Here is a 288,358-nt window from a genome sequence, read left to right as displayed (position 1 = left end):
AACCCACCAGATTTTGACTTTATATAAAAAACAAGAGAAACCAGTTCATCGTCCTATTCTGAAAACGCATATATCCATGCAAATTGAACTTCGAGGTCAACCAGTTCATGCATTTAACCATCAATCGCCCTCAAAATTGCATTCAACGCTGCTCAGAGTCTGCCATTACACTCAGTGAACCTACATTCCATCGCCCTCACTAGAAATAGGTATTTACCTGCTTTCGGTAAAAGAAACCCTGTGAATATCTGCTTTCCTCTATAATTAAAGCTAGAAAACCCAAATTTAATCATAATGAGATGCTGCAATTTCATCCTAGTCAATCCCTCACTCCCATTTCCCCTGGAGATTTGCTTGAGAAATCAACTAAATTATCCTAATCTGAACTCAGTCACCTTTGTCAAACTTTTGTGGATAAGAACCATCAACCCAAAGATCCCCCTCCTTATATGTCAGCTTTCTTCATAGACACAGGCAAAATTATAGCTGATATGATAGCTGCAGTCATCGGATTCAACACTAGTGAGTATGTGGATGAATTAACCCTAGTGTTGATGTCTATCTTTACCCCTGGTGAGCCCCCTACTATCAAATACAATTATGCTACATTTATTGCTGAGAAAATTCATGACCAGTTCATGAGACTGGAGAATGAAAAGGTTTTTAAGTATTCCACATTCATATATCACCTCATCCTCTACTATCAGTCTAACAAGTTCCCATTTTCTGTCAAGAAACTTGATACAAAGCGTAATACAAGGTCAATCAATTTTTGGACTTCTATCTTCCATGAATCTTTTGCTTGTCCTTATACATATAATGAGTTCATTGACCAGTTTGTCCACCCAGTGATCACCCTCCTGACAGGAAATCCTCCTCCTAGGATTAGTGATGAAATCAAAAGGATCCTACAGCTATCAAAACAGTACAGGGTAGGTGATTGGTACTTATACCAGAATCACACAGAGATCAGGATATATGGCTATGAGCTTCCTCCATTCAAGCTACCAAAATATGTTCCAATGAGACTGTTTACTTTGGAATATTATAGACAAATGATAAACTCAGATCAGATTCATTTTACCAAGGCCAAGAGGAAAGCACAATTAAGAATCAAGGATCAGCTAGGCCCATTTGTCTGTAACAATAGAGAAACAAGTAAAGCAACAGAAAAAATCCTAGAAGACCACATGAGATTAAAAAAAATCTTTGGTTGGACTCCATATGACCCCCATAGTTTCATCTGTGATAGTAGAATGAAAAATATACTATCACCATATTTTCATCATAGAATCCCAGAAATTGAGCAATATGCTAACATGGACGAATGGAGGGAAGGGACTCTTGCAGAGATGGATAGTGATTAGGTCAATGTAGAAAATGTAATGAAAGACCTAGAAAAGTCACTTGACCTGGACTCTTTTGAACAGGTACCAGTTGGGACTTCTCAAAAGCCAACACCAGGGACTAGTGCCTCAACAGCATATACTTCTCAAAGGAACTCACAAGAAACAAGTGCACCACTTGCAAAATCATCACAGGAAAAAGAACAAGGAACTAGTACTCCAGCAACAGGGCAATCAAGCATGTCAAAGTAGCCTAAAATCTCAGAAGAACAGGCCCCACTACAATCCCATCCATCTCAGATTAATATGCGAGACCCCCCAGTTTTGCAGACTCCTCTGAATGAGGAAAATAGTTTAAAAAGAGACAAGGAAGTAGTTATGCTTGCCAGTGGTCCTTCAGACTAGCCTGGTGCTAAGAGGCATAGGCTAAATCCACATTCAGAAGAAGAATTTTTTGAAGAAACCACAAGGAGTTTGAGGAAAGAAGGTGCAGACAGTCAACATACTTTCCCAGTAGGTGGGACACCTTCTAGCTCACAAAGACAAGAGCTAGAAAGACAACAAAGTGCTAAAGTATCATCCTTCAGGCCTTCATCTAACAAGTCCTTAGACATCAAAGAAAAATTCAAAGAAATAAAGGCCAGAAATGAACCGTTAAAGGCCCAAGTCTACAATCAATATTTGAAGATGGCTCCTACCAATCAGACTAGGTTGATGTCAGCTTATGACATCAAGGAAGGAAAAATGTAGATGAGCTTTTTTAAGCCCAAAGTACAATAGCCTCAGTCAATTGCAAACTACCTCAAAACTGATTTTGAGTTCATGGCCAAGGACATTCACCCCCTAGATCAAATTGAATTACATAAGCAGACAGGGGAGATGGCGTATTCCACCTTGACAAGTAAAGCCATGATGGCCCATAGATTAGAGAATTCTTTGAACAATACCACTACTCAACTATAGTTAGAAAGAGCCTCCTCACAGGCTAAAGACAATAGAATCAAATCACTAGAGGAGTTGGTTATTGGATTGGGTCATAACCCAAAAGATGTAAAAGCTACAGAGGCCTTGATAAAGAAAAAAGATGAAGACATAGCTGCCTTGAGAAAGTAGTTAAAGTTTCCTCCATCAAGGCATCCACAAACTGCTGAAGTTATTCAAAAGAAGTCTAAAGAAGAGCTTATGGACTTACTCCTTAATCTAAATGAATAGTTGAAGCAGACTAAGAAGGAATTAGAAAAATCACTAAAGAGCAGGCAAAGTGAGTCGACCTCTCAGCCTCAAAATGTGATACCAGTGGTCTCCATGGTAGTCCCATCAACACTTGCAACAACTCTTGCACCAAATGTCCCTTTGGCCACAACAGAAACAATCATAGGTACAGCACAGGCAGAAACTTTAGGTCAAAGCACAGAAGAATTAATCAAGTCCATGGAGGAGATGAAACTCCAAGTTTCTGAACTCTAGAAGGTAAAGGAGAAATTTGTCACTTTAGAGCAGAAGTATGATGTTTCAAAGATTAATTCTGCTAAAGAAGTGAGGAAAGGTAAAGGCTTAGCACAACAAGTCAAAACATTGGAGAAGGGCGTCACATTTGAAAAGACTTTAACAGCTATTAGGAAGATTTTATGGACCAACATCACTCAATCAATAAATGATGTTTGGTCATTCATACAAATTATTTTTGAACAGATTGACCTGGTGAAAGTGGCTCTTCAAGAAATTCAAAAAACCAAGGAAGAGCTAGGAGGGAAGCCTGAGGAAGCTATCAGGCTGATAAACTTTTTGAACAGTAGGACCAGGCACCAGCTAGAAGAGCTGAATATTGAGGATAGAACTGGAACTATCCTAGAGATTAAGAAGGTCTTAACCAAAAGGTCTTTAATGCAGAACCTAGAAAGAAAATGTCAAAACATGCAGGAGGATATAGATGAATTTATGGAAAAGTTTGGCATTTTACAGAGCAAAGGACTTCCCAGTCCTTTAGTTATTAATGATAAATTGATGAGGCATGAAGATTATGTCGACAAATTGGGTCAGTATGCAAATAACCAAGCCAGTTCATCAGCTAGTGCATCTGCACCCAAGGCACTACCTACAGGGAGAGTTCTCTATGATAGTCTAGAGAACCTTTTTGAGCATGAATTAAAACATTTGTTTCCAGTGCAGCCCAATTTTGTTAAATACACTGTGGCTGATGAAATATTCAGGAAACTACAAAGGACTTTACAGGATTCTTGTGTCAAACAACGGACAAATAAGTAGTCTATATCTTATGTTATTACCGTTTTCCTATTTAAATATTTCACATGTGTTTCATGTCTCAATGATAAACAAAAAAGTATATTTCAGAAATTTTTTTACTCCAATCTGTCTTTAAAATCATTTTTATTCTAAATGTTTTCTTCTAATCTATCATAGGCAAGGAATTCTTAACTGCTCCTTGCTTCTTAGTTTATCATTGTGGTCATTTAATAAGAAATTCTTAACTGCTTTTTGTTAATGATCACCCACTTTCCCTCATATTGAAATTTGTTGAAGGATTCTTCATTTCCCTTCATCCCTTTCAAAGCCATTTCGCTCTTTCAAGTTACCATTTGTATCTTTTTTAGCTATCTTTCCCTATGAAGCCCTCCTTTGTTGAATCATCCTAATCCAGTTAAGCCATGTTCATGTTGAATCCATAGCCTAATGGCCTGAAATACTTTGTTCTATCCATCTGATCCTGAATTCCACCACAAAACACAATCAAAACCCCCAAAGCTTTCATAACTAGCCTAATATCTCATAAACAATGCTAAATCTTAAAGATTGGCTAGATTCTATACTTAAAAGTTGGTTTGTGGTTACCTTGAACCCCTTTCCTTATTTTGACAACTTCAAGGAAAATCTAAGTGATAACATAGTGGCGACTCCACTGGGGAAGCCAATTCCTCAGTCAAAACAATCTTTAAGAAAGTTTAAACCCTAAATCTACAACATCTTAAAGAAATCACAGAAGTTGTTTGTTGATATCAATTAGGAAAAACCAAAAACAAAACCTAAAAACCTGGCTTCATAAAGGACTCGTTAAACTAGAGATAATCTTGATCCCAATCCACCACAAGTGTTTGAGAACCCCAATCTGATCCCTAGAATTCTTAGGAGACAAGAAAGTTCTGATAGTCCTCAGCCCACCTTTAGATCATCATCCTGTCCTGTTAGGTGGATTTACCTTGAAGACCAACCCTTTGACGAATACTTTGATACCTCTTTGTTTAGGACTTCATCTAGTTCCGAATTAATTGACCTAGTCCAAGACCCAGAGTTTATCTAAGAATTAGAGCTCCAAGCAGCTAATTTGTCAACCGATGGGTATCTACAGAACTCACCACAATATTATCTTACCACTGAAGTAACACCTAATCCCTGTGTAATCACTACTCTTTTTGCAAGTTCGTCATCATTTCCTCATACATCTCAACCTCAAACCACTCCACATCAGAGCACTCCATCCACAACTCAAACACCCACTGTTATTCCAACCTCAGCTATTGTTTCACCATTATCTATAGCTATGGCAAATAGATATGCCCCCCTAGTACTACTAGCAGACTTAGGTTCCATGCCCCAGGATTACCAAAGTAAGATCACAACTTTTGATGGCACTGGTACCTATACAGCCTAGCAACACACCAAGAAGATGACTGATTATTTTGAAATTTATGAAATAGATGTTGATGATGTGCAAATGAGAATATTTGTTCAGAGTTTGTCTGGAGAAGTCAGAACCTGGTTTAGAGGTTTAGCAGCAAATAGTATATACAACTTAGCAACTCTCTATAGACAATTCCTAAACCAATGGGAGAAAAAGAAATACCCTCTTCAGATTCTATCTGAATATGAAAACCTAAAGAGAGGAACACAAGAAACTATGCAAGATTATTGCACTAGATTCAATAGTGTCTATAATGCCATCCCTCAAAATCTTAGACGACCACCTGATTTAGCCTTAATCAAATTCCCATATGGATTTGATTCTGATATGGCTTTCCAGCTAAGAGAATGAGCCCCTCACACTTTGGAAGATATGCAAAGCATAACAGTCAGTGTTGAAGCCAACTTTATGTCTAAAATAGCCAAGGCTAGGAGTGAAAGGAGAATACCATTAAAGGAAGAAGCCTCACCCTTTGAAAAGAAGCTAGATGCCATAATTAAAGGGATGGATAGACTAGGAGACAGAGTGGAAACAATTGAATGTAAAGCTCCTTAGGATGGTCAGCCAATCAACATAGGGAGAAATCATAATTTCAGAAAAAATCAAAACCAGAACACTAGTAAGACTGGTCCAGACCAAAGCATTAGACCCCCTTTCCAGGACAATTATGCTGAAGCTTCAAACTTTGGAGAACCAGAAGAAGATACTCAAATTAATCTGATGGGGCTTGGTAATGAAGGAGAATTTTTCTTGACCCAAGAGGATCAAGAGGCCCACATACTTAAATAGTTTCAAACTCAATCAGGGGAGTCATTCGACTTTAGGGAAGGATATGACACAACCATCTTTGAGGTGCATAAACAATGCAACCTAAGAAGTAGGAGAATTGATGTCCTTGAAGCAAACAACCAAAAATTTCCAAATCAGCCCAAAAAAGGTAAGACAGTCACCACACCTGTACATATTCTTTCTAGATCAAACACTAATCCTTCTAACCCCATAATTGAAGATGTCTCTGATAATCAACCAAACAATAAACAACCCTCCACTTCCCTTCCTTCCAAGGGAACTGTGGAAGAATCTCCATAAGTTGATTTAGGACAATCAACAAATCATGATTCTAGTCCTAAAAAGGAGAAAAACAAAGAAAATATTGAAAATAGAGAGAATACTATTGTTTGAAACCCAAAAGCCCAAACAGAAAAACCCTTTAATCTGGAAACTGAAGTAGGTAAGCTAAAAATTGTTGTCCCATTATTTGAATTAGCCAAACATGATGCCTACTGAACTCAAATCAGTAGATCACTGAAAATTATTGAAACTGAAAACTCAGTTAATGTTTTTGATGACCAATCTGAATTAATCTTTGGCCCAGAAGTGAATGGAAAACCACTTGATGGAGGAATTCCTCCCTTCTATGTGAGCTTAAACATACATGATAAGATTCTTCACAATGCTATGTTTGACTATGGGGCATCTCATAATCTTATGCCCAAGTCTATTGTAGAAATTTTGAATAATATGACACTTATTCACAGAGATTATCCCGATTATACACTATTGTGGAATACATCCATAATACATAACCTCCTCTATGTTGATCATCAATTTAGCAGCATTAAAAATAATGAAACATCAATCACATGCACACATTAACACAGTATGTAACCCGGGGAAAGCATACAGTTGAAAACCCCACACTATCTGTATATTATAATGATAGAGAACATGTAACAATGCATAGTACAATACTCCTCACAAGTACTCAGTACTATCTCCACCTGTTACACACAAACTAGCTCAGATCTGAAGCCTCAAATCTCCTCCACTGTTTGCCTACCTCCACTGCGCAATCCTACAATAGAATCAATCACTCTATGAAATCAAATTCCTTTGGTTATACTACGCAAGCCTCATGGGAAATCTCCATCCATGCATTTGCAAATCTCATGCACAACTATAGTCACAACTGATAGCAATCTCAACCTCTAACACCTGTCTCCACTGAACTGTACATGCATTGAGTTAACTGATGTATTCTTTAGTTGCTTTATGAGTTAATAATTAGTGAATTAATTAATAATTAATTCACACAACTCATCACTAGTGTATTCTTTAGTTAGACTGAAATACAACTAGTTTAACCAAGTCAAACTGAACACAACTCCATCAACTCCACAATCAACTACACCAAACTCAACCACATGAGTTCTAACTGAAGTCCTGCATGCAATAGCTCAACTGAATCACAAGAAAAGCGTATTTCCTTCTGACAGCTGCATGTGCCACATCTGTAGCTCAAACTGAAGTGCTCCAAGAGGATAAGATAATGTTTATAGTCCAAATATTATTATGATCTAATAATATTTGACTGTTCTATTTTTAGCCTGGCAGTCTAAAAATAGAAACCACCCATATGTCTAAAAATAGAAGTCCATCTATTTTTACCGACATGACCAATCATCCACAAATATCATCCTGCAACTCATAGACCATGATCCATATGTCTAAAAATAGACATAGTCTAAAAATAGACTTTGCGCCAAAAATAGCCTACGGGCCCACTTAGTGAAGGCAACTTCCTTCCACTAAGCTCCATCATCTTGTTGCATTCTCAACACTCCGTCTCAAAAAGATATGGATTATCAGCAACCCCTATCCTACCTCGGTGGTATTCAAATTTGCTCCTGGTGAGCGCCTTCGTCAAGATATCAGCATCCTGATCCTCCATTGGAATGTATGAAAGTAACATGATTCTCCGCTGCACACAATCTCTGATATGATGGTACCTGATGTCAATGTGCTTAGATCTATCATCAAATACTGGATTAGCCGAGAGTTTAATGCAACTCTGGTTATCACAATAAATCACTATAGGCTCCAAGCATGAACTGAACAACCCAACCAGGATCTTCATCACCCATATAGCCTCGCATGCAGCCAAACTTGCTGCCATATACTCAGCCTCTGCTGAACTGAGTGCCACAGATCTTTGCTTCCTGCTGTACCAAGAAACTGTTGTTGACCCAATACTGAAGACCCCTCCAGATGTGCTCTTTCTTTCTGTTGGGCTCCCTGCCCAATCTGCATCTGTGAAGCCACATAGCTTCACCTCATCCTCCTATCTGTACCACAATCCATATCCCAATGTTCCTCTCAGATAACGCAATACATGCTTGCCTGCCTTCCAGAAGAGCTTGGTTGGCTTAACCATAGCTTGTGAAAGCTGGTTAACAGCATAGCATATATCGGGTTGTGTATTGACCAGATACATAAGCGACCCCACCAACTATCGATAAATAGTGGCATCCACTACTTCTGCTGAAGTAGCATCCTCCTTCCTCCAACCTCCAGGAAGAGGAGTATCAACAGCCTTGCAACCATGCATGTTGAACTTCTCCAGTATCTCCCGAGCATACTTACCCTGAGAAACAAATAGTCCATCACTGCACTGCCAAATTTCCAATCCCAGGAAATAATGAATGAGGCCCAAGTCCTTCATCTCAAACTCCTTAGCAAGATCATCCTTGCATGACAGTATCAACAGCTCATCACCTGTTAGAATCAAATCATCTACATAAAGTACAATGATAAGCAACTTACCCTCCACCATAATCTGGTATAGGTTTGGATCCACCTCACTCTTGGAGAATCCAAGTCCAGTGAAATAACTATCTATCCTTGTGTACCAAGCACGTGGTGCTTGTTTCAACCCATACAGCGCTCTCTTGAGCCTGCACACATGCAACTCGTTGCTGAAGATCTCGAAACCTTCAGGCTGCTCTATGTACACCTCCTCCTCAATGACTCTGTTGAGGAACACGGTCTTCACATCCATCTGATGAATGTGGCACCCCATCTGCACTGAGAGAGCAAGAATCGTCCGTATGGAAGAATACCTTGTGACAGGTCCAAAGGTCTCCTCACAATCGATCCCCTCTATCTATGAAAAGCCTCGGGCAACAAATCTTGCTTTGTACTTCTCCACACTCCCGTCAGCTGCCTGCTTAACTTTGTAGATCCATCTCGAACCCACCACTGATTTCCCTTCCGGTCTTGGGACAATCTCACATGCACTGTTTCTAACAATCGAATCATACTCTTCCACCACGGCATCTACCCATGCGGGATCCTCCACAACCCCCTCGAAAGAGGATGGCTTAGTCACAACACATTTTCTCACAAGAACCATGTATCCAGTGTACCAATCAGGTGACTGTCTCTGTCTACGTTGAGCTATAGGTGGTCCTACAACCTTCTCTGCATCTTGAGCTAGTCGCTCAGCTTCTGTCAAGCGCTTTCGTCCTCTGATGGTTGGCGCTGCACGAGTGGTCTCTTCCACTCCATGAACTTCATCCTGTGGCTGATCCACGTCCTGAAGCTCATCTTTAGGAACTAATAGCTCCTCATCTACATGCAAGTGTGGCTCCCTCTCAAGCAAACACTTCATGGCTTTCTCCTCCTGAAATTTTATATCCCGTTGCACAACAGTCTTGCCACTGTCTGGCAAATACACACGATAGTTGTGGGGCATATCAGTGTACCCCACAAATATCCCAACCTCTGTGGTCAGCTCCAGATTCTCCTTGACATCCTTCGTCACATGCATGTAAACGTTAGCACCAAAAATCCTCAAATGAGAAAGATCAGGCTTCTTACCAGAATAAGCCTCCTCGGGTGTACTCATGCCAAGTATCCTGTGAGGACAATGGTTCTGCACATATACTGCAGTATTGCATGCTTCCACCCACAAGTGAAGGGGTAGGCCCTGATCATGCAACATCGCCCATGTAGCACCCACGATCATTCTATTCTTCCGCTCAACAACCCCGTTCTGCTATGGGTTATGGGGAGCTCTGAGCTCTCTTCGAATCCCTTCTGTGCTGCAGAAATCCTTGAACTCGCCAGAGATGTATTCACCACCATTATCGCTCTTAAGAGTCTTCACCTTCTTCCCTGACTCCTTATCGACCAATGCTTTGAACTCAAAGAAGTTTGAGTATGTCTCACTCTTCTTCTGCATGAAGAAGATCCAACACTTTCGAGAGAAATCATCAACAAAGATCACATAATACTTGTGCTTTGTTGTCAAAGCTACTAAGAAAGGTCCACACATGTCTGTGTGAATTCTCTCAAGGATCATCGTGGCACAACTATCCTTCTTGTGAAAGGTGGCTTTCACAAACTTTCCCAAAGTACACCCCTTGCACTGATCTGACTGCGCAAGAGTGCCCTTAGGAAGCCCAGTAGTGATCTACTGCAGTATCTTCAAGGCTCCACGGTGAAGGTAACCCAATCTCCTGTGCCACAGCTCGCCATCATCCCACTCACCAATCCTTCTGCCTTGCATGCCATTGTTGTGCAACCATCTACATGAAACTGATAAAGGTTCCTCACTCGAACCCCTATCTTTCGGGTTTCTCCAGTTGTCTTGCTGCGTAGGAAAGCCTTTCCCTCGCTGAAAACAACATCATATCCCTTGTCTTCTAACATCGCCACCGAGATAAGATTCTTCTTTAATCTTAGAAAATGCATCACTTCCTTCAATATGAAGGGTTTACCAGACTCCCTCTCAAAGGAAATGGTATTGATACTGGTCGCACTGTATTACCATCATCGCCCATCTCGATGTGCACTCCAAGATCTTTCTCCTCCAGATCAGAAAACAAATCTCGATCTCCTGTCATGTGAAAGGACGCACCACTATCCAAGAACCATACCGATCCCATCACACTTGATACCAAGCATGCGATCAATGAAAAATCAAGCTCAAATTGCAAGGCTAAGGCCTCTCCTGCTGTAGATCCAGCAGCTTGCTTGTTCTTCTTCTTCTGCGGACAATTAGTGGCATAGTGTCCATGCTGGTGACAGTGAAAGCACTTCACCTTGGACATGTCCTGCTTCTTGCCTTTCGCACCAGAATGAGAATCTTTCTTGTTCTTCTCCTTCTTTGCTTTGATAGCCAAATCACAATTTTCTTCATCAGGTCCCTTTGATGAAGATCTGTCCCTGGTATTCTACCTGATCTCCTCCTACACAAGATCTGACCAAAGTCTCTCCCATCCTGGCAATTTCTCCCGACCATTGACAAAGTCTTGATAGGAATACCAACTCTTCGAAAGACCAAGGAGAGCCAAGCTCACCAATTCCTCATCATCGATAGTCACCCCCACACTTCCCAGCTCATCCCTGCACTGAGTGAACTTCGTGAGATACTTGGGCATACTATCTCCCTTCTCGCATTTAATGTTTCTAAGTTCATATTTGAGCGCCAACTTCCTCTGATCAATCTTGCTTTGGAATAGATCTGTCAACGATTTCCACATCAAGTATGGAGAAGCCTTTCCATGCAGGCTAGACACAATGTTATCCTTCATGCCCTCCAACAGAATCCTTCAAACTTTGTTGTCTTCTTTGCCAAGCATCAACTTGCGCAGTATCAGTAGGATTTGGGACCTCAGCCTCTATGAAATCCTTCAACCCATTATCATCTAACACCGCCTCCATCCTGTCCTTCCATGCAATATAGTTCGAGATGCCCTGAAGAGCATACTTTAATCACAATCCGTTGAAAGACATTGCAATGTTGACACCAAGAAAACACTACTGCAAATTAGAATTCCACCAGCTTAAAACTCAACCGCCTCTAATCCAGAATTCATGAGAACAAAGTATTTCTTGTACAAAGATTGACTGTATGGGCTTTTATCGAATATCTCACCTTCCAAAGGAAGGATGAATCTAGAGGCTACCTGGCCCGATTACAGACTTTGCCTAAAGAAATAAAATGTAAACACTTTTTGAATAGTAGATCTGATGATCAACTGCTCTGATACCATGTAGAAATTTTGAATAATATGACACTTATTCATAGATATTATCCTGATTATACACTATTGTGGAATACATGCATAACACATAACCTCCTCTACGTTGATCATCAATTTAGCAGCATTAAAAACGAATGAAACATCAATCGCATGCACACATTAACACAGTATGTAACCCACGGAAAGCATACAACTGAAAACCCCACTCTATCTGTATATTATAATGATAGAGAACATGTAAAAATACATAGTACAATACTCCTCACAAGTACTCAATACTATCTCCACCTGTTACACACAAACTAGCTCAGATATGAAGCCTCAAATCTCCTCCACTGTTTGCCTGCCTCCACTGCGCAATCCTGCAAGAGAATCAATCACTCTGTGAAATCGAATTCCTTTGGTTATACTACACAGGACTCATGGGCAATCTCCATCCATGCATGTGCAAATCTCATGCACAACTATAGTCACAACTGATAGCAATCTCAACCTCTAACACCTGTCTCCACTGAACTATACATGCACTGAGTTAACTGATGTATTCTTTAGTTGCTTTATGAGTTAATAATTAGTGAATTAATTAATAATTAATTCACACAACTCATCACTAGTGTATTCTTTAGTTAGAATGAAATACAACTAGTTTAACCAAGTCAAACTGAACACAACTCCATCAACTCCACAATCAACTCCACCAAAATCAACTACATGAGTTCTAACTGAAGTCCTGTATGCAATAGCTCAACTGACTCACAAGAAAAGTGTATTTCCTTCTGACAGCTACATGTGCCACATCTGTATCTCAAACTAAAGTGCTCCAAGAGGATAAGATAATGATTATAGTCCAAATATTATTATGAGCTAATAATATTTGACTGTTCTATTTTTAGCCTGGCAGTCTAAAAGTAGAAACCGCCCATATGTCTAAAAATAGAATTCTATCTATTTTTACTGACATGACCAATCATCCACAAATAGCATCCTGCAACTCATAGACCATGATCCATATGTCTAAAAATAGACATAGTCTAAAAATAGACTTTGCGCCAAAAATAGCCTGCGGGCCCACTTAGTGAAGGCGACTTCTTTCCACTAAGCTCCATCATCTTGTTGCATTCTCAACATCTATAATGGAAAAGCTAGACCTAGATATCACTAGACCATACAAAGATTTGTTTTCTTTTGATTCTAGTCAGGTGAGGTGTTTAGGATTGATAAAAGACTTGTGTGTCTCATTGGTTCAATACCTTGCAAAAACAATTTTAATGGATACGTGGTAGTTGATATACCACCCAAATATGGCATGTTACTATCCAGATCCTAGGGTGCTAAGCTTCAGGGATCTCTTCAATTAGATATGTCATATGATACTATCTTGGTTTTTGGACAACCAAAGAAACTATATAGAGAAACATTGATGAAATATGTAGTAAGTAGTCAAGAAAAACCCCAAAATTCCCCCATCTACTCAGTACACTCTGATATGGACTCATTCATGCTTTACAATGAAGAAACCAATCCTTCCAATACTTTAGAAGTTTTAGCAGCAGAACCAAAAGAAATTAAAAGAGAAAAATCAAATGTTCAGTTTCAGGAAATATCAGATAACAAAGAAAAACCAGATGAGAATGAACAACTAGATCCTACTATTAAAAAAATTCCTACCACCCCTGACACCAATTATGAGCATGAAATTCTTTGGCATTTAGAATTTGATGGCTCGGTCAATAAACTAGGGGCAAGAGCAGGAGTTTGGGTGTACAATCTAGAAAATGACCATACTGAAGGCCATGCCTACAGATTAAATTTTAAGTGCACCAATAATATGGCAGAGTATTAGGCTCTCTTGTTGGGTCTTAAACTTGTTAAAAAATTAGGAGCAATCAGAGTATCTATCATAGGAGATTCAAAATTAATAATCAAATAGATTAAAGGAACATAACTAGAGATCCTAGATTAGGGTATTATAGACGAACAGTCATAGAAATTCTCAACACTTCTTTGGAAACTTAGCTTGCTACAATCCCAAGAAAACACAACTTGCAAGCCCATAGCCTGGCCATGTTTGCTAGCACCTGCAAATTACCTTTTCAACCTAATCACTAGTTTATTGCTGAGATTAGGCATAGACCAGTCATCCCTGATAATCTGAAGAACCGACAGGTTTTTGATAGTGATGAGCAGATCAATAACTTTTTAACTTTAGATGAAGAGTTTTCTAACAGTCACATAGATGTTGATACAGTTATTAGTTTTAATCAAATAGATGAGGTAGAAACAAACATTTCAAAGGAAAGTTCAATAAATATGCTTCATCCCACAAAATTCACACAGAAAGAAATTCAAGACCTAAAACAAATGGACGTAGATGAGATAATTGAAGAAGAAACAGAGGTTATCAACCTAAAGGACAATCATTTACCCAAAGGATTGACTCCTCTAGAAGATTTGTTTGATTCCAATGACATTCCCAAGAAACCTAAAATGGAACCATTAAAAGTAGATATTGAAGAATACAACTTAGGAACACAGGACAATCCAAAAATGATAAAATTGTCAAAATCTTTACCTCCTGATCAGAAGCTAAAATATGTTGAACTTATGAGGGAATTCTAGGATGTCTTTTCCTGGAATTATAAAGATTTGAAGTCCTATGACACCTCTATTATTTAGCACACTATACCCCTGAAACAAAATCAAAAGCCTTTTAAACAAAAACTCAGAAGAATTAACCCTGTGCTATTACCATTAATTGAAAAAGAAATTAAATGCATGTATGAAGTAGGGATTATTTCCCCCATTAGATTTTCGGAGTGGGTGTCTAACTTGGTACCAACTAGGAAGAAAACTGGGGAAATAAGGTTATCTGCAGATAAAATCCTAAGGGCTAGATTCTATTGGCCGACCTTGTTTGCAGATGTGAAGAAATTTGTAACTTCTTGCCATAAATGTCAAATTTTTGAAGGCAAGAGAAAGTTGTTACCTTTACCCCTGAAACCCATTTCCACCGAGAAACCTTTTCAACAATGGGGTCTTGACTTCATTGGAGAAATCCATCCACCCTCTTCTAGCCAACACAAATGGATACTCACTACCACTGACTATTTTACTAAATGGATAGAGGCCATCCCCTCCAGACAGGCCAATGACACAGTGATCATAGGTTTCCTAGAGACCAATATATTGTCCAGGTTTGGTTGCCCTACTAAGATCATTACTGATAATGCTGCAACGTTCAAGTCAAACAAAATGATCAGTTTCTGCAACAAGTGTCACACTACACTCGGCCATTCCACAGCCTACTACCCTCAACGGAATGGACTGGCTGAATCTTCCAACAAGAGTCTCATTAATATCATCAAAAAAATGTTGGAAGAAAACAAGAAAACTTGGAACAAAAAATTGATAAATGCATTGTGGGCAGATAGGCTTACAACCAAAAAATCCATTGGAACCAGTCCTTATGAGTTAGTATATGGCATGGAGGCTATATTACCTTCATCATTAGGAGTTCTTGTCATAAAAATACTCCAAGAAGCTCAAGTGGAACCTAATAATATTCAAATAAGGATAAACCAGACCATCAATTTATAGCAGAGCAGAGAGGAGGTGTACCAAAGATCCCAAGTGTTGCAGTAGAAACTTAAGAAGATATTTGACAAAAGGACTCAGGCAGAAGATTTCTACCTTGGAGATAAAGTGTTAAGATGGGATTCCATAAGAGAGGATAAGGGGAAACATGGGATGTTTGACTTCGTATGGAAAGGACCATATATCATCTATGCTTTCAAGGGAAACAATGCATATTTTCTTAAAGAGCTAGATGGTACAGAGGCAGAAGAAGGACTAGTTAATGGTCGGATGTTAAAGCATTACTTTGATCCTACTTACTAATGTTATAATATTCTTAACATGTACATATTATATCCTTTGTAATGTCACAGTGTTGATTGGACAGTAAAATTTTGGAGTTGAAGCCCGAAGAGAAGACCCTAAGCTTTAGAAGTATCACTGTCATACATACAATAAAGCAGCAAGCAAAGAAAATTGCACAACACAGTCAAAGTCATTCAGAGGCCTCTGATCTACTATTCTTGACTTTCCACCAGGGAAAGCCATCCCCAAGTGGAGCCACTGTTATGCCCCTATACCAATAGGTGTCATATATCATGATTGACTTGATGAGCTATGTAATATGTTCATACCTTTACTTGTTGCAAAGGTTTTCCATATTTGTAAAAAATAAAAAAATTTAAAAAATGTAAAGAGGGTATACCCTAAAAGAAAAATCGAACGGTGAAAAGAATAAAATATGGTCAGAAAATGAAAGGAAATGAACCCCACCAAAAAGAAAAGACCAGGAAAGTGTGCAAGTCTAAATGCCACTACTTTTTCACTTTTGTATAATAAACAATTGTGTGCAATTTGTCACCTATGCCACAATTCATGAATAGTCAAATAGTTTAAACTTGGCTAGTTCATATTTCAATTTCATGTTGTAGAAATAGAGAATAAAGATCTGACCAAACAGTTTAATCTTGGTAGATAAGTAGATAGGTAGAGTGAAAAAAGGAGCTCAACAATTTAATCTGAGCCCTTGGATGTAATAAGTGTAGACTTATATAGGCATTACCATGTAAAAGAAAAGAAATTTTGATAAGGGTTTGCCACTCTAAGTGCACCCTAATAAAGAATTAAAAATGCTAGGTTAAGTAGATAGGGTAAGTAGATGATGGTTGAAAAAATATTATATGGTGAATGATATGTCTAAATGTGTAAATCTTTTTATTTTCATCACAAAGGCAAGACATACATCACATGGAAGGCACATCAAGCAAGAAAAGTCGAAATAATTAACTTCCGTACTCATTTCCCCTAAATTTTCACTAATTTTCCCTAAGTGCCAAGGTATCTATCAAATTAGAGGGGCTCAGAGCATTCTTTGACTTCTGGAGGGACCGGACTCTCAGCCCAATGATTTATAATGCGTAAGTCCTTAAGCCCATTCATCAAAGATCACACCCCTTCATAAATCATTCATTCCCTTGATAATGTTTTCCTTAGGGAAATTAAAATATTTTCAATAAAACCCTCATTTTTCACTTAGACTAAGTTTTAATATACACATGAAAATGTTTTAGACTTAGCACTTTTTCCATTCAATGTTATATTAACTACTAATTTATGTTATTAAGTAATTTCCCTATAAAAATTTACCCGCTCCCATATTATTTTAACTATGTAAAAACCCCAAATACTTATATATCCCACCCCTCGGTTAAATATAACCATAATACATCATTAATGGGGATTAATTAGTTAATATATAACTAATTAAGAACCCCAACCCCCGCCATATTAAATATGGATTAAGTAACCCCCACGGTTAATTAATAACTTTCCCGACCAATCTCGTTGCTCCCAATATGATTAAAAAATCTTTAATTGCGTTGGGCCTGCCCTCATTAAACTCCTGTCACCTTGCCTCCTCGATAGCCATTTGATCAAGCCCCCCACATCCAATGGCTATCATGCATATCGCATGGCCCTCCGCAACTGAACATTAGCATGCGATCACGAAGTGGTTTTGTGAATAGTGCCCTCTCCATGTGTTGCTCATCATATGGAATCGCTTGGTCGAGCCCAAGTACCGCCTCCCCTCCATGGGTAGTGCAATAAAAACTGCTTACTGCCTTCCACTAAATGACAAAACATCAGATCATTCGCTCACTGACGCTACCTATCCAAATCTCGAAACCAGCCAAATTTTGACTTTATATAAAAAACAAGAGAAAACAGTTTGTCGTACTATTCTACAAGCGCATATATCCATGCAAATTGAATGTCGTGGTCAACTCGTTTGTGCATTTAACCATCAACAACCCTCAAACTTGCAGTTGATGCCGCTCAAAGTCCACCATTACACTCAGTGAACCTACATTCCATCACCCTCACTAGAAACAGGTATTTAACAACTTCCCGTCAAAGAAACCGTGTGAATATTTGATTTCCTCTATAATTAAAGCTGAAAAATCCAAATTTAATCATAATGAGATGCTGCAATTTCATCCTAGTGAAGCCCTCACCCCCATTTCCTTTGGAGATTTTCTTGAGAAATCAACTAAATTATCCCAATCTGAACTCAGTCGCCTTTGTCAAACTTTTGTGGATAAGAACCATCAACCCAAAGATCCCCCTCCTTATATGTCAGCTTTCTTCACAGACACAGGCAAAATTATAGCTGATATGATAGTTGCAGTCATGGGATTCAACACTAGTGAGTATGTGGATGAATTAACCCTAGTGTTGATGTCCATCTTTACCCCTGGTCAACCCCCTGCTATCAAATACAATTATGCTGCATTTATTGCTGAGAAAATTCATGACCAGTTCATGAGACTGGAGAATGAAAAGGTTTTTAAGTATTCCAAATTCATATATCACCTCATCCTCTACTATCAGTCTAACAAGTTCCCATTTTCTATCAAGAAACTTGATACAAAGGGTAATCCAAGGTCAGTCATTTTTTGGACTTCTATCTTCCATGAATCTTTTGCTTGCCCTTATACATATAATGAGTTCATTGACTAGTTTGTCCACCCAGTGACCACCTTGCTGATAGGAAATCCTCCTCCTAGGATTAGTGATGAAATCAAAAGGATCCTACAGCTATCAAAATAGTACAGGGTAGGTGACTAGTACTTATACCAGAATCACACAAAGATCAAGATATATGGTTGTGAGCTTCCTCCATTGAAGCTACCAAAATATGTTCCAATAAGATTGTTTGCTTTCGAATATTATAGACAAATGATCAACTCAGATCAGATTCATTTTACCAAGGCCAAGAAGAAACTAGAATTAATAATCAAGGATCACCTAGGCCCATTTGTCTGCAACAATAGAGAAGTAGGCAAAGCGACAGAAAAAATCCTAGAAGACCAGATGAGATTAAACAAAAGCTTTGGTTGGACTCCATATGACCCCCACAGTTTCATATGTGATAGGAGAATGAAAAATAGACTATCACCATATTTTCATCACAGAATCCCAGAAATTGAGCAATATGCTAACATGGACGAATGGAGGGAAGGGACTCTTGTAGAGATGGATAGTGATCAAGTCAATGTAGAAAATGTAATGTAAGACCTAGAAAAGACACTTGACTTGGACTCTTTTGAACAGGTACCAGTTGGGACTTCTCAAAAGCCAACACCAGGGACTAGTGCCTCTATATCAGATACTTCTCAAAGACACTCACAGGAAACAAGTGCACCACTTGCAGAATCATCATAGGAAAAAGAACAAGGAACCAGTACTCCAGTAACAGGGCAATCAGGCATGTCAAAGCAGTCTGAAATCTCAGAAGAACAGGCCCCACCACAGTCCCATCCAACTCAGATTAATATGGGAGAACCCCCCAGTTTTGCAAACTCCTCTGAATGAATAAAAGAGTTTAAAAAGAGATAGAGAAGTAGCTACACCTGCCAGTGGTCCTTCAAACCAGCCTAGCGCTAAGAGGCACAGGCTAAATCCACATTCAAAAGAATAATTTTTTGAAGAAACTAGAGGGAGTTTGAGGAAAGAAGGTGCAGACAGTCAACATACTTTCCCATTAGGTGGGACTCCTTCTAGCTCACAAAGACAAGAGCTAGAAAGATAGCAAAGTGCTGAAGTGTCATCCCTCAAGCCTTCATCAAACAAGTCCTTAGACATCAAAGAAAAATTCAAAGAAATAAAGGCCAGAAATGAACTGTTAAAGGCCCAAGTCTACAATCAATATTTGAAGATGGCTCCTACTAATTAGACTAGGTTGATGTTAGCATATGACATCAAGGAAGGAAAAATGCAGATGAACTTTTGTAAGCTCAAAGTATAATAGCCTCATTCAATTGTAGACTACCTCAAAACTGATTTTGAGGTCATGGCCAAGGATATTCACCCCCTAGATCAGATTGAATTACATAAGTAGACAGGGGAGATGGTGTATTCCACCTTGACAAGTAAAGCCATGATGGCCCACAGATTAGAGAATTCTTTGAACAATACCACTGCTCAACTACAGCTAGAAAAAGCCTCCTCACACGCTAAAGACAATAGAATCAAATCACTAGATGAGTTGGTTATTGGATTGGGTCATAACCCAAAAGATGTAAAAGATGCAAAGGCCTTGATAAAGAAAAAAGATGAAGACATAGCTGGCTTGAGAAAGCAGTTAAGGTTGCCTCCATCAAGGCATCCACAAACTGTTGAAGTTATTCAAAAGAAGTCTAAAGAGGAGCTAATTTACTTACTCCTTAATCTAATGAACAGTTGAAGGAGACTGAGCAGGAATTAGAAAAATCATTAAAGAGCAGGCAGAGTGAGTCGACCTCTCAGCCTCAAAATGTGATACCAGTGGTGTCCATGGCAGTCCCATCAACACTTGCAACAGCTCTTGCACCAACTATCCCTTTGGCCAGAGCAGAAACAATCACAAGTACAACACAGGCAGAAAATTCAGGTCAAAGCACAAAAGAATTAATCAATTCCATGGAGGATATGAAACTCCAAGTTTTTGAACTCCAGAAGGTAAAGGAAAATAATTTCACTTTAGAGCAAAAGTATGATGTTTCAAAGATTAATTTTGTTGAAGAAGTGAGGAAAAATAAAGGCTTAGCCCAACAAGTCAAAACATTGGAGAAGGACCTCACATTTGAAAATCCTTTAACAAATATTAGGAAGATTCTATGGACCAACATCACTCAATCAATAAATGATGTTTGCTCATCCATATAAATTATTTTTGAACAGATTGACCTAGTGAAAGTGGCTCTTCAAGAAATTCATAAAACCAAGGAAGAGCTAGGAGGGAAGCCTGAGGAAGCTATCAAGTTGATAAACTTTTTGAACAGTAGGAGTAGGCACCAGCTAGAAGAGCTGAATATTGAGGATAGAACTGGAACTATCCTAGAGATTAAGAAGGTCTTAACCAAAAGGTCTTTAATGCAGAACCTAGAAAGAAAATTTCAAAACACGCAGGAGGATATAGATGAATTTATGGAAAATTTTGGCATTTTACAAAGCAAAGGACTTCCCAGTCCTTTAGTTATTAATGATGAATTGATGAGGCATGAAGATTATGTCGAGAAATTGGGTCAGTATGCAAATAACCAAGCCAGTTCATCAGCTAGTGCATCTGCACCCAAGGCACTACCTACAGGGAGAGTTCTCTATGATAGTCTAGAGAACCATTTTTATGTTGAGCACGGATTAAAACATTTGTTTCTAGTGCATCCCAATTTTGTTAAATACACTGAGGCTGATGAAATCTTCAGGAAACTACAAAGGACTTGACAGGATTCATGTGTCAAACAATGGGCAATTAAGTATTCTATATCTTATGTTATTACTGTTTTCCTGTTTAAATATTTCACATGTGTTTCATGTCTGAATGATAAATGAAAAATTATATTTCAAAAAATGTTTTACTGCAATCTGTCTTTACAATCGTTTATATTCTAAATTTTTTCTTCTAAGTTATCATAGGCAGGGAATTCTTAATTGCTCCTTGCTTCTTAGTTTATCATTGTGGTCATTTAATAAGAAATTCTTAACTACTTTTTGTTAATGATCACCCACTTTCCCTCATATTGATATTTGTTGAAGGATTCTTCATTGCCCTTCATCCCTTTCAAAGCCATTTCACCCTTTCAAGTTACCATTTGTCTCTTGTTTAGCTATCTTGCCCTGTGAAGCCCTCCTTTGTTGAATCAGCCTAATCCAGTTAAGCCATCTTCATGTTGACTCCATAGCCCAATGGCCTAAAATACTATGTTCTATCCATTTGCTCCTGAATTCCACCACCAAACACAATCGAAACCCCCCAAGCTTTCATAACTAGCCTAATATCTCATAAACAAAGCTAAATCTTAAAGAGAGAGCTCTCTCTGAGTATGGGTTTGCTAGATTCTGTACTTAAAAGTTGGTTTGTGGTTACCTCGGACCCCTTTCCTTCTTTTGACAACTTCAAGGGAAATCTGAGTGATAACAGCACCAACTACCACGATGTCGTGGCTCATTCATTCTCTCAAATGTTTGATGGGAATTGGGTGGATGTTGGTGGGCTCTCCTTCCCTATTACAGAGCAGATAATCTGAGAGACCAAAACCTTACCAGTAGACGAGGAATGGGTTTATAGGAGCCATTTACTAGCAGGGATTGATGTGTCCTTCTCTCTAAAGGAAGAATTCAAGAATCATAACCAGATAACTAGGGTTCAAAGGGACTGGCTATAGGTGAAACGGATGTCCTGTTTCACATTTCTCAGGAGTATTTCACATGCGAAGGAAGATTCAATTAGACAAGCCTCTAACATTTCCATTTTCTTGCATATTTAGCTAGTCAAGTTAGGAGGAACTCTTGTTTCTATTTATTGGAGAGTTTCAGGCATATGACAACTCATTTCAAAGCAAGAACTGACCCTTCTCCGCAATTTTTCTACCATAAAACCCTCATTAAATTGTTGATTTAAAACCAGTTGGCCAAGGCAAAAAGAGCCTATTGTAGCATCTGTTATCACTTAAGAATACTAATGCCAAAATTTCTCAATTTAGTTTGATGCATTACACAGGGATTCATACAATTGCAGACAGCAACACAGTGGCAATGGTTATTATCAATCCAAGCAACCCATGCGGCACTACTTTTACCCATGATCATTTGGCTAAGATTGCAGAGACAGCTAAAAGTAATTACTCTTGGGAGCATATCAAAGAAATGGATGGTTCTTGACTGGCACAACAGATATTCCTGATTGGTGTTATGTGGAGGCATATGAAAAGAATGGGAAAAATGTTCACACTGAAGCACCTTCAATAGAAAATACCGCCCTTGACCGCATTCTGCCTTGTGTAGATGTGGCAACAGCTGAACAATCTTTAAATCAGAGCAAAATAGTGAACATTTAGTAGATCTTATGAGGAGGATGTTGTCTTCATTGCCAATGATTGGCATACATCTCTTCTTCCTTGTTACTTGAAGATTCTTTCACAAATGCCAAGGTTACATATTGCATACATACCTTGAAGAATTGGGTCTATATATATATATATATATATATATATATATATATATATATATATATATATATATATATATATATATATATATATATATATATATATAAATATATAGATATATATATATATCTATATATATATATATATATATATTCAGTTTGAAAAGCTTCAAGGCACATGAAAAGAGACATTTGAAGATAGAAAAAAGGCTCAAAATGAAAAAATTTTGGTTCAAAGCTGTGTTTTTGTAATTACACAGCAGTTTCGTAACGCGCTACGAAACTGCTGTAGGAGCATATTATGAATTAGTGGACCAATTTTTAGAGACAAAGGGAAATATTTTCAAAGGGGAATCTCTACAAAAGATCAATTACAAAGCGTCAACATTCAGCAAGGGAAAAACAAGTAGAAGGAGGACATTTTTGTTGAATTCTAAGCTACATGTTATAAAAGTGGAAATTGTTTCATAGCTAGATGATGCCTCAGGCAGCATTAAAGGAGCTATTTGTCTTAATTCAAGTGTGGGATCAGATTTCATGGTTGATTTAATGCATTTCATATGATTAAAGAGACAGCATGGTCAGCAGAAGGATTCGAAGATGAGCATAAGAATGAAACTCTAAAAAGGAGGAGTTTTGTTTCCCTGCTTTTACTAGTCAACTTCTAGAAGCGTTTCTGAGCATTTGAAAGCTTATCTCTAAAACGTGAAAGAGGTTTTCATTCATAAGATACTGAATAACAAAAACCTCTTCCACTTTCTTTAGATCCATTATGATTTGAGAGAAATGAATGATCAAACTTGCGCTACGAAACTGCTGTAGGTGCAAGTTTTCCACAGGCATATTTCTCTGTTTGACACCTGTTTTTCAAAGAAATATTCTGGAGGGTAGGAAAGGTGTTTCAAAAAACCAACAGAGTTTTTTGTTAAGCATGGATTGGTTCACAAAATCCTCCTTCAGGTTTTCCAAATACGTTGCTTATGAGAAGTTATGAGCTCTGTCCCAAGACCTATTTTTCAGCCAGAACAGAGCAAGGGACAGTTTCCTAGTTTCTAGGAACAACAAAAGGATGAGTCATCAAGGGCCAGCTGGAAGGTTATGGGCTCCATCAAATTCGACTTCATGGAGTTTTATGTGTCAAAAAGAGTGTTTAATGCTTAGATAAGGTTTTTGTAATCATGATAAGGAGTTACACTCCTAGTTGTATTAGGTCTCTAGGACTGCTAGTTAGGTGTCATTTGAATTTAATAGTTAGTTTTGAGTGTCATTAGGTGTCAGGTCAGGTAGAATTCGAATTTTCCTCTTCCTAGAAGAGGAATATAAGCATGTAAAGAGCTCTATATATAGCAGAACATTTGATGTACAAAGGGTCGGAAAATTTTATGGAAAAGCTTGTATTTGGCCTATGTAAGACTCATTTTCAGTAATACATGCTTGACTTTACTTCTCAGGATTCATGAAGGATTTTTTATGTTCAGAATATGTGATGTTGTCCTTTTCTTAATTCTTACAGTGGTATGGATGTATAATCACTCAGAATTCACTGAATGTGCTCTGACTTCCTGTATACATTTATAAACTGTGTGGTCCCATATGAGTTTATGTTCTCAATGTTTAAATGCGGAATGCCCTGACTTCCATGTAGGGTTGAGTTCATTGTTATATTGAGGTGTTGTTGACTCCATAAGCCAAATGGATAGTTTTGTTTAATGTGTTTCCACCATTCATATTTTTCACAGTTGTTCTATAAGAGTTAGCCATCTTATCTTTAATCAAAATCATTAATCCATCAAGAGAGAGCTCTCTCAGGTTGAGGAGGCTAAGCCTCAGCCTAAAGTAGGTTGAAATAGTTACTTAGAGTCAACCTGACCAGTAGCCTATCAGGATTTGATTTTGAGATAACATTTTGGTGCGTCTGCCAGGAGCCTGAAGATTATTCATTCCCGAAATCATGAAGCTAAACTTCTGAAGGTAGCAGGAGCTCAGAAGGTTTTTGAGGCTGCCAAACTACCTTGGCGACTCCACACATCGAATAAGAAATTGGAAGGTGACTCAACTGCTAGAATATCAGTAGCTTGATGAAGTTTCAAGATGAATTCCACTGCAAGAATGAATGCCAGGTATGCTCCTATGAATCGGTCTCATATCCCTGGTTTTCCAAATCCTATGCCAAAGGTTGATTGGTTAGAGGATCTTCTGATATTCAAAGATGAAAAGAAAGACAATGTTGCTCTTCATTTGGTTAGGTTTCATATGCATGTACGCAGTCTTAAGGTTCATTTCCCTGAAGATTGTCTCATGAGGATGTTTATGACCACTTTAGAAGGAAAAGCATGGTCTTGGTATAAAAGTTTGGAAAATGGTTCATTATATTCTCTTGCTGATTTCCATGATGTGTTCTATGACATGTATAAAGAGTGTCATCCCTCCTTATTTCTAGTCAAAGATTGTTGTAAACATTCTACGAGTTTTATTCAATATTTGGAGGATTGTTATGATGATGATGAATTTATGGATGAAGGAATTTTAGAGGCTCTTCATAACAATGCATTTCAACACCAAGAAGAAAGTATAACATCTCATGAAACGCAGCATGAAGATCAACAGGGGTTTATTTGTGAAAACCATGCTTCATCCTTTGATATGAATGAAAAGATGCAGCAAATTTGTCAGTCTTTTGATCATAAAGAATATGAAATTGATTGCAAACACCAAGAAGAAATACTGGAAGAAATTTTTTATAATCCTCAGGCAAAAGAAAAGGTTGTTCATTTTTGTGATTCCTTGCAGCAGCTTACATCAAAGAATGATCACAATAGTGAGGAAAATTACATTGTCTATGGGAATCATGCAGAAAGGCAGTTGGATAGCACATCAAAGGAATTTTGTGTGGCTAAGGATCAGTTGTCTAAAGAGATAGAATGTTATGATGATTATCAAAATAACCATGTTTTCTTTGACCCTATAAATGAATACATGGCAAAGTTTTGCACATCAGTATTTCAATTTCATTTGCATTATGAAGGTCATATACATTATAGGTTGATTTGGTCATCTCAATACCATGGTTATTTTGAGGTTGAATGCAGTCAAGAGCCTCCAATATCAGAGAGGACAATTGATTGGCTTTATTGGAAATATCATGTTGCTTGAGCTACAAGTGGAGCTTGCAGCTGATAGGGTAGGTAGGTAGGTAAATGCAAATAAGCTCAAGGTTGACTGAGCATTTTTTTTTCAGTAGTGGTAGATTTCTTTCTCTCACAATGATCATCAAGTTTAAGCCCGAGGTGAAGGCCCAAGAAGTTGGAAAGGAATGCTCATCAAGAAAATCTATGTTTTTCATAAAATGGACAAAGCACTGGACTTACGAGTTCTTAGTGTAATACAGGAGCACACTATCCCAAGTGGAGCCGCTGTTATCACTTAAGAATACTAATTCCAAAATTTCTCAATTTAGTTTGATGCATTACACAGGGATTCATACAATTGCAGACAGCAACACAGTGGCAATGGTTATTATCAATCCAAGCAACCCATGCGGCACTACTTTTACCCATGATCATTTGGCTAAGATTGTAGAGACAGCTAAAAGTAATTACTCTTGGGAGCATATCAAAGAAATGGATGGTTCTTGATTGGCACAACAGATATTCCTGATTGGTGTTATGTGGAGGCATATGAAAAGAATGGGAAAAATGTTCACACTGAAGCACCTTCAATAGAAAATACCGCCCTTGACCGCATTCTGCCTTGTGTAGATGTGGCAACAGCTGAACAATCTTTAAATCAGAGCAAAATAGTGAACATTTAGTAGATCTTATGAGGAGGATGTTGTCTTCATTGCCAATGATTGGCATACATCTCTTCTTCCTTGTTACTTGAAGATTCTTTCACAAATGCCAAGGTTACATATTGCATACATACCTTGAAGAATGGGGTCTATATATATATATATATATTCAGTTTGAAAAGCTTCAAGGCACATGAAAAGAGACATTTGAAGATAGAAAAAAGGCTCAAAATGAAAAAAAATTGGTTCAAAGCTGTGTTTTTGTAATTACACAGCAGTTTCGTAACGCGCTACGAAACTGCTGTAGGAGCATATTATGAATTAGTGGACCAATTTTTAGAGACAAAGGGAAATATTTTCAAAGGGGAATCTCTGCAAAAGATCAATTACAAAGTGTCAACATTCAGCAAGGGCAAAACAAGTAGAAGGAGGACATTTTTGTTGAATTCTAAGCTACATGTTATAAAAGTGGAAATTGTTTCATAGCTAGATGATGCCTCAGGCAGCATTAAAGGAGCTATTTGTCTTAATTCAAGTGTGGGATCAGATTTCATGGTTGATTTAATGCATTTAATATGATTAAAGAGACAGCATGGTCAGCAGAAGGATTCGAAGATGAGCATAAGAATGAAACTCTAAAAAGGAGGAGTTTTGTTTCCCTGTTTTTACTAGTCAACTTCTAGAAGCGTTTCTGAGCATTTGAAAGCCTATCTCTAAAACGTGAAAGAGGTTTTCATTCATAAGGTACTGAAATACAAAAACCTCTTCCACTTTCTTCAAATCCATTATGATTTGAAAGAAATGAATGATCAAACTTGCGCTACGAAACTACTGTAGGTGCAAGTTTTCCACAGGCATATTTCTCTGTTTGACACCTGTTTTTCAAAGAAATATTCTGGAGGGTAGGAAAGGTGTTTCAAAAAACCAACAGAGTTTTTTGTTAAGCATGGATTGGTTCACAAAATCCTCCTTCAGGTTTTCCAAATACGTTGCTTATGAGAAATTATGAGCTCTGTCCCAAGACCTATTTTTCAGCCAGAACAGAGCAAGGGACAGTTTCCTAGTTTCTAGGAACAACAAAAGGATGAGTCATCAAGGGCCAGCTGGAAGGTTATGGGCTCCATCAAATTCGACTTCATGGAGTTTTATGTGTCAAAAAGAGTGTTTAATGCTTAGATAAGGTTTTTGTAATCATGATAAGGAGTTACACTCCTAGTTGTATTAGGTCTCTAGGACTGCTAGTTAGGTGTCATTTGAATTTAATAGTTAGTTTTGAGTGTCATTAGGTGTCAGGTCAGGTAGAATTCGAATTTTCCTCTTCCTAGAAGAGGAATATAAGCATGTAAAGAGCTCTATATATAGCAGAACATTTGATGTACAAAGGGTCGGAAAATTTTATGGAAAAGCTTGTATTTGGCCTATGTAAGACTCATTTTCAGTAATACATGCTTGACTTTACTTCTCAGGATTCATGAAGGATTTTTTATGTTCAGAATATGTGATGTTGTCCTTTTCTTAATTCTTACAGTGGTATGGATGTATAATCACTCAGAATTCACTGAATGTGCTCTGACTTCCTGTATACATTTATAAACTGTGTGGTCCCATATGAGTTTATGTTCTCAATGTTTAAATGCGGAATGCCCTGACTTCCATGTAGGGTTGAGTTCATTGTTATATTGAGGTGTTGTTGACTCCATAAGCCAAATGGATAGTTTTGTTTAATGTGTTTCCACCATTCATATTTTTCACAGTTGTTCTATAAGAGTTAGCCATCTTATCTTTAACCAAAATCATTAATCCATCAAGAGAGAGCCCTCTCAGGTTGAGGAGGCTAAGCCTCAGCCTAAAGTAGGTTGAAATAGTTACTTAGAGTCAACCTGACCAGTAGCCTATCAGGATCTGATTTTGAGATAACAGCATCCATTGTCCTTTTAATTCTATTCTTAGTTTTATTACAAAAAATGAAAAAATCAAACCATTTTCTAAAGGTCATGCAGGTTCAAGAGGCACGATCAAGAGATAGCTTGATAAGTACGTTGAGGTGTGCTGCGGGGAAGCAATGAGCACGAAGATTAATTAAAGCTCAACCCCAACAGTTGACCATGACATTAGCATGGTTGACTACAATGTGTGGCCTGAAATTACTGCGATGCTTCAACCTTGTTGAAGCTCCCTTACATTCTTTACCCCTGCGGTGAGCTCCCAAAGATTTCCACCCCACGTTGCTCATTCCACATCTTCCACCGATTTCATCTGTTAATTTCCCACGTCAGTGGAAATAAACGGAAAAGAAGAAATTTAAAAGAAATAACTTATTTTATTTGATTAACGTCTTTTGAATGTGAGAAACCCACAAGAAGATCTGGGTCGTTCGATCAACAGGCCATAGATTCGATGGTAATCACGTGGTTAACTAGAACAGGGTTTATTTCATAAATCAGACGTGATGATGTATGAAATATAGTTCAATTCGCTGAAGTCCAGGCCAATGGCAGTCGTCCATCGAAAGAGATGGGATCCGACAGATATTGAGTTAGAAAGTAATCAGGTTTTATCTTTAAAATCAGACCCGATAAATCATTAATTGGTAGTTTTTGTTTCCTATCGGGTCTGTATGGGAGTCAAAGGGGCGTTGAAAAAATGGACGCAATAAAGTTTTGTTCAAATAGGCTTAATGTTTCATGAGTTCTGAGGCATCAGACCGTCCATTGAAGGGGTGATCGGATGGTGATCGCATATAGCTCAGGTGGATGCGACAGGTTTATGAACTAGAGTTTTAATTCTTTAAGTTCCATGGTAACCAAAGGTTTTCCATATTCTGTGTAAATTAATCAATTTCGCTATTTTAGCAAAATGATCAAAGTTAGAGGCAGATGACTAAAATTCCAAAGGAAAGGTGATTGGTCAGGTTTCTTAGTGTTTCCACCAATCAGAACACTCCCGATATATATGTGGGCCCAAGTTCATGCACAGAGTTCTTGTAAAGTTGCAGTTTGTTGTGTTAAAACAATCTAACTGTCATCAGGACATCTACAAGGTCACAGCTTGCAGAATAACACTCAGACCATATACTCCAGCCACTGATTCGAACAACGAATAGCCATTACCTACTAATTTTTGTTACTTCCTGTTATTTTATTTTCTTGAGAATGAGGTGTCTTTTACCCTCTATGTAATATTCTGTAATAACTTTTACTTTAGACAGTTAGGAGAATAGTTAAGTAGTTTGATAGTTTTGGTGATTACCAACTGTCTCATAATGTATAAAAAGAGGAAAATTTACAGAGAAGGGGTTCGAACTTGGGAGAACCTAGAGACTAGGCCACTGTATTATTGATAAAACTGTTGATTAATGAAAGAATCAGAAGTTTTCCACACATTGTTGGGTATGATTTTGTGACTTCTCTGTTATGTTTCATCAAATGTTTTCTTCCTTTAAGTATGGTAATGAAGCTGCAAGTCTTTATTTTCTTATGTAAATGAAGTTAAAATCCCTTAAAAGAGCGCTCCTATACTTGAAGTTCCCACCTCTGCAATTCTTCTAAGTTACAGATAGTAGTTTCTGTGTAAGACAACATATTATCTTTAACTTCTCCAAGTGTCACAGATAGTAGATTCTGTGTAGAACAGAATATTGTCTATGACTTCTTCAAGCTTTCTTCATTCATCATTTATATTCAACAATCAAATGGCATTCTGAGATTTTAATGTCACCTAAGTATTGAGGGTTTAAAACCAAATCTTTCAGGTCCTTCATTTGAGAATACAACATACAATTAAGTGACAATAATTATAAATGTAAATGTCTTAAGCACAATTTCTACATAGCCAAGAAATTGGTTTCATAAGGGACAACATTAATTTGCTCCATTTCTGGGGAGAGAAGACAAGAACACTTTTCCCTGGGTTTTCAATATTTTCCTCTAGTTGTTTAGTGAGGAGGAAATATTTGGTTGTTTTGAACAAAAGAAATAACTCTGGCTCCAAAGAGACCCCATACAAGGTTAGATACCTCACAACAGAAATTTCAAGCCCTTTCAGATCCTGAGAGGATAGTTTCCAAGAGGGTTGGAAGGCCTAAAACTCCACTTACACCAAATCCTACACTGTCTACACCAGGTAGCAGTTCATCATATCTTTCACATTCATCTTTTATTGATCAAGAGTCACTTTCTACATCCAATTCATTCCAAGAACCCAACTGTCAGGAACAATCTTTAGAGTCTGTTTATTTTTCAGTATCTACTATAGTTATTTAGCCTGAACCTATAACTACATTACCACCTTTGCACACTCCATTTACTCCTTAGTCAGGTTCGACATTTGTTGGTAATCAAGGTTGAGTAAATTCAAGAGCAAATATGGCAGGACCTACATTTTTTATGAATACGTATGCACCTATTCAATTTCCACAACAGTTGAATCAAATGCAACAAGAATACTTGAAGATTCTTCCTCGTTTCACAGGGGAGGATGAACAAACGGTAGAGAATCATATATCAGTATTTTGTGATTTCGTAGAAAACCTAAATGTTGAACACCTGGATGTTGTTCTAATACTTTTTGTCCAATCCTTGGATGGAGAAGCAAGAAAATGGTTTAAAGGGCTTCTTAATAACTCTATTACAACATGGGAAGAGATGGAGCGCCTATTCACCCAGAGATGGGGAGAAAAAAGAGACCATGGGTATTCACTCACATATTTTAATGCTATTAAGAAGAAATCTGATGAAGGTGTTGCGGAATTCAACATAAGGTTCAATAAATTGTACAATAGTCTTCCAATGGAGATTAAGCGCCTTCCTGCTGGTGCAGAAATAACTTTTGTAGGGGCTTTTGAGTCAAATTTTGGATTCACATTGAGGGAAAGGAGGTCCCCAACCCTTGATCAGATCCAAACAGATGCATTAGAGATAGAAGCAAATCTGGTGGTTGCAGGTAAAACACTAGATGCACAACCTATCCAAGATAAGGGATAGGCTAAAGTAGAATCCTCTCAAGATTAAACATTAGAGGATATGAATAATGTAATTAGAAGTTTGTCTAATAAATTGATTAAATTCTAATTAGAGAGTAAGAGTTCTCAGATACAAATACAACAAAATAGAAATTTTAATCCTCAATATAGAAGACAACCTCTGCAAATTTTACAGAGGGAGTGAAAAGATCAAGATCAGATTCAAGCACCACTATATATAGAGGCAGATCCTTATGGAGTACCAGAGCATTCCAAGGATCATGATGACCATATTTTCACATTGTATGTAGTATATGAAGATGAATTAGGTGTTGAAGGAGGAGAATATAGTGAAACAGATGTCATCTATGATGATAATGAAATTTATGAATGTTGGAAGCGGTTTTCTGATTTTATGCAGGCAGAACTACATAAGAAATATGACTTGAGATCAAGGAAAAGATCTAGAAGTCAAGAAGATGAAGGTGAGCAGCAACTTTCATATCCCTTACAAAAGGAGACTCCATAAGAACAAGAACCACAGCCTACAAAACAATTGAATAAAGGAAAGTAGCAGCAGAATACAAGTAGCAAGACTCAAATGCTTCAAGGTGAGTCCTCTCAAGACAAAAGTGAAAAAATTCCTTTAGAGAAACTTGTTTCCATTCCACAAGAGATTTCAGTCATGAAGAAAAGTGAAGATGAGAATGAAAGGAATACTAAATAGAGCCATGTGTTTAGTTTCACCAAAGAGTTAGAAAAGACCAGAATTCAGGTACCCCTCACAGAGTTGGTTAAAACACCAGCTTATCAAAGAGAAATTACAGAGTTTATCAATCTATCTCAGAATGTGAATATAAATGACATTGTGAATTTGCAAGAAGATAAACTAGTAGTGGTTTTTGGTTCACATGTGGAGGAGGTAGATTCTTCAACACCTCCTTTCTACATTTCTTTATTGGTTCATGATTTACTCTTGCACAATTGTATGTTTGATTCAGGAGCCTCACATAACCTTATGCCATTATCAGTGATGAAATAGCTAAACCTACAAGTTACTAAACCTTATAGAGACTTGTATTCTTTTGATTCACATAAAGTCAAGTGTCTAGGGGGAATTAAATATTTAGTGGTGTCACTAGCCCAGATTCCAGCCAAAAGTTTGGTAATGGATGTAGTGATAGCAGATATCCCTGTTAAGTTTGGAATGTTACTATCTAGGTCATGGGAGGCTAAATTGGGTGGTGTTTTGAAACTAGATTTTTCTTATGCTGTCATACCAATTTTTGGTGGGGAAGAAAGGAGGTTGTACAGAGAAACAAGATTTATTAGAACAATCACAAATAATGAAGCAAGTAATTCACCTATATATAGCTAGGAAAAATATGACTTTTCTTGCTTCATGCTGCATGACAATGTAGAATTGGCTGAAGATAACTACAGGTAGCTTACTTTATCCTGTGTAAATACAAAGTTGCAAACAGAAGGGGCGTGGAAGTGATTCTTTGATGGAGCCTATTTTAGAGAAGGAACAGGTGATGGTTTCCTTTCATAGGATGAATAGATTCAAGTTCACAATATTGGAACCCAGAAAGAACCCAAGCTGGTCAAATTGTTCAAGGAAGTTTAACTTAATTATAGGGGGAGATATATTAAGCTTTTTAGGCAATACACTAATGTTTTGGCTTGGTCCTATGAGGATATCAAGACATATGAGGAAAGCATGTTTAGTAGACTTGGACGCCCTATCAAATTCATAACAGACAATGCTCAAGTGTTCAGTTCAAAGAATCTTGATGGTGAAACTCTACAGTTGCTTATCAATTGGCAGTACCTCAAGCAGTATTTCCAGTTCTGAAGCACAAGCATCCTATCATTGTAGATACTGGAGTGAGTTCAGTGTACAAATGCCATAGAATTTGAATTGGTTAAGCAATATATGACTCCATTCCCAAGGTGAAGGCACTCATCTATGGTTCTTAGTGTTTTTGTGGCAAAAGCACTATCCCCAGGTGGAGCCAGATGTTGTAGCATCCATTATCCTTTTAATTCTATTTTCAGTTTTATTACAAAAAATGAAAAAATTAAACCATTGTCTAAATTTCATGCAGGTTCAAGAGGTGCGATCAAGAGATAGCTTGATAAGTACGTTGAGGCGTGCTGCAGGGAAGCAATGAGCACGAAGATTAATTAAATCTCAGCCTCCAAAGTTGACTGTGACATTAGCATGGTTGACCGCAATATGTGGCCTGAAATTACTGTAGGGGTTCAACCTCATTGAATCTCCCATACATTCTTTACCCCCGTGGTGAGCTCCCAAATCTTTTTGCCCCACTTCGCTCATTCCACATCTTCCACCGCTTTCATTTGTTAATTGCCCACGTCAGTGGAAATAAATGGAAAAGAAGAAATTTAAAACAAATAACTTATTTTATCTGATTGACAGCTTTTGAATGGGAGAAACCCGCAAGAAGATCTGGGCCATTTGATCAACAAGCCACAAATCCAACAGTAATCACGCGGTTAACTAGAATAGGGTTTATTTCAGAAATCGGACGTGATTATGTATGAAATACATTTTAATTTGTTAAATTCTGGGCCAATCGCAGTCGTCCATCGAAAGAGATGGGATCTGTCGGATATCAGGTCAAAAATTAATCAGATTTTATCTTTAAAATTGGACCAGATAAATCATTAATTGGTAGTTTTATTTCCTATCGAGTATGTATGGGAGTCAAACGGGCATTGAAGAAATGGACACAATAAAATTTTGTTCAAACAGGTTTAAATTTTCGTGAGTTCTGAGGCATCGGACCGTCCATTGAAGGGGTGATCGGACGGTGATCGCGTACAGGTCAGGCAGACACGACAGGTTTATGAACCAGAGTTTTAATTCTTTGAGTTCCGTGGTAATCGAAGGTTTGCCATATTCTATGTAAATTAATCAATTTTTCTATTTTAGCAAAATGTTTAAATTTAGATGCAGATGACTAAAATTCCAAATGAAAGGTGATTGGTCGGGCTTCTTAGTGTTTCTGCCAATCAGAACACTCCCGATATAGATGTGGGTGCAAGTTCATGCACGAAGTTCTTGTAAATTTGCAGTTTGATGTGTTAAAACAGTCTAACTGTCATCAAGACATCTACAAGGTCGCAGCTTATAGAATAACACTCAGACCATATACTCTAGTCATTGATTCAAACAACGAATAGCCATTACCTACTAATTTTTGTTACTTCCTGCTATTTTATTTTCTTGAGAATGAGGTGTCTTTTACCCTCTATGTAATATTATGTAATAACTTTTACTTTAGACAGTTAGGAGAATAGTTAAGTAGTTTGACAGTTTTGGTGATTACCAACTGTCTCATAATGTATAAAAAGAGGAAAATTTATAGAGAAGGGGTTCAAACTTGGGAGAACTTGGAGACTAGGCCACTGTATTCTTGATAAAATTGTTGATTAATGAAAGAATCAAAAGTTTTCCACACATTATTGTGTATGATTTTGTGACTTGTCTGTTATGTGGCATCAAATGTTTTCTTCCTTTAAGTATGGTAATGAAGCTGCAGGTCTTTATTTTCTTATGTAAATGAAGTTAAAATCCCTTAAAAGAGCACTCCTATACTTGAAGTTCCCACCTCTACAATTCTTCTATGTTAAAGATAGTAGTTTCTATGTAAGACAACATATTACCTTTAACTTCTCCAAGTGTCACAGATAGTAGACTCTGTGTAAAACAACACATTGTCTATGACTTCTTCAAACTTTCTTCATTCATCATTTATATTCAGCAATCAAATGGCATTCTGAGATTTTCATGTCACCTAAGTATTGAGGGTTTAAAACCAAGTCTTTCAGGTCCTTCATTTGAGAATACAACATACAATTAAGTGACAAAAAAGTGATGATAATTATAAATGTTAATGTCTTAAGCATAATTTCTACATAGCCAGGAAATTGGTTTCTTAAGGGACAACAAAACCTATAACCACTTCCTATTTTGGGGAGGTTTTCAACCTCAAGCCCCTAAAAATTGAAGAGGAAGGTGAAAAAGAATTTAAAAGGGGAAAAAGACTCAAGAAAGAGCCCATATTGAGCCAACTCCTAGCCAAAAAGACACAAAGGTCCCTTCAACATTCTCTGGCCCTAAAATCTCCAAAGTCTACCTAAGAAAGAGCGACAGGCTTAGTAAACTAGATTGTTAAATGTAGAGAGGTCGAAGTTGAGACCCAAGTTGAGGAAAAATTGTTTGAAACTTTTAAAGGAGGCAAAAGACCACATAAAATGCAAAATAAACAAATTAATGTTTAAAATTAAACTGAGAAACAACCCAGATTTGTCCAAGGGGGTAATTGATGTAGATAATCTGCCATTGAAGGTCCTTATCATCAACAGAAAGAAGAACGCAGGAAAGAAGAAGAGCACAGATAAAGAAATTATTGAAAAGGTCCTACGGAGACAAGACAAATCAAGCAATAGAGTTTGAAGAAGGTGGACGTGCCTCTAAAATTAGCCAACACCCTCTGATAGTAGGGTTGGGGTGATTTTGAATTTTTTTGTTATGAAATTATGAAACAATGTTTTTTCCTTTATTGCTAATAGTATGCTTAACAAGTTTTTAATATATAGTAGAGAAGGGAGGATATGACATTCCCACTATCAGTGATTCTGAAAGAAGCAAGGAGCGCTAACATCTCTGTTGTCAGTGATTTTGAGAGGGAGCATTGACATCTTCATTGTCAGAAAAAAATTGGCAAGTGAAAATGATGGCATTCCCACTGTCAGCGAATTCTAAAAATAAGAAGAAAGGAAATGCTAACAGTTATCCTTTCAGTGAAATCTTCAATTCAAAAAAACAAAGAAGTTGATAGTGACAGTATCAACAAATTTCACCATGAACCGCGAGGGAACAAAATGATAATATAAAAGAAGTTTTGGTGAAAGATTGAACATGATTGCAAAAGGACCTCTTTGACAGCATGTATTCAGTTCTATCAATCAGGGACCTATTGTTTTTTTCGAGGAATAGATTCTGAAGATACTTTTCTTTGCCTATATGTTAGCATATATTCCAACATATATTTTATTTTAGAAAAGACGTAGTGTAATTAAAGATATTTTCCATATGCATGAACTTAGAATATTTGTATTGTTTTGGATTATTGTAATTAAGTTTGAAACTATAATCCTATGATTAGTTGATGTAATGTCTATAAAGAAAATTTCTGAAGAAGGGAAAAGGGTTTCTTTTTATTATAAAAACATTAACATTCTGGTGTATTTGAGTAGATCTTAAATATCTTGCAGCTTTTATGGGAATTTGCAAAAAAAACGTGTGATGTAGTTCCTTGTCTGTTATTTCCCTGTTTATGAAAAAACTTCTTCATGTATGGAATAATTAGTATCTAAGATTGGGATTCATTCATTCTCCTTCCTCGTATTTCTCAGTCATTACTACTTGTTTCTTCTATCAATTATAATTCTATTTTCTTTTCAGTTATCTTCCTCAGAATTTCTCAAATTGTCAAAGGATTTATTGCTACCATATTTTTGTGTCCTACTCATTAGATCTGTAGCATTATTTGATAAAAGTAGACTCCATGCCCAATGGTGTATTTTATATACATCCCAACCAAATTTCATCCTACAAACAAACTCTGGTCATAGAGCTTAAAGTGTAAAACCTACTACTACAACAACCTAGGGTAGTTGTGTTTTAGGGAGAGATACCTCTCCAGGTTGAAGGGCCATCTCTCAACCTCAAAGAGGTTTGAGGTTACCTTAGAGGATTTTTTAGAACCGGGCTTCCTCTAAGAGATAACATTTATGATTAGGTCAAGGGAATTGAACAACTGCTCCTCATCAAAGCAATCATCACCACCATTCCCATAGACTACAAATTTCAATAGAAAAAAAGGTTATTTCAATTATTTAAACAAGTAATCAGTTTCACATTAAATATAAATCAAAATTGTTAATTCTTTACTTGTTCTAATAGTGTTGGCACTTTTCCACAATCATGTTGCCACATTATAATATAATTTTTGTCAAAACAAATACATTTTAAATCAGATGAAGACCAAATTTAGACTCTTGTTTGTTCGATCACATATACACATTCTTATAAAAAATTTTGATGTAGATTCATTTATATACCCCTCAAAAATACAATATGATAGTAGATATATTTTTTGGATAAATCAGTGATATGATGCTCATTGGCCATGAAATTTTGATAGCAAGTAGATGAAAATCACATCCAAAATCCTACCAAACTTTAGCATCATGTTCATTTGTTTTATCTCTAAGAATATGAAAATAAATTAGGACTATTCTTGAAAAAGTGGGTGAGATTCTCTTGGAATGCTTGAAAAAAAACATTTTTATTTGTCCCAAGGAAAAAGGAGTAGGAGAAGGTTGTACTTTTAGTAGATGAGGAAGAAGGAGAAGCAAAAGGTAACAAATTGAACATCTAATTCAAAATAGTGTGACAAATTTAGATAAAATTATTATTCTTATGAATGATAAACGTACAATATAAGAATCATTAACCATACGGTACCTACCACCCCCATAATAGAAATGTTTGTATCTATTTTATTCAAGTTATAATTGATCAACAACTCTTCTCCTATAGCTATTGATTTTGTTATGCTTATGAATACATAGTTTCCTTCACATCCATCAAATGCACAATTGGGTTTATTATTTATTGTACTAGTTTGTTTATTGTTTATAAACCTTTATTCCCCAATTATTTGGCCTTCCACCAATATACATAGATAATCCTCCATCATTGTCATTGCTTATTAGTTGTATATAATTGCATCTACTCCATATCTTTGCATATATCATGTGTATTGCACCAAACATATCCAATATTTGGAATTGTAATAGGGTTCAACATACTCCACCAATTTAGTTAATCTGCCATAAGAAACCCTTATGCCATACATGGAAAATAACCACAAAACATGTAATTATGATGGAGAAATGTGATATATCCTCTTGTTGAGACAAAATTAAATTTTCACATGATGAAGGTCCTTACGTACCCATCATTTCAATATATGTTTATAGCACAAGGGAACCTTGATGTCATCTATGTTCTTAGCATCATAAGAACATGAACCTCCTTCAACAAGAAAAAAATCCATGTGTCTATAGAGTTTTGTTCTGATTTTCTCATCTCTGGTTGATCTATGTATATTAGACATACTAGATCTTTAACTTTCCTCCACTCTAACTAAACTTCCCTTACTCAATGAAGATAGAACTAAAATGTACCTATTTGGTTGTACCTATAGTCCATCGAATGAGAGAATAATTTAGTGAATTCATGGCCTATAACATGCCAATGTACACATATGATCCCCCCTTTTTAACTAGAATTTAGTACACAATGTTTCATTTCTCTAGGATTTAGTGCACATATGACTATCTCCAAATAAGTAAAATACTCAAGTAAGTAAACCATCATCTTATCAATGAAATATGTGCATAGTTATGAGATCTTAAATATAAATTAAATTACTCATGTAAAAAATTAATGGATTGTTACCCTACCCAACATCAACCCTCATACATACATATTCGAGAATTGTATGGATGCCGTGAGGAAATTTAGGGAAATCAATCCCAACGATTTTATGGCTTAAGGGTTACATGATAATTGTGGGGGAACATGTATGCAAGGTAAAAGATGATATGGTTATAGGAATGTGTTAGCGACTATGATGTAAATGGGTTATGGTTTATATACATTGTTAGTTAGTAGTTACAAGGCTTATAGGATTACTTTTAGAGTGGATAGAAGTCATTACAACCATTGAGTGTTACAAGTTTTAAATATGATTGATTATAAGATGCGGGTAAGCATAGATAGTAACTAAGGGAGATAAGGGTTATGGGTTATAATAATTTTTCATTAGGAGGCATAATAGGTATATACTATATGGTTTAGGAGCTAAAATTTGGAAAATAGAATGTATATTTCATAAGGATTACAAGTTATAAGAGATAAGGGTTATACGGGTTAGGAGATATGTGATGGTAATAATACTTAAGTTTTTAATGGTTCTAAGGGTTAATAGTCATAGTGGTTAATATATAAAAGTGTTGCAATCATATGGATTAATGTTCGTGGTTATAGGGGTTAGTGGTTATTTGATGGTTATAGTAGTTAAGAATTAGACATTTTATGAGTTAAGGGTCATAATGGTTAATATATAAGAAGGTTGCAATCATATGCACTAAATGTTATAATATATAGTTGTTATAGTGGTATGGGTATATCCGTTAATATTTATGAGTAATAATGGTTAAGGATTAGGAATTGTAAGGGTCAATGTTCCTAAGGGTTTAAAGCCATAGGATTAACTAATTTTTTGTTTTAGTATGTTAATGGTTAAGTGCTATAAGTTTTGTGAGATATAGTTAGTTAGGAATTATATGGCTTAAGGGTACAAAACGTTATGCATTGTTTGATTTTATTAATTATGCCATATCACGGTTAGGATCGAGGATAACATGGGTTAGACATCTGAATAATATGGGGTTAATGGATTATTGTGATGAGGATATATAAATGCAATAGTTTTCAATCTTTTAGGTTAAGAAAATAGGGTTTATATGGATCATGGCTTGTAAAAAATAGGATTAGGAATTATAAAATCTAAAATAGTTTTTGGTCAACTATTACTGGACTATGAATTGTGTTTTTTAGTTTTAAGGGTTAAGGTAACAGGAGTATGGCTACAAGTATTAAGGATTTGGGGATATAGAAATTAGGTGTTAGTATTTAGGAGTTGTAGCAAATATGGTGGTTTGGCTTATATGGGTTGGGGTGTTATAATGGTTAATAGTAACATAAAATAACGCTTATATTTTTTAAGAATAACAATGCTTAAAGGTTCAAGGATTGGGATAACAACACCATGGATTTGGCATTATAAATAAGGGTGAAGAATTATATATTTTGGGGGTTATAGTGGTTAAGGTGTTATCCAAGGCCATGGGTCTAGGTTAAAATGAATGATGTATTAGGGTGATCAGTTATAAGGGTTTAAATATAATGAGTATGTTTCTTAGATCTTATGGCATCTTGGTGATAAGGATATCTCTTATCTGTATTATGGTTATGGGTGATAATTATAAAGGATTGATACTATTTTTTTTTTTAGGTTCAAATGGTTAAGCTTTTGGGTTTAGGATTTAGGGGAAATATATGCAATTGTTAAAGGTTAATGTTTAGGGTTTATTTGTATTATTATTTATTAGGTTACATTTTAGTGGTTATAGTGCATTGATTCATGAGGGTTATAAGTTCTAGGGATTTAGGTTTATATGGAATATAATATGTTTTAAGGTCTATAGGTTATAACAGGTCGTGGAAGAAGACACTCAGAGCACATAAAACTTAGGAATTAAATGAGATAGAGGTTTAGAGAAATAGTATTTAATTCCTCTATTCTTTAACATATATGGCGTTATGATTTATAAGGGTTAGCAGATAGTTGATAAATGTTAGAGATTACAAGGTTCATGGTTAATGGTTATATCTTATATAAGTTACTAGTTGAGATTTAGATCTTGTAAGTATTTTGAATTATAATGATTATGGGTAACATAGTTGATGGGTTATATATTCTAGTGATTATGGTAAAGAAATAATGATTATGTGTTACTGGTAGGTGGTTGAGCGTTAGGGGTCGAGATCATGGAGATAATTGAACCCATGACCTCTCAATAGAAAATTCAAGTTCTTCAATAACTAGTACTCAATCAATTGAGTTAACCAATGGGGCTACATACATACCATGATAAGGACACTAAAACATAATAAATAATTTCATCTCCTTAACATCTCATGCTATAATTTTTTCATTTGATTGTTGAATTATTTTTGTGTGTTATATTTGAGTCTCAAGAGTTGAAACCCTCCCATACCATCAATCAATGCATCTATCATAGCCATCTCAAATTTTAGTGCATATGAGAATATACTAAAATGATTTCAATGTTGGCCCCGTTCACAACCCCATTTGTGTGGGGTTAACTAATTAAAGAATAATTTCCACTAATTGGTAAATTTTAAGTGAATTGAACATTTACTTTACCACAAAAGTTTCCATAGAGTTGAACTCGTGACCTCTCAATATAAAATTAAGGTGCTTTAACAATGGGAAATTGACCAATTGAAATACTCGTAGGGCTAAATACATATCGTGATAAGGGAACTAAGCATTAACAAATAATTTCATCCCCTTCATGTTTATATTATAATTATGTCGTTTGATTGTAAAATTATTATTTTTATATCTATTTGAGTCTAAAAACTATCCCATACAATCAACACATGCATATACTATAACCATGTCAAACTTCATTGCATACAGGAATAAACTGAAAAAATTTCTATGTTGGCTCCACTCGTGACCCCTTCCGAGTGGGGTCAATTAATTAAAGCATAATTTCCACTTATTGGTAGATGTTAAGTTAATTTAACATTTACCTAACCTCGAGAGCGTCAACAAAGTAGAACCCAAGACCCATATGTAGCATATTAAGGTGCTCTAAGGATCGATACTCAACCAATTGATCTAACACTTTTAGCTAAATACATACCATAATAAGAACACTAAAAAATAATAACTAATTTCATCTCATTCACATGTATGTTATATTTATGTTGTTTTATTTTCAAATTCTTTGTATGAGACTATCTTTGAGTGTTGAAACCCTGCCATAACATCGATGCATGCATATACTAAAATTATGTCAAATATTAGTGCATACAAGCACAAATTGAAAAACATTCTATGTTGGCCCCATTCACAAACCCCTGTTTGTGGGGTCAGTTAATTAAAGCATAATTTCCACTAATTGCTAAATGTTAACTGAATTTAACATTTACGTAACCCTGAGAGCATCGAGAGAATTAAAATAATGACCTATCAATAAAAAATTTAGGTTATTTCATGATGGTTACTTAACCAATTGATATAACCCTTGGGGATAAATACGTACATGATTAGGACACTAAAGAATAACAAATAATTCCATATTCTCTACATTTATGTTATAAATTTGTCATTTCATTATCGAATTAGGTGTGAGTCATATTTGAGTCTGAAAATCCTCCCATATTGTAAATGCATACAATTCCTATAACGATGTCATATTTTAGTGCATAGAAGCGCAAACTCAAAAAAAATTCAACGTTGGTGACATTAAAAACACCCTTTATCTAGTGTCAATTAATTGAAGCATCATTTCCACTAATTGGTAGATTTTAACTGAACTTAACATTGACCTAACACTAAGAATGTCGAGAGAGTTTAACCTAGGACCTCTCAATAGAAAATGAAGCTACTCTAATGGTGGGTGTTATAGCATCATTCAACACTCTTGTAGACCTGATGCTCTTTTGTCGCCCAAGGTAGTCCATTTTCCTATGCAGACTTGAATTTATACTGAAAAACGTATATCAAAATTCATACGTGACATTTTAATACTAAATTGCATACATACACAGGTCCCATAATGCTATACTTGCGTATACCTTTTAAAATATGAAAAAATAAAATAAAATGTTGTTTTTCAGGGAGTGTTTATGGGTTTTACCGAGAGCCCACCTACAGGAACCCATGGCCTAGCTTAAATAACCAGTTTGAGGTGGTATATATACACCCCTTGAGTAGGCCTAATGGATACAAGAAGAAGGATATCAACATCACATTGATTTTATCCTAGATCAAGTTTTCTTTTCGTGTGCCTCTTGCACTCCAAGTCCCTAGGAAACCCTAGTTTCCATTACATAGATGCTTAACATCATTATCTAGCATCTGGTTGCACTTATTGGAGATGTTTCCTTCATGGCTTGGTCTAGACGGATCTAGGGGACAGCTGCGTTGGTGCCTTTGTCCTGGATCAGATAGTATCTTGTTTGTACTTACTATTGTTAATCAATAAAGAAGTTCATGTCCTATTCCCAATATATGTTTTCATCCTACGAGTGATAGTTTATATTCTTAAATATGATGAGCTAATCTATTTCTATGTATGCACATTGAATTATTTATTATGTACATTCTTATGTGATTTATTTGAAGGTATGCACATCTTGCGGAAAGCTGAGGGTTTGGACCCTACATGAACATATTCAAACTTAGGACCTTCAGGTATGTCTTTGAAGTTCAATAATTCAAATGTTTGTCATGGCTTTTTGCGTGCTCTTTGTTGATTATTTTATCCTGCTCTATTGAGGCTTTCAACCCTTTCCTTAGGGAACTTTTACCGCAAACAAATTCATGAATCCACAGGGGAATATGATTATTATATCTTAGAAGCGTTAGTTTTCTCTGATCTAGGATTAGTTTGTTGTTTCTTGGTTTTTTCAGCCTTCTTGAGTCTGAAGTAATTTGGTCATTCAACCTGATCTTTTAAACCTGGGATTTCTTTTTATTTTTTCCCTAGTTTTCCATTTATACATGCCTTTTCTTATAAAAAGTTGCATATATATGCAGTTTCTTCCAAAGAAACCTACAAATACATGTGTTTCTTCACAAATATTTACGTATACACACAGACTTGTATTTAAACATTCATATACAGATTTGGAAAAATATTTTTTTTTCATTCATGGCTTTTGCTGAGGTCTTCACCAAGTTTTTTTATGATTTCTTGATGTCTATGAAGCTTGAAATCACCTTGATGTTTGTTGTTCTTGGAATCTTTCAACTTGCTTGAGAAATCCCTATGTCAGCCCACGGTTTGTAATTTTTGAAGCATTTTGTCTTCAAAGTTGGCTTTGATTCTCTAGAATCTTTTTGATTTTCAAAGTTTTTTGTATCTTTCTGGCCAAATCATTTCAAGTGATTAAGTCTCTTATTTTTATTTAGTCTTTTATCTCTTTATCATTGGTGACTAGTTGTATTTGAGTATATTTCATGTTTTTGGTTTTGAAATTGTTACTTTCTTTCCCTTTTTGAACATTTTTTTGGTTCTTTAAATCTTTAAAAGAAAAAGAAAAACATTTGCTTTGCGTTTCTTTTCTTTTGTTTTTGTCTTTGTAGTCTTTTGAGTTGTTGGGAAATGTGTGAATTCTTGTTTTAAAGGTTAAGAGTCTTTTTCTTTGACGAGTTGTTTTTCTTTTCGGATTTTCTTATCCTTGTTTATTGAAATGACATTTTCTTTAGTGATCACATTTGTTGATCTTTGAGCTTTTCCTTCAGTCTTGCATTTACATTATAGTGTGCATTAGGGTATATGCATTTCATACATCATTCAGTCTTTTTTTGTAGGTTTTAAATGTCTGGTTGCTTAAAAGAAAAAGAAAAAATAGTTTTTCTTTCTTAGTTTATCGTATAACCCTTGTAGAAATCTCTTTCATTGAAGAAAAAGAAGTGTTGCATTCTCATGTAGCCTAGGTTTTCTATTGATTTATTTTGTGTCAAAGCATCATCAACTGCACTTCCACTTACCCTGCCTTGAGTAACAACCAATTTAAATGAGTGCTTAAAATTAAAATGAACTAGACTTTCTCTTTTTTTCATAGTAACATCAAATAGTATAGGAAATTTATGGCCTTCGAATAGGTGTGTGGAGAGTAAACTCTCCAAGACCACTTAAACTGAAAGTATAGATGTTCATTAATGAGTAGAACTCTAGTGTCGTTAAGTTGTCTGGGAAATCTCCTCTAAAATAGGAGTCAAGCATGAGAACGTGTGAAGATAAGGAAAGAGAGATCTCTTACTTGTTGGATCACACACCCATGACTATTCCACCTAGCTTCGGATAAAAAAATTGGGACCTTAGTTTCCTTTCCTAGGGACCACATAGGGGACTATGAGGGGGAATACCCATGGTACTTGAGGCAGATCTTACATCACTTTGATAGTGCTTCTGGAGGGTTCCCTTGCAAATTTTGGTTACTTTCAGTAGCAAAGGATATTGTCTAGAGGTCGTCGGTAGGCTTGGGCCCTCATCATCCCAAAATACCTTTGGGAGGTCCTTATATTCACTTTCTTGTATTTTGGTGTCCATTCCTAATCGCCCATAGCAGAAATACTTGGAAGTGGATTGGTAGGTTGTATTTTTAGGACTATTTTAGATAGTTATCTATGCTCCTATCTTGCCATAGGTGATTCGAGTATTTAATGTTTCTTTATATATAAAAGTGGTTTATCGACTAGTTTGTTAATCTAGAGGGCTTCGTGGGATTTCAACTGCGAGTGTCGAGCCTTCACGTAGAAGGCGTAAGAGTAATTCTATTGGTTCTTTTGAACTAGTGTCGGCTAATGGAATAGAGACAAATCCTTTTCTGAGGGCTCTTATTTCACAAGGTGAACCTATTCTGGTTCATCATCTGGGTAGAAATAATACACTTACAATCAGAAGACAAAGTAAAAATTGAATATATTTTTGAGTCCCGTACAACTCATACAAAACCCCTTCCTTATCATATTCCTTATGTTGTATTTTACATGGGTACTCTGACTCATAGACCGGCTAGCCTTGTTCACTCTCCTTCTTTACTCTTAATGGCCACTGTTAGTTTCACAAGTATGGTTTCTGATACGTTTGGTGTACATATGTGTTGTTCAGCTATAGGAGGAGGTACTATTGTGATCTCTACTATTACACCTAGTACAATAGCTATTGGATCTACCTCCATTCTAAGTTTGGGTGGGGGAACCCAACCTTCTGCTCCTTTTACTGGTGCTTATCCTTTTAGAATGCCATCTAATGAGATTCACTCAATCTCATCATCCTTACCTTCTAATGCTTCTGTATCCATGACTTTGATGGCTAGTGGTTCAACATATTTACAAGGTATTTCAATTATAAGTGGACATGTTCCTCCTTCCAATCCATCGTTGAATGTAGGATCAGTTCATTTCTATGGCCATGCTCAAAACATTAATCCTTTTCAAGGGAGCCATGGCTTGGTATAACCTTCTGTTAGTGGTTATGGGTATGGGAATCTCTCTCATTTGTTTCATTAGTAGGGGATTATGCCCTTCCCTACTCCTAGTACTTCACAGGTTTTTCCTCCTTTGGCTAGTTCATAGAATCCTTAGCAGGGGATTTCCCCTTCATATAATATTCTATTGGGAGGAAGTTTTCCTATGACTAGTAGTCTTACAGTAGTAGGTGGATATTTTCTATATACTCCTGGACTACAAGGCTTTCCTTATAGCTCAATTGCTTCTACAAGTAATCCTTGGCAACCTCGTGCCTCTCAAAATACATGATACTCTTTTTTGAATGTTTGGAATTCTACTCTTGGATCTTGGAATTATGTAGTCCCTCCGTGATTACCATTCCTTGGAATTCTTAATTTGCCAGATCTTTCAAAATTAACAAATGATCTGATCCACTACAACTCATCTTGGCCTCCGGTCCCTAATAAAACATCCATATGATATACAAAAAATTGAAGGGAATTCAGGTGAAGACCTGACAGGCCATGTAACCACTTTCCACTTATGGTGCTCATCAAATTCCTTGGTTGATGATTCAATGAGGTTGAGACTCTTTCAACACACATTAAATGGAAATGTAGCAAAATGGTATATCGAGTTAAAAGGGGAGTTGTTTTCTACATTTGATGAGTTATCTACAATGTTTCTCAACCATTTTCTATTGTTTGTCCAAAATGATGTCGGAACTAAACTTTTGGCCAATTTTGAGTAGGACAAGGCTACCCATATTTTTTACCAAATTGAAGAGTGGTGTAGAAGGAAGAGGTTGATTAAGTATTATATCCGTAATGAATTTATTATACAATGGGTTTTGAAATCATTATAGGCATCAATATCTCATGATGTATCACTTTCAAGAGTGTTCACTGAAGAGCTGACTATCTTTAGAGCCTAGAAATTAGAGCTTAATTATTCCCAGTCTAGAGTCCTTTATAAGATTTATCTTGATGCTCCTATATCAAAAATTGATCTCGCCAAACCAAAACTAGGCTCTCATGTTGACAAAGTTGAAGAATCGATTGTTATCAATATGGCTAGTCTGTTAAATCAATTACAACAATTGTCATTACTATCTACTTCTATGACACAAACTACACCATTAGTGTCTCCTCCTTCTCATCCTTTATCAATGAATGTCTTTTAGTCCTCCAATCCTAAAGGAAATAAAAATATTAATAGGAAGAAGAGAGGGCATGGAAGGAAAAAAGATAAGGGGTGGAAGGGGAATGCAAATAAACCTAGTGAAGACATTAGTGAGAGAAAGAAGGATTCTAAAAAGAAGGTTAAATTCACATGAAATTCATGTAGCGGGGATCATCTTACTCATCTTTAATAGAATATTCAAGATGCTCAACGTTTACTAGCCCAACAAGGTTCTTCTAGTTCACAGGTTGTGGTTACTAACCGTTTTCGCCAAGGGAAATAATTACTTACTGGCACAAATTATAATATTGGAACCTCTGTAGGGGGCAACCAATAAGGGGAATCTATGTCGAATGTGTATATGGTTATGTCTCATGTTGATATTTCAACTACAACTCATGATTATGGAGAGACAAAATATTCTAAGGCTAATTTTTTTTTTGATACTCAAGAACCTTTTCATATAGAGAGGCCCATAGTTGAACCTATACCTCAGATGATGAAAGGATCCTCAAAAAGATTGACTTATAATCCAAATGTTAAGGATAATCAGAACTATTCCATTGTTGAAGATTTAGCTCAGAGCCCCAGTGCTTTGTCCGTGTTAGAGGTGCTCTAGTCATACTATCCTACACAAAGGAGTTCTTTGCTCACTGTGATCAGAGTCGTTGATTGAAAATATTCTCTATTAATTATATTTGATATGTCAAATGTTAATAAGAGACTCCCTCATCATATGGATTTTAAGATTAAATATATGTATCGTAATATGACCATCTTTCGAATCGTAGTTTATGAAGGGGCTTCCACATGCGTCATGTCTATGTCATGTTGGAAATTTATCCAATCCCATGAAGTTTTTCCATCTCCTACTCTCTTAACCACATTTGATGGTCATTCTCATAGGAATCATGGGATTCTTCCTGCCTTCCCTATTTTTGTAGGGGGTATGGTTGTTAACGTGGAAGTAGAGATAGTCGATGCTAAAATTGATTATAATCATTTTTTGGGACAGAACTAGGTTTATGATATGCATTCCATAGTCTCATATTTATTCCGCATACTATGTTTTCTTCATGAAGGGATAATTGTTACGATTTATCAGTTAGCCTATTCTCCCAATGACCCTAATGCATACGTTGACTCCATTGTCCCCTTGGTCAAAAATACTAAGCAACCTATTCATAATTTAAGAGTTGGAATGTATTCCTCTTTGATGGGTACTTTTGATCTTCCACCTGTTGTTGCTCATATTAATGCCATTTCATCCTCTAAGATGGTCCCTCAACAATGTTATTTTAGGACTCTTTTTTTTTATCCTTGGCCCTTGGACCCTCCTACAACCACATTAGAAGAAGGGCAAGTGGGTGGAATGGCGTATCATATATCTGCAGCAAAAGTTGCATATCAATCTATTACTGATTCTACATATTTGAATCCCATCCCTCTTTCAAAAGTGGACGTGACTGATGATGTGACACAGGTGTAGACAATTTATTCCAATTTGGCTATGGATTGCCTTGATATTGTTTTACCATCTGAGGAGAAAATTCTAGAATTAATGATTGGTGTAGAGAGATGATAGGATGATTTGCATCATTGAAACTATTCTCTCCTCGATTTTCTTAAATTCAAATCAAGTTTGTTTAGTCTTGTTTCTCAAGGAAGTTTTCATAAAATTTTAAACCCTTTGGCTGCAATGCATATTTTTGCCAAAGGTAATGTTGTATATTTTTCTATCTCCTATCACACAAATACATTCAAAAGATATAGAATCCTCCTAGAAATAACCTCTAGATTAATAAGAGATGAGTGCCTAGGGCATCTGATAGGAGTTCTTTCAAAGATTGTATAAGGGATTTCAACTGCACTCCATATGCCACGTAATTGAAAAGGCATAATTCAAGGCTTATTTCAATAGCCCTACACTAAGGTAAACTCAAGAAAACACACACTGGTAGATATGGCTAATCTCAAAGAGAAATAGCTTGGCTCTCGTGGCCGACACAAGTAATATGCTACTTAACATTATTGTTGTGGTATAGACAAACATAAGGAGGGAAAGGAGAGAGATCGATGCTAAGGGCTAGACATAACACATAATCCTAAGAAAAAATATCTCGCAGAAATATGGAAGATTTGGGAGGTGAAAATATAGAAAACATGGAGTGTGAATTAAGGTCTCAAGCTCTATGCCTCATGAAAACTTTCATCCAAAGATAACAATAAGTAAACCTTGAGAACATACATGTACTGTAGGTTATCAATTAACACAAGTAAATCTCTTATTACAAGGTCATGTAGGCTATCGAATAACACGAGGAAATCTGTTGTTACACATGTACTTTTACTACTTAGAAACATACATATGACCATGAATGAGAGTGAAACCGATAGCTTCATTACACAATTTTAGAGGAGGAAAGACATACATGAAGTGATATATAAAGGGGAAAACATACTCCACATTGCTCTGATTGGAATCAACAGAACTACTTCATTAATCCATGAAGATGGAGTCGAAATCACTAGTCCATTACAATTAACAATTGTATCAACCCAGGAACCTTGTGAACACACAAATTGAACCAAATTGGAACCACTTTCTCTGAAAATAGAAGGCCTCTACAATGCAGAATTTGGGAAACTATTTTTATAAGGAGAGGGGAATCTTTGAAACTAGTTACAAAATATATGAGCTAAGCTCTAGATATCTGATTGACTTGTTGTCTCCACATGCGAAGGATCTAATGCCCAAAATTATTACAACAAATTTGATTGTTTCTTTAAAATGAAAAAATTATAGAATAATAGACATAAATAAAACTTATTGATGGTAGAGGAAAATATCTTCCTGTCATTCCCGTGATGGCCTCTGATCATGCCACATCTTTTCCATGATGTTCTTGTTTAGTTGTTCAGCTAGTTCACCTATCACTTTCGCCTTAACTACTTGAATTCCCCACTATCTGGAGCTGGGAGTGATGAGCTATCGGTTTCTTGTCCCAATGGATAAACGAATATTGACCTGGAAGTTCTTCATTGCATGACTTGTGTTGATCTCCATGTTAAGAAATTAATTCTCAGGTGACCTGCAGACTCCTCCGAGTGTCCCATTCTTATTTATCATTCCACCTAGCTTGAATGTCCACAAAGGTGACCAATCTGTTTTCATTTACCATGACCATTCATGCACGTGAAGCAGTTGAATTCATTTATGTTTCCAATGTTGTCCTTTATTTCCTATTAGAGATTCTTCGACATGATTAGCCCTTTTCAATTATCAACTCATATGTGCGTTCATTCAATAGTGCAGCTGCTAGCCCATACATTATTTAAAGATTTCTACTTCCTTATCAGAGTGATTCCATATCACAATCTTCTAAGTGGTGCAGTATTCTAATATGTTGATTTCTGACCTCCGATATGATGATCTCCTTCTGCTTATATCTTCCTGCATTTATCACCATAGAAACAAGGGCCATGAGCTACCACTCAGCCTTGAGGTGCTAGAGCATTTAGACTCCTGCCAGGGGGCATTCTCGCTTTGTAAATATCTCTCCACCATTGGTTCTTTAAGTTCTTCTAGACTATGTCCTAGCCAAACATCAGAGCTCCATTATCAAAAAATTTCAAAGTATCAAGTGTTACAAATCGACATCCTCAAACTCCAATATTTGATCTCCGATATGAAGTCATCACCTTCACGTGGCACATCATGTGTGGTGACACGTGTCACCTAAATCTTACCCCTTAGGCCCCCTCAAAATGCCAAAACTGCATCCCATGTGTCCTTTCGTACAACCACATCATGCTAACATCAGATGCCACTATAGCTTTATCAGAACCAATCGTATGCTGAGACATGTCCTATAGAGGAGAGAGAAAAGGGCTTGTCCACCTTTGGTTTTGCGATGAAATCCTTTTCTAATATTTATTTGCACTTGCTAGCGATTTTAATGATATCAGAACTTTTAACAATAATGAAAATTTTTAGAGGTTTTCACTTTTAGAAGATTCTATCCTCCATTTGCCGATGTTCAAATCTCTTCCAAGCTTTGATGTTGTGACCGTGGATCTCCGATGTCTCTGGAACTCTGATATGCAATGCACTAATATGCTTGATGCTCTAATTTTGCAATGTCCTAGTATGCCCAACCTCTTATATGCGATCGTTGATATCTCTAATGCTCTAATGTTGCGACTGTGGATATATTTTGACCCTTGATATTCGATCGCTAATATTTTGGTCCTCAAATATGTGATCTCCAATATTCTTTCTTCCTTGATGCTTTAATCCTTGAAACTTCAATACACCATATCTTTTGGTCCAGGTGTCCATTTTTGGACATCCACATGTCAGTGGAAATATTGCTTGGAGAACTTTCTAATGGAGAGGGTTTGATTTAGGCTTTGATTCCTTCTGGTGCTTGGAAAATGATTGCTAAATTCTCTGATCATTTACTCTTTCGATGGTTGAAAACACATTTTGGAGTAAGTGACAACAAGGGCTCTAATTGAGGATAGTACCTTGTTGGCGAGGTACTGAGAAGCTGCAGAGTAGTAGCCTTCACCATTGGGCATGGATTCAAAAATATAATGAACCTATAAAACTAGAAAATATCCATGGAACTTTATTTGTTGGAAGTCCTTTCCTCATAAAACTGAAATGCATAACTACAAACTCTAAAAGATGGAAATTAAACACTCACATAGTGAGCTTATTTATATGTAACTCTTGTTTAGGCATAGGGCTCAATTCACCTGAGTGAGGTCAAACTTCCAATTATACTAGCCTAGGATCTTAGTACTAGACCTTATGCCATTGTTATTTTGGAAGTGAGAAACTAAAACATTCATGCACCATTAGCCCCAAAATGATATTTGATGCTTAGTTCTTTTAATCTCCTCCATGAACCTTTTAATAGAGATGTGTTCTTGAAAGTTAGTGACTAAAATAGGCATGCACCATTTGAAATCTTAAGGTAAAAAATTTAATACATACCTGTTGACGGTGTGGACCTACCAACATGTCAAGGGGATCTCCTCAATAAGAAGTCCCAATTAGACCTCAAACCGTTTGGTGTAGGAGTCCCAACAATGGGTCGTAAGGTAATGCCTTGACCGCGATGTCGCATAGAGGCAAGTAAGATAACTCTGTCAGTATCAAGGGTGTGACTGATGTAGAGAGTTAAGGAATGTGTATGAGAGGTTCCAACACTTCGAAAGGATAGGAAGGTGAAGGTGAGTTCCAGGTTGAAAGTGGTCAATCCTAACTCGGCTAGGAACACACCACACAAAGGACATGCATAGCTTCCGGTGGAGCAGTCGACTTGGATGTGGTAGTCACAACATACTAAGAAAGATAACATGAACAACACTCACGGATCAGTGTGAGGCAAGTGTGATAGTTGATATAGCAAGGTTCATGAGAAAGGCCTGTCTGATGTTCGGCAGAGCGGTGGAAACGGACGATGACAGCATTAACAACATATGCAACACATTAACAATGAGATTCATATAATTTCATAAGTTCATATGAAAGTACGTAAGTTAAACAACATATATCATTAAGGCAACCAGAACAGTTCAACTACAATAACAACATATGCATGAAAATGTCCTAGCTCTTATTATTAAAGAAGTGTAAGTCACAATCATAAAATACACCATGTAAACTTGCTAGCCCCAATAGTGGGACGTTATGGCCACATCCACCTACTCCTCCAAAGAGATGCACTAGCTCAGTGCAGTGGAGAAGCCAAGGCACATTAGAATACTATCCAAGCCTTCTTCAAGATAGTCTTAGTAGAAGCTTGGTTGACCAAAAGCCTCTACAATGAGTTATGGGGGACTATTTATAGCAAAGGGTGGGGTGATCCTTAACATTCCCCTTTGTGACCATTAAAATATCCTCATGACTCTCCACCTACTCTATGACCGTTACATCCACTCTTGACACTTGACTTACACTTGACATGACTCAACATTATAATGCACATGTACCCATGTGAACAATGGCTTGGACATGTCAAACTAGACACCACTCTGACTTAGACAACTATAGAAGTCCAACTGCTCAACATCCTCATGTTGATCAACAATAACATATTGGTGCCAATATTGGTAATCTCTGATAGTGTCCGTGTTTTCTACTGTGACATAAGTCTGGAACTTGAAACTTGTCTCCATGGCATCCATGTACACTACTTGGGCTCCTCTGTCCAACTCATCTGAAAGCATGCACATCATTGTCCTCAATGTGGCTAGACCAGCAACATACTTACGCATGATGTCTGCACTAATAGGAAAGTCTGGACCGGTGGCGACGCGCATCAACTCATCGAAGTACTAGTCAAGCTCCTGTTGGACCTTCTTCCTGGTCTTCGCTTGGGTGAGAGTCCCAAGTGATGGAATCACATGTGTGTGCACCAAAATCTCCATGCTCTTGAATACTTGTGCATGGGAAGCCTATATGCCAATGATGAGTTGCAGTGGATCCTCATAGTTCCTGATCTAACTCCAGATACATGCTTGCATCTCAACCGCATTGGCCCTCATCATCTTGGGCAAATGAAGAGGGGTTTCCTTGTACTTCATCATCCATGCTTGCATGTTTTCAACAACAGCATGTATGTTTTTCAAGATGTGAGCTCTTCTCACACATCGATGTTTCCATCCATGAAGATGAACGATTGCTTGATGCATGGTGCCAAACTTGGTGTATGATGCTCACATGACTGTGTCCAAGGACAATACTTCATCTAGTATTGCCTTCTTCAGTTCAGCTTGGGCGGACATTCTCACCAAGTCTCATCCCTACTTGGCCACTTGTATTTCCTTCACCATTCACTCATTCTCAGCTATGAGTAAATGAACACTTGAGCTAGTGGCTTTGCCATACACATTAGTTGCATCAGCCAATGTAGATGGATGCTTGTGCACATCAGTCACAATCACTTTCTCTTCAAATTGCACACAGGATGTTTGGTCTTTGTGAGTTAGTACTCTCTGAGAGTGCATAACTCTGTGATGAGATTCATCAAAGGATATGTTGTGCATCTCTGCTTCTAGTTGACCGCCAAGGATCTCAGTGCCTCCTTGGTCATCCGAGACTTGCTCACTGTCTGGGTGCATTGAAGAAGGTGAGTCAACCTCTCTTTGGTGAGGCATGAGGTCACTGTCTTGTTCCAACTCCGGCTACTCCATGTCTGCATCCAATTGTTCAAGAGTCTGTTCTATCTCATGAGCAAATCCTTGCCCCTGCGAGGGTTCACCCTATTCACCTGATGCTAGTTGTTCAGAAGAATCAACTACTTGTAAGGGCACTACTTCATCTGTCTGCACGTGATGCATCCCCTGCTGAATCTGTTATTGTTGTGCTTCCTTCTCATGTTGGCGCAACTCTTGTTATTTATGGAGTTGCTCCCTCAGCTCATGCAACTCCCACTCTACTTCTTCCATTCTCTTCTTATACCTCTGCCTTCACACGATTCTCTTGTCGCGTTGCTGCCTCTTATGTTGTATAGCCATAGTTGCTTGTTCTACAAGTGGATCTGCTAAAGACTTGCAACTTTGTTCCTCCTCCATGAGGTTAACAATATTTCTCTTCCCTTTCTCGCGCACAGGTATGCTTGGCTTCGTTGCCTCTGATGTTGTTGTTACTACTGCTACTGATGGTGTTCTCCATGATGCTACTTCATGCTACTGTGCTAACCACTCTATGGTGAAAATGTCATGTTCATTGGGTCTGGAGGAATTGTAACAGTACCTCTATTGGCTTGTTGTGGCCTGACCCAGGTTCGGAAGTGTTTAGCCAAACAAATCCCGCACTACCGGCCCTTTCGGCAATAGTCCGTGAAGCATGAACTAAAGTCTCACCCGAGGTAGTATGGGAGGGTGCTAGAACCAGGTTTCCACACCATTCGGATGTCTTGATGAAGTCTGGAAGGGTCTTGAACCAATCTGCACCCTCGCGCTACTCTATTCAACTGTCAAGCCTTCTCATAGATCAATGACCAGGCACTTATTAGATTCTTATTATTAATGTGTTTGTTATAGTTATGATCTAGTTCGTAAGGTCTTTAATCAAGCATTCAATAGATATAACCAATGTGCACAAACATACGTCTTACAGATATGCATAAACTTAGATCATAAGCATAAACATGAAGATTGGTGACCACTTTCACAATAATTCAAAAACACTTATCTTTATTAATCTTCTGTTCAGTGCAATTCCATTCCACCCTGTGCACTCAACTGCAGGGGTCCATGCACAAAGCTGCGGACTCTACCAGGCCTCTGCGCATATAGTTGCAGAGCCTACTCTAACTACTACCAACCATGACTTGGACTTACAGACTCAGAGAACTTCTCACTTTTACAAACCCATACACTTCAGATCTTAGTTCAAACTTACCAAAAACTACCTTCTATCCTTAGAACTTTGCTCTATTTATACCTTCCCATGGTCCACGGACCATGGGCAGGCCGACTTGCTTTCTATTATTTTACATTATTTTTGGGTGGACAACCCTTTGACTCGACCCATTATAGTTCGCGCTCCACATACTTCGCGGAACCTTTACCATACTTTTACCCAAAATTGTGGGCTTGAGCCCCAAACCCTTATGGAGGGGACTCGCTACCCAACAGGCCCCCAACACAATCATCGTGACTTGTCCCGAGTCACTCGGCTGGTGCGGTGATCTTCGCTCAGAGATTATTCAATAGCTTTTGTGCTTCGCTTACCTCCACAACACATTTTTCCACCATCTGTTGTACTCATTGTGCGCGAGCCTCCGATACGGCATTGTCAGCTTCACTTGCCTCTCTGACTTTGTATACTATCTGCATGTGGGCTAGCTTTCCCTCAATGTTGGCGGTGACCGCGAATGCCTCATCAAGCCAAGGCTGGATGCGTTCTTTAAGCACTACTTCTTTCTGGCGAGTGGCGTCAACTTGTGCCTTGAGAGCCTGGGCCTCCCTCATCTTGGCCAATCACTGAGTAAGGGCAACCATCTGCACAGTCCCCCGGACATTGTCATAGGCCTGCTACAATTCCCATGCTTCGGTCTCTAATTGTTGTAATGTTGGGTCTTCCTGTAGTGAAGTGACCATGATAATTGATTGATCTAACAAGTCGGTGCACTCCTATATGGCATGTGTTATTTCTTCTCGCCTGGATTGGATGGCGCATTGCCACTGCTCTCTAACCTCTGGTGGTGTAGAGGGTTGTGCCTTGAGTCTCAGCTCTGCGATCTGCAAACTGAGGTCCAACTGGATTTTTGCTACTTCTTCCTTCGCTTCGCAGAACCCACTGGCCAACTTGTGGATCCGTATGCCTATAGGTAAATCTGCCACAATCTCGAGCTCAGGGGCACGACAACACACTTCCTCAACAATTTGCTCCAACTGCCGATTCTGTGCTACTGCTTCATCACGTTGGAGGCTCAACTACTCGATGTTGATTCATTGTTCGCTGAGCATCTGTACTGCATGACCTTCCCTAGCATAGAGCTCTATCATTGCTCCATCCTGTAGCTGGTATAAAATTTCACGCAGGAGGGCAGCTAAGTTTAGTCCCACTCCACTAATCTAGCCTACCACAGCTCTATCCTCTGTGTTGTCTGCTATCAATGCTCCTTCTAGTAGCGTGACCGTATTAGCCATTTTGGCTTGCAGCAACTACTTAGCTACTGACATACCCAAGCTCCATGGGTAGCTGCCACTCTCGGCTGTGGGGCCCATGCTTGAAGTTCTTGTAGTTGTGTCCAGAGTGCCCCAAAAACAGTCTGCTACTCTGTCATGGCCTTGTCAAGTTCCTCCCTGGTGACTTTGCGAACTATATCCCCGATGTCACACAGGTCACCCTCGGTCAATGTGATAGGTTCCCCGTCCAACTTGGACGCCTTGGTATTTTTCCGTGACCTTGCTCATTCTATCGCGCGTGGTCATTTTAAGGACGAACAGGTGGTGGGTGGTGGTTGGCTCCACACCTTCCATCATATTATCCACTTCTGGATCTATGGTCACATTCTAGCCACTTTTGTCCTTTGTTGTAGCAGCCCCTCCTGCTATTGTGTTGTTTGTGGCAGTCTCTGCTGCCTCCCAGGACGCCCGTACTTCCTCAGCGAGCTATTCATTCCACTTTTGCTATGCTAGGAACTTGGCAGCAACCTTGTATTTTTGGATTGTGGTCTCATCACGCCCTACCGCATCTGGTCCATGCCACTCTGGTGGCCAGGTATCAAGCACCGCAAAAACAACATCGTCGATGACGATGAAGGGAAGCATGGTCCACGTCTACGCTAGATCCTTATGCGCCCGAATGTACACATCGTGCATATCCACTTTAAAGTCAGCCACATTATTCATGCTATCATATACCTCAACGGATAGGTGGGGTTGCTGGTTGATCCACTGTCGTATGTTCACATCCATCAGTATCCAGAAAATCTTGACTTCTCAGATTCTTGTGGCATCCTTCATCACCCAAAGTGACGCGTATTTTGCTGCCTCTAGCCAATCTTGATCTAGGGGAGGAAACTGACTATCCTTGGGCAATTCACCTGTAACCAATAGGATGGATAAGAGCAACCACATGTAGTGAAAGGTCTTACCCTATTCCTGGGCCTCCCTGCAGTTCATCAGGAATTCGTTGCGGAGGAACTGCACCTAATTGAACCATACCCCTTCTACACATTGCTCATCTAGCGTGATGACCATTGCTGGTACCTCACTACCTCAACATTTTCTCATCACCTTTCCTGCCAGCAAGAGGGTAGAAATGCAAACCCCTTCATCCTGAATACTAGTAATAACATACCCTCTTTGCTTTTTCTCCAACTTATATTTCTTTTTTATGGCTTCCACAATCGTTACGTCGCCACTTGTGCTAACTATTTCCGTAGGGTCCCTTCCTTCACAGGGAAGCCAAGAGATCCTATGAATGAGCTCCACTATGATGGGGATGGGTTTGTCTAGCCATAAGTACCCATGATGCACCAGTCAGAGCAATTGTCTGATGACCAATATCGTGATTCGGGCCAGATGAAAATGTGGAATTGATAGGAGGTGCAATAGCCCGGCCTCCTCCACCCCTCGCAGCCCTTTCTGCGGCTGTAGTGTTGTAATGGTCCCCTTCGTGCTTCATTCCATTAATTTGCTAGTTTCCAAATGGGGAAACTTCTCGGTATCTGCAAGGTCCCAGTCTTCAAATTTCATAGTGGGAATGCGGCCAATCGTCATTCTTTTGAACAGAACCACTTTGGGGAGGGACAGTGTTATAAGTGCGTTTTTAAAGGCATCCAAATATTTAGTCACCTTGACCCTCCCTTTCTGTGGAGGGACATACTTAGGCCATTTTGCTAGAGCCTGTACTAGTTGGATATCTTCTTCCATCTCCTCCTCTAGTTCCATCTCTTCGACAAAGGTCGGAGGATCCTCTTCCTCATCATCACTCTCAATAGTGACCATTTTTCCCTTTTCTTCCATCAATAGTTTGCAAAATCGTGGATTTCGCAGAGACATCCGGACCAGTTCTGCTACCTGTGGGTCCTTCTTGGTCCGCGACAGCTGAGGTGGTTTAGGGATCTCGGCTGTACCCCCTACCTATGGCATAGGGCTCTGCATAACGTCCTTGGCTATGGCTGTCATCCTAATTAGGGACTCCTACATATCCTTTGACAATGCTTGAAACCATGGAATTTCTCTCAGGAGTGCCTCATTCATCATGCTCCTATCTGCTGGATAACGGAATGAACTAATATGCAAAGTGCTAAGAGCTGTTTGGTGACAGACCATCTGTGCTTTATATGCCCCTTTGATTTTAAATTTGACCATTCCCTCCTTTCGTGGCTCATTAATGTGATTTCGGCGGTAGGTCCATTCAACCCTGTGTCTTAATTGCCCACTATTCACTCCTCGGTGTCTTGAATGGGACATTTTGTCATGAACAGTATATGCAATGGTCACCTTCCATCTCCCCACACGGAAGCGCAGTCCCTTGTACGCGGACGCATTCTGTGCTTCATACTGATTTTGCATGCGATGTCCGAGTCGCGCAACCCCCCTATAGACTTTTTTATAGTCCCACGCCCTCTTCCAACTGCGTGGAGCACTGAGACTGAGCCTCCTATAGATGGTCAGGTGGTTGCACCCCTGGTGCAGGACTTTAATTTTCCTGATAGCCCGAGCTACGGGCACCTTTCGAGTGCCTTTGTAGCCGGTAGCCCATCCCGCTCTACTATATGTGGTACACTCCCTTGTTGGTGCAGTCGCAACCATGATAGCAGGGTCGCAGCTCGTTCTAGTACCGAGGTAGAACAAGCTAGGTCTAGTCCCCTTATTTTCAAATTCGCACGGCCCACGTGTGCAATACCAATTTTCATTTTGCTGATTTCTTCATCCAACATTGCGCTTTTCCTACTCAGCTGTGCCCATTCTTCATCGAGTTCTCCAAGTCTCCAGTTGTCGCGCAAAATGGCTTCTTGCAACCGCCAAATGCCTTTGCCCATGACATCACGTTCAATCTGAACTACAGGGATGGTGTTCCAGAAAATTTTCTCTGCCTTCCTGGGTTCATTGTGTCTGATTGTGGAGAGGGTCATTGTCGTACACCTGATTTTGTTTACATTCCTATTGGCCCATCGGACCCCTGGTACGCGCAGGTTCAGTTGGGGCAAAAGTTGTATGGCATACTGTTGCATCCCTCGTCATAGGTGGGTGCCCAAACCGCTTCATCTTGGTTGCCCAGACCATGTTTGACACTGAAGACCTCCAACCCGTGCACGTGGCCGCCTTCTACATGGGCACCCATTCCACCTAATCTTCCACGGTGTACTCCACCCTCGCGTAGTTGGTGCACATAGTGACCTTTTTTGCACACTGTGCCACTCTTGCTCTATGATTGTAGTTCCATAGTGGTCTATGAATTCCTCCCTATTTGTTGTGCCATCATCTGCTGGCAGTTTCCTTACTTCGGTTGTCACGCATCACAGTGATCTAATCATCATATTACAATTTAGCATTGTTACTTCATGCAATCGGTTCTGCCATCGCTCTATCTCTTCATCTGAGTCCGACGTGTAGGAACTTTTACATTCCCATGAGATTCTCCCGTCTACTGTTGAATTCACCCGATCATAGTCTTGTGCCATTTTCTAATAGATGCAGTCTACTTCATCGTCACTGTCCTCATCGCGCACAGGTTCAGTGTAGCGTGCTCCTTCGGCTAGGTATAGTGGAACTATTACACGAGTGACTTTTTCTCGAATATCATCTTCCGTATTTTTAAGTTAATGACCCCATTCATGTCTGTGGCCTAGTCTATTCCTAACAACGTGGGGTACGGATTACTGTCATCAACAATTTCTATTACCTCAAAGTCCGTCTGCGTACTTACACCTTCAATGTCCACTATCACCCCTTGCAACCTTCCCATTGGTAAGATCTTTTGTTGGTTGGCCATCCATAATTGAATAGGAGACCACTGCAGCGTGGGCTTGCCCATGCATTCCCATGTCTATTTTGGTAATACATTCGCGTCTGACCCCAAATCCAGGATGACCTGATCCATCTCATACTCACCAATTTGCACTGTCAATCACATTTCCCGTCCGGTACGCAAAGCATGCTTTCCAAGCTTCTGGACCACGCGTGGCTCTCCTGACCCTGTGCACCTAGTGATCAGCTCTTGTAGTCCCTTAACTGCCTTATTGTCACGTAGCAGCTTCATACATGTCTCTAAAAAGGTAGTAAGCATAGAAGGATCCATTCTCGGCTCAAGTTGATCCTTACTACCTGAAGTAGAGGCTTCCGTGAAGCTCTTCTTAGCTTCCTTAAATGTTTCCTTCACATGTTCCATCTCAGACTCAGGTTCCCTTATAGGAGCCTCACGAACCTGTGAATCGTCTTCGGGCTGTTTCCTCTTATCTTCTCCCATAGTTGCATCACTTCTGAGTACCATGTTTACACTGGGGTCCTCTTCACGCGATTCAGACCTTATCATTCGGATATTTTGAGTAGGAGTGGGTTGTAGTACCCCTTTCTCACGCATTTGGGAAATCAACGTCGGGCAATCTACCATTTCATGATCAAACTGCTCACAATACGGACAAGATTCTCTCATCGAGTTGGTATAATTGCGAGCGTAGTGCCCCGACCCTCTGCAATTATAACAGATCAGCTATCCGCGCCCTCATCTAGGTCCAATTCCCCCTCTCCCTCATCTACATCCTTGGAATCCACTGCATGCCCCGCGGCTAGATCGAAACCTCGCTTTTCCATTTGCATTGGATAGGTTGGTGTCCTATCCATCATTAGTTCATAGCTCTGACACATTCGCTCATCATGGCCTACAATACAGTTACAATACAGTTGCAGCGGTGTCTAGGTATCCTTCTGCAACAGGTGACAGTTGTCTGTTGTGTACTTTCCTCCTACTTGAAAAATCGCGCACCAGAGTGCGGGCACTACACTTGGCCCTGCTTGTACCTCTAGTCTCCTTGGCATCGGTCCCCCTACCACCAAATAGTTCACAAATACAGTGCAGTGATCTTTGTCGTGACCCTAGCCTTTGCATTTGATACACCACACTTCTTCACACACCTCTGGTCGGGGTGCCCTATCTTGCTTCAGGCTTTGCATCTCCAAGCATAGGTTTCGTAGTTGCGCGTGGATTTGCTAAACTCCCAACCCGCGATCCTATATTGGAGTTTCATGCATCCTCATTGCTATCTCTAATGCTTCATCCTAGGTCGAGATCTTTTGCTGTGATAGCACTATCCTCATATGTGGTGTCAAAAATGCCACAAACCACGTGCAGTGCTACACATCTATCAGCGTCATGTTAGCCTCACAGATTGTGCACTTCAGTCTCTGATCCAGATCCCAAGGGGTCTCACCTAGCAGCATCACAATCTCCTTGAATCCGATGATCGACTGCGTCTTTGATTTTGGTCAGCTAAATTCTTTGTTTAATGCATCCTAGATCTCCACTATTCCTGCATTTGGATGATCGATAGAGTGCTTTATATACCATGTCAATGCGCGATCCTGCAGCATGCTCACCAAAGTAGCCTTTTTATTGTTATCATCCATAATGCCTTGGGCTTCCCAAATTGCCTTTACCATGAACAAGAACTAATCTAGTTCCTCATTTCCTACGCCTCTAAATATGGGCAACTTGATCACACTCACCATTCCAACCCTCAGTGGTCACAGAGGTTGGGTAGGTGAAAATGGGGTTGATGTAGGTGAAGTGGGTGATGGCATGGATGGAGGTGGTAATAGTGGAATGTGCTACTTTATCAACCGAACCACGCTTCTCAGAGAGAACCCAGTGAGCTCCTCCTCGCTTTCTCACGACAGTGAAATTAGGGGACTATTCTCTAATCCTTCGATCCCTTGGTAGCCTCTTCCACTCTGCATTACCCCAGACATCAATGGATTCACATAACCCGTTTTTCACATAACAACATTCTAATATAGGTATTCAACGATTTGATGTACTTACCACATAATACCTTGAGAAAAAGTCTTTCTGCTTCGCTATAACTCACGGTTGTATCTTTCACAAACTTAGTGATAAACCCTCCTATTATCTGATCCAGCCAATGATATACCACCCGTGTGATTTTATCTTCAAATGCCTCTAGCCGGCGCACCAACTCTACAGTCCACACTATCAGTCAATCAAGTTTGCACCTTGCCAGACTTTCAGCTAGCCTCGTGATCCACTCATACAGTTCTAATGAGAAGGTGACGAAGAAGATCTCATGGATCTCTATATATATGTAGCGATCCAGCCACCTCTTCTCAAATATTTGTGGGTTTTTGTTTTCCTGTACCATGAACTTCTGCAACTTCTGATCCAACCAGTCTTCAATCTCTTTCTTTTTAGGTTTCCAGCATTCTGACATCAGACATCCCTTAGCTAGATCCCGGTCCCAGCAACAGAACCATTTGTTGGCTTATTGGGGACTGACCTAGGTTCGAAAGTGTTTAGCCAAACAAATCCCACACTACCAGCTCTTTCGGCAACAGTCTACAAAGCGTGGACTGATGTCTCACCCGAGGTAGTATGGGAGGGTTATGGAACTAGGTTTCCACACCCTCGGGATGTCTTGATGATGTCTGGAAGGGTCACAAACCGTTCTGCACCATTGCGCTACTCTTTTTAGTTGTCAGGCCTTCGCATAGATCCGTGACTAGGCACTTCTTAGATTCTTATTATTAATGTGTTTGTTATAGTTTTGATCTAGTTCGTAAGGTCTTTAATCAAGTATTCAACAGATATAACCAGTGCGCACAAACATACGTCTTACAGATATGCATAAACTCAGATCAGAAGCATAAACATGAAGACCGGTGACCAATTACACAATAATTCAGAAACACTTATCTTTATTAATCTTCTATTCAATACAATTCCTTTCCACCCTATGCACTCAGCTGTAGGGGTCCACACACACAGTTGCAGACTCTACTAGGCATCTGCACACATAGCTATAGAGCCTACTCTAACTACTACCAACCATGACTCAGACTTACAAACTCAGAGCACTTCTCGCTTTTACAAACCCATACACTTCAGATCTTAGTTCAAAATTACCAAAAAATGCCTTCTATCCTTAGAACTTTTCTTTATTTATACCTTCCCATGGTCTGCGGACCATGGGCAGGATGACTTACTTTCTATTATTTTACATTATTTTCGAGCGGACAACCCTTTGACTCAACCCATTATAGTTTGCGCTCCATGCACTTTGTGGAAACTTTACCATATTTTTACCCAAGATTGTGGGCTTGAGCCCCAAACCCTTACGTGGGGGACCCGCTACCCAACAACCTCCATGAGTCCTCCTCGGCCCAATGACATGCCCCATGGATCTAGTTGAACTGAACTCTCATGCAGTGATCCTTCACAATGTAGTGTGGGCCATATGGGTTGAAGCTTCGGAGGTTGAACAGGTACTTCTTCATCTGTTCAGCATCAACATCCACTTGATGATGCTATGGATCTATATAAACCAATCTATAATGGAAGGGTAGGCCAAGGTGCCTTCCTCTTCCACTGCAGCCTAGCTATTAACCCTGCTTAGATATGATACGCTACTTCCTGTGTGACAAACACGTCCAAAGCAAACTTTGGTAGAACATGTGGATGCTCCTCTACACTGAACACTCTGATGAACATGTCATTTGGTGACGCATACCAATCTGCAATGCCTAACAATGCCTTCATCACTTCTTCTCACATGTAGGGTGAATCATGTTCGAATATGAACCTGTACACTGGGGTGACAAGATGGTCGGATAGCCGTGTGATCACTCCTTTAAAGTTGCACTAGGAGAATAGCTTGAAATATGTGTTCACAATAGTCTCATCCAATAACCATGCCCACTCTAAGCCTAGGAACTCATGTCAAGCACAGACTATGTCTGTAATGTAGGTGGACATGTAAATTTCTCCATGCATGCCTTCAAGTGACTGTCAAGCCTTCGTGATTTTCTCCTTCAACTAATGAGCTAGTATGCCAAACCAGTTGCATGGTCAACCTTCTCTAGCTAGTTGGTCAAGCGTGACTACCCAACTCTGAGGGAATGTCTCAGTGCTCGCTCGGCCACTCAGTTGACATGTGAATATGACAAAGTATTGGTATGCCTTCCTCAATATCTTCATCTTATAGATCCGATTACGGGTCATCTTGGAATGAGATGGCTCCTTTACCCAATCCATCATAATGTCTTCGGAATAACCTCTGCTATTGGGCAAACTAAATCAAGGGGTCGTGAAAATCATGGGCTCAACCATCTAATACATCTCATCATAATCTCATGCCCAAAAGGCTGGAGATTCTTCCTAATGAGACTTCCCAAGGTCACCGTCGCGGGGCCAGTGTGAGAGACGATCCAGTAAATCATATCCCCACATGGGAACGTGGGGTATCTGTTACACAGTAATTTGTCATTGTCTCCCTGTCAGTCTCCCTACTGTGCCATGAATTCCAATTAATCATGCTCCTGCTCCCTAGTATGGCCAAATGACCCACTTTGCCAAAGTTTATTTAATTAGTGCGACTGTTATTAAAATAACCGCACTGACTGGCGGATGATAGTGCAACTGATGCGTTGCCAGCGCGGAAGCACACGAGTTTTCTGCGCTGGTCTAATTTCATGAGCCAGCGCATCCTATGAATGTATTAAGCCGCGCTGACACAGCCTGCTCCGTTATTAAGATGCGCTGTCAGCGCTACAGTTCAGTTATACACCCGCGCTGATCCAGTTTGGGCGAATTTGTTCCAACAACCAACCTTCCAGATGACTCCAGACTTGGTTGTTGGCCTTGTGGGTATCGCCCTCCCTTCTATGGCATGTTTGTTCGTCATTTGAAACCACCTTCCTTGAAGATAAGCTCATCCTCCCCCCATTCATGGAGACTCCTTCTCCTATTTAAACCTCTACCATTACCATGAGCAGCTAGTTTGGATTGTGTAGAATTGTTAGTGATTAGATTGCTGCTACTAGTAGGTAGTTGGTGTGATAAGTGTGGAATTGCTAGATAGCTTAAGGAAGGTTGTGGAGTGTTGCTTGTGTGAGAGAGAGTTCTTGTCTTGGGAGATCTACCTCCAAGGGTGAACGCTTAAGAGACTTGCTGGCTGGACCCTCTTGAGAAGGATTCGACGTCAGAACATTTGGTTGTACTCTTCTCTGTTATTGATTAATAATAGATGACTACTATTATGGTTCCATTCTCATTTGTCTCTGTAATGTTAAATGTGAATTACGTCCTTTCTGACTGATGTATAATTGCTTTTATTAGATTTCACGCTTGTGTTTGTCTTTCTTTTCGTGTGTGCAGGTATCTATTTGCGGAGATCACGGAGGATCGTGACCGGCCAAGAGCAAAGGAGCGAGAGCGACATCTCTTCATCAAACAATAGCGTTGGAATCCAAGTAGGTGTTCATTGCCTACCTTTTATTTGCAATTAGGAACTTGCATAGTAGTATTGACTGATTGTTGCTAGACCCGTTCTAGGCTAGCAGGGATCGCCTCTATCCGTAGAGGGGATTTACCTCTCCAACAATTTGGCGACCATACTGGGGAGCTAGCCTTTGTCTCTTTTTGTTCATTCTTGTTTTGAGTTTGATTGTCACTCTCTTTTCAAAGATTGGGGATTAGTTCTCTGCTTTTAGACTTCCTAGTTTAGTTTGGGAGGTGTCTTAATTGTTTAAAGAGTTCTTGCCTTGGTTTGGGAGCTTTTGGCTTGATTCTGCCTGTTTTTTAGCCTCAGCGCGTTTTATATCAAAGCAGTCGCGCTAACAGCGCATAGCTGTTCCTTTGACTTCGTGGTCATCGTGCTTGTACGTTAAACAGTCGCGACGGATCTGAAATCGAACCAGCACGCTTAAGTCGTGTACTTCCGCGCTGACAGCGCTTTGTTGCTACGCGTGACTTCTTGTCAGCACATTGTTGCTGAGTTCTACCCGCGCTAATCCTGTAGAATTCAATTTGTTTCAAATTTGCCTCTTGAGCCTGTTGGTTTGACTTTCCCCTACTCTTTCCACCTAGTTTGTGACTTGGTTTTCATTGTTTGAACTATAAAGCATTCGCTTGCGAAGTCTTGTCGGGCGAATCTTGTTTTGTGTCCGATGACCTAGTGTTATCATCTCGTTTTCGCTGGATTGATTTTGTTTTATCACTCGTTCACAAAGATTCGTTGCTACTTGCCTTTGCTTTTGTGAAAACCTTCCTCTTTTGCTTTCTTTGCTTGGTTGTTTAGGTGATTGTCCTCGAACCAGTCCTTGGATTGTTTCGATTACTTCTCACCACCCAGACATAGATTACAATTGCTTGGGTTCAACCGGCTCTTTTCACGCTTGTTGTGTTTTTCATTGAGTGATTTTTGTTTCTCTTTACTCGGTGTTGTTGTCTCTCAAAATTCATTTTAAATGCATTGTGCCATTGAAAAAGAAATCGAACTAATATCTTTCGCATTCAATAGTTAATGAAAAGAAGAGCATTTCATTGATTTGTATTCTCAAAAGAAAAGTCTTTGCCATTAGCTGCATTAGATTGTTTGATTGTCTGAGTTCATTTTGTTTGATTGAAAACTCTTAACCCTCTCGTAGTTAGAATTCATCGAACGAAATGGTGTTCTTTGGCATATAGTTTGCATCTAGGTAATTGTGAGAGATCACACGATAAGGCCTGAAACCGAAACTTAAATTCAAGATCAACCATAAAATAAACTGAATAAACCTAAAAACGCATTGGAACTTTACGCAAACATTTAGAGGTCTAGGTTAGAGACGTGTTCCGGCGTCTTTAAACATAGTCACTATTGTTTCACATTACGGTTGGGTGATTCCTCCTTCTGTGACTCGATAGTGGTCTAACACGGATTGTGCTCCCACATACCATCGCGTATATAGGGAGACCCAACTAGGCTTTTATCCTTGATCCATAGGAAGCCGAGTCTGCCGCCTTGTGAACCGTAATGCACCGAACACAGCATTTGGGAAGATTGATTGCAGTACGGAAAGTCCTTGGTTCTCATACGATTGCCAAGGTGTATAAGCAATTTTACGGATTGCTTGGTAAACCCTTTGCCTAGAATCTCCAGAGCAGTCACTTTTGATCCTTTTCGGACTCCCTAAAAGAAAAGGTGCCAGTGAGCATCTTGTCACTTCATGCTCATTAAACATTTGAAGGAGACTAGAGTCATCTTTTTATCCTTTTCTCGACTCTTGAAACATGAAAAGGTCATGTTTAGTTCCTGTGTCTTAAAAATTTATTCGGCCACGATAATATCACCTGGTTAGATCTTGTGTGCGTTAGCTTGAGTAGGGTCTTTATCATTAGTTTCCTTTAGGTTTTGTGTGGGATTTGTCATCCTGGCTGACCTGTCAACTCCCGATCCAAGTGATCAAGGTTCTCCATCTTCTGTTGCTCCTGAGGTACCAGTTGTAAGCGATACTCTTCCTGTTATCCCGAGTATCCAACCTATCAACATACGTGCCCCGGGCGACGAGGATTACGAAGAAGATTGGAACCCTATCTGGGAGCCTGACGAGGACGATTTTCCTGTTACCCCTCCTGGTATGTCGTCTCCAATGTCTACTTCCCACATGGATGAGACATCTCCCAGTGCAAGTGAGACACCCGTGGTGTCGAATATTGACACTCCCATTCCAGCTACTTCTCCACTCCCCCCACGATATCAGTCGATGAGGGATAGAATAGCTGCCAGGATGCCTACTACGACTATGTGGGATCCTCAGATCATTCCCACCACGGGACCCTTTGTTTCACAACCCCATGCTACACCTGTTACCTCAGTTCCCACGAATCCAACTGTTTGTGTAGCGTACTCGACTCCGGTCGTCAGTGCCGTGACAACGTCTTCATCTACAAACAGTGGTGCTGGTCCCTCTCACGGTCAAGTGAGTAATGGCCAGCCGGAACTTTCATCCGGAGTTGTCGACCCTGCACAAAGTGCTCAACCCTCTTCTGGTCCTGTTCCAGGAGGGGGGCCGTATGATGCCCAGGGCCAACCCATTGTGGACCCGAATTACCAAGGTCCACTCTTTTATTATGATTCTACTGGTCAGTACCTCCAGTTCGCTCAATCCGCGCCTCTTCAACATTTCGTTGAGGTCTCGGTACTGTTATCCATCACTTGGGACGCCAGTACTCATTCTTTTCATGGGGGCCAGGCAATCCCTATGTAGCCTCAAGGGCCACCTAATCAAGGCCAGCCACCTTATGTGCAAGCCCCTCAAGGGCAACCACTTTATGGCTAGTCTTACCCAGGACAATCTGGGGGCCCGCAAGGACAACCCTATCCGGGACAACCTTCGGCCGTTCGTGGTCCGTCATTTTCCTATCAGAGTCAACCTTCTGGTTACCCAGGGCAACCTGGTACCCAGCAAGGTTACCCATCTGGACAACCAGGACAGCCTTACATCCAACAAGGCCAACCTGGTCTCCAGCAGGGTTACCCCTCTGGACAAGCTGGGCAAGCTTATAATCCTCAAGGTCAACCAGCAGTCCAACAGGGGTATCCTCTTGGGCAAGGGGGGCAACCCTACGTACAGCAGGGCCAACCTACTACTCAGTCTGGTCATCCTTCTGGGCAAGGGGGGCAACCCTACGTACAGCAGGGCCAACCCACTGCTCAATCCATGCATCCTCCTGGGCAGGGGGGGCAACCCTACGTGCAGCAAGGCCAACCCACTGCTCAGCCAGTGCACTCTTCCAGGAAAATGGGCCAGCCTTCTATGCAGCAACGCCAACCCACTGTCCGCCCTAATCTTCCATCTAGACAGGCTAGCCAACCTCAAGGTCAACCAGCCGTCCAACCTCCTCGGCCATCTGTTCCGCAAGGACAACCCTTGGTGGTTCACGGACAACCTGGCACCCAGCAAGTATGTCCTTCTGGGCAAACAGGTCCATCCCAAACCCAACCAGGCCAACCTTCCGGCCAGATGATCCAAGCCCAACCGGTTCAAGGACATTATCCCGGGCCCCAGACTCAAATGGGTTATCAAATGCAAGGCGGGCCACAGCCCCAACCTTCTTACCAAACGCAGCCTTCTTATCAGGCTCAGTATGGGGCTCAGCAAATGTATGGCTACCAGCAACCCCAGGGGCAAACTCAGTTTACCCCTTATCAAAATTATCAACAGATGCAGGTTACTCCTTACCAAAATTATCAGTATGCTGCACCTGCAGGTCAAGTTGCTAATACATGGGGTGCTGGGGGGCAGACCCAGGGACAACTGTCCGCATATGGACAAAATCCATATGGACAGAACTCCTACGGGCAAGGTCCCTATGGGCCAGGTCCTTTCGGGCTGGGTCCATCTGGACAGGGTCCATGGGGGCAACCACCACCTGGTTGGAACCCTAGTACTGCCTCGAATCCGCAACCACAAATGTCCTTTAACCCTCAGTTGCCTTTCTTAGCAATGTTGGAACTTCCGGATGTGTCCAAGTTGATGAATGATCCCATTTTGCCTAATCCGTATTCGCCACCAGTTCCAACTAAAATACCCGGTGATTGTCCAAAAATTGACGGCAAAGCTGGTGAAGATCCTCAAGCCCATGTCATGACCTATCACCTCTAGTGTTCATCGAACTCATGGCTTGATGACTCTATCCGACTCCGCCTCTTTCAGAGAACTCTCACCGGTTCAGCCGCTAAGTGGTATATTGAGCTGAATCGCGGCACGTTTCAAGATTTCAACTCGCTCGCTATGGCGTTCTTAACTCATTTTCAGTTACCCATTCGGTACGAGACAGGGACACATCTCCTCACATCTCTCAAACAGGACACAGCTACGCACATATCTGATCATATACATGAATGGAGAAGGCGTCATCGCTTGATCAAATTCTGGATTCCTGATCAACTCCTGACCGATTGGTTCACAACTTCCTTTGTCCCTGCAATTGCGCGGGACATCGCCATGGGAGCTTGTGTAACTGAAGAGCAAGCGATCGTGCGTGCTCAGTACCTCGACTTAGTGTACTCCCAGTCGGTTACTTTATATGATTATTTACCAGACGCCCTAAGGCCTGGACAGTCCAAGGCTCTGCCAAAACCATCTGTTGATGGAGTCATTGGCTCTGTAAACTCGTCATCGAAGAAATCGGCCGCGAACCCTGGGAAGCAAAAACAGAACGCTTCTAATGGAAATGCTTCTCAGGGCCAATCTAATTCTGGAAGTACCTCCGAGGTAAACGCCGTTCAGTCCACCGCGGCGGATAAATCCTCAAAAGGGAAAAAGAAAGGGAAATCTAAAGATAAATCTGGACAGCCCAAGCAGGATCCCCCTAAGCCTCCCTTCGAGGAAGGAGCTAAACGAAAACCTAAGTATCCTTGTCTCATCTGTGATGAGGATCACTACACTAAGGACTACCCGAGGCGGTCCGAAGTTAGTTGACTTTTGAAAGGTGCTCCTGGGCCTCCTGCTGTGCTTAAAGAGCCTTTCCCTTCCCAGCAGACTCAAATGGTGGCGGACCCATCTCAACCCTCTTCCTCGTTTGGTTCTCAAGCGTTCATGGCGGGAACGATTCCCATCCATGTTTCAACTCGAGCAAAAGACTATTCATCTCATGCCGGGAAAGAGCTGGAGGTTCCCTCCAGTGCTCCTCCATCCAGTTCTGGTCCTCTCCACATCGAACGGCCCAGCACTGAGACGATCCCCCGACCCCCTCCAAAAGGTTTACTTAGGAAGTCGTCTTACAACCCTAATGCTCGTGCTGCCCAGCATTATAGCATTGTTGAGGACTTAGCTCAGGCTCCATCTGCTATGTCCGCGTTAGAAGTCCTCCAGAGCTGCCCCTCCCAGAGGAAGTCCTTGCTATCAGCTATTGGTGGCATCGACCCAGCAGATTCAGATTTGATTTCTTTTGATCTCGAGGGTTTTACACAGAGACTGCCTCACCAAGTCGCTTTCCTTATACAGGTCATCATCAATAGCAAGACGATTCATCGTACAGTTATTGATGAAGGTGCCTCAACCTGCATCATGTCTGTTGCTTGCTGGAAGGCTATTGGTTCTCCTACTTTGAGTCAGTCTCCTACGACATTAGAAGCCTTCGATGGAAGAGAATCTCGTCCTTACGGTATCCTCCAGCGCTTGCCCATCTCTTTAGAAGGGAAGACGGTAGAAGTGGAGGTCGAAGTTGTTGATGGCAATCTCACCTACAACCTCCTCCTCGGACGTAGCTGGACGTATGCCATGCAAGCCATGGCTTCCTCCCTGTTCCGTGTCATTCGTTTCCCTCATCAGGGGAAGATTGTCACGGTGGACCAGCTCTCCTTTTTCGCTTCTTCTTCTGAAGGTAATGTGCCATTTGTGGAGCATACCTCCAAATCATTAGAGAGCGTGGGTGCCAGACTTTTCAAAGATCCTGCTTTAATGGGAGTCTTTCCCCTCCCACCTCCGAATCTTGCCCCTATCAACATGATCTCTGTACGTTCTGATTCGTGGGTTCTTCCTCCCGCTAGTCAGGAAGACTCTTGGGGTGATATGATGCCGTTGAGTCCTGCCGAGCTCAACTACGTCGAGATTGTCACTGCATCGGCTCCCCCTGCTGAACCTGCTCTTTCGAGCAGTGTTCCCGATTCATATGATCATTTCCCTTGGCTAGGAGATGAGGCTACTTCGGATCCATTGAAGGAAATATTTCCTTCCGATGAAGCCATCATAGAGACTATGTCTCTCGAAGAGCTCCCTTGGTCAGATCACCACCATCGCTCTTCGTTTCTCCCTCCACATCTGGAAATGGTCGCATGTCTCGAGCGGTTTGCTTCGTGTGTCCCATCCCCGCCCCTTCAAACACCTATTCAGTTGTATCAAGTGTCTTCTGAGGGCAATATGGGTAACATCACGCAAACCCAACCCATCGAAATCTCTGTCAAACCAGGGATTATTGAATACATTTACATTGGAGTCACGTGTACTCCCAAGGAGGTTCAACTTTACACTACTCTATTTCGCAAATTCCGTGATGTCTTTGCATGGTCCTACGAGGAAATGCCCGGCATCGACCCCAGTATCGTGGTGCATGAAATACCAACGTATCTAGGGGCTAAGCCTGTCCGTCAGCGCCTACGCCCAGTGCACCCTCGAAAGGCTGCAGCCATCAAGGCCGAAGTCGAAAAGCTTCTTAAAGCCGGTTTCATTTACCCCATTCCCCTTACGGATTGGGTGTCTAATATAGTCCCTGTGAATAAAAAGCAGGGCACTATCCGGGTCTGTGTTGACTACCGCGATATCAATCGTGCTTGTCCGAAGGATAACTTCCCTACGCCCTTCATCGATCAGCTTATTGATGAGTGCGCAGGATGTGAAATTTACTCGTTTATGGACAGCTTCTCTGGCTATAACTAGATCAACATTGCCCCTGCAGACCAGCATAAGACGGTTTTTATTTGTCCTTGGGGCACCTTTGCCTATAAGAAGCTCCCTTTCGGTCTCAAGAATGCCGGCGCCACTTTCCAACGTGCAATGTCTTACGCCTTTCATGATATTCGTCACATTGTACAACCATACCTGGATGACCTTCCGGCTCATTCAGTCAAGCGTCAGGACCATCCCTCTCATCTTCGCAAAATTTTTCTCCGCTGTCGACACTACCGTATTCGACTCAATCCGCATAAGTGTGTCTTCTGCGTAGAATCAGGCCGACTGCTCGGGTTCATCGTCTCCCGAGAAGGCATCCGTCTGGATCCCCTTAAAGTCAAGGCCATCCTGAATCTTCCTCCCCCTACCTCTTTGCAGCAATTGTAGAGCGTGCAGGGCAAAGCTAATTTTCTCAGGTGATTCATTCCGAATTATGCCGAGGTGGCTAAGGGTTTCACACGGTTATTAAAGCGAGACACACCCTTTCGTTGGGATGCTATCGCTCAGGAGCCTTTCGAGTGACTCAAGGATCTCCTTGTCTCGGCTCCACTCTTAAGACCCCCGAACTACCACCGTGATTATACTCTCTATCTAGCTGCTGCTGACACCACCATCGGCATGGTTCTAGTGTAGGATGATGATGACGGCAATGAGCATGTTATCTATTACCTTAGTCGCAACCTTTTGGATACAAAAACTCGCTACACATATGTCGAGAAGTTGGCATTGGCAGCTGTCTGTGCCGTCCAACGTTTCCGGCACTATATCTTGTTGCGCACTACGACCGTGATTTATGACTGCAACCCAATGACCTACATTTTGTCACGTCAGCTACTGGGGGGAAAATACTCGAAATGGATAGTAATCCTCCAAGAGTTCGACTTGGAATTCACTGCTGCCAAGTCTAAGAAGTCTCTGGTCTTCGCTGAATTGCTCTGTTCTTTGCCATCTCATTCTGCACCATCTCGTTCGGAGGAGCATATCCCGGATGAAACATTGTTTCTCATCAGCACCCTCGACCCTTGGTATGGGGACATCATAGTATATTTACAGACGTCTTCTCTCCATCCTAATGTATTGAAAGACGCTCGATGGAGGATTCATCACCAATCTCAACCCTATCGCATTCTTGGCGATACCCTGTACCGCCTCGGCGCTGATTCTGTTCTCCGCCGATGTTTGACTCTCGAGGAGGCTGAGCGGGTGTTGAATGACTACCACTCCGATGCTTGTGGCGGCCACATGTTCGGATATGCTACCACCCAGAAAATTCTCCGTGCTGGTTATTTCTGGCCTTCTATCTTCAAGGATTGCATCCTTGCCGTCTGTGCATGCCATGAATGACAGGTCTACCACCGGAAAATGCGTGCACCTCCTGCACCACTGCACCCTGTTGTTACCATAGGTCCATTTTCCAAATGGGGCATCGATTATACGTCCTGTAACCCTCGTTTGGCCGGGGGGCATGGGTATATCATCGTTGCCATGGATTATTTCACCAAATGGGCCGAAGCGATGCCTACATTGAACGAAGACGGTTACACAGCGGCACAGTTTTTGTTTAATCATGTCATTACTCGGTTTGGAGTCCCTTAGGCTATCGTCACGGATCACAGAAAACATTTCCGTAATCACATGATGACGGAACTAACGACCCAACTAGGCTTGCGTCAAGATAGTTCGACGCCGTACTACCCTCAATCCAACGGTCAAGTTGAAGCTGTGAACAAAGTTTTGATCACAATGCTCCAATGTACCGTTGGTGCACACAAGTATAATTGGCATCTGATGATGTTCCCTGCCTTGTGGGCCTACCGGACCTCTGTGAAGGACGCCACCGGTTTCACTCTTTTTCAGCTAGTTTACGGACTGGAGGCCACCCTTCCTATTGAATGTGAGATTCCTTCATTAAAGTTAGCTGTCGAGTTGCTTCCCAACACCACTACGGTGGAGGAACGACTCCTTTATCTAGAGCGGCTAGACGAGACTCGTCGCTTAGCTTCTCTAGCTATTGAAGCACAGAAAAAAAGGGTTAAGGCTCATTTCAACAATACCATTCAACCTCGTTCCTTTGTTGAGGGAGATCTAGTACTGCTCTACGATCAGGCTAAGGATAAGCTAGGGGCAGGCAAACTCGAATCCGTGTGGCTAGGCCCCTATATCGTGAAGAGAGTTTTGCAGAAGGGCGCATATGAGTTGATTGATTACGAAGGAAACCCTCTCGACAAGCCCCGCAACGGGCTTTATTTGAAAAAATACTATGCATGATTTCGTGCACCTAGCTTGTACGTACATGTGTTTTAGTGTGTGATGTGTGCATGATTTCACATTTTGCTTTGGTGTGAAGGCGTGTTTGCCTCTTATTGTGTTTTCTGCTCCTTGTGCAGATGTCTACTGCACCTTATGTTGGTTTCGCTGATGGCGCCTACCGTAGTACTTGCAATTTGTCTTCTGCGGCATGGGCAATCTATGATCCTCACGGAGAGTTGCTAGACCTTCAAGGTGTGTGCTTGGGTTGCACCACTAACAATGTTGCCGAATACAGTGCTGTAATTGATTTGCTGGCCGAAGCAGTTGATCTCGGCATTCATACAATGGTGGTGAACTTGGACTCTCAACTTGTCATCCATCAACTCAACGGGCGATATTCCGTCAGGGACCAACGCATTCTAAGGTTGTATCTACGTGTAAGATTGTTAGAAAGGAATTTTGATTACATCACATATCAACACATTCCGAGACGATTAAACACGTTAACTGATGCATTGGCGAATCATGTGTTAGACAGGCATTTGCGAAACAGATGAACATCATACAAGAAGACATAGAAAGCATAATAAGACCATAGAATAAGCATATGTATATAAATGAAACTTTTTCAAGCATAGTTTGCATGTGTGTCTGCATGTGTGCTTTTAAGCTTGCATAAAAAATTAAAATACATGGGTCGTGTGTTGTGCAACTGATACATTAGATTACATTTGTATTAGACATTTGCATGGCATATAAAAAACATCATCACATGTGAAAAGATCCATCCAAAAAACAATATCTATATATATATCGTGGCGCACCAAGGCGCTCAAAAAATAAGTGTATATGTCCAAAGTAAAACTGGTGTCCTCAGTACATCTGAGACATATGTCTCTCAAAAACATCAGTGGAAATAAAACCTAGATGACTACTGAGCTGGGTTATGCTCTCTGTAGCATACAGCTGCCCGTGCCACCCGCCTCAAAAGGCAGTGCATCCTGGGTTCCACCCCCACTGTGTGGATCTGAGAAGCTATGGGGACCTCCTCGATCCCCTGGTAATCTGGCACCCCCGCCAGTAAACCCTCGAGGTTGTGTGCCACAGTCTCCATCGTATCGACTCCCGAAGGAGCCAAGGCCAGGACTCCAGCACCCTGCCCCTCTCTCCGTGCCTCTGGGGCTAGACCAACGGGTCTCACAGGTCCCACATCTGCACACCATAACATTTATCAAGACATGTACATGAAAAATCAAAAAACATTAAAAAACATTAAAAAGAGATCAAGTGTCATACCTCCATCATCCCAATGCTCTTCCCATGGGCAGTGGCATGTCGGGATCACCACGGAAGTCCATACCGGCATATGGCCAGTCCTCTACGAAAATGACCTGCCGATCCAGCCACTCTCGAAAATAAACACCCCAAGCCACTGGGCGGCCACCACCTCTGCACGGCATGACATGGCCCCATTGACTGGCCCTCGTCTCCCGAGGACCTCTGGGTGGATCCACAACCATGTCCTGTAGCTGTAGGGCTGGCACCCGCTCCAGCATGAGCGGAAGTAAGAGCGACCCATAAGCAAACTGCTTCGACTCTCCGCGTCGACAGTTGCTCAGTTGCCTCTTCATTCTAGTCGTTACTGCTGCTGCCCAGTTAAAAATGGTGGGCTGTAAACACTCGAGAGCCAGTAGTAGATGGGTTTTTGAAGCCTCAAGATTGGCCAAACAACCCGCTTCTCGGGTCACCATGAAGAGTATGGTGCGAAGGACGATGTCGTCCACCGTCGGAAAACCCACCTTCCCACTCCGTGTTTTATGTGCCCGTGGGCACACTCGAGCCATGAGCATGTCAAGGGTCTCGCCACTGGGCCGTTGCCCCTCTAGGATGGGCATCTCGCCCTGACGTGACAATCCAGTCAAAAAATAAATATCCATGGAATCAAACTCAATGTCTCGGCCACGGATTGTGAATTTTCCGTCAACTGGGTTCCAAGCTCTAATTAAGAGCTTGAGGAGATCAGGTTGCGCTCTCAGGTGCAGAGTGAGGAAAAATTTAAGAAGCCCGCATGCCCGCATTGCATTTCGGCACTCTGCATTGGCATAAGCGGCTATATCTTCGTTATCGTGAGCTCTCTCTTGCCAAACAAATGCCATTGTGTCCTGCAAGACCATAGAAAAATATTAGGACCCTGACCGTTGAGGTTTGTATGTTCAATTTTTTAAAAATAAAATTTCACGGTGTCAGCGCGACTGTTTTTAAAACAGTCGTGCTGATAATGGCGCCCCAGCATTTTTTCCTTGGGTCAGCGCGGAAGCACACGTGTTTCCCGCGCTGACCCGGGTGGTGGTGTGTGTAAAATTAATCGATCAGCGCGGACCCGATGAGGAAATCCACGCTGACCGAGAGCGCATTGGAGCTCAAAAAATTTGCCCAAATGGCCAATTCCCACCATGGAAATGCTGCAAAAAAGACTCAAAATGAAGCGCAGGGAGAGGAGAACCTACCTAGAACAAGCTGCCGAATGGATGGTGTCCGCACGGGATGGAAATCGCTCCATCAACCTCGCAGCTCCACAACGTTCTCCACAACTCAAAATGGTAACGATGGTAAAAAATGTCTTTTACCCCCCTATTTATGGTAAAAAATTCGTAATTGACTATAGTTTCTCATAAATGTGGGTTTTTTGTCATGTTTACCATGGATTTTATGCCAATGTCACTTTGCTATGTGTTTTATGCATGTTTTACTATGTTTTTTAACATGTCGAACAGGTTTATGCGGGTGGTTTCCTTGTGCAGGTCCTCGTAACCGGCAGGGCCGTAACGATTCTATGTACACTTGGTCCCAAAAATGTCATCTTCAAGCTCTTTTCCGACGTAAACCAAGAAAATATTGCCGGGTTCCCTCTCGACTCGTTAAAAGGAACGAGGGGCGGTCGCTTTTTACGCTCTTTTTTCGACCGTTTAACTTAAAAAGATTGCCGGGTGTTTGTCGTTTCACACTCGTTATTGGTTCCAAAACGACGTGCTTCTGACCACTTTTTTACTTTTTCAGGTCGAAGTCACTATTTACGAAAAGTACTCCTCGATCATACTAGTCGGGCGGTTCTTTCGAGCATTGTTTTATACTTTTTCGGGCTCGGGAGACACAATTTTACTAAAGAGGACCCCCCTGGAGTTTTCTTTTTCGCTGTCTTTTCAGACTCTCTAAACAGGAAAAGACGCCGAGCTCCTCCTTTGTCAGGCTCGTTAAAACCTTGTGACATCGGACACCGTTGTAATGACGCTTTCCAAGCATATGCTATCCCCGTCAAACTTGTCATCCAAAAATAATTGGGGTACCTGCCAGAAATGGTGGGGAAAATGGAACTGCAATAATAGTCGTGTCGGCAGTATGTCGCTCTTGAACATGGCACTCATCTGCATTCGTGTCTGGGTGGGGATTTCTCATCTTGTTTCACACTAGCCTCCGTGGGTTTGGGTTCTCCTATTTTGACCTCTCATTTGCTCATTGCCTTGTCACCATGACCTCTGCTCATTTGATGTCAAATACTTCCGAATCTGCTATCGTGCCGCCGATATGTACAAGAGAAGTTGACCTCTGCAAGCTTACAACCTCCCTCTGATGTCTCACACAAAATATTTTCCGCTGTCTCATGTCGATGATGTGGGAAACATTATGGCCCACCTTCGATCAAGGTTACTTCCTGTCGACTTCAGCTCATTATCCAGGAAAGTGACTTAGAGACTCCCTTCAGGTGCCTTAGAGCCTGCATGCCTCAATGGCAGGTTCTTCGTGTTCGACACGAGGTTTTCATCATTGGCCTCCGATCGGATGATTCTGCGGGTGTTCGACACCAGCTCATTGATTCACACGCCGCAGATTGTACCTATAAGTACCTTGAGGACCATTGTCATTATTGGTGGTACCTCTCGCGTCTGTTAACAGTTTTCATCACTGACTGGTAATCAGACGATGTTCATGCATGTTCGACTTCAGCTCATGTATTCACATGCTTGAACTTGTACTTTGTTCGGATTGGGATGGAGCGCAAGACCCTGGTTTTTGCCTGCTACAAACCAAGTTGCGATTTTGTGGATCATTATTACATGACTCATTGATGGATGGCTGCGCCCATACCTGAGTCTTTTAGGATGGCTACGACCATACCTTATCATCATCATGGTCTCTTCAGCTGGGTGGCTGCGTCCATACCACAGACCTTCTTCATATGTCTTTTGGATGGCTGCGCCCATGCCTAGACTACATGTAATTGAGATATCAGTTGTACATGCGGGTCCTTCCTGGTGGTGTTCCAGTTCGGCGAGTTTGTAAAGCATTTCACCCCTCCCACTCTCTCGGACTTCATGCTTTAGGGGGGATCTGTTACACAGTAATTTGTCACTGTCTCCCTGTCAGTCTCCCTACTGTGCCATGAATTCCAATTAATCATGCTCCTGCTCCCTAGTCTGGCCAAATGACCCACTTTGCCAAAGTTTGTTTAATCAGCACGACTGTTATTAAAATAACCGCGCTGACTGGCGGTTGATAGTGCAACTGATGCATTTCCAGCGCGGAAGCACACGGGTTTTCCGTGCTAGTCGAATTTCATGAGCCAGCGCTTCCTATGAATGTATTAAGCCGCGCTGACACAGCCTGCTCTGTTATTAAGATGCGCTGTCAGCGCTATAGTTCAGTTATACACCCGCGCTGATCCAGTTTGGGCGAATTTGTTCCAACAGCCAGCTTTCCAGATGACTCCAGACTTGGTTGTTGGCCTTGTGGGTATCGCCCTCCCTTCTATCGCATGTCTATTCATCATTTGAAACCACCTTCCTTGAAGATAAGCTCATCCTCCCCCCATTCATGGAGACTCCTTCTTCTATTTAAACCTCTACCATTACCATGAGCAGCTAGTTTGGATTGTGTAGAATTGATTGTGCTCAGATTGCTGCTACTAGTAGGTAGTTGGTGTGATAAGTGTGGAATTGCTAGATAGCTTAAGGAAGGTTGTGGAGTGTTGCTTGTGTGAGAGAGAGTTCTTGTCTTGGGAGATCTACCTCCAAGGGTGAACGCTTAAGAGACTTGCTGGCTGGACCCTCTTGAGAAGGATTCGACGTCAGAACATTTGGTTGTACTCTTCTCTGTTATTAATTAATAATAGATGACTACTATTATGGTTCCATTCTCATTTGTCTCTGTAATGTTAAATGTGAATTACGTCCTTTCTGACTGATGTATAATTGCTTTTATTAGATTTCACGCTTGTGTTTGTCTTTCTCTTCGTGTGTGCAGGTATCTATTCGCGGAGATCGCGGAGGATCGTGACCGGCCAAGAGCGAAGGAGCGAGAGCGGCATCTCTTCATCAAACAATAGCATTGGAATCCAAGTAGGTGTTCATTGCCTACCTTTTATTTGCAATTAGGAACTTGCATAGTAGCATTGACTGATTGTTGCTAGACCTGTTCTGGGCTAGTAGGGATCGCCTCTATCCGTAGAGGGGATTTACCTCTCCAACAGTATCTGCTTGCAATCCGGTACAGGCCGGACTTATGAATCTTCATGTACACTTGATGATCTTCAAGGTTTTCCCCAAAAGTACATGTGAATGTTTCATTCACCTCTTGCCACTTCAGTTTGATGTCCTTGTCTAGATACAGCTTCGTATCTTTGTAGATCGGCATGCTAGAGGACACCTCTTCAAATGTTGTTCCACTTGCAACACCATCAGTGTCCTAGGATCCTGCTCTCTTGGAATCCATTGAGACAGATGAACACCTGAAATATCTGGAAACAAGAGGCATGCATGGCAAGAAATATGTCAACGAAAACAAAGAAAATCCGGGGAAGGACATAGCACATACCTGGGAAGCTAATGAGCAAGATTGCACAAATCTCACTAGGAGGTTGAGTGATTGGCTACAAGAACTACACAAAAGGTATTCTGTACTGACTGGGAGGCTAGATTGGCTGCTGGATCTACGAAATGTGCAATCTAGTTGGGCAGTTGGTTGCTGGGATTGCGCAATGCGTGATTCCAACTAGGAAAGACTATTGGCCCAGGGACAGATTTGCAAAAAATTTTGGGCCAAGCAACCACTCACCTGTAGAAATGCGTAATTGAATCCAGGAGGTCGGTGCTAGGCCAAAATGTACAAATATAGAGAGGATGGTGAGCCTTCCTTCTCTAGATTGTGCAATGCAACCTTAGTGAAGGCAGAGACTGGGCCAAGGTTGGCCAAACATGCCGATGGGCAACTAAAAGCAAGTAAGTTGACGAAATGCATGGCAGCACTAAGTGACAGCAGAAGTGATAAATAGTTCATTGAAAACATGAATGGAAGATTGAGCAAACAGATCAACATGCAAGTAGGTGAGGTTGTTCATCGGTTGAGCAAACATCTGTGAAAAACAGTTTCATGCATACGACAACAGTGAGATAGCAATGAAAATTGAAACAAAGATAGGAAAAGCTAGAATACATGTAAACGACAGCAGATGTTCAAAGAAATCAAGAAAACAACACTCATACAAGCAAATACATAAAAAGAGATATAAACACTGAAAAAGACAAGTTGAGGCCACTTACCCATGAATAGCTGAGTCAGATGTGTCAAAGGGTCCTGGATGTGTTGTGGGATGTTAGAGCTTGAAGATCGATGTGAATGAATGAGCTCTGATGCATCCAATAAATAATTTTGGCCTCATGATGTGCATGCCACTAATCTAGGAAAAAGCAACACTTGGAGGAAAACTTCTAAACCAACTTTGAATGTAGCCACCGATTACTAAAAGTAGCTCCCTGAATCATGGGATGCCTTTTGCATGTTGTCTCTTGCTATTCTAGGAAGATTAGGGCATACATGCATGCAAGTCAAGTTTCCTCAGTCCTAGGTGGAACTAGTCAACCAAACTGTCCATGCATGCCAGTGCTCAACTGCTTGGGAAAAATATGCATTCCTAACTATAAGCTGAGATGAGGGCCCAAGGGGATTACACAATTTTTGGGTAGAGAAGCTAACTTCTGCTTAGATTTGTGCTAATCCTAGGCTAAACAGACGGCAACTGGGAAAAATTCCGCAAATCCTGCTAGGAGGGTTGGCTGGAAGGATTGCACAATTCTTGGAGGGAAGGTTGGTTGCCCTCCAAGAATGTGCAATTTTCAAGGGGAAGTTGCTCAACCTATAGCTAGACCAAGTCTAGGTAAGTAGCCTGTGAGGAGAATGGATCGACTGTGATCCACAAGCTACCCTTGTGTGAGGAAAACACTGAAGCTTAAGTACTTGATGAAGCAAAACAAAGTTCCATGTAAGGTTGGTAGGCGAGGCTCCAAAAAATGCTAAGGAAAAATTTTGGAGGGTGGTTGTAGCTACTACAACACTTGGTGACACACTAGTAGAACTCTAGCTCTATGAATGTACCTTGTTCATGAAAATGAGTCTAACACCTCCAGAAGTATTGTTCAATTGTTAGCTCATATTGGCTTCACACTAGCTTGATGTAAGATGGAACATCTGCCAGACTCTTGGTCGATTGACAAACACTCCAAGCCAGGGCAACACAGTTGTTGCGATTGGGGTTGAGGGGTATATAGGGGCACAAACATTATAGTCATGAGAGTCTTAGTTTCATCTCCGGTGTTACTCCACTTCTAGCAGGCCTGGACAGTACACCGGTGGAGTTACTTGCATCACCTCCCTGCACAGGAGGCCTTTCTCTTCTCTCGCCTTATTCATTTTTCATTTTGATTTTTTTGACTTTTCATTTTTTCTTTTTCTTTTTTTTCATTTCCACTATGCATAACACCTATTCATTTCAGATGCGAAAGAGGGATCCCGACTTATTGAGATCAGAGGAGGTTGTTCTAGCAGAGAAGTATTTTATTATATCTCTGACGTGCCTATTAAGGTTTTCCCCCTAACGTTACTCTACTTGACTGAGCTGACAAGGGTTAACCCAAAAACAATCGACTAGAGATGGTGACACTAGTTAGCGTGCGAGCATTGTTTTTACAGCAAGGTTCACTTCGAAGAGTATGTATTTTCCTTCGATGTATCATGGAATGAGAGTAACAAGTTCATCATACAGAGGCAAGATGATAGATAACCAAGTAGCGATAGCTATACAAACCCTCTTATACTTTACCTAGCTCATTTCATGAGTCACACATGGTTTAATGTGAACTAACCTACGAATGAAGCAAGCAAACGAACTAACAACAAAGCCAAGCAAAAGCAAAAGAAAAAATGAGAGAAAAGCAAGCAAACACATAAGCAAGCAAACAAAGCATGAAATAAAACAAGCATGCAAGAAAACAACTTAAAGAAAACACTACTCCTACTCCTACACTAACGGTGCATGGGCCTGATTATGTGAGGTGATACCTCCAATGCAGCCACGGGTGCATTGGTAGACCCATGTGGGTGAAGGCTAGGTCCGCAAGTAACCCAGTTGTGTGGACTAGCATACAAGAAAGATATAATAGTGAACACAGCCACACTTCATGTTTCAAAGTGCCCACGGGACATAAGTGAGTGCATGTGCATGACAGACAGTCCATGGACTTATCATGGTGCTGTGTGACACTACGTGCAACTTTGAAGAAAAAGCACACTCTTGACTGAGACATGCAAGAAAATGAAAGAAATAAGGATAACTTGCATCGCGAATGAGTGCTTGCAATGTAAGACTCCTCCAATGCATGAGTAATGGGATTGTGCAGTTCGAGTGGAGGAAGTGTGATCTATGTGTGAGATGGATCTTCAATGAATATAGATGAATGATGAGGAGCCTTGGGTGATTGAACAGTTTCTTGATCGGAAGTGAGACTGACCTCAAGAGAGCAAGGGCCTGACGTAGCCATCAACTCAGGCTGAAGTGCCTCGACAATCTTGGGTGTCTCAACTTCATCATCAGGTAGATCACCATAAACCGGTGGCTTCGAAAGATAAACTATGATAGTTTGATGATCATGATAAAAAATGGAAGCAAATGGATCATGACAGCCACGATCAGAAAAATCAATGAATTATTTGGCATCCTCATGATCAAATCAATCAAACAGAGGGGTAGATGAAAAGTGAACGAAATCATCCTCTGTATTTCCGGAAAAGATAGATGAAGGATCAAGTGGGTCTTCAATGAATAACTTATCCTCTCCATTGTCGAATGATGGACTAGCATCTGGTGAGTTCTACAAGTCATCAACAATGGGTGCATTTGTGGATGAAGACACACATGCAAAATCATGGATGGAAGGTTAGAACCTAGGAAGGAACGAAGGGGGCTCGAATAGAATGGAGTCATCCTTCACCGAGTGTTGATGTTCAAGCTCCCACTCATACTCTTCATGAATGATAGCACATGTTGGTTGTGCAACACCAACTCCGTCAGTGGGTTGTTCCTCGTTCACAACAAGTGAGGACTTCGAAATGGACGAAAACAAGACATCATCATCCAGAGGAACAACTGAGTGCAAAGATGAAGGTCGAAGAAAAGAATGCATATGGGAACTCGAAGGACTCATAACCAACTCTGTACCAAAATTGAGTGGTGTGATGTTGGGAGGGTGTGAAGGGTAAACAGATGTGTGAGCATGATCCTCAGCATCATTGGGCGATGGTTGAACTATTGAATGAGAGTGAGGCTAACAGTCTGTTGGGACACTGTGTGTTCCCACATGGGATTTTGTAGTTCCATCAATGAAGAAGGTTGAGCGAGGATTGACATCAAGCTTCCTCTTGGGATGGGTAGACTTCTTAAGGCAGTACTCAAACTGGTCTAGGAGATAAGCGAAATTCATCTGGCTCCTTGAAGCCTGACACTACAAGTCATGGAAGTGCTTCCAAAAATTAATAACGGATTCATGCGGAGCCCTCCATTGCTATAATAGTTTCCGGTCAAGATGGTCTAGATCAAAATGATACCCAATGAAATGGATATCCACAAAGTGTGTATGTGAGAAACACACTGGCCTATTCATTAGCAAACTCATCTTCCTCATAAACCATGGAAAGAAAGTTATGTAAGTGCTCAGGCCGGGCCACTTTGCCTTCACCATCGTATGTGTGAGTGGAAAAGAGATTGAAAAGCTTCCCCGATATGGAGACATCTTCACGATTTAGAAAACACCTCGGGGGAAGAAAAGTGTAAGACTCCATGAAAGATATGAAAAGGTTTGAAACTGGATGATAGGAAGCTCCTTGTCATCATTCCCTCCTTGTAGCACTAGAAATGTTGATGGTACTAGACCCGCCAACATGTCAAGGGGATCTCCCCGGTAAGAAGACCCAATTAGACCTCAGACCTTTTGGTGTAGGAGTCCCAACAATGGGTTGTAAGTTAATTCATTGACCTCGATGTCACACAGAGGCAAGTAAGATAACTCTGTTAGTAGCAACGGTGTGACTGATGCAGAGAGTCAAGGAATGTGTACGAGAGGTTCCAACACTTCAAAAGGAGAGGAAGGTGAAGGTGAGTTCTATGTTGAAAGGGATCAATCCCAACTCCGCTAGGAACACACCACACAAAGGACATACACAGCTTCTGGTAGAGCAGTCCACTTGGGTGCAATAGTCACAACATACAAGGAAAGATAACAAGAACAACACTCATGGATCAGTCTGAGGCTAGTGCTACGTTTATATAGCAAGGTTCATGAGAAAGGTCTATTCGATGTCTGGCAGAGAAGTCGACACGGATGGTGACAACACTAACAACATATGCAACACATTAACAACAAGATTCATATAATTGCATACAAATCAGTTCATATACAAGTATGTAAGTTAAACAACATATATCATTAAAGCAACTGAAATAGTCCAACTACAATAACAACATATGCATGAAAATGTCTTGGCTCTTATTATTAAAGAACTGTAAGTCATAATCATACAATACACCATTTAAACCTGTTAGCCCCAATAATGGAACATTACAACCACTTCTGCTTTCTCCTCCAAAGAGATGTACTAGCTCCATTCAGTGGAGAAGCCAAGGCGCATTACAATACTATGCAAGCGTTCTTCAAGATAGTATTAGTAGAATCTTGGCTAACCAAAAGCCTATACAATGAGTTATGAGGGACTATTTATAGCAAAGGGTGTGGTGACCCTTGACATTCCCCTTTATGACCATTCAACTACCCTCATGACTCTTCACCTACTATATGATCATTACATCCACTCTTGACACTTGACTTACACTTGACATGAATCACCATTACAATGCACATGTACCCATGCGAACAATGGCTTGGACAAGCCAAACTAGACACCACTCTGACTTAGACAACTATTGAAGTCTAACTGCTCAACATCCTCATGTTGATCAACAATAACATATTGGTGCCAAGATTGGTAGTCTCTGATAGTCTCTGTGTGTTTCGCTGTGACATCTATCTGGAACTTGAACCTTGCCTCCATGGCATCTGGGTACACTGCTTGGGCTCCTCTGTCCAACTCATCTGAAATCATGTGCATCATTTTCCTCACTGTGGCTAGACAAGTAACATACTTGCACATGATGTCTGCATTGATATGTAAGTCTGGACTGGTGGCGACACGCATCAACTCGTTGAGGTATGAGTCAAGCTCCTGTTGGACATGCTTCTTGGTCTTCGATTGGGTGAGAGTCCCAAGTGATGGAATCGCATGTGTGTGCACCAAAACCTCCATGCTCTTGAATATTCATGCATGGGAAGCCTGTATGCCAGTGATGAGTTGTGGTAGGTCCTCATAGTTCTGGATCTAACTCCGGATACATGCTTGTAGCTCAACCGCATTGGCCCTCATCATCTTGGGAAAATGAAGTAGGGCTCCCTTTTACTTCATCATCCATGTTTGCATGTTGTCAATGGAAGTATGTATTTTCTTCAAGATGCGAGCTCTTCTCACACATTGATGCTTCCATCCTTGAAGATGAACAACTACTTGATGCATGGTACTGAACTTGGAGTAGAATGTTTGCATGACTGTGTCCAAGGACAATACTTCATCTAGGATTTCCTTCTTCAGTTCAGCTCCGGCGGACATTGTCACCAAGTCTCATCCCTGCTTTGCCACCTGTGGTTCCTTCACCATTCGCTCATTCTCATCTATAAGGAAACAATCACTTGAGCTAGTGGCTTCGGCATACACTCTAATTGCATTGGCCAATGCAGCTGGATGCTTGTGCCCATCAGTCACGAACACTTTCTTTTAAAATTGCATAGGGGATGTTTGGTCTTCTAGATTTGGTACTCTCTGAGACTGCACAACTCTGTGATGAGATTCATCAAAGGAGATGGTGTGTATTTCTGCTTCCGGTTGACCACCAAGGATCTCAGTGCCTCCTTGGTCATCCAAGACTTGCTCACTGTCTGGGTGCATTAAGGCATATGAATCAACCTCTCTTTGGTGAGGCATGAGGATAGTGCCCTGTTCCAACTCTGGCTGCTCCACTTATGCATCCAACTATTCAAGAGCCCATTCTATCTCATGAGCAAAGTGTTTCCCCTATGAGGGTTTACCCTATTCGCCTGATGCCAATTGTTCAGAAGAATCAATTACTTGTACGGGAACTGCTTCATATATCTACATGTGATGCACCCCCTTGTTGAATCTTTTGCTACTATGCTTCCTTCTCATGTTGGAACAACTCTTGTTCTTTCCAGAGTTGCTCCCTCAACTCATGCAACTCCATCTCTGCTTCTTCCATTCTCTTCTTACCTCTACCTTCGTGTGATTCGCTTGTCGCATTGCTACCTCTTCTGTTGAATAGCCATATCTACTTGTTTGACAAGTGGATCTACTCTAAACTCACAGCTTTGTTCCTCCTCCATGCAGTCGACAATATTTCTCTTCCCTTTGTCGTGCATAAGTATGCTTGGCTCTACTGCCTCTACTATTGTTGCTACTGCTACTATTGCTGGTGTTCTCTGTGATGCTGCTCCATGTTGTTGTGCTAACCACTCTACAGTGAAAATGACCTGTTCATTGGGTCTGGAGGAATTGTAGCAGTACCTCCATGAGTCCTCCTCAGCCTAATGACATGCCCCATGGATCCAATTGAACTGAACTCTCATGCAGTGATCCCTCATAATGTAGTGTGGGTCATATGGGTTGAAGCTTTGGAGGTCGAACGGGTACTTCTGCATCTGTTCAGCTTCAAAATCTGCTTGTTTGATGGTCCAGATCTCGTATAAGCCAATCCAAAACGAAAGGGTGGGTGAAGGTGCCTTCTTCTTCTGATGTAGCCTAGATGTTAACCCTGCTGAGATATCATATGCTACTTCCTCCATGACAAGCACGTCCAAAGCAAACTTTGGCAAAACATGCGGAGGCTTCTCTGCATTGAACACTCTGATGAACGTGTCATCTAGTGAGGCATACCAATATGCAATGCCTAACAATGCCTTCATTGCTTCTTCTAACATTCAAGGTGGATCCTATTCGAATATCAACTTGTACATGGGGGTGAAAAGAAGGTCGTATGATCACTCCTCTAAAGCTGCACTCGGAGAATAGCTCGAAATATGTGTTCACAATAGTTTCCGCCAGTGACCATGTCCACTCTAAGCCCGAAAACTCATGTCGGGCACAGATTGCATCAAAAATGTAGGCAGACATGTAAATTTCTACATGCATGCCTTTGGGTGACTATCGAACCTTTGTGACTGTCTCCTTTAGCTGATGAGCAAGTATGTTGAACCAGTTGCATTGTCTTCCTTCTCTAGCAAGTTGGTCCAGCACGACTACCGAGCTCTGAGGGAAGGTCTCAGTAATCGCTTGGCCACTCAGTTGACATGTGAATATGAACAAGTATTGGTATGCCTTCCTCAATATCTTTGTCTTATAGATCTGATTATGGGTTATCTTGAAACGAGCTGGCTCCTTTACCCAATCCTTCAGAATGTCTCTGGAGTGGCCTCTGCTATTGGGCAATCTGAATGGAGGGGTCATGACAGTAATGGGCTCATCCATCTAATACATCTCATCGTAATATTGTGCCTAGAAGGTTTCAAGATTATTTTGAGTGACACTACTCAAGGTCATCATCTCAGGGTCAGTGTGAGAGATGATCCAGTGACTCATATCCACACATGGGAATGCAGGGCATTTGTATGCAATCCAGCATAGGCCGAACTTATGAATGTTCACATACACTTGACGCTCTTCAAGGTTTTCCCCAAAAGTACCTCTGAATGTTTCATTCACCTCTTTACACTTCAGTTTGATGTCCTTGTCTAGACAAAGCTTCGTATCTTTGTAGATCGGCATGCTAAAGGACACCTTTTCAATTGTTGTTCCAGTTGCAACACCATCAGTGTCCTAGGATCTTGCTCTCTTGGAAGCCATTGAGACAGATGAACACATGAAAGATCTGGAAATAGGTAGCATGTATGGCAAGAAATATGTTAGTGAAAACAAAGAAAATCCGGGGAAGGACACATCACATACCTGGGAAACTGATGAGCAAGATTGCGCAAATTTCACTGGAAGGCTGAGTGACTGGCTACTAGAACTACAAAAAATGTAGTCTGGACTAACTGGGAGGCTGGACTAGCTGTTGGATCTGCAAAATTCATAATCTAGTTGGGTAGTTGACTACTAGGATTGCGCACTGCGCGATTCCAGCTAGGAAAGACTGCTGGCCTAGGGACAAATTTGTGCAAAGTTTTGGGCCAAGCAGCCACTAACCTCTAGAAATGTGCAATTTAGTCCAGGAGGCCAGTGTTCGGCCATAATGCACAAATCTGGAGAGGAAGGTGAGCCTTCTTTCTCCAAATTGTGTAATGCGCCCTTGATGAAGGCAGAGACCAGGCCAAGGTTGGCCCGACTCGCCGACGGGCAACTGAAAGAAAGTAAGTCAATGAAATGCATGGCGACACTAGGTGATAGAAGAAGTGATAATAGTGCATGCAAAACATGAATGGAAGATTGAGCAAATAGATCAACGTGCATGTGGGTGAGGTCGTTCGCCGGTTGGGCGAATGTCCATGCAAAACATTTTCATGCATGTGACAGCAGTGAGATAGCAACGAAAATTAAAACAGAGTTAGGAAAAGCTAGAATATATGTAAACAATAGCATTCTTTCAAAGAAATCAAGCAAACAACACTCACACAAGAGAATACACAAAAAGTGACACAAATGCTAAAAAAGACAAGTTGAGGCCACTTACCTGTGAATATCTTAGCCAAATGTGTTGGAGTGTCCTGGATGTGTTGTGGCATGTAAGAGATCCAAGACTGATGTGAATGAATGAGCTCTGATGTGTCGAATAAATAATTTTGGCCTTATGACGCACATGCCACAAATCTAGGAAAAGGAGACACTTGGAGGGAAACTTCTAAGAAAACTTTGCATGTAACCCTCGGCTACTAAAAATAGCTCCCTTAATCATGGGATTCATTTTGCATGTTTTCTCTTGCTATTCTAGGAAGATCAGGTCATGCATGCATGCAAGTTAATTTTCCTTGGTCCTGGGTGGAACTAGTCAACTGGAGTGTCCATGCATGAGAGTGCTCAACTGCTTGGGAAAAATGTGCATTCGTGACTGTAAGCTGGGCTAACTGCCTAAGGGGATTGCACAATTTATGGGTAGAGCAATTGAATGCTACCCAAATTTGCACAAATCCTAGGTTGAACAGCGTGTTGCTTGGAAAAATTGTGCAAATCATGGTGGGAGGGTTGGCTGGTAGGATTGCACAATCCTGGAGACCAGTAGGCTGTTAGAGAGGATTGCACAATTCCTAGAGGGAAGGTTGGTTTCCCTCACGGAATGCACAATTTTCATGGGGAATTTGCTTAGCCTGCAGCTGGAGCAAGTAAGGGTAAGCATCCTCTGAGGGGAACAGATCGACTGTGATCAAGAGGCTTCCCTTGTGCGAGGAAAACACTGAAGGTTGAGTACTTGACAAAGAAAAACAAAGTGCTGTTTAAGATTGGTAGGGGAGGCTCCAAAATAGACTAGGGAAAAGTTTTGGAGGGTGGTTGTAGCCACTACAACAATACCCCATAATTGAGATCAAATGGTGACCAAAGAAAAATTCCATATACTCAATTACTGGATCATGGAACTAATGAGAGAAATTTGTGGTTGTCTCCCTTTCTTGAACAATTTCCAAGGAGGAATATTTTTGTAATAGGCAGCCATCGACATTGCTTGGCTCTGAAAATATGGGCTCCTCTTTAAGGAGTTGTTGTTGGTAATATTCTCCCCACTTGTTTGTAAGAAAATTCATTTGAATGTGCACAACAATCTCATCCTCCTCTGAAACAACTGAATCATAGATTGGAGAATCTTTATCGACTTTAATATCACCTTCTTTATTTGAAGGATGTGCATCATAAAATGGAGCCTCTATATAAACCTCCTAGTGGGCCTCCTCTTTTTCTACAACTTCCCATCGATGGGACTGTTGTGGTTCTGCATCACTTGACTCCCCATCGGAGTCATACAAATCATAAGAAGGAGAATCATCAAATTCAGTAGAATGAGATCTCTGAGGGTTTGTTTGCAGCATGATGCTGTCTCCTTCTTTCCTTTCTTTATTGTTGGGTGATCCTTCTTGGTCAAAGTATATATCTTCTTAGAGTGGAGCCCCACAAATATATTCAGTAGGATCATTAACCTCAGAAATATTTTCAACATTAAAATGTACACAACAATCTTTAAATAGAGCATCAGGTGGATATAATCTTTTGCAAAAAAGATTAAATGCCATGTGAAAGCTCTTTAAGGAAGATATGCTACCATGAGGTATTGTTCTATACCAAACTCTAGCATCTTTAGCTAAATAATCCATGAACAATTTCATTTTCACATCTTCAAAATAATACTGAGTTGTTCCATGCATTCATGAAAATCCTTGAGGTGTTGGTCCGACCTTCTATCCATGTTTAACTAAATCTAGGCAAAGAGGTATACCATTCATGAACTAAAGCGACATGATTGGGATAACCAAGAATAGAATAAAATTCTAGTAAGGCAAATATTTTGGCCAAGAATACAGGAATGACCATTTTGAAAACCCCTTTAGGTGAGTGATCTCAAGTTGAAATGTAGGGGAAGTCAGTTGTTGTTTAGCATGGGAATGAGTATGAGGCCTCTTGAAATCCAAGATGACCAAAAAAGGATATAGATAGTGGAGTCACCAGGGTGTTTATGATAAGATTCAAATAGTGGAGTCACAAAGGTGAGAGATCTTCAACCCAAACTTCCCTTGCTCACCCGATAGAGGGAATGTAAAAATTGTTGTTCCTAGGGAAAAATATTATGATTAGTTGCCCGACAACGGTGCCAAAAAGATGTTGTAGCTTTTTATATCTCCTGTCACACAATTTATTTCAAAATATATAGAAGCCTCCCATAGAAAACCTCTGGGTTGATAGGAGACAAGTGCCTAGGGAATCACAGAGGAGTGCTTTTGAAGATTGTCTAAGGGCTTTCGGTTGCACTCCATATGTCACGCAATTGAAAAGGGATAATTCAGGGATTAGTTCAATAACACTTCACCAACGTAAACTCAAGCGAACACACAATGGTAGATATGGCTAATATCAAAGATAAATGTCTTGGTTCTGGTGGCTAACACATAAAAATATGCAGCTTAACATTGTTGTTGTAGTATAGATGAATAGAAGGAAGGAAAGAAGAGAAACTAATGTAGAGGGCTAGACATAATGCAGAATCTTAAGCAATAATATCTGACAGAGATATGGAAGAGTGAGGATGTGAAAATGTAGAAAAATTTAAGCATGAGTTAAGGTCTCAAGATCTATGCCTCATGAATACATTCATACCCAAACAACAATAAGTAAATCATGACCACATACAAGTATTGTAGGTTATAAAATAACATAAGTAAATATGTCGTTACACAAGCACTATAGGCTATCAAATAACATGAGTAAATCTGTTATTACACAGGTACTTTTACTACTTAGCAGAAAACATACAACCATGAATGAGAGTGAAACCAACAATTTCATTACACGATTTGAGAGGAGGAAAGACATACATGAAGTGATATACAGAGGGGAAAACATGTTGTGCATTGCTCTAATTAGAATCAACAAAACTACTTCACTAATCCTGGAAGATGGAGTCCAAATCACCATTCCGTTACAATTAACAATTTTATCAGCCCAAAAACCTCGTGAATAGGAAAATTTAACCAAAGTGGAACCACTTTCTTTGCAAACAGAGGGCCTCTATAATGCAGAATTTGGGAACCTCTGTTAAGTGTTTCTTCCCTCTTTTCATAAGGAGATGGGAAGCTTTGAAAGCAGTTACAAAATATCTCACCCGAGCTCCAGCTGTCTGATTGACTAGCTATCTTGGCATGCGAAGGCTCTGTTGCCCAAAATTATTATGAAAAAATTGATTTCTTCTTTAAAATGGGAAAATTACAGAATAATAGACATAAAGAACACTGGTTGATGGTTGAGGAAAATATCTCACGTTCATTCCTGTGGTGGCCTTCGATCATGCCACATCTTTTCCATGATGCTCCTCTTTATTTTTTTGGCTGGTTCAACTATCTATTTCACCTTAATTTCTTGAATTCCCCACTCTCTCGAGATGAGACCGATCAATTGTCAGTTTCTTGTCACAGTGCAGAAATAAAGGTCGACTTAACAGTCCGTCATTGCCTAATTTTTCTTTAGCTCCATGCTGAGAAATTTATTCTCAAGTGACCTTCACACTCCTTCAAGAGTCCCATGCTTATTTATCATTCCACATATCTTGACTGTAGACAAAGTTGACCGATCTACTCTAATTTGCCACGACCATTTGTACACGCGAAGTAGTAGAATTCGTTTATACTGCCAATGTTGTCTCTGGTTTCTTGTTACATACTCTTCCACAAGATTAGCCCTTTTCAATTACCAACTCCACTGTGCCTTCTTTCAGTAGTGCGCTACCAGCCCATACATTGTTTAAAGCTTTGTACTTCCTTATCAGATTGATTCCATATCACAATCTTCCTAGTGATGCAATATTCTAGTCTACATATTTTCGACCTTCGATATGGTGAGCTCCTTCTGCTTATCCCTTCCCACATTTCTCACCATAGGAAAAAGGGTCATAACGTGCCAATTAGCCTTGAGGTGCTAGAGCGTTTAGACTCCATCTAGGGGCCATTCCTGCTTTGTTAACATATCTCCACCCCTGGATCTTTAAGTTATTCTAGACTACATGCCAACTAAATATCAGAGCCCCCTTATTGGAGTTTTTTCAAGTATCAAGTGTTACAAAGTGCCGACATCCTTAACCTACGATATACAATCTCTGATATGACATCATCACTTCCACGTGGCACGTCATGAGCGGTGACACATGTCACCCAGATTTTCCCCCTTAAGCCCCCTCAAAATGATAAAATTACTTGCCACATGTCCTTCTGTACCACCACGTCATGCTAATGTCAGATACCACAGTAGATTTATCAGAACCAATCATATGTCGCCACATGTTCTGCTATAGGAGAGAGAAAAGGGCCCATGCATATTTTCTTTTGCAATGAAATATTTTTTTAATCCTTGTCGGTGCTCACCGACAATTTTTAACGTTATCAGAACTTTTAACAATAACACAACTTTTTAAAGGTTTGCACTTTTATAAGTTCCAATCCTCCAATTGACGATGTTCTGATCTCCTTCGAGCTCTGATGTTGCGACTATCGATCTTCAATGTATTTGGACCTCTGATATGTGATGCAATGATATGCTTGATGCTTCGATGCTGCGATGTGATGGTATGCTCGACCTTCCATATGTGATCGCCAATATCTATGATTCTCTGATTTCTTGATTTCCGATATGTTTGGACCTCCAATATGCGATTGTCGATATTTTGGACCTCTGATATGCGATCTCTGATATTCTTTCCTTCTTGAGGGTTTAATCCTTGAAACTTCAGGAGACCATATCATGTGATCCAGGAGACCATTTTTGGACTTCCACATGTCATTGGAAAGCTTTCTCATTGAAATTTCCAATGGAGATAGTATTATTTAGGTTTTGAGTCCTTCGACTGCTTGGAAAATGACTGCAAAATTATCTATTCATTAACTCTTTGCACATTTGAAAACACATCTTGCAGTAAGTAACAATAGGTAACATGGCTAATATTTCGAAAACTATTCGGGTGAACGTTTCTAGGAATCCCATCATTATCGAGAATATCTTCATTAGGTCTAAATGCTCCCTTTAAGAAATCAAAATTTAAAACAAGCTCTTTAAGTAGTTTAAGGATGTATTTGCATGGTCTTATGGGGAAATATCTACGGTTGATCCTAGTATTATTCAGCATGAGATCAAGATTTATGAAAACGTAAAACCTATGCATCAAAAGCTTCAGCTGGTCAACCCTAGGAAAGTTGTGGCTATTAAGGAAAAAGTAGAGAAGCTTCTTAAGACAATTTTCATCTACCCTGTTCCTTTAATCGAATGGGTTTTAAATCCAGTACCTATGGACAGAGGCAAGGAACAATTCCTGTATTCATTGATTTCAGGGATTTGAATAAAGCATATCCAAAAGACAATTTCCCCACTCTGTTTATAGATCAGATTATTAATGAATGTGCTAAGAATGAAATATTTTCTTTCATGGATGGATTATTTTGCATACAATCAGATCACAATTCTTCCTAAAGATCAACATAAGAAAATGCTTATTTTCCCCTCGGGTACGTGTCCATATAGGAAAATGCCTTTTGGCCTTAAAAATGCTAGGGCTACTTTTCAACAGGTTATGTCATATGCTTTCCACAACACCAAACATATAATTGAAGCTTATTTGGATGATTTAGTTTCTCTCTCGTAAGAGAATGGAACATCCAAAGCATCTTTCCCTAATTTTTGAGAGATGTCATCATTATAAAATCCATTTGAACCCTAATAAGCATTTTTTCACAGTTACATCTTATCGGTCGTTGGGATTCATCATTCCTAAAAAATGGATTCATGTTTATCCTTTCAAGGTTGATCCAATACTTCAATTTTCTCCCTCGTCGAATATTCTTCAACTTCAAAGTCTCCAAGGAAAAGCCAATCTTTTTAGGAGATTTATCATGAACTACACAAAGATCACAAAAGGATTTATGAATTTACTTGAGAAAGGAGTACCATTGGTTTAGGATGATTTCGCTCAATGCTCATTTGATGCTTTGAAAAAGGAATTGAACTCTTCTTCTCTTTTGAGTCCACCTGATTATAGAGGATACTTCTGTTTGTAGCTTGTGGTAGAAAAATAAACTATATGTATTGTTCTGATTCAGGAAGATGATACCCTTAGAGAGCATGTCTCAGTCATGGCTTAGTTGGTCTTGAACTCCAGTATTCTCATATTGAGAAATTGGCTTTAGAAACAGTTCATGTTGTTCAATGAATTCGTCTTTACATTTTGTAGAGAAAAATATTTGTATTAGCTGACATCAAGCCGTTTCAATTTATTTTTAGTAGGCGAGTGATTGGGGGAAAATACAATAAATGGATAGCTATTTTGCAAGAATTTTATCTCAAATTTATGTCACCTAAATCGAAGAAGTCTTTGGCTTTTTTATAATTCATCTCGGAAATTTCCTTGTGAAGGAGATGGCACTTATTAAAAATAATTTCCTGATGAATATATTTTTCTTATCTTCTCTTAAGATCCTTGGTATAGAGACATCGTTTTATATCTCCAGACTTTGAAGTTCCTTCAGTCTTTTCATAAGGATGAACTTCGAAACTTACATCACCTGAATAATAATTATCTGATTATTGGTGATACTTTATATCGTCGTAGGGTTCATTAAATTCTTAGATGATGATTAGCCTTAGAAGAAGTTGAGAAAGTGTTGAATAACTACCATAGTGGGGCTTATGGAGCTCATTTATCTGGGCTTGTTATAGCTCAAAAAATATTCTGTGTAAGGTATTTTTGGCTTTCAATTTTCAAAGATTGTATTGAGGCGGTCAAAAGATGTCATCCTTTTCAATTTTATACTCGAAAAATGTTCACTCACCCAACTCTGTTTTTCCCTGTCAGCACTATCAATCACTTTACTAAGTGGGGAATTGATTTTAATACTTGTAACGTGACTTTAGCAAAGGGACACAAGTACATTATATAGCAGTTGACTACTTTACAAAGTGGGTTGAATCTATGTGCACTTTTAGTAATGATGGTGAGAAAAAAACTCATTTCCTTTTTAATCAATAATTTTGTGTTTCAGTATCCCTAAAGAGATTTTCATTGATCATGGCAGTTACTTTCAGAATATGATGATGTCTAAGTTGGCTTCGAAACTAGTATTTCAAAAGGAGAATTTGTCTCATTATCCTCAAGATAATGGACAATTTAAAGTTGTTAACAAATCCCTTACGACTATCTTGCAAACGACGATCAATCAAGCGAAGTCCAACTAGCACATCATGCTATATCCCATAGTATGGCCATACTAAATGCCTTTTAACACTGCTACAAGTTTCACTTATTTTCAGTTTGTTTATGTTTTTGAGTCGATATTTCCTATAGAATTTGATATTCCATCTCTCAAGCTAGCATTCCAGCCTCTTCTAGACACCTCAAGTCTTGAAGAGCACGTTATTCATTTGAAACATCTCAATGAGAAATTTTGATATGACACCACAATGATCGAGGCCAATAAGAAAATAATCAAAGCTTAATATGACAAGTTCATACAACCTAGGGTTTTCTCTGAAGGTGACCTTTTCTTGGTCCCTGACCAAGATAAAGACACCTTGGGGGCAGGAAAATTCAAACCTATGTGGTACAATCCTTTCATTGTTAAAAGGGTCTTGAATAAAGGTTTTTATGAATTAATTGATTTTGAAGGGAATGCATTGTCGGAGCCCAAAAATGGGCTCTATCTCAAGCAGTGTTATGCCTAGGCTCTTTCCTAGCATCTAATTTGTTTTGTAAATATTGTACATAGTTTTATTTTCTCCCTATAGGTGTCATGGAGATTATGGTCCTTTTTATCCGCTTTGGAAGGTTTTGATGGGTGATTCAATGTACATATGATTCACAGATGGTGCTAGTAGACATACTCAAAATTTAGCTTCCACCACTTAGGTAATACATTATCAATCTGGTCAATTTTTTGTTGCAAGAGACATGTGTATTAATCCTGCTTCTAATAATATGGCTAAGTATAGTGTCATTATTAATTTACTTTTTGAAGAAATAACTTATGGTATTCAATGATTAGTAGTTTAATTAGACTCACAATTGGTTGTGTCTGAATTAAATAGTGTTTATAGCGTGAGGGATCCTTTATTACATCATCAATATCTGAGAGTGAGATTATTGTAAATATCATTTAGTTTTATTAATTTCATTCACATTCCACGATCAGATATTGCATTTGTTGATTGTATAGCTAACCAAACATCAAATTGGCATATCAATTATTCATCACACTAAAATCAAAACATCAAATAGTCATCTATATATATGATCAAGTCATCATGAAATATCTATATATAGATAGATAAGTGTGTCAAAATATTACAAAATGTGGACAAATGTCCTACAAAATTAGGGCTTAAGCTTGATCATGTCCATATAAAAAAATATCAGTCATCTAAAAACTAAATTTGTGGGCCCTACCCTGGATGAGCATCTCAGTATAAGTCAATGGCACTCGCCACTCATCGGAAGAGTTGCACCCACCCTGTTGGTACTCCAACCACTCATCTATGTATAGGCTTGGGTAGATCCTTTATCACTACCATTGGAACCTAGCGAGTCAGACCCCGCAAGTTCCTCTATACAGTATGGAGGACTCTCATAGAATCAATTGCAACTCTCTATGCGTCTTTGGATTGATGCCTATTCCTCAGTAGACCGTCATGTCCCACTGGTCCCATATTTGTATCATGATCATTTAATATTGTAAGGATTTCTGTTTCACGAAAAAAAACTTTAAATTTCTTGAGATTATATTAAATTCCAAAAATATCAAATATGTTAAAATTCAAAAAAATTACCAATTTTACCCCATGTCACTGCTTATGGTAGTATTAACTCCAAGTATCCTCAAAATTCTAGTCCAGAACATGGGTAATCCTCTATAGCTATGACTTGTTTCTCCCACCAATGGCAGAACTCATTGTGGAAGGATGCTTGAGTGACTTCACCTCTGTGAAGTCTCTTGATCAAATCTGCCCATCATACCATCCTTGCATCTCTAGGGTTTTTGATGGCATATGTTACTCTGGGTTGTAGCATAGGAATTGACTCAAATAAAAATGAGCAGAGGATGCTACCATAGCCGAATTTATTTTTCTTCCACTGTCTCGTTGATGTCAGATGTTTCTTCATATTAACTAGGAGCATTGTGCAAAAGTCATATACTACTAGTTTTAGGCATTCTACTGCCAAGAACATAATTGGTTGTGACACCTGATGGAATGAATTTGAACCTGCTATCCTGTAAATGGTGAAAATTATTATCTTAAGAGGCAGGTTTGTGATTTGATTTATTGAGACTTGCGAACCGAATTTGTTAGTTCCTGGTGCACAATAAACAATAATGTAATCAAAAAAATTAAGGCCTCCATGGGACTTCCCCTTCAGATCTACTTCTTCTCCCCTTCAGGAGAGTCATGAAATGAAGGAAATATCTCTACTTCAATCTGTAAAGGCATTTGATCTATGATGAATTGCTCCTCCTCTGAGTAATGAATTAACATTTCCAATAATTTAGTTTGAGCTCTCATATTGGGAATCATGAAGAATCTGAGGAATCCACATTTTTTCAATCCATCCAATGATTCTTGATCATCTAAAACCTCATTATCTGGATCACTATGCTCTCTTTGCCTCCAAATGATCGACATCTTGAAAAAATGAGAGATTTCATCCATTAGAATTTGTTTTTTTAACTTTACTTTGCAAATACACGAGTTCTATAAAATATATTCATGTATATCTATGAACTTACCTTTATTAAATCATGTATAAGTCTTTATATAGACGAATTTTCAAGCCCAAGCCCACGTACATGTAAAGTGATTTAGAAATTTTAAAAAAATTCTCTCAAAATTCCAATCTAATCTTTAAATTTTTTTATCAAATGGATGATTTTAAGGTCATGAATTACTTTGTATTCGTATTTTTCAGATTCATTGGTGGAATTGGTCAGATTGGTTTCCCGAAATTTTCTCCAAAATCCCTCTTCTCAACACTTGGATGGTGAAAATGAAATTGGGTGAGTCCAAAACCCTATTTTATAATCAAAATTTAAAACTCGCTTTCCTAAATTTTGTTTCTTAGCTTTATTACTTTACTTTATGAACTTTTGACCTTTTCTTGGAGTGTTGGGAAAGGTCCTTTTCAAGTTGACAAAGACTTTTTGTCACTTAGTGATACTTTTTTTGTTGCTTCGACTCCGCGATTGCTAAATTATCATGGCAAGTGTCATATTCTAAACTAGCATATAGGTTAAGACGTATCACTTTTCCATTACATTATGCATCTTTACCTCATATTGTAATATTTAGCCATAGGGTTGACCCCATTATGTTGTGATTTTTTTAATCTCTCTCACTTGAAGTCTTGTAAAACCGTAACATAGTGGGAGAGCCTTTCAATCCATGGGATTCCAAGTTATAATCTCGCCAACATATGTTTCCCACGCTGCAAGTATTGAGCAGGTCTGGGAGTCCTCTTTAGTCCCACCATGACTTTGCATTGAAGCCTCATTCTTCTTCTTCGCTGTTATTCTGAATTTATACCCTATAGGCTCCCATGTGTTGACTTTTACTATTGAATTTCATTTTGACCACTTGCACCCCTTTTGGCCTTAATCTAGCTTCATTTGGACTCGTTTATAAGCCATTTTTGATGATGACTTTTCTACGAGTTGAAACCATGCTTTCATTAGACTTTGCAATTTGACACCCTTTTTCGTGGAGGGAATATCCCCTGAGTGTCAACGACCAACATCTGCGACCTTGCATTGAGCATAGGAATTTTTGAGTCCCAGGAACTAGTGAACTTTCCCTTCAAAATCGTTCTCTTCATTGTACTATAGGAATTATTTTATTCTTTTTTAGGATTTAAATATGAAAAGGACAAATAAGTTAAATATTAAAAAACAAAAGAGCAGGAATGAGACAATTTCTTCCTCATTTGATGGTAGCAAGAGTAAGTTGTGTTTCGCTTCAAGTAATCACTTAAAATGAGTCTTTCCTCCATCGAGAGGGGAATTAGTTTTACTTTAGAGTATCCATAACCTTTTAGTTGAGTCAATCATCGACCAGTTTGTTATCTATTCCTAACATATGAAGAATTTTTTATTGCCTCCTACATTGGAAAATTATACAATGTTCTTTTATGCTTCCATAAAGTCACATCAAGTAGTGATTTTGTTCAAGGCAAGTAAACTAGTTGTCGGTCATTCTGCGATGTCTCTAGACTCATTTATGTCGATCATGCCCAGTTTTTCAAGTTATTCTCAGCATCACATTAGCGACATGGTCTTTTACTCGTGTTGGTTAAGAAGTTCCACATTTACTTCTTACTTGTAGGTCTTCTCTTATCAACTTCGACAAATTTCTTTGAGAGTATACCTAGAGTTTCAACCTAGCCCTATTTACATCATTGATAGGTGACCTTATGCTCAACATTGATTAACATTTTGGGTCTTTGACTAAGTGGTTTCCCTTGTGCTCGTCCTCAGCTTCCATTATCACACATTGGGATTCATGCAGTACCTTGGTCTCCATTTGACTCGATTGGTGGATTTATCCCCTCTTTGTCAGCTTTCATTATTGGTTGGTTTAGAGGATTTTTTTCGTATGCTAACTACATCTTGTGTACACTGGAAATGTAATGTGGAATGGTTACTTCATTTATCTTCATATGATTTCTTCCAAATTATTGGTCTGCAAGTTATACTTGTGCTAGTTGATGTGGGATGCCTTAATGCCTTCGTTACAAAAGATCTTATCCCATTGATTCCAACTAATTTCTCTTGGAACAAGTTCTAGAGTCCTTTTTTTAGTACCTTAGTGTTTGCAATCATCAGTGGAAGACTCCTTCGCTATTGACCGTGAGAATACATTAATGTCTCCTCATTGATGGATTATTTCAAGTGTTTGACTTCAACACATCTATTCATACTTGATAGATTGTACTGGGGTACCTTGACACTCATTATCATTATTGGTGAGTTATATCATGTTTGTTAATAGTATACATCAATGACCTATAATGAAACGATTTCTCACATGGTCGAATTTAACTCAACTATTCCCATAGTGTAGAAATGTACCATTTGTGCTCTGTGAACACTTCAGGCTGTGTCAGCATCTTAGGTCACATGCCAGCTCCTCCAATTTTCTACCAGTGACACCTCTTAGTTTTATATGTTGTAGTATTTCAAAACAACATCTTATATGTTGGCACTTGAGTCTATGCAGTACCACTACTACACCTATATGACATGGTACTTTTATGAGGATCAGTTATACAAAATAATTTATTATATAGTCTTATAGCTTCATTGATCAAACATTCCTCTATATGTGATATTGAGACATAGATCTATTGTATTCCTTTGCATCTATGATTTGATGAGCCACTATGTATTCTTGAGTTCCTTCTGTATACATATGTATACACTTTTGATCCTTTTTATACTTGATCAACAGACATGAGTTACTACTTCTGACCATGGGTATGCCCATCTCAGACATGGTTTTTCTTTTTTAATCCTTCCACAATTATTCGTTGGGATGGAATCTGGTGATCACCTCTCAGGTTTTTGAATGAATCCTCTCTCTATATTTAGTATATTTTGGCCATCATGTTCCCCTTTTGAACTCATACAATAGGGGGCATTTTTTATAGCATCATTTAACACTCCTGTAGACCTCATGCTCTTTTATGGCCCTCGTCGGTCCCTATTCCTATGTAGACTTGACTTTATACTAAAAAATAATATATAAAAAATCAGACGTAACTCTTCCCATACTAAATTTCCTACATATGAGGGTCCCATAACACAATAACTATGTATACCATTTAAAATATGAAAAAAAAAATGCTATTTTTCAAGTGATGATTATGGGTTTTACCAAGAGCCCACCTATAGGAGCCTATGGGTTAACTGAAATAACCAGTTTAAGGTGGTATATGCTTGGGTAGGCTTAATGGATATAATAAGAAGGATATCGACATTATACTTGTTTTCTCCAAGATCAAGTATGCTTTTCCCATGCCTCCTGTACTCCTAGTCTCTAGGAAACCCTGGGTTCCTTTGCATAGATGAACATCCTTATCTAGCATCTACTTACACCTATTAGAGAAGTTGTCTTCCTGGCTTAGGCTAGATGGATCTGGAGGAAGGCTTCAATGATGCCTTTAGCCTAGCTGAGGTTGTATCTTTCTTGTACTCTTTGTTGTTAATTAATAAAGAATATCATGTCTTGTTCCTAATATATGTTGTCATCTTATGAATGATAGTTTATATGATTGTATATGATGATCTAACATATTTATATCTATGCAAATTAAATTATCTATTATTTATATGCCTCTATAATTTTTTTACAGGTCTGCACATCTTGGGGGCATCAGAGGGTTTGTACCCTACATGAACATATTCAAACGTAAGACCTTTGGGTATGACTCCAAATCAAAGTTTGATAAATCATGTGTTTGGAATGCTTGTTTGAGTTCTCTTTGTTGATTATTTTATCATGTTCTATTGAGGCTTTCAACCCTTGTGTTAGGGAACTTTTCCTGCCAACAATGGGTACTCGACCAATTGAGCTAACCCTTAGGGTTAAATAAATACCATGATAAGGGCACTAAATAGAAAAAATGTTTCCATCTCCTAGATATTTATGTTATAATTTGGATTTTTAATTATTAAATTCTTTGTGTGAGTTGCATTTGGGTCTAAACCCCTCCTACACCATCAATGAATGCATCTACTATAACTATACGAAATTTCAATGCATAGAGTACAAACTGAAAAATTTCATTGTTTGCCCCATTCACAATTCACTCTGTGGGGCCAACTCATTAAAGAATAATTTCCACTAATTGGTGAATGTTAAGTGAATTGAACATTTAACTAATCTTGAGAGTATCGAGATAATTGAACCCACAACCTCTCAATAGAAAATTAAACTTATTTAACAATGGGTATGCAATCATTTGTGTGAGTCATATTTGAGACTCAAACCCTCATATACCATCAATGCATGCATCTACTATAACCATGTCAAATTTCAATGCATAGAAGGACATATTGAAAATTTTTCAACGTTCAGCACGTTCACAAACCCCTATATGTGGGGTAAATTTATTAAAGCATAATTTCGACTAATTTGTAAACTTTAAGTGAACTGGACAATTACCTTACCCTAAAAGCATCGAGAGAATTTAACTTGTGACCTCTCAATAGAAAAATAAGTTGTCTTAACAATGCCACTCAACCAATTGAGCTAACCCTTGGTGCTAAATATATATCATGATAAAGACACTAAATAATAACAAAAAATTTAATCTCCTTGTTATTTATCTTATGATTTTTTCATTCGATAATTGTGGAGTTCTTTGTGTGAGTCATATTTGAGTCTCAAATCCCTCCCATACCATCAACGCACACATCTACTTTAATCTTGTAAAATTTTAATGTGTACAAGCACAAACTAAAAAATTTCAACATTGGCCCCACTGAAAACTCTATGTATGGTCAATTAATAAAAGTACAATTTCCACTAATTGGTAAATGAAATGTGAATTGACTATGTTCCTCACCCCAAGAGCATCAATAGAATTGAACTTGCAACATCTCAATAGAAAATTAATATGCTTTAACTATGGGTACTTGGAAAATTTATCTAACCCTTAAGGCTAAATATATACCATGATAAAAACACAAAATAATAATAAATAATTTCATATCCTTAACATTTATGTTATAATTTTGTTGTTTGATTGTAAAATTCTTTATGTGAGTTGTATTTGAGTCTCATAAACCTCCCATACAATCAACATGTGAATCTACTATAGAAATTTCAATTTTCATTGTGTGCAACCACAAACCCCATCTATGCGAGTTCAATTAATTAAATAATAATTCCCACTAATAGGTAAGTGAACAACCCTTAAAATTGTTAGACGAACAAATGTTAAAATTGGAGATGATGGTATAAATGTCAATGAGCTTATCTTAGTTTTAGGAATAATATATTCTCTATTGAAAAAGGCCAACCATGTGATGGGGGGAATAAATATGGCCCCTCCACACCCTCCCCCTCCCCCCCATCCCCACATCCCTCTCAATTCCCTAATATCCAATTTATCTACTATAAAATATTTGAAATGAGCGTAGTATGAATCCACAATAGCTACAAACTAAGAAAACATAAATTTAAGGTAAATGAAAAAGAAGAAATAAAATGAAAATATAAAAATACATATCTTCTACATATGAACATTTCGATATCATTAATCTTATTCTTCATCTAACTCAACATTTGTATCATCTAGCTTATAATTGATGTTGAAAGTATTTTCCATATTAGTGTCATTATCAATGTCATGATTTCCAAGCATATCCCGATCTATATCATCATGACGAACATTGTCTCCTATGTTTGGTTTGACTTCTTTAATTTATTCATTTGAGGGTATATCATGGATGTCATATTCATCTATAACATTGTCTCAAACATCTCCTTCAAATTCTTCAACCTCTTCTTCTGACACGTGAACTAACTGCTCCTCTATGTCATCTTCTTCTATAATATCATCTTCTTCTACTACATTATACCATATTGGCCTTCTTCTTGGATCATATCTAACAACATATGACCAACACCCTCTATGTAACACCTTGTTCTTCATGTAAATATTTCTATGGTTATATGTTTTAAAAAATAGTGTTGTAACTAGCTGGGGCCACCAGAAAGAAAAACTGAATGTAGATCAGATTTTTATAATAAATAATTGAGATTTTAAGCTGGAAAATGTGGGAAAGGGAAGCTTATGAATCTAAAAATTAGATATTCAGATAATTATCCACTCAGTTGAAGATAAATACTAAGGGAATAAATCTTTGGAAGAGAAAAGTAGATTTTTGAGTTGTTGGAGAAAAAAACATATTTTCTTACTCTTTTTAAGGAAAATAGGAAACAACCTAGGGTAAGGGAATAAGTAGAGCCCTAAAAGGTAGGACGCTATCGGAGAAACATATCCTGACAATCATGTATATGAGACATGAATTGGGAATCAACAAGAGGTTGTTGAAGGAAGGAACAAGCTTCTAGCTTGGGGGGAACCAGAGGATTTGGTTCATGGTTGGGAGGAACAACATTTCCCACATTGCATTTTCCGAGAAAGATATTGTTTAGAAGTTCATGACTATTATTGTTTTATACTGTTCTTGATGCAGTTATTTTAATTAATTGAATTAGGATGGGTGATTTCATATACTGTTGCTTATGGTTGAATTATGAGTACCAACTGCATGTAGTAATGTATAGAAGAAATGGAATTGCATGAATCTATAATAGGATAGATAGCTTAAAAAAAGGAAAAAAAATAGCAGTGAAATTTGAAGCTTCTAAATGCTTATGTGTATGTTGTATAATATCTTTTCTGTGAATTTATTTTTATGATTGGTGTACAATTACCAAGCTCGACCGTTAGGAGATATAGATGATACCTCCCTGGGAAAATGATTAGATTACAAATTACTATAGAGTTACAATCCTTAGTGGGAGTTTCAGGGGAAATCAAACTAAACATAGACAGTCTACAGTATTGGTTACTGTAATGATATGTTGCATATACAAAGCATCATGGAGTCCTAACATTACTGAGTGCATGGATACTAAGTGTGTGGAAACAATAGGAGAAATCAAATATAGGGAGGTCTATAGGTGAATTGCAATTGTAAATTAATCATGTTTTAATACAAGTGCAATAAGAACAAAGTAAATAATTGTGAAGTGGGGTTTTCCTGTGAAGTTTTCATCCTATTTATAAGGAGAGAATAAAAGCATACACTAGCTAGAAGTATCAAAATGGTAAGGGGAGAAGAAAAATATGATGAGAGGTTGTTCGGTGAACTACGCTCTGCTAGTAGCTACCATTAGTCTCTACCAGTAATTTTGAATATAACCATATCAAGTTAACCAAATAATTGTACAAGACATATACATGAAATGAGTAATGACAAGGACCACTCTATGTTAGTAGACATAGATTAAAGAAAAATTAGAAAAACATTCATGCGAGTAAGTATATTACCCTACTGTACAATTCATACTCAATCTATATTATATGCAGTAGGACAGAATTGGAAGGAGCTCATGTTCCCGACCGAAACAATTCGACCATGAAGGCATACCAGTATTTTTTGACCGCTTCGCTAGTATATATATGCATATGAATATAAATTTTACAACAAATTAATTTTACTTGGTTCTAGTATAAATCGTCTACCAGAAATAAAATTATAGCCACCACACATTTCCACAAATTGAGAACACAAAATCAAAACTAATTGGAACTAGAAGACATTTAACATTCTTGTGGTGAATTTAATGGGAGAATGCCATTATTGACAAAACTTTAGAACAACAACCATAGTATGGGTTTCACACCCTATAAGCTATTGACATACATATGATTGGAGAAATTGCAATATATATATATATATATATATATATATATATATATATAAAGAGAGAGAGAGAGAGATAGGGAGTTGTTGGGCAGCAGATCCCTCCATAGCAGATTTTTGGGGCTTAAAGCCCAGTTTTGGGTCAATGTAATGTAAAGACCCCGCAAAATGTGGGTGCAGAGTGCAAGAGTCTAGGGTAGTTTTCCCTAAAATATTGTAAGTTAATATAGAATGTGTCGGCCTACCCATGATCTGTGGACCATGGGAATGTATAAATAGAGCGAGGCTTTAAGTATAGAAAGTAGTTTTTAGCTCTGATCTAAAGGATATGGGTTTGTGAATGTGAAAGTCACTCTAAGTCTGTAAGTCCGAGTCGTGGTTGGTAGTATTAAGAATAGGCTCTGTAGTAGTGTGCGCAGAAGCCCGGTAGAGTCCGCAGTTGTGTGCACAGACCCCTGCAACTGAGTGCGCAGGGTAGGAAGTGGATTGCAACTGGAAAAAGCATTAATAAAGATAAGTTGGTTTTGGAACATCGCGTATCTATTCTATATTTCTGTTTATGCATCTGTTTACAGTTTATGATTGCATGCATGGTAACTAAAAATATTGGGCCTACTTAATTTAATTTAAGATCTATAATAGTAATAAGCATAGTAAAGGGTAAAGAGCATTCACACTCTTCATTCAAGCTGCGCGAAGGTAATTGCACTGGACAGACAGCTGCACAAAAGTAGCGCAGTGCATAGAGTGGAGTCGTGAGCCTTCCAAGACCCATCAAGACATCCCAAGGGTGTGGAAACCTAGTTCCAGCACCCTCCCATACTACCTCGGGTGAGACCTCAGTCTGTGCTCCATGGACTGTTGCTGAAAGGGCTGGTAGTTTCAGGATTTGTTTGGCTAAATCACTTATAAACCTGGGTCAGGCCCCAACAAGCCAACAAATGGTTCCATTGTTGGGACTGGGATCTGCCTAAGGAATGTCTTATGTTGGAACACTGGAACCCTACGAAAAAGGAAATTGAAGAGTGGTTAGATTAGAAGCTTCATGAATTCATGGTACAAGAAAACAAAAATCTGCAGATATCTAAGAAGAGGTGGCTAGATCGCTACGTATATATGGAAATCCACGAGATCTTCTTCACGACCTTCTATTTAGAGCTGTATGATTGGATCACGAGGTTAGTTGACAGCCAGGGAAGGTATAATCTCGATCAGCCAATAGTGTGGACTCTGGAGTTAGTACGCAGAATAGAGGCATTGGAAAATAAGATCGCGCGGGCTATGGACCATTGGCTTGACGGAATAATAGGAGGGTTTATCACTGAGTTTGTGATAGACACGACTGTGAGTTATAGCAAAGCAGAACGACATTTTCTCAAGGGACCGTGAGGTAGGTACATCAAATCCCTGAATACCTGGATTAAGATGCTGTTATATGAAAAGTGGGTTATGCAAATACATTAATGAGTGGAACGATCAATGCGGAGCAAAAAGATCTACACAGGGATCGAAGGGTTAGAGAACAGTCCTTTAATTTCACCCCTGTGAGCGAGTGAGGAAGAGCGTGCTCGGGTTTCCCCAAGAAGTGCGATCAGTTTGATAAAGTAGCGCATTCCACAGTTATCACCTCCACTTATGCCATCTCCCACTTCACCTACTTCACCTCTATCCTCAACCACCCCACCTCCACCAAACCATCAATTCAGCATGACGAGCGCCATCAAGCTACTCGTATTCAAAGGAGTGGGGAATGAGGATCCGGATCAGTTCTGGTTCATGGTAAGAGTAGTGTGGGAAACACATGGGGTCATGGATGACAACATTAAGAAAGCCACCTTTCTAAGCGCTCTGCAGGATCGTGCACTGACATGGTGTATCAAGCACCCGAATGATGACCCAAATGCAGGAATAGCGGAGATCTAGAATGCGCTGAACAGAGAATTTAGCTGGTTGAAGTCAGAGACACAGTCAATCATCAAATTTAAAGAGATCACGATGCTTCCAGGCGAGACCCCCTGGGATCTGGATCAGAGACTAAAGAGTACGATCCGTGAGGCTAATATGATGCTAATAGATGTGTAGCACTGCGCATAGTTTGTGGCGTCTTTAACACCACACTTGAGGATGACACTGTCACAGTAGAAGCTTTCGACCCAAGCAGAAGCATTGGAGATGGCAATGAGGCTGCATGAAACACCGATACAAGATCCAGGATTTGGAATCGAATAGATCCACGCGGAACTACAGAACCTATGCTTGGAAATGCAGAGTTTAAAGCAAGATAGGGTGCCACGACTAGAGGTGTGCGAAGAAGTGTGGTGCATAAAATGTAAATGCCAGGGCCACGACAAGGATCACTGTCTGGTATTTGCAAACTACTTGGCCAGAGGGGGACCAATGCCATTGAGACCAGAAGCACAGGCAGAGCCAAGTGCGGCACCCACGCTCTGGTGCACGATCTGTCTAGCCGGAGGAAAGCACACGATGAACAACTGTCATTTGTTACAGAAGTACATACAGATCCCCCAACAGCTGTTTTGTAATTTTTGTAGATCGGTGGGCCACAATGAGCATACTTTTCACAGCTACGAGTTAATGATGGAGCGAACCCCAGCATATAGAATGCAGACGGAAATGCAATGCCTTAATCCAGCCGTGGGGATGGCACGAGTTGGATTCCAAGGGCGAGGTCGAGGATGAGGAGGAATGGGGCCAGGAAGGGGCTAGGGACAGCTAATATGTTACAATTGCGGAGTACCAGGGCACTATGCTCGCGATTGTACCAATCTGACGAGACTATCTTGTTCCTACTGTGAGCAGTTTGATCATGAAATGGTAGATTATCCTACGGTGATCACACAAATGAGTGAGAAAGGGGTACTACAGCCTACTCTAACCTAGAATATCCAAATGATGAGGTCTGAACCATGCAAAGAAGACCCAAATTTGAATATGGTGCTTCGAAGTGGCGCAACTACAAGGGGAAGATAAGGGGAAGCAACTTAAGGAAGGTACATGGTTTCGCAAGGCTCCTACAAAGGAACCTGAGTTTGACTTGGAACATGCAAAGGAGATGTTTATGGAAGCTAAGAATAGCTTCGTGGAGGCCTTTACTTCAAGTAGTAAGGATCAAATAGAGCCAAGAATGGATCCTTCTATGCTTACTACCTTTTTAGACACATGCATGAAACTGTTGCGTGATAATAAGGCAGTTAAAGGACTACAGGATTTGATAACCACATGCACAGTGTTAGGGGAACCACGTGTAGTCTAGAAACTAGGAAAGCATACATTGCACACTGAGAGGGAGATGATATTAACGATGTAGATTGGAAAATATGAAATGGATTAGATAATCCTAGACTTGGGTTCGAACGCGAATGTGTTACCAAAGCAGACATGGGAACACATGGGTAGGCCCACCTTATAGTGGTCCCCTATTCAATTAAGGATGGAAAACCAACAAAATATCTTGCACATGGGAAGGTTGCAAGGGGTAACAATGGACATCGAAGGTGCAAGCACGTAGACAGACTTTGAGGTGATAGAAATTGTTGATGACAGTAATCTGTATCATTCGTTTCTAGGAATAGACTGGGCCACTGATATGAATGGAGTCATCAACCTGAAGAAGCAGAAGATGATATTCAAGAAAAAGTCTCTACGTGTAATAATTCCGCTAGAACTAGCTAAAGGAGAGCACTACACTGAACGCATGCGTGACAATGACAGCAATGATGAGCTGGATTGCATTTACCAGATAATGGCACAAGACCAGGATTGGGTAAACCCAAAAATAGATGGGAGAATCTCATGGGAGCACAACAACTCTTGTACCTTAGATTCAGATGAAGAAATTGAAGGATGGTAGAATCAGTTGCATGAAGGGACAACACTTAATTGCAATACGTTGATAATATCACTGCATTGTGTGACTACAAAAGTGCGCGACTTACCAATATAAGATGGGGTATCTGCAGTAGAAGAATTTCTAGAAGAATTTGAGCACGCAATGCCTGAGCAACAATAGTTTGATGCATTAACATGGGTGCTATGCGCGACACCCATGGAATGGTGGAAGACATATCAAGGAAGTCTGGGAAGTTGGAGCGAATGTTGTAGGATGATGAGGGTACGGTTTGGAAGACCCAAACTGAGGCGGATTGATGGAAGAGGGCATAACAACTTGGATGCACACCTTTGCTGATGGGTATAGACGTATACCAAAAATATTGTTCCAGCGCGTAGCAGTATTACAATACCAGGCTAGAACAGGGCACATTGGTAGAAGAAAAGGATCAAACTACCAAGTGTGAGAAAGGAATCGTTAGCCAAGGTATGCGAAGTCATGAATAGGGGACAACAAATACAATGTACAAAATGGGACCTGCAGGTCCCGGTGGTCAAATGGGTGTATATGGCACTATGCCAAAACCTGGCTGCGAAATCGAGTCCGAGGCTGCAGAATGGTATAGGAACTTATGTCCCTAAAGAACCTCTGCAGGAGATCGAGGATGTAGTAATACCAGTAGAGAGAATAGAGTGCGAAGTCTAGACTAAAGAGATCACAAGACCACGTGAAGAGGAGTATGAATGGATTTAGGAAGCCATTTAGCAAGGGAATGCGCAACTTCACGAACTAGAAAGAAATAGGGTGCTACTGAGAAGGAATAGTATGATGCTCGACATAGAGATTAAGCAACTAGAAATGGAACTAAAGGAAGACATTCTGAATGGAAAACCAGAAGAGTTGCAGCCAGATCCATGCAAACCTAAGAATGGATTGGAGGAACATCACCGTGAGCTAGTTGATCAAAAGCCATGTTTAAGGCCACACCTTACTCGGGATGGAAATCAGGAGAGCGCACTGCATCCAGTAGCGAGCGTAGTGACATCAATAAAGGTTGTGTCGTAGTTTGTTCGACAAGGTGAGATAGCATTGCACCAAGGGGGTGTGACCACCTGACTAGCTGAGGAAGAGACAGTCTCACCTCTCTAGATAGTTGAGATAGAGCGCAGGACTATAAAACAATCTGTCTGGGAGTTGCGTGACGACATGGGTGTGTGTAGGGTTGACATGTCACAACAGTCGCAGTTGCACAGAGGGGATTTCGCTGCTGCGCGGATAGATAGGGAAGTGACCGTTGGTGTCACTGTTCATGACAAGATGTCCAAGTTAAGGTGAAAAGGAGTGGGCGGCAGGCATTCAAGATACGAATTAAGAGCCAGATTCAGAATGATCTACCGTAAATCTCGCATTAATGACCCGAATAAGGGGGGAATGGTCGAATTTGAATTTCAACAGGCCTATAAATCACAGCTGGTCATCCACCGAACAAACCATGGCATCTTGAGAATTAAGTTATTGCGCTATCCAATAGGTATGGACCCATCGAACTTCAATGCTTTGAGAGTAAGCCCAGTGTTTGTAACATTGCCAAAGAGACACAGGACCTTTTGGACAGCGTAATGTTGACAGCCAAGGACATCGCGTCGAGCCTAATGCCAATGGTGGGAGATGTATTGGAAATTCCTAGATAGGTAGTAGGACCAGTCCGGATGTTGCTGCGAAACTCATGGTCTGGTAAGCGATCTATGAAAGATAAGGAAAAGATGGTGAATCTTGAGACAAAATACGGAATTCTGTTTAAAAGTTCGTCTCTGAGCTGTGTGCCCATGACGAAACTTGAAGATTGGGACCTCACAGATAGCAACAACTCTCTTGCAAAAATGCAACACAAGCTTCAACAGACATTGAGTATACTAAACTAGAGATCGCAAGCTTGCTGCTCTTGCACAAAAGTTCACGCATTAGACATCTCAGCTAGAGCTAAAATCATATGAGTGGTCACTTTTTGTTAACCTAGCAGAGCAGAATGAGCATCATGAGTTAAGCACATTAGTAGGGGCAATGGAGCAGGAGCTTGAGGAAGCGTTGCAGGAGGCAATGATGGAGCAACAGATTGTAGTGCATTACTCAAAGGGATGGCGGACCGCGAAGCCTTGGCAGTGCCAATCGCCACACTAGCCGATTGACTTGGGACAAGTCATGATGATTGTGTTAGGGGCCTGTTGGGCAGTGGATCCCCCCATAGTGGATTTTTGGGGCTTAAAGCCTAGTTTTGGGTCAACGTAATGTAAGACATCGCAAAATGTGGGCGCTGAGCGCAAGAGTCTAGGGTACTCTACCCTAAAATATTGTCAGTTAATATAGAATGTGTCGGCCTACCCATGGTCTGTAAACCATGGGAATGTATAAATAGAGTGAGGTTCTAAGTATAGAAAGTAGTTTTTATCTCTGATCTAAAGGATATGGGTTTGTGAATGCGAAAGTCACTCTGAGTTTGTAAGTCCGAGTCGTGGCTAGTAGTAGTTAGAATAGGCTCTGCAGCTATGTGCGCAGCGGCTTGGTAGAGTCCGCAGCTATGTGCGCGGACCCTTGTAGCTGAGTGCGCAGGGTAGGAAGTGGATTGTAACTGGAAAAGGCATTAATAAAGATAAGTTGGTTTTAGAACATCGCGTATCTGTTCTATATTTATTTTTATGCATTTGTTTATAGTTTATGATTGCGCGCATGGTAAATAAAAGTATTGGGCCTACTTAATTTAATTCAAGATCTATAATAGTAATAAGCACAGTAAAGGGTAAAGAGAATTCACGCTCTTCATTCAAGCCGCACGAAGGTTGTTGCACTGGATAGACAACTGCGTGGAAGTAGCGCAGCGCGTAGAGTGGGATCGTGAGCCTTCCAAGACCCATCAAGGCATCCCAAGGGTGCAGAAACCTGGTTCCAGCACCCTCCCATACTACCTCGGGTGAGACCTCAGTCTGCACTCCACGAAATTTTGCCGAAAGGGCCGATAGTTTCATGATTTGTTTGGCTAAATCACTTCTGAACCTGGGTCAGGTCCCAACAAGCCAACAAGAGTGTTCATAATTAAACCAGAGGAAATTTTATACCATCTGAAGGTTCCTATAATTAAAATAAACAAACATAGAAATTGCGATCATGTAGACACTATAACTACAATATACTATAATCGTGGAAAAATTTGTGCCAGTTTTTAAAATGACGAGGTTAAGACCCATCACTATCCATTTAAAAATATGATAGATTACAACCAAGAGCTCTCTAGCCATTCCCTACAAAATATAGGTACACTACGAATTGAGAATTCTAGCAACCAAGGCATGGATTTGAGTATAAGAATACACTCACAATAACTAAGAGTCCAAATCCGACCATCAGGGCCACAACTGTGAAACAAGGGAACAACCTACGAGGAGATGAAGGTCAAGTCTAGAGCATAGAATCCAAATCGTAAGGGAATGCCAAGAATCTTTGAAGGGCAAGAAAGCTCCATCTATATATACCAACAAACCCATTGTCATGTAAAAAAATGTGGTGCCACAATTAAGAAGAGAAATAAAGTGGTAATAAACTAACTAAAAATAGATTTAGAGATTACCCTTGTGAAACCTATAGAGAAGACCATTCTTAAACATTCAAGAATAGTATGGGTAGTACCCCACTAGAAAATAAAGAGCATATGCTACTAACCAAGCATAGGGTTAATGGCCTCACAATCCCACTCCAACTAGTAACCCAAAAAGAAAAATTAACCCTCAAGTTAAATCAATGCACTAAGCTAAAGGAACAAATCAATAACCTGGAGATTCAAGATGGTGGAAAATTGCTTGAAGGTAGAATCCTGGTGTATGGAAAACAACAAATTCTCTCTCCAGGTCACCAAATACTAGGGTCACAGCTGCAAGAGAAGCTACTAATATTTAGAAAGAAGAAACTAGAATGAACAAAGCAAGAAAAATGTAGAGACCCAATATAAAAAAAAAACCCATATTTACCTGGGAAGGGAATTGACCCAGAAACCCTTCTGGATACCGGGTTCCATGAAAGATTAATGGGATTTACCTTAATACCCTCCACATGAGCTGAGTTTCAAGGAAATAACTACCACAAGAGCAAAACACCTAGTTTGCAAAATGGTGCTTAGGCCTGAAACCTCACACAATTATTAAATTAGCTATCCAAGTGAAGTGAAATAGAAATTAACCTCAACAACAGAGTGTAGAATGAAAATTTAAAGTAGTAGAGTAGATATGTGGATCACCACCTAATAGTTGGATGAAATTTAGTGCGCCATGAAGCTAGGGAATTGTTACACTAGGCGACTGGAAAATGTAACCACCTTTGTGGAAAGGGACGAAACCCTATCTGGCGCAACCAAATTTCCAAATGCATGAATGATGCAAGGGAGTTCTCTGGATGAAGGAAAAGGGAGTAGGGTTTCCCAAGTGCGAGGGTGATCATTTATTTACCCAGGACCTGGATCCTTCATTGGATGATTGTGACATGATCGATGTACATTAGGAGCACATGGGCAATGATGTGGTGGCAGTCGAGCATAGGTCCACCATCTCACCCTCACATGGCCAAACCCTTCTTGAAAATATGACCTGGAAGGTCATTCAACCACATAGGTCATGGAACCCACCTAGGCATTCCACCCATAACACCATATAGTAACTAGAATAAATGTAATATAACATAGTGTTGGAACGCGCAGGTGTGAAGGGAAACATTTAGGGTCTGTGCATGTAAATATAGCATCTCGCTTAAAGTTACAATAAAACATAAGCTGCCCAATGAATATAAAGTAAGCCAATATAATAAAAAGTGTCAAATTAATATAAAACTAAAATCATATGGGAATTCCTCAGGTATGCAAACCATGGATTCCCAAACTTTAATGTTTCTACCCAGAACTATATACATTTGATATCATCTCCAACGTAATTTGATAAGGATGGAACAATGACTCTAGCATCCTTGGTGGCCATCCAACAATAACAAGTGTGGAGTTAAGTTCTCGTTATAGGTATAAAAAAAAAATGTGGTGAAATGAAATATTGAAGTAGGGTATTTGACAAGTGGTATCAAAGCCCAGATACTACACTAGGCCTTGTGGGCATCATCTATATATCTATATATATATATATATATATATATATATATATATATATATATATATATATATATATATATATATATATATATATAGATATATATATATGTACATATATATAAATATATATATATGTACATATATATAGATATAGATATATATATATATATATGCACAATAGAAAAAGTACATCATGTAAGTTGTTAATGACTCTTGTGTGGTTTATAAGGTACCAGTGATCAGAACACTACAAGATGTCAGAAGGCATGCCTCCAACGAATAGGGAGGGTAAGGAGTATTATATTGAATTAGGGGAAGTAAATACTTCACTTCCCTCCGAACTGGTGGATCTGTTGAAGAGTCTGCAACATGAAATATTACATTTAAGAAGCAAGAATGAAAAATTACCGAGGGATTATGTAGAACAGGAGAAGATGATCCGAGAATGGACAGAGAAATTGAGTCACAAAAGTGTCGAGATGGAAGGAAAAAGGAGGAAAAAATGGGAAACAAAATCAGAAAAATCAGAAACTGGAGGGGAGTCAAATCGGGCATCCCTAAAGGTACAGAAGGGAAAATAGAAGGTTAAGTTACATGGTTAAATCAAGAATATTAATCCCCCTACCTTTTATGGGGAAAGGAAAGAAGATGCAGAGGCCTGGTTACTAAACATGATCAAATATTATCAGGTATATGAATATGAAAGTATTTTGAAGGCCCACTTGGCCATTTACCAATTGCAAGGGAAATCTACCTTGTGGTGGGAAGAGGTCAAAAGTGTACATCAGTTAGAAGAGTAAATTGCATCTTAGGAAGAAATTCATAAGCATTTTAAGGCTTGTTATTCAAGTGAACAGTATTATGACAATCGTACGAAATAATTGTGTTATAGTGTTTTCTCCTCGAATATATATGAAAAGGAAACACTTAAGACTGTGGATGACAAATAGTCTCAACAATATAAATGGCTGCTAAACATTGTAGATCTGCAACAAATGATAGAAACAAAACCTGCCAAAGTCCTAATCTATGCCACAATCATAGTTAAATAAAAAAATGAAATAGTAATAAATGCGGGTAGCTCCAATAATCCAATGGAAACCAAATATACAAAGAATAGATTTTATTAAATAACACCTGTGAAGGGAACAAATAATGTTACCATCCCCCCTCTATGGGATGGGTTCTTGGCTATCCTAATATGTCTTTAGCTTGTGTATAGTCTCTCTCCTTTATAATGTGTAAACCCAACAAATAAAATGTTTGAGCTGAATGGGAGCTAAAATGGAAGAAAAATGGTATGCAAGAGCGATAATAATCATAGTTGCATTAGTGAGTGCAAAAATGAAAATAATCAAAAGTGAATAATGAAGGGAAAACCCTTCTATTTATAACAAAATATTGAGTTATCCTCAAATAATGAGCAACAATAAAATATTATTAACCCCATTCTAGGAATAACCACTTGGAATATTTTTTTTATATTTGGTTAGAAGGGAAAAAGTATTTAAACATTTATCTAGAAATAATAAATAAATAAATGATTTATTTATCATCTCAAGAAATATGGTTAAGGAATAATAAACAAATAATGATTTATTTAATATTCCTTAGGGATTTAGTCAAATTTGACAGGGAATAATAATTAATTAGTGATTAATTAAATATTCCTAGAGAAAAATAAGATAATTAATAATTTATCTTTTGATTTTTCATAACTGGGTGAAATAAGATAAAGAATATTAATTGAACAATGGTTTAATTAATTATTCCTAGAAGAAAATTAAATAAATAGTGATTTATTTAATTATTCTTCATGGGTTTAATTATAAATTAGTTAACAAAGTTGGTTTATTAAGTAATTTGTCATAGTGAAAGCAATTTTACTATGGTAAAATTGGCCTTACATGGTGTAATTCGATCGATCAAGTAAATTAAGCTAGATGATCAATTTTTTGGTGATAACAAATTTCCCCCCAATGTATGAGTGTTAGGAGAAACATTTATGACCGAAGTACGTTGTAAAGACATAATCACTAGACAATAAAGTAGAGTCACAGAGAAAGAGAGAGAGAGACCAATAGAGCTAAGGCGAAAGAGGATAGGGACAGAGGAGATGAAACCAATGAAAGCCTCCTTCTATGTTGTGGTATAGGATCTCAGTGAGGCGTGGGAGGCATACATATAACTGCAGAGATAACTTAGTACAAAAATAATGATGCACCCATAAACATAAAATTGAGCAATGAAGTACATGCTAAATGGTACGTGACATGCTGGCATAACTCAGCCATAAAATAATACAATGTGTCCCATATACATAATGCACCTGGAAAAAAAATGAGCAAGTACTGAATAAAATATCATATGACTACATGAGATATAATGGCTCTTCCCTAAAAAAATGGGCAGGAGGGAGGGTAGAAAAACCAAAGAAGCCCTATTGAATAGGGAAGGGCTTGGCAAAATTGAATGGATCATCTGGAGGAGACATGCATGTTACGAACCCCTCGATCGGTAGGAGCCAAACCCATCAAATCTATGGAATTGCATCTGAGGTTGTAGCATAATATGAAGTAATTCGGGCATGTGGGGGACTACCTGAAGGGCTACCCCCTCATGAGGTCTAAAACATGTCACACACACCCAGGAATCACTTGTACGCTATGTTGCATCAATGGACCATCAAGTGTATGAATCATGAGTATGAAACAACCAAGTCAAAGGGAAATAATGATTCCCTCTACTCGATATAAGATACCAAACAAGAATGAAAGTTGGAACCAAGATACACCACCCTCTAGGCCGTTCTTCTAGAATAAATGAGCTGATCTCGACAGAATATGGCCCGCGTTGGGTGACGGAATGAGGATCCCCAACTAAGCCATGGGGGAAATAGTAATGTGACTGATGGAATGACATTAGGGACAATGGGGAAAATGGGATGGAGGGACAAACATATGACCTCCCTTGTCAGAGCATAAAGTACATGGTTGACTTGGCAGCCACTGACTCAACTCCAGAGGGGATGAGGGACAGTATGACTGGAGGCCAAAATGGGAAACACAGGATGAACGGTATGAAAATATGGATGAAATGTTATGAGATGATATAATGGGATGTGAAACAAACCTCGTGGAGACAAGGGTGACTCATTGCGGATGCTCTGAACAAAGGGTGACTCAATGATGCTACCACATTGAATAGGCTCGGTGGGGACAATCAATGCATGAGTAAATGATGGTTACTCATGATGAAAATCAACATGTGCAATGAAAAGTATTAAGAGGAGGTGGACCTCAAAGAACAAGTGTTGCTTATGAAGAAATTCAATTTTGAGAGGTGCTAAAGTGACCCTTCTTAGAAAAATGACTTCCTGGTGAGGTGTAAAATCATCAAAAATAAGAAAGAAGAATTATACTACTTGATGAGATCTTTCCAACGGTGCTAATGGTTTGTCAAATTGAGCTGCAGTTTGGTTGCTATGGGTGACAGAAGAATTGTCAGTTTCCCTATAAAATGGTGGCTTCCCTCCAATTTGAGAGGAGAAGGCCCTAAATCTTGTGGAGATCGTAGCGGACAAACCGACCATTAGAATCGAGATCTACTAATTTTAGGAAAGTGGCCTTACTTGTCTAAATATGGCCTTAATGCTTCTTAGAATGATGGTTCCTAGTGAAGAATTAATCGAAGAGGAAAATGAGAATGAACTACTACAGGAGGTCTAGAATCATCCTCACTCTTTATGTCAAACATGGGGACTATGTGATCATAAAGTAGAATATTTGAAGATATGGTCTCAAACTTCTACGATATGTGATGTGCATATGGCTCGCCAGAGAGGCCAATAGGATAAAATATCCAAGGAATGGGAGGATAATGGACCATACCTAGATCCAGTGGTGATCTAGGCCAAGACTTATGTTAATCAATTGAGAAGATTTCCAGAGGAAAACCATCATGCCCCCAAGCATGGGAATACTTCTTGCAAGCATATGTGATGGAGGGGACTGATCTGGTATGCAAAGGTGGGAATTATGCTCCCTAGCAGGAGGAGCTTGTGGAATGCCATTGTGTTCCGAGTGCTCGACAAAGGGATTCAAGCATCTCAGCCCAACCTGGCATGAGATCCTCAAAGGATGATAAGGAGATACAGTAGCCTATGTGCCCCCTAGTATGTTATGGGTGTACTATATGTATTTAGAGTGGTGGACTCCAAACACATTATATGTTTTATGTGATACATATGACACATCTTTTATATGACAATGATGGCTCGCCATGTGTTGTGTTTATGGTTGCCTTTTATGGTATACATGTGATAAATGCAAATATAGAATGTTATTTGCAATCGTATCCACATAGTTATTTTGGGATCTAGGAACATGAGTGAGAGTAATAGTTTGAAATTCACGTACCAAAAACTTAACTCATAGGTATTTTCTAAATAGTACTTGGTTATGCACATGATACACACCATTCAATTGCATGAAATGTAGCAAGGAATGCAAATGAACATGAGGATTAAGTATGCGATGAGCAAGGGAATCGACTAACAAACCTATCACTACATCATTTTCGACCTGGTTATTGGTGGTAGATGCAATGCACATGCCATTCGAAAGGACTAACATATGCCAGGGTGTAAAAATGACCCAGGCTGCTGAGGATAGATTCCTGGAGAAGCGACTCACAACATCGACATGACCGATATATGGTGTGGATGATGGATCCATCTAAAAGGTACAAAAGACAACGGATGAGATGATGTAGCCTACCCAACTTCATGACAGAAATAAAGACACGTAAATCAAAGGGATATGATATGAGAAAAATTTCATGAGGTATAGTGTATTGGGAGAATTAAGAAGGAGATGGCCTTCAGAATCCTCCAAAAAAGTATGCCCCATTTCCTAAGTGTAAGGGTAATCAGGGGTACACATAGCTTCCATGATTTCCTCATTAGAATGGAAGATGGGTAGATGGGAGGGAGACTAACTACATGATGCGGTGGCAGTACCTAATGCATCAACCTAAGAGAGAAGGTTCACATACACATCATCTAGAATGGTAGATGATGAGCTAGTATATGGATGATCTATGGATGTTGAGACTTGGGATTCTGTCGAAAGAGGTTTGATAGAAGTGTGGGAAGAAACATTAGAAAGGTTTGCCTACAAGGAACTCAAGGATGACGACAGAAAAAGGATATGACCCATGGAGTCTGTCATCTTGACTTTAGGGGGAGGGATCAGGATGGTGGGACCAGAGTCCCCTTGTTTTGGTTTACTGGTGGTACCAAAATGCATAGGTAGAGGAGTAGGTGATCCACTATGAGTGGTCTGTTATTCATGAAGCACCTCAAGGAAATCATGAAATTCGTCAAGGCACAAGGGTGATTTGTGTGTAACGTTCTGAGTTTCTTGGCTGGACCCAGTAAGTTAACATGGACTTTAGGGATATTTGACTCAGGGAATGTTTCATGAACCAAAGGTTTGAGATGAGGGAGTTCAGGAAAATTATTGGTGGCATGCCCAATAACTTTACACAAAGCGCACGGAGGTGACAACTTTGGGGCCTTGGGGGCTGGAGGAGCTTGGGGAGCCTTGTCCTTAGGTTCTTTCCTCTTAGATTTCCTCCTCTGTCTGGATGCTTTCGCAAAAGAAGTGGGATTCTGTTGAGATTGTGATGGAACTAGAGCAGCAGCAGGGGCCATAGGGACCGATTGAACCGGGGTCAAAGCATGATAAGGTCTTAGCTGACTAGGTGGAGTGCTTGTAGGGGGATCAATGTACCATACTGGGATACCCAAATTCATATTAGGGAGGACTAACAAAGCCATGTTAGGGACAAAAAATATTCCCGGAGGAGGAAACAAGAAAGGTATCTAGCCTGTAGGGTAATGTCCCAGCTAAAAAACTCTTGGATGGTTGATACCTGGATGAAACATAGGAGAGGCACCCACAAACAGAGGAGGTCCTCAGGTGGGTGGATCTGGATGGCTCGGCTGAGAGGGTAATAGAAGGGTGCTGAGGAGATGGTTATTGATCAAATGCACCAGACTGCTTGAGAGTAGCCTGTGACGCTTGTAACATGCAAACACTCAAAGAGTTAGGCTCTGAGATGACAGGGGGAGGAACAAGGAAAGCACCCAACAATGAGGAATCTTTTTAGACTCTAGTTGAAACATCAGTAAGAGAAGTTGAAGACTGCTTATCTGACATTGACGAGATAATGGACTCGGGGGATGTTATGAATGTCGGCTTGTAGTAAGTTAACCGATCGATGGTGACGATCTTCCCTTCATGGAGGAAGCACATCTTGTGGAAAACCGCAGATGTGATGGCTGACATGGCATATGTGTAACTATGACCCAAGAGAATGTTGTAATATAAAGGGGCATCAATAACCTCAATGTCTACATGGACAGTCTTGCCTGCAAGGGTCATGGGACAATTGCAATACATGCCAAGAGGCTAGGAGGAGTGACCGTCCCAAGCACACAAAGTGATGGTGGATGGGGACAACTCGGGTGACTTAAGTTGTTACCAAATGGCAGTGGACATCAAACAGGTGGGTACACCTTTGTCAATAATGCATCAGGAGATGATGGCATTATAGAATTAGACTGGTATCTAGAAAGCAACAGATGAAGGTAATGGGTGATCTTCTTATGTATCAACTAGGAAGACAATCAAATGATCGTTGGAAGGATCTACTATGCCCAAAGTAGTTAGCAGAGCTTTCCTTTGAGATGGGCATGACTGGTGGACATCCAATATTGACATGGAAGTAGGTGATTGTGCCAAGTTGTCTACTATACTGTATGTATGGGTAGCTCGGTTAGAAGCTCCATTATGGTGTAATGGTTCCTGTCAGCTTAGGAGGTCCTCACCCAGGTTCAGAGTTAGTTGCACCAACCAATGAAACCCTACACTATGGCCCTTTCAGAAACAACTGGCATAACACACATTGCAATCTCACCGGAAGCAGTATGGGGGGATGATAGAACCAAGTTTCTACATCCAAAGATCAGTGTGATGTCTTTTGGTGTCCTAGATCTTCCACAGCATAGATCTATAAATGCTTAGGTCTTGGTATTGCAACTTTGTTAAATCAACCTTCAGACCTTCATGAGGGTCCACGATCGGTCTTTGTGGACCCTTAACAGTCTATTCATCCACTCACGTGCACCAGAAATCAACCCTAGATCAGAGCTTGTGCAAATCTACTTAAGTATTTAATAAACATAGTAGAGTTTATCACAGTCTTCACGAAAGTACTTAACATGTGTTGTGTACATTTATTAAGGTTTATTCAAGTGAATCGCACATCATTAGATCAATATTTCATAAACACATTATCCATCCACAACATAGATCGTAAATAGAAGTAAACATAAATAAATAGATATATGCATGAATTCTTCAATAATATTCTTTATTGATCTTCAGTTCAGGTTTACAGACTCAAAACTACCCTACAAACTCAGTTGCAGGGGTTCGCACACTTAGCTACTAACTCTATCTAGGCCTCTGCACACTCACCTATAGATCCTTTCTCTCCTATCTAACCCACTTTTCTATGCTATCACTCTAAGACTCCATCCATTCTTATCCAAAGACATGCCTTAGACTCTCTAAGACACACCTATTTATAGCCTTTTACATACAATCCCATGGTCTGCAGACAATGGGTGGATCTCAACACTGACGCAAAATTTACATACACAAAGGGCTAAAACCCTTTTGACTCCTAACCATCTACATGCTCCGCATCCAAAAATCATAGAGACTACATCATTTACAAAATGTACATAAAAACTTGGTTTATTTTAACCCCAAAACTAACCCAGGGGACCCCTTCCCAACAAGCCCCCAACACAAATATCGTGACTCACCCTTGAGTCACTTGGTTAGCACTGCGATCTTGCTGCGAATATCCCCTAGCACCACCTGAACTACTACAACCTCAGCAGTGCTCAACATGTTGATGACCTCCTCAACAAGTTTCTCTGTAGCTCGTCCTTCTACGGCCAACCTCATGGTCTGTTGTGTCTGCTGCAAACCCTTCAGATTATCCTGAATAGTGGTCGTAACTTGATAAGCCTTGTCTAGAAGAAAGAATTTTGGATTAATAACATTGTTAGGATTGGGTCATCAATCATGCATCCCTACATCTTTTGAGAAACGTAACATCATATTTCTTCTTGGCAACCTGCGGTCAGGCTCGTTCAAGTTGTCGAGCCTTATCAACCATTTCCCTTCTGTGTAGGGTAATAATGTTAGATCTAAGACTTTTGTGATCCATAATGTAGAAGAAAGTATTTCAGATTCAATCACATTATTAGGATTTGGTAAAAAATGATGCATCCCTACATCTTTTGAGTAATGTAAGATCAGATTTCTTCTTGCCAACTTGTAGTCGGGCTCATTCAAATTCTCGAGCCTTATCAGCCATTTCCCTTCTCTGTAGGGTAATAATGTTAGATATAAGACTTTTGTGATCCATAATGTAGAAGAAAGTGCTTCGAATTAATAACATTGTTAGGTGTCCAATCTTGCTCGATCAGTTGCATTCCGTTAGTGGCATGCCATAAATCTATCGGAAGGGATTTTGTCATTCATCCCCCTCATGCTTTGCACTGCTGGCTCAGGTCTGTTCATCAAAATCAAGTCTTAAAAGTCATTTGCAGTCCTGTTTCAGTTTCTAGGTCATAACAGTCATTTTAGTCATTAGGTCTAGGGTTAGTCAATTTGGTCTTCAACAAGGTCTAATAAAGCCAGCAGGCCAGAGGGAGGTTCTTAATAAGTTGTTATTTCAAATATTTTTTACCATCATACGGATGGATTATGACTTTTCTTCAAAACTATGTTTTGAAGACAAGTCGACATTTCGTTTTTTGTAATAATTTTCCAAAATTTTCGGTTCTTGAAATCTTAAGGCGCAGCCCTGGTCCCCTTTGCAAAATTCCACGTCAGCTATTCCTACAAAAAGTTGCCAAGAATTTCATCATTTCAACCAAAAATCAAGGAGGAAACAAAAAGACAGAGTTGTATTAATTGTGAAAAAGTGCCAATTTCAAAACATTACAAAAATGGGTTTTGAAGAACCCAAAATCAAATCAATGTCTTTATAAAGGTTTTTCCATGAATATCAATGTCATTTTACATGCCAAGGTCAAAGAGAAGCATTTCAAAGTGAATTGGGTGAGCAAGTGCGTGTTTTGGGGTGAAATTGCTTGCAACTAGCCGGCGCAGCGCATAGAATAGGTGGGGCGGCGCACTGGGAGAAATTGCCCAGTGTTATTCTGAATGAACACGATGCACTGGGAGCATGCGGCACACTGGGTTCTTAGCGCAACGCATACAGTCCACAGCCCGAATTTGCTTGAAATTTCTCCAAGTTTCTCATTCCTTGCGTGGATTTGCCAGGTAGAGCCTTCTTCTTGATGTTGCATCAAAATTTTTGATAAGTGATGGTGGTTTATGGGTGATTACGGTTGAAACAAAAATCCAAACCCTACATCTAAAGTTCCTTCAAAGGAAGATTGCTGTGGGTTCTTAAATCTTTGATTTGTCACCAAGGACTCTCCTCCTTCCCTATTTCTCCCTTGTTTCATCATTTCCTACCCCCCCCCACTAAGCTCATGAATCCTACATTTTCTTTCCTACATTCAAATCCCAAAACCCCAAAACCCTAGCCCTTATAAAATCTCCTAACCCTATACATAAAACCCCTCAAACCCCCCTCCTTTCCCTAATAAAATTTATTCTAATATTCCCTAATCCCTTACTGTTTCCCCTTCCTAACATTCCCTTGTTTCATTTTTCCCCTTGGTGGCTGAATCCAACTATATTGCATTATAACACAGTAGTTTCATACATCATTAAAAAGTAGTCCAAGGATAGTTCATATACAGCAGCATCTTTTCTTCAAGTATTTTGTACAACAGTCATGGCATCTCAGCATTCATCGGACTATGAAGTGGAAACCCAAAGTGACTCACCCTTGGAAGAACAGGCACCCCGAAGGCCTCATAAAGGTGGCAGACATGTTAGGGAAGAACCGACCACCCTTACAGAATTGCAGGCCTGCCCTCTTGTGATGTTTTGTTTTCAGCATCAATCATGCTATGATTTTTGTCAAAAGGTGGCTAGTGTTCAATTTCATCATGAGCTGGCTCATCTTTTTTTGCTACACTTACATGGAGATCAAGCTACCTTGGCTGCTGTCACCTTCATGCTTACACCAGAATCTGTCTCATTAGCAACTGGTATACCGAACATTGGAGAACCATGGCACAAGAAACAGAAGATTGACCGGCAACATTATGAGCCATACATTAAAACTAGTTTCTTGAGGCAGCTCAAGAGAGTGTTCCCATTCTGATATCTAAAAGATGAATATGCTCCACTAATGAAGTTGATCATGAAATATTTCAGCTGTGAGGGACGGTTCTCTTGTCTGTATGCTTATCATGTCAGGTTTCTCATGCATTTTACCAAGGTACGGATGATGAACATTCCATATTTCATTTGCCGCAACATAGACAGGATGACCACCTTTATGCTGCACAAAGCACCTCAGTAGCAACTTAACAATGTCTATCATTTTGCTCTTATTAAGATTTTGGTGGTTCATCAGCTTGGAGTACAAGGCATCACTTGGGATGATTTCATCTCTCGTGACTTCTTCAGAGCCTCATGGGGATTATCAGAGGTTAAGCATGAAGGTGGAACTTCTCATCAGTATGAGCACCATGAGACTGCTAGTGTGCCAGTATTCATCACATATTAGAGAGGCACCAGACATTTGTTTGCAGCAGCAAAGCGAGTGTTATCTCCACTCGGGGTGGAAGGGGCCTCACTTCCTCCATCAGCATCACAGGTACAGGACAAAGTCAAGAGACCAATGCAGGATGAGGGGCCTTCAGGTGAAAGAGAGACGGACTTCATTCTCATTCATGATGATGATATAGGTACAGGCCCACAAAGTGCCAAGCTTAGGGAGATTATCCAGGAGTAGCAAACAGAGATCCAAGCCTTATCTCTTGATTTAGAGAGAGCTAAGTGGACCATGAAGTACTTGGAGTAGAGGAACAAATAGCTTGAGTATCAGCAAGCAATCGTGGAGCTACAAAACATTCATGAGCATCACCAAGCTGCACAAGGGAGAAGAGTTGAGCTCACGTCATTGGAGCAAGACATTAATGAGGATCGGGAGGCCAATCTCAAGAGATTTAACATGCACTTAGAGAGGCTGTTGGACAAGGCCAAAAAGGACCATGCTTTGCTGAGACACATGGCTTTTAACTACATGGCATGAAACAATGTGTGCAAGGCCTGAATCAGGAATTTGAAGGCAAAATTGAGGAAGGAAATAAGGAAGAAAAAGAGGCAAAGGGAGTCGATCATCTTTAGATATTGGCCAAAACCTCTTTAGCCCATCATAACACTTAATGAATAATCTCCAGCCCAAATTTCAAGAAATTTGGGGCATTTTTGGTATTTTTACAAATTTTTGTACAAAAAACAGGGTTTTTCTCCCTGTGCGTCGCGCCACGTGGCACACGCTTATGATAGGAGGCTCCAAATGCAAAAAAAATTATATTTTTGGAATTTTCATGAAAAATCATGACTTCTAGTGCATGGCCAAGAATTTTGGGCAAGTTTTGAGTCCTCAGGAGGTCAAAAACACCCTAAAAATGACCTCTCTGCCCCTGTTTTGACACACAGGAAGAAGTCTCCGGAGATTGAAGTTTTGGAGGGGAGAATGGGCACTAAATTCAGAAATTCCACTTGGGTTGGAAAGTAGACAGGTAGGGATATCCAACAAGCACACTTGGGCTCAATTTTGACTTTAGGAAGTGCCTCAAAATCAGCTCCAAAGTGTCGTGATGCATACAGATTTTGGCGCGGCGCACAGAGGATTTTTGCTCAATTTTTCACCTTCCAGCTCAGAAATTCAGCTAGTTCGACTAGTTTTGCTTTGTGATGTAATTATTGGTCTATCTTGTTGTAATTGGATAAAAATGATGTAATTTTGGCACTTAGTTACTTGTTCTAGAGGATTCATTCACCAAAAAGTGAAAATTTAATGAATGAATCAGTTTCCTACCTTATAGAGGCAAGTTGTTTTGATTGCCTAGATTTTATTTCTTTGTTTAGAATTGGTTGAAACAGCTCCTAGAATGATGAGCTCGACCCCTAGAGGCAAGGGAATGGGTTGGGCTAGTCTATATCATGTAATTTCTAAGTCATTTTCAGGGTTGGACACTTGGGATTGCTTTGGCATATCATTGTACATTTTATCTCTGCATTTTTGGCTAAGGAAAGACCAGGGTTTTGCAGCACTGTTTGGGATCCATGTGGCTTTATGTTTTGATGGTGTGCTTCTCTAAGTAATTGTAAGTTAATTAGTGTTATATGTATCATTTTCCTGTCTCTTCTTCTGAATTTGAACAAATGAGTGATTAAGCTAGAATCCATAATTGCTATGCTCTGCCTTTGAATTTGTTTAAATTTCCATGTTTTCATCTATTTAAGGAGAATTCTTGAGACTTTCTTGCTCTCCTTAGTAGCTCACCAGTCTGATATATCCATCTCACTCACTTTAAAGCATCAAAACGATTTCCTTCCTTGCCCCAATTAGAACTCTGCAGAAACTGTGCTTCATCCCCGAGCCCAAATTTGCCTTTCCCATTTTTTCAACAAAACCCTCAAAAACCAAATCAAATCCCTGCAGTTAATACCTGGCCTAAAATTAGTTGCAAAATCAGTCATCTCAAGCCCCATCGCTTGTCTTTTGCCAAGATCGACCTGGAGAGAGCCCTCTCCTGTCCTCGTAGGGCTAGCTACGAGGCTGAGCGTGGTTTGATATGGACCTAGAACCTTGTCTTTTCAGCCTGAGACAAATCTAGGCTCTAACATAGTGGCGACTGTACTGGGGAAGAAAATGGTTTGCTTGTTGATGTCATTGGTTTTATAAGCTAGAGACGGAGCCTGAAGTTATGCTAGGTAGCCTTCGAAACACTTTTTCTTTGTAATAGCGCAAGTAGATAAACGCTGCTTCAGTCAATCTCCGGTCTAGCTTGTAAACGTGACATCTAACTTGTCTTGCCCCAATACATGTATCAAGTGTAGATCTAATTGTTGATGATGGACAATGATTAGACATCAAAGGGCTGAAATCATTCACCTGGTGACTTCATTCACTGAAAAATCTAGAAATCAATGCTTCATGGTGACTCCACTGTAGGAAGATCAATAGCTTTAAGATTTTCAAGATGGAACAAGTTGCAAGAAGATACGCTCCCATGAGCCAAGATGACATCCCAAGTTTTCCAAATAAAATTCCAAAGGTAGATTGGTCAAAGAATTTGCCTATATTTAGAAATGTGGAAGGTAATGACACTGCTCTTCATTTGGTGAAATTTCACATTCATGTGCATAAATTAAAGATCAATTTTCCTGAAGACTATTTGATGAAACTGTTTATGGCTACTATGGAAGACGAAGCCCGATCTTGGTATGAAAGTTTGCCACCTGCTTCTATTTATTGTTTAAAATATTTTCATGCAATATTCTTTGAAAGGTATAAAGAATCATATCCATCCTTGGCTTTAGTTCGGGGATGTTGTAGCCATGTTCATAGTTTTATTGAACATCTTGAGAAAGTTTATGAAGATGATAATTTCATGGATGATGAGATCATGGAGGCCGTGTATGAAAATTCATTTCAATAGCATAAAGATGATCATGAAAATTTGCAGCAGGATCAAGATGTTAGTATGGTGGAAAATGAAGGAATTTTTCATCTTGACAGTCAACAGGAATTACATGAAATGGATCAGCAGTATGAGGAAAATTTGTACACTCCTTCACTTGAAATTAATGAAGACAATCACTGTTTGAGCAGAAGAAAACAAAAAGTATTATCTCCTATATCTGAAGACGAGATAGATCAACTCTTGAATGGTCATGTTACAACTTTAGTTAACGCAGATCTGCAGTGTGCACATGGTCAAGAAAGTGATGGTGGAACTTCTTCCTCTTCTGTAAAGGATGACAGTCTTGTAAGTAGCTTTATATATCAGCAGGTTGAAGATTTCCATATGGCTGAAAGTGATGAAAGAGAAAGTGTCGTTTCAGATCTGTCCATAAAAGAAGACAGCATGCAAGGAAGTCCAGTTCTAATTTCAGAATGTGATAATGTCAAGACAGCTAATTCAGATCCAGATTCAGATTGTGATGACCAAGACTACCTTGTACTGAATCCCATGAAGGAGAACCCTGCTGCTGAAAACATCTGGAATAAAGAAGACAGAGTTATGCATCCAAATGTTCTCATGTCATCAGCATAAAGCCTTCATAAAGAGGTCAACCAGTCAGTTCATAAACAACAAGATGAGATCTGCGGTCAATTAAGTAAAGAGTTTTCTCTGGATGAATTTGTGGTAGATGATATAAATGATATTGTTGGATTTCACAAATCGTTTGAAGTTTCTTTTCTCATGATTGATGAATGTAATGAGAATCCGGCTATCATATCATATGAGGATGATCTACAATATATTCACACTGCCGAAGACCAGACCATTTAGGATTCCCTTTTAGATTCTTCCTCATATGTCTCATGTTTTGAAGTGTTCTTTGAAGAGGAAATCTACTCATCTACTTGTTCAGAATTTTTTGAGGACCAGGACCATACTTTTTCTGAAGTACAATATGAAGGAAGATCAAAATCAAAAGAAAAAGACATCTTGTTTACTCAGCAAGAGGTAAATCTTCATGTTTTTCATGATCCAATGGCAAATCTGTTGCAGTCAGCAGTGAAGGTGATTATTGCAGTATTCAGTGATGAAGGAGATCATGGTCAATTGTGTTTTTGGATGCCCAGTTACCAGTGTTCATTGTTGACCAGAAGATCTGATCAGGAGAATCAATCAAGAAGGCATCTGCTTGATTGGTTACATTGGCATTTTGATATAGTTTGATGGTATATTGTCTTGTAAGAAACACAGGTGGTCATGTACTACCACCAAGCTTTAAGTTTTAAGTTCAGGTCTTAGTATTTTGAGTTAGTTTGTGAGTCAGTTTTCAGTCATGTTGGTTTCATAATTGAGTTTGTTTGAGTCAAGTTTTAGTCAAATAAATTGAGTCAAAATCTTGTATTGTTTGTCGAAATAATGATTCCATAGCCCAATGGACAAAGGCACTGTCTAGATCTTCCAGAGATCTGCCATTCTTGGCACCTCCAAGGAGCTACCATCCCCATTGGAGCCAATGTTAGAGTCGGTCTAGTCATCCCTCTGTCAGAGATCAAAACTCTTTTTGCATTTCATTTTTAGGTGTCCAATATCACTCGATCAGTTACATTCCGTTAGGGGCATGCCATAAATCTTTCGGAAGGGATTTTTTCATTCATCCCCCTCATGCTTTGCACTGTTGGCTCAGGTCTGTTCATCAAAATCAAGTCTTAAAAGTCATTTCAAGTCCTGTTTCGATTTCTAGGTCATAATAGTCATTTTAGTCATTAGGTCTAGGGTTAGTCAATTTGGTCTTCAACAAGGTCTAATAAAGCCAGCAGGCCAGAGGGAGGTTCTTAATAAGTTGTTATTTCAAAGATTTTTTATCGTCATATGGATGGATTATGACTTTTCTTCAAAACTCTGTTTTGAAGACAAGTCGACATTTCGTTTTTTGTAATAATTTTCCAAAATTTTCAGTTCTTGAAATCTTTAGGCGCAGCCCTGGTCTACTTTTCCAAATTCCACGTCAGCTATTCCTGCAAAAAGTTGCCAAGAATTTAATCATTTCAACCAAAAATCAAGGAGGAAACAAAAAGACAGAGTTGTATTAATTGTGAAAAAGTGCAAATTTCAAAACATTACAAAAATGGGTTTTGAAGAACCAAAAATCAAATCAATGTCTTTATAAAGGTTTTTCCATGAATATCAATGTCATTTTGCATGCCAAGGTCAAAGAGAAGCATTTCAAAGTGAATTGGGTGAGCAAGTGCGTGTTTTGGGGTAAAGTTGCTTGCAACTAGCCGGCGCGGTGCACTGGAAGAGCGCGGCGCACTGGGAGAAATTTCCCAGTGTTATTCTGAATGAACGCGGTGCACTGGGAGCACACGACGTACTGGGTTCTTGGTGCGGCGCATACAGTCCACAGCCCGAATTTGCTTGAAATTTCTCCAAGTTGCTCATTCCTTGCGTGGATTTTCCAGATAGAGCCTTCTTCTTGATGTTGCATCAAATTTTTTGATAAGTGATGGTAGTTTATGGGTGATTACGGTTGAAACAAAAATCCAAACCCTACATCTAAACTGCCTTCAAAGGAAGATTGCTGTGGGTTCTTAAATATTTGATTTGTCACCAAGGACTCTCCTCCTTCCCTATTTCTCCCTTGTTTCATCATTTCCTACCCCCCCCCCCCCCCCCCACTAAGCTCATCAAACGTACATTTTATTTCCTACATTCAAATCCCAAAACCCCAAAACCCTAGCCCTTATAAAATCTCCTAACCCTATACATAAAACCCCTCAAACCCCCCTCCTTTCCCTAATAAAATTTATTCTAATAGTCCCTAATCCCTTACTGTTTCCCCTTCCTAACATTCCCTTATTGCATTTTTCCCCTTGGTGGCCAAATCCAACTATATTGCATTACAACACATCAGTTTCATACATCATTAAAAAGTAGTCCAAGCACAGTTCATATACAACAGCATCTTTTCTTCAAGTATTTTTTGCAGCAGTCATGGCATCTGAGCATTCATTGGACTATGAAGTGGAAGCCCAAAGTGACTCACCCTTGGAAGAATAGGCACCCCGGAAGCCTCATAAAGGTGGCAGACATGTTAGGGAAGAGCCAACCACCCTTACAGAATTGCAGGCCTACCCTCTTGCCATGTTTTGTTTTCAGCATCAATCATGCTATGAGTTTTGTCAAAAGGTGGCTAGTGTTCAATTTCATCAGGAGCTGGCTCATCTTTTTGTGCTGCACTTACATGGAGATCATGCTACCTTGGCTGCTGTCACCTTCATGCTTACACCAGAATCTGTCTCATTAGCAACCGGTATACCGAACATTGGAGAACCATGGCACAAGAAACAGAAGATTGACCGGTAGCATTATGAGCCATACATTAAAACTAGTTTCTTGAGGCAGCTCAAGAGCGTGTTCCCATTCCGATATTTGAAAGATGAATATGCTCCACTAATGAGGTTGATCATAAAATATTTCAGCTGTGACGGACGGTTCTCTCGTCTCTATGCTTATCACATCAGGTTGCTCATTCATTTCACTAGGGTACGGATGATGAACATTCCATATATCATTTGCCAGAACATAGAGAGGATGACCACCTTTATGCAGCACAAAACACCTCAGCAGCAACTTAACAGTGTCTATCATTTTTCTCTTATTAAGATTTTGGTGGTTCATCAGGTTGGAGTACAGGGCATCACTTGGGATGATTTCATCTCTCGTGACTTCTGTTAGTCTCCTATACCAATAGGGTTTCATTTTTCATGATTGACAGTGGAAGTGCCAAAAATGTTCATCTTTGATGCTACAAAGGTTCCATATTTTGTGAAAGGAACAGACAGTTAAAAAATGTAAAGAGGGTATGCCTTAAAAGAATAATCAAAAGGCAAGAAAATGAATTGGTCAGAAAAAATAATTGAAATGAACCCCAAAGAAAGACCATGAAGGTGGCTGACCAAAGTGCCACTGCTATCTTGATGGATGGCCCAACAATTCAAACTGGACCATGGCATGTTTTAAATTGCTTGTTCTAGACTAGAGAATGAATACCTGTCCAAATAGTTCAAGCTTGGCAGATGAGTAGCTACATAGAGAAAGGAAGGAGCCCAATAGCTTAATCTGGGCCCTTGGAAGATATAAGGGTAGATTTAGATAGGAGGGCAGCCAAAAGAAAAGAGGATTACCTGGGTTTGCAAGGGTAAGTGCACCCATCCAAAAGAAGAAAAAATGTTAGGTCTATTAGGCAGGGTAGGTAGTTGGAGGTTGCAGAAGCAAGCTAAGACCACCTGATATATTGAAAATCATATCTCATCTCATCAATAAGAGAAGGGCAAGAACAATGGTCTATATGGCAAACTATCAAAGCATGTCTAACTTCCTTCATTCCCTTCAAAAGGTTTCTTACTAATATCCCCTTGAGGACGTTAGGATCTGCCTAAATAGTCCTACTTACCTTTCTCCCTTGAGAAAGTCATGTCAAGTTGTGACCTTCTTCCCCAAAAGAAGCCACATTTCTTGTGTAAAATCCTCACTTCATACTTCATCCATTTCTGGTTTTTAAGTTTCAGTTCTCAAGTTCAATTTCTCCCTCCACTTCACCTCACAAACCCATATTAACTCCTAACCCTATTATATAGCTCCCTAGTACATCCCCAGCCCTATTTTTCTACAAAAACTATATAAAGTTCCCAAAAACAGATTAACTATCCCACCCCCTAGCATTATAGCTAAGTAACATAGTCATGGGAGACATTATTCCATTTGGGGCTATATTCAACCCTTCTACGTCCTTACCCCAAAATTAATCTAACCTCTGGTTAAGATTAATAACCTATACTTAAACCCCCACTCACCTAAACCCTTGCAAATTACCCCCGCAGTCTAAACCCAATGTTAAAATGTTTAAATGTTTTTGATTAAACATTGTGCCGCAATAACCCACATTAATCCTACCCCCAAAAACCCACCCGAGCTAAAGTTAGAACCCGCAGCTACAATATATTATTTAAATATGGGCGGGTCTCGCTCCGAACTTGCACGCCGCGCCAAAGGCCCCACCAGCCGTCGATCTCCCACCGCGCCTGATCCAACGATTGGCGGTTGTTTTCAGCCCACAACGTGTCGGGCTTTAACGTCCAGGGGATGGGCGGTTTTGCCGTCGTACCCCCGCCACGAGTCGACAGCCTGGGGTGTTCGGAGGCCTCCCCCCTGAAACCGCCTCTGCTCAAACGTGGTGCGGGGAAACCAAAAACTGCCTTCCAAGAAACCACCCTCCATCCCATTACGTCAGCAGTCCCGTCACCATGACGTCACACCCGATCTCCACCGCTGCCCCACGTCGCCCGCCACGTCGTCCTCCCACACCCACGTTGTGCCACCGTGTCCTGCCACATCATCATCCCAGTCAGCGTCCACGTCACCCGTCCATACCCGGGGCCTGCTGATGACATCATGCTGACGTCATCACGGGAAAGCACCAAAAATGCATATGCACCAAATTTTTCGTTAAAAACACCGAAAGTGACCGTTTTCGGTCATTTTCATTGGAAAGTTTCGGCTGTGTTGTTCTGCTGTTCACACCAAGCTGCCTCCAGATTTCAAATTTCAACACTTTGGACGCCGCCACCTGCAAATTCGACGTCAATCTTTGCCCGTCAATCAACTCAACCACCCTCGACGCTAGCTAATCTAGGTATTTGTCGCATTCCACCTATTTGCCCATGTTCTTCCCGTTCTCTGGAATTTTTTCACTCAATTGCCTACAAACTCCTAAATTTAATGGTGCTATCCTTTAAATGTTGGCCTAAATTATCTAATGCACCCCCTGTTTAAGAGAACCACACGCTGTTCATAATTTCACCGTGCTAGAATCCATTTTCGGGCTTGAATTTCCAAAACAGTTTTACACCTGCACGGCATTATTCCCTTTTGCCGTGTTTGACTTCAAACTCTCAGTACATTAAGTTGTATAATCCCTTTCTCCTCTGCATTTGTCCTCACTGTCTCTAAATTCAGAGAGTTTGCCAAAAGAAACCAAAGCTCAAATCAAACTCTGCAAAGTTTGTTCTTGTCACCACAACCACAAATATTGAAGACTTTGGCTTCAGCTAAACTCATTCGGCCACTCCTCTTCAGGTCCTACAAGCTATCATCCTCAGCCTGTTCTACTCTAAAACTTCACTCTAAAGATAGCATCTGAAAGTTCTGTAATGGCTACTCCATCAGCTCTTAGTGTCACTCCTATGAATCCACCAAACAAAGAGCTTGAAGCCATGCCTCTTGCTGATAGAGACTACCTTATCCAAGATCTTGTTGGTGACAGAAACCACTTGCAGACTTTCTGCCAATTGAGAAACAACTATCTAAGTAACAGTGACATGTATGGTATATGGGAGTCCAATCTGCCTTATTACTTCCTCCCATCTGTTAATATTTTTCCAGAGATCATCCGCTTATGTGCTGAGAACTATGAGCCAACTCAGAGAGCTGTTAAGTCTCCATCTGGGAGCATACTTTTCCACATTACTCCTGACTCCATCAACCAAATGCTCAACTTCAAGCAGACTCAGCTGTTGTTTCCCTTCTCTATGAACTATTTTCTGGATGCAGGCTCCAAACTCTCCAGTGCTGACATTGAAAAAATCACCAAGACATTCATGAGGGCAGACCGCCAGCCTACAGGGCCACCTCCTTTCTTATATGTCCATTTCAATGAGGTGGGCAAGCTTCTAGTTGATATGATCTCTTATGTGCTGGGCTTCAAAACCAGTGAGCACATTGATGAAACAGTGTTGGTATTATTAGCTGCATATAGTCCAGGCCAGCCCCCTGCCTAGAAGTATAACTATGCCAAGTTCATAGCCAATAAAATACATGACCAGCTATTGAAAGTGGATAGGGAGGGAGTATTCAAATATTCATCATATATCTACCACTTATTCATGTATTACCAGTCTGAAAGTTTCCAATGCCCCATCAAGAAATTGGATTCTATGGGTGAAAAGAGGTATGTCATCTTCTGGTCATCAGTTTTCCATGAAGTTCAAAACTCTCCATTTTCTTACTGTGAGTTTGTTGACCAATTTGTATACCCAGTCTCTTGCCTCCTAAAGAGATCCCCTCCTCCCAGATTTTCATTTGAGATTCAGAAGACCTTGCAGCTGTCCAAGAGCTACAAAATAGGTGATTGGTACCTATATCAAAACCATACTGTCATCAGAATCTATGGCTGTGAACTCTGTCCTTACAGACTTCCAAGGTATGTATCAATGAGACTGTTTGCCTTGGAATACTATAGGCAACTCATTAGCTCTGATCTTACCCATTTTCATAGTGCCAAAAAGAAAGCCCACCTCAAATTCAAAGACCATCTAGGCCCCTTCATCACGAACAAGAAAGAAGGTTGGCAAGATGCTGATCAAATTCTCAGGGACAAATATAAGCTAAAGAGGAGCTTCTGGTGGGCCCCTTATGACTCGGAAGGTTTTATCAGTGCCAGAAGAGTTAAATACAGGCTGCTAGGTTATGACCACTGTAAATATCCACAAATTGAACAATATGCCAACCAAGATGAATGGTTGCAAGGTACATTAGTTGAGGAATTGACTCAAGAGGAAATAATGGAGAAAAATGTCAAGGATTTAGAAAAAACTCTTGACTTGGATTCTGTGCAGCAGGTAACATTCAAGTTTCCACATCAAATTGGAGAAAGTGCATCCGCTGCTGTAGCCATACCAGCCGCCCAAGGACCATCTACATCACCAATAGGTACAGCAAAAGGCACGGAGATAATGGGTGAGGAAAAGGAAGTGGTCACAGAAAAGCCTGCCTCTTCAATGGAGCAACCTCAAGTACAGGCTCCTCCACAACAAACAGAACCAACAGTGCCAGCCTTGCAGACTCCTACACATGAGGAAAGAGGCAGAAAATGAGATTGAGATGAGTCCACACCTGCTAGTGGGTCCACTCAGCAGCCCGAAGCCAAAAGGCAAAAGGTTGATTCTCCAGTTGTGGAGGAAATCAGTGAAGAAATCCTTGGAAGCCCAAGGAAAGATAGAGAAGATAGTCAACAAACAACCACAAGCTCTTTTCAACAAGAGCAGGAAAGACAGCATGGCATGGAGGTGTCCTCCTCCACACAGTAAAGTAAGAAGCCAGATAGCATCAAGGCCACCTTTAAATAAATTAAGGCACAAAATGAGCTGCTAAGAGTGCAATTATATGACCAATTTCTCAAGGAAACACCTGCCAAACAAGAAAGGTTGATGGCAGCATATGACATCAAAGAGGAAAAAATGATCCTCATCCATTTTAAACCCAAGGTACAGCAGCCTCAGTCGGCTGCAGATTATGTCAGAACGAAGTTGGAGGTTATGGCAAAAGACATTCACCCCATGGATCAAATAGAACTGCATAAGCAAACTGGGGAAATGGTCTATACCACATTGGTAGACAAGGCCACAATGGCCCATGAGTTAAAAGAATCTCTGAGGAACACTAATACTCAGCTTGATTTAGAAAGAATGTCCTCCACAGCCAAAGACAACATAATCAAAACATTGGAGGACATTATTGTAGACCTGGGGCATGATCCTAAGAATCCCAAGGCTATCAAGGCTCTAATGAAGAAAAAGGAGGATGATATTGCTACTCTAAAAAAGCAAATGAGGCTCTCCTCAACCACGCATCCACAAACGGGAGAGCTAGTAAAAGAGAAAGAAGCTGAAGATACATTGGACCTCCTAATGCAAATAAATCAAAGAATAGTCCAAATGGAAGAAGAATTGGAAAAGACACTGCAAAACAAACAGGGGGAGTCAACCTCCCAGCCTCCTCAAACTGCCCCAACTACTGCAGCAACTACAGAAGCAGCAGTGACCCCTCCAATGGCTACAACAACTTCAGATGCTGCAGCGGAAACAACAGTAGGTCCTGAGTCTAGCATAAGCATGGATGATTTGACAAAAGCTGTCAAGGAGCTAGAGCTTCAGGCAACAGAGATTAAACAAGCCAAAGAAAAATAGGCTGAGCTAGAAGAAAAATATGACAAGTCCAAAACGATAGTAGCTGAGCAGACCAGAGAAATTAAGGCCCTGAAAGACATAATAAAGGCCTTGGAGAAGGAACTAAATTTAGAGAAGACTCTAGCTGAAATAAAGAAAATTTTGTGGACAAGGATTGACCACTCTATCACCAAACAGTGGAAATCAATCAAAACAGTGCATGAGCAGATTGAGTTAATAGGCCAAGCTCAAATTGAAAGCCAAAAGGCCAGAGCAGCACTAGGAAATATGCCTGAGCAGGCTAGCAGGATGATACATTTCCTGAATACTCACACAAAGGAGGAGTTGGTAACCTTGGACATCAGCAACAGAACAGATACTGTTCTAACAGCCAAAAAGGTGCTGACCCTCAAAAATTTTGTGCAGAATTTGGAGAGAAAATGTCAGGAAATGCAGGCTGAGGTAGATGAATACAAGCTAAGAATGGGTGCATTACAAGGCAAAGGATTTCCTAGCCTATTGACTGATGCTGGAAGACTGCTCACCCATGAGCAGTATGCCACTAGGATGACCAATTTTATTTCAAATTAGATCACAGCATCCACAGCCACTTCAGAAGAAGCAGGACCTCCATCATTGCAGAGCCTCTATGACAAGCTGGAAAATTTATTTTACATTGAGCATGAAATTAATCACCTGTTTGAGGTCCCACCAAATTTTTACAGGTACACAGAGGCAGATGAAACTCTAATAAAAATACGAAGACACCAACTGCCTAAAGAAGATTGGTGGCAAGCAATGCTGCAAATTTTGCCCCAATGATCTCGGTTCTGTCTCTCCTAATCAGCCTCAGGTCAACGAAATTTAATGTAGCATGAAGACAATTGGCAGAGCGGGTGACAATAATGACTCAGCAAAATACTGGGACAGCAAGCCCAAGAAGGGAAACGCGGAGATTTTGGACAGCGTAGCTCCAGCCGACTCAGTTGGTCACAAAAGTCAAAACTTTCTGACAAGATGGACAGCTAATGCACTAAATATTTATTGCAGCATTTACTCTTTCAGCTGTAATTCCTCAGGGGTTGGCATAAAATTTATGAGCTATTAAATCATCAGCTAGATATTTTGTATCTAATTTTTGTATATATACCTCCCCATACAACGTATTTGGGGTTGGTGATTTTCTCTCTGAGACACTGTTTTGTAAATTTTCAGACTATCTAATACAAATGGCTGGAAAAGTTCATGATCTCTGCACTGTTTGATGTCAAAGTGATGATCTGCGTTTTGCTACAGAATTCCTGTGTTGTTTGATGGAACAATAAGTTATCCTAAACTATGTTGTGTCTTTCTATGTTTGCTTAACTCAAATATATGTTTCATTAGCTTAGCAAAAGAGAAAAAGAATAGCCGAGGAATTGTTTGAACGCACCCTCTGCTCAATCTCTATTGTTAGATGTGTTTTCTTCAGAATTAATCATAAACATGAATTCTTAACTGCTCATGTTTGTATTCATTCTATCATTATGAATGTTGTTCAGGAATTCTTAAATGCTCCTAGATAATATACCCACCATTCCCTCTATCAGTTTAGTGAAAGATCCTTAGCTGCCTTTCACTCCCTGATTTCATCCTATCATATTATAGATTTGAAAAATTGTTCCATAGATGCTTGTCTGGCTCTGTAGCATAACCTTTTCCCCCAAAAAGCATTTCCAGCAGTTCACCATCATTCGACTCCATGCCCAATGACCTAGATTATTCTGAAAAAACATACCAGCTTTGACTGAAATCATCATCCCAACAAATTCAAAACAAAATTCTGTGCATCATAACTAGCCTAAAATTACACCAAAACAAAGCTAAATCAGAAAGAGAGAGCCCTCTCTGGTTGCAGGTAGGCTAGGACCTGTGGCTAAAAGGTTGGTTAGTGGTTACCTCGGCCGTATTCCCTTTGGAGTCAAAGGGAACAACCTGAGTGTTAACATTATTGGCGACTCCACTGGGGAAGAGAACAAATTTTCCAATTGCTGTCTATTTGTTTAAAACTACAGATGAAGCCTGAATGTTAGCCAGGAAGCCTTTGAAACTGTTCTTGTTTTTCATTTACAGGACTAAATAAAAGCTGCTTCAGTCAAACTTCATGTTAGTTTTAAAACTCTAGATAGTTGTTCCAAAAATTTGAGCAGTTCCTTGTTAATTCCAAAAACATTCCCAAAAATACCAAAAAAAAATTTCGGAAGCTAGCTCCTAAAAAGAAAACTAGGTGTACCAGGTCAAATCCTGACCCAGATCCTCCAGCTGTTTTTGACAATCCTAATTTAATCCCCAAGATTCTTAGGAAACAAGAGGAACAAGAAGATATTGCTGATTCCAGCCCTGAGGCAGTTCAGCAAAGTTATATCCCAACCCCTGCTAAACCATCAGTTCGTCCTCACATAACCCCTTCTTCTCCTTCTTCCTCATCCACCTCTCAAAACATATTCTTCACACCTTCATCCACTGCACAAACTGCAGTTGTTGCCCCTGTTGTTCCAGCTGTTCCCTTCCTTCCTGTTGTCCCATTTATCCCTTTAAATATGGCAAATCGTTATGCCCCTCTACAGCTGCCTGGTAATCTTGGGGCTATGCCTCAGGAGTACTAGAGTAAGATCACTTATTTTGATGGCACTGGCACATATACTGCCTTACAGCATACAAAGAAAATGCAAGACTACTTTGAAAATTATGAAATAAACGATGATGATGTTAGAATGAAATTTTTTGTCCAAAGTTTAACAGGTGAAGTAAGAACTTGGTTCAGAGCACTTGCTGCAAATTCCATAGCCAATCCGGGTGCTCTTTACCAATCCTTCCTGAACAGATGGGAAAAGAAAAAGGACCCACTACATATTTTATCTGAGTATGACACCATAAGGAGAGGCCCACAAGAAACTGTCCTAGATTATTGTGCAAGATTCAACAATGTTTACAATGCCATCCCTCAAAACCTTAGACCTCCACCTGATTTAGCCTTAATCAAATTCCCTGATGGATTTGATTCTGACATGGCATATCAACTGAGGGAAAGAGCCCCTGCAACCTTGGCAGACATGCAAAACATAGCTGTCAATTTAGAGGCCAACCTTATTGCTAAAAGAAATCGGGCAAGAGTTGAAAGAAGAACCAATTTTAAGGAAGAACCTTCAGCATTTGAACAAAAGCTAGATGCAATCATCAAAGACATGGACAGACTTGGGGACTAGGTAGAAACCATAAAGAGAAAATCATCATGAGAAGGTCAACCAAGTACTGCTAGAAACCCAAATTTTAGAAAGAATCAAAATCCAAATGTTGGAAGGGCTGATCCCGACCAGCAGATTAGACCTCCTTTTCAAGAAAATTATGCTGAGGCCTCAACATCTAGTGAACCAACCGAGGACCCTCACATCAACCTAATGGGTCTGGACAACGAACATCAGGTCTTTCTAACACAAGAAGATCAAGAGGCTTATAACTACAATCAATTTCAAACCAAGTCAGGAGAGTCTTTTGACTTTAGGGAAGGTTACGATGCAGCGGTTTATGAGGTACATAAACAGTATAAACTAAGGAGTAGAACCATAGATGTGCCTGAACCTACCAAACCAAAGGACAATAAACAACCAAAAAAGACAAAGGATAAAATTGTTCTTCCAGAATCCTCTGATAAAACAGATCTACATCCAAGAGAAGTCACGGTGGAGGATATATCAGATGCACAGCCCTCTGGAAACCAGCCATCCCCATCCCTCCCCTCAAAAGCAAGTTCAAACAGCATCCCTAAAAATAAATCTAGGACTGATTTCATTCAAAATCATACCAATCATGAAGAAAGGGTTACTGAAAATTCATCTGAAAAGGAAAAATCTGCTGCACTTAATGCTAAGACTCAAATGGAAAAGCCCTTCAACTTAGAAACAGAAATAAGTAAGCTGAAGATAGCTGTCCTTCTTTCTGAATTAGTCACACATCAAGTGTGTAGACAGCAAATCAATAGGTCACTCCAAATGTCAGACAATAGGGATGTTGTAAATGTTCTAGATGATCAACCTGAATTACTGTTTGGCCCTGAGGTTAACGGAAAGACAACAAATGGAGGGGTTCCACCCTTCTATGTCAGTTTAAACATTCATGACAAGGTTTTACACAATGCAATGTTTGATTCCGGGGCCTCACATAACTTAATGCCCAAATCTGTAATGGAAAAACTAGACCTAGATATCACAAGACCTTACAAAGATCTATTCTCATTTGATTCAAGCCAAGTCAGGTGCCTAGGCTTAATTAAAGATTTGTGTGTCTCTCTGGTCCAATACCCAACCAAAACGATTTTGATGGATGTGGTGATAGCTGACATTCCACCCAGTACGGTATGATTTTATCCAGATCTTGGGGGGCCAAACTCCAAGGATCTTTGCAACTAGACATGTCCTATGCCACCATTTCAGTCTTTGGAAAGCCAAACAGATTATACCATGAAACATTAATGAAATATGTGGTGAGTAGTCAAGAAAAACCCCAAAAATTCCCCATCTTTTCAATACATTCAGACATGGATTCATTCATTTTGTATAATGCTGACATGTGTACCAAAGCTTATCCCAAACTATTAGTGGCAGCACAGACAGAGGGATTGAATGAATAATTTGCCTCTCAAGACCAAAATACTTTTGATATAATTGATACAACAAAGGAGAATGATACATCAAATGACTTGCAAGAAACCAATCTGCCCACGATCCAACCTTCTAAGAGTCTTATTACAAACCTTGACCATGAAACCTTATGGTATTTAGAACTTGATGGTTCCGTAAACAAGTTGGGAGCTGGGGCAGGGGTCTGGATTCACAATATGCAGAATGACCAGGCTGAAGGCCATGCATATATGTTAAACTTTCGATGCACAAACAATATGGCTGAGTATGAAGCCCTTTTGTTAGGTCTCAAACTCATAAAAAATTTAGGTGCAACCAAAGTTTCAATCTTAGGAGATTCAGATCTGATCATACAACAGATGAAAGGAAACTTTATCACAAATGATCTAAGGTTAAGAGCTTATAAGGGAGCATCTATTCAAGTACTTGACACATTCTCAAAATCTCAATTAACCAAAATTTCAAGAAAACTCAATTTACATGCTCATAGCTTGGCAACCTTTGCCAGCAATTGCAAGCTACCTTTCAGACCCAGTAACAGTTTCACTGCTGAAATCAAACATAGATCTGCAGTCCCGGATAACATCAAGAATTGGCAAGTCTTTGAGAGTGACACAAATAAATAACTTCCTTACTCTAAAAGAAGAAATTTCCAGCATGAACATTGATACTAGCACTATCGATGATCAACAACAGGCATACACAATCAAGCAGAATATATCAGCTGAAACAACGAATATGGTTTTGCCCCCTACTACCTTTAATAACGAAAATGTACAGGAGCTGATGCAGATAGACTTGGATGAAATAGCTGAGACAGAAGCCGAAGTAATTGATCTAAAAGACAATTTTCTGCCCATAGGTTTAACCCCTTTGGAGGATTTGTTTGATTCAAATGATATCTCAAGGAAACCAAAAATGCAGCCACTGAATGCTGAAATTGAAGACTGTAACATTGGAACCAAAGAAAATCCCAAAATGATAAAATTATCCAAGGCATTACCAGCTAATCAGAAGTTGAAATACACTGAGTTGTTCAAAGAGTTCCAGGATATCTTTGCCTGGAGTTATGAGGACCTCAAGTCCTATGATACCTCAGTCATCCAATATACCATACCTTTAAAAGAAAACCAAAAACCTTTTAAACAAAAGCTTAGGAGAGTGAATCTTGTCCTCCTTCCCCTCATTGAAAAAGAAGTGAAACGTATGTATGAAGCAGGAATTATTGCTCCAATCAGGTTCTCAGAGTCGATTTCAAACCTAGTACCCACTAGGAAGAAGACGGGAGAGATTAGACTGTGTGTTGACCTAAGGAATTTGAACAAAGTCTCTCTCAAAGACCATTACCGCTTACCAAAAATGGATCATATCCTACAAAGGGTAGTGGGAGCCTCTAGAATTTCATTACTAGATGGATTTTCTGGATTCAATCATATTTTGGTGCACCCGGATGATCAAGACAAAACTGCATTTACAACACCTTAGGGAACTTTTAAATATGTCAAAATGCCTTTTGGGCTTAAGAATGCAGGGGCCACATTCCAAAGAGAAATGGATATAGCCTTTGCGAAAGAAATCCATGATTTTCTAGTGGTCTACCTGGATGATCTTACTACCTTTTCAAAATCAGATCAAGAACACTTAGAACATTTGAGGCATGTTTTCTTAATTTGTAGAAAATATGGCATATCTTTGAATCCAAAGAAATCACTGTTTGGCCTAGAGGAAGGTAAGCTCCTAGATCATATAATCTCAAAAGATGGTATTAGGATCGATCCAGACAGAATTCAAGCCATCCTTCAAGTACCTCATCCAAGAAACATCAAAGAACTACAAGGCTTTCTAGGAAAGATTAACTTCTTGAGAAGATTCATTCCTAATTTGGTCGAGCTCATAAGACTGTTAAACAATATGTTGAAGAAGGATTCTAAGGTCAAATGGACCATGGAAGCTAAACAGGCCTTTGACGATATCAAAAGAGCATTGACAAACACACCAGTCCTAACAAGTCCTAGGTTTGATAGAGATTTCATCATTGTTTCTTTTTCATCTGAGCATACAATTGATGTAGTCCTATTACAAAAAGATGACCAAGGGTGTGAAAAACCCATTGCATTTTTTAGCAAAGCCCTTAGAGATGCTCCCTTAAAATATCAGATTATGGAAAGGCAAGCCTATGCATTGGTAAAGGCCATCAAAGACTTTAGAATCTATATTTTATACTCTCAAGTGATTGCCTATGTCTCGAATGGAGTGGTTAAGGACATTTTAACCCAAGAAGGAATTGAAGGCAAAAGGGGCAAGTGGATTGCCAATATCTTAGAATGTGACATTGAAATCAAGCCAACCAAACTGATAAAAGGACAAGGTCTAGCCAAGCTAATGACTGAAACCAATTTCCAAGCCCTTGACATTAATGAACTGGACAACGAAGAGGAGATGGCGACTCCACAGATCAATCAAGCCTTTTTGAAATCTCCCTGGTATGCTGATATATGTTTTGTATTGTTAAACCTGCAAGCTCCTCCAAGGTTGTCCAAAACTAAGAAAAGGTTCTTGAAAATGAAAGCATCAAAGTTTTGTATCATAGACAATGTTTTATTTTGGAGAAATCATGAAGGAATTTTACTTAATTGCCTAAAATTGGATGAAACTGACAATGTCCTCAAGGGATTTCATGCAGGTGACTATGGAGGACACTTATACTGGAAATCCACAGCTGATAAAATCCTAAGGGCCGGATTTTATTGGCCTTCCTTGTTTACTGATGTGAGAAAATTTGTAATGTCTTGTCACAAATGCCAAATTTTTGAAGGCAAGAGAAAGTTGTTGCCTTTACCACTCAAACCTGTTTCAACTGAGAGACCATTCCAGCAATGGGGTTTAGACTTCATTGGTGAAATCCACCCTTCATCCTCTGGTCAGCATAGGTGGATTCTGACTGCTACAGACTATTTTACCAAATGGATAGAAGCCATCCCTTGTAGGCAAGCCAATGACTCCATTATTATGCAATTTCTAGAAACCAACATCTTGTCCAGGTTTGGCTGTCCAGATAAAATTATTACAGACAATGCTGCTGCTTTCAAGTCCAAAAAAATGATCAACTTTTGCCATAAATATCACATGACCTTGGGCCATTCCACTGCCTATTATCCTCAAGGCAATGGCCTAGCTGAGTCTTCCAACAAAAGCCTTATCAACATCATCAAAAAGGTCTTGGAGGAGAACAAAAAGAATTGGCATAAGAAGTTGGTAAATGCACTATGGGTAGACAGATTGACCACCAAGAGATCCATTGGCACAAGCCCATATGAACTAGTTTATGGAATGGAAGCAAGATTCCCTTCATCTTTAGGGATCCCTGTAATCAAATTGTTGCAAGAAATATAGGCTGAGCCTAATGACATTCAAAGAAGGATGAATCAGACAATTCACCTACAACAAACAAGAGAGGAAGTCTATCAGATAACCCAAGTGCTGCAAGAGAAGCTCAAAAGAATATTTGACAAAAGAACTAAAGCTGAAGACTTCTTCATAGGAAGCAAAGTGTTGAGATGGGATTCCAGGAGGGAGGACAAAGGAAAACATGGCAATTTTGATTTTTTGTGGAAGGGACCTTATCTCATTTATGTTGTACAAGGTAATAACACCTATTTTATAAAGAGTTTGGATGGCTCAAACACTGAGGAAGGCCCAGTCAATGGGAGGATGCTCAAACATTATTTTGACCCCCTTTGATGAAACACTACATAGCCACATATTGTACATAAATATTTGTATTTTCAGTATTTTCATTTACAGCGGATAGATAAAGGTCCAAGTGAAGCAGATTTTGAGGAGGACCAAGGTACTACACCATTTTTTGATATATGTTTTGATCCTATCATTGGAAAGCAAGAGAGAACACTTGGGAACTATTAAGGTGATGAGGAATACTTAGAGAAACAAGTAAAAACAGAGCTGTAATTTCACAGCAAATCAGCTTAATGGGTATTTCATACAAGTTTCTAGGATTCAGATCAATGGTCTCTAACAAAAGGAAAATTCAGACTGCAGCAAGAATGGAAAAATAAGGCGATCTGACCTACTGTTCTTGGCTTTTCATCTGGAAAAGCCATCCCCAAGTGGAGCCACTGTTAGTCTCCTATACCAATAGGGTTTCATTTTTCATGATTGACAGTGGAAGTGCCAAAAATGTTCATCTTTGATGCTACAAAGGTTCCATATTTTGTGAAAGGAACAGACAGTTAAAAAATGTAAAGAGGGTATGCCTTAAAAGAATAATCAAAAGGCAAGAAAATGAATTGGTCAGAAAAAATAATTGAAATGAACCCCAAAGAAAGACCATGAAGGTGGCTGACCAAAGTGCCACTGCTATCTTGATGGATGGTCCAACAATTCAAACTGGACCATGCCATGTTTTAAATTGCTTGCTCTAGACTAGAGAATGAATACCTGTCCAAACAATTCAAGCTTGGCAGATGAGTAGCTACATAGAGAAAGGAAGGAGCCCAACTGCTTAATCTGGGCCCTTGGAAGATATAAGGGTAGATTTAGATAGGAGGGCAGCCAAAAGAAAAGAGGATTACCTGGGTTTGCAAGGGTAAGTGCACCCATCCAAAAGAAGAAAAAATGTTAGGTCTATTAGGCAGGGTAGGCAGTTGGAGGTTGCAGAAGCAAGCTAAGACCACCTGATATATTGAAAATCATATCTCATCTCATCAATAAGAGAAGGGCAAGAACAATGGTCTATATGGCCAACTATCAAAGCATGTCTAACTTCCCTCACTCCCTTCAAAAGGTTTCTTACTAATATCCCCTTGAGGACTTTAGGATCTGCCTAAACAGTCCTACATACCTTTATCCCTTGAGAAAGTCATGTCAAGTTGTGACCTTCTACCTTAAAAGAAGCCACATTTCTTGTGTAAAATCCTCACTTCATACTTCATCCATTTCTGGTTTTTAAGTTTTAGTTCTCAAGTTCAATTTCTCCCTCCACTTCACCTCACATACCCATATTAACTCCTAACCCTATTATATAGCTCCCTAGTACATCCCCAGCCCTATTTTTCTACAAAAACTATATAAAGTTCCCAAAAATAGATTAACTATCCCACCCCCTAGCATTATAGCTAAGTAACATAGTCATGGGAGACATTAGTCCATTTGGGGCTATATTCAACCCTTCTGCGTCCTTACCCCGGAATTAGTCTAACCTCTGGTAAGATTAATAACCTATACTTAAACCCCCACTCACCTAAACCCTTGCAAATTACCCCCGCAGTCTAAACCCAATGTTAAAATGTTTAAATGTTTTTTATTAAACATTGTGCCGCAATAACCCGCATTAATCCTACCCCCAAAAACCCACCCGAGCTAAAGTTAGAACCCGTAGCTACAATATATTATTTAAATACGGGTGGGTCCCGCTCCGAACTTGCATGCCACGCCAAAGGCCCCGCCAGCCGTCGATCTCCCACCGCGCCCGATCCAACGATGGGCGGGTGTTTTTAGCCCACAACATGTCGGGCTTTAACGTCTGGGGGATGGGCGGTTTTGCCGTCGTACCCCCGCCACGTGTCGACAGCCCGGGGTGTTCGGAGGCCTCCCCCCCAAAACCGCCTCTTCTCAAAGGTGGTGCGGGGAAACCAGAAAACACCTTCCAAGAAACCGCCCTTTGTCCCATTACGTCAGTAGTCCCGTCACCATGATGTCACACCCGATCTACGCCGCTGCCCCACGTCGCCTGCCACGTCGTCCTCCCGCGCCCACGCTGTGCCACCGTGTCCTGCCACATCATCATCCCAGTCAGCGTCCACGTCACCCGTCTGTACCCGGGGCCCCCTAATGACGTCATGCTGACGTCATCACGGGAAAGCACCAAAAACACGTATGCACCCAATTTTTTGTTAAAAACACCGAAAGTGACCGTTTTCGGTCATTTTCATTGGAAAGTTTCAGTTGCGCTGTTCTGCTATTCACACCAAGCTACCTTCAGATTTCAAATTTCAACACTTTGGATGCCGCCACCTGCAAATTCGACGTCAATCTTCGCCCTTCAATCAACTCGACCACCCTCGGCGCTAGCTAATCCAGGTATTTGCCGCATTCCACCTGTTTGCCCGTGTTCTTCCCGTTCTCTGGAATTTTTTCACTCAATTGCCTACAAACTCCTAAATTTAATGGTGCTGTCCTTTAAATGTTGGCCTAAATTATCTAATTCACCCCCTGTTTAAGAGAACCACACGCTGTTCATAATTTCACCGTGCTAATATCCATTTTCGGGCTTGAATTTCCAAAATAGTTTTACACCTGCCCGGCATTGTTCCCTTTTGCCGTGTTTGACTTCAAACTCTCAGTACATTAAGCTGTATAATCCCTTTCTCCTCTGCATTTGTCCTCACTGTCTCTAAATTCAGAGAGTTTGCCAAAAGAAACCAAAGCTCAAATCAAACTCTGCAAAGTTTGTTCTTGTCACCACAGCCACAAATATTGAAGACTTTGGCTTCAGCTAAACTCATTCGGCCATTCCTCTTCAAGTCCTACAAGCTATCATCCTCGGACTGTTCTACTCAAAAACTTCACTCTAAAGATAGCATCTGAAAGTTCTGTAATGGCTACTCCATCAGCTCTTAGTGTCACTCCTATGAATCCACCAAACAAAGAGCTTGAAGCCATGCCTCTTGCTGATAGAGACTACCTTATCCAAGATCTTGTTGGTGACAGAAACCACTTGCAGACTTTCTACCAATTGAGAAACAGCTATCTAAGTAATAGTGACATGTACGGTATATGGGAGTCCAATCTGCCTTATTACTTCCTCCCATCTGTTAATATTTTTCCATAGATCATCCGCTTATGTGCTGAGAACTATGAGCCAACTCAGAGAGCTATTAAGTCTCCATCTGGGAGCATACTTTTCCACATTACTCCTGACTCCATCAACCAAATGCTCAACTTCAAGCAGACTCAGCTGTTGTTTCCCTTCTCTATGAGCTATTTACTGGATGCAGGCTCAAAACTCTCCAGTGCTGACATTGAAAAAATCACCAAGACATTCATGAGGGCAGACCACCAGCCTACAGGGCCACCTCCTTTCTTATATGTCCATTTCAATGAGGTGGGCAAGCTTCTAGTTGATATGATCTCTTATGTGCTGGGCTTCAAAACCAGTGAGCACATTGATGAAACAGTGTTGGTATTATTAGCTGCATATAGTCCAGGCCAGCCCCCTGCTTACAAGTATAACTATGCCAAGTTCATAGCCAATAAAATACATGACCAGCTACTGAAAGTGGATAGGGAGGGAGTATTCAAATATTCATCATATATCTACCACTTATTCATGTATTACCAGTCTGAAAGTTTCCAATGCCCCATCAAGAAATTGGATTCTAGGGGTGAAAAAAGGTCTGTCATCTTCTGGTCATCAGTTTTCCATGAAGTTCAAAACTCTCCATTTTCTTACTGTGAGTTTGTTGACCAATTTGTATACCCAGTCTCTTGCCTCCTAATGAGATCCCCTCCTCCCAGATTTTCATTTGAGATTCAGAAGACCTTGCAGCTGTCCAAGAGCTACAAAATAGGTGATTGGTACCTATATCAAAACCATACTATCATCAGAATCTATGGCTGTGATCTCTGTCCTTACAGACTTCCAAGGTATGTACCAATGAGACTGTTTGCCTTGGAATACTATAGGCAACTCATTAGTTCTAATCTTACCCATTTTCATAGTGCCAAAAAGAAAGCCCACCTCAAATTCAAAGACCATCTAGTCCCCTTCATCATGAACAAGAAAGAAGGTTGGCAAGATGCTGATCAAATTCTCAGGGACAAATATAAGCTAAAGAGGAGCTTCTGGTGGGTCCCTTATGACCCGGAAGGTTTTATCAGTGCCATAAGAGTTAAATACAGGCTGCTAGGTTATGACCACTGTAAATATCCACAAATTGAACAATATGCCAACCAAGATGAATGGTTGCAAGGTACATTACTTAAGGAATTGACTCAAGAGGAAATAATGGAAAAAAATGTCAAGGATTTAGAAAAAACTCTTGACTTGGATTTTGTGCAGCAGGTAACATTCAAGTTGCCACATCAAATTGGAGAAAGTGCATCCGTTTCTGCAGCCATACCAGCCGCCCAGGGACCATCTACATCAGCAATAGGTACAGCAAAAGTCAAGGAGATAATGGGTGAGGAAAAGGAAGTGGTCACAGAACAGCCTACCTCTTCAATGGAGCAACCTCAAGTACAGGCTCCTCCACAACAAACAGAAGCACCAACGGTGCCTGCCTTGCAGACTCCTGCCCATGAGGAAAGAGGCAGAAAACGAGACCGAGACGAGTCCACACCTGCTAGTGGGTCCACTCAACAGCCCGAAGCTAAGATTCAAAAGGTTTATTCTCCAGTTGTGGAGGAAATCAGTGAAGAAATCCTTGGAAGCCCAAGGAAAGATAGAGAAGACAGTCAAAAAACAGCCACAAGCTCTTTTCAACAAGAGCACGAAAGACAGCATGGCATGGAGGTGTCCTCCTCCACACAGCAAAGCAAGAAGCCAGCTAGCATCAAGGCCACCTTTAAAGAAATTAAGGCACAAAATGAGCTGCTAAGAGTGCAGTTATATGACCAATTTCTCAAGGCAACACCTGCCAAACAAGAAAGGTTGATGGCAGCATATGACATCAAAGAGGAAAAAATGATCCTCAGCCATTTTAAACCCAAGGTACAATAGCCTCAGTCGGCTGCAGATTATGTCAGAATGAAGTTGGAGGTTATGGCAAAAGACATTCACCCCATGGATCAAATAGAACTGCATAAGAAAACTGGGGAAATGGTCTATGCCACATTGGTAGACAAGGCCACAATGGCCCATGAGTTAAAAGAATCTCTGAGGAACACTAATACTCAGCTTGATTTAGAAAGAATGTCCTCCACAGCCAAAGACAACAGAATCAAAACATTGGAGGACATTATTGTAGACCTGGGGCATGATCCTAAGAATCCCAAGGCTATCAAGGCTCTAATGAAGAAAAAGGAGGATGATATTGCTGCTCTAAAAAAGCAAATGAGGCTCTCCTCAACCATGCATCCACAAACGGGAGAGCTAGTGAAAGAGAAAGAAGTTGAAGATACATTGGACCTCCTAATGCAAATGAATCAAAGAATAGGCCAAATGGAAGAAGAATTGGAAAAGGCACTGCAAAACAAACAGGGGGAGTCAACCTCCCAGCCTCCTCAAACTGCCCCAACTACTGCAGCAACTATAGAAGCAGCAGTGACCCCTCCAACGGCTACAACAACTTCAGATGCTGTAGCGGCAACAACAACAGCTCTTGAGTCTAGCATAAGCATGGATGATTTGACAAAAGCTGTCAAGGAGCTAGAGCTTTAGGCAACAGAGATTAAACAAGCCAAAGAAAAATAGGCTGAGCTAGAAGCAAAATATGACAAGTCCAAAATGACAGTGGCTGAGCAGACCAGAGAAATTAAGGTCCTGAAAGACAGAATAAAGGCCTTGGAGAAGGAACTGAATTTAGAGAAGACTTTGGCTGAAATAAAGAAAATTTTGTGGACCAGGATTGACCAGTCTATCGCCAAACAGTGGAAATCAATCAAAACAGTGTATGAGCAGATTGAGTTAATAGGCCAAGCTCAAATTGAAAGCCAAAAGGCCAGAGTAGCACTAGGAAATATGCTTAAGCAGGCTAGCAGGATGATACATTTCCTGAATACTCACATAAAGGAGGAGTTGGCAGCCTTGGACATCAGCAGTAGAACAGATATTGTTCTAACAGCCAAAAAGGTGCTGACCCTCAGAAATTTTGTGCAGAATTTGGAGATAAACTGTCAGGAAATGCAGGCTGAGGTAGATGACTACAAGCTAAGAATGGGTGCATTACAAGGCAAAGGATTGCCCAGCCTATTGACCGGTGCTGGAAGACTGCTCACCCATGAGCAGTATGCCACTAGGATGACCTATTTTATTTCAAATCAGATCAGAGCATCCATAACCACTTCAAAAGAAGTAGGACCTCCATCAGGGCAGAGCCTCTATGACAAGCTGGAAAATTTATTTTACATTGAGCATGAAATTAATCACCTGTTTGAGGTCCCACCAAATTTTTACAGGTACACAGAGGCAGATGAAACTCTAATAAAAATACGAAGACACCAACAGCCTAAAGAAGATTGGTGGCAAGCAATGATGCAAATTTTGCCCCAATGATCTCGGTTCTGTCTCTCCTAATCAGCCTCAGGTCAACGAAATTTAATGCAGCATGAAGACAACTGCCAGAGCGGGTGAGAATAATGACTCAGCAAAATACTGGGACAGCAAGCCCAAGAAGGGAAACGCACAGATTTTGGACAGCGCAGCTCCAGCTAACTCAGTTGGTCACAAAAGTCAAAACTTTCTGACAAGATGGGTTGGTCACAAAAGTCAAAACTTTCTGACAAGATGGACAGCTAATGCACTAAATATTTACTACAGCATTTACTCTTTCAGCTATAATTCCTCAGGGGTTGGCATAAAATTTATGAGCTATTAACTCATCAGCTAGATATTTTGTATCTAATTTTTGTATATATACCTCCCCATACAACGTATTTGGGGTTGGTGATTTTCTCTCTGAGACACTGTTTTGTAAATTTTCAGACTATCTAATACAAATGGCTGGAAAAGTTCATGATCTCTGCACTGTTTGATGTCAAAGTGATGATCTGCGTTCTGCTACAGAATTCCTGTGTTGTTTGATGGAACAATAAGTTATCCTAAACTATGTTGTGTCTTTCTATTTTTTCTTAACTCAAATATATGTTTCATTAGCTTAGCAAAAGAGAGAAAAAATAGCTAAGGAATTGTTTGAACGCACCCTCTGCTCAATCTCTGTTGTTAAATGTGTTTTCTTCAGAATTAATCATAAACATGAATTCTTAACTGCTCATGTTTGTATTCATTCTATCATTATGAATGTTGTTCAGGAATTCTTAAATGCTCCTAGATAATATTCCCACCATTCCCTCTATCAGTTTAGTGAAAGATCCTTAGCTGCCTTTCACTCCCTGATTTCATCCCATCATATTACAGATTTGAAAAATTGTTCCATAGATGCTTGTCTGGCTCTGTAGCATAAAATTTCCCCCAAAAAACATTTCCAGCAGTTCACCATCATTCGACTCCATGCCCAACGGCCTAGATTATTCTGAAAAAACATACCAGCTTTGACTGAAATCATCATCCCAATAAATTCAAAACAAATTTTTGTGCATCATAACTAGCCTAAAATTACACCAAAACAAAGCTTAATCAGAAAGAGAGAGCCCTCTCTGGTTGCAGGTAGGCTAGGACCTTTGGCTAAAAGGTTGGTTAGTGGTTACCTCGGCCGTATTCCCTTTGGATTCAAAGGGAACAACCTGAGTGTTAACAACTTCTTCAGAGCCTCACGGGGATTATCAGAGGTTAAGCATGAAGGTGGACCTTATCATCAGTATGAGTGCCATGAGACCGCTAGTGTGCCGGCATTCATCACATATCAGAGATGCACCATACATTTGTTTGCAGCGGCAAAGCGAGTGTTATCTCCACCCGGGGTGGAAGGGGCCTCACTTCCTCCATCAGCATCACAGGTACAGGACAAAGGAAAGAGGCCAATGCAGGATGAGGGGCCTTCAGGTGAGCCTTCAGGTGAAAGAGAGACTGACTTCATTCTCATTCATGATGATGATACATATACGGGCCCACAAAGTACCAAGCTTAGGGAGATTATCCAGGAGCAACAAATAGAGATCCAAGCCTTATCTCTTGATTTAGAGAGAGCTAAGTGGACGATGAAGTACTTGGAGTAGAGGAACAAACAGCTTGAGGATCAGCAAGCAATCGTGGAGCTACAAAACATTCGTGAGCATTGCCAAGCTACACAAAGGAGAAGAGTTGAGTTCACGTCATTGGAGCAAGAGATTAATGAGGATCGGGAGGCCAATCCCGAGAGAGTTAACATGCACTCATAGAGGCTGTTGGACAAGGTTGAAAAGGACCATGCTTTTCTAAGACACATGGCTTTTCACTACATGGCACGAAAGAAGGTGTGCAAGGCCCAAATCAGGAATTTGAAGGCAAAATTGAGGAAGGCAATAAGGAAGAAAAAGAGGCAAAGGGAGCTCGATCGCCTTCAGATATTGGCCAAAGCCTATTTAGCCCAGCATAGTACTTAATGAAGAATCTCTAGCCCAAATTTCAAGAAATTTGGGTCATTTTTGGTATTTTTGCAATTTTTTGTACAAAAAACAGGGTTTTTCTCCCTATGCGCCGCGCCAAGAGCGCGCGCTTATGGTAGGAGGCTCCAAATGAAAAAAAAATTATATTTTTGGATTTTTCATGAAAAATCATTACCTCTGGTGCATGGCCAAGAATTTTGGGCAAGTTTTGAGTCCTCAGGAGGTCAAAAACACCCCAAAAATGACCTCTTTGCCCCTGTTTTGACACACCGGAAGCAGTCTTGGGAGATTGAAGTTTTGGAGGGGAAAATGGGCACCAAGTTTAGAAATTCCACTTGGGTTGGAAAGTAGACAGGTAGGGCGTTCCAACAAGCACACTTGGGCTCAATTTTGACTTCAAGAAGTGCACAAAAATCTGCTCCAAAGTGGCACGGCGCATACAGATTTTGGCGCGGTGCACAGAGGAGTTTTGCTCAATTTTTCACCTTCCAACTCAGAAATTCGGCTAGTTTGACTAGTTTTTCTTTGTGATGTAATTCTTGATCTATCTTGATGTAATTGGATAAACATGATGTAATTTTGGCACTTATTTACTTGTTCTAGAGGATTCATTCACCAAAAAGTGAAAATTTAATGAATGAATCAGTTTCCTACCTTATAGAGGCAAGTTGTTTTGATTGCCTAGATTTTAGTGCTTTGTTTAGAATTGGTTGAAACAACTACTATAATGATGAGCTCGACCCCTGGAGGCAAGGGAATGGGTTGGTCTAGTCTATATCATGTAATTTCTAAGTCATTTTTCAGGGTTGGACACTTGGGATTGCTTTGGCATATCATTGTACATTTTATCTCTGCATTTTTGGCTAAGGAAAGACCAGGGTTTTGCAGCACTGTTTGGGATCCATGTGGCTTTATGTTTTGATGGTGTGCTTATCTAAGTAATTGTAAATTCATTAGTGTTATATGTATCATTTTCTTGTCTCTTCTTCTGAATTTGAACAAATGAGTGATTAAGCTAGAATCCATAACTGCTATGCTCTGCCTTTGAATTTGTTTAAATTTCCATGTTTTCATCTATTTAAGGAGAATTCTTGAGAATTTCTTTCTCTCCTTAGCACCTCACCAGTATGATCTATCCATCTCACTCACTTTAAAGCATCAAAACGATTTCCTTCCTTGCCCCAATCAGAACTCTGCAGAAACTGTGCTTCATCCCCAAGCCCAAATTTTCCTTTCCCATTTTTTCAACAAAACCCTCAAAAACCAAATAAAATCTCTGCACTTAATACCTAGCCTAAAATTAGTTGCAAAAGTAGTCATATTGAGCCCCATCGCTTGTCTTTTTCCGAGATCGACCTGGAGAGAGCCCTCTCCTGTCCTCATAGGGCTAGCTACGAGGCTGAGCGTGGTTTGATGTGGACCTAGAACCTTGTCTTTTCAGCCTGAGACAAATCTAGGCTCTAACAAATAAGGCTCAACAATTTGAATGAGCCCAACTATAGGTTTCCAAGAATAAGTTTGATCTTACTTTTCACAAAAGGGATGCATCATTGATGACCAAATCCTAATAATGTGATTAATCTGAAATACTTTATTCTACATTATGGATCACAAAAGTCTTAGATCTAACATTATTACCCTACACGGTAGGGAAATGGCTGATAAGGCTAAACAATTTGAAGGAGCCCATGTCCAGGTTCGCAAGAAGAAATCTGATCTTACGTTTCTCAAAAGATGTAAGGATGCATCATTCGTGACCAAATCCTTACAATGTGATTAATATGGAAGGCTTTCTTCTACATTATAGATATCAAAAGTCTTAGATCTAACATTATTACCCTACACAAAAGGGAAATGGCTGATAAGGCTTGACAATTTGAATGAGCCCGACTGCATGTTGCCAAGAAGAAATCAGATCTTATGTTTCTCAAAATATGTAGGGATGCATCATGGATGACCAAATCCTAACAATGTGATTAATCCAAAAGACTTTCTTCTACATTATGGATCACAAAAGCCTTAGATCTAACATTATTACCCTACACGGAAGGGAAATGGTTGATAAGGCTTGACAGTTTGAATGAGCCTGAACGTAGGTTTCCAAGAAGAAAACTAATCTTACGTTTTTCAAACGATGTAAGGATGCATCATTGATGACCAAATCCTAACAATGAGATTAATCTGAAAGACTTTCTTCTACATTATGGATCACAAATGTCTTATATCTAAAAAGCCTCTTTTAACCAAGGGTCCAACTTGGCCTTAAGAAAGGCTTCCTTCTTCTGTGTTGCCTCTACCTGCGCTAGGAGCTTCTTCCCCTCCTATAATTTTTCAAGTTGCTATGCTGGTGTGATTGAGCACATCATTACCCTACATTCATCATACTACCATTGTAGCTCCCTGATGTCCGTATTCAGTGTTTGCAGGATTGGATCTTCCTATAGATTGGTGACCATCTCCATGGCCTACTCAAATACTATGTGCAGTCTGCAGCTATGACATCCAAAGTGGCCAGTCCTTCTTTGATCATGGCTCTGCGCTGCTCTGAGACCTCTAGAGGAGTCGTGGGCTACATCTTCAATTGCAGCTCAGTGATCTTCATGTTGAGTATAGGATGAAATGACTTGATTTCATCCTGGGCCTTGTGGCAATTCACGAAGAACTCTTTGCATAGGTATCTGAACCAATTGAACAGTACACCTTTCATGCACTAAGCCGCTAGAGGCACTACAAGCTCTAGAACTTCATCCACACAACATTCCTCATCACCTTTCCAGCCAATATCTTTGCAGCCAATTGAACTGTGGGGTTGTTTATTGATGGGATGGAATACCCTCGCGCCTTCTTCACGAGGTCAAATTCTTTCTTCATTCTTTCTACCAAGTCCTTTTCCCCCATGTTTCTACCAAACTCCTTGGCCGAGTTCAGACCTTAATGAGGTAGGTGTGTAATCCTGTGAATCAACATGTTAGTGATGGGGATAGGCCCTCCTAGCCATAAACACCCATCATGCACCAATGTAAGTAGTTGGCATATGAAAATTGTGTTAATGGGGGTTCGGTGGTAATGTGGCACCCATAGAAATTTGAGAAAACCTAATTGCTCAACACCACAGACCCATTACTCTGTTTCCAGCGTGGTAACACTAGTTTATTCATAATAAAATCTCTTCATTTATTTGTGAGTTGCTAAGTGAGGGAACTTAGCGTAATCCGCGAGGTCACAATCCTCCATCTTTAATAGCAGGACTCCCACGAGCCATGGACCTTCAAAGGGCACTTGCTTGGGTAGTAGGGGTGTGGAGATGGTGAATTTGTTCAAGTGTGGGTCTTTAGTAATCGTAGCCTTTCCCTTCCACGGAGGGATATACTGAGGGAGCTTGTGATGGGCTTCACTCCCTTGGCATCAACGTCTTCTGTTCCTTGGCCTTCTTCTACCTCCAGGTCTACAACCTTCTGTTTTCCTTTTGCTAGCTACGTGTGTTTCTTCTATGATGGTGGCGTGGTATGCTTCTTTACTGTAGCATGTACCTGCACCAATTTTTTTTTCTTTTCCTTTGCTATGGGTTGCTTTTCTTTCGCCATGGAATGTTTTAGCCATGGCAACCTCGGTGCCGTAGGCACCTCAGGCATAGCTTCAACACTGGATATTTCAGGTCCTAGGGGGTTAGATACAACAACTTCTGAACTCACAACATCAGCAGGTTTGGTGGCAATCATCCTCTCCATAAACAACTCACGAGCTTCAAGGGACAGGTCTGTGTGGATGAAGAATTTGTCCCAAAATTCTTAGCTCATTGACAGGAGACAAATTTCAAAAAAAACTCTAAGGGTACAAAGTGTTCTCTGTTGGACCCACACACGTAATTTATAAGGGTTTTTGAATTCGAATTTGACTGTTCCCCCGAATTTTGGACAATTAATTTTTTTTTGGAAGCAGATCTTCAAATATTTTGGCCTGAAATGTCACCATCTCGCTCCCCTTAACTGTCTCCTAGTTGTCAATTCATGAACAATGACTTCAACGATCACTTTTCTACTACGCTACGTGACACCTCCCTTTGTACCACAGCTCCCTGCGCATGGTGCCATATGCTACAACTTCACCATCTTCCACACAACCTACCTGTTGCATAGGCCTCTGAACCTGGTAATGTAGTTTATAGTCCCACGCTCCCTTGCAACTACCCAGAGCACTACGACTACCCTGCTGCCATATAGTCATTGCGGAGGGTCCCCTATATACAGCTTCAAATGAATACCATTCACTCTTCCTGGAAAAGGTTCTCTGTTCAGCTGCATGAGCTGAACTACGCCTCCATCTGTAATTTCTTTGATAATATATAGCCCCAGCCAATGCATTTGAAATTTACCAGGAATTTTATTGAACTTAATATCATATAACAAGACCAGATCATTTACCTTGGATGTGTGAAGCTTGATATGTCAATCATGCCATGATTTTTCACATTACTTATGTACTTTCTCATGAAATCTAGCCAAGAATTGGTCCTCTTCAAGCTACATTAGGTGCGTGAGCCACTCCTCCAAGGCCTTGCGATCTGCCATACCTGTGAGAGTTTCTATGCATAGACTGGGCACAATATATTCCATAGGCATCACAACTTCTACACCATAGACCAATCTGAATGATGTTTCTCCTGTCAATTTCTTGCAAGTAGTCCTATACGCCCATAGCACTGCAAGTACGGACATATCCCCATCATTTCTTTGCGTGTTACATATCTTTATCAGCTCGTTCTGCAAAATCTTGTCAAAGGCTTCAACAGTTCCATTGGCCTACAGGTGATATGGTGTACTATTCTAGTGATAGACTTGAAATTCCTCTGTCAAAGTGTTGATTGTTTCATTCAGGAAGTGCGTACCTCTGTCGCTCATCAACACTTTCAAGTAGCCAAACCTAGTTAAGACATACTCAAACCAAAAATTTTGTGTTGTAGCTCCCATATAATCCTTAACCAGCTATTCCTTTTCCCATACGGTTAGATATTCCGTCATGGTGATGATGTGGCACACACTAGTCTTCTTCCCTAGGGGCTGAATTGGCCCAACAAAATCAATCGCCAATTTTTTGAATGGCTGCAACAATACTTGAGGTTGAAATGGAAATTCATCCCTTCGTGATGGTCTACCTATTCTCTGACATGCATCGCATGCCTTACAATATGCTTCGGAATCTTTGTGCAGTGTTAGCCACCATAAACCTACACGTAAAATCTTCTGCACAGTCGCTTTTCTTACATAGTGTCCTCCCGAAACCCCTCCATGAGCTTTAGCAAGAATGCTATTCCTCTCAAAGTCTAGCACATATCTTCACAATATCTCATCAGCACCCATCTTATATAAATGTCTCGCAATCATTGAGAAGTTTGCCGCATGGACTACTAGCTCCTTCTTTTGCTGACTTGTATACCCTTTTGGTGCCATCCCCATAGTCAAAAAGTAAACAATATCTACAAAATTGTTATCCGCTACATGCACCATAAGCAGATGTGTGTCTAGCAACCCTTCCTCCAAATAAGTAGGATCTTCCCCTGTTTTGATTCATGAGAGATGATGAGATCCTGCATTTAACCTTCCTGATTTCACAATGATCTCAAAGTCATAATTATGGGATAGTAGCAACCATCTATAGATCCTTCCCCCCAACACAAGCTTATTTACCAGGTATTTCAAGGTGAAATGATCTGTGTACATACTTAAATGTCCTCCTAACAAGTAGCACCTGAACTTCTGAAGCGTGTACACCATAGCAAACCCTTCGCACTCCGTCATTGAGTAATTCTTCTCGGCCTTCAATAATTTCTAACTCCGGAAGGCTATAGGGTGGTCCATTTCTCCTTCACCAGCCTGTGTTAACACAACACCCAACACAATGTAAGAGTCCTCAAAATGGACATAAAATTCCTTCTTCCAGTCAGGGAAGACTAAGATCAGTATGATGACCATCGACTCTTTCAATACATCCAAACTACACTAACATTCTTCATCCCAACAAAATGTGGCATCCTTCTTCAGCAATTTCTCCATGGGCATGGTAATTTGAGCATAAGCCTTGATGAACTTCCTGTAATATCTTGTATGTCCCAGCGTCACGCGCAACTGCTTAACACTCCTCGGGGCCTCCAAATTCACTATCACGATAATATTTGTAGGGTCCACCATCAATCCTTACTTGCATACCATGTGACCCAACAAGCTCCCAAAGGGAACACAAAATATGCATTTCTTTAGGTTCAATGTGATCTGGTATCTGTGACACTTATCCAACATCAGGCGCATACTTGCTACATGGTGCTTCACTAAATCAAAGACCTTCCATTCATCAAAGTATACTTCCAAGAACTTATGAATGAACTCCTTAAACACTGCTATAACTACGCGAGAGAATATCGCAAGTGCATTATTGAGTCCAAAAGGCATCACAATATACTAGAAATAACCCCATTCTGGCACGAAGGTTGTCTTGCTCCTATCCTCTGGCGCAATCGTGATCTGATGGTACCCAGAAAACGCGTCAGTGAATGAGTGTGCCTCTTACCCTCCAACTTTATCCAACACTTTGTTTGTAAACAGCATAGAGAATGGGTCATGGACATAGGCACCATTAAGCTTCCTAATATCTATGAAAATCCTTATTTCACCCTTTTGTTTCTTTTCCTGAACCACCATCAGGCTCACCCAATCAGACTCTTCCACAGGTTCTATGATTCTTGCCTCTAGCATCTTATCCAACTCTTGATGAACCCTTTCCTTGTATTTTGGATTAAGACGATACAACCTCTGATTAATAGGCTTCGCGCCCATCTTCAAAGTAATCTTCATAATTCCCAAGTCACCTATTACGCCCTTCAGGTCGGAAAACTTGGTAAAAAAAATATCATGCTATTCATGGAGTAACTCAGTGACTTTATCCACAGTGGCATCTTCCCAATAATCTCTAATCTTTGAAAACTTTGGTTCTGCTTCAGTACCAATGTTGACTTGATTAGTCTTGAATGACGCGATGATGTCCAGGTTCTATATTTTTCCACCTTCGATGTCGCGATGCCCTTTTGCCTCTAGGATGTTAATATTTCAGGGATCTTTATCCTTCTCTTTAGCGGTCACATTATAACATTCCAGCACATGGTGCAGTTGGGTGCTCCAATCTGGTTGGACCCATTCCAAAGGTTCTCATGGTGTTCTGAAGACCACCGCCTTGATTTCTTGTAGTGCTTCATCAATGCTTGCGAAGCCGTCCCTGAAGCTGAAGGTTAATAAGAGTCCCTCTCTCAATATATCCCACTCTATGGTGCCATGGTGCAACTCTATTTCTAAATACAAGTTCATAGGGATTGTGTCGAAAGTATGGCAGAATAAGTGTACCAACTCTAGCTATGGCTCTGTTCCATAAGCTTTAGTCGATCTTGCTAGGTGATCGTGCAAATCATCTCTTCCCTCATATTTCTTAGCCAATCTAGTGTTAGGGAGCCCAAACCGTAAGCTCATCATGCTTCTGTAATCCTACCATCTACTAAATCTATCCTTGTGCATAACCCACCACCTTGTGGGCATAGCATGAAGTGTCAAATCTAACGCTTTGAAGCGGTGATTCTCAAGGAATTCTTGCTCAAAGGAATCCAAAAACTTATCTACATTGATTAAACCATCGTAATAAGGTAATTTACTTACCTCTGATGAAACGCAGTACAGTGGTTTAGTCATCATGTTGCAGCGGAGTATGTTGGAAATAATACTGAGAGGGGGGGTGAATCAGTATTTACAATTCAATAATTTTTCATTTCCCAATCAGATTTATATATGCTACTTCAGTGAAGTGAACTTGCATGTGCATGAAACTGTGATTAAGGAAATCAATGTATACCTAGAGAACTTATGATTTAGTTAATTCATCATGTGTTGATATTTAATCAGTGCATCAATATCTTATGATATAGTAACTATGTGCAGTAATAACATAATAAACCATCACACATAAGTAACACATATGAACACCAAGATTTAAGGTGGAAACCTAATGCGGGAGAAAAACCACCTACTATTGGAATCTCTGTCTTCTTTTTAATATAAAGAAAATTTGTTTGCAATCTTGTACTAGTGTAGACTCATACCAGTACGCAGGCACCCACCTGCAGAAGGTTACAACTTTCTCTCATTCTCTAGCTTCTACTGGAAGGGTGAAACAACCCCCTAGCTCTTGTACTAGACGATATGTTTACTAGTACGTAGGTGCTGGCCTACAGAAGGCTATGACCTTCTCTCTTCCTCTAGGGACCATGTTTCATAAATTTTCAGACTGGATACTCTTGGTACACAACAACACAATATGAAGGCCTTGTTTCATCAAATTTTCACACTGGACCCATCAGAAACTTTGAAGCTAAAACTCTATAATAATATATGCATCAACCAACAATCAATGAATCTGAATAGTCAGATCACTGTCACCAGAACATTGTGCTGAACCCAGAAACCTGCATCATCATTCAGAACTAGCCACAAGCTCAAGAATCATACATGAGAATGCATATGCTACTTTAATGAACCCAACCTGTGTGTATACGCTACTTCCTTTACCCAAATTTGCATATACCTCCAAAACTACTGAAACATAAAACTTCTGAATCAAATCTATACCAACCAGTAATATTCCTAACATCTACTATAAAATTATAGAGATCTAGACAGTCAACAATAAATGTCACCCTTCTCACTTAATTAATCAATCAATCAAACTCAATCTCCTTATGCATTCAATTCTACTTTCAAATCTAAGATGACATCATTGACAAACAACAGTAAACCAGCAACATTGATCAAATAGATCAGTCATTTTTGAATAACAATATTTTATTTTGTATACTCTACTTGGAAGCTTCTAACTAGCGTGTATGCATGCCTTCACCAAGGAAATCCAATGTATATATCTGCAAACACTAACTTACAACTTTGTTGCTATTCCAGATTTCAGACATACCTAGATCATGATATTTAAAGAATAAAACATGTGTAAGTAATCAAATCTATCCCGTCCAATATCAGATCATTGAATGATAAGTCATTTCAGGTCTCATAGTCCTAATCCAAAATTGAATTCAAGGTGCACACGATATTTCAGATTATACATAATCATAGCCCTTGCAACATAAAATGTACTTCAGATAGAATTATTCCTAAGAAACCCTTTCACTTACACACTTGGCCCTTTGATCTTCTCCTCCTTATATAGTTTTTGGCATTTCTCAATACCTCAGACCAAAATAATGTTTAGAACCCGTGGTATTCTTGGACGGTATCAAATAGTTGTTACTCTGCTCAATATTGTGGGCTAATACCATGGTATTGACCCTTGGTATTATTTAATCTTGAATTTCCTTGATTTTCCAACCCATATAAACTTTTCCTCTTGTGAAAGTGCATGCATACGTATATGCTCTTTTTGTTCTGTGAACCTGCATGTATACGCTGCTTTGACAAAGTGAACCTGTGTATATAGCTTAAACTACCTTACAACATCCTTTTCCTTCAACTTCTTGATTCTAATCAGCAAACCTTTGTTCCAACTTCTTGTTCTTTTGTAGAAATGCTCTGTTACCTCTGAATTGACCTGTTACAATGTGAGTTTCCCTTTATCAAATCTGAACTAACCTGTGAGTGAGTTGTCATCAAGGACAATACTTGTATCATAATGACAACAATCTCCCCCTTTGGACTTGATGGCAACTATATGGGTGTTTATTGCTTCAAGATGTTGACCTTATTAAGAAACCCCAAAATACTCTCCCCCTTTGACATCAAGGGCAAAGGGAGGACCAAGATATTCTCCCCCTTTGAGATACACAATGTTGTCCATGCTCCCCCTGAGTACATGTAGAGTCTGCAAAGATATTTCAAAAGAATAACATGACTCTATAACTCAACTATGTGAGTATGACCTTCCTATCATCAATGAGTCATACATACATCAATCACCCAACCAAGTGGGGATACACCAAATTTGACTCATCCACCCAACCAAGTGGGGATATACAAATTGTTCATACATATATGAAATATAGCTATTATTACATCATCCTCCCCATGCACAGTGGGGATACAAATCACATCATATGACTAAAATGATAGACTATGACAGAAGGAGACATATTACACCCTATATCTTTACATGAAATCAGCAACCATAATGTCAACAATGTAGAATGTTTGTGAAGGATAATGCTCCCCCTAAACCTGTGCTACTTGTGCATTGTCAACAAATCATTCATCAAGGCATCTTCATCAGTCAGATGAAAATCAATGAAAAAAGCATATCAGCAAACTGTAATCATTAATATCAAATTGAGCACCCATGACATAGTCTAACCCATTGTTTTTCTATCAGAAAAACATATACACTCATGTATCCACAAAGAATCACTTATATACGCGACTATCCTTCATGAAATCCGAATATAGGAACCTTCTTCTGAAAACTAGATTTCACAGCAAGATGATGCATAAACTAATCCCAGCTTTTGTCTAAGATATTCAAATGTTTCTTTGGGAAGTGGTTTGGTAAATATATCAACAACCTGTTCTTTGGAGGGAACATACTCTATTTTAACCTTTTGTTCAAGAACTTGTTCTCAAAGAAAATCATACTTAATGTGTATGTGCTTGGTCTTGGAGTGCATGACTAGATTTTTCAAAATACTAATGGCACTTGTATTATCACATAGAATGGAGATGGGTGGAGAACACGTGATTTGAATGTCTTGCAATGTTTTCATTATCCAGAGTAGTTTTGTGCACCAAGATATAGCAGCCACATATTCCGCTTCAGCTGTAGATAAGGCAATCAAACTTTGTTTCTTGTTGAACCAAGATACTAGTCATGATCCCATATAGAATGCACCTCCACTAGTGCTTTTTCGATCATCAAAATTTCCTGCCCAATATGCATTTGTATATGCATGAAGAGTAAGATCTGCTTTAGGATACCATAGACCAAAGTCTTGAGTTCCTTGAAGATATATGAATATTTGTTTTACAACCTGAAGATGTGATTCCTTTGGATTTTCTTTGAACCTTCCAACAATTCCTATTGCATGCATGATATCAGGTCTGGTACCTATTAGATAGTGTAGACTTCCGATCATAGATCCATATGTTGGTTGATTCACTGTAGGTAATTCATCGTTAGAACTAAGATTGCATCCTGTTACCATTGGAGTACATACTAGTTTAGACTCTTCCATTCTGTACTTCTTCAGAATTGCCAGAGATATTTAGTTTGTGAAAGAAAAATACCATCCTTTGTCTATTGTACTTGTAGGCCAAGAAAATAAGTAAGTTCACCAAGTAAGGAAATTTTGCATTCTTGTTGCATAATTGAAGCAAAGTTCTGACTCATAGATTCTTCATCACTGCTAAAGATGATATCGTCAAGATAAACAAAAGTAATTAGTAGTTTATCATTCTCAATCTTAGTGTATAAGTTGTTGTCTATAGATCCTTTTGTGAACCCTAGTTGTTGCAGATATTTTTCAAGGCCATAATACCAAGTCCATGGAGCTTGTTTCAGTCCATAAGGAGCCTTTTTGAGCTTGCATATAAGCTTTGCACCATTTCCTAGAATGAATCCTTCTAGTTGTTCAATATAGACTTCTTCTTCAAACTCTCCATTACGAAATGCAGATTTTACATCCATTTGATACACTTTGAATTTCTAAAAACTTGAAAGAGTGAGAAACATTCTTATGGCTTCAAGTCTGGTAATTCACCTATTTCTTCAAAGTCTATACCTTCTTGTTGAGCATACCCTTTACAAACAAGTCTTGCTTTATTTCTAATAACCTCTCCATTTTCATTCAATTTATTTTTGAATATCCATTTTGTTCCAATAACATTTTTATCAAGAGGTCTAGGAACTAGTTCCCAAGTATCTCTTTTCAATTTGGCCAAGTTCTTCATTCATTTCCTTAACCAAACATTCATCTTTTCTAGCTTCATTAACATTTTGTGGTTGTATGGAGGATAGTAATGCTAGGTAACTAGAAGTTCCTGCAAGAGTTCTTCTTGTCTGTACTCTAGACCCTTTTTCTTCTATAATTTGAGATTCTGAATGATTATTTTGATCATACCTAGATGGAGTCTTTTCCGTGTAAGTTGTATATTATTATAATGCTTCATTTTGGTTTCTTCCTCTATATCATTTTTATTTGATATGGGAAATTATTCACCATCTTCCTCATTGTCATCATCCTTTGTTGACCTTATATGTTCTAGATTTATGCATGCTTCATCAATTACTACATCAATACATTCAACAATTTTCCAAAGTCTCTTGTTATAACAATTGTATCCTTTACTTCTAGATGAATAACCAAGAAGAATTCTTTCATCTGCTTTGGGTTCAAACTTACTAAGTTTTTCATCAGTATTTTTAGTGAAACATTTTCTTCCAAAAACTCTAATGTGTTTTACAGTAGGAGGCTTGCCATACCAAAGTTCATGTGGAGTTTGATCACTATTTACCCAAACATTAGCTTTGTTGAGAATAGTCATGGTAGTAAATGGAGCTTCACCCCAGAAGGTGGTAGGAGTTCCAGATTCATCAAGCATATCTCAAGCCATTTCTTGAACTGTTCAGTTCATTCTTTCCACTATGCCATTTTGTTGATCAGTTCTGGCAACAAAGAACTACATTTTTATTCCACATTGTTCACAAAAATAAAAAAAATCATCTGATATCAATTCAACCTCGTGATCAGATCTGACACATTTCATTTTTCGATCTAACTCATGTTCAACTAAAGCTTTGAAGGATTTAAACTTTTCAAATGCTTCATCTTTATGCTTTAGTAGACCTATCCAACACATTCTAGAAAAATCATCAATGAATAAAATAAATAATTATTCTCCACGAGGTGACTTTTTCCTTGTTGGTCCACACAAATCAGTGTGGATGAGTTCAAGAGGCTTACTTGTTGATCCTTCTTTTTCACTGAAATGGACTCTGGTCTTCTTACCGACTTGACATGGTTTTCATATGGTATTTTCTAGGATGTTGATATCTGGAAGATCACGAACCGACTTGAGCCTTCTTTCTTTTCTTAATTGAGAAAATATGAGATGCCCCAATCTTCTATGCCATAACCAATTTTCATCTGTTTTTATTATATAGCATTGTTTTTGTCCTCCTTTCAGTATGTATAGATTGCTTGGAGTTCTTCTACCTTTGATTACAGTCCTTCCTATATCAAGCTCACGAACCACATCTCTGTTTGATTGAAACAAAACTTCATTTCCTTAATCACACATTTGACTGACACTCAACAAGTTATGTTTTAAACCATCAACATACATGACATTTTCAGCTTTAACCTTTTCTTTCAAACAAACAGAACCTTTACCTTTAATGACAACTGGTGTGTCATTTCCAAAGGAGACATTGTTTTCCTTTTCTAAAGCATTATATGAATGAAGTTTCTCTTTATCACCTATCATGTGTTTAGATCATCTGTTGTCAAGGTACATGTGGATGGTTCTGGACCCACCAACATGTCAAGGGGATCTCCCTGGTAAGAAGTCCGAATTAGACCTCAGACTGTTTGGTGTAGGAGTCCTAGTAGTGGGTTGTAAGGTAATGCCTTGACCACAATGTCGCACAAAGGCAAGTAGAATAACTATGTTAGCAACAAGGGTGTGTGATTGATTCAATGAGTCAAGGAAGGTCTATGAGAGGTTCCAACACTTCGAAGGGGGAAGGAGGTGAAGGTGAGTTCGAAGTTGAAAGGGATCAGTCCCAACTCAGCTAGGAACACACAACACAAAGGACATGCACAACTTCCGGTGGAGCAGTCCATTGGAATGCATCAGTCACATCATACAAGGTCAGATAACATGTACAACACTCATGGATTAGATTGAGACAAGTGCGACGGTTGTTATGGAAAGGCTCAAGTGAAAGGTATTTCTGATGTCCGGCAGAGTAGTCGACACGGACGGTGACATCATTAACAACATATGCAACACATTAACAACAATATTCATATAATTTCATATGAATCAGTTCATACACAAGTACGTAAGTTAAACAACATATATCATTAAAGCAACCAGAGCAGTCCAAATATAATAACAACATATGCATGAAATGTGTTGGCTCTTATTATATAAAGAAGTTCAAGTCACAATCATACAATACATCCATGTAAGCCTACTAGCCCCAACAGTGGAACATTACAACCACATCTGCCTACTCCTCCAAAGAGATGTACTATCTCCATGCAGTGGAGAAGCCAAGGCATGTTACAATACTATCTAAGCCTTCTTCAAGATAGTCCTAGTAGAAGCTTGGCTAACCAAAAGCCTATATAATGAGTTATGAGGTACTATTTATAGAAAAGGGTGGGGTGACCCTTGACATTCCCCTTCGTGACCATTCAACTACCCTCATGAATCTTCACCTACTCTATGACTGTTACATCCACTCTTGACGCTTGACTTACACTTGAAATGACTCAACATTACAATGCACATGTACCCATGTGAACAATGGCTTGGAGAAGAAAGACAAGACATCTTTCAGACTTAGACAAACATTGAAGTCCAAATGCTCGACATCCTCATGCTGATCAACAGTGACATATTGATGCCAAGATTGGTAGTCCTTGAGAGTGTCCATGTGTTCTATTGTGACATCCATCTGAAGCATAAACCTTGCCTCTGGAGCATCTGGGTACACTACTCGAGATCCTCTGTCCAACTCGTCTGTTAGGATACGCATCATTTTCTTCAATGTGGCCGGACTAGAAATGTACTTGTGCATGATGTCTGCACTGATAGACAAGTCTGGGCTAGTGGCGCTGCGGATCAACTTGTCAACGTATGATTCAAGCTCCTATCAGACCTTCTTCTTGGTCTTCACCTGGGTGAGAGTCCCAAGTGATGGGATCTCATGAGTGTGCACTATAACCTACATGCTTTTGAATGCACATGCATGGGAAGCCTATATGCTAGTAATGAGTTGCAGTAGGTCTTCACACTTCCGGATCTGACTCTGGATATGTGCTTGCAGCTCGACCGCATTAGCCTTCATCATCTTTGGCAAGTGAAGCGAGGCTCCCTTATACTTCATTGTCCATGCTTTCATGTTATCAACAAATGTATGTATGTTCTTCAAGATTTGTGCTCTTCTCCCACGTCACTACTGCCATCTGTGGAGATGAACGAGTACTTGATGCACGGTACCAAAATTGGAGTACAGTGCTCATATAACTGTGTCTAAGGAAAATACCTCATCTAGTATTTCCTTCTTCAGTTCTTCTCGGGCCAACATTGTCACGAAGTCTCCTCCCTGCTTGGAAACCTGTAGTTCCTTTTCCATTTGCTCATTCTCAGCTATGAGAAAATAAACACTTGAGCTAGTGGCTTCAGCATACACTCTAGTTACATCGGCCAAAGCAGCTAGATACTTGTGCATATCAGTCACGATCACTTGCTCTTCAAATTGCATAGGGGATGTTTGGTCCTGCAGAGTCGATACTCTCTAAGAGTACACAACTCTGTGATGAGATTCTTCAAAGGATATGTTGTGCATCTCTACTTCCAGTTGACCACCAAGGATATCAATGCCTCCTTGGTCATTCAAGACCTGCTCATCATCAAGATGGAAGGAAGTGGGTGAGTTGACCTCTTTGTGGTGAGGCATGAGGTTGGTATCTTGTTCCAACTCCTGCTGCTCCATGTCTGCATCCAACTGTTCAAGTGCCTATTCTATCTCATGAGACAAGTCTTGCCCTTGTGATGGTTCACCATGTTCACCTGATGCCAGCTATAAAGATGAATCAACTACTTGTACAGGTGCTGCTACATCACTCTGCATGTGATGCGCCCCCTGCTAAATCTATTGTTGTTGTGCTTCCTTCTCTTATTGGTGTAGCTCTTGCTCTTTCTAGAGTTGCTCCCTTAGCTCATGCAACTCCTTCTATGCTTCTTCTATTCTCTTCTTATCCCTCCGCCTTCGTGTGATTCGCTTGTTGCGCTGCTGCCTCTTCGCCTGAATAACCATAGTTGCTTGTTCTACAAGTGGATCTACTTGAAACTTGCATCTTTGCTTTCTTCCATGTGGTCGACAATCTTCCTCTTCCCTTTGTTGCACACAAGTATTCTTGGCTCTACTGCCTCTGCTGCTCCTACCACTGTTGCTACTATTGGTGCTCTCTGTGATGCTACTTCATGCTGCTTTTCTAACCACTCTATGGCGAAGCCGACTTGTTCATTGGGTCTAGAGGAATTGTAACAATATCTCCATGAGTCCTCCTCGGCCCAATGACATGCCCCATGGATCCAGTTAAACTAAACTCTCATGCAGTGATCCTTAATGCAACGTGGGTCATACAGGTTGAAGCTTTAGAGGTCGAAAGGATACTTCCTCATCTACTCTACTTTGACATCTACATGCTTGATACTCCAGATCTCATATAACCCAATCTACCACGGAAGAGCGAGCCAAGGTGCTTTCTTCTTCCGTTGCATTCTAGTGGTCAATCCTATTGAGATGTGGTACAATACTTCATGCATGACAAGCATGTCCAAGGTGAAATTTGGCAGAACATGCGGAGACTTATCCACACTGAACACTTGGATGAACATGCCATATGGTGAGGCATACCAATCTACACTACCTAGCAATGCCTTCATCGCTTCCTCTTACATGTAGGGTGGATCCTGTTCAAATGTCAACGTGTATAATAGGGTGACAAAATGGTCCAACAGCCGTATGATCACTCCTCTGAAGCTGCATTTGGAGAACAACTTGAAATACGTGTTCACAATAGTCTTTGCAGGTGACCATGCCAACTCTAAGCCCGGGAACTCATGTCAGGTACAAACTGCATCTAGAATGTAAGCGGACATATAAATCTCTACATGCATACCATCAGGCGATTGTCGAGCCTGCATGACTTGTTCCCTTAGCTGGTGAGCTAGTATGCCAGACCAGTTTCATGGCCTTCATTCTCTAGCTAGTTGGTCCAGCGCGATCACCCAACTCTGAGGGAAGGTCTCAGTGCTTGCTTGGCCACTCAGTTGACATGTGAATATGACCAAGTATTGGTACACCTTCCTCAATATATTTGTCTTGTAGATCTGGTTGGGTGTCATCCTGAAGCAAGCTGGCTCCTTTACCCAATCCTTCAAAATGTCTCTAGAGTGAGCTCTGTTGTTGGGAAAGCTGAATGGAGGAGTCATGATAGTCATGGGCTCAGTCATCTGATACATCTCATCATAATCTCGTGCCCAAAAGGTTGCAAGCTTCGTCCCACTGACACTGCTCAAGGTCATCGTCTCGAGGTTAGTGTGAGAAACGATCCAGTGAATCATGTCTGTGCATGGGAATGCAAGGTATCTACATGAAATCTAGTATAAGCCAGACTTATGACTGTTCACATATAGCTGACGGTCTTCAAGATCTTCCCCAAAAGTACCTACGAATGTTTCATTCACCTCTTTCCACATCAATTTGATGTCCTTGTCTAAATACAACTTCGTATCTTCATAGATCGGCATATTAGAGGACACTTGCTCAACTTTAGCTTCACCATCAATGTCCTGAGATCCTGTTCTCTTGGAAGTCATTGAGACAGATGAAAACCTAAAAGATATGGAAACATGTAGCATGCATGGCAAGAAATATGTCAGTGAAAATGAAGCAAATTTGGGGAAGGACACAACACAAACCTAGGGAGATAATGACTGAGATTGCATAAATTTCACTGGGAGGATGGGTGACTGGCTGCCAGAACTGTGCAAACGGTAGTCTGGGCTGTCTGGGAGGCTAGACTGGCTACTACATCTACAAAATGCACAATCCAGTCAGGAAGCTGGCTGCTGGGATTGTGCAATGTGCAATTCCAATTGGGAAGGATTGTTGGCCTAGGGACAAATTTGCACAATTTTTTGCACCAATCAGCCACTATCCTCCAAAAATGCACAAAAAAATCCTTGAGGCCAGTGCTACTCAAGAATGCTCAAATCTGGAGAGGAAGGTGAGCCTTCCTTCCCTAGATTATGCAATGCAGCCTTGGTGAAGGCAAAGCTCGGGGCAAGGTTGGCCCGACTCGCTAACGGGCAACTAAAAGCAAGTAAGACAGTGAAATGCATGGAGACACTAAGTGATAGCAGAAGTGATTAACAATGCATTCAAAACATGAACAAAAGAATCAATAGACAAATCAACATGCATGTCGGTGAGGCAGTTCTTGGTTGGGCAAATGTCCATGCAAAACAGTTTCATGCATGCAACAGTAGTGAGATAGCAACGAAAACTAAAACAGAGCTAGGGAAAGCTAGAATATATATGTAAATGATAGCAGGTGTTCAAAGAAATCAAGCAAACAACACTCACACAAGCGAATACACAAAAAGCGACAAAAATAATGAAAAAGACAAGTTGAGGCCACTTACGCATGAATAGTTGAGCCAGATGTGTCGAAGAGTCCTGGATGTGTTGCACGATGTTAGAGATCCAAGATCACTATGAATGAATGAGCTCTAATGCGTCAAATAAATAAGTTTGGTCTTATGACGCGCATGCGACAAATCTAGGAAAAAGCGACACTTGGAGGGAAACTTCTAAAACAACTTTGCATGTAACCCCTGGTTGCTAAAAATAGCTCCCTAAATCATGGGATGCCTTTTTCATGTTGTCTCTTACTATTCCAGGAAGTTCAAGTCATGCATGCATGCAAGTCAACTTTCCCCGGTCCCGAGTGGAACTAGTCAACCAGATTGTCCATGCATGCAATTGCTCAACTAGCTAGGAAAAATGTGCATTCCTGGATGGGAGCTGGTCTGACTACCCAGGAGGTTTACATAATTTCTGGGTAGGGAAGCTAACTGTTGCCCAGATTTGTGCAAATCTTGGGCCAAACAGCTTGTTGCTGGGAAAATTTGCACAAATCCTGTTGGGAGGGTTGGCTCGTAGGATTGTGCAATCCTGCGAGCCCAACACGATATCAGAGAGGATTGCACAATTCCTGGAGGGAAGGTTAGTTTCCCTCCAAAACTATGCAATTTTAAAGGGGAGGCTACTCAGCTTGCAGCTAGACTAAGTCTAGGTAAGTAGCCTGTGAGCCGAATGGATCAACTGTGATCGACAGGCTGCCTTTGTGCAAGGAAAACACTGAATCTTGAGCACTTAACGAAGCAAGACAAAGTTTTGTGTAAGGTTGGTAGGGGGGCTCAAAAATAGGCTAAGGAAAAAATTTGGAGGGTGGTTTAGCCGCTACAACACTTGGCGACACACTGGCAGAGCTCCAGCTCTACGCATAGACCTTGTTCGTGAAAAGCAAGTCTAACACCTCTGTAAGTGTTGTTCAGTTCTTAGTTCATCCTGGTTTCACACTAACTTGATTATAAGATGTAGCATATGCCAAGCCCTTGGTCGATTGAGACACATTCCAAGCCAAGACAACACAATTGTTTCGATTGGGGTTGAGGGGTATATAAGTGCACAAGCAGTATAGTCGTTAGAGTCTTAGTTTCATCTCTAGTGTTTCTCCACTACCAGTAGGCCTAGACAGTACCCTGGTGGAGTCACATAGGAATACAAGCATGGCTCCGCTACCAGCAAGCCTGCTTAGTACCTCAGTGGAGTTACTTGCATCACCTCCTTGCGTAGGTATCCTTTCTCTTCTTTCACCTTATTTATTTTTGTTTTGAATTTTTTTACTCTTCATTTTTCATTTTCATTGTGCATAGTACTTATTCATTTCAGAGGTAGAAGAGGGATCCTGACGTATTGAGAGCAGAGGAGGTTTTTCCAGTAGAGAATTAGTTTATTATATCTCTAACATGCCTGTTAAGGTTTTCCCCCTCACATTACTCTACTTGACTGAGCTGACAAGGGTTAACCCAAAAACAATCGACTAGAGAAGGTGACACTAGTTGGCATGCAAGCATTGTGTTTACACCAAGGTTCACTTCAAACAGTACATATTTTACTTCAACATATCATGGACTAAGAGTAACAAGCTCATCATACCAAGGCAAGATGATAGATAACTAAGTAGTGATAGTTGTACAAGTCCTCTTGTACTTTACCTAGCTCGCTTCAAGAGTCATACATGGTTTCATGCAAGGCTAACCTACGAACGAAACAAACGAACCAACAAACATCAAAGCAAAGAAAAAGAAGAAGCTAAATTGAAAGCAAAGAAGGTAAGTAAACAAGCAAGAAAACAAACATGAAAACAAAGCATATAAGTAAACAAGCATGCAAGCAAACGACTGAAAGAAAACACTACTCCTACTCCTACACTAACAGTACATGGGCCCGATCACATGAAGTGATACTTCTAATGTAGCCACTGACGCATTGGTAGACCCATGTTGGTGAAGGCTTGGTCCATGAGCAACCCAATGGTGCGAACAAGTAAGCAAGAAAGATATAACAATGAAGACAACCACACTTCGTATTTCAAAGTGCCCACGTGACATAAGTGAGTGTAAGTGCATGACAGATAGTCTGTGGACTTCTCATGGTGTTGTGTGACACTATGTACAACTTTGAAGCATAAGCACACTCTTGACTGTGACATCCAATCAAATGAAAGAAACAAATATAACTTGCATTGTGAACATGTCCTTGCAATGTAAGACTCATCCAATGCATGAGTAATGGGATCGTGCAGTTCGAGTGGAGGAAGTGTGATTTGTGAGTGAGATGGATCTTCAATGCATATAGATGAGTGATGAGGAGCCTTGGGTGATTGAACAGTTTCATGATCGGAGGTGAGACTAACCCAAAGAGAGCAAGGGCCTAACATAACCATCAGCTCGGGCTAAAGTGCCTCAATAGTATTGGGTTTCTAACCTTCATCATCAGGTAGATCATCATACACCGGTGGCTTTGAAAGATCGACTACAATAGATTCATGATCTTGATCAAAATTGTAAGCAAATGGATCACCACTTCCATGATCAGAAAAATCAATGAATTCCTTAGCACCCTCATGATCAGATGAATCAAACAGAGGGGTAGATGAAAAGTGAATGAACTCATCCTCTGTGTTTTTGAAAAAGACAGATGAAGGATCAAGTGGATCTTCAATGAATAACTTATCCTCTACATTTCCGAATGATGGACTAACATCCAGTGAGTCCTGCTAGTGATTAATAATGGGTGCATCAGTGGATGAGGGTACATATGCAAAATCATGGATGGCAGGTTCACCGAAGAGGTTAGGAAAGAATGAAGGGGGCTTTGATGGAAGGAAGTCATCCTTCACCGAATATTGATGTTCAAGCTCCCACTTATACTCTTCATGAATGAAAAGACATGTGGGTTGTGAAACAACAACTCCGTCAGTGGGTTGTTCCTCATTCACAACAAGTGAAGAGTTTGGAATGGATGAACATAAGACAACATCATCCGAAGGAACACCTGAGTGCAAAGATGGTGGTCAAAGAAAAGAATGCATATGAGAACTCAAAGGACTGAAAACCACATCTACGTGAAAATTGAGTGGAGTGATGTGGGGAGAGTGTGAAGGATGAATAGGTGTGTGAGCATGATCCTCAACATTACTGGGAAGTGGTGGAGCTACTGAATGAGAGGGAGGAAGATAGTCAGTTGAGACAGTGTGCACTCCCACATGAGATTGTGCAATTCCATCAATGAAGAATGTTGAGCAAGGCTTGATATCAAGCTTCTTCTTGGGATGAGCAAATTTATTAAGGAAATACTCAAAGTGGTCCCGAAGATAAGCAAACTTCATTTGGGTCCTTGGAACTTGAAACTGCAAGTCACATAAGTGCTTCCAAAAATCAATAACAAATTGATGCGGAGCCCTCTGTTGCTGTAACAGTTTCTGGTGAAGATGGTTTGGATCAAAATGATAGAATGTGTCTTCAATAAGATCACAAAAGAGCTCAAATGAGTGCATAGTGTCATCTGGTAGGTTGAGCACCCAACGAAATGTAGATTCGCGAAGTGTGTATGCAAGCAAGAAACTAGCCTGTTAGTTAGAAAACTCATCTTCCTCATGAATCATGGAAAGAAAGTTTTGTAAGTGCTCAAGCCAGGCCACTTCGCCTTCACCATCATACGTGTGAGTGGAAAATAGATCAAAAAGCTTCTCCAAGATGGAGATAGATTCACGATTCGAAAAACACCTTAGGGGAAGAAGAATGTAAGACTCCATCAAAGATATAAAAAGGTTCAAAACTGGATGAGAGGACATTACTTCTCATCGGGCCCTCATTCTACCACCAGAAATGTTGATGGTGTTGGACCCACCAACATGTCAAGGGGATCTCCCTGATAAGAAGTCCCAATTATGCCTTAGACTGTTTGGTGTAGGAGTCCCAACAGTGAGTTGTAAGGTAATTCCTTGACCGTGATGTCGCACAGAGGTAAGTAGAATAACTTTGTTAGCAACAAGGGTGTTACTAATGCAATGAGTCAAGGAAGGTGTACGAGAGGTTCCAACAATTTGAAGGGGGAAGGAGGTGAAGGTGAGTTCCAGGTTGAAAGGGATTAGTCCCAACTCAGCTAGGAGCACACAACACAAAGGACATGCATAGCTTCCAGTGGAGCAGTCCACTCGGATGCGACAGTCACATCATATAAGGTAAGATAACACATACAACACTCATAGATCAGTGTGAGATGAGTGCGATGGTTGTTATGGCAAGGTTCAAGTGAAAGGTCTGTCTGATGTCCGGTAGAGCATTTGAGATGGACGGCTACACCATTAACAACATATGCAACACATTAACACAAAGATTCATATAATTGCATGTGAATCAGTTCATGCACAAGTACATAAGTTAAACAACATATATCAATAAAGCAACCAGAGTAGTCCATCTACAATAACAACATATGCATGAAAATGTGATGGCTCTTATTATATAAATAAGTGTAAGTCACAATCATACAATACATCCATGTAAACCTACTAGCCCCAACAGTGGAATGTTACAGCCACATCCGCCTGCTCCTCCAAAGAGATGTACTAGCTCCATGCAGTGGAGAAGCCAAGGCGCATTACAATATTGTCCAAGCCTTCTTCAAGGTAGTCCTAGTAGAAGCTTGCCTAACCAAAAGCCTATACAATGAGTTATGAGGGACTATTTCTAGAAAAGGGTGGGGTGACCCTTGACATTCCCCTTTGTGACCATTCAACTACCCTCATGAATCTTCATCTAGTCTATGACTGTTACATCCACTCTTGACACTTGACTTACACTTGACATGACTCAACATTATAATGCACATGTACCCATGTGCACAATGGCTTGGAGAAGCCAGAATAGACATCATTCAGACTTAGACAACCATAGAAGTCCAACTTCTTGACATCCTCATGCTGATCAATAATGACATATTGATGCCAAGATTGGTAGTCCTTGAGAGTGTCCGTGTGTTTTGCTGTGACATCTATCTAAAACCTTAACTTTGCCTCCATAGCATATGGGTACACTGCTCGGGCTCCTCTATCCAACTCGTCTATGAGCATATGCATCATCATCTTCAGTGTGGCTGGACCAGCAACATACTTGGGCATGATGTCTGCAATGATGGGCAGGTATGGGTTGGTGGCAGTGCACATCAACTCGTCAAAGTATGAGTCAAGCTCATGTCGGACTTTCTTATTGGTCTTCACCTGGATGAGAGTCCCAAGTGATGGGATCGCATGAGTGTGAAATATAACCTCCATGCTTTTGAATACTCGTGAATGGGAAGCCTGTATGCTAGAGATGATTTACTGTAGGTCTTCATAGTTCCGGATGTGACTCTGGATATGTGCTTGTGGCACGACCACATTGGCCTTCATCACCTTTGGAAAGTGATGTGGGGCTCCCTTGTAGTTCATCATCCATGCTTGCATGTTATCAACAATAGTATGTATGTTCTTCAAGATGTGTTCTCTTCTCATACATCGCTACTACCATCCATGGAGCTGAATGACCGCTTGATGCATGGTACCAAACTTGGAGTACAATTCTCGCATAACTGTGTCCAAGGACAATACTTCATCTAGTATTGCGTTCTTCAGTTTAGCTCGGGTGGACATTGTCACCAAGTCTCCTCCCTACTTGGCCACCTGTAGTTCCTTCGCCATTCGCTCATTCTCAGCTATGAGAAAATGAACACTTGAGCTAGTGGCTTCAACATACACTCTAGTTGCATCGGCCAAAGCAGTTGGATGCTTGTGCACATCAGTCATGATCACTTTCTCTTCAAATTGCACAGGGGATGTTTGGTCCTCTGGATTCGGTACTCTCTGAGATTGCACAACTCTGTGATGAGATTCGTCAAAGGAGATGTTGTGCATTTCTACTTCCAGTTGACCACCAAGGATCTAAGTGTCTCCTTGGTCATTGGAGAATTACTCATCATCGGGATGCAAGGAAATGGGTGTGTCAACCTCTTTGTGGTGAGGCATGAGGTCCGTATCCTATTCCAACTCTTGCTACTCCATGTCTGTATCCAACTGTTCAAGCACTTGTTCTATCTCATGAGAAAAGTATTACCCCTGTGATGGTTCACCATGTTCACCTAATGTCAACTGTCCAGATAAATCAACTACTTGTACGGGTGTTGCTTTGTCTGTCTACACATGATGCGGCCCCTAGTAAATCTGCTACTACTGTGGTTCCTTCTCTTGTTGGCGCAAATGTTATTACTTCTGGAAATTCTCCCTCAGCTCATGCAATTCCTTCTCTTCTTCTTCCATTCTCTTCTTATCCCTCTGCCATCACACGATTCACTTGTTGTGTTGCTGCCTCTTCACCTCAATAGCCATAGCTGCTTGTTCTGCAAGTGGATCTACCCAAAACTTGTAGCTTTTCTCTTCCTCCATGCGGTCGACAATCTTCCTCTTCCCTTTGTCACGCACAAGTATGCTTGGCTCTGTTGCCTCTGCTCTTGCTGCTACTGTTGCTAGTGTTGGTGCTCTCCATGATGCTGCTTCATGTTGGATTGCTAACCATTCTATGATGAAGCTGACCTATTCATTGGATCTGGAGGAATTATAATAGTATCTCCATGAGTCCTCATCGGCCCAATGACATGCCCCATGGATCTAGTTGAACTGAACTCTAGCATAGTGATCCTTCACAATGCAATGTGGGTCATATGGGTTGAAGCTTCAAAGGTCGAAAGGATACTTCCTCATCCTCTCTGCTTCGACATCTACTTGCATGATACTTTCGATCTCATATAACCCAATCCACAATGAAAGAGAGGGCAAGGATGCCTTCTTCTTCCACTACAGTCTAGCTGTCAATCCTGCTGAGATGTGGTATGCTACTTCTTGTATGACTAGCACGTCCAAGGAAAACTTTTGAAGAACATGCAGAGACTTCTCTGCATTGAACACTTGGAAGAATGTGCCGGATGATGAGGCATACTAATCTACAATGCCTAACAATGCCCTCATCGCTTCCTCTGAAATGCAGGGTGGATCCTGTTCGAACATCAACCTGTATACTGGGGTGACAAAATGGTTGGACAACAATATGATCACTCCTCTGAAGCTGCATTCGGACAACAACTTGAAATATGTGTTCACAATAGTCTCCGTCAGTGACCATGCCCACTCCAAGCCTAGGAACTCATGTCGGGTATAGACTGCATCTAGAATGTAAGCAAACATATAAATCTCTGCCTTCATTGCATTGGGTGACTATCGAGCCTTCGTGACTTGTTCCTTCAGCTGGTGAGCGAGTATGCTGGACCAGTTGCATGGTCTTCCTTCTTTAGCTAGTTGGTCTAGCGCAATCACCCAACTCTGAGGGAAGGTCTCAGTGCTTTCTTGACCACTCAGTTGACATGTGAATATGCCCAAGTATTGGTACACCTTCCTCAATATCTTTGTCTTGTAGATCTAGTTGGGTGTCATCTTGAAGCGAGCTGACTCCTTTACCCAATCCTTCGGAATTTCTCTAGAGTGAGCTCTTTTGTTGGGCAAGCTAAAAGGAGGAGTCATGACAATCATGGCCTTAGTCATTTGATACTTTTCATTGTAATCTCATGCCCAAAAGCTTGCAAGCTTCGTTCCACGGACACTGCTCAAGGTGATCGTCTCGGGGTCAGTCTGAGAAAACTTCCAGTGAATCATGTCCACACATAGGAACGTGGGGTATCTACCTGTAATCCGGTACAAGTCGGACTTATGAATGTTCATGTACACCTGATTTTTTCAAGTTCCTCCCCAAAAGTACCTGTGAATGTTTCATTCACCTCTTGCCACTTTAGTTTCATTTCCTTGTATAGATACAACTCTGTATCTTTGTAGATTAGCAGATTAGAGGAGACCTGCTCAACTGCTACTCTAGCTGCAATACCATCAGTGTCTTGAGATCTTGTCCTCTTAGAAGCCATTGATACAGATGAACACCTGAAAGATCTAGAAACAAGCAGCATGCATGGCAACAAATATGTCAGTGAAAACAAAGAAAATCTGGGGAAGGACACAACACATACCCGGGGAACTAATGAGCGAGATTACGCAAATTTCACTGGGAGGCTGGGTGACTAGCTACCAAAACTACACAAAAGGAAGTTTGGGTTGTCTGGGAGGCTGGATTGGATACTAGATCTGTGAAATGCGTAATCCAGTTAGGCAGCTCGTTGTTGGGATTGCGCAATGCGCAATTCCATCTGGGAAGGACTGCTAGCCCAGGGACAGATTTGAGCAAAATTTTGGGCCAAGTAGCCACTGTCCTCCAGAAATGCATAAAATAGTCCTGGAGGCCAGTGCTGGTCAAGAATGCGCAAATTTGGAGAGGAAGGTGAGCCTTCCTTCCCCAGATTGTGCAATGCAACCTTGGTGAAGGCAGAGCCTGGGCCAAGGTTAGCCCGACTCGCCTATAGGAAACTAAAATAAAGTAAGACAATGAAATGCATGGTGACACTAACTGATAGCAAAAGTGATTAATAGTGCATGCAAAACATGAATGAAAGAATCAAGAGACATATCAACATGCATGTGGGTGAGGCAGTTCGCTAGTTGGGCGAACGTCTGTGCAAAATAGGTTCACACATACGACACCAGTGAGATAGCAATGAAAAGTGAAATAGAGCTAGGAAAAGCTAGAATATATGTAAATGATAGCAAGCATTCAAAGAAATCAATAAAATAACATTCACACAAGCGAATATACAAAAAGCTACAGAAATGTTGAAAAAGACAAGTTGAGGCCACTTACCCGTGAATAGCTGAGCCGAATGTGTCGAAGAGTCCTGGATGTGTTGTGGGATGTCAGAGCTCCAATATCGATGTGAATGAATGAGATCTGATGCATCAAATTAATAAGTTTTCTCTCATGACGTGCATGTCACAAATCTAGGAAAAAGTGACCCTTGGAGGGAAACTTCTAAAACAACTTTGCATGTAACCCCCAGCTGCTAAAAATAGCTCCCTGAATCATGGGATGACTTTTTCATGTTGTCTCTTGCTATTACGAGAAGATCAAGTCATGCGTGCATGCAAGTTAAGTTTCCCCGGTCGTGGGTGGAACTAGTCAACGGGACTGTCCATGCATGCAAGTTCTCAACTTCTTGGCAGAAATGCACATTTCTGGCTGGGAGCTGGGATGACTGCCCAGGAGGTCTGTGTAAGTTTTGGGTAGAGAAGTTGACTACTACCTAGATTTTCACAAATCCTAGCCTAAACAGTCTACTGCTGGGAAAATTTGGGCAAATCCTGCTAGGAGGGTTGGCTGGCAGGATTGCGACATCCTAGAGCCCAGCATGATGTCAGAGAAGATTGCACAATTCCTAGAAGGAAGGTTGGTTTCCCTCCATAAATGTGAAATTTTCAAGGGAAAGCTGCTCAGCCTGCAGATGGACCAAGTCCAGGTAAGTAGCCTATGAGGAGAATGGATCAACTGTGATTGACAGGCTGCCATTGTGCGAGGAAAACACTAAAGATTGAGCACTTGACGAAGCAGGACAAAGTGTTGTGTAAGGTTGGTAGGGAGGCTCCAAAACAGGCTAGGGAAAAATTTTGGAGGGTGGTTGTAACCGCTACAATAGTACCACTGATTTTCTTATCCTTCTGCAAGAAAATCTATGCCACATATTTCTGATTGAAATTCCTTCCTTCTCCATACCCTGGAATTTGATGATGTTTTCTCCTTTTGAAATGTTGGCCAAAATTTTCTCCTGCATTTAGATTCTTCATGACCAAAGTTATTACAAAACAAACATTCAATTTCATCTTCAAGAGGAGAAAAGATATTATAAGAACTTTGCTTGATGCTTCTTACACTTCTTTTATTTCGTGCTTCTCTAGTCATGAGAGTTTTGTAAGCAACACATTGAGAAACCTTATGCCCAAAGTTATGGCATGAAAAGCATTGTCCATTAAAGAAGTTTATATGATCATAGAGTCTTTTGGTATTGTTTACCCTTTGGTTGATGCTTCTACTGACGTTCATCCTTGGATTAAATTGAGCATGATTTACCTAATGAGTACTTTTAGGATTTTGCTCACAATTGACATACTTTTCACTGGTCTTTGCTGCATCAAGATAGCTTCTGGTGGAGGCTGACAACTTTTGTGATTGGGATGATTCTTCAGTATATCCAAGACCTGTCTTTATAACAAAAGAATGCTGAACCTTGATGATTTCATTTAAAGTTTTTGATCCTTTAGCAAATTTAAGATTAAGAGATTTTGTCTTCTCAAGTTCTTTTCTTAGACCCACAACTTCACATTCTAGTTTTTCATTGTGCTTTTCTCTTTCAATGATTTGATGTGTCAACGTGTCTATGATCATATTCTTTTATTCCAAATAGATTTTGAGTTTAGTGATTTCTTCAAGAAAATCCTCCTCTTCTAAAGCATCCAAAAAATCATCATTGTCATAAGCCATGAGTAATTTATAATCTTGTTCAGTTTCATATTCATCACTATTAGATAATCCATCACTACCTTCATGAGTATATTAACTTCTTCTATTAACAACCTATTTTCTACTGCCTTTCTTAGATTCCTTTCCTTATTCATGATTATCTTTATGAGGACATTTTGCAACATAATGGACAACTCTACCACAAGAAAAGAATTTGAATGGTAGCTTACCTATGAATCTTCCGGAACCCCATTAAAGCTTCTTGACAAAGCCTACCTCATCTTCTTCTTCTGAAGTGTATCCCGATTCATTGTTCTCTTCCTTTTCTTTTCCTTTTGCTAACGCTTTGAAAGTAGGTTCTCTCATATCTGATGGAATTCCTTTCCTCATTTCAAAGGATGTTAGAATTCCATAAAGTTGAACCACAGTAATAGATTGAAGATCTTGCTTTTCCTCTATGGCAGATACTTTTCACTCAAATTTAGAAGACAAGGATCTCAAAATTTTCTCTACTAAAGTAGCCTCCTTTATCTCTTCACCCATATTATTCATACAATAAACAATCTCATCTACATGTAAAAAGTAACTAGCAATACTTTCATCGCTATGGATCTTAAGAGTTTCATACTAAATTCTGAGAGTTTGGATCTGAGCATGTTCTACCTAGGAGTCTCCTTCGTAGCTCTAAATGATTTTGTCCCATATCTCTTTGGTTGTCTTGAGCTGCATGACTTTGATGAATTATGATTATGATAGACTTCCCAATAAAGTATTCACTTCTTTGGCATTGGTTTGGTATAACTTCTTACCTGCTGTATCTGTAGGTATTGCTTCTAGAAATTGGTATCCTCCTTTCACAATTTCTTAAACATCGACTCTAAGAGACTGAACATAGGACATGGTTCTTATTTACCAATATACCAAGTTGTTCCCATTGAATATTGGTGATCTGATAGATCACATGCCTTCATGATTTTTCATCTTTAAAGATGTTCCTTCAAGTGATCAAGCTTCTTCTGAATGACCTACTCTGATACCAATTATTGGAAATAATACTAAGACAGGGGGTGAATTAGTATTTACAATTCAATAATATTTCATTTCCTAATTAGATTTATATATGCTACTTCAATGAAGTGAACTTGGGTGTGCACACAACTGTGATTAAGGAAACCAACGTATACCCAGAGAACTTATGATTTAGTTAATTCATCATGTGTTGATCTTTGATCAGTGCATCATTATCTTATTATACAGTAACTATGTGCAATAATCGCATAATAAACCATTAGACATAAGTAACACACATTAACAACAAGATTTTAGGTGGAAACCCAATGTGGGAGAAAAACCACCTGCTACTATCATCTCTGTCTTCTTTTGAAAATAAAGAAAATTTGCTTACAATCTTGTACTGTTGCAGACTCATACCAGTACGCAGGCACCCACCTGTAGAAGGCTACAACCTTCTCTCATTCTCCACCTTCTACTATAAGGGAGCAACAACACCCTATCTCTTGTATTAACCGATATGTTTACTAATACGTAGGTGCTGCCCTACAAAAGGCTATGACCTTCTCTTTTCCTCCAGGGACCATGTTTCATAAATTTTCAGACTAGATGCTCCTGGTACACAACAACACAATATGAAGGCCTCGTTTCATCAAATTTTCACACTGGACCCATCAAAAACTTTGAAGCTCAAACACTATAATAATATCTGTATCAACCAACAATCAGTCAATCTAAACAGTTAGATCATTGTCACTAGAACACTATGCTAAACCTAAAAACTTGCATCTTCATTCAGAACCAGCTGCAACCTCAAGAATCATACATAAGAATGCATACACTACCTTAATTAACCCAACTTGCATGTATATGCTACTTCCTTTACCCAAAAATATGTATACCTCCAAAACTATTGAAACATAAAACTTCTGAATCAAATCTATACCAACCAGTAATATTCTTAACATCTAATGTCAAATTACAGAGATCTAGACAGTTAGCAGCAAAGATCACCCTTATCACTTAATCAATCAATCAATCAGACTCAATTCCCTTATGCATTCAGTTTTACTTTCATATCTAAGAAGACATCATTGACAGACAATAGTAAACTGGTAGCACTGATTAGATAGATCAGTCATTTCTGAAAAAAGGATTTTATTTTCTATACGCTACTTGGAAGCTTCGAACCAACGTGTATACGCACCTTCACTGAGGAAATCTAGCATATATATCTGCAAATACAAACTTACAACTTCCCTGTTATCCAGATTTTAGACATACCCAAATCATGACATTTAAAGAATAAAACATGTGTAAGTAGTCAAATCTAGCCCAACCAATATCAGATCATTCAATGATAATTCATTTCAGATCTCATGGTCCTGATCCAAAATTGAATTCAAGGTGCACACGATATTTCAGATTATATCATAGGCATAGCCCCTGCAACATAAAATGTACTTCAGATAGAAGTATTCCTAAGAAACCCTTTCACTTACACACTTGGCCCTTTGATCTTCTCCTCCTTATATATTTTTTGGCCTTCCCTAATACCTTAGACCAAAACAACATCTAGAACCTATGGTATTATTGGACGGGATCAAATAGTCATTACTCCACTCAATATTGTGGGCTAATACCATGGTATTGACCCTTGGTATTCTTTAATCTTGAATTTCCTTGATTTTCCAACCCATACACACATTTCCTATTGTGAAAGTGCGTGCATACATATACGTTCTTTTTGTTCGGGGAACCTGCATGTATACGCTGCTTTGACAAAGTGAAACTATGTATATAGCTTAAACTACCTTACAACAATCTTTTCCTACAACTTCTTGATTCTGATCAGCAGACCTTTGTTCGAACTTCCTATTCTTTTGTACCAATGCCTTGTTCCCTCTGAATTGACCTATTACAATGTGAGTTTCCTTTTATCAAATTTGAACTGACCTGTGAGTGAGTTGCCATTAAGGACAATACTTGTATCATAATGCCAACACAATGTATATTCTTCATGCAAAAGATTCTGCCAGTGCTCCAACGCTTCATCTGAATCAGAGGTACAGGAAATCTCCCGGTCCCATGCGATCCTCCCATCTGACGTCAGGTTGATCCAGTCCTCGTCGTGTGTTGTTATTTTGTAGATTTGATGTAGCTCATCTTCACTCTCTTCATAGTCGCGGACCGGTTCAGTGTAGCGTGCTCCTTATATAGGGTCCAATGGAACTACAACCTCGAGTGATTTTCTCTCAAACGACATTGTTCTCTTCTTCAAATTGATGACCCCATTCATGTCAATGGTCCAGTTAATTTGTAGGAGTGCAGGGTATGTATTACTATCATCAATGATTTCTATCACCTCAAAATCAGCAATTGCATTTGCACCTTCGATATCAATAGTTACTCCATATAATCCTCCCACAGGGATGATCTTTTGCTAGTTTGCTTTTCTGAGCTAAATCAGAGACCACTATAGCACAGGTATCCGAATTCTTTCCCATGTATGTTTAGGCAAAACATTCACGTCAGACCCTAGATCCAAAGTGACCTAGTCCATCTCATATTCTCCTATCTGCGTGGTGAGCCTCATCTCACACCCTGTTCTTGCCTTATGTTTACCATTTTTTTCCGACTATGTGGTGTCCATCTGAGACATTCTCTTTGCTGGCACATTTATTTATTAACTCCTGCGGGCCTTTCAGAGTTTTTCTATCATGCAGTAGTTTCATGTAGGTCTCCAAGAACGTGGTAAGGACAGAGGGATCAACCTATGTAGGCATGTTGGTTTCTTGCACTTTGTTCTGGCTCCTGAGGTGGAGGCCTCAGCGAAGGTTTTCTTGGATTCCATAAAATTTTCTTTAGTGCGCTCGAGATGAAAACCAACCTCCTTTTCTGGGGCCTTGCAGAGCCATCTTTCGTCTTCAGGCTATTTTCCCTTATCATTGGTAGTCGTTATTCCACTCCTCAGCACTACATTCACATTCTGATCTTCTTCATAGGGCTTAGCTCTCATAATCTATAAGTTCTCTGTAGGTTTTTGAGGCTGTAGATTATTCTCCTACATCTTAGCTATCAACATAGGGCATTCTTCTATAGTGTGGTCAAACTGGTTGTAGTATTGACATGACAGGCATGTCTGATTCTAACACTCCCGCATGTAGTGCCCTGGAATTCCATAGTTATAGTAAATAACCTGTCCGCGACCTCTACCAGGTCCTCCTCCTCCGCAGCCTCGTCCTTGTTCTTAACATCCTCTACGCGCTACCTCGGCACCCTACTCGGGAGGCTGAATTTGTTCCTGCATCCGGTATGTATGTGTTCTTTCCATCATCAGCTCATAGTTGCGATAGCGGCGCTCATCATGGCCCACTAATTCATAGATGTGACAGAACAACTGCTGGGGTGTCTGAACAAGCTTTTGAAGCAAATGACAGTTATCAGTTGCGTGTTTTCTAGCAACCTGACAAATAGCGCGGTTCCCATGCTTCGTCTCATTGGGGCTTCTAGATTCAAGGGAATTGGTCCCCCTTCTGTAATATAATTCGTGAATATGGGACAGTGGTCTTTATCATCACTTCAGACACCAGAATTCCATGCGCACCTCTCGTTTAGTCTCCTTGGCTTTATTAAAGCTCTCCAATTTTAACCATAGGCTCTGTAACTAAGAGTGAATTTGTTGTACCCCCAAGGTCAAATCTAGAATATGCGTCACATGCAACCTCATCATGATCTCCAGGGCTTCTGCCTGAGTCGCTATCTTCTATTGTGAAAAATCAATCCTCAGGTGGGGCAAAAGAGAACCTATAAACCACTCATAATTTTGACCATCTGTGAGCTACATGTTAGCTTCGTAGATCACACATTTCAACCTTTGGTCTAATTCCGAAGGCATCTCATCAATCCACGTAGTGATTTCCTTAAATCCAACTAATAATTGTGAGTTAGACTTAGGCTTGCTAAAGTCTTTGTTTAAATCATCCTTAGTATTTGCTATCGATGCTAGAGGATTATTAGCACAGTACTTAATATACTGAGTCAGCTCACGATCCGGAAGAGAGGTAACCAATTATGCCTTCTTTATATTGTCATCAGTAATTTGCTACACTATCCACACAACATCCGCAACAAACCAAAACTGTTTTTTATCCTCATTCCTGATGCCCTTGAAAATTGACAGCTTCATTGTGTTTTCCATGTTGAATGGAAGTGGCGGTGGTGGAGGTGTGGGCGAAGGTGTATGTAGTGGAGGTGGAGTCGAAGGTGGAGTGGATGTATGATTTATTTGAGGAAACCCCTGAGTTATTAATTGAACAAATCTTCACGGCGGAGTCCGTTCTACCCCCTCGCTATCACTCAAAGAGGGTCCAATCAAAGGACTATACTTTAGTCCTGATACTTCATGGATTCTAAAGATTCATCCACTTCGCGTATATCTGAACATCAAGGCAATGGAATCACCCTTTTTTTACACAACAAAATTTTAATCCAGGTATTCAAAGATATTATATACTTACCTCCCAGTCCCTTGAAAAATCACCACTCTACTTCGCTGTAAGTAACTGAGATATCAATTGTCAATTTTGTAGAAAATACTTTTATAATTCGATCGAGCCAGTGATCGACAACACACATGATCTTGTCTTCAAAGGCTTCTAATTGTCACACTAGCTCTAGAGTCCACACTATTGGACTATCAAGCTTCCACCTCCCTTTACCATATGCCAACTTAGCTAACCACTCGTATAATTCGATCAGGAAGGTGTAGAAGAAAATTTTGTGTATCTCCACATACAAATACCTATCCAACCACTACTCCTTTGTGAGGCATGGATTCCTATTCTCTTGCACGCCGAATTCATGAATCTTCCGATCCAACCACTTTTCAATCTCTTTCCTGGTCAGATTCCAATGATGCGACATCACACATATCCTTCAGTCAGATCCTAGTCCCGACAATAGAACCATTTGTTGGCTTAGGGGGTCTTGACCCAGGTTCAGAGTTAGTTGCACCAACCAAAAAAACCCTATACTACCTCCCTTTCGACAAGAATCGACGTAGCACAAGTTGCAGTCTCACCCGAAGCAATATGGGGGGATGCTAGAACCAAGTTTCCGCATCCAGAGTTCAGTGTGATGTCTTTTAGCATCCTAGATCTGCCTCCATGCAGATCTATAACCCCTTAGGGCTTGGTACTGCAACATTGTTAAAACAGCCTTCAGACCTTCGCGAATGTCCACGATCAGTCTTTGTAGACCCTTTATAGTCTACTCAGATGCACCATAAATCAACCCTAGATCAGATCTCGTGTAGATCTACTTAAGTATTTAATAAAAATAACAAAGTTTATCACACTCTTCATGAAAGTACTTAACATGCATTCCATATGTTTATTAAGATTTATTCAATTGAATCGCGCATCATTAGATCAACATTTCATAAACACATTATCTATCCACAGCATATATCGTAAACAAAAGTAAAAATAAATAAATATATATACATAGGAATTCTTCAATAATCTTCTTTATTGATCTTCAATTCAGGTTTACAAACTCAAAACTACCCTGCACACTCAGCTGCAGGGGTCCGTGCACTCAACAACGTACTCTACCTAGGCCTCTACACACTCAACTGCAGAGCCTTTCTCTCCTATTTGACCCACTTTTCTGCGCTAGCACTCTAAGACTCCATTCGTTCTTATCCAAAGACATGCCTTAGACTCTTTAAGACACAGCTATTTACATCCTTTTACATACAATCCCATGGTCCACAGACCATGGGTGGATCTCAACATTGATGGAAAGTTTACATACACAAAGGGCTAAAACCCTTTTTACTCCTAACCATCTACGCGCTCCACATCCACAAATTGCGGAGACTTTACATCATTTATAAAAAGTACATCAAAACTTGGGTTATTTTAAACCCAAAACTAACCCAGGGGGCCCCATCCCAACAGGCCCTCAACACAAAGATTGTGACTCACCCTCGAGTCACTTGGTTGGCACTGCCATATTGCTGCGAAGATCCCCCAGATCCACCTGGACTATTGCAACCTTGGCAATGCTTTGCGTGGCTTCCTGATTGACCTCCTCAACTAGTTTCTTTGTAACTGGTCCTTCTGCAACGAGCTTCATGGTATGCTGCATCTACTGCAAGCCCTTCAGCTTATCTTGAATAGTGGTCATGACTTGATAAGCCTCTTCTAACCAAGGCTCCAGCTTGGCGTTTAGCAAGGCCTCGTTCTTCTGTGCTACCTCTACCTATGCTATGAGTTGCTTCCCCTACCATAATTTTGCAAGGCATTGCACTGGTGTGATTGAGCACGTCATTTCCCTAACTTCATCATATTGTTGCTGCAGCTCCTTGATGTCTATATTTAGTGTCTACAAGTTTCAATCATCCTGCAGATTGGTTACCAACTCCATGGCCTACTCAAATACTACTGTGCAGTCTACAACTATGGCGTCCAGAGTGGCCAGTCCTTCCTTGATCGCAGCTTCGTGTTGCTCCGAGACCTCTGGTAGAGTCATGGGCTACATCTTCAATTGCAGCTCGGTGATCTTCATGTTGAGTTCAGGTTGAAATGACTTGCTTTCATCCCGGGCCTCCCAGAATTTCACAAGGAACTCTTGGAATAGGTATCTGGACAAATTGAATAGTACGCCTTTCGCGCATTAAGTCACTAGAGACACTACGAGCGTCAAAACTTCATCCGTGCAATGTTTCCTCATCACCTTTCTGGCAAATATTTGTGCGGCCAAATGAACTACGTGTTTGTTTATTGATAGGATGGAATACCATCGCACCTTCTTCACAAGGTCGAATTCTTTCTTCATTCTTTCTGCCAAGTCCTTTTCCTCAATCTTTTCGCCAAACTCCTTGGCCGGGTTCAAACCTTCATGGGGTAGGTGCATAATCATGTGAATCAGCATGTGAGTGATCAGGATAGGCCCTCCTATCCATAAACACCCATCATGCACCAATGTAAGAAGCTGGCGTATGTAAATTGTGTTAATGGGGGTGCAGTGGTAATGTGGCACCCATAGCAAGTTGAGAAATCATGATTGCTCAACACTACGGACCCATTCCTCCATTTCCAACGTAGTAACACCAGTTTGTTAATAGTAAACTCTTTTCATGTATTTGTTAGTTTCTAGGTGAGGGAACTTAGCATGATCTGTGAGTTCCCAATCCTCCATCTTCAATAGCGGGACTCACGCGAGCCACTGACCTTCAAAGGGCACCTACTCAGGTAGCAGGGGCGTGGAGATGGTGAATTTGTTCAAGTCTTGGTCTTTAGTAATCTTCACCTTTCCCTTCCATGGAGGAATATACTAAGGGAGCTTTGCGATGGGCTCCACTACTTTGGCATCAACATCTTATGTTCCTTGGCCTTCTTTCGCCTCTAGGTCTACAACCTTCTGTTTTCCTTTTCGGCTGCTTGTCTTTCTTCTATGATGGTGGCACGGTATGCTTCCTTGGGGAAGCATGTACCTGCACTGGCTTTTTATGCTTTTTCTGTGTTATGGGTTTCTTTTCTTTCACCATGGACTATTTCTGCCTTAGCAACCTTCGCGCCATGGGCACCACATGCATAGCTTCAACATTAGAGATTTCATGTCCTAGGGCATTAGATACAGTGGCTTCCGAACTCATAGCTTCAACAAGGTTGGTGGGAGTCATCCTCTTCATAAACAACTCACGGGCTTCAAGAGACACATCTGTGTGGGCGAATAATTCCTCCCTAAACATTTGGCTCATCGACAGACAACAAATTTCAGCAAAAACTATAAGGGTGCAAATTGTTCTCTATTGGACCAACACGCATAATTTATAGGGCTTTTTGAATTCAAATTTGACCGTTCCCCTCAAATTTCGACAATTAAGGTTGTTTTGGCAGCAGATCTTCAAATATTTTTTCCTTAAATGTAGCCAGCCCACTCCCGTTAACTGTCTCCTGGCTATCAATTCATGAACAATGACTTCAACGGTCATTTTTCTGCTGCATTGCGCGACACCTCCCTCTATGGTACATCTCCCTACGTGCAGCGCCATATGGTACAACTTCACCATTTTTAATGCAGCCCACCTGATGCATAGTCCTCCGAACTTGGCAGTGTAGTTTATAGTCCAGCGCTCCCTTACAACTGCCCAAGCACTAAGACTATCCTGTCGTCATATAGTCATTGTGTAATATCCCCCGTGTATAGCTTCAAATAGCTACCATTCGCTCTTCCCAGAAAAGGTTCTTCATTCAGCTTCGCGAGTTGAACTATGCCTCCATCTATAATTTCTTTGATAATATATGGCCCTAGCCAATGCATCTAAAATTTACCCAAGAATTTAATGAACTTCCTATCATATGAAATGACCACATCATTTACCTTGAACATGCAAAGATTCATATGTTGATTGTGCCATGATTTTTCATGTTCGTTCCATACTTTCTGATGGAATCCAACCAAGAATCGGTCCTCTTCAAGGTCCATCAGCTGCACGAGCCGTTCCTCCAAGGCCTCGCGATCTGCCATGCCTGTGAGAACTGCTATGCACAGACTAGGCACAATATATTCCATAGGCATCACAGCTTCTACGCCATAGACCAATCTGAACGGTGTTTGTCCTATCAACTTCTTGCAAGTAGTCCTATACGCCCATAACACTACAGGTATGCATACATCCAAGTCATTTTGCTGCGTGTTACATATCTTTGTCAGCTTGTTCTCCAAAATATTGTTGAAGGCTTAGACAGTTCCATTGGCCTGCAGGTGATATGGTGTACTCTTCTGGTGATGGACTCGAAATTCCACCGTCAACACGCTGATTATTTCATTCATGTCACTCATTAACACTTTCGGGCAGCCAAACCTAGTTAAGACATACTCAAACAAAAATTGTGTTGTTGTAGGTCATGTACAATCCTTAACCAACTGTGCCTTTGCCCATCTAGTTAGATATTCTGTCACAGTGATGATGTAGCATGCATCAGTCTTCTTCCCTCGGGGCTGAATTGACCCAACAAAATCAATCACCCATTTTTCGAATGGCTCGAACAATACTTGAGGTTGTAAAGGAAATTCATTCCTTCGCCATGGTCTTCCCATTCTCTAACATGCATCACATGCCTTACAATACGCTTTGGAATCTTTTTGCAGTGTTGGCCACCATAGACTTGTGTGCAAAATATTCTTCACAATCGCTTTTCCTACCTAGTTCCCTCTCCCAGCCCCTCCATGAGCTTTAGCGAGAATGTTATTCATCTCAAAGTCTGGCACATATCTTCACAATAACTCATCAACACCCATCTTATATAAATATCTCGTAATCACTAAGAAGTCTACCATGCACACTACTAGATCCTTCCTTTGCTGACATGTATACCCTTATGGTGCCATACCCGTAGTCAAAAAGTGAACAATATCTACAAAATGGTTATCCGCTACGTGCACTGTGAAGAGCTGCACATCTGGCAACCCTTCCTCCAAATTAGTAGGCTCTTCCCCTGTTTCGATTCGCAACAGATGAGCAGGTCCTGCACTTAACCTTCCTAGTTTCACAATGACCTTAAAGTCATACTCCTGGGATAGTAGAAACCATCTACAAATATTCCCCCCTAACAAAGGCTTATTGACCAGGTATTTCAAGGTGAAATGATCTGTGTACATCTTGAAATGTCCTCCTAACAAGTACTGCTTGAACTTCTGAAGTGAGTACACCATAGCCAACCCTTCACCCTCTGTCATTGAGTAATTATTCTTTGCCTTCCATAATTTTCGACTCACGAAGGCTATAGGGTGGACAATTTATCCTTCACCATCCTGTGTTAACACGAAACCCAACACAATTCAATAGGCATCAATGTGGACGTGAAATTCCTTTTCTCTAGTCATGGAAGACCAAGATTGGCACGGTGACCATCTTCTCTTTCAATACATCCAAACTTCACTGACATTATTCATCCCAACAGAATGTGGCATCCTTCTTCAACAGTTTCTCCATGGGCGTGGTAATATGAGCATAAGCCTTGATGAACTTCCTATAATATCCTCTATGTCCCAGTGTCACACACATCTTCTTAACACTGCTCGAGGCCTCCAAATTCACTATCACCACAATATTTGTAGGGTCCACAATCAATCCTTGCTTGCATATCACGTGATCCAACAAGATCCCAAAGGGAACACAGAATAAGCATTTATTCAAGTTCAATGTGATATGGTATCTGTGACATGTATCCAACATCAGGCACGAACTTGTTACATGGCACTTCACTAAACTGAACATCATCCAATCATCAAAGTATACTTCCAAGCACTTATGAATGAACTCCTTAAATGATGCTATAACTACACGAGAGAATATCGTAGGTGCATTCTTAAGTCCAAAAGGAATCATAGTATACTAGAAACAACCCCATTCTGTGGCGAAGGTTTTCTTAATACTATCCTCTGGCATGATCTTGATCAGTAGGCCTCCTTCCCTTCAGTGTTATACAACACTTTGTCTATAAATGGCATCGGGAATGGGTCATGGACACAAGCATCATTAAGCTTCCTTAGATCTACGCAAATCCTTATTTCACCCTTCTGTTTCTTTTCGTGAACCACCATCAGGCTTACCCAATCAGGCTCTTCCACAGGTTCTATGATGACCCCCTCTAACATCTTATCCAACTCATGACAAACCTTTTCCTTGTATTTGGGATTAAGACGATATGACCTCTGCTTAATAGGCTTTGCATCCGGCTTCAGAGTAATCTTCATAACGCCCAAGTCGCCTATTATTCCCTTTAGGTTTGAAAACTTGGTAGGAAAAATATCCTGGTATTCGTGGAGTAACTCAGCGACTTTATCCATAGTGGCAGCGTCCCAATAATCTCCAATCTTTGCAAACTTTGGTTCTGCTTCAGTACCAATGTTGACTTGCTTAGTCTTCAAATACAAGGTGATGTCTAGGTTCTCTATTTGCAGACATTTGACTTCGCGATGCCCTTCTACCTTTGGGATGTTAATATTTCTGGGATCTTCATCATCCTCTTCAACGGTCACATTATAACATTCCACGACATGGCGCAATGGGGTGCTCCAATCTGGCTGGACCCATTCCAAAGGTTCTTGTGGTGTTCAGAAGATAACTGCCTTGATTTCTTGTAGCACTTCATCAATGTTCGTGAAGCCATCCTCGAAGCTGAAGGTTAGTAAGAATCCCTCTCTCAATATATCACACTCTATAGTTCCATGGCACAACTGTGTTTCCAAATACCAGTTCATAGGGATTGTGTCCAAAGTATGGCAAATAGGTGTACCCACTGAAGTTGTGGCTCTGTTCCATAAGCTTTAGTCCATTTCACTAGGTGATCATGCGGATCATCTCTTCCATCATATTTCTCAGCCAATCTAGTGTAAGGGCGCCCAAACTGCAACCTCATCATCCTTCTGTAATCCTGCCATCCATTAAATTTATCCTTCTGTGTACCCCACCACCTTGCTAGTGTAGCATGTAGTGCCAAATCTAACGCTCAGAAGTGGTGATGCTCAGGGACTTCTCACTGAAAGGAATCCAGATACTTATCTATGTCAATTAAACCATCATAATAAGGTAAGTTTTGTACCTTCGATGAAATGCAGCGTAGTGATTTAGTCATCATTTTACTATGAAATGTATATACTTCATCTAAACGATTCTACCAGTGCTCCAACTCCTCATCTGAATCAGAGGTATAGGAACTCTCCTAGTCCCATGCGATCCTCCCATCTATCGTCGGGTTGATCCAGTCCCAGTTGCATGCTGTTATTTTGTAGATCTGATCTAGCTCATCCTGACTCTCTTCATAGTCGCAGACCGGTTCAGTGTAGTGTGCTCCTTCTGTAAGGTCCAACGGCACTACAAGCCAAAGTGATTTTCTCTTAAACAATATTGTCCTCTTATTCAAATTTATGACCCCATTCATGTTAATGGCCCAGTCAATTCCTAGGAGTGCAAGGTATGGATTACCATCATCAACAATTTCTATCACCTCAAAATCAGCCATCATGCTTGCACCTTCGTTATCAACAGTTACTTGATATAATTGTCCCATAGGGATGATCTTCTGTTGGTTCACCATTCTGAGCTGAATCAGAGACCACTATAGAGAAGTTCTCCCCATTCTTTCCCATGTCTGTTTAGGAAAAATGTTCACGTCAGACCCCAGATCCAAAATGACCTAGTCCATCTCATATTCTCCTATCTGCGCAGTGAGCCTCATCTCGCGCCCTATTCTTTCCTTATGTTTAGAATTTTTTCTGACTACGTGGTGTCCATTCAAGATATTGTCTTTGCTGGAATATTTATTTATTAACTCTTGCAGGCCTTTCACAACTTTTCTATCGTGCAATAGTTTCATGCAGGTCTCCAAGAACATGGTAATGATAGAGGGATCAACCTCTATAGGCACATTGGTTTCTTTCACTTTGTTTTGGCTCCCTAAGGTGGAGGCCTCAGTGAAAATTTTCTTGGATTCCATAAAAGTTTCCTTAGCATGCTCTAGATCAAAACCAAGCTCCTTTTCTGGGGCCTTCTGGACCCATCCATCCTCTTCATGTTTTTTTACCTTATCATCATCAGTCGTTATTCCGCTCCTCAGAACTATATTCACATTCTAATCTTCTTTGCAGGGCTTAGCTCTCATCATTTGTAAGTTTTGTGTAGGTTGCTGAGGCTATGCCTTCTTCTCCTACATCTTAGCTATAAACACAAGGCATTCTTCTATAGTTTGGTCAAACTGACTGCAGTATTGACATGATGAGTGTGCATGATTCTTAAACTCCTGAGCGTAGTGCCTTGGCATTCCACAATTATAGCAAGTAACCTATCCGTGACCTCTACCAGGTCCTCCTCCTCCATGGCCTCATCCTCATTCCTAATATCCTCCGTGTGCTCCCCTGGCGCCCTGCTCAGGAGGCTGAGTTTCTGCTTGCATCCAGTATGTAGGTGTTCTTTCCTTCATCAGCTCATAGCTACGACATTGGTGCTCATTGTGGCCCACTCATTTGCAGAAGTCACACAACAACTATTGGGGTGTTTGATTAAAATTTTGAAGTAAATGACATTTATCTATTGCATGTTTTCTAGCATCCTGAAAAATAGTGCACCATAGCGTAGCTCCCATGCTTGGCCCCCCTCCTATAATATAATTCGTGAATACGAGACAATGGTCTTTATCATGCCCCTAGATTTTACACTTGAGACACTAGAATTCTTCGTGCACCTCTGGTTTAGCCTCCTTATCTTTCTTCAAGCTCTACAATTCTGAGCATAGGCTCTGTAAATGAGAGAAAATTTTTTTTACCCCTAAGGTCGCATCTTGAATAGGTGTCACATGCAACCTCATCATGATCTCTAGGGATTCTTCCTGAGTCCCTATCTTCTGTTGCGACAAAGCAATCCTCAGGTGGGGCAAAGGGGAAGCTATAAACCACTCACGATGCTAACCATCTATGAGCTGCAAGTTATATTCGTGGATCACACATTTCAACCTTAGGTCTAGTTCCTAAGGCATCTCATCAACCATCATCATGGTCTACTTAAATCAAACTACTAACTCTGAGTCACACTTAGGCTTGCTAAAATCATTGTTTAAAGCATGCTTAATATCTTCTAAAGACGTCAGAGGATTATTAGAACAATACTTAATATACCAAGTCAGTGCGTGATCCTACAAAGCTGTAACCAATTGTGCCTTCTTTATATTTTCATCAATAATTTGCTGTGGTGTCCACAACCTAACAAACCAAAACTGTTATGTATCCTCACTCCCGATGCCCTTGAAAATTGGCAGCTTCATTTTTTTAGCCATGTTGAATGGCGGTGGAGGTGGTGGAGGTGTGGGAAAAGGTGTATGCGATGGAGGTGGAGGTAGAGGTGAAGTGGAAGGATGATTTATTCGAGGAAAACCCTGAGTGACTAATTGAACAACACTTCACGGCGGAGTCCATTCCATCCCCTCGTCATCACTCACAGGGGGTCCATTCAGAGGACTATACTCATGTCCTGATGCTTCACTGTTTATAAAGATTCATCCACTTCACATAGATACAAACATAAAGGCAATGAAATCACCCTTTTTTCACACAACAACATCTTAATCCAGGTATTCAAAGATCTTAGATACTTACATCGCAGTCCCTTGAAAAATCGTCGCTCCAATTTGCTTTAGCTGACTAAGGTATCAACTGTCAATTCTGTAACAAATCCTCCTATAATTTGATTGAGCTAGTGATCGACAGCACACACGATCTTGTCTACAGAGGCTTCTAATCATTGCACCAGTTCTGGAGTCCACACTATTAGACTGTCAAGCTTCCACCTCCCTTAACCATATGACAACTTAGCTAACCACTCGTATAATTCAATCGAGAAGGTGAAGAAGAAAATTTCATGTATCTCTATATACAAATACCTATCCAACCACTGCTCCTTTGTTAGGCATGTATTCCTATTTTCCTGCGCCGCAAATTCGTGAATATTCTGATCCAGCCACTTTTCAATCTCTTTCTTGGTCGGATTCCAGTGATGCGACATCACACATCTCCTTCAAGTAGATCCCGGTCCCAGAAATGGAACCATTTGTTGGCTTAGGGGGTCCTGACCCAAGTTGAGAGTCAGTTGTGCCAACCAACAAAACCCTACACTACTGGCCCTTTCGGAAACAACCGACATTGCGCAGGTTTCAGTCTCGGCTAAAGTAGTATGATGGGATGTTGGAACCAAGTTTCCACATGTAGAGATCATTGTGATGTCTTTTAGCATCCTAGATCTGCCTCTGTGCGGATCTAGAAACCTTTAGGGCTTGGTACTGCAACTTTGTTAAAACAACCTTCAGAGCTTCCCGAAGGTCTACGATCAGTCTTTGCGGACCCTTAATAGTATTTTCATCCACTCACATGCACCATAAATCAACCCTAGATAAGAGCTTACGCAGATCTAATTAAGTATTTAATAAAAATAACAGAGTTCATCACAGTCTTTGCGATAGTACTTAAGAAGCATTGCATACATTTATTAAGATTTGTTCAAGTGAATCACACATCATTAGATAAATATTTCATAAACACATTATCCATCCATAGCATATATTGTAAACAAAGGTAAACATAAATAAACAAATATACACATGAATTCTTCAATAATATTCTTTATTGATATTCAATTTAGGTTGATAGACTCAAAACTACGCTGCGCACTCAACTGCAGGGATCCGCACACTTAGCTGTAGGTTTTACCTAGGCCTCTACGCACTCAGCTACATAGCCTTTCTCTCCTATTCGACCTAGTTTTCTTTGTTGTCACTCTAAGAATCCATCCATTCTTATCAAAAGACATACCTTCAACTCTCTAAGACACACCTATTTATAGTCTTTTACATATAATCCCATGGTCCATGGACCATGGGTGGATCTCAACACCGACTCAAACTTTACATACACAAAGGGATAAAACACTTTTTACTCCTAACCATCTACATGCCCTGCATCCACAAATTGTGGAGACTTTACATCATTTACAAAAAGTACATCAAAACTTGGGTTATTTAACCCCAAAACTGACCCAGGGGACCCCATTCCAACAATTCCTTTGGGATCTTGGGAATTGCCTCAACATTACGTTGAGGTATCTGTAGCAGACCATTTGGTGTCATAAGAGGCTCAGTATATGCTTTGGTTTTGGACTCATTGGTAGACGAGTTCGATGGCTTATCATATTGATAGGACTGAGTTTACAGGTTGATATCGGAGGTATTAACCTCATCATAATTCATCTTGGGGGTCTAGTAGACCAGGACCAGAAGGTTTGGGGGGATGGGCTTCTTGACCTGGCTGAGGTTGAGAAGCAACAAATCCTTGCTGGGGGGAAATATTTGTAAGAAAAGTCAATTGGATGGTGTAGGATTCGATGGAAATTGCTGGTTGGGTGGATGACCTCTAGAAGCTTCATGAGCTTCACACATTTAGCACATCTCGGGTAAGAGTGGACACTAATGTGTATAATGGCCATGTACACCACAACATGCACCAACCTTGTCCCTATGAGTAACATTTTTCTGCTTGGGCTAACTTCCCTATTGCTGCTTATTGGTGTTAAGCTTGTTCCCTTAGGGCTCACTAGGTTGATTACCTTGATTACCTTGGTTACCCTTGTTACCTTTTCCATTATTATTTTTCTTCTAATTTTGGGGATTGATCGCACTCTGCTATGCAAAAACTTTGGGGTGGTGGCTACTGGGGCTGAGGATGCATAGGAGGCTGTGACACTAATTCTTGAGGGGGTGGAGCACTTGCCTGTCCATAATGAGGAGCAATGGTTTGGTAGACAGGTTGACCATTGGATGGCACTCAAAATGTGTTGCTAGTAGGAGGGGCATATGTGATGGAGGAACTGGTGTCCCCCTGTAGATAGCCATAACTTTGCTGTATAAGGCATAGGGTGTGAAAGGGTTCCAATGATACCGTCGGCAGCGTGAGATGCCCCCAGTGCATTGGCACCTGGAGGATGGGGGAGGTTTGGAATAACTGTATAGACATATCCAATTTGTGCATAAATCAGGTCATATCACAAAGCGGTTTGAAGAGCTTCTTTCTATGTCTGATGAAAATAGGACTTGATATCTTTTTGAATGGGTGATAACAGGATCCTAAGAAACTAATCAAGATAGACATAGTCTTCGAAGGGTTAGTCATGGCATGTGCTCCTCCTTCTGTGCCATTCCTTAACATGATTGGAAAGACAAGTGGCAGAGGACTAATGGAATGAGGTCACTAGCTCTGTACCAGTGTCGTATTGGAGAGGCAACTGAAAATATGAGAGGAACGCTTTAGAAAGCATCACGAAAATGGAATAAGATGAGGAGGGTTAGTCTACATACCATTTTGTAGCATCTCTAGTAAGCTTGTGTTGGAATAGCTGAAGATGAATGGAGTCATCAGTAATGAAATTGGATGAACACCACATGTGGAAGGAGTGGATGTGATTTGTAGGGTCCTTTCCAGAAGTACCCTCAAACTTTGGGATGTCAAAGAGAAGCATAGTCAGCATAGCAGGCCAACCAACATTGTGGTGTATACGATCATCTATCAACTGGCTAAAATTCGGGAGAGTTAACCCGACCATAAAAGGGGGCATGGGGGCTGCCAGAACAGTTCATGAGACTGTTCCGCTAGATGTCACCACCAGAGTAGAACTGGAGTGAAGACTAGGTTTGGTTCTTGCACAAGTTGTGGGTACAGGCATGTTGATGATATGCAATGAAGGAGGCTCAGAACTAGATGAGGAATCAGATGAACCAAGAGAAGAGTTGGTATGCGGAGTCGAGGGACTATGAACTCGAACCTTGTGGGGAGGAGTAATATGACCAAGCAGAAACTAGGGACAAAGGTCTAAGAGTCTCTGGGACAAATGCCTTGGTAGCACAATGGTGGTAAGACACAAGTGACATGGAAATGGTGACGGGAGATGAACAATATTCTTTTGTCCTTATGTGGGGAGATAAATTAATTATGTTAAGTCTTGTCTTGGTGGTGTAAACCAAGCACCCTTTGCTTAAGGTGTGCTTGTGTGTGCAAGTGTGTTTATTAATTAAGCCTAGATTTTTTTCGAAAAAAGAAAAAGGATTGTTGAAAATGAACTAAAATTAACAACAGAAAATGAGCAACAAATCAATTAACTAAACCCCACACAAACTGGGTTTGCAAGCACTGTGCTGGTTGGTGGAAAAATCAATTGAAAGCACACTAAAAAGGTCAAGAGATCTAAGTGTCGGTGTGACTGGGATCAAATGACACTAGGCTACTGGAAGGTGAAGCAGCAACGAAAAAAACCAGAGAGGAAGATCATTGCAAAAAGATAGGGAGATGGGTGTAAAACTTAGGGAAACCAATGGGACCCTAAGGAAAATGACCAACAAGGTTTAAGATGAAACTTTGGATGGAAACAACCTATCTTTGGAGGTCTAAAAGAGAAGGGTACAGATATGGAAAATATGGCTGAAATCATTGCAGAAACTTAGAATTCTTACTCAACTAAACTCCTCCTATAAATGTGGAAGTGTACTAGAAGCCCTAAGGTACTAAATTCCACCTCGAAAAGTAAATTAGAGTATATCAAGGCCTACGTGGGATAGGATAGTGGTCAACCAACCCAATAGATACCTCTCAGAAAAACCCAAAAACAAATCTGTCAAAATCCTGGAAACCTTAAAAATTGCAGCTACTGACCTGATTTTAGGGGGATCGCACTTTTTGGACTAAAAGGTGTGCTCTGCACCTCCAGATCGCACTTTTGGGGTGGAAAAGTGTGATTTCTTCTCCTTGATTCTCAGTCAGCAAGTCTCGGAAAAATTTGTCGTCTCTGTCGCGGTAGGTTCCTGTGACCTATGGGAAAAACCATAAAACTTCCGCAATTATAAATTTGACAGCTCTAGGGTTAAAAATCTAGTAAACAACATTAAGGGACTGAAAAAAGAAGAAACCCTAAGATGAAAACTGAAGGTCACCAAGGTTTTCGGATCTGAAGTAAAAACCCAGTGGAGTCACCAATTTTGTTATAGTGTTTTCTCCTCGAATATGTACGTAAAGGAATCACTTAAGACTGTGGATGAAAAATAGTCTCAATAATATAAATGGCTGCTAAACATTGTAGATTTGTAGGGAATGATAGAAGAAAAAGATGCCAAAGTCATGACCTATGCCACAATCATAGTTAAACAACAAAATGAAAAAGTAATAAATGCGGGTAACTCCAATAATCCAATGGAAACCAGATATACAAAGAATATATTTTATTAAATAACACCTGTGAAGGGAACAAATAAATGTTACTATTCCCCCTCTATGGGATGGGTTCTTGGCTATCCTCAAATGTATTTAGCTTGTGTAGAGTCTCCTCTATAATGTGTAAAACCAAAAAATATAATGTTTGAGCTAAATGGGAACTCAAATGGAAGAAAAATGGTGTGCAACTGTGATAATAATCAGAGTTACAGTAGTGAGTGCAACAATGAAAATAATCAAAAGTGAATAATAAATGGAAAACCCTTCTATTTATAACAAAATATTGAGTTATCCTCGAATAATGAGCAATAATAAAATATTATTAACCCCATTATAGGAACAACAACTTGGAATATTTTATTATATTTGGTTAGGAGGGAAAAAGTATTTAAACTTTTATTTAGAAATAATAAATAAATAAATGATTTATTTATCATCTCAACAAATATGGTTAAGGAATAATAAAAAAATAATGATTTATTTAATTATTCCTGAGGATTTAGTCAAATATGACAAGGAATATTTATTGAACAATGGTTTAATTAATTATTCCTAGAAGAAAATTAAAAAAATAGTGACTTATTTAATTATTCTTCATTGGTTTCATTATAAATTACTTAACAAAGGTGGTTTATTAAGTAATTTGTCACAGTGAAAGCAATTTTACTATTGTAAAATTGGCCTTACATGGTGTACTTCAATCCATCTAGTAAATTAGGCTAGATGATCAATTTTTGGTGATAACAAATTACATGAGTTGAAGCTAGGACAACTATCCATGGATGAATTTGTGGCAAAGTTCACTAATTTTTTGTGCTATGTACCGTATATTAAGGAGGAAAAGGACAACATACAATGGTTTTTGAACTATTTACCAATTTCATATGAGTGAATTGAGTTTTATTAGCCAAAAACCATGGACAAAATGGTAAGGAAAGCTAGGTTGTGTTACCAACAGTTTAGGAACAAAAATGATAATGGAAAGGCTTGTTAGAGTGAGGATAAAAATAAGACAGCAGGGAGTTTTAAGAAGAAAAAGCCTCCTTACCTAGAAAATTTCGGCAAAGATTAGAAAAATAAGAAGTTTGGTTGAGGGAATGTCACTCTCCCACCACAGTCTTTTACAGGATCGAAGCCTATGGAGTTAAATAGTAAGAGGAATGGTGGCACCAAAGAGAGGGAACCATTAAAGTGTTGGGGTTGTGGGGAGCCACACTTACTCAGAGACTTCCAACATAATCGTAGATCGGTCGAGAATATTCAAACCATTCAGGAAGCATCAGTTGTTAACGACATGGCTCAGAACATTCCTAGAATCAGCGTGGCATTGGAAGATATGAAAGATGAGAATGAGTCCACTATGATTGAAATTCAAGGTACTATCTTGATCCATACTATCTCTATATTAATAGATTCTCGACCTAGTTTGAGTTATATTAGCCCACAAATGGTAGAAAAATGTAAGTTAAAAACTAAAAAAATTTACGAATGCCTGGGTAGTCCAGTTAGTGACAAATACCAAGAGATGAGTTGCTAGTCAAACAAAACAATGTTGTATTAATCTAAATGGTTATTTCACAGTAATAGATATAAATATTCTTCCTTTGGGATCATATGACATACTAATAGGCATGGATTGGTTAGAAAAGTAGGGTGCTGTCATAAACTACCTAGAAAAAATAGTTCAATGTGTAGATCCAGAGGGACATAATTGGTTAATCAGAGGGAAACCAAAACCTTTGTCAGTCCGTCAAATCACAACATTATAGTTAAAAAGGAGTGTTAGGAAAGGATGTCAATTGTATTTGGTACAAATAGAAACTAATGAACAACTGATAGAGAAAGAAACATTGAGTAGTTTACCTATGATTAGAGAATTTCAAGATGTCTTTCCGAAAGAAATTCCAGGATTACCCCCGCATAGAGACATAGATTTTACCATTAACTTAGTACTTGGGAAAGCTCCACTATCTATAGCACCCTACAGAATGAGTACCCCAAAATTATTGGAATTAAAAATGCAGTTACAGGAATTACTTGATAAAGGGTATATACGACCTAGTGTCTCCCCATGGGGGGCACCAGTACTTTTTGTTAAGAAAAAATACGGTACCTTGAGAATGTGTATTGATTACTACCAGTTAAATAAGTTAACAGTTAAGAACAAATATCCACTGCCATGAATAGATGATTTGTTCGATCAGGTGAGAGGGGAAAGCATCTTCTCAAAGATCGATCTGAGAACTGGTTACCACCAATTACGAATCAAGAATGAAGACATATACAAGACAACTTTTAGAACTAGATATGGTCATTATGAGTTTGTGGTATTTCCTTTTGGCCTCACAAACACACCAGCAATGTTTATGTGTCTGATGAATAACATACTCCATCCCTATTTGGATAAATTTGTACTAGTGTTTATAGATGACATACTGATTTATTCCAAAAGTGAGGAAGAACATAAGGAACACTTGAGAATAGTACTCCAAACCTTAAGGGAGCATCGATTGTATGCCAAACTTAGCAAGTGTGAATTTTACAAGGATAGAATTCAGTATTTGGGGCATATTATTTCCAAGGAAGGATTAGCTGTGGATCTAGAGAAAATCAAAGCTATTATGAACTGGCCGGTACCCAAAGACGTATGAGAAGTGTGTTCCTTTATGGGGATTGCATGTTACTATTGTCGATTTATAGAAGCCTTTTCGAAAATAGAACAATCCATCACTTCCTTGCTGAAAGCGGGGGTTAAGTTCAAATGGACATCCAAGTGCCAAGAAAGAATTGATATTCTGAAGCTATTCTTGACCACAACCCCTATAATTGAAATTGTAGATATAGATAAACCATTCATAGTATGTACAGATGCATGTTTGGAGGGACTGGGGGGAGTTTTGATACAGGATAATGTGGTGATAGTTAATGGATCCAAAAAACTGAAAGTACATGAGCATAATTATGCCATGTATGACTTGGAATTGGCAACAGTAATATATGCATTTAAAACATGGAGATATTACCTTTTGGGAAGGAAGTTTACCTTGGTGACTGATCACCTCAGTCTAAAATACTTTTTCAGTCAGCTGGATCTGAATGCAAGACAAGCAAGGTGGCTGGCATTCCTTAGTGACTTTGATTTTGAAATCAAGCATATTCAAGGGAAGGAGAATAAGTTGGCAGATGCCTTGAGTAGACATGCACATCTAGTGCTGGGAGTGACTGTCAATAAAGTAAATATAGGAATTTTGGAACAAATTAAACAAGCTATACCCCAAGATCCTCAGTATCAGGAACTTCAACAAAAAATGTAGCAAAAAGGGGTATCTAGATATGCAGAAACTGCAGAAAAATTACTTACATATCAAAATAGGATATATGTACCCAATGAGAGTACATTGAAATAGACAATATTAGATGAGTACCACAAGACACCCTATGACAACCATCCTAGATACCAGAAAATGACAATTGCACTAAGAAAAAATTAATTTTCGCTGACAATGAAAAGGGATGTGGCAAAATATTTTAATAAATGCATGGAATGCCAGTAGGTTAAAGTGGAATATCAACATCCTACGGGATTGTTGAATCCTTTACCCATACTAGAGTGGAAGTGGGAAACCATTTCTATATATTTTATTACCGAATTACCCCGAACAAAATGTCAACATGACTCTATTATGGTAGTAGTAGATGTGTTGATGAAAACAACTCATTTTCTACTTGTACAATCCACTTTTGGGACTTCTCAAATAGCTATTATTTTTATGCGGGACACCTTTCAACTGCACAAAGTACCAAAATCTATTGTATTAGTTAGAAACCATAATTTTACTTCCAAGTTCTAGAATCTGCTCTTTGGGGGACTGGGTACACAACTAAAATTTAGTACTGCATATCACCCACAAATAGATGGCCAAACAGAAAGAATAAATTAGATCCTTGAAGATATCTTGAGAATGTATGTCATTCTCTAGCCTACGAAATGGGAATATTTTTTTGCATTTAACAGATTTTTTTTATAATAACAACTACCAAGCTAGCATTAAAATGAGTCCTTTTGAAGACTTGTATGGCAAAAAATGTCATACGCCTCTTGGTTGGAACCAGCAAGAGGATAACTATGGTTAACATCGAGTACATTGTAGAAAATGGAGCACTGGTTGAGGATAATCTTCCAAAATATCAAAGTATCTCAAGATGGATAGAAGAGCGATGTAGACAAGAAAAGGGTTCATAAGGAATTCAAAGTTGGGGATCATGTATTTTTACGGGTAAAACCCTGGAAGAGAACACTCTAAACCAGAACATGTCCTAAACTGGCCACACGTTATTGTTGAATTTTCGAAATCCTGGATAGAGTTGGACCTATAGCTTATCAACTAGCTCTACTCGAGCATATTAAAGTGCATAACGTATTTCATATATCATTATTAAAAAAATATGTCCATGATAATTCTCATGTGGTTGATTGGAATGTGATACAGGTGGAACCCGAAGGAGACTTCCTGCCAGAGCCACTCCATATTCTGGATCAGAGAGAGACCATGCTCTAGAATCGAGTCGTCACTTAGGTTTAAGTATAATGGAAGTACTTTTCTCCTAAGGAGGCTATGTGAGAGTAGGAGGATCCTACGAAGGAAGCGTACCATGGGTTTTTTCAGTAAAAATAGTTGGGCATGTAATAATAAGTTGAACACCGAGGATAGTGTTATTTTGAGAGGGGGAATTGTAACACCCTCTTCTTCATGTAAATATTTCTATCATTATATGCTTCAAAAGCTAGTTTTGTAACTGGCTGGGGGCCACCAGAAAGAAAATTGAATGTAGATCATATTTTTATAGTAAATAATTGATATTTTAAGCTGGAAAATGTGGGAAAGGGAAGCTTGTGAATTTTAAAATTATATATTCATATAATTATCGACTCAGTTGAAGATAAACACTGAGGGAATAAATTTTTGGGAGAGAAAAAAATTGAGCTGTTGGAGAAAAAGATAGTTTTGCTTACTCTTTTTGAGGAAAAGAGGAGACAACCTAGGATAAGGGGATAAGTAAATCCCTGAAAGGAAGGATGCTTCCAGAGAAACATCTACTGACAATCATGTCTAAGAGACATGAATTGAGAATCAACAACATATTTCTGAAGGAAGGAACAAGATTCTAGCTTTGGGGGGACCAGAGGATTTGGTCCATGGTTGGGAGGAACAACATTTCCCACATTGCATTTTCTAGCTAAGATATCGGTTAGAAGTTCACAACTACTATTGCTTTTATATTTTTTTTCATGTATTTATTTTAATTTATTGAATTAGGATGGGTGATTTCATATATTGTTGTTTATGGTTGAATTATGAGTATCAATTGCATGTAGTAATGTATAGAAGAAATGGAATTGAATGAATACATACTAGGATATATAGCTAAAAATAAAAATAAAAATAAATAACAGTGAAATTTGAAGCTTCTAAATGGTTATGTGTAAGTGGTATGGTAAGTTTTCTATGACTTCGATTTTTCTAATTGGTGTACAATTACCAAACTCGATCGTGAGGAGATATAGATGATACCTCTCTGGGAAAAGTATTAGATTACATATTAATGTAGAGTCAAAATCCTTAGTGGGATTTTTAGGGGAAATCGAACTCAAGGTACATAGTCTATAGTACTAGTTACTGTAATTTTATGTTGCATATACAAAGGATCATGGAGTCCTAACCTTACTGAGCGCATGGATACTAAGTTTGTTGAACTAGTAGGCAAACTTGAATATACAGAGGTTTGTAGGTGAATTACAACTGTAAACTAATTGCGTTTTAATACAAGTATGATAAGAACAAAGTAAATAATTAGGATGTGAAGTGGGGTTGCCTTATGAAGTTTTCCTTTGATTTATAAGGAGAGAATAAAACCATAGGCTAGCTAGAAGTATCAGACTGGTAAGGGGAGAAGAAAAATACAATGAGAGGTTTTTCGGTGAACTACTCTCCGCTAGTAGCTACCATTAGAATATACCAGTAATTCTGAATAGAACCATACCAATTTAACTAGAGAATTGTACAGGACACATACATGAAATGAGTATTGACAAGGACCACTACATGGTAGTAGACATAGATCAAATAAAAAATAGAAAAAATTTCATGTGAGTAAGTAGATTACCCTAATGTACAATTCATACTCAATCTATATTATATGCAGTAGGATAGCATTAGAAGGAAATCACATTCCCGACCGGAAGAATTCGGCCAAGAAGGCATACCAGTATTTTGTGACCACTTTGCTAGTAAATATATGCATCTAAATATAAATTTTCATCGAATTATCTTTACATGGTTCTAGTATAAATCGTGTACCAGAAAGAAAATTATAGCCACCACGCATTTCCACAAATTGAGAACACAAAATCAAAACTAAGTGGAACTAGAAGACATTTAACAATCCTATGGTGAATTTAATGGGACTTTAGAACAACAACAATAGTGGGGGTTTCATACAATATAAGCTATCGACATACATACAATTTGAGAAATTACAATATATATATATATATATATATATATATATATATATATATATCTAGATATATATATATATATATATATATAGATATATATATATATAGAGAGAGAGAGAGAGAGAGAGAGAGAGCTCAAAATTAAACCAGAGGAAATTTTATACCATCTGAAGGTTCTTATAATTAAAATAAACGAACATACAAATTGTCATTACGCGGACACTATAACTATAATATACTAGAATCATGGTGAAATTTGTGTGAGTGGTTAAAAAGTCAAGGTTAAGACATCATCACTATCCATTAAAAAAAATGATAGATTACAACCAGGAGTGCTCTGGCCATTCACTAGAAAATACAGGGACGCTACAAATTGAGAATTCTAGCAACCATAGTGTGGATTTGAGTGTGATATTACACTTAGAATAAATTAGAGTCCAAATCCGATCATGAATGCCACAATTGTGAAACAGGGGACCAACCTGTGAGGAGATGAAGGTCAAGTTTGGAGCATAGAAACCAAATTAGAAATGAATTCTAGGTAGCTGTGAAAGGTGAAAAAACTCCACCTGCCTATACTAGCAAACCCATTGCCATGTAAAAAAACGTGGTGCCACAATTAAGTAGAGAAATTAAGAGGTAAGAAACTAACTGAAAATAGATTTAGAATTTACCTTTGTGAACCCTCCAAAGAAAACCATTCTCAAATGTCTAGGAATATTATGGGTAGAACCCCACCAACATACGCTACACTAATCGAGCACAGGGTTAATGGCCTGATTATACAACTCTAAATAGTAACCCAAAAAGAAATATGAAACCCTAAAGTTAAATCAATCCACCAAGATAAAGGAACAAATTAGTAACCTAGAGATTTGAGATGGTGGAAAATTGCTTGAAGGTAGAATCTTGGAGTATGGAAAACAACGAATTCTCTCTCCAGGTCACCAAAAACAAGGGTCACGCCTACAAGAGAATCTACTGATATTTATAAAGAAGAACCCAGAATGAACAAAATAGGAACAACACAGAGACCCAATATAATAAAGAAAAACCCACATTTACCTAGGAAGGGAGTTGACGCAGAAACCCTTCTGACTACCTAGTGCCATGAAAGATTAAGGATATTTCCCTTCATACCCTCCACAAGAGCTAAGTGTAGAGGAGTTCAATTGGTTGAAACATTGTGACTAGAGTGAAATGCCTAACTCCACCTTATCTACACACTGCTTATTATGAAGCCTCATACTGCTATTTAAGCTTCACTCGGGTTGTCAAGTAACTCTCTATAAAACTCCATAAAAACTTGTATTCATGCGCCCATCTATATGTTCTCCACAATTTTCTCCTCACTACCTCTCATAATTACACACTCCACTCCTCTCAACTTTATCAACCACCCAAAATACTTTTACCTTTATAATTATCAAAACATACAACTTTGACTCATTAATTCATGGCAGATCAAAACATTAATACATAATATGGGCGATTTTACATAATAAATGATTTTTTGAACTTGCAGGTGTTGTGGAGTGTAGATAAAAGTCGCGAAGTGAATGTTTTCCCATACATATTTATCAAAATTCATTAAGTTCTTTACTCTTTGAGTGTTTCAAACAACATTGTACTTCTTCTCAGAACTTCACTCATTCCGCATGCAAACAAAATCTCAACCTACAAAATTCGACTGGGCAAGTATGGTTGTTGTCACTATGTTTAAGGTAGTGGTTGGGATTAATATTTCCAAGACTCCCCCTTAATCACAACTTCTTCCATTGACAATTCCCAAATAGTCTCTGAGATAAACAAAACTTTCACGTGTCAATGGCTTTGTGAAAATATTAGCAAATTGTTCCTATGACCTGCAGTGCTGCAACACAATTTCATCATTGTTTATCAACTCTCTAATAAAATGATATTTAGAATCAATATGGTTAGTCCTCTTATGAAAAATGGAGTTCTTTGACAATGTAATTGCAGAAGTGTTGTCACAGAAAATAGTTGGTGTTTCTTCTTGGTCGTGGCAAAGATCCCTCAACATCCTTCTCCTCCAAATTGTCTGAAACACTGCTACTATTGCGACGACATATTCAGCTTCTGTTGTTGACAGTGACACTATTGGCTGCCTCTTGGAGGGCCATGAAATGGCTCCAGAACCCAAATGAAAAATGTATGTTGGCGTGCTCTTTCTGTCATCTACCTGGCCAATCACTGTCAGTGTAACCAACCAACCTGAAATCATTTGTTGCGGTATAGTGAATACCATACTCCTTTTTCCCATTGACATACCGTAGAATCCTTTTCATTGCTTGCCAATGAGTCTCCGTGGGTGTCTCCATGATCCTCAACACCAAACTCACTGCATACATTATATCTAGCTTAGTGGTGGTTAAATACATCAAACTGCCTATCATACTTTTGTATAATATCGAATTGACATTGTTGCTGCAATCTTCTTTGCTCAACTTCAACACCATGATAGTTGGAGTTGGTGTGTGTTTGCTGTTATGCATATTAAACCTCTCTAAAACTTTTGCTACATAATTTGCTTGAGAAATAAAAAAACCATCTTATGTTTTCTTCACTTCTATGCTCGAAAAATATCTTAACAACCCCAAGTCAATCATTTCAAATTCACTCTTCATGACTTCTTTCAAATCAACGATGAGGAAATCATCACTTCCTATAAAATCAAATCATTTACATATAAGTCAACAATAATAATATTATCATCACTCTCTTTGATGTAGAGAGTAGGCTCACCATCAGATTTGTCGAAACCATTTTCCAACAAGTAAGCATCTATCCTGCTATACCATGCACATGGTGCTTGCTTCATCCCATAAAGAGATTTCCTCAACCTATACACCTTGTCTTATTGGTCGTCTACCACATAACCAAGTGTTTGCGCAACATACACTTTGTCTTTCAACACTCCATTCAAGAACGCTGATTTTACATCCATTTGATACATTTTCCATCTATGTTGCATGACAATCGCAACCACTGTACGCACTGTCTCCATCCTCACGACTAAAACAAACGTCTCTACATAATCCCTTCTATGTTATTGCTTGAATCCTTTGACAACTAGCCTTGCCTTATGCCTTTCAATCTTTCCATCGACATTGATCTTGGTCTTATAGACCCACTTCACTCCAATGACTTATTTTCCTTGCAGAAGGTCCACTAACTCCCATGTGTCATTCTTTTCTATTGCTTCCATTACTTCTTCCATTTTCGTAACCCATTTTTCTTCTCTAACTACATCCTCAAAATGGATTGGGTTATCTACATGACAAAAGAATGAAAATAAGGAATTTAGACCAGTGCTACTGTGAACTTCATCTTGCTCATAAATATCATTTAAATTTCTGAATTTTGGTCTTCTTGTGCTTGTTGAAGATGGGCTTGACATGTCACTTGGTGTTGCACTGTGTGACATGCTTGGAGAAGCACTCACTTGACTAGACGATGCTATCCTATTATTTGTTGATGTTGTTACTTTTTGCCTACTTTGTTGCACTTGAATAGGAGTAGAGGGAGTCACTGTTGAGGAACTACTTGCTTCTGTCAATTCCTCTTTGTCCTCATGTCGTATACATGCTTTCACATTGATTGTCTTCTCTAAACCTCCATCCCGTGCTTCCTCTTCTATGAACTGCACATCTCTACTGATTCTGACCTTCTTGGTTGATGGATTGTAGAGCTTGTATGCCTTGGATTCATCACTATATCCAACAAATATGCATTTATCCCCCTGGCTATCCAACTTCTTCCTCAACTCATCCGAGACATGTGCATATGCCACACATCCAAAGACTCTCATGTGAGTGACACTATGTTTTCTTTCACTCCATGCCTCTTTAGGAAACATGTTCTAGACGCTTTTGGTTGGACATCTCTTCATGATCTACACTACACAAGCGACAAATTCAGCCTAATAATCATTTGGCAAATGCTTTGCCTTCAACGTACTCCTTGCCATTTCCCTAATGGTCCTATTCTTCCTTTCCACGACACCATTTTTATGAGGTGTATACATTGTTATAAATTTATTTTTAATTCCATGCTCCTTACAAAACTGAAACAAATCGTTTGAGATATATCGCCACCTCTCTCAGTCCTAAGGACATTGATGAAGTGTCCACTTTTCTTCTCAACAAGAGCCTTGGATTGGCAAAAGGGCTCAAACACTTCACTTTTCTGTTTTAGGAGGTACACCCATGTCTTCCTTGTGTAGTCATCTATGAAAGTCAATAAATAATGGCTTCCACCAATTGATGGTGTTTGCATTTGCCCACATAAATCTGAATGGACAATTTCTTGTTGGGATAGGGTCCATAGGGTAAAATTTTGAGTAAAAATTAATATCCTTTTGTATAAAGTTTAAGGTCTTCGTGAAAAGTGGAAGTGGATCACGAAGCTAGTATGAGTGAAATGAGATTTAGTCCCTTAGGTGGGTAGGTGATAGGAGGATTTTGAGACCTGCCCATGGTCCGAGGACCATGGTATTCTAAGAAAAATTCTATATATAGATGACTCATAGTGAGTCTAACGAAGTAAGACTTGGAGATGAATCTTTGAAAGGGAAAGAAGCTAAGGCAGGAAATGCCTGTTTCCTGTACTTAGGTGAAAGTAGAAGGCTCCTACAGCTAAGTGCGTGGAGACCTTGGTAAGTCCGCATGTTGAGTTTGCGGGCCCTTGTAGCTGAATGCGTAGGGAAAAAATGTCTGTACTTGAACGATTATACTTAATAAAGATAGTTTGAAGCCAATTTGAATGCATGTGTGTATTATTTCTTATTTCTTCAAGTATCTATAATTTTTCTCTATGTTGTGATTTACATGAATTAATGCTTATTTACTGCGTGAAAATAGTAGATATGTAATATTAATGTATGTTAAGACTAACTAAGGACTTCATGGATATCTTTATGATGTTTAAGTACATTTATAGTAATTATCTATTCGGAAAGGTTAAGGGTGCATGAAGGTAGATCTAAGCCATAAGAACTATAGGAACCTATGACATGGGCCTTCGTATCCAAAAACACAGTTTTGTCATCCCCCAATATTTCTTTGGGTGCGACTGCAACCTGTGCTACACAGGTTGTTGCCGAAAGGGACAACAGTTAGGGTTTTGTTGGTTGGCACACATAATGTTGAACCTGGGTCAGGCCCCATCAAGCCAATAAATGGTTCTCTTGCTGGGACTAGGATCTCTCTGAGGAATGTGTGATGTCGAATAAGTGGTTCCCTACTAAGAAATAAATTAGAAAGTGGATCGATTAGAAGTTGCACACATTTCTAGCTCAGTAGAACATAAACCCATGGTTATCCAAGGAATAGTGGCTGAATAGATAAATGTACATAGATAAGATTGAAGTTTTCTTCTATTTCTTCCCTTGTGAACTACATGAGTGGATGTCCAAATTAGTGGATACCCATAGCACGTGGAGGCTTAACGACCATATTTTTTGGACCCCAGAGCTGGTGAAGTGCTTGGAAGCTTCAAAAAATAAAATCATGTGGGTCGTTTATCACTGGATTGACTATATCTTAGGATGATTCATTACTAATCTCGCGATCAATACAACCATAAGCTATAGTGAAGCAACTTGCAAGTTCTTCAAGGGACTAAGATGTAAGTACTTAAAATATTTGAAAACTTGGATTAAGATGTTGTTCTGTGAGAAACAGGTTATTCCATTACATTGATTTTTTGGACTACGTGAAGAGGAAAACCCTTCAGAAGGAACAAAGAAGCAGGCTCTGAATATAGTTCCCTATTAGGATCTTCTGATAGCGACGACAAAGGAACTATTATGAGAACACCGCATAGTGCACTACAGATAGTAAGATAGGGTATCCCGGAGATACCCCATCCATCCACTCCACCTCCAACTCCAACTCCACCACATACACCTACCCCTCCACCTCCAGCTCCCAATCAACCATTCAACATGTAAAACACGATGAATATGTCGATATTTAAAGGGGTAGGAAGCAAAGACCCTAAACAATTCAGGTTCATCATGGATGATGTGTGGAAGGCACAGGTTAGTGATGATAATATGAAGAAAGTGTAGCTAGTCATAGTGTTACAGGATGGGGTGTTCATGTGGTATATCAAGTTCTGTATAGGTCAACCCAGTGCGATAATGGTAGAGACTCAACAGGGATTGAACAATGAATTTAAGAAGCTTGAATCTCAGGTGTAGTTTATAACAAAGTCTAAGGAAATACAATAGAGGGTAAATGAGTCCATGTGGGAGTTCGATCAGAGGCTAAAATGCCTAATCCGGTAGGCTAATATGAAGATCTTAGATGATTAGGATAGAGACTGACACATTGCTTTGTTATTGCCTCATTTGAGATTGCCATTATCAAAACATAATATAAGAACGCAAGTAGAAGATGTGGAGATTGAAATGAGCTTGGAAGCATCATCAGTGCATGATAAAAACCTTGGAGTACAATAGATTTAGTCATAGCTAGAAAGCCTGCATATGGAATTACAAAGCTCGAAGACAGGGAAGGAAGATCAGTTTAAGGTGCATGCAGAAGTCTGGTGCATAAAATGTAAAGACAAGGAACATGATAAGAATCACTGCCTTGTTTATCAGAATAACTTGATTGGAAGAGGTCATATTCCTTTGAAGCCCAAGAACATTACGGGACCGAGCGCAGGAGTACCCTTATGGTGCGTTATCTGCTAGATAGCTAGGAACCGTGTAACTGACCATTGTCACCTTTTGAAAAAGTTTATACAAACTTCGCAACAATTGTTTTGTACCTTCTGTAAATCAGTTCGACATGATGAGAAAAACTATCGAAACTACGAATTAATGATGGACAAAACCCCTACATATTGAATGCAAATAGAAAATCGGCCTTAGGTGTAGGTTTTAACCCCATATAGAAATTACCTGCATACGAATTCTAAAACACAACAAATAAACAATGCGAGAGCATAACACATAAAACACATATACACAGAGATTTTCCCCTGGATCCCAAAACAAGGACTACCAGCTGGATTTTTCATTATGTTCCTTTCAATGTTATAATACATATTTATACATGCTAAAGCATCCAATACCATGGACCAAAAAACCATTGCATCCAATAAAAAAAAAAAAAACATATGCGAAAATCATGCACAAAACCATAGGTGGGTTCGCCCAACCTAACATAGGGTCCAAAACCAAAATTTTCTAGGGCGCTACCACAGACCCCATAAAGTGGGGTTACGAGTACACCTCAAACCCCCAGTTACTCCCCCTCACTACACAATCGACGCAATGAAGGAGGTGCTCTGCCCCCCCTCTAACCCCCTAGTTAACTATGTGGGCTAGTCGTGGAAAGAATATAACACAACCCAACATTCTCCCACTTGTTATTTTCTTTCCATAGGGGGCCACAAGAGAGCTTAGTCATTTTTCCAGCCCTGAAATGCCCATTGTTTCTCTACACCAAGAGAGCTTCTTAGAGCTCATAGATTTTGTCAATGCATCTGCAGTATTCTTCAAAGTGTCCACCTTTACCAACAACACCTTTTTGTCTTCTATCATATCCCTCACAAAGTGATACTGAACATCAATGTGATTTATCTTTGAATGATATGCAGGGTTCTCTGCCAAGAAAATTGCACTTTGGCTGTCACAGTCTATCCTTATAGTTTCCTGTACTAACCCCATACTTGAACACAATCTCTGCAACCAAATTTCTTCCTTGCTTGCATGAGTGGCTACTATGTATTCTGTCTCTATAGTTGATAGTGCCACTACAGATTGTTTCTTACTCATCCAACTGATTGCACCTCCAAATTGGTTAAACACATACCCACTCGTAGATCTTCTCTGATCCAGATCTCTAGCCCAGTCTGCATCAACAAAGTCATGAATATCCAACACTCTGTCCAATCCTGGTCTTCCTTGGTAGCGCAAACCATAATCACTAGTGCCACACAAATACCTGAAAACCCGCTTCACTGCTATCCAGTGCTCCTTCCCTGGTTTTAATATAAACCTGCTCAATACTCCCACTACTTGTGCAATGTCTGGTCTAGTACAAACCAATTCATATATCAGGCTACCGATTGCACTTGAATATGGAACACGGGACATGTCCTCTTCCTCTTCTTATGTTTTGGGACACTATTTAGTAGATAACCTCACACCTACAGGAATAGGGACCTTCACTGGTTTACTATTCTGCATATTAAACCTCTACAGTATTGTCTCGACATACTTCCTCTGGTTTAACCAGAGCTTCCTCTTTGTATGATCTCTTTTAATTTCCATGCCCAAAATATAGTTTGCACCGCCAAGATCTTTCATGTCAAATTTGGAGGAAAATTGGGTCTTCAAATCCTGGATAATTTCTTTGTCATTTCCAACTAGCAACATATCATCCACATACAAGACTAGATAAATAACACAGTCACCAATTAATCTAAAATACAGACAGTGACCTACTTTGCTTTTAGTGAAGCCAAGCCCCCCTATAAATGTATCAAATTTATGATACCACATCCTTGGTGACTGTTTTAACCCATACAAAGACTTCTTTAACTTACACACCAGTTCTTTCTTACCCTTCACCGCAAAGCCTTCAGGTTGCTTCATGTAGATCTCCTCTTCCAGATCCCCGTGAAGAAATGCTATCTTCACATCCATCTGTTCTACCTCAAAATCAAAAGCAGCAACAACAAATAAAATTAATCTAATAGAAGTTACCGTGGCAACAGGAGAAAAAATATCACCAAAATCAATTCCCAGCACCTGGGAATAACCTTTTGCTACCAACCGAGCTTTGTATTTCTCCAATTTTCCTTCTGCATTTGTCTTCTTTTTGAACACCCATTTGCTGCCAATGGGTTTCCTTCCAGCTGGCAACTCCACTAGATCCCAAGCCTCATTTTTGTGCAAAGATGCCATTTCATCAACCATGGCCTCTTTCCAGAGTTTTCCATCCTCTGAATCCACTACTTCCTTCATAGTTTTTGGATCATCATTAGTAACAGACAAAGTAAAATTTGAACAGAAACTAGATGGACTATACCTTTCTAGATGCCTTCTTTCTCGAACTAATCTTTTCACAACCAGAGTTTTTGGCTCTTCATCTTCTGATTCCTCCTCTGTTGTAGAGTTTGATTCTTCCTCCTTTAGCTCAAACTCTATCTTCTCAGGTTCCTCTGGTTGGACTTCATGTTTAATAACATCTTTTACCTCTCTGAACACCACATCTTGGTTGTACACAACTTTCTGTGTGACTGGGTTCTGAAGCTTATAACCCTTTAAACAATCCTTATACCCAATAAAGATGCATTTTCAGATTTACTATCCAACTTCGTTCGTTTATCCTTTGGAACATGTACATATGCATCACATCCAAATACCCTCAGATGTGAAAGAGGGGGTTTCTTACCAGTCCATACCTCTTGTGGAGTCTTATCCTCCAACGCTGATGAAGGTGATCTGTTGACCAGGTAACATGCAGTATCCACCACCTCTGTCCAGAATTCCTATCCTAACCCAGCACCACTGAGCATGCTTCTTGCCCTTTCCATCAACATCCTGTTCATTCTTTCTGCAACTCCATTTTGCTGAGGTGTATATGGAGTAGTCTTCTACCGTGCTATACCACACTTCTTGCAGAATTCTTCAAATTCCTTACTGCAAAACTCTCCACCATTATATGTCCTCAGCACCTTTATCTTCTTTTCTATCTAGTTTTCCACTAGAGCCTTAAATTCTTCAAACCTATCAAAGACTTCAGATTTATTCTTAAGGAAATATATCTATGTATTCCTTGAGAAGTCATCTATAAATGATACATAGTACACAAACTTACCCAGTGATGGAACCTTCACAGTTCCAAACACATCCATCTAGTTTTCCACTAGAGCCTTAAATTCTTTAAACCTGTCAAAGACTTCAAATTTATTCTTAAGGAAATATATCTATGTATTCCTTGAGAAGTCATCTATAAATGATACATAGTACACAGACTTACCCAGTGATGGAACCTTCACAGTTCCAAACACATCACTGCACACAAGCTCTAATATATGTTTCACCCTCCTACCACCAGAGGGGAAACTCACCCAATTCTGCTTCCCACATACACAATTTTCACAGAAATCAAAATCCAGAGAGCTATTAATGATACCTTCTACCATACCTTTACCATGAAGTATTCGAAATCCCTTCTCTCCAATATGTCCAAGCCTTTGATGCCACAGCATGGTCTTCTCTCCAGAGACCACTAGATTTTCTACTCCACTTTTAGGAACCATAGAACTATTACACCCATCAATAGCAGTGCTACCTTACAGCTTGTACAGAGTTCCAATCTGAACTCCCCTCATCAATACCAGTGCTTCCCGAACCATTTTGCAGGTATCCTTCTCAAACACTATTTTTACACCTGCATCATCCAACTTGCTTATAGAAAGTAGATTTCTGGCTAATGCAGGAATATGTAGAACACCTGGAAGCATTCTAACCCTTCCACCTTCCAACTTCAACTTTACTTTTCCATGACCAATGATTCTAGCCTTCCTATCATCCCCCAAGAAGACATCACCACCATCATATTTCTCATATTCGCAGAACCACTCTCTATGGGGAGTGAAGTAAAAGGATGCACCTGAGTCAATCAACCATGCCTCATGATCTACATGTGTACTTGAAGAAGCCAAGTACACATCCCCACCTTCATCTGAGGTTGTTTTCGCCTCTAAAGAAGGAGCCTCATTAGATCCCTTTCCTTTGTCAAGAGCTCTAGATTTACAATTCCTTTTGAAGTGGCCTTTCTTTCTGCATTTCTAGCAGACCACCTTTACATGTTTTCCTGGAGATTTAGATCTCCCTCTAGATTTAGATCTCCCACTCGATGACTTATTTTTGTTTCTGTTCTGGGACCGTCCTAGTACAGACAAGGCATCACCATTTTGGCTCTCCATATTTTTTCGTCACATCTCCTCCATCAGCAAGGCTGAGACTATTTCATCGAACTACAAGGCAGTTGCATTGCTACCTCTTGCAATAACTAGACTATCCCACAAATCTGGTAGAGAACACAAAAAACTGATGCACTTATCTTCATCTGAAATTTTAATATCAACAGATGCTAACTGGCTTACCATAGTATTAAAAGCATTCAGTTGCTCTGTCACCAAGTCTCCATCTTTCATCCTCAGGTTATATAGCTTTTTCCGTAGGAATAGTTTATTCACCAGAGACTTAGATTGCTACAAAGTCCCTAACTTGTCCGACAAAGCCTTCGCCGTAGCTTCCCCTGATTCATTCAGCAATACTGAATCTGAGACAGACAATTGTATTGTGATCTTTACCTTCCGATCCAATTTCTTCCGTTCTTCATCGGACACTCCCGTTGGTTTATTACCTAGATCTACCATGATTCACTAGTCTTTATCCACCAACAGATCCTCCATATTGAGTTTCCACAACTCAAAACTCTGACCATTAAATTTCTCGCTCTCTATCTTTCTAGTGCTCGCCATCTTCTTTCACCACCAAAATCGATCTTGCAGATCTCCCACTGAACAGGGTCTACCACAGGCCCGAGTGAAACCCCTCAGAAATAAAGGCATCCCCTTGAAGCCAAATCTACTCTGATACCAAATGTAGGTTTTAACCCCGTACAGAAATTACCTGCATACGAATTCTAAAACACAGAAAATAAACAATGTGAGAACATAACACATAAAACACATATACACAAAGATTTTCCCCTGGATCCCATAACTAAGACTACCAGCTTGATTTTTCATTATGTTCCTTTCAATGTTATAATACATATTTATACATGCCGAAGCATTCAATACCATGGACCGAAAAAGCATTGCGTCCAATAAAAAAAAAAATGTGCGAAAATCATGCACAAAACCATAGGTGGGTCCGCCCAACCTAACATAGGGTCCAAACCCAACATTTTCTGGGGCAACGCCATAAAGTGGCATTATGGGTACACCTCAAACCCCCAGGGTACACCTCAAACACCCAGTGACCCCCCCTCACTACAAAATTGGCGCAACGAAGGGGGTGCTCCACCCCCCCTCTAACCCCCCAGTTAACTACGTGGGCTAGTCGTGGAAAGAATATAACACAACCCAACATCAGGATCAAGGCACAGGTGCAGCATGCAGAGGATTCAAAGATCATGGAAGAGGATGATCTAGGTGGATGTTGGTGGCCACCCACCTATCCAATTTGGACCCCCACAACTGTCTCTTTCAGTTTCCTAAATTGTAGCACAGTTTACTATTTTTAGCAATTTTTCAGGTCCTGAACTTCCGAAGCCGTGTTGGGGCCCTAAACGACATTTTTTTGGGAAATTTGGGGGCAACCCCAAAGTGATATTGCTTGGATAGATCTTTCTAATGAGCTATTGTATGCGTCAAACGGAGATCGTATGCCAAAATTACGACCCCGAGAAATTGATGTACCAATTTACCCAAACGGGGCCCACAATTTGGCGTTTCATCTTCTAGGGTTAGGTTTTGGGATTTTAAGGGTTTTCCATTGTTTCTCAACAATAAATAGGCCTTCAAGCCTCATTTTAACATAGTTTAGAGGCATGTAGCCACCACATCTCTTCTCAGAGATAAGCTACCATCGCCCTAGCTGATTTATTTCCATTTCTGTTTGTAAGCACATTTCCATATTTTCCATTAATGAAATGAAGTATTATTTCCGCTGCATCTTTGTGTATATGGTTATCTCTATAATTTATTGCATTCCTATTTAAATCTGGATCAATGGTATCAGAGCGGTCTGCTTCTTCTCTATTTTTCTTTGCATGTCCCCAAGAAGGTCAGGATATAAGGAGTTAGGGCTTGAACTGGTCGAACCTTTGCAAGACCAGCCTCGCAAATCCCAATGTCCTCCCATGGCAGATGAAAAGGAAGATGAGGGGTCAGGAGATCCTATCAAAATCTTGCTTGAAGAAGCCCTCGAGTGACAAAGGAACGCGATGATGGATAGCTTTGCGCAGATCCTTCAGTGGCTACCTAGAGGTGACACATCGGCTTCTAACACCTACTCTGGAAATGCCACACCATTTAAGGTACAAGTTAATTTTGAAATCTCCATATTCGACGGTCAAATAGATGTAGATGTCGTAGATAAATGGTTAAATCTGCTAGATGGGTATTTTTCTGTTCATGAATTTTTGAGCTGGGAAAAGATTGTTTTCACTCTTCTCAAAGCAGCCCCCCACATCAAGGACTGGTGGAAAACCTACTGCGAGCAGAAGAATGAAAGCACAGGCTCACTATTTTTAGCCACACTGACTTGGGATTCATTCTGAGATGCCATCAAGGAGAAGTACTACCTTGTCAAAACCTACGAGGACAAATACATAAAGTGGACCACGCTGCAGTAGGGAAGGGACCAAGATGTGCCAGAGTTCACAAAAAAATTTCATACCCTTCACATACAGTTGGATATCAAAGATTCTGATCTACATCTAGTACTCAAATACAGTGGCTTCCTGCACAGATACATACAGGAAGAGATGGAGTTCCTGAACATCTCCTCGCTTGGCACGACGTACCAATACATTGTCAAAATCGAGCAAAAGTTCAAACAGAAGAAGCAAGACTTTGGATCTGCAAATCCAAAGCCCAAAGGACAAAGCCAAGGCAGGGTGACCCAAGACAACCCGTTGAAGCCACAAGAAAAGAACAACACCACGAAGCTGAAGAAGGACACAAGAAAGTGGTGTGAGTTCCACAAGAGTCCCACTCATAACACAAGTGATTGTCAGACCAGGCAGTCGCTGGTGGCCAAGTTGAAGGCTTCCGAATCAGATGCATGTTCCGACCTTGAGCCAGAACCCGATGAGGGGAATGGCAAAGGGAAGAAAATCATTCATGCGGATCCCAGTGCCAATGTTGCCACCACCAAGATCAAGAAAAATGAGCCCGAAGATCCAAAGGAGGGGAAACATCTTTTCCACTCATAGATGTGGGTGAAGGGTTCACCACTGCAATTCATTATCAACAGTGGCAGCCAAAAGAACCTCATTTTAGCAGAGGTCATGAAGTGGTTTGGCCTACAGACTACACCACACCCGCAGCTGTACAGTATCGGGTGGCTTCATGAAGGACGAGATCTCAAAGTTCGCCAGCAGTGTTGCCTTCCCTTTAGCATCAAGGCCTTCATAGATGAGGTATTGTGTGATGTTAAACCTCTAGATGTTTGTGATGTACTATTAGGCCAGTCATACTTGTGGAGGCGACATGTTGTGTATGAATCAAGGCCTCACGCTGTAATTATTTCTTTGGATAATTCATTATACAGGATACCAGAGGTAGCCACACCTACCGCCACCTCTTTGATCACTGCCAAGAAAGGAAGCAAGATCATCTCCCAGACTAGGAAATTCATTTTCTGTCTAGTTTGCTCCCAAAGTAAGGGGAAGATCGTTGCCAAATCCATGATCCCTACAAAGGATTCCTCCATGCAGCAGTAACAGCAAAGGGATACGGTCATGACAGAACACAAGAACAACTTCTCCTCACCCACAGGGGTACCACACAAGTTTCAGGTGGGTGACAAAGTTTGATTACATCTGCAGAGAGAACGCCTTACCAAAACCCATCAAAAACTCAGACCACTTCGACATGGTCCTTACAACAACACCAAGGCTACGGGCAACAATTCTTTGAACCACAACATTCCTCCATTCCTTCGCTTGCACTGAGTGTGCAATGTGGACCATCATCGACCATGCTTCCCACCATTTCTGGACACATCAGAGATTTCAGAACAACTCACCAGAGACCTAGCTCAGCAAAAGCTTCCTCATCTCAAGGAGGAAATCAATGCAATGGGGACCATTGCTTCCTAAGGGGGGAGGAATGATCAAGGTGGATTTTGATGGCCACCCACCTATCCAATTTGGACCCCCACAACTGTCTCTTTCAATTTTTTTAGTTTCCTAAATTGTAGCACAGTTTACTATTTTTAGTAGTTTTTCGGGTCCTAAACTTCCGGAGCCGTTTTGAGGCCCTAAAGGACGTTTTTTGGGAAATATGGGGGCAACATGGGTCCATGGACTAATGTTTCCCTTCCCAAAGTGGTTGTTCTCGGATAGATCTTTCCAACGAGCTATTGTATGCGTCAAACGGAGATCGTATGCCAAAATTACAACCCCGGGAAATTGATGTACCAATTTACCCAAATGGGGCCCACAATTTGGCGTTTCATCTTCTAGGGTTAGGTTTTGGGATGTTAAGGGTTTTCCATTGTTTGTCAACAATAAATAGGCCTTCAAGCCTCATTGTAACATAGTTCAGAGGCATGTAGCCACCACATCTCTTCTCAGAGATGAGCAACCATCTCCCTAGCTGGTTTATTTCCATTTATGTTTGTAAGCACATTTCAGTATTTTCCATTAATGAAATGAAGTATTATTTCCACTTCATGTTTGTGTATATGGTTGTCTCTATAGTTTATTGTGTTCTTGTTTAAATCTGGATCAGAGGAAGAGGTGGAGTGACTGGCCGAGGTTGTGGAAAATCATTTGTTATAATTGTGGCAAGGCAGGTCATTTTGCTCGTGATTATCAGAACCCACTACATCCATGCTATCAGTATTGTAGATAGTTTGATCATGTGATAGAAGATTTCAGAGTGCTGATATCCAAGATTCAAGAGAAAAAGACGCAACATCCCACGCAAAACATATAGATTATGAGGGCGGAGCATCGCAAAGAGGACCATAGCATCAATATTGTGACACGAAGTGGTATTCCCATGGGAGAGGATAAAGGAATGTAGCAAGAAACCAAAGTTTGGGTGTACAGTGCTACCGAAAATGAGATCGGATTTGATCTCAAAAAGGCTAATGAAACTTCTATTGAGGCTAAGAAGAACTTCACCAAGGCTTCTAGATCAGGAATTCAGGAGAAATCGACTGGAAACAATGAAGCACAGGATGTGGATCCCTCATTATTGGCTACTTTTCTGAAGATTTGTATGAAGTTGTTGAGGGATCAGAAGATAGTGGAAGGGATCCAAGAGCTAATTAACAATTGTACGGGTAAAATCAAGATTCCTCCTGAAAAACACACTATGAGGAAATTGGGTAAACATAAGAAGTGGACAAGGCGTGAAATGAGGTTGACCGTGCAGAGTGGAGAGTACGAGATGGATCAAGTCATCTTGGATCTAGGATCTGATGTGAACATACTTCTAAAGAAAACGTGGGAAAGGATGGTGAGACTTATGCTACAATGGCCTCCTATACAACTATTCATGGCCAATCAATAGAAAATAATTCTTAAAGGGAGCTTGTATGGGGTAACAATAGACATTGAGGGAGCAAGCGCTCTCGCTGACTTTGAAGTAATTGAAATAGTAGGTGATAAAAATCCTTACCTTGCACTATTCATAATTTATTGGGCCTTTGACATGGATTTCATAATTAACTTGAAGAAGCGAAGGATGGCATTTGAAAGGAAGGCGCTACGAGTTATTGTACCACTAGATCCTGCTAAGGGAGAGCACTACACTGAACCAATCTGTGACTATAAAGAGGATGAGGATTTGAACCAAATATATAATATCACTGTGTGTGATGAAGATTGGATAAATCCCACTGCATATGGGAAAATTAAATGGGACAAAGATATCTCTTGTACCTAAGATTTAGATGAAGAACTTGAGCATTAGAAAAATAGGTTTCATGAAGTTTCAACGTTGTGTTGCAATATGATGACAAAATCACTTTGGTGTGTACCCTTGGAGGCAAGAAACCTTCTTCATTATGATGGCTTAGATGATGTTATTTTTTTTATAGATAAATTTTAAAGGGAGGTGCCGTAACAACATCAGTTCTAGGCTCTTGACCTAGAATTGCGTGCTATGCCTGCAATGGTGTACGGGGTACAAAAATTTTGACATTACCTATTGGGTGTGCACTTCACGATGTATATAGATCACTCTGCTCTCAAGTACCTGGTCAACAAGCCTGTGTTGGGGAGGGAGATCTATAGGTGGTTATTTCTCTTTCAAATATATGATTTTGAGATGATTGTGGAGCCTGGTAGATTGAATGGAGGAGCAAATCATCTATCTAGAATTGAGACAGGTGAAGAACCTACTAGTTTGGAAGAAGGATTATTGGATGCATAGGTCTTTGATGTACGAGTCGTAGATGATCACTTTGCTGACAGAATCTAGTTTTTAACCACTGGTACAGCCCAGAGGGATATTCTACACAGAAGAAAAAGCAATTGGTGCTCTGTGCAGCTGATTTTTTTGTAATAGCTGGACATTTGTATAATATGGGAACTGATGAAATATTATGCCAATATGTGCCAGAGTTTGAACGATCCAGCATCCTTGCCGAAACACATGCAGGAGTGGTGGGAGGACACTATGCAGGCAGAGAGACTGCGCAGAAGATTCTGTGCACAGGATTGTGGTGGCCAATGGTGCATAAGGATTCTAAAGCTTATTGCAGGGCATGCGATGCTTGTCAAAGAATGGGGAAGCCTTCACTAAGGGATGAACTACCCTTAAACCCACATATCTTGTTGTAGGTATTTGACAAATGGATGATTGAATTTGTAAGTTTCATACAACAAGTAGGGAAAAAGACGGGTGCATGGTACATTATTCATGCGACAATGTATTTGACGAGATGGACATAAGCACAACCGGTCAAAGACTGTAGCACTTATATAGCTACGAAGTTCCTTTTCGAATTTGTCTTCACTATGTTTGGGTGTACTAAGATATTGATGAGAGGTAGGGGTATGCATTTCCTAAATGAAACAATTGCTACGATGCTTGAAGAATTCTAGGTTTATCATCAAAAAGGCACACTCTAACACCCTCAAGCTAATGGTACAGTTGAAGCATTCAACAAGATCTTGGAGAACATGATGACAAAGGTCTACAATGTGAAAAGGAATGATTGGGATGTACGCATACGTGTAAAACGTTGACAGGCCAAACTCTTTTCAGATTGGACTACGGGATAGAGGTTGTGATGCCCATGGAGTATATTGTGTTGAGCCTGTGAATTGCAATGCAGAGTAATATGCGTGATCATGAGAATATGGAGGAATGCCTTGCGCAGTTGCTAGAATTAGAAGAAGACCAGTTTTAAGCGGGATTTCACCAACAAGTGCAAATGGTGTGTGAGAAGGCCTGACATGATCGACATAGTAAGTTGCACACCTTCAAGGTGAATGATTTAGTGTTAGTTTATGATAGTAAGTTCACCAAAATTTCTTGGGAAGTTTCAAATGCATTGGCTAGGTCCCTATGCAGTCAAGGAAATTAAGGATGGTGACACAATTCACCTCGAGAAGTTGAATGGGGAGGTGTTTCAAGGAACAGTCAATGATATTTGATTAAAGTTATATAAAGGGGATCCTATCCTTGTGCAATAACTACATGATGTCAAGATACTCTTAGAACTCTAGGAAGCTACAAGGAAGTATGGGACTATAAACTACACTACCCGAGAAGTGGAAAAACGAAGTAAGGGGGCTGCACGAGGGAAGCAGGAAGTGCACTAGGAGGAGCTCCACCAGGAGGGTTTTGCCATGCGGGTTGGTGCCATGCAGCAAGGTTGAAAAATAACCATTGGGTGCATTGTAGGCAATTGGATGGTGAAATTTCTATTAGAAGCAGAGGGTAGGCTGCATTTATGGCAAAAATCTTTTGAAATTTGCCGACAAATATGTGTTTATGATGGAAATTTGGAGGGAATGGTCAGATTTGAATTCTAAATCACCTGTAAATATGGAAGGATGGCTAGCATTAGAACACTTTGTTTTCAAAGAAATAGCCTTAACCCTTACTGCCAAAGAGATTAGTATATGTCTTAGAGGGTTTGGAAAGACACAATCTTTAAGAGAATGGAGAAAACTAAGCCCGCAAAAGCTGCAAGTTATGAAATCGTAGCCCCTGAAGTTGTACAAGAAATGGAAGCAACACCCTCTGTTCCAATAGTTCCTAAGTCACCTAGGCCTAAACTGACTGCCGCTGAGAAGAAATAAAAGAAACCCCAGTAAGTTTCGGTGTGCCAATTGCTGAGGAAGAACCCCCAAGAAATTCACCAAAAGGGAAAAATGGACAAGTGAAAGAAACCACATGAGCCCCTGGATCTTGAAGAAGAAGAGCTTCGCGGATGCATTGAGGAGATGCAAGCTAAAGAGCGCAAGCCTATGACTTAGCTCTCGAAGTATATCCCATCGTGACAAGGCAAAGAAAATGTACCAAAAGACCCAGATACTACAAAGTTCATGGTTTCTATAGCACTAATGCTAGAGAAGGTGGTATTTGAAGGTGTGCTCTTAGGATGCATTCCTTTGCTCAAAATGGAAGATTGGGATCTGGAAAATTAGGAGAGATTCCCCCAACTAGCACTGAATAAGTATTTAGTGAATATTTACTAGGAGCAGACTGGAGTAACACGACTAGAACTAATGACATGGGTCACGGGGCTTGAAAAGGTAGGATTGATAAATATGTTGTACATGCCACATTTTAGCAGGGAAAACATCAACACAGTATGTGTCCAATAATTGCCCACCTTGGTGCATGATGGGTGTCTCTGGCTGGGATAAGCCATCCCTATTATAGATATGATGATCCATTAGATCACTATGTTTCCCCATTAGGGGGTGGATGTAGCAGAAGCGTTTAGAGGAAAAACCAAAGAAAAACAACTCACAGACCAAATGAAGAGCAAGTTTGGCTTAGTAAAGAAGTCATGCAGATATTCCATTGACTCTATTATAGACGAGGTGGTGTCATTTGCCACGTATATCTTGGCCTACAAGATCGTGAGGAAGTTTTGCATGGACGAGGTTCCGACGCCAATAATTTCACTTGCTGCCCAATGTGCTAAGGGATTTCAGTACAATAGGGCACAATACCTATGAAAAGAATTCTTGATAAATTGTTGCCAAGCACAGGATGATAGCAAGGCATTCCATTATGCTTGGTTATTCTTATTAATTTCCCTCATTGTGTGGAGGCTACCAGAATATAGTTATTTCCCTCCATAATAAGTTGACTTACCAGAAGCCGTGAAGTTCTCTTCACTATGGGTGATGAAGGATCCTAAAAGATTCATGGAAACTAAGATGTTTTGGTTACTAGTTGATATGGATCTCCGCATGGTGATCAACCAGAGGCTAAGGATGTCAACAAATCTATTTGAGCAACTGGAGACCTATGCAAAGTTCAAGGTATATTTTCACAATGTGTCTATCCACATAGGAAAGGATCCAAAGAAGACATGGTACAAGTTGTCGTACCTGTTGATTAATGCTGATGCATAGGAGATGTGGGAAAATGGCCAGGAGAGTGGATGTAGGCATCAGATCTTGGCACGAGTACCAGCAAGGTAGGGGAAAGTTCCTCCACACAGGCCACAACCGCATAGAAGTAGAAGGAGGCTGAGCATGCCATAGTTCAAGAGAAAGTTGCGCAGTAGCAAAAGGAAGCTGCTGCTAAGGAAACTTCTAAGAAATATCGGGTGGCTAAGGAGACCACTATTGATGTTTTGGAGTACACTTCCAAGAACATTTAGGAAAAAGGGGAATCTTATGTCGAAGGAGGCGGGGGCGAGGAGCAAAGAACACCCTTGAAATTGGATAAGCGGACCAAGGAGACAACTTCAAAACCTAGAAAGAAGTAGAAATCTGAGAAGAACACTCACATTTATCCAATGGTCCTCAATAAGTGGGGCCTGGATGAATTCAGAAGTATGGTCTGTGAAACCATGACAAAACTATGGCAACAAGTTAAACAATAGTACCAGTAGGCACTGGGAAATGTGCAGAAGGATATACGTGACTTGCAAATTCAGATGGGATGGCTACAAGCAAGCATTGGTCAGGCGAATTGTAATCAAGTGAGCTTGTAGTATGAAAGCAAAACTATGTTGGATACTGATTGAACCTTCGACCTTAGAGTCATTGCGCTGCTAGAAGGGTCCCTACGTGCATAGTTAGAGGAAAGAAACAATCATCTGGCACAACTCAAGGAATTAGGTGTCAATTCAAGGAGCAACACGCACTATAAGTAACCAGTGAAGTAAATATCATAAATGAGCATATAGTCATAGAAAAAGTGCAGGAGCTCAAAGAGAAGGAAGAATTGGCCACATGCAGCCAAAACTTGGAGGTAGCCATTACACAAGCATGTAATGCACCGCCAAAAATCAACATTCCCGAAGATGCAACATCAGCAACAAAGATTTAGAGGTTGGATGTTGCGGTTACGGAATCCAAGGAGGAAATTGGCTAAGTCTGATTTGAGTTACAAATGTAGATCTCAGGATTGCAGCTCAAGTTGCATCCAACCACTCCGCTATAAGTTCGAGAACAATGCAGAGCATAAATTAAAGAGAGAATGACCACTCTGAATACAATAGTCAAGGACTACACGAATCTTTTTGAAGAAGCCCTAGAACTTTGGACATCTCTATAGGAGGACCCCACTCTACAGAACATTCTACAAATATATGGGAGAAGCAACGATAATTTGATGAAATTAGGTCCACTACATGCATTTTGGTGCTAGTCTAGTGCTTTGCTCAGCTACGAGAATGAAAACATGTATAGACAATGATTGAAGAATTGCAAAGTAAAGATGTTAACTTAAGGGTCAGGACACAACTGTGGACAGAGGAAGCATACTGGCTCACTTTGTCAGTTCAAGAAAAGTTGAATACCATCCAACAGATGCAAAGGATGATGGGCCTCACAGTGGAAGGTCCTACTACAAAGAAGATGGTCGAAGAGGTATAACAGGTTGCAGTGCAGGGTACTGCTGATTTACAGGTGTTGAAGGTGGAGTTCCGTGAACTCCAAGAAAATATTGCTACGCAAGTTGAGTGAATCGAGTGTGAGTCACCAATTTCTTTTGGAGTCCTGTTGGTATAGGGCCCCTCAGGTCAAATTTTGAGTAAAAATTAATATCTTTTTGTATAAAGTGTAAAGTCTCCATGAAATGTGGTAGTAGATCGTGAAGCTAGTATCAATCAAAGGGGATTTAGTCCGTCTGGTGGGTAGGTGATAGGAGGATTTTGAGACCTGCCCATGGTCCATCGATGATGGTATTGTAAGAAAAATTCTATATATAGATGAGTCATAGGGAGTCTAAGGAAGTAACACTTGGAGAAGAATCTTTGAAAGGGAAAGAAGCTAAGGCAGGAAACGTTTGTTTCCTGTACTTAGGTGAAAGGGAAAGGCTCCTATAACTGAGTGTGTGGAGACCTTGGTAAGTCCACAGGCTGAGTGCATAGGCCACTACAGTTGAGTGTGCAGGGAAAAGAAGTATGTACTTAAATAATTATCCTTAATAAAGAGAGTTTGGAACTAATTTGAATGCATCTGTGTATTATTTATTATTTTTGCAAGTATCTATACTTTCGCTCTATGTTATGATTTATATGAATTAATGCTTGTTTACTGCATGAAAATAGTAGATCTGTAATATTAATGCATGTTAAGACTAAGTAAGAACCTTCGCGAATATCTGGACATTTTTTAAGTACATTTCTAGTAATTCTCTGTTTGGAAGGGTTAAGGGTATGTTAAAGTATATCTAATCCATAAGGACTACAACAACCTATCACACGGGCCTCTAGATGTAGAAACCTAGTTATGTCGTCCCCCAATACTGCTTCAGGTGGGATTGCAGCCTACGCTACGCAGGTTGTTTCCAAAAGGCAAGAAATTAGGGTTTTGTTGGTTTGCATAGATAACATTGAACTTGGGTCAAGCCCCATCAAGCCAACATCTCCAAAGGTGCCTTTTCCCTCATTAACTTTACTTCTGGAAATGTCTCTCTATGTTGTTTTCCCAAGATACATCCTTCACATAGGCTATCTGGTTTTTCTATGAGTGGAAATCCCTTCACCATGCCTTTTCTATCCAACAAATTCAAACCTTCAAATTTGAGATGACCGAATCTCAAATTCCATAACAAATTTTCATCTTTAACCACTGCTTGAAAGTTTACTTGTGTGACAATTTCATATTTTCTTCCATCCTCTTGTGAGTTCATTGATAGTTGTGCTTGCGCACCTTCTTCCTTCAAATATTATCTTATATTTAGGGGAAAAAACCTATTGTTTGTCATTTGAACCTTTGCAATCAACTATCTTCTTGAAGGCTTATCCAAAATTGTGCACTCATCGTTCTTGAAAAATACATTGTAGCCATTTTGCATGAGTTGTCCAATGCTTATGAGGTTATGCTTCAAATGAGGGACAAAGTAAACATCTAAGATGTACTTCTTCTCCCCCTTCTTTGTTAGGATATTAGCTCTTCATTTTCCCATGAAAAAGACATTTCTATCAGTCCCTATGGTCACTTCAGATTTCACATTTTCATCTAGATTGGAAAACATTTCTATGTTCCCTGACATGTGGTTGCTACACCCTAAATATAGATACCATACATTACTTTTTTTTTCTTGTGCTAAATTACAAGATAAAAACATCCTATCATGGTTCTGATTTTCCTTTGCGAGAATTTCACTTGGTTTTCCACTAATTTCATATTTCTTCTTTCTACATTCATTTTCATAATGACCATACTTCTTACAATAATGACATTGGACTTCAGATTTATTGTACCTATGACGTTGTGCTTGATTTTGACTTGGGCATTGACTTGGATTTTGGTAGCTTCCCCTTCCACTTGAGCTTGAAGGGCTACTTCTTCCACCTATGTGTGGGCTTCTTCCTCTTCCTCTAGCATATGATCTTCCTCTACCTCTACCTTCATCATGGAAAATTTTACGGGCTAATGTTCACCCAGTGGGCTAATTTTCCATGATTTTTCCACAAAAAAGATTCGCCAATTTCCAATTTTATAAAAGACGATTCGCCCAAATTTCAGAATACAAAATTATTTTACCTTAAAAATCGCCAACATTATATAGAGGCTATATATAAAATCATTATAAATTTGAATAATTTTACAAATATATCAATAAATGTTTTATAGTTTTCATATTAGGGATTAGTGAGATTCATCAATGTTTTTAAACTTAAGGAAAAAATTCCATCCTTAAAATTTTCCTTAACCTTCATAAAATGAAACTTGTGTCTTGAAGGGATGCTCCAATGAGGAGCTTGTTTCTCTATTCAATCTATGTTCATGAGAAATCAACGATGCATGAATCTCATCCACTAAAAACTATGAGAGATCCTTTGTCTCTTCTATGGCCACAACAATGGCATCAAACCTTACTTGTAGACTTCTCCAAAATTTCTCAACTATTCTCCTTTCCTCAAGTGTCTCGCCATTAGACCTGATTTGAGTAACCAATCCAATTAGATGTGTAAAAAATGAGTCTACATTCTCATGCTCTTTCATACAGATTGTTTCAAAGTCTCATCTCAACATTTGCAGTTTTGTTGTCTTGACTTTTTCCATGCCTTGCTAGGATTTCTGGAGGTTCTCCCATGCTTTCCCGTACTTTGTTGTTGCTTCAACCCTTGGGAAAATATTTTCATGAACTACTTGAAAAATTTAGAGGAGGGATTTTGCATCCTTCTTCCTATTGTCCCTCAACAAATCCCTTTCTGCTTGAGACAAGGCATTGTATGATGCTGCATCTATTGGTTCTTGAAAACCATTCTCCACCAAATATCAAATGTATTGAGAAGAAAACATGGACTTCATTGTAATAGCCCAATAATCATAAGGCATCTTGGATCTATTTCATCTCCTTGGAGGTCTGATTGACCATGGAGGTGTCCGAATCAATTTGAAAACTAGTATAATATAACGGTCATAGAATTTTAACTCACTTGGGACTTCAAATTTGCATTATACATTGGGTTAGGATTATCGAATGGGAGGCATCCCAAATGTGTATAAATTCTTTGAAAGAGAAAATAAGGTAGGATAAGCCACCACGATGCACCACAAAATCACAAATGGATCTTAATTCGGTTATGGATGCAGTTTTTGTGGAGCCTGTAGATGAGGCCAAGCTAATAAGTAGCATTGGCACTAGGTAATGAATCAAGACTTAAATGACCTCTTGAGAAAGGAAATAAAGTTTTTTTTTAAGTAACATTTTTATTATGGATTTGGGAAATGGTTTCATTGCAAAAATTTATGAGCTTTCTCAGTTTTTTCTTGAAAAGCAATAGAAGAATGGGAGAACGATTATTACATAAGTGTAAGTGTTAGGGCCAACAATGGGAGCACCCTGATAGTCATGTATAAAGGTAAAGGCACACAATACACACAACAATATTACAAGGTCAACCATTACTTTCAATGGCTAAACCAAAAATGGAGAGAGGGATTCAATGTTACTTATATGAATTCTACAAGTGTTGTCTATTCACCAACGTCAGGAAGGAATTCTATTTGATTATCACAACATTCTTCTCAGAAGAAGGAATCTCAACATTAACATTTGTATGTTATCAATAGTGTATTCCAACCAAGGTTTACAAGTGTTTTTTGCAATAACTAAGCTCATAAACTATGCCAAGGTATGTATGATATAGTGTGGGAAAACTTGATTGTTGGTTGAGAATGCACTGGCACAATTTCACATGGAGAGGAAGTTTCGAGTCTTGAAAAGTTGTAATTTGTTATTGAATCTATGGATTAAGTCATGTATTTACCATCATTGTTATTATTTGGTCATGAAAATATTTTTCAACCGTGTAAGCACTTTTTAGTGCAATTTTTTCCTTAGTTGTGTTAGAGAATGTCATTGATGTAGCCTCATTGGATTAAGCGATATCTGTAAATTTCTAGCCGAAGGAGTTATTTGTTTGCTACAACCATGTAAAATTCCTATGAAGCCCTACAATTTTTGGTCAGCTCCTTGGCGAAGAATCAATCTTCTAGTACATGAGATAGAATTCTTCAGCAGGAAGGCATTCATTGCAGGGTAATTATGATGACTTTAGTATGATTATGTGTTCAGGTGGAGCTTGTATGTTGTGTACTTGCTGATTTGACTACAGATTAATATTGATCAAGACGATGCTTAGGGGGAGCATGTTTAGCATGTGCTTGTTGATCAGGCAAATGTTGTGTTTCTAGTTGAGGATGATCATGTTTACTGCTACTATATATTGGACAAAAGATGTTGATGTTGTTTTTTTATTGTTCTCATCATATTGCAATGAGGAGCAATAGAATATGATATATTGTCATTGTTTTAGCTGAGAGTGATGATGATGTTGTTGGTGTTAATGTTGGTTAAATATCGTTGTTGTTGACGGTCACAAACATGGTTCTCTTGGTTTTATTTGAGACTAATGATTGATATATATGGAGTTAGTTAAGTCTATTATTGCTGAGTTGAGTGATTTTTATTGACGTTGGTACTTATGAGGTTGTTACTACCCATTTGAGTTTAGAGAGAGAGTGTTGCTAATCATACATTGCGATTGATGATGGATATGGTTTATTTCTATTTGAGTTGGGAGTTATTGCTTGAGTTTGCTACTAGTATACATTTTTTTCTTGCTACTGCATGTTGCATGTTGCTATGAGGAGTGAAAGAGTTGCATTATGATCAGATATAGATAATATTTAGGGGGAGCTATTGTGTTTTAAGTAGAGAGTTTGATGAATTTTTCTCTTTTCCATTGATGTCAAAGGGGGAGACAGTTAGGAGATAAATTTTTCTACGAAATTTGGATTGTTCAGTGATGGTTGCCATCAATGCCAAAGGGGGAGATTATTGGTATCAATGATGTAGTCATTGTGTTGCATTGGTTGATGCTTGGAATTGATCTCATCTTAGGCATGTATAGATTGTCTTAGATGTTATGGTGTGTTTCTATGATAGATGCTTAGCTTGTTAGTTGTAGGGTATATTATCGATCCATTGATAGTTATGCAGGTGCTGCGAGAGTTGTGGAGCAAGTTGGAAGAGGTTTGAGCTAAGAAGAATTTATTTATCCCTATAATCTATCCAACTGCATGGAGTCAATCTTATTTGTGCATTTGTAGGCTCTTAACAACACTGATGTAGTATTATGGGTGTGGTTGCAGTCAAGATTTCCATGTTGATGGGTGCAGTTGTAGGTCCAAGTATGAGTAAGGCATTACCTTGGTTTTGAGCATGAGTATAAAAATACCTTCGTATTCACCATTCGTATTTGATTTGAGAATGTGTATAATACCATGGTATAAGTGCCCTTAGTATTGTCATTACCATGGTATTGGTATGTCTATGGAGTAGGTTGGAGCATGGTATTGATTTGGAGATTACCATGGTACAAGTGTCCTTGGAATTGAAATATGCATGGTATTTTCCTGTGGTATTGGTTTGAAGGTTACCATGGTACAGGTGTCCTAGGTATTGACATAACCATGGTATTTTCTCATCGTATTAATTTGGAGTTTCCTGATGATAATTTCACATATGCTTGTGTGAGAATATTGGATTGTTGATTGTTGGTATGAGAGTGAGAGTGTGTTATAGTGGTCTATCTAGAATATTGCATATATGTATTTTTGTGGAGTTGTATGCTTTATCATATATTATTTTTAGATTATAGTAGGTGTTGGGTTGCTCATGTTTCACATATTTGAGAGCCTAGTTTGAAAATGCATGAAACATGGTTCACATGGAGGTGTTGAAGGTATTGAGGCTTCATATAAGGTAGTGTGTAGATAAGATGGAGGCCTTCTAGCAGACAGATTCATACGAGAAGTAGCTTCTTGAGAGTCCAATAGAGCTGGGAGAGGTTCATTGCTTGTTGTGGCTTCCATGGAATGGTTTTTCATAAAGTCATGAGAGAAGAGTCCTTTCAACTAATGTTGCTTGCATGAAGTCTTACTAGTCAAGTATTCTAGCTAGTGGGTGGTAGCTCCTCTATGTAAAAATTTGTTCAACATAATAGAAGATTTGAGCACTAGAAGCAGTGGGTGATTTTTTTTCCTGGAGAGGGTTTTCCACCAACAATGTTTGTGTCCATTTTGTGTGCATTCTTTGATATTGTTTATGGTGTTTTTATATTATTGCTATGGTGATTTTACATGATTTGATACATTAATTCATGTTTGTTTCATAAGATTAGCTTCTGGATTATTGAATCTTATGCTTTGGTAAAAAGAGATAAAGATTATATAATCATCGGAACTACTAATTCACACCTCCCCCCCCCTTCGTACTGAACTTAATTCCAAGACTAGGTTATTGGTAAGTTCTTACAACTCTCAGGAAGGAATTATAGCCATTGGGAATGAATGGAGATGTAGCTAAATATTTAAGGTGTCTAGAGTTCTAAAATATTATAGTGGAATACTAGCATCCTGTTGGATTATTAAACCCTTTTCCCATTTCTGAATGGAAATAGGAAAACATCTCCTTATACTTTATTAAATGGTTACCAAGAACTATAAGGAAACATGATTCAATCATTTTTGTGGTTGAAAATTTGAGCAAAGCATCCCACTTTATACCAGTTCAATGAACATATAAATCTTTTGATATATCTGGAATTCACATTTTTAGACTACAAAAAGTTCCAAAAATAGTCACATCTGACATATATGAAAAATTTACCCCAAAATTATGGAAATCACTTTGTGCAAGGATTGATACACAATTGAATTTAAACATTGCTTAACATCCTCAAATAGATGAAAAACACACATAACTAATAAGATTATGGAAGATATTCTTCACATGCATGTGATGGATGCACCCACTAAGTGGGAAGACTACTTACATCTGGTTGATTTTTTTTATAACAACAATGATTAAGCATATCCTAAAATAAGTCCCTTTGAAGTCCTTTATTGATGAAAATTTCATACTCAGTTGTGTTGGAGTCAACAAGGGGATATATAGGTTGTAGGAACTAATCTTCTAAAAGAGATGGAATAAATGGTCAAATTGGTGAGGAATAATTTAAAGACAACCCAAGATATACCGAAAAATTATTTTGATAAAAATATAGTTCATAAAGAATATAATGTGGGGGAACATGTCTACATCAAAGTCAAATGAAGAACAAGTACATTGAGCTTGGGAACCTATGCTAAGATAGCACCCAAAATATGGATCATTTGAGATAGTAGTGAGAGTAGGACTAGTGGCATACCAACTAGCAATACCAGGCCACATTAAGTACATATTATCTCTAATGTATCACTTCTGAAGAAATATGTTTTTGATCCTACTCATGTTATTAGTTGGAATGTGGTTCATGTCAAAATAGAAGGTGAGTTATATTTGAAACCTTTGAAAATTTTATATATGAAGGAAACCTCACTCGGGAATTTATTCATCACCCAAGTAAAATTGGAATCGAATGACTTCATCCCTGAGGAGGTACCTTGGGAAATGGGAGAGGAAATGTAGGAGGAATTTTCTTCACTTTTCTAGAAGTCATGAAAGCATTAGAATCACCAAGGATGATGTTCAACAATAATGAGGTAAGATGTTATACTTCTGGTGCAATTTTTCTAAAGATATTTTCATTGTATGTTTAGTTGTAAATATTGTGGAAATGCTGGTTGTGGGGACAAGACTAACCAATTTATGTAAATAAATTATATAATAAATAAAAGTTTTTGTATGTTTGAAATGATATGTGAAATAGCATGTGAGTATTTTTGGCTTCTTGGTTGTCCGAGAAGCTATTAATTCATTAAGCCTAAATGGAAAACAAAAAATAGGAAAGTTATAGAGGTCATAGTTGTAACCTTCCCATATTCTCTTAAAATTCATGGGAGAAAGACTACAACTAAGAAATAACATAACTAGAGAGAAATGTTATGTCATGTGGGAAGATAAGCATAACTAGAGAGAATTTTTGTGCTCAATGAAAAGATAACAATATGCATAACTAGAGAGAAATTCTTCCTTATGAAGGAAAAATGGAAGATTTTCCTATTTTGAAAAAGCCTAGGTAAAGAAAAAAAGAACTACTAGAAATAAAAGCTAGGGAAGAAAATAATAAATACGACTAAGTGAAAATGTTTGGGGACTATTGAGAGAATAGATATGAACCAAGTAGCCTGAGATTAAGGGGAGTCTATTGGAGTAACACTCGTTTCTTGGGAGGAACATGCTATTTCCTATAGTATCTCCAAGGTAATTATTGCTATTTAGATAAGTAATTGATTGTGTTTAAGAGAACTATTATTTTTAGTCTTAGTAGGGGATTTTTTTAATTACATGTAATGGTCACATGTTTGCATAATTACGTATGGGATAATATAGTGAAATTTATTTGACAGATATTGCCAATATTGGTTATGGAAAATGTATAGTAAATCTAATAAATAATAAAATATGCATGTAGAATTAATTTTGTATGTCACTTGAATAGGACCTTCTTGTAACATTAAGTTGGTATAGGAAACATTAAACGTAAAATTTGTAGATTGAATCTATCTTCTAAAAATTTATTTGGGTTGACATGGAAAATATATAGGTATATGGTTCCTATATGTTATGCATTATTTATAAAATTATGCATGGAAGATTTCTAAATTATTTATGCTGGAAAGGCCACATTATCGATACTGTATAAGCCTATTTTCATTATACTTTATTAATAATCGTTAAAGTGAAACAATTTGAGAATCTGTAGCATGTACTCCAAAGTATTAATTGTGTAAAGTAGAGAGCTTTTGTGTCTTTCGATGTTAATGTACAAGTATAACATATTAATATTAACCATTGAAATTAAATACATTATTACAAGGATCCAAAATGGGATTGAAACTCAATCTAATAATGAGAAAAACCATATGGCTCAATTAACGTGAGGAATTATGTACATGATTAATTTGTAAATGTAAAACACAAAGTTTTGTATACTTAGGCATAGATAGAGAAAATCAATAGTAGTGAGGTCCGATATACAAAAAAATATATTTCAAACATATAGGCTAAGTAGGAAAAACCAACCAAACACATATGCATACAGAGCAACTTTAGAGGAGAATAAATCTCATGAATAACATGCACAAGTTCTATTCCATATTGATATAAAGGAAATTTGGATAGAATGTGTAAGATAAAACTAGAAAGGTAAGGAACATTCTAAATTATTTAACATGTGTTAGCATGATTTAGGAATAGAAGGCTAACGCAGTGGGAGTAAAATGGAGGAAACTAAATATGTATATAAATAAGGCAATGAACAAATAAATGACTCACATGAAGGAATGTATGAAAATATGTCTTATATAATGAAGAATGGTTACAACATAGTAAGCCACATTCAAAAGAAAAATGTATGTTATGTGAGAAGTAAAATATATGTATATTTAAATTATGCACAAGTAATTAAAACCTTTTTACTTATAGAATTCAAAGGGTAGAAAACTTAGAAAAATAAAGAGTTAAGTGTTTTGTTAAAAGGTAGCTACAATCACTCTAACTGAGCAGAGTCTATAAGTTGAATAAACTACAAGAGCCTAATGAAGAAACTTGATATAAATACAAACTATACATATAAATGTCTAATATGAGTATTAAATATTAAATATAAACACTCTTTCATATATCAATAGAGTTGCATGTTAACATGCTCAGTGTTATCACCAAAATATTGATCATCTAGCATAATTTACTAGATGGATCGAAGCACACCATGTAAGGCCAATTTTACCATAGTAAAATTTCTTTCACTATGAGAAATTACTTAATAAACCACATTTTTTAAGTAATTTACAATTAAACCCATGAAGAATAATTAAATAAATCATTATTTATTTAATTTTTTTCTAGGAATAACTAACGAGACCATTGATTAATTAATATTCCTTGTTATATTTGACCCAATTATGAAAAATAAACAGATAAATTATTAATTATCTTATTTTTCTCTAGGAATAATTAATTAATCATTAATTAACTATTATTTCTTGTCAAGTTTGACTAAATCCCTCATGAATAATTAAATAAATCATTATTTGTTTATTATTCCTTAACCATATTCCTTGGGGTTATTTATTAATTAATTATTTATTTATTATTTCTTAATAAAAGTTTAAATCAATTTTCCCTCATAACAAAATATAATAAAATATTCCAAGTGGTTATTCCTAGAATGAGGTTAATAACATTTTATTATTCTTCATTATTCGAGGATAAGTCAATATTCTCTTATAAATAGAAGGGTTTTCCATTCATTATTCACTTTTGAATATTTTCATTGTTGCACTCACTGCTATAACTCTGATTATTATCACTCTCGCACACCATCTTTCTTCCATTTGAGTTTCCATTGAGCTTAAACATTTTATTTATTGGGTTTACACATTATAGAGTAGAGAGAATCTACACAAGATGAAGATGTTTGAGGATAGGGAAGAACCCATCCCATAGAGGGGGACTGGTAACATTTATTTTTTCCCTTCACAGGTGTTATTTAATAAAATCTAGTCTTTGTATATCTGGTTTCCATTGGATTATTAGAGTTACCAGCATTTATTACTATTTTATTTTGTTGTTTAACTATGATTGTGGCATAGATCAGGACTTTGGCAGGCTTTGTTTCTATCATTTATTGTAGATCTACAATGTTTGGCAGCCATTTATATTGTTGAGAGTGTTTTTCATCCACAGTCTCAAGTGTTTCATTTTTATACACCTTCGAGTAGAATACAATATAACAAAATCAGCCACTCCACTGGGTTTTTCCTTCATATCCAGTGACCTAGGTGACCTTCAATTTTCAGCTTAGGTTTTCTTCTTTATTTAGTCTTTTAACATTGCTTACTAGCATTTTAACCCTAGATCTATCAAATTTCTAAATTCCGGAAGTTTTCTAGTCTTTTCTGCAGGTCACAGGAACGAGCCGTGACAGAGACGACAATTTTTTCAAAGACTTCCCAACCGGGAATCAAAGAGTAGAAATCACACTTTTATGCCTAAAAAGTGTGATGTCAAAGTCCAGAGCACACCTTTCAACCCAAAAAGTACGATCCCCTTGAGATCATCTCAGTACCTGCGAGTTTTAGGGTTTCTAGAATTTTTTTAGATCTATTTCTGGGTTTTTCCGAGAGCTATCTACAGGGTTGGTTCACCACTATCCTATCCCACTAAGGCCTTGATCTACTCTAATTTACTCATTGAAGTGGAATTTAGCCCCTTAGGTCTTCTAATATGCTGCCACCTTTATAGGAGGAGTTTATCTGAGTAAGAAATCTAAGTTTTTGCAGCCCTTTCAGCCATATTTTCTAAATCTTCAAAGATAGGATGTTTCCATCCATAGTTTCATATTAAACCTTGTTTTCTCATTGGCCTTAGGGTCCCACAAGTTTCCCCAAGATTTACACCCATCTCCCTATATTTTTGTAGCGATCGTTATCTCTGGTTTTTTGTTGTTGCTGCACCACTTTCCAGCAGCCTACTGTCAATTGATCCGAGTCACACCAACACTTATATCTCTTGACCTTTATAGTGTGTTTTCAGTTGATTTCACAACCAACCAACACAGTGTTTGCAAACCCAGTTTGGGTAGGGTTTAGTTAATTTATTTGTTGTTCATTTTTTGTTTTTAATTTCAATTTATTTTCAACAATTTTTTTTCTTTTCTCAAACATGATCTAGGCTTAATTAATAAACACAATTGCACAGACAAGCACAACTTAAGAAAAGGGCACTTGGTTTACACCACCAAGCCAAGACTTAACATAATTAATTTATCTCCCCACATAGAGACAAAAGCATATTTTTGATCTCCCTTCACCATTTCTATGTCACTTGTGTCTTACCACCATTGTGCCACCAAGGTGTTTTTCGTGGAGACTCTTAGGCCTTCATCCCCAGTTTCCACGTGGGAATATTACTCCTCCCTGTAGGGTTCCAGATCATATTCCTTTGATTCCTCATACTGACTTTTCTCCTACTTCATCTAATTCCTCAACTGATTCCGAGCCTCCTTCACCACATATCGTCAACATGTCTGGACCCACAACTGGTGCAGGAACTCAACATCGTGTTGGCTCCAGTTCTACTTTGGTGCTCACATCTAGCAGAACACTGATAGGAACCATTCCAGTAGCCCCATGCTCCCTTTTATGGTTGGGTTAATTCTCTCGTATTTTAGCCAATTGATTAGGGACCCTATACACCATGATGCTAGTTGGCAATGTATGACAACTAAGCTTCCCTCTAACATTCCAAAGTTTGAGGGTAATTATGGAGTGGACCCTACTAATCATGTCCACTCCTTCCACATGTGGTCTTCATTCAATTCCATTATCGATGACTCCATTCGTCGTCAGTTGTTCCAATGCACGCTCACTGGAGACACTACAAAATGGTATGTAGACCAGCCCATCGCATCTCATTCCATTTTTGTGACACTTGCTAAAGCGTTCCTCTCATATTTTCAGTTACCTCTCTGATAAAACACTGGTGTAGAGCTATTGACCTCATTTTACTAGTCCTCTACCACTCACCTTTCTGATCACGTTCAAGAATGGCGTAGAAGGAGGAGCACATGTCATGCCCCACCCTTCAAAGACCATGCCCATCTACATTGGTTTCTTAGGAGACTTTTATTACCCATTGGAAAATATGTCACATCGCATTTACCTCAGATAGAGGAAGAAGCTCTCCAAACTGCTTTGAGATATGACTTGATTTATCCACAATCTAGTTATGTCTATACTGTCATTCCAGACCTTCCCCATCCTAGAGGTGCTAATGCACTGGTCGCATCTCATGCCACTGACAGTATCGTTGGAACCCTTTCACACCCTTCGCCACATACTCAACAGAGTTATGGCTATCCATGGGGGGGCACCAATTCCTCCAACACTTATGCCCCTCCTACTAGCAACATGTTTTCAGGGCCAACCAATGTTTAACCTATCTACCAAATTGTTTCTCCTCCCTATGCACAGCTAAGTGCTCCAGCCCCTCAAGTATTAGTGCCGTAGCCTCCCATGCATCCTCAGACCCAGTAGCCACCGTGCCCTTAGGGTCAAGTGTTTACACAGTAGAGTGCAAATAATCCCAAAAATTTCAAGAAAAAGAAGAAGGGGAAAGGTAACAAGGGTAACGAGGATAATCAAGGTAATCAACCTAGTGAATCCCAGGGGAACAAGCCTAACACTAATAACTAACAAGAGGGAAACCAACCCAAGAAAAAAAAGGTTATTCGTATGAACAAGCCTTATGCATGTTGTGGTGTACATGCCCATTATACACATGAGTGTCCTCTCTTACCCCAGATGTTCCAAATGTGGGAAGCTCAAGCAACTTCTAGAGGTCAGTAATCATCTCACAATTTTGTGCCATCTCAACCATTAGTGCTTACAAATCCTTTCCCTCTGTAAGTATTTTTTGCTTCTCAACCTCAACTAGGTCAAGAAGCCTATCCCCTCAAAGCTTCTAGTCCTGGTGACTACCAGATCCTTATGATGAATTATAATGAGGCTAATCCCTCTCATATCAGCCTACAAACTCATTTGTGTCAATATGAAAAGCCATCGAATTTGTCCGCCACTGAGTCCAACACCAAGGAATCTATTGAGCCTCTTACAAAACCAAATGGTCCACTACAGATCCTTCAACCAAAAGTTGAGGCAATTCCCAAGATCCCAAAGGGACCATTATATCATAACATGGCTTCTAACTGAGCTTCTCATACATATAGTATAGTAGACCAGTTGGCACAATCACCTGCTACTATGTCGATGCTAGAGGTACTCCAATCATGCCCATCTCAAAAGAAATATCTCCTAACTAGTTTGGGTGCAGTAGATCCTTTTGATTATCATTTGATTGTCTTCCGATTTGATACATTAGAACATCGCCCATTACCTTTATTGGTTTCTTTCTAGATACCAATCAAAGTCCATAATGCTATCATCTCCCTATGCATTATTGATGAAGGTGCATCCACCTGCATGATGTCTGCTATCATTTAGAAACAACTTATGTCACCTGAGATATCCCCATCCACCATCACTTTGCGTGCTTGGGATGGTCACTCCTCCGAGCCTCTTGGCATGTATCACAATTGTCCAATGACTCGTGTGGGCAAGACTGTCCATGTAGACATTGAAGTTATTAATTCCCATTTAGATTACAACATTCTCTTGGTTCATAGTTACACATATGCCATGTTAGTTGTCACATTTGTGGTTTTCTGCAATATGTGCTTCCCCCGTGAAGGGAATATCATCACCATCGATCAATTGACATACTACGAGTCGATATCAGTCGCCTCCCCTGAGTCCATTATCTCCTCAATGTCAGATAATAAGTCTTCAACTCCTCTCACCAGTGTTTCACCTGGAGTCTACAAAGATTCCTCATTATTGGGTGCTTTCCTTGGTCCTATCCCTCTCATCTCTGAGCCTAACTCTTTGACTGTTTGCATGCTACAAGCATCACAGCCTGCTAACAAGTAGTCTGGTACATCTGATCAACAACCAGCTCCTCAACACCTTGTTGTTATCCTCTTAGCTGAGCCATCCAGATCCACAACCCAAGGGCCTCCTCCATTTGTGGGTGCCTCTCCTATGTTCCCACTAGAAACTGTTCCTCCAGGTCTCAACCATCCAGGAGATATTCCACTAGGACATTACCTTACCAGCTAGATAAATTTCTTGTTTCCTCTTCTGGGAATATTTTTAGTCCATTTCATGGCTTCATTGGTCCTCCCTAATATGACTTTGGGGGTTAGAGTATGATACATTGAACCCCCTGCAAGCACTCCACCTGGTCAACTAAGATATTATCATGCTTTGACCCCGGTTCAAATGGTCCCTATGGCCCCTGTCACTGCTTCAATTCCATCACAACCTCAACAAGAACCCACTCCTATTGCGAAAGCATCTAGATAGGGGGGGAAATCCAAGAGGAAAGAACCTAAGGAAGAGGCTCCCTAATCTCCTCTAGCCTCCAAGGCCCCAAAGCCTTCACCTCTATGCGATTTGTGTAAAGTTGTTGGGCACACCACCAATAATTGTCCTGAACTCCCTCATCTCAAACCTTTGGTTCATGAAATGCTCCCTGAGTCAAATATCCATGAAGTCCATGTTAACTTACCAAGTCCAGCTAAGAAACTCATAACGTTACACACAAATCTCCTTTGTGGTTGGCACGATCATCATGGTCACTATTCCCATTCTTTCCCTCATCTCGACGAATTTCATGATTGGCTTGAGGCACTTCTCGAATACTAGACCACTCGTAGTGGATAACCTACTCCTCTACCTATGGATTTTGGTACAACTAGTAAAACACAATAAGGGGACTTTGGTCTGACCATCGCGATCCCTCCCCCCCATGTCGAGATGAAGAAATCCACATGCCATATCCTTTACCTATCGTCATCCTTGAGTTCGTTGCAGGCCAACCTTTCTGAGGTTTTTGCACATGCTTCTATTGAACCTCTTTCAACAAAATCCTAGGTCTCAACATCTGTAGAACCTCCATCTACTAGCCCATCATCTACCATTCTAGATGATGCGTGTGTGAACCTTCTCTCTTAGATCGATGCACCAGGTATTGTTTGCGCATCATGTAGTCAGTCTTTTGCCCCTCTGCCCATCTTCCATTCTGATGAGGACATCATGGAAGCCATGAATATATGTGATTATCATTGGGATGGTATGCAACAATGTAAAGTTTGAAACGGGAACTATAAACTCAAAATGGGAACTCTGGCCAAAAAACCCCATAAAAACATCAAAAACAGTGCTAAAAACGAAAAGTGTTGGTGTTGGAATAACACCTTTTTTTTCTAGGGTAAATTTTCAACATGTTTTAAAAATGGTGGTGAAAACCAATTTTTTGTGCAAAAATTGTCCAAAAAGCACCCTCAAAGTGAAGTGTTGATGTTCGAATAACATTTATTTTTTTTGAATCGTAAATTTTGTGCAAAAAACACCTTCAAAATGAAAAGTGTTGACGCTGGGATAACAAAAAAAATTTCGAGGTTAAAATTTCGACATTTTGAAATAATGGCGTAAAATATTTTATCATTACCCTGAAAAACATTAAAATTTCAAACAAATAATGAAAACATAAAATAAAAATAAAAATAAAACAATGAAACAACACAAAACAAAAGAAATTAAAAAAAAATAAAAAAACATAAATTAAAATATATACTAAAAACAAAACATAAAATAAAAATAAAAAACAAAAAAAATCAAACATAAAAAATAAAAATAAAAATAAAAATAAAAAATTAACCTATAAAAGATAAGAATTAAAAAACTAAAAAAAAAAATTACAAATTATAAACAAACAAATAATAAAAAAAACATATTTGAAAAAACTGGAAAAATAAAAAAAAACAAATATGTAAACCATAAAAAAAATTGGAAAAAAAGAAAACAAAATTAAAACACATATATATAAAGTTAAGTAACTAAAAATAGAAAAATTAAAAAAACATTAAAATAAAGTAGGAAAGAATAAAATAAAAATATAAAAACAAACTAGATTAAACAAAAATAGAGAATTAACCCAAAAAAAAATTTAAAAACTAGTAAAATTAATATTAAAAACATTTAAAAAAAAAACTAAAAAAACAAAAATAAAGTGAAATTACTAGAAAAAAGCTAAAAAAAATAGGGAAATTTTAATAATATATGTCTTTTTACATTAAAAACAAAAAAAAAAAATTAAAAAACATTTTAATGTATAAAAAACTATGTTTGTGATTAAAAATAAAATAAAATTGTTTTTTTATAAATTCTTCTTTGTTAATTTAAAAACAATTAAATAAAAACATTAAAAATTTATTTATTTATTTATTTTTGCTAAACAAATTTTTGTGTTTTTTATTTAAAAAAAAAAATTAGTAAAAAATTTTCAAAGTTTTTTTAAAATTTTCAATTTGTTTTTAATTTTTTTTTTTTTTATATAAAAAAAAAAAAATTAACGCACCCCTCCGCCCACGGCCAGCCACCCATCCGACGCCCGATGGGGGCGCGACCGTGGGTGGAGGGGCTGCACGCAGCCCTCGCAGCCCCTCCTCCCATGGTCGTACCCCCACCCACCCGCGGCCCGGTGGGGGCGTGGCCATGGGTGGAGGGCTGTGTGCAGCCCCTCCACCCACGGCCGCGCCGCCACTAGGCACCGAACGGGTGGCTAGCCGTGGGTGGAGGGGTGCGTTAATTTTTATTTTTTTTTTAATATAAAAACAATAATTTTTAAAAACAAATTGAAAATTTTAAAAAAACTTTGAAAATTTTTTAATAATTTTTTTTTTAAATAAAAAACACAAAAATTTGTTGAGGAAAAAAAAAAATTTAAATTTTTAATGTTTTTATTTAATTGTTTTTAAATTAACAATGAAAAATTTATAAAAAACAATAATTTGTTTTTTAATCAAAAACACAGTTTTTTATACGTTAAAATGTTTTTTAATTATTATTTTTTTTTGTTTTTAATGTAAAAAGACATATATTATTAAAATTTTCATATTTTTTTAGTTTTTTTCTAGTAATTTCAGTTTATTTTTGTTTTTTTAGTTTTTTTAAATGTTTTTAATATTAATTTTACTAGTTTTTAATTTTTTTTTGGGTTAATTCTCTATTTTTGTTTAATCTAGTTTGTTTTTAAATTTTATTTTTTTTTTTCCTAGTTTTTTTTTAATGTTTTTTTTTTTTCTATTTTTAGTCACTTAATTATATATATATCTATATATATATATATATATATATATATATATATATATATATATATATATATATATATATATATATATAGATAGATAGATAGATAGATATGTATATATTTAATTTTGTTTTTTTTTTAACTAATCAACATTTAAAAAAAGAAAAATAAAACAACTTGAAAATTCGTTAAGTAATCATAATTTAAAAAAAAATTGGAGATAATAAATTTTAAAGTGTGAAAAATAAGTCCTCTAAAAAAAAGGTATGCTGCATCAACACGTTGCATCTACACATTTCAAAATCAGCATGAAAATCACTAATATTTAAAAACAAATATTTATATTTGATACATAAGAAAATTTAAAATGTCAAAAATATGCTCCCAACAAAAAGAAGTGTATTCTGTTTAATCACTTTTGAAAATCGGGTCACATTTTTACTACCCCTACGAAACGGGTAATCGTATCGGTTATTTAAAGTGTCAAAAACTATGCTCTAAAAAAATATGTGTGTTTTGAATCGACCCTTTTCAAAATCGGGTCAATTTTTTACTATCTCTATGAAACGGGTAACAGTATCAGTTCCCATTTCAAAGTTTACATTGTTTGCACCATCATGCATACTTCCTTCCATATTTGGAGTTCACCAGTCTAAATACATCTAGTATGCCCATAGCATATTGGGGGCCACTTAGGTCCCTACATCTCCTTATCATCCTTTGGAAGATCTCATGCCAAGTTGGTCCTAGATGCTTCAATCCCTTTGTCAAGAACTCAGAACACAAGGATCTCTACAAACTCCTCCTGCTAGGGGGCATTATTCCCACCTTTGCATACTTGATCAGTCCACTCCATCACATATGTTTGTAGGCTGTATCCCATGCTTGGAGGCATGATGGTTTTACCCTTCTCATATTTTCAATTGATTAACATAAGTCTCGGCCTAGATCCCACTGGATCTAGGTATGGTCGATTATCCTCTCATTTCTTGGATAATTTGTCCTACCAGCCTCTCCAGTGAGCCATATTCACATCGTGTATCATAAACATTTGATACCATATCTTCAACTATTCTACTCTATGTCATAACACCTAGTCCCCATGTTTGACTTAGTGGGTGAGGATGATTCTAGAGCTCCTCTAATAGTTCATTCTCATTTTCCTCTTCCCTTCATTCTTCACCAAGAACCATCGTTCCAAGAAGAATTAAGGCCATCTTCTGATGAGTAAGGCGACGTACATGAAAGTCACAGATCCTAATTCTGATGGTTAGTCTGTCCGCTACAATCTCCATAACATTTAGGTCTTATTCCTCCTCTCCAAATTCAGCACAACTCACTTAGAAAACGAATTCAAATTGGAGGATAAATGTTTGTTCATAAAAAAACCATATTTTTTCTGTTGACCATTGCGACCAAACCATAGCTCAGTTTGATGAACTCTTAGCACTGTTGGAAAGCTCTCATCGAAGGTCTTTTTTATTTTTTGATGATTTGACACTTCATTAAAAGCCATTTTTCCAAGAAAGGTCACTTCATCGCCTCTCAAAATCGAATTTCTTCATATGTGATGCTTGTACTTTTGGGACCACCTTCCCTTGGCACTTTTCGCGTCACATGTCCATTTTATTGATGAGAAACCATCATTTACTCATGCTTTCATGGTCCCCACCGGGCCTATTATGTGTGGCAGCGTCATTGAGTCACCCTTTTCCAGAGCATCCGTGATGAGTCACCTTTGCATCCATGGAGTCTATTTCACATCTAATTATATCATGTCATAGTACTCCATCCATTTTTGCATATTGTTCATCCTGTCTTGCCCATTTTGGTCTCCAGTCATACTATCCCCCATCCCCTCTGAAGTCAAGTCAGTCACTGCTAGTTCAACCATGCACTTTATGTTGTGACAAGGGAGGTCGTATGTTTGTCCCTCAATCCCGCATTTTCCATTGTACTTGGTTTCAGTCCATAAGTCATGGTAATATTTTCCCTCATGCCTTAGGTGAGGATCCTCATTTCCTCACATATCGTGGGCACTATTCTATCGAAATCAACTCATTTATTCAAGAAGAATGACCTAGAGGGTGGTGTATCTTGGTTCCAACCTCAATTCTTGTTCAGTACCTCGGATTCAACAAAGGGACTCATTATTTCCCTTTGACATGGTTGTTTCATGCCCCTGATTCATACACTTTATGGTCAAGTGATGCAACAGATTGTACCAGTGATTCTTGGGTGTGTTTGAGATTTTTTAGACATCATGAGGGGGTGGCCATTCAGTTAGCCCCCCACATACCCGGATGCCTTCATATTATGCTACAAACTCAGATGTAGGTCCGCAGAGTTGATGGCTTTGGTTCCTACTGATCATAGCATTCATATCATGCACATCTCCTTCAGATGATCCATTTAGTTTTGCAGAGCCCTTCCCTATTTAGCAGGGTTTCTTCAATTTTTCTACGCTCCCTCCCACCCATTTTTTTAGGGAAGGGCCATTATATCTCATGTACTCAGATGATATTGTATTCAGTCCCGCCTCATGTATTTTCTAGGTGCATTATGTATATTGGAAACATTGTATTACTTTCTAGCTCAGTTATGTACCATTCAACATGTACTTCATTCCTCAGTTTTATGCTTCTGGATGCATCATTATTTTTGTACTAAGTTATCTCGACGGGTACTAGTATGCCTCCCCCGCCTCACTTAGATCTGGTACCACAACATAAAAGGAGACTTGCATTGGTCTCGCCGCATCTGTCCCTATCCTCTTTCGCTTTAGCTCTATTGGTCTCTCTCTCTCTCTCTCTCTCTCTCTCTCTCTCTCTCTCTCTCTCTCTCTCTCTCTCTCTCTAATTTGTTGTCTAGTGATTATGTGTTTACAATGTACTTCGATCATATGCTTTTCTCCTAACACTCGTAGATTGGGGGACAATTTGTTATCACCAAAAAAATTGATCTTATAGCACAATTTACTAGCTGAATCGAAGTACATCATGTAAGGCCAATTTTACCATAGTAAAATTGCTTTCACTATGAAAAACTACTTAATAAACCACATTTGTTAAGTAATTTATAATTAAACCCATGAAGAATAATTAAATAAATCACTATTTATTTAAATTTCTTCTAGGAATAATTAATTAAACCATTGATTAATTAATATTCCCTATTATATTTGACCCAATTATGAAAAATAAATAGATAAATTATTAATTATCTTATTTTTCTCTAGGAATAATTAATTAATCACTAATTAATTATTATTCCTTGTCAAGTTTGACTAAATCCCTCATGAATAATTAAATAAACCATTATTTTTTTATTATTCCTTAACGATATTTCTTGAGATGATAAACCAATCATTTATTTATTTAGTATATCTAAATAAATTTTCGTTGCTAACCAAATATAATAAATATTCCAAGTGGTTATTCCTAGAATGGGGTTAATAATATTTTATTATTTCTCATTATTCAAGGATAACTCAATATTTTGTTATAAATAGAAGGGTTTTCCATTCATTATTCACTTTTTATTATTTTCATTGTTGCACTCACTACTGTAACTATGATTATTATCACCGTCGCACACCATTTTTCATCCATTTGAGCTCCCATTGAGCTCAAACATTTTATTTGTTGGGTTTGCACATTATAAAGGAGACTCTACAAAAGATGAAGACATTTGAGGATAGCCAAGAACCCATCCCATAGAGGCGGACTGGAAACATTTACTTGTTCCCTTCACATGTGTTATTTAATAAAATCTATTCTTTGTATATAAGGTCTTTATAGCATTATTGGAGTTACCCACATTTATTACTATTTTTTTTTGTTGTTTAACTATGATTGTGGCATAGATAAGGACTTTGGCAGGTTTTGTTTCTATCATTTGCTACAGATCTACAATGTTTAGCAGCCATTTATATTGTTGATACTATTTGTCATCCACAACCTTAAGTGTTTCCTTTTCTTACACCTTCTAGGAGAAAACACTATAACACTCAGTATAAATATTATTACATAATAAAGGAAAGACTATGCCCATTGTGGGTTGTGGCCATAATAGGTTGTTGACAATCTCTAGAATAGACAAACAATGGAGCAAAAACTAAAGACTTTAATTGACATCTTGGTACTTGTAACGTACATGGAATATGTACAACAATAGGTTCCATTCACATTAACTTGGGACAAAAGTAAGTCAACTTGGAACAAAAGAGAAGAAGGAATATTATTTTAGTAAGAAATAAACGATTTCAAGAACCTTAAAAATATGTAAGAAATTTATTCTCAATTATTTACCTCGTGAGATTCTAATTCATCATCATGAATTTCATCACTTGTTGGAAAAAATTTACTATCGATATCATAACAAATAAAAGGCCTCTAATAATTAACTCTTTGACTTAGCGAATCCTAATGTCATCTTTTCTTAGAGCTAGATGTAAGGAAATATGTAGGAAATGAAGGAAAACATAGTAACAATCAACGAAGGATTTGGTGACCCCAAATGGATGATAGTATCACCCAAGTTAATTTGAAACTAAAAGGGTTAACTCTAATAAATCTAGAGTATTTATGAAAAAAAGAGAAACAGAAGAATGAAATTCTTAACATTGTCTATTACCTGAATGGTGTAGTAAACCCTTGTTGTCGATAGAGTTAGTAGGAATTATGGTCAGGAGTATCATGGAAAACTACAACTAGTTCAACATAAGGGAAAGGAGGGGAATGTTAAGAGGAGAATAAACAAAATGAAACCCCCCAGAGAAAACCAAGTTAAAAAAGAAGGGGCAAATAAAACCCCTTTAGCTTATGAGAAGCAAAATCCATGGCACGAATAACAACTATTCCAAACCACAATGCCAAATCTGAATAGATTTCTCTAGATGGAATTATACATGAAATGATGAGGGGCATTGAATATCAGATATGGGAAAAATATGAATTGAATGATGGAAGGTATAAGTTCCTTATGGGTTCCAAGGACCTATAAAAAGGATCACACATCTCGTCAGTTAGAAAAAAATTATTATATTCCATGAGAAATTCAAAGAAAGAGAACAAGAATTCCATAATTCTATGTAGTTGGAGAGGAGGGTCATTACCTAATATTGCATCCAGAGTCGTAATAGACTTTTAAGTCCATAAGCCTTTGAAAACCACCATAATATGTGTTATAATTTGTGAATAGGTACAAAATATTATGGATGGAATAATATAGGGAAGTAGAAAGGTATGATAGAAATAACCCTCCTCAGAAGTACAAAGCCTTGGTGGCCAAGATCAACAAAATGAATGACTAAGGAAATGGGTAGTAACCCCAACCAAACATCAAGAAAATAGCTCCACAATTGGATCACCTAATCCAGATTTAAATAGGAACACAACAAAATACAGAAATGCCTATATATAAGGTATCCTCATAGTCAACTCCCTCTCTCTTGTAGAATCCCCTCACTATGAACCAAGCCTTGTACTTATCTATGCTGCCAATAGCTGCATGCTTCACCTTGTAAAGCCACCTGGAATAAACAATGAATTTTCATAAATGTAGCAGAAGTAATACTTCATTTCATTAATGTAAAATACTGAAATATGCTTACAAACAGAAATGGAAATAAACCAGCTAGGGCAATGGCAGCTTATCTCTAATAATATATGTGGTGGCTACATGCCTTTGAACTATCTTACAATGAGGCTCAAGGGCCTTTTTATTATTGAACAACAAGAGAAAACCCTGAACAACCAAAACCCTAACCCGAGGAGAAGTAACACCGAGATTTTATGGGCCCCGTTGGTGGAACTTGGACAACCAACTTCCCAGGGTCGCGACTTGGTCATATTATCTCCATTTGACATGCATGATAACATGTTGTAAAGATCTCTCCAAGGACTATGATGGAAAATATCATTTTAAACAAAAAATTATTAGGGGTAGATTTCCAAAAAAACGTCGTTTAGGGCTTCAAAACGGCTCTAGAAGTTTAGGACCCAAAAAACTGCTAAAAATAATAAACTGTGCTACAATTAAGGAAACTGAAAAACTAAAAGAGATAGTTGTGGGGGTCCAAGTGGGATAGGTGGGTGGCCAACAACATCCACCTGGATCACCACCTTGACTGATCTAAAGTATTTATATGTGATAGAATGATATGCCTTCTCTAAATTCCATAGATTTGATTAAATTTGGATATGCTAAGAAAAACATATAGTAAATTTCTCAAATCTTATTAATTTTGGCTCTTATAGAAGAATTAAATTGTATAGAAAGCCACGTGTTCAATTCTTTAAATACTGTTATAAAATTTTGACTTGAAATGTTCTGTTACATATTATATTTGTTACAATTTGCGTCACTCAATATGTATATTTATTGAACTAAATATGAATATTTGACAAATAGCTCCTATTTGAGACTAGTTTTAGGCTAGCAGAAAACCACCACTTCTGCATTGTGCAATTTAAAATGTTAAATGAACCAAAATATGAAAATTTTACCACAATTATCGCATCATGTCATTGGATCCTTTTTTATAATCTGTTTCCTAAAAATTAACACAACACAAATTATTGTAAAAAAAAATTAATATGTTTCATTTGAATGAGCCAAACTCAATGATGATAATATTTTAATACCAAATGTTATGCAACAAATAACCAAATAGCGTAAAGATACTAAGAAAGGTAACTCTATACCCTAGAATGAGAGAGAAGAATGAAATAGGGCTATCCTAAGGGGGAACCCCCTTTCATCCCATAGAGTTAGTTCAATTTATCGAGTTCCCAGAATTAAAGAACTTTGTTGATGGGAGGTCATGGGGTCAATTCTCATCGATGCTGTCAGGGTTAGGCTCTCCTAATGAGCAGAGGAGAAGTGATCCCTTCGGGTGAATCTGTCCAACCATTTCCATGGATGTAGTAGTCATTGATCTCCGATGTACATGAACCACATTAAAAAAAAAGGGAACCCCCTTTCACAATATAACAAATACACAACATGAGATGATTTTTAAACTAGACCTATTTTGTATATATAGGAGACAAATGACATAATCATAATTAAAAGGGATAACCAACCAATAAAAAACTTGGCTAATTAATATGAACAACATTAAAATAATAGTAAAAATGGAAGAACACAATATCTAGGATTTAATATGTAGATCCATATCAAGAATAGATCAATTATATGTCCAATGTAATTAATTTAAATTCTTCTAAATAGATAAAAAATTAGATAACAATTTTTAAAATTCGAATTACATAAATATAATGATAAAAAACTATATAACATAATAGTGGAATTGATAGATTTTAACACATAATTTTTGAAATGTAACAAATAGTTATAATTGTAAAAATAAATAAATAACATTTTCCATAACATACTTTTAAAAATATTATTATAATATTTATTCAGCTTACTTTAATGATTTTGTGTGAGAATAACTTTAGATTTTATGAATTTTATCATAGCTCTCATTTATCTTCTTTTAATCTTTTCCTTTGGTACATGCAAACTTTCCAACCTTATATTATTCTCTCTCCAATATAATAAAAGTTTCATGGTTATGATTAGTTCTTACATATGATTTTCGGATCCATATGTTATTGTGACATTTATTTAATATTTTAAAATATTTAGATGTTATAGATTCTACTATAACACTTTTTTATTTTATTTTTAATATATATTCAATGCATTTTATTCATTATTTATTTATATATATATATATATATTAAAAATTTCCCCATTATAATTATTAGCATGCATAGTCTTAAGTTCTATTATTTCATTATATTATCGAGTATGTAATGTCACCATTTTTGTTATAATTATTATAAAACCTTAAGTTGCACTTTTCTTATAACACTAGGACTTAGTCTCCTAACAACTTTGTAATTTAGTTTGTGAAATTTCTTGACTTTTTATTAGTGATAGTAGGTATAATCTTAAATATCTTTTTAATAATGAGTTTTTTAATTTAAAAGTGCAAGTTTAATGATTTATAATAATTATTAACTTTGAATTAGCGGAATATTTTTTTGATATAGATATGTAATTTCCCAAGTGTGTAATGGATTTTTAGATAATTATTATAAAAGTTGCATTTTTCTTATAACACTAGGACGTAGAGCTAACAACTTTGTAATTTAGTTTGTGAAATGTCTTGACTTTTTATTAGTGATAGTAGGTATAATCTTAAATATGCTTTTAGTAATGAATTTCTTTAATTTCGAAGTGCAAGTTTGATGATTTATAATAATTATTATCTTTGAATTAGCGAAATATTTTTTTGATGTAGATATGTAATTTGTGTAATGGATTTTTGATCTGTCCTTTATATAGATAAGTAATTTCCCAAGAGTGTAATGGATTTTTACATAGTTATTTTATCCATTAGACTACAGAGTTATGGTGAATAAATATACAAAATTATATGAATAATTGTGAAAATGTCAAAGAGTTAAAGTGAATAAACATACAGAATCATATAAATAACTCTGAAAAAGTCTAATAACTTAAGATATTAAATTATTATATTTTTGAATTTTAAAATAAAGTAAATTTTAATACTAAATATTCTCAAATTTAAAAAAATATAGTTAATTGAATGGCAAGTTGAATGTCAATAAAATCGCATGTTAAAACTTGGAAAAGTAAAAGCTCTATATTTGTTAAAATATATTTGAATAATTATATTCACTATATAAAATGTCAATTAGTTATTTTCAGAATTTCAAATAAAAGTTAGCGAGGAGTTCCCGTATGTGGTGTTACATAATGATGACAATGTGTCCATTTTTAATTGAACCCTGGGTAGCTTTATTAAAATATAGTTCGGTTACTATCATGTCATGGGGAATTTTTCTTTCCACATAAATCAGATTTTCAAACGCTCGAGCTATAATGAATATCGATGTGCCATTGTTTCGAACACAGTCCACAATTTACACTGTATATTCTCTTTATATTACGACAGACAGAAGTGACAATATCAAAGTGCTGTGCTGCCCATCACCACCGAATCATTTGAGCTATACCGTGTCTAAATATAGGGGCCTGAAAAAGTATTATTCCAGTAAACATTAATATATTCAATCTGTTTCATACGACTCTAATCGATTCACAACCCGAGAGTATAAGAAGGTTACTCTGAGAATCTCCCTCAAATGGTCCGAACAAGATTACTAGAGAGTTTGCCCCGTAGGTTGTGCAGCGCTATTATCCAAATGGTTTCATTCAAGAAAATTGAGAATTTGAAACCCCATCTTGCTCAAATTATAGTTCAAGTATCATTTGCAGGCTTGAACATCATTGCCAGAGTTGACTTGATAGATGGAGGGCATCACTTCGTTTTTGTGACATATAGAATGGTTGTTGCAACCTTAGCTATCGCTCCATTTGCTCTCTATTTTTAGCAACCACAAATAAATATTTCAAGAATAATATTGATTTTCCTGCAAAATAATCATGTCATTATAGAATTGGCCGGTTACTGAGCATTAGCCAACTGTAAGTATTCTGCATATATACACACATTCGCTTCATAGATGTGATTTAATGTGGCATCGATCAATTTGTCCATATGATAAGTACAATAATTATAATAATAAAGTATAGTTTGTATAATAGTGACAGCCATTCCACGTAAAGTTCGGTTCGTTGTTTGGTTTTCAGTTCGATGTTTACATCATTTGGATTACTAAGGTATAGGAATAATTTGGTTTGGTTGGATGATTTAAAATCATATAAAGTTAGGCGGGTGACCTCCTTATATTACATAGATGGCGGTAGCGTTGAAAAATGTATAAAGGCGGAAGCAAAAGAAAATATTATAACAACCACTGAAGCAGAACAAAATAGTTATTAGCCTTGGAGATTGAACTTGTCTCGAACGTGAACAAGAACCTCGTGCAGGCAGAGTCCCTGAGTCTTCTATTTTGTACATAGTAAACTTGTTTTAGAATAAAAAGAGGTTTGAATAACTGAATGTCCATCAGAACCGTTATGTTCGTGCATTAACAAATAAGAAGCCTAATAATCATTTTGCAAATACTTTGCCGTCAATATAGTCCTTGCCATTTACCTAATGGTCCTATTCTTCCTTTCCGTGACACCATTTTTCTTAGGTGTATACCTTGTTATAAATTTCTTGTGAATTCCATGCTCCTTACAAAATCGAAGGAAATCATTTGAGATATATTGGTTAGTCCTAAGGACTTTGATGAAGTGTCCACTTTTCTTCTCAACAAGAGCCTTGTATTGGCGAAATGGCTCAAACACTTCACTTTTCTATTTTACGAGGTAGACCCATGTTTTCCTTGTGTAATCATCTATAAAGGTCAACAAATAATAGATGCCACCAATTGATGGTGTTTGCATTGGCCCACATAAATCTGAATGGACAATCTACTCTAGGGATATGGTCCCTAGTGTAAAGTTTTGAGTAAAAATTAATATCTTTTTGTATAAAGTGTAAATTCTCCACGAAAGTGGAAGCGTAGCATGAAGCTAGTATGAGTCAAAGGGGATTTAGTCCCTTAGGTGAGTAGGTGATAGGAGGATTTTGACACCCACCCATGGTCTGTGGACCATGGTATTGTAAGCAAAATTTTATATATAGACTAGTCACAGTGAGTATAAGGAAGTAAGACTTGGAGAAAAATATTTGTAAGGGAAAGAAGCCAAGGTAGGAAATGTTTGCTTCCTGTACTTAGGCGAAAGGGGAAGGCTCCTACAACTGAGTGCGCATAGACAATGGTAAGTCCGCATGTTGAGTGCATGGCCCTTGCAGCTGAGTGCGGAGAGCAAAAATGTCTGTACTTGAATGATTATACTTAATAAAGATAGTTTGGAGCCAATTTGAATGCATGTGTGTATTATTTCTTATTTCTTCAAGTATCTACAATTTCTCTGTATGTTATGATTTACATGAATTAATGCTTATTTACTACGCCAAATAGTAGATATGTAATATTAAGGCATGTTAAGACTAACTAAGGATCTTTGTGAAGATCTTGACGACGTTTAAATACATTTATAGTAATTGTCTGTTCGAAAGGGTTAAGGGTATGCAAAAGTAGATCTAAGCCATAAGGACAACGAGAACCTATCACGCGGGCCTCTGTATGCAAAAACCTAGTTTTTTTATCCCCAAGACTGCCTCGTGTGGGACTGCAGCCTGCACTACACAGGTTGTTGCCGAAAGGGACAACAGTTAGGGCTTTATTGGTTAGCGCAGATAATGATGAATGTGGGTCAGGCCCCATCAAGCCAACAAATGGCTCCATTGCTAGGACCAGGATCTCTTTGAGGAATGTGTGATGTCGAATAAGTGGTTTCCTACTAAGAAAGAAATTGAAAAGTGGATCGATCATAAGCTGCATGTACTTGTAGCTCAAGAGAATAGAAACTCGTGGTTATCCAAGGAACAGTGGCTGAATAGATACTTGTACACAAATGAGACTGAAGCTTTCTTCTATTTCTTCCCTTGCGAACTACATGAGTGGATGTCCAGATTAGCCGATAGTCATGACACCTAGAGGCTTAACAGCCATATTTTGTGGACCCCAGAGGTGGTGAAGTGCTTGGAAGCTTCAAAAAATAACATTGTGCGAGTCGTTGATCATTGGATTGACTGTATCTTAGGAGGATTCGTTACTAAACTTGCAATCGATACGATCATCAGCTATAGTGAAGTAGATCACAAGTTCTTTAATGGACCAAGATGTAAGTACTTAAAATATTTGAAAACCTGGATTAAGATGTTGTTATGTGAGAAACATGTTATTCCATTACATTGATGTTTGGGACTACGCGAAGAGGAAAACCCTTCAGAAAGAACAAAGAACCATGCTCTAAATATAGTTCCCTATTAGGATCTTTTGATAGTGACGACAAAGGAACTATTCTGAGAATACCGCCAAGCACACTATAGATAGTGAGACAGGGTATCCCAAAGATACCCCATCCATACACTCCACCTCCACCTCCAACTTTGCCACGTCCACCTACCCCTCCACCTCCACCTCCCAATCAACCATTCAACATGGAAAACACGATGAAGATGTCAATATGTAAAAGGGTAGGAAGCGAAGACCCCTAAAAATTCTGGTTCATTGCAGATTCTTTGTGGAAGGCACAATAGATTAGTGACGATAATATGAAGAAAGTGCAGCTAGTCACAGTGTTGTAGGATGGGGCATTGATGTGGTATATCAAGTTCTGTATAGATCAACCCAGTGCTACGATGGTAGGGACTCAACAAGGACTAAACAATGAATTTAAGAAGTGTAAATCTCAGGTGCAGTTTATAACAGAGTCTAAGGAAATATAACAAAGGGTAAATGAGTCCATGTGGGAGTTCGATTAGAAACTGAAATGCCTAATCTGGTAGGCTAATATGAAGATCCTAGATGATTAGCATAGAGACTGGCACATTGCTTTACTATTGCCTCATTTGAGATTGCCATTATCAAAACAAAATATAGGAATGCAAGCAAAAGCTATGGAGATTGAAATGAGGTTGGAAGCCTCATCAGTGCAGGATAAAAACCTTGGAGTACAATAGATTCAGTTGCAACTGGAAAGCCTGCATATGGAATTATAAAGCTTGAAGACAGGGAAGGAAGCTCAGTTTAAGGTGCATGCAAAAGTTTGGTGCATAAAATGTAAAGACAAGGAACATGATAAGGACCACTACCATGTTTATCAGAATAACTTGATTTGAGGAGCTCTTGTTCCTTTGAAGACTGAGAACATTGCGGGACCGAGCGCAGGAGTACCCTTATGGTGCACTATATGCCAAATAGCTAGCAACCACGTAACTAACCATTGTCACCATTTGCAAAAGTTTGTACAAACTCTGCAATAGTTGTTTTGTACCTTTTGTAAATCAGTTGGACATGACGAGAAAAATTGCCAAAACTACGAATTAATGATCGACAAAAACCCTATGTATCCAATGCAGATAAAAAATTGGCCTCAAGATCAAGGCGCAGGTGCAACATGTAGAGGATTCCAAGGTCGTGGAAGAGGAAAAGGCAGAGGGGCTGGCTGAGGTTGTGGACAAATCATTTGCTATAATTGTGGCGAAGCAGGTCATTTTGCTCACAACTATTAGAACCCATTGCATCCATCCTGTCAGTATTGCAAACAGTTTGATCATGTGATAGAAGATTACCGAGTGCTGATAGCCAAGATGCAAGAGAAAAAGACATAAGAGCCCACACAAAACATATAGATGATGAGGTTGGAGCATAAAAAAGAGGACCATATCATCAATATAGTGACACAAAGTGGTATTTCCATGGGAGAGGATAAAGGAAAGAAACTAGAAACCAAAGGTGGGGTGTGCAAGGCTGCTGAAAGCGAGATCGAATTTGATCTCAACAAGGCTAATGAAACTTTTATTGAGGCTAAGAAGAAGGCTTCTAGATCAGGAATTCAGAAGAAACCGTCTGGAAACAATGAAGCACAGGACGTGGATCCCGCATTATTGGCTACTTTTCTGAATATTTGTATGAAGTTATTAAGGGATTAGAAGGTAGTGTAAGGGCTCCATGATCTAATTGACAATAGTACAGGCAAAATCAAGACTACTCCTAAAAAATGCACTGTGAGGAAATTGGGTAAACATAAGAAGCAGACAGGGCATGAAATGAGGTTGATCATGTAGATTGGAGAGTACGAGATGGATCAAGTCATCCTAGATCTAGGATTTGATGCGAATGCACTACCAAAGAAAACACGGGAAAGGATGGGGAGACCTGCACTACAATGGCCTCCTATACAACTACGCATCGATAATCAATAGAAAATAATTCCTATGGAGCGCTTGTATGGGGTAACAGTAGAGCTTGAGGGAGCAAGCACTCAGGATGATTTTGAAGTAATTGAAATAGTGGATGACAACAATGCTTACCCTACACTATTGGGAATTGACTGGGACTTCTACATGGATGTCGTAATTGACTTGAAGAAGCTAAAGATGAAATTTGAAAGGAAGGCACTGTGAGTTATTTTACCACTGGATCCTGATGTGGGAGTGAACTACAATGATCCAATCCAAAACTATGAAGAGGATGATGATCTAAACCAAATATACAATATCACTGTGCGTGATTAAGATTTGATAAATCCCACTATAGATGGGAAAATTACATCGGATAAAGATAACTCTTGTACCTCAAATTTAGATGAAGAACTCGAGCATTAGAAGAATAGGTTGCATGAAGTTTCAACGCTGCGTTGCAATATGATGACAAAATCACTTTGGTGTGTATCCTTGGAGGTAAGAAACCTTCCTCATTATGATGGCTTAGATGATGTTAGTTTTTTTATAGATAAGTTTGAAAGGGAGGTGCCAGAACAACATCAGTTCTAGGCTCTTGACTGAGAACTGTGTGGTATGCCTACCCGTTGGTGTGGTATACATAAGGACAGCTTCGCTAATTGGAAAGAGTACAAGTGAATGATGAAGCTAAGGTTCAGGTATGCAAATACCTGCTTAATGGAGAAATATTCAGACAAGGATGATCCGCACAAGCATTTGGCATGACAGACTAAAGCTTTGGGAGAGGAACCTCAACTGTAATGGTTACATATATTTTATCACACGCTAGATATTGTTCTGATGAACTAGTACTTGGAAACGGAGCTACACCATGGGATGACTGAGTAGGATATCCCAAGGGAATGTTTCTTGTTAACTTTTAGTTTTGAGGATGGATTTGCGTGCATTTATGAAGCGCTCTGGGAAATTAAGGCCGTAGTCTTCAAGATGCCTGAGGAACTGATAGAATGGGTTCGACTGGACTAGAATACACAATTGCACTATGCCTTGGAATGCTACAACATGATTGTAGAATAAGAAGAGGGTTCACGAAATATCAACATTCCAGAGACCAAGGGACAATGTGAGGTTGAAGGGCTCAAAGCAATGAACCCTAATATAACAGAACCTCTGAAGACAAGGAAAGTAAAAATTGGATTTGATGCATAGCCTAAGTTTGAAAAGATAGGTGATTATTGGGATGAAGATACAGTCGATAAAGTTGTGGAACTACTGTGCAAATATCAAGACTTTTTTCCTACCAAGTTCTCGAATCTCAAGGGAATAGTAGGGGATCTGGGTGTGATGAATATCAATCTAAAGCCCAATGCAAAGCTTGTGAAATAGAGACCCTACCATCTAAATCCTAAATATAAGGAAAATGTGCATAAAGAACTTGACAAAATGCTGGAGGCTAGAATCATTGAGCCAGTGGTAGAGTCTAACTAGGTAAGCCCTATGGTTGTTTAGGAAAATAAGCAACAAGATGAAATCGGGATATGCGTAGATCTAATAAAGCTCAATGATGCATGTGTTCATGGCCCATTTACAACGCCATTTACAGATGAAGTTTTGGAGAATGTTCATGGATAGGAAGCCTATTCGTTCATTGATGGGTTCTCAGGGTACCATCCGATTAAGATCACAACGTAGGATCGCAGCAAGACTACCTCCGGGATGGAGTGGGGATGATTCCAGTACACAATGATGTCATTCGAGCTGAAAAATGTGCCCGCGATATTCTTCAGAGTCATAATTGCATATTTTAAAGAGTTCATCCACACATTCCTAGAAGTGTATTTTGATGACTAGACAATTTTTTGGTTGGTAAAGTGCCATGTTGCAAGTTTGCGCCTTATGTTTGATACTTGTCACAGATATCAAATGACCCTAAATTTGAAGAAATGCATATTTTGTGTGCCCTATGGGATATTTCTAGGTCATGTGGCATGCAAGAAAGGATTAATGGTAGACCTTGCAAAGATAGTTGTTACTGTCAATTTAGAGGCTCCCAAGAATGTAAAGCAGTTGCATGCAACATTGGGCCAGACTGGATACTATAGGAAGTTTATCAAAGCTTATGCATAGATAACTATGCCAATGGAGAAATTACTAAAGAAGGACGCAACTTTCTGCTAGGAACAGGAGTGTCAGCATAGTATGGATGTGTTAAAGGAAAAGATGGTGACTACGGCCATTTTAGTGTTCCCCGATTGGAAGGAAGGATTTCATGTTCATGTACATGACTCCTATATTGCATTAGGTGTGGCATTGACCCAGCCAGGAGAAAGTGATATTGATCACCGTATAGAATTCACAAGTAGGAAACTATCAAAGGTAGAGAAGAACTCCTCAACTATGGAACACGAAGGGTTGGAAATGGTGTCTGTGCTACAGAAATTTCAACATTACCTATTGGGCATGCACTTAACGATGTATAAAGTTCACTCCGCTCTCAAGTACCTGGTCAACAAGCCTATGTTGGGGAGGGAGATCTGTAGGTGGTTATTGCTCTTTCAAGAATATGATTTTGAGGTGATTGTGAAGCCCGGTAGATTGAATGCAAGACCAAATCATCTATCCTTAATTGAGACAGGTGAAGAATCTACTAGTTTGGAAGAAGGTTTGCTGGATGCATAACTCTTTGTTGTACGAGTCGCAAATGATCAATTTGCTGACATAATCTAGTTTTTAACCACTGGTACAACCCTGGAGGTATATTCTACACATAAAAAAAGGAATTGGTGGTCTGTGTAGCTGATTTTTTTGTAATGGCTAGACACTTGTATAAGATGGGAACTAATGAAATACTACACTGATATGTGCTAGAGTTTGAAAGATCCAACATCCTCCTTGAAGCACATGGAGGAGTGGTGGGAGGATACTATGTAAGCAGAGTGACTACACAGAAGATTCTATGTGTAGGATTGTGGTGACCAATGGTGCATAAGGATTCTAAAGCTTATTCCAGGGCATGCGACACTCATCAAAGAATGGGGAAGCCTTCGCTAAGGGAAAAATTGCCCTTAAACCCATAGATTTCATTGTAGGTATTTAACAAATGGGTGATTGACTTTGTAGGTCTAATACAACCACCAGGGAAAAAGACGGGCACGCGGTACATTATTACTATGACGGAGTATTTGATGAGATGGACAAAAGAACAACTAGTCAAAGACTATAGCACTGCTACAACTAGGAAGTTCCTTTTCGAATTTGTCTTGACTCGGTTTGGGTGTACTAAGATATTGATGAGAGATAGGGGTATGCATTTCTTAAATGAAACAATTCCAGCGATGGTTGAAGAATTCTAGGTTTATCATCAAAAGGATACACTCTATCACCCTCAAGCTAATGGTATGATTGAAGCATTCAACAAGATCTTGGAGAACATGCTAACAAAGGTTTGTAATGTGAAAAGGAATGATTGGGATGTATGCATACCAAGAGTCTTATGGACATATAGGACAACATGTAAAATTTTGATAGAAAAAACTCCATTCATATTGGTCTATGGGATAGAGGTTGTGATGCCCTTGGAGTATATTGTGTCAAGCCCACAGGTTGCAGTGCTGAGTGATATAGATGATCATGAATGGAGGAATGCCTCGTGCAGTTGCTAGAATTAGAAGAAGACTGGTTTTTAGCGATATTTCACCAACAGGTGTAAACAGAGTGTGAGAAGGCGTGGCATGATCAACATAGTAAGTTACACACCTTCAAGGTGAATGATTTACTATTAGTTTATGATACTAAGTTCACCAAAATTTCTTGTGAAGTTTCAAATGCATTGGCTAGGTCCCTATGTAGTCAAGGAAATTACGGATGGTGGCGCAGTTCACCTTGCAAAGGTGAATGGGGAGGTGTTTCTAGGAAGAGTCAATGGTATATGATTGAAGTTATATAAAGGGGATCCTGCCCCTGTGCAATGACTACATGATGGCGGGGTAGTTTTAGAACTCCAGGAACCTGCAAGGAAGTACGCGAAACCATCCCTATTATGGATATGATGATCCATTGGATCACTATGTTGCCCCATCAGGGGGTGGATGTAGATGAAGCGTTTGGAGGAAAAACCAAAAAAAAACAACTCATAGACCAAATGAAGAGCGAGTTCGGCTTAGTAAAGAAGTCGTGCGAATATTCTATTCACTCTATTATAGACAAGGTAGTGCAGTTTTCCACGTAGATCTTGGCCTGCAAGATCATGAGGAAGTTTCGCATGGAAAAAGTTCTGACACCAGTAATTTCACTTGCTACCCAATGTGCTAAGCGATTTAAGTACACCTGGGCATAATTTATGTTGTAGCATCCATTGTCATTTTAATTTTATTTTCCGTTTTATCACAAAAATGAAAAAAAAATCAAATATTATGTTCTAACACGATTAAAAGAAAATGTAGAAGTCCAAAAGTAGTGTTTTTCTTTATTTTATTGATGGCTTTTGAATCTGATATAAGGTGGGGCCCCGACCCATATGATAAAGATCGATGGCATAGAAAGGAGTAAAACAACAAAGAATGACAACCATCGGATGGGCCTGATCGATAGTTAATAATGAGAGAAGAAGAATGACAGAGGAGAAGATTTGAGCCATCCGATCGATAGGAAACAGATCTAATGGTAATCGCATGGTTAACAAGGATGAGGTTCAATTCAAAATTGGACGCAAGAAATTATAAAACTAAGTTAATACCTCAGTTAATCGGGGCCGTCTGCTTGAAGGCAATAGATCTGACGGTAATCGCGTGGTTAACAAGGATGAGGTTTAATTAATAAAATGGATGCGATGGTTTATGGAATGTGATTTAATCTGTTGAAGTCTGGATTGATCAGAGTCACTCATCAAGAAGGGACAAGATCCGACAGATATCGCGTCGAAAGGTGCATGGGTTTTATAATAAATTTCGGACCTGAGAAGTCTATGAACTGTAGTTTTGTTTCCTTTCCATTACGTGAGAAAGGTAAAGGGTTTGTGGAAAAGGCGGATGCGATAATATTATGAACCAGAGTCTTAATTCCTATTGGGTTTCAGCGACAGTGATTGGCCAAGTTTTTTTGTGTTTTCGTTGATCAAAACACTTCTGATGTATACGTGAGCCCATAAACCACAAGTCCACACACGAAATTTTGTAAAGATGTAGTTTTGCTACATTAAGGCAATTTAGCTATCATTAGAACATCTACAGGGAAACTTCATCAGTAGTCAAGCCAGAGATCCGAACAGTGAGCAGCCATCACCAGTCATATTCTAATTTATGTTACTTCTTGTTATTTTGTTTTCTTGAGAAGAATGAGGTGTCTTTTACCCTCCAATGTAATATTCTGTAATGACTTTTACTTTAGACAGTTAGGATATAGTTAAGCAGTTTAATAGTTTTGGTGATTACCAACTGTCCCATGATGTATAGAAAGAGGCAAAATTATAGAAAAAGGAGGGGAATTTTGAAGAACCTGGAGACTAGGCTATTGAATTCTTGATAAAATTGATGATTAATTAAAGAATCAGAAGTTTTCCACACATTGTTGGGTATGATTTGTAATTTCTCTGTTATGTGTCATCATGTGTCTTCCTTTCTTTAAGTATGGTAATGAAGTAGCAGGTCTTTGTTTACTTATGTGAATGAAGTTAAAATTCCTTAAAAGAGCACTCTTGTACTTAAAGTTCCTACTTCTACATTTTTCTAAGTTATAGATAATAGTTTTTGAGTAAAACAACATATTGTCTCTAACTTCCCAAAGTGTTGCAGATAATAGTTTCTGCGAAAAAAAAACAGATCATCTCTAACCTCTCAAATCATTCTTCACATTTCTTCTAAGTTATAGATAATAGCTTCTATGAAAAATAGCATATTGTCTCTAACTTCTCAAAGCATTCTTTACTCAACATTTATATTCAACAATCAAATGGCATTCTGAGACTTTCATATTAGCTTAATATTAAGGGTTAAAAGTAAGTCCCTTAAGGTCCTTCACTTAAGGATACATTATAAAAATAAGTGACAAGAATAATAAACATTAATGTCTTAAGCATAATTTCTACACAGCCAAGAAATTGGTTTCTTAAGGTACAACATTAACTGGCGCCGTTGTCGGGGAATGAACTAAAGAACACTTTTCCGTGTGTTTTTAATATTTTCCTCTAGTTGTTTAGTGAGGAGGAAATATTTGGCTGTATTGAATAGAAAAGAATAACTCTGGCTTCAAACAGGGCTCATAAAAGGTCAAATACCTCACAGCAAAAGGCTCAAGCCCTTTCAGATCCTGAGAGACTAGTTTCCAAGAGGGTTGGAAGGCCAAAACCTCCAGTTACACCAAGTCCTACACTATTTGCACATGGAAGTAGTTCAACACATCTTTCATCCAAACATTCACCTTTGTTTGACCAAGAGCTACCTTTTACATCCACTTCATTTCAAGAAGCCAACTGTCAAGAACAGTCTTTAGAGTCTGTTTCTTTCTCAGTATCTTCTATAGTTATTCAACCTAAACCTATAACTACATTGCCACCTTTTCATACTCCATTTACTCCCTAGTCAGGTTCTACATCTACTAGTACTCAAGGTTCAGTAAGATCAGGAGCAAACATGGTAGCACCTGCATTCTTGTTGAATATGTATGCACCTATTTAGTTGCCATAACAATTGAATCAAATGCCTTAAGAATATTTAAAAATTCTTCCTCGTTTCTCAGGGGAGGATGAAAAAACAACAGAGAAGCATATAGCAGCGTTTTGTATTTTTGTAGAAAATCTTAATGTTGAACACCTGGATGTTGTTTTAAGACATTTTGTGTAATCCTTGGATGGAGAAGCAAGAAAATGATATAAAGGGCTTCCTAATAACTCTATTCGTACATGGGAGGAGATGGAGCGCCTATTCACCCAGAGATGGGGAGAGAAACGAGACCATGGGTATTCACTCACAAATTTTAATGTGTTAAGAAGAACTCTGATGAAAGTCTTGTTGATTTCATCAAAAGGTTCAATAAAATTTACAACATTCTTCCAGTGGAGATCAAGCGCCCTCCTGTTGGTGCAAAAATAACTTTTGCAGGGCCTTTGAATCAGATTTTGGGTTTACATTGAGGGAGAGAAGGTCCACAACCCTTGATCAGATCCAAACTGATGCTTTAGAAATTGAAGCAAATCTGGTGGCTGCAGGTAAAGCACCAGAGGCACAACCTACCAAAGATAAGGGAAAGGCTAAAGTGGAATCCTCTCAAAGTCAAACACTAGAGGATATGAATAATGTAATAAAAAATTTGTCTAATAAATTGATTAAATTGGAATTGGAGAGTAAGAATTCTTAGAGGAAAGAACAATAGAACAGAAACTTTAATCCTCAATATAGAAGACAACCTCTGCAAATTTTGCAGAAGGAGAGAAAAGACCAAGATTAGGTTCAAGAACCACTTTACTTAGAGGCAGATCCTGATAAAGTACCAGAACATTCCAAGGATCATGATGATCATATTTTCACATTGTATGTAGGAGATGAAGATGAACTATGTGTTGAGGGAGAAAAATATACTAAAATAGATGCCATTTATGATGAGAATGAAATTGATGAATATTGGAAGCAGTTTACTGATTTTATGCAGGCAGAATTACATAAGAAATATGACTTGAGATCAAGAAAAAGATCTAGAATTCAAGAAAATGAAGGTGAGCAGCAAGTTCCAGCTCCCCTACAAAAGACGACTCCACAGGAACCACAACCTGCAAAACAACTAAATAAAGGAAAGCAACAACAAAATACAAATAGCAAGACTCAAATACTTCAAGGTAAGTCTTCTCAAGATAAAAGTGACAAAATTCCTTTAGAAATAATTGTTTCCATTCCACAAGATATTTCAGTGATGAAAAAAAGTGAAGATGAAAATGAAAGGAATACTAAATAGGTCCATGTGTTTAGTCTCACTAAAGAATTAGAAAAAATTAGAATTCAAGTGCCCCTCATAGAGTTGGTCAAAACACTAGTTTGTCAAAGAGAGATAGCCGAGTTTATCAATCTATCTTAGAATGTGAATATAAATGAAACTGTGAATATGCAAGAAGATTAACCAGTAGTGGTTTTTGGTCTACATGTGGAGGAGGTAGATTCTTCAACACCTCCTTTCTACATTTCTTTATTGATTCATTATTTCCTCTTGCATAATTGTATGTTTGATTTAGGAGCTTCACATAATCTTATGCCACTATCAGTAATGAAACAACTAAACCTACAAGTTACTAAACATTACAGAGAATTGTATTCTTTTGATTCAAATAAAGCCAAGTGTCTAGGGGTCATTAAAGATATGGTGGTGTCACTAGCCCAGATCCGAGCTAGAAGATTAGTAATGGATGTAGTGGTAGAAGATATACCTGCTAGGTTTGGAATGTTGCTATCTAGGTCATGGGGGACTAAATTGGGTGGTGTGATGAAATTGGATTTTGCTTATGCTATCATACCAATTTCTAGTGGAGAAGAAAGAAGGTTGTATAGAGAAACAAATTTTTTTAAAACAATCACAAAGAACAGAGCAAGTAATTCACCTGTGTACAACTAGGAAAAAGATGATTTTTCTTGCTTCATCCTGCCTAACAATACATAATTGGCTGAAGATAATTAGAGGTAGCTTACTTCAGCTTGTGTAAATACAGAGCTACAAATAGAAGGGGTGTGGAAGTGCTTCTTTTATGGAGCCTATTCTAAAGAAGGAACAAGTGCTGGTTTTCTTTCACAGGATGAGCAGATTCAAGATCACAATATTTGAACCCAGAAGGAGCCCAAGCTAGTCAAATTGTTCAAGGAAGTTTCACTTAATTATAAGGAGAGATATATTAATCCTTTCAGGGAATACACTAATGTTTTTTCTCGGTCCTATGAGGATCTCAAGACATATATTGTAAGCGTTATTCAACACAAGATTCCCTTGAAAGAAGCGATTAAACCACCTGCAAGTGGACAACACAAGTGGGTTTTTACAGCTACTGATTATTTCACCAAGTGGGTAGAAGCTATACCTACTAAATGGCAAAATGACCAGATGGTGATGAAGTTTTTAGCGGAAAATATTTTCAGTAGATTTGGATGCCCTATCAAAATCGTAACAGACAATGCTCAAGTGTTCAGTTCAAGTAAGTTTGTTTCCTTTTGTTAGAAGTATAATGCTATTTTATCTCATTCAACAGCTTATCATCCATAGGGAAATGGATTGGCTGAATCCACTAACAAAACACTGAAAAAAAATCTTAAGAAAACTATTGCAGAGAATCAAAAATACTAGTATTTGAAATTAAAATTTGCTCTATGGGTTATCCGAGTGATTACAAGAAGGTCTATAGGAAAATCACCTTTTGAGTTAGTGTATGGAAACCAAGATTTGTTCTCTAGTCAGCTTGTGAAGCCTATGATTGCAATGATTCAGGAGGAAAAAGAAGAGCCCAATGCTGTGATAAGAATGATGCATAAGATAGTGGAGTCGAGTGAAAGAAGGGATAAGGTAAGACATAATTTGAATATGTATCAATCAAAGATTAAGGGTATTTTTGATAAAAAGGACAAAGAAATTGATTTTAAAGTTGGAGACCCGGTATTAAGGTGGGATACTAGAAGAGAAGATAAGGGAAAACATGGGAAGTTTGGTCCTCTCTGGTATGGCCCATTCAGGATCATAGAAGCAATGACAAATAATACATTATTCTTGGAGAATCTTGATGATGAAACTTTACAGTTGCCTATCAATGAGCAGTACCTCAAACATTATTTCCAGTTCAGAAGCACAAGCATCCTATTATTGTAGATACCAGAGTGAATTCATTGTACACATTCCATAGAATTTAAATTGGCTAAGAAATATGTGACTCCATGCCCAAGGTGAGGGCACTGATTTGTGGTTCTTAGTGCTTTTGTGGCAAAAGAACTATCCCCAAGTGGAGCCAAATGTTGTAGCATCCATTGCCATTTTAATTTTATTTTCAGTTTTATCGCAAAAATGAAAAGAAATCAAATATTATGTTCTAACGGGATTAAAAGAAAATGCGGAAGTCCAAAAGTAGTGTTTTGCTTTATATTATTGATGGCTTTCGAATCTGATATAAAGTGGGCCTTGACCCATATGATAAAGATTGACGACGTAGAAAGGAGTAAAACGACAAAGAACGGGAACCATTGGATGGGCCAGATCAATGGATAATAACGAGGGGAGAAGAATGACGGAGGAGAAGATATGAGTCGTATGATCGACAGGCAACATATATAATGGTAATCGTGTGGTTAACAAGGATGAGGTTTAATTCAAAATTGGACGCGAGAAATTATAAAACTGAGTTAAAACCTCAATTAATCGGGGCCATCCTCTTGAAGGCAACAAATCCAACAGTAATCACGTGGTTAACAAGGAAGGGGTTTAATTTAGAAAATAGATGTGATGGTTTATGGAATGTGATTTAATCCATTGAATTCTAGATCAATCATAGCCGCTCATCAAGAAGGGATGAGATCCGATGGATATCACGTTGAAAAGTGCACAGGTTTTACTATAAATTTCGGACCGAGAAGTCTATGAACTGCAGTTTTGTTTCTTTTCGGTTCTGTGGGGAAGGTAAAGTGTTTGTGGAAAAGGCAGACGCGATAAGATTATGAACCGGAGTCTTAATTCCTCTTGGGTTCCGGCGATAGTGATTGGTCAGGTTTTTTTGTGTTTCTGCCAATCCAAACACTTCCAATGTATACATGAGCCCATAATCCACAAGTCCATGCACCAAATTTTGTAAAGATACATTTTTGTTGCGTTAAGGCAGTTTAGCTATCATCAGAACATCTACAAGGAAACTTCATCATCAGTCAAGCCATAGATCCGAGCAATGAATAGCCATCACCAGTCATATTCTAATTTATGTTACTTCTTGTTATTTTGTTTTCTTGAGGATAATGTGGTGTCTTTTACTCTCCAATGTAATATTCTATTATGACTTTTACTTTAGATAGTTAGGAGATAGTTGATCTGTAATTGATCTAAGAAAAACAATTAAGGTATTACAAAGTCATGTGCATGGATGTGCCTATGTTATTTTATTCAACAGATCGATAACATTGCTAAATACACATGCACTGAAGTAGTTAGAGAAAACATAATAGGGAAACATATAAACACAACAAGTTTAATAAGGAGTTCACCCAATACTCCTAGGTTACATCTCCTGGTCCAGCCTTCAGTGGTGGCCTCTCTATTATGTTTTCAAAGTAGAGTTTTTACAACAATGAGCTCAATTTGAGTCTCACACAGCAAATATAAATCAACAAGATTGTACTTGGCTCCCCCAAGTCTCTGGAGTACACAAACTCTCTTTAATGATACTCAACCTCTATTGGTCACAGTGGTATGACCCCAATCTAAGACTCATACATGACAGGCATATATAGAAGTGTTCGCTTGAACTTCTCAAGCCTTTTCCAGAGTACAAAAATCTCTAACTCTCTCTGGCTTTGTCTTTAACTCTGGCTTGATGTTGCCCTTACTTCTGTAGGTCATCTCGGCTTCTTCCCTCTGCTCTTAGCTTTCTGTGTCTAACTTACTCTCCTTCTTTCTTTGTCAGTTTGTGGCTTTTAAGCCAATCTGCTTTCTGACTGTTCATTTGTGCTTCCTGACTTTCTGGTTTCCCTACCTCTATCCATCTGAATCCCTCTGTTCTATGTAATCATCATTGTATAATGCCTCACAGGGAGTTGGCCACCTATTTCATAACAAAGTGAGTGTCAGTTCTCTTGGACTTTCTCAAAACAACCATTTATTCCATTAACTCCAAGAATGCCCATGAAACATGACTTTCTGCCAATGCATTGTCCATGTCAGACTTCAAATCCTATACAACTCTGCCTGTTTACCTCGTCAAATCCAGTCACCCATTGGAATGCATCTCCGCCATTGATCTGGAGCCTCCAGATCCAACGGTCATCATCCATATTGGGCAGATAAGTAACATGATGTTTACCCATTCGATGTCAGTAGTTTTCTCTCTCTTCCACTGGACACATGGTATCCATTGTGTGGCATCGAGTAGGACTTGGTTAAAACCTCTTACCACTCGAAGCCCTTTTGATATTCTGTCAGTTTTTGTGGGACCTCGCCTCTAATGGAATCGACGCGATATCTGTTACATTTTATAAATTTTCGGGTCCAGGCGCTTGGGGCCTTCCCTTCTTTGAGGGGTTTTCCCAGCGATATGTGATTAGTGACTTGTCGCTAATCGCATATCAGAAACCACCCCCGTTTCTTGAAAATGCCTCTCGTTTTGCTAATTCGCAATTGCGCACGTTACCATGGGCTGACAGTGTACGCACTTGACCGAGGGTCCTAGTTGCTCCACGCTGATCACAAATTGCAATTGTTATGAGGATATCTCTGATAAGCTTGATCTTTATAAGACTTTGAAACTATGGCATAATTTTAAGAGTTTATGAAAACTTAGAGAGTGTTCTAGGATCCAATTTGGATCATGGCCTTCCCATTGAAAAAGCTTTTGGACCACCAAAAGTTTGTTTTTAAGCATCAATCAAGTGACGGTATAAATTCCTCACTTGCCCAATTTCTATCCATCTTGCACTGCTCAGTTTTGAACCTTTGAGCCCAATCCTGAGGTACTCAACATCCCCTCTACGCGTTGTTCTTACCTTCATATCGAGTACTATATCTTCTTGCAATTCATTGAGACATTCAGGCAACAGATCACCAATAGAAGGCATTTGACTCTGCTCTTCGGGATATTTAATCAATGAAGGTTCAAATAGTCTCAAGCTTTTTGCATTAACAACTGAATAGATGTGCACGTAAGCTGGCAAATCAAGGCCAAAAGCATTCTCACCAATTTTCTCAAGCATTTTGAAAGGTCCATACCTTATTGGCTTCAACTTCTTACCTTCACCTTGCATTTTGTCCTTGCTAATATAAAACCTGACTTGATCACCAACTTGGAAACTATGCTCAATCCGATGCTTATCATGCCTTTCCTTGTACTTGGCTTGGCTCTTTTCTAGCTATTCCTGTACTACCTAGTGAATCTCTTGGATTTGTTCAATGAACTTGGTTGCCTTGTCCACATCACTATGTCCATCAAGCGCTATGTCTTCACCAAAGTCAAAATCCAAGGGAGACCTTGGTGTGAAACCAAAACAGGTCCCAAAAGGAGATCTCTGTGTAGAAGAATGTTTAGCTTGGTTTTAAGCATGCTGCACATAACATAGGTATTCATCCCAAAGCTTAGGATGCTTGCTACAATAGCCTCTGAGCAACTGGATCACTATCTTGTTGACCACTTCTATTTGGCCATCTATTTGTGGATGAAAAGTTGTGCTCTTCTTTAGTCTGGTGTCCATCAATTCCCATAGACTCAACAAAAATTTCCCAACAAATCGAGAGTCTTGATCAGATATAGTGGAAGTGGGTAATCCAAAATGAACCCATACATGCTGAAAGAACAATTTTGCTGTTTGTTCAGCTGTAATCTGTTTGTTACAGGGTATTAAAATACAAATTTTTCTGAACCTATCCACAATAACATATAAATAGTCATGACCTTTTCTAGATTTAGGTAGTCCCCCAATGAAGTCCATGGAGACACTTTCCCAAGTATGAGAAGGAACTGGTAGTGGAGTGTACAAACCTAGTTTTCTATTGCTGGGCTTACTTTTAGCACACATGGTACACCCTCTTACATATCTAGAAATTGTTTCATTCATTTTTTGCCAATAACAAAATCTTTGCAGCTGTGCAACTGTTTTACTTACACCAAAGTGACTTGATATTAGAGAAATGTGTGCTTCTCGAATTATCTTTACTCTTTCAGTTTGTGGAATGCATAACTTTCCAAATTGAAACAAGAGTTGGTCCTTAACATGATAATCTAATTCTTCTACTTGTTTTCCATGCCTTAAAGTTGCATATACATCTTTAAAATCTATATCTTGAGCATACTGTTCAATGTAGCTTTCACAGAATACTGAATTATGCTTAAGTATAGTAGATGCATTTATGATTGGTCTGGACAACATATCTGCAACTTTATTGTGTATGCCTTTTTTATATCTGATGACAAGATGATACTGTTGTAGAAATCCCATCTACCTATAGTGTCTTCATTGCTGCAGCTTAGTTTGTGAGTGAAAATATTGAAGTGGTTGATGATCAGTATGTATAACCATTTCTTTGCCCATTAGGTAATGTTTCCACTTCTTCACACTCTGTACTAATGCATACAATTTTTTATCATATGTGGGATAATTAACTACTGCAGAATTAAATGTCTCAGAATGATAACATATGGGTTTACCGTGTTGCATCAACACTGCTCCCATGGCATAGTCACTGGTATCCGTTTCAATGTCAAATGGTCTTTGAAGATTAGGCAGTGCTAGTACTGGTGTTGTACTAATATTTTCTTTCAAGTTGTCGAAGGCTTTCTACTATTTTCCTCCCCACTGAAATGCCTTGTTCAATCCTGTTAAAGCATGTAAGGGAGGTGCAATCAAGGAAAAGTTAGAAATAAACTTTCTCCAATACTGTGCTGTTCTTAGGAAGCTTCTAACTTTAATAGTAGATTTTGGTTTAGGCCAGTTTACAGTGACTGCAACCTTAGAGGGATCTTTCTTCAATTCACCACCCCCTACAATATGACCCAAATAATTCAAAGATGTTTTGCCAAATTCACATTTTGAGAGCTTAACATAAAGATTTTCTCTTTTCAAAACATCTAGAGTCTGCTTTACATGCTTTAAGTGTTTTTCCCATGTTTTACTAAATATAAGAATGTCATCTAAATATACAAGGACAAAATCATTAATAAAAGGTCTGAGTAAATCATTCATTACTCTCATGAAAGTAGCAGGAGCATTAGTTAAGCCAAAAGGCATAACCAACCACTCATACAATCCTTGCTTTGTTTTGAAAGCAGTCTTCCATACATCTTACTCTGCAACTCTGACCTGATGGTAGTCACTATGCAAGTCGAACTTGGAAAAATAAAAAACTTCTTTCAATTGATCTAGTAGATCATCTATGTGAGGAAGGGGATAACGATTTTTTATCATTATCTTAATTAGTGCTTGGTAATAAATTCACATTCTCCATGAGCCATCTTTCTTTCTCAACAATACAATTGGAGACCCACATGGTGATGTGCTAGGTCTTATGAACCCTTTCTCGAGCAGCTCCTGTACCTAGTTCTTGATTTCTGCATTCTCTAAAGCAGACAACCAATACATTTCAATGTTAGGCAATGGAGCATCTTGTTGCAAATTAATATCATGTACTATTTCATTTTTGGGTGGTAGACCTTGAGGTTCTTGAAATAGTATATCATATTCTGAAACAAATTTTTCTAAATCAGCTTGTTGTTTAGCATTACCACCCTCAAATACATTGGTTTTATCATGTTTCTTTTCCTTTACAACCATCAATAAAAATTGTTTGCATGAATTTACAATTATTTTCATCTGTCCTAAGTTTATGAGAGTACAATTATGCTTGAGTTTATGAGCTCTTATAATATATTCAATTCCATATTTAATGAGTTCATACTTGTTTTCTACCCTATATAAAATAGATTTTCTATCATACAAGTAAGGACTTCCTAAAACAATTCCACAGATATCCAAGCGAACAATATCTAACTTAACCTCATCTACAAATGCAAAGCCAAAAGAAAACCTAAGTTTACATTTTCTAGTCACTTGTAGCTTTTCTTTATCACATAACCAACCTAATGGATATGGGTTCCTGTGAGGTGTGGTTAGTAATCCCAACTTCTTTACAATTGCTTCAGAAATTAAATTTACTTGTGAGCCACTATCAAACAAAGTATCAATCTTATGATTCTTGGAAATAACTCTAATATGAAAAAGCTCATGTCTTTTCCTATCATTTTCTTCATTATCAGTAGATTGTGCAGAATTACTAGTAGATGCTTCAGAATTTTTACCTTTTATACCTGTGGTTGTGATTGTTGTTTCATCCCCTGAGTCTGACCCCAAATATTTTTGAATAGCTACAATAGTCTTCTTCTTTTTTCCATCGTACTTCTTGGGCCTTAGCTCCAGATGCAAAATCCAATAGTGTTCATCATCATTCCCATCCTTCTTGTAGTGAGTGCATGAAGATTTGGTCTTTTGTATAGTATTTTTCTACCTCTCTTTCCATTTTTTTTTCTCTTTTCCTTATTCTTGCTTGCAGTGGGTTTTGATGATCCCCCAACTTCTGGGTTCACATTCTTGCCTCTAACCTCTAGATGTGTAGCATGAACAGATACCTCATCTATGCTAGTGGGATTAAACATGAGAATGGTGTGCTTTAAATAGCTGTGTAGACCGGCTATATACTTTAGCAGAGTTTGAGGTGAGTCTAAAGAAATTCCTAGAATCAACGCTCTTTTCCTAAGCTCTTTGGTGTTGCCTTGTACAATTTGCCCCTTTAATTGTCGAAGATTTTTCTAATTCATCATGGCATGTTGCATATAAGCTAGTGGATAGAACTGACTTTTAATTGAATAAACAAATTCACTCCAGACAAAAAGAATTTTACCATGCTTCTTCATGTCAGCTTGTGTCCTACCTTCCCACCATACCAAGGCAGTGCCTCCAAGGCATAGGCTTGCTAGCTAAATCTTACTCTGGTATGAATCAATGCTCTGCACCCTGCAATATACATCAATTTGTCTAATCCAATTATCCAACTTCTCTGCATTCAACTCTCCATCATATATCGGCAAATCAAATTTAACATCTAATTTAATCAAAGATGTTTTCTTTTTATTTTCAGGGCTATTAGGGGGTGTGAGAAGTTTTTCCTCTTTCCCTTTGCCTTTAGAGTGGTCATTGAGGAGATATTTTTCTGCACCTTTATCTTGTTTGGAGTTTGATGAATATTCATCTCTACCTTTCTTAAATTCTCTATACATTTCTTCTACCATGGCTCTCATGGTCATGAAAATATCCATGAATTGGGAGTCTGATTCCAAGGGAATTTCTTCTGACATTTTCCTCTTAGGGTAGACTCTTCTAATTTCTGGGTTAGCTTCAACCAACTCTCCTTCTCCTAATTTAAGCTTTGATCTAGTTATCATTCAACAAAAATCCAACACAAGTTTGTCCAACCTTAGTAACCTAAAGCTCTAATACCACTTGATCTATAATTGATCTAAGACAAACAATTAAGGTATTACACACTCATGTGCATGGATGTGCCTATGTTATTTTATGCAACGAATCGATAAGATTGTGAAATACATAGGCACTGAAGTAGTTAGAGAAAAAATAACAGACAAACATATAAACACAACAAGTTTAATAAGGAGTTCACCCAATACTCCTAGGCTATGTCTCCCGATCCAGCCTTCAGTGGTGGCCTCTCTATTATGTTTTCAAAGCATAGTTTTTAGAATAGTGATCTCAATTTGAGTCTCACATAGCAAATATAAATCAGCAAGATTGTACTTGAATCCCCCAAGTCTCTGGAGTACACAGACTCTCTTTACTAATACTCGACCTCTATTGGTCACAGTGGTATGAGCCCAATCTAAGACTCATATATGACAGCAATATATAGAAGAGTTTGCTTGAACCTCTCAAGCCTTTTCTGGAGTACACAAACTCTCTAACTCTCTCTGGCTCTGTCTTTAACTCTGGCTTGATGCTACCCTTACTTCTGTAGGTCAGCTCAGCTTCTTCCCTCTGCTCTTAGCTTTCTACGTCTAACTTACTCTCCTTATTTCTTTGTTAGTTCATGGCTTTTAAGCCAATCTGCTTTCTGACTGTTCATTTCCGCTTCCCGGCTTTATGGTTTCCCTGCCTCTATCCATCTAAATCCCTCTATTTTGCATAATCATCACTGTATAACACCTCACAGGGAGGTGGCCACCTATTTCATAATGAACTGAGTGTCAGTTCTCTTGGACATTCTCAAAACGACCGTTTATTCCGTTAACTCCAAGAATGCCCATGAAACATGACTTTCTGCCAATGCGTTGTCCAAGTCGGACTTCAAATCCTATACAACTCTGCTTGTTTACCTCGTCAAATCTGGTCACCCATCAGAACGCATCTCTGCGTTGATCTGGAGCCTCTAGATCCAATGGTCATCGTCCATATCAGGTGGATAAGTAACACAATGTTTACCCATTCAATGTGAGAGGTTTTCTCTCTCTTCCGTCGGATGCATGGCACCCATTGTGTGGCATCGGGCGGGACTCAGTTGAAACCACTTACTGCTTGAAGCCCTTTTGATATTCTGCCGATTTTTGTGGGACCCTGCCTCTGATGGAATCGGCGTGATATCCATTACATTTTATAACTTTTTGGTCTGGGCACTCTGCAGCGTTTCCCTTCTTTGAGGGGTTTGCACGATGATATGCTATACCACCCCTGTTTCTCGAAAAGGCCTCCCATTTTGCTAATTCCCGACAACCCGCATTACCATGGGCTGATGGCCTGCACAGTTGACTGAGGGTCCTCATTGCTCTGCGCTGATCACAAATTGCAACTATTACGAGGATATCTCTGATAAGATTGATCTTTATAAGACTTTGAAACTTTGGCATAATTTTAAAAGTTCATGTGAACTTAGAGAGTGTTCTAGGATCCAATTTGGATCAATAGTTAAGCAGTTTGATAGTTTTGGTGATTACCAACTGTCCCATGATGTATAAAAAGAGGCAAAATTATAGAAAAAGGAGGGGAATTTTGAAGAACCTGGAGACTAGGCTATTGCATTCTTGATAAAATTGATGATTAATGAAAGAATCAGAAGTTTTCCACACATTTTTGGGTATGATTTGTAATTTCTCTATTATGTGTCATCATGTGTCTTCCTTTCTTTAAGTATGGTATTGAAGCAGCAAGTCTTTGTTTACTTATGTGAATGAAGTTAAAATTCCTTAAAAAAGTGCTCTCGTACTTAAAGGTTCTACTTTACATTTTTCTAAGTTACAGATAATAGCTTCTGTGTAAAACAACATATTGTCTCTAACGTCTGAAAGTGTTACAGATAATAGTTTTTGTGAAAAAAAACATATTGTCTCTAACCTCTCAAAGAATTTTTCACATTTATTCTAAGTTACAGATAATAGTTTCTATGAAAAATAGCATATTGTCTCTAACTTCTCAAAGCATTCTTCACTCAACATTTATATTTAGCAATTAAATGGAATTATGATACTTTCATATCAGCTTAATATTAAGGGTTAAAAGTCAGGCCCTTCAGGTCCTTCACTTAAGGATACATTATACAAATAAGTGACAAGAATAATAAACATTAATGTCTTAAGCACAATTTCTACACAGCTAAGAAATTGGTTTCTTAAGGTACAACAATACCTATGTAAAGAATTTTGATAAACTGTCACGAAGCACAGGATGATGGCAAGGCATTCCATTATGCTTGCTTATTTTTATTGATTTCCCTCATCGTGTGGAGGCTACTAGAATAAATTCAATTCCCTCCATAGGAATCTGACTTACTAGAAGTCGCGATGTTCGCTTTGCTATGGGAAATGAGGGATCTTGAAAGAGTCATGGAAACTAAGATGTTTTGGGTACTGGTTGATATGGATCTTCGCAAGCTAATCAACCAGAGGTTGAGGTTGTCACCAACTCTATTTGAGCAACTCAAGGCCTATGCAAAGTTCAAGTTGGATTTTCACAATGTGTCTATCTACGTGAGAAAGGATCTGAAGAAGACATGGTACAAGTTGTCGTACCTGGTGAGTGAGGCTAATGCATATGAGATTGTGAGGAAATACCGAGGAGAGTGGATATAGGCATCAGATCTTGGCACAGTTACTAGCAAGGTAGCGAAAGCTCCTCCACGTAGAAGCAGATGGAGGCTGAGTAGGCCATAGTTCAAGAGAAAGTTGCACATTAGCAGAAGGAAGTTGTTGCCAAAGAAGCTACTGCTAAGGAAACTTCTAAGAAAGATCGAGGGGCTAAGGAGACCACTATTGATATTGAGGAGTACACTTCCAAGCACACTAAGGAAAAAGGGGAATCTTATGTCAAAGGAGGTGGAGGCGAGGAGCAGAGAACTCCCTTTAAACTATATAAGTACACCAAGGAGACAACTTTCAAACCTAGAAAGAAGCCGAAATCTGACAAGCACACACAAATTGATCCAATGGTCCTCAATGAGGGGGACCTAGATGAATACAGAGGTAAGGTCCACAAAACCATGATGGAAATATGGTAGTCATTTGAACAACAGTACTAGTAGGAATTGGGAAATGTGCAAAAGGATCTACGTGACCTACAAATTGAAAAGGGATGGCTGCAAGCAAGCACTGGTTAGACGAATGATATTCAAGCGAGCCTACAGTAATCAAGCACAATTGTGTTGGATACTAATTGGACGGTCGACCTCAGAGTCATTCCACTACCAAAAAGGGCCTTGCGAGCACAGTTATACGAAAGAATGAATCAGCTGGCACAGCTCAAGGAATTAGGTGTCAATCTCACGACGCTTCATATTAAGACCCTCCATGAATTACATCAAGGAGTTTCTGATGAATTGAGGGACAAGGAACAACACACACTGCAAGTAATAAATGAACTAAATATCATCAACAAGTAGATATTCACAGAAAAAGTGCAGGCACTTAAAGATAAGTAAGAATTGGGCACATGTAGCTAAAAATTTGAGGTAGCCATTACACAAGCATGTAATGCTCTGCCAAAAATCAATAGTCCCAAAGATGCAACATCAGTAACAAAGATTTAGAGGTTCGCTGTTGTGGTCAGGTAATCCAAGGAGGAAATCAGCTAAGTCCAATTTGATCTATAGATGTATATCTCAGAATTGCAGCTCAAGTTGCATCCAACCACTCCGCTAGAATGACCACTCTGAACACAATAGTTAAGGACTACACAGATATTTTTGAAGAGGCCCTAGAACTTTGGACATCCCTATAGCAGGAACCCACTCTATAGAAGATTGCTACAAATATATGACAGAAGCAATGATAGTTTGAAGAAATCAGGTCCACTACGTGCACTTTGGTGCTAGTCCAGCACTTCGCTCGACTATAGGGAGGAAAACATCTATAGACAATGATTGAAGAACTGCAACATGAAGAGGTTATCTTGACGGTTAGGATGCAACCATGGATAGAGGAAGAATACTGGCTCACTTTGTGAGTTCAAGAAAAGTTGAAGATGATCCAACAAACATGAAGGATGATGGGCCTCAGAGTGGAAAGTCCTACTACAAAGAAGATGGTCAAAGAGGTATACTAGATTGTGGTGCAGGGTACTGCTGATTCACAAGTGCTGAAGTTGGAGTTCCATGAACTCTAAGAAAATATTACTATGCGAGTCGACTAAATCAAGCACGAGTCACCTAATTTGTGTTGGGGTCCTATTGGGATATGGTCCCTTGGGTCAAATTTTGAGTAAACATTAATATCCTTTTGTATAGTGTGTAAAGTCTGCACAAAATGTGGAAGTGGAGCGCGAAGCTAGTATTAGCCAAAAGGGCTTTAGTCCCTCAGGTGGGTAGGTGATAGGAGGATTTTGAGACCCGCCCATGGTCCATGGATGATGGTATTGTAAGCAAAATTCCATATATAGATGAGTCATACCGATTCTAAGGAAGTAACACTTGGAGAAGAATCTTTCTAAGGGAAAGAATCTAAGGCATGAAAGGTCTGTTTCCTGTACTTAGGCGAAAGGGGAAGGCTCCTGCAGCTGAGTCCGTGGAGACCTTGGTAAGTCCACATGCTGAGTGCATGGGCCACTACAGTTGACTGCAGAGGGAAAAACAATATGCACTTAAATAGTTATACTTAATAAATACATTTTGGAGCCAATTTGAATGCATCTATGTATTATTTCTTATTTCTGCAAGTATCTATAATTTCTCTCTATGTTATGTTTTATATGAATTAATGCTTGTTTACTGCGCGAAAATACTAGATCTGTAATATTAATGCATGTCAATACTAAGTAAGGACCTTCGTGAAGATCTGGATGTTGTTTAAGTACGTTAACAGTAATTCTCTGTTTGGAAGTGTTAAGGGTGCGTGAAAGTAGATCTAAGCCATAAGGATTGCAACAACCTACCACACGGGCCTTTGGATGTAGAAACTTGGTTCTATCATCCCCCAATACTGCTTCGAGTGGGACTACAACCTGCACTATGCAAGCTGTTATCGAAAGGAAAGAAGTTAGGGTTTTGTTGGTTTTCTTAGATAACGTTGAAATTGGGTCAAGCCCCATCAAGCCAACATGTCCAAAGGTTCCTTTGCCCTTATTAAATTTATTGTTGGAAATGTCTCTCTATGTTGTTTACCCAAGATACATCCTTTACATAGGCTATCC

The sequence above is a fragment of the Pinus tabuliformis genome, chromosome 2_2 (genome assembly GCF_031772625.1).
Source record: "Pinus tabuliformis cultivar Carrire ecotype Pingquan chromosome 2_2, CPIR1, whole genome shotgun sequence".
Classification (NCBI taxonomy): domain Eukaryota; kingdom Viridiplantae; phylum Streptophyta; class Pinopsida; order Pinales; family Pinaceae; genus Pinus; species Pinus tabuliformis.
Note: the sequence above shows the minus strand (reverse complement) of the source record.